Below are 288,358 nucleotides of genomic sequence, written 5' to 3'. Positions count from 1 at the left end.
AATATAAAGTATCTAATTCTTTAAAAAATGTTTTGTTCTGAAAGCTGACAATGTTAATAGAACTTGTTTCTGTAAGAGGCAATTTCCAGACAAGTTGAAATCTTTGTAAAATCATAAATTTACTAGGTAATTTCATTTATTAGATTAGAAAATAATACTTTTCATTGTATTTTATAATATATATATATATACGCCAGGCACATTTTTATATTTGTACTCAGCAAATTCCTAACAATGAATACATTTAAGGAATCTAAAGTATCAACTCCTGCTGATAAAAGACAACAGGTAGTAAATGATAGAGAAAGTATAGATTATTCCATGTAGGTTTCATTCCCTTTCAAATATTAAATGTAAATATTTGTTAAAGGCGGTCATTCTTTTAGATTATCAGGTTTGTTTTTTGCATTTTTGAGGTACAATATGAATAATCTTCAAAAAGTGCTCTATTTACTTACACAAAGAATTCATCCCTGCAAAACTTGGCTCTGTTTCTATAAATGGAAATGATGGATTTGGGGTTGACAGTTTTCACTCTCTCCTACTGATAGGGTTAATTTCAGGCTAAGACAATGAAAGAGGATACTATCAATTTTTTAAATGAAGTTTGTAAAGGAAGAAAGAAATAGAAGCAAATATCTTTAAAACACAGATTAAAAAAGTATATTCAGGCAAAACAGATGCAAGAGGCTTCAGAGGTGTGAAGAAAGTGCCCCCAAGCTAGTAGAACTTAGAGTAACATGCTGGGATAAGATGTGAATAATATCACAAAAAAATACCTTGTACTAAAAATTTCTTCCGCTGGCTGCTATTATTCTGCCTCCTCTCTCTATGATTCATTTTAAGCCTAAACGTGGAAAGAAATTCTTTGTTTACATGTAGCATTATATACAAAAGACTTTTGGTAATATGTACAAATTATCTGGGAAAGGTAGTCATACAGCGCCCCTTCATTTATCAACATTCATTAACTAGCAGGAATTCTGTATCTCTTTGATACCTTGGAAGTCAAAAACAAGAAACAATAAAAATGCATGTTCAAAATATGAGGTACCAATTTTCTACTGTCTCTTTCAAAGGATAGAAGCAAAAGGAATACTTCCTAACTCATTCCATGAGGCCAGTATTAAACTAATCCCAAATTAGAAAAGGACCTTATAAGAAAAGAAAACTGTAGACCAATATCTCTCATGAACAGATATTTTAAAAATTCCCAACAAGATATTAGCAAACCAAATTCAATGGTACATCAAATAGACCATACACAATGATCAATTGGGATTCATCCCAGGTATGCAAGTCTGGTTCATAAATCATTTATCAATTATTTATAATCCATCACACCAACAGGCTAAATAAGAATTCATAAGATCATATCAGTAACTGCAGGAAAAACATTTGATAAGATCCCCATTCAGGACAAAAATTCTCAGAAAATTAAAAATAGATGGGAACTTTCTCAGACTTGATTTTAAAAATATTTACCAAAAAAACATACAGCAAACATTATTCTTAATGGTGAGAAACTTTTCCACTAAGCTTCTTCACTGAGATCAGGTACAAGACAAGGATGTCCCCTCTCACCAATTCTTAGTCTTTGCTAATGTAAAAAATAAAACAAAGAAATAAAAGGTGTATATATAGGGAAGGAAGTAATAAAACTGTTTTTGTTCACAGGTAACATGGCCATCTGTGTAGAACATCTAAAGGAACCAAACAAAAAAAAAAACTGGAACTAATAACAATCATAGAAAGTTTGCAAGATTACTATATAAAAGTAAATCACTTTTTATATACTAGCAATAAACAAGTATAAATTTGAAATTATAAACACAATGCCATTTACATTATTACCAAAAAAATTAAATACTTAGCTGTAACTTTAACAAAATATGTGCAAGATCTACATTAGGAAAACTACAAAACTAATGAATATCAAAGAACTACTAAATAAATGGAGAAATATTTCGTGTTCATGGGCAGGAAAATTCAGTGTTGCTAAGATGCCTGTTCCTACCAACTCGATCTTCAGATAAAATGAAATCCTAGTCAAAATCCCCAGAAATTATTTGCGAATATCAGCAAATTGATTTTAAGGCTTATATGTCAGGGAAATGGCCCAAAATAACCAACACAATATTGAAGAAGAACAAAGGTGGCAGACTGGCACCACTTGACTTCAAGAGCTACTATAACACTACAGGATTCAAGATAGCATGATATTGGTGAAAAACTAGAAACTGAACAGAGTAGAGGGCTCAGAGATAGAGCCACACAAATACAGTTGACTAACCTTTAATAAAGGAGCAAAGGCCATGCAATGGAGCAAAGACAGTCTTCTCAACAAATGGTGCCACAGCAACTGGACATGGGAAAAAACGTCATCTAGACACAGACCTCACACCCATCACAAAATTTAACCCAAAATGGATCACAGACTTAAATGTAACATGAAAAACTATAAAATTCTTAGAAAATAACAAGAAAAACTTTAGATGACCTTGTGTGTGGCAATGACTTTTTAGTTACAATACTAAAGGTACGATTCATGAAAGAAATAATTAATAAACTGGGTTTCATTAAAATCAAAAACTTCTGCTCTATGATGGAAAATGTCAGGAAAATGAGAAGACACACTACAGACTGAGAGAAAATAGTTGCAAAAGACATACCTGATAAAGGACTATGATCTAAATCTTTTTTTAAAAAACTGATTAAGGGCTTAACAGACATTTCACCACAGAAAATAAGCAGATGGCAAATAGTATTAGACTATGGACGTTGAGTGATTATAATGTGTCAATGTGGGTTCGTCAGTTAAAAAAGGAAGAAAAGAAAAGAAAATATAAGGTATCAAGTCAGGAAAATAAGCTCATCATGGGCGTGAGTCCACAGAAGCTGAGCGGGGCTGTGGGGACAGGACACTGTGGACGTCACTCCTTCCCAGGGGCACTCAGAGCTGGAGCCAACTCATGGGCACATGCACATGCCCCTCTACCTGGTGTTCGGGAGAAGGGGGGGCAGAGGGATGGGTTTGCTATTAGATTTGGATAAACGAGTTACGAGAAAGTCTACAAGGTGAAGAACAACTATCCTTGTAGTTGAAAATTTCAACCACTTCCTAATTTATTATGCTCCGTGTCACAGAACAGAAGATCCCCATGTCTTTCAACCATGCCTTCTTTGGGGTTTCAGAACACGCATAAGGTGAAATATATTAATTCATGTAATTTTTTGGTCCTGGTTATTCATTTTACCTCATGTTCCTTTCTCTCACTCAAGCAAAATTCCTATTACTTCAAGATAAGAATTTCATTATAGAAAATATTAAAAAGGAATAATAAAAATAATCATAGCATTGGGGTCTTGAAATAACTTTCTGAAACTCAGGGCAGAAAAAAATGGTTTGGCAAGAAAGGCTTTTTGAGTTTCAAAAGTTAAACCTTTTGGATCTCAAAATCCAAAACCGTGATGAATTCGGGGAATAACATTCATAATACAACAGCAAATTTGGAAAACCATAGAAATCATTATTATACCCTATCACAATCTACATAAAGAATCTTCAGACAGAGGGAATAAAGAAATCAGAAATTGCCTAAAAAGTAACCTGTAACTTTCTATCACTCACAAGACAGTTTCTCTTGAAATAGACCCTGTGTCCTCCTCCCACTTGGGATGGCTTGAGATAATAAAGAATCTCAACAAAGGGCGAAAAGTTACATAGAATTAGAAATTAAATGGAATTTCTGGAAGTGGAAAGTACTATAACTGAACAAAAGCAACTCAAAATATAATTTTAAAAATTAACAGAACAATTAATATGATACTCTGTGGCTATTGATAGCATTGTTACTCATAAGAATCAAAATTTGTAAATAATTCAAATTCCCATTAATTGATGAATGGATAAACAAAATGTGATATAGCCACACTATTATTCCACAATAAAAATGAATGAAATGCTAATACCGGCTACAACACAGATGAACCTCAAAACACGGTAAGTGATAGAAGACACACACAAAAAGACTACATCTTATATGATTTCATTTATGTGAAATATTCCAAGAAGGTAAATTTAAAGCAAAATTTAAAGAAGTAAAGAGTTTAAAGACACACAAAACAAATCAATGGTTGCCTGTGAGTACTGAAGGTGTTAGAATTAGGCGCAATAGAAAATAAGTCCTGACTGCGGTGGCTCAATTATTTGGAGCATTGGCCTGTCCACCAAAGGTTGAAAGGTTGATTCCAGACCAGGGCACGTACCTAGGTTGCAGGTTCAATCCCTGCTAGGGGTGAGTACGGGTGACAACTGATTGATGTTTTCCACATCGATGTTTCTCTCTCCCTTTCTCTCTCTCTAGAATCAATAAACATTTTTAATAGAAAAAAGTAAAATGAAATTGAGGAAAATTTGGGGAGTAATGGAAATGCTCTAAAAAATAGATTGTGGTGTATCTATGCAACTTAATAAATTTACAAAAAAGTCATCAAAATGACAGTTTTTCTTGCACTAAACCGACATCTTTAGGGAGCCTTTGCACCAAGCACTGCCTATCTATTCTACTGCTTGTCTAGGGACTCGCTTCCCACCCTAGGCAAAAGGCAAGTCCAAATTATTTTGAAAGGCCTGTTTGCAAGTCAAAATAAATTTTTTTCAGACACACATTTTACTTTGATATGCAGTAAAAAGAAATTCTGAAATGAGCCTCCTGATTCTACTGTGAGTCTGGGGTGCCTTGATTCCTGCTAAACTCCGATAGTTTCATCTACCCTTGCTTTTGTAATATCGGTGCAAACGTCAACACAATAAAAAAGGCAAAATATTTACTACTATGAAAATAATTTTGTCTTCACAGACCCCCTGAAAGGGCCTCAGGGTTCTACAGAACACATTTTGAGAGCCACTTTACTAGAAGAATGATAATAAAGGACATATTGATAATATTTGCCTTCAACCAAATAGTAAACTGGATTTTGTGAAAGAAAAATAAGGAAGCATGATGGTGGCATGATTTGGTAAGAAAATGGTAACTACATTTTCAGAACCAAGATTAAAGACAATTTGACCAAAGATTTCTTTTGTGTGACTTTTTAGAGCAAGGAGCAGCCTGAATACCAAAATGTTAGAATTTCCAAGACACTAAGCAAATTTATAACAAATGAAACACAACATTTAAAATCTATAGAGTTTTTTAAAAGACAATTCTATTCCATAAACACAAAGAACATCTCTTTTTTAAAAAAGATGAAAACAATTCCTTGTTCTTAATAGTCCTTAGCAAACTATGTCCAATATTTTCTTCCTTTAGCAAAAACTAAAAGCAATAGAGAAACACAAAGTAAAATAGTGAAGAAAATAGAAATAAGAAATGCAAACAGTGCAGAAAATGAAGCAATACTACCAACTTTCTCTGAGAAATTTTATATTCTGTATGACATTTGCTACTAGACACTAAGATTGCCATCCATCGCGGTATTTACCCAGTAAATTTGGAAATCAAATTTTCCGCCTGGCATAAATGTAGTCAACAGATATTAATTGAGTAGCGACTATGCTAGAACTCGACACAGCAATAAAATATAGAGTCTAGCTGTGAGGAACAAATTTTCATATATGACACAATATTGTTATAAAATGTTACGGAGAGTTTCATTGCTCTGTACAATTTAGGAATCAAATGGCATGAAATGTATGTCCAAGCCTGGATCTCCTTGCACAGAAGTTATAAACCTGCAAGCTGCAGACTGAAAATAGCCCACAGACGTGTCTTGTTCGGCCCATGTCATTTTTTATTTTTGTTTTACTACAGTGGAACATAACACCCAGATTTCTGACGACTCTTGAACAACTGCAATATGTCACAAACGTAGGCCCACATTTTCACGTGACAATTGGCATGCAGTCCCCCCCAGCCCCCACACTCCTATTCCTCCTCCAATGGCAGCCCCTATCCCAGCACTTTTAGACCCTTGGCTAATCCCAGTCCCAATGTCACTTAACCACATCCAGCCAGACAGGGGGAGGATTTCTCTCTATTTTCTTATTTCCCAATGGTTATTGACACCAAAGCAAAACTAACAAAGAGAGTCCTTACAAAACCTCAAAAGTACTCATTTTAAGGAAAAGAAGTTGGGAGAAAAGCTGTGACATTCTACAGTTTTCCCCATGGTGAGTCTGAAAGGTAAGAACTCTCATTTGAAGCAAGTAATAGTGAAGATAAAAAGGCATACAAATCAGCTAACATGTCCAGATGGTCAGTCATGTGCAAAACTTGGTGGCAAATAGTTTAGGGGGCCAAAGAGAAGCTCATAGCTACATAAGTCTGCAGCACAGCGTCAGGATTCCCAAATCAGGAGCGGCAGGCACCTGTGGCACACACATCAAGCACTGTCAGTCAACTAAGTCATTAGTCAAGTAATAATTAATCAACTAATTAATAGCAAGTCCAAAAGTCATCTATACATTTTGCACAAAACTTTCTTAAAATATAAAATGTTGCTGTTGTGAAAACAAAAATGCAAATTTTTACATGCAGTGGTGTTCTTACATCTTATCGAGCAACAAAACCGTAACTCCAGTTATGAGATATATGGGACTATAAAATTCTTTACATTTTAAAGGGATACCTCAAAAACGCTGGGTATAAAGTATTTTAGAGAACAATTTGGAAATACCTATTAAATTTTCAAAGCAATTAACTTTAAAATGTTTCGCTTCTAAGAACTTCATTCTTCAGATATACAAGGTCTGTCCAGAAAGTATTCAACCATGTAATCAGAAAATAGAGACATTTATTGAAGAAAATATAAGATACAAGAAACATTGTACATACAACAATGACACCTCAGTCACCTTCAAAGTAGGCACTTTGGGACCTCACACAGTTCCCCCAACTTCAGCATAATGTTCCTTCTGCTCTGGTAGCTGAAGCTGCAGAACGAATTTTGCCACAATACATTTCATGACAAGATCCTGCATCAGAATCTCAGACACAATAGTTTTTGGAATCCCCAGATCAGCTTCTTGTTCTCACACTGTCAGTCACTGATCTCTATTGATTGCAGCCTGTACATGTCCAACATTCTCGGGTGTTTTGCTTGTTGCAGGCTTTCCAGAACGTGGATCACCTTCAACAGATTCTCGACCATCTTTAAAGCGTTTGTACCACAATATTATTTATACTGCACTCATTGCATCATCCCCAAAAGCCTTCTGAATCATCTAAATAGTTTCTGTGGAGGAATGTTAAGTTTAATGCAGATTAAAATGCATTAAAAAATTTGCAAATGCAAATTTTTTGCAAATTTTAAAATGCAAAATTTGATGCAGATTCATTGTTGTACTCGCTCTGTCATTTTGAATGTGACAGCCACACAGTACACATGCTTGCTGAACAGCGTCTACTGCCCCCACTGACTACTACAGTAAGTCCTCATTGTTCACACATGCACATTCCAGCCCACTCTCCTTGGCTGCCAGGTTACATCGATGTCATAAAAACTGTTCTCGTTATAATAACAATGGTTGGACTTTTTCCAGATAAACTATACATACATATATATTTGAACTAGTACATACACATTCATTGAATATTCTTTGCAATAATATAATTCAAGAAAAAAGTTTAAAATCCACCACAGGGTAAGGGAGGACAGTGGATTAGAGAATTTCCACCAGATATTTGAATCAAGTTCTGCCAGGGGGCCTAATCAAGGGCCTTAATCCTCAGCCAAGGCAGTAAGTCAGTCCTTGATATTCCTACCTGACATCATTTGATCACTATTATAGACAATGACCACTATGTGTTTGTTTCCCATCCTCTCCTTTTACGAGTGGCTTTATTATGGTTATCTTGTTTTTCCTTGCCAATATAATTTGAGCGTGCTGGGGCAGATGACTTGCTTTTTGTTTTATATGATGTTGAACATCCTGTAAATGTTGAAGCCACAGTTAGATCCAATAGAGAGGACTGGAGACTTTGAGCAGGATGCAGTGGCTGAATGACACGTGGTGTTGTCTCTTAAAAACAAATTACTGTTGCATATAGGGCAGAAGGAACATGTATAAATGAATACTAAGTAGCCAAAGTAGTTTAGACTACGTGATGTCAACTCTCAACTTTTGCGTTATTAACAAACCCAGATTTTTAATTACATTATGCAGCCACCCTTGCAGGTAGTGACCATGTGACAGCATAGTTTTGGATGAAATGTAAGCAGAAGGTGTAGGGTGGAGCTTTGGGAATGATTCTTTAAGAAAAGATCAAGAGGGCGCCTGCAATGTTGCAGCGCTCTGGGTTGATCAACCATCTTGCAATCTTAAGGCAACCACAGAAATGCAAGAAAATCAGAGACTTTGTTCCCGTTATTCTCGAACACCAAAACTACTTTCAAAAACTACCTACACTGGGACTCTTTGTTGTATAATGAAAAATGAAGCCGTTATCTTGCTTGGGCCCCTGTTAATTGAACTTTTTCTTATCAACAGCTGAATACAATTTGTAACTAATACAACTGCTCTTTGATCACCACCTTTTTCTTTTCTTTTCTTTTCAAGATCTTATTTATTTATTATTAGAGGTATGGGAAGGGAGGGAAAAAGAAAAGGAGAGAAACATTGATGTGTGAGAGATCACAGATCAGTTGCCTCTCACACACCCCCAACAGGGGACCTGGCCCACAACCCAGGCATGTGCTCTGACTGGGAATCAAACTGGCGACCTTTTGTTTCTCAGGCCATTGCTCAATCCACTGAGCCACACCAGCCAGGGTCACCATCTTTTTCTTTCAGAAGTCTCCCAAATCAAGCTCTCTTTTCTATCCAGTTTCAGCTTTTCCCATTATCTGTGTCTTTTCCGATGTCTTTATATATCTGCTTTTGCTGACATAGAATCAGTTAGGTCTCTAACATTGTTTCTTACTCCTAGAACCTCATTCACTTAACTCCCACTTAGGAAAAAATTAGGTTCTTAGTATCTACCTTGCTTAGATATCTATATAGCTACTTATATGTAAACATAAAAATAATTGCTAATGTTTAGTCAATGCCTACTGTATTCTAAGGATTTTTCTAGTGTTCCAAGCATTATTCTAAGAGTTTTATTGTATTTTCACAATAATCTTCACAACAATCCTGAGTTTATCCCCACAAAGTACAAAGGTTACTTTGGCCAAGATTACATACTAGTGGTGATGAAGCCAGTATTTGAAACTAGAAAGTCCAGATCTGTGTGTGTGTGTGCAGGACACTGAGATCCTCAGTGTAGGCAAGTTATTTCTTCTGTCATTGTAGCCAAGTTGTGATGCCTTGTGCCCCCAGGTCACAAATATAACATAGAGAGGATCCTTTCCAGAGAAGATAAATAGATGGAAACCCCACCTCTCCCAGACCAGGAGATTCAGGATTGAAAAAAATAGTCAGTTACTAGGGTCCCCATTTACACTGACCCTCAGGCCACACCTTGCAATAGGAAACATGAACGTGTAGGTGTGGGTTACCTTAAAAACAGCTAGAATGCATAAGCCTCCTCTAGGCTAAGCCTCACCAATTCCACAGATCTTGAAGGCAGTGTTCCTCAACTCTGGTTGAACTTTAGAAAAGCCTAAAGAAATTTTAAAAATACTGATACCCCAGTATACTCTTAGCACCTTCCCAGTGTCATTTGATCATTGACTCTAAATTATGTGATTCTTCTGGAAACCCACAATCACCTTGGCAGGAAAAATCCTGCAGCCCAGGCGCTCACTCTGATTCTATGACACAGGATAGCCTAAGTCTAAGCTCCAGATCCATAGTGGTCTGCACTTAGCACATATGGAGAACCAGAAGTCCTCATGGAATACTGTTGGGATGCAGAGGAACTGAAAACACAGCAAAAGTAGGGGTACGGAGAGCCACTGGAGATTGACACAAAAAGACCACAAAGTGTAGACCATGGGACCACAGGACCGCAGATAGAGGCTGTGCTTGGGGTATTCCCTTACTTTTTTTCTTTAAAAGCCCTATCTCCAATTATAAAGTAGAAATTCCAAGAAACTGAGGGTTAGGACTTCAATATATAAATGTGCAAGTCAGGGGGGTATAGTTCAACCCATAACGATACCCAAAGAAGGGCCCCTTTCTAGCCTGGTTTTGAGGGTGGTACTAAAGTTCACTGTATGACCAGGAGAAATTCAGACAGTGCTTGACCAACATCCAACACATCTGCCCGGTGTGTGACTGACTGCCTGAGACACTGTATATGAGGACTAGCCCCATGTAATAATCTTAAACTTCTACAAAATAATGAAAGTGGAGAGTAAAAAGTTTGGATGAGGAGAAAGAAATTTCTCAAGTCACGTAAACCCACCATGAGTACTCAAGCATCTGTGGGATTTATATAAGGGGCTGACACACTAAATATTAAAAGGGAGACAGAGAGAGAAAGAAGGAAAAAGCTGAATCACCTTCAACCTTGGAAAATTGCATTCAGTTCAATATTTCTTAAGCACCAATGACTGAATTTCACAATATACAAATATGAGGTCTGTCTGGAAAAAGTCCAACCATTGTTAATATAATGAGAACAGTTTGCACGACATCAGAGTAACCTGGTGCCAAGGAGAGTGGACTGGAATGTGTATGCATGAACAATGACGACTTCACTGTTGGGGCGGTAGACACCATTGAGTGAGCATGTGTACTGTGTGACCATCACATTCAAACTGAGCAAGTAGAGCAATGAATCTGCATCAAATTTTGCATTAAGCTTGAACATTCCTCTGCGGGGACTATTCAGATACTTTAGAAGGACGTGGCTATGGGCAACTGGTGATTGTCAGCTTCATCACAACAACGCACCCACTCAAGCATCTCCTCTCATGCAGAGTTTTTTGGTGAAACATCAAATCACCCAGGTGACTCAGCCCCGCTACAGCCCTGATTTGGTAACCTGTGACTTCTGGCTTTTCCCAAAACTAAAATCACCTTTGAAAGAGAAGAGATTTCAGACCATGGATGAGATTCAGGAAAGTATGACAGGGCAGCTGATGGTGATTGGGAGAACTGTGTGAGGTCCCAAGGTGCCTACTTTGAAAGGGACTGAGGCATCATTGTCTTATGTACAGTGTTTCTTGTATCTTGTGTCTTCTTCAATAAATGTCTCTATTTTTCATAGTACGTGGATGGATAATTTCTGGACAGGCCTCACATATCCAACCCAAAAAACCCTTCCACATAACAATGTTCAATAATATGTGATGCTTTGGCTTAATAAAAGAAATTATAATTTTTAATAAAGTAGACTTGCAACTGAAAGCGTTACTTAATCATAATATTTCAATATTAACTAAGTCTTACAATGCTATTTGTTGTCCATTCTCTCTCCAACATCTCCCTGGAATTCCCAGAGACAGTATAAACTTTGTCCAATCTATTCCACTGTTAAAGGCTCTCTGAAAATTATAGGTCTCTCAAAAATACCATCTCTCTCAATAACCCCATTTCTACTTCTGTCTCCCCACATGATGTCCCCAAAAGCAGGCAGAATTGCCTTCTAAAATGTAATAACCCTCACTATTGAGAATTTTTCCTCAAAATATATTTCATCCCTTCATGCGCAGTTTAATACCAATTCTTTTTGTCTTTCTTCAGTGGAAATGGTTGATAAGCAAACACCAGCAGCTGCCTAAGAGATTTTCTTATAGTTGAGAACATTATTAAATTGCTCCTCACCCTTCAGTTTAACAAGACAAAAGGTGTAGTTTTCCATAATTACATATATGACAAGATATATGAATCACTGAGAGGACCAAGAACCCCTATTCAGCGGCTGCATTTAAGTGATAGCACAATTCTACTTGGCCTCCCAAATCAAGCTCACTGCTTACAGAAATCAACTAATTGGAGTAAAGAACCAAGCTTGGAACACACACACAACACAAATCAAACGAAGGAGCATAATATAACCTTTCTGTGCACACATTTTTTCTTTCTGCTAAATCCTTTAGCTGTTATAGTTAAAAGACTTAAAATAAGACTTGGATTTTATTGTGTTGAACTAAAACAACAGACTGAAATGTTATGAGGTAAAATTACAAAAACAAGTAGCTAATTTTATGACCAGTAATCGGTGCTATGACGAGATGATCAAATCAAGCTGATGCTGGCTAAATAGACCTGAGAGAACACCTCTCTGCTAATGCTTGCTATTATCTCTACAGGTCAGGCTCTTGAAGCAATCACAATTTTATTCTTAACCCACAGAAGAAGAATATTATTAGTACACTTAAAAGTCATCTAAATGCATTTTAAAGCAGCATAGATATAAAAAGAGCAGAATAAACACTACAAAAATAGCCTAACCCCATGGTCCGCCAGAAGTCAAGTTGCAAGCAGCCCTGCCTCCCAGGCCTGCACCACCCAGGACCACACCTTCCAGTGGAAGGAGACTATTTATTTTTAACCTGGTTTTATTCTTTTGATTTTGATGTAGTTTATAGTGGGAATTTGGGGTCTGTTATTGCTGCTGTTGTTTGGGGGGTTAGGGAGATAATAAACAATAAATTCAGAACAAAACAAAGAAGCAAGGAGCTCACTACTTGGGACCATCTACCATACCACAACGCCTTGCTAACAAACACAGAGAGTCAGGCCTCCCCTTTTGCTTCTATCTTTGCTTTAAGGAGAATAATCTTCGAACAAAAAAGGATAGAATAAACATTTTTTAAAATAGAATTGAAACCCAAATTTGGTGAGATGAGACTTGAAGAGCTTCTATCAGGTTAGTTTTTTGCTTGGTTAAAGCTCTAGCAGGGGTGTCAAACTCATTTTCACCGGGGGCCACATCAGCCTCGCGGTTGCTTTCAAAGGGCCGAATGTAATTTCAACTCCTTAACAGTTAAGGAGTAGTTACGTTTATACAGTCCTAAAATTATTTTGGCCCTTTGAAAGCAATCACGAGGCTGATGTGGCCCCCAGTGAAAGTGAGTTTGACACCCTTGCTCTAGTGGATCTAACCAGAATGAATTTTATGTGTAAATAGGAAAAGGATTTGCAAGTGCAATGCAGGAGAGCTGTCAGCATTGGAGACGCAGTAGTGAACAAAAGAAACAATAGAAGTCTGCAAGTTAGCAAGCGAGTGTTCCATTTTCCAAATATATTTTCTGGACATGACAGACTTCTAAAGTGTATTTAAACCACTGACAAAAAAATAACTTGAACAAATTTAATAGGGTATGCAGACATTTATGTTAATAACAAGGAGTCAGCCTGGTCTTATGAAGAATAAGTCATGCATTTAACCTAATATGTTTTTCTAATAACCAGGCTGGCATCAAATGTTGTTGGATTGGGGTTGCAGAAAGTTGTTTGAAATTTTTATTGATAAACTTATTCAGAGAAATTTTGTAGGGATAATATTACAAGTGAGTGAATTAATAGCTAGATGAATAATAAGAACTAAAGAGTGTTGGCTAATAGATCAAATTCGATCTATAATATATTATCTATTTTGACGCTCTCAGCAACATTTGTATAAAAAATTTCACTATCTGCTTATAACATTTACAAATAAGTAGAAATTGGAGAAATAATTTATATGTTTGAGAGCATAATCAAAACCCAAAAGTTGCAACCTATACTAAAAAGCATTTAGGTAGATTTTTTTAAATATTTAAAAGAAACATCTAAAATACTGCCTAGAAATTCCAAAATTCAAGTACACAAGTGCAAAATTAGGGAAATATGTCATAACTAAGTACTTTTTTTTCCCAACTCTTCTAAGATTCTTTCCTACAACCTCAGGGCAACGCTAACTCCCTAATAACCCAGGGAGGGGGAAAGAGAGTGTTCTAGCTAGACCTTTAATAAGATGCGTGGAAAGGACCAAAAGCAAAATAGGCTCTTCATGGTGAGGAGCCAGCAAGTAGCTTTGCTGAGCTAGAGCCAGGAGCCTGAGGTAAAGAGTGGTGAGGACAGAGGAGTCAGACTGGGGGTAGGAACTGAGAACAGGCTGGGAGTAACCATAAGGGCAGGAAACAGGTAAACAGCAAGAGACTTGAGAACAAGGGAAGCAATCCTGCCCATACATCCTCAGCTTTGTGATTCTCCCCGCTGCCCTGTGTAGACACTGCAAGGAAGAATGGTGGGATGAGTCACGCTGAACATGTTGTCATTACCATCCAGGCAGAGACTGGACCTTCTTGGTGACAGTGAAAGCATGAGGCAGGTGCATGTTATATTCGAGGAGGTATGGGCAATTCTTCCCCTGCTGCCCTGTGGGGTTGGCCACTTCAAAAAACCACACACAAAAAACGTTTACTGAAAAAGCTGAGTAGAAGTCATTGTGCAAGGCATTTTTAAGATCTTCTAATTACCTTCTGCCTACAGACACCACCAGTGTCTGAACCATAGGTTTATGGATGAAAGACATATTTGGAGACATCTCTTCTGCAATAAGGACCTTAAATTTCAGGGTTTAAAATATCCAACTCATACCTCCATACTTCTCCCTTTCACAGCATGAGGCGAATGCCAGAGTGGTCGCACAAGACAGCCTGACCCTGGCTGGCAGGTGCAATCAATGCTGCAGGCTTTAGATTTTTGGGCACAGCTTTCTGCACACAGTGGGTGCTCAAGAAACACTGCTGATACAGGCTCCAGTGACCCAGAGAGCTCACAAGGAAACAAAAAGTTTAAAGAAAAGAGTTGCGCTTGAGTTGCAGGCTAACAGGAACTGCGCAAGCAGATGCTCACTAGGGAAAACTTGTTCTAGCAGAAATTGAATGCAGTTTTCACTTTTCGATTTTTAATTTTCCAACTACTGCTCTGTTATGGGCTGAACTGTGCCCCCCCCCCCCGCCAGCGAATTCATATGTTGAGATTTTAACTCCCAGTACCTCAGAGGTATTGGGGATGAGTCTTTAAAGAGGTAATTAAATTAATATGGTGCCCTTAGAGTGGATCCTAATCCAATCTGACTGGTGTCCTTATAAGAAAGGGAGATGGGGATGCAGTCACACACAAAGGAGAAGATACTGTAAAGAAACGGGGAGAAGATGGCCATCTGCAAGGAAAGGGATGAAGCCAACCCTGCTGGCACTTTGGTCTCAGACTTTTGGCCTCCAAAACTGTGACAAAATAAATTTTTGTTTTTTAAGTCACCCGGTCTGTGGTATTTGTTACAGCAGCTCTAGCAAATTCATACATACTCCCACAAACTTCTAGTAACAACATTCTTATCATTTGGGGAAGGGGAATTTAAACTCTCTAAAAGCCACAAAATAGGCTCTGGAATCTTTTTCTCTAAAATACGTTCATGGATGCAAAACCAAACCTTTGCATATAATTTCAGGGGATTCATGAACCCCTTTGATCCCAGACCCACAGTGAAGATTTCCTGTGTTTAGCACCAAACACCCACATGGGACACACTTAAAGAATCTGCAGGACTAGCACGGAGCTACTCACTCACATCTCCAGGGACTGGTATGAGAGGCATTGCCATTACCTTTGCAATCTAACAATAAACAATGCATTAACTGAATGATTAATTATGTAACATTACAAAATTTCACAAAGAGAGACCATGACAACCTTGAATATAAACTGAGTGAATTAATAGCTAGATGAATAATAAAAAAAATAAATGAAAGAATAACTGTCTTAATGAAAGTTCCTAATGAACGGGCTGAACAAGCAACTTGAATATGCTTAAATGTTTAGCCAGCATAACACTCAAGAAAACATTAATAATTCTGATCAGGATTTAAAACAAAAAGTGAAAAACATCTCTGTAGACAGAATTGAACTAGAATAAAATGTATTATTTTCTTTTTTAACTAAAATATTATACGATTTGTGTCAATAAGTTTGTTTCAGCTGAATCAAAGGGAAGAAACCTGCTACCCAAAACTGCGGAGAGGTAAGACCTCCATGGCTGGACGTGTTGGCACAGGGCGGGATAATCAGTTGTTGGGGTGGGAGAAGGGATTCTGGCGGTGGGTGGGAAGTTGAGCCATATGTTCACTAACACTTACACTTTACTAGTTCGGGAAATGATATATGCAAAATAAAATGCCACTGCATCAGGAGGGAAGGACAAACTGATAGAGGAATTCAAAGGAAAGTGCTGCCTTTTGAAGTAAATTTCTGAGCTGCCTGAGCTCCTTTCCTTTGCTACCTGGCTGACCACATAGGTGAGAAGGCAACATAATCAGTTTAAGGTTATATCTCAGGGAGCATGCTAAGGTGGGTTGCCAACAGAAAACAAACCTTCTGCTTTCAAGCACAAGCCAGCCAGGAAAGCAACGAAAAACCTGCATCAACTCTAGAGGGAGAAGAAAACCTACCTGAGCTGTGTGGCCCGGCATCGGCATGGGCTTGCATTTCCACATGCCTGCTTGTGACTGGGAGCCTCTAACACCAAGGGACGTGTTGCTCCTGGCTTTTCCCATTTCATGTGAAATATTTATTGCTGAGGTTTAGTTTTAAGCTTCACCTTGAAAGATAGCTTATTCCAGAATATTTTTAACATGTGTACCATAAACCATTAAGAAATAGCAGCTATCCTCTTTAAAGAAAATGAAATTTTTCCCCATAAAAATCTAAGTTCTTATAGTGGTTTGAATATTTTTAGACCAAAATAACTCCTTACCACTAGATAAGCTCCCATATTAAAAGAGAAATTATTTTTATTTTAAAATGGCAAGTTTAGAGATAACTATTACATATCAGTGCCTACTAAATGCCACAGAGCTGGTTTTTCTCTTTACTTTTTTTTAGAAATAGAAAGATATTTATTAGTGGGCCAATGTAATTCCTGTATTAATGTAAGCTAACATTTAGTGAGCAAAATAATGCACTAAGCACTTTATAAACTACCACATTTATTCTGCCCAACAACCCAATGAGGTAGACACTGTTACAAGGTCCATTTTATTGACCAGAGAGCTGGAGCCCAAAGCCATTAAGGATTACACACCAAATTAAATAGTAAACCTAGAATTCTCCCTCAGCACATCTTATTCCAAAACATGCCTGCAATGATAATCTGTTTAATTCTTCCTATTCTCAGGTTCGTTTGGGTTTTGTTCTGTTTTTTAATTTTGTTTTTGTTTTTGCTTTAAGGAAGCGAGCATCCACAACCCACAGAGTTTTTATAACCCTGGAGAGGAGCTCTGATGTGGAGAAATAGTTATAAATAAACAATATGCAGTCACAAGATATGCGGCTGACTCTTCAACAACACAGGTTTGAATTGTTCGGGTCCACGTTGTTTTAATAAATACAGTAAAGGTATTTTCTTTTTCTTATGATATTATTAACATTTTTTCTCCAATTTACTTGATTGTAATAATATAGTACATAATGTATATAACATACAAAATGTGTGTTAATTTATGTTATTGGTAAGAACTCTTATTCATTGTTAATTAAGTTTTGGGGGAGTCAAAAGTTGTGTGCAGATCTTCAACTGGAAGGTTGAAGGTGGGAGGTTGGTGCCCTTAACCCCTTCACTCTTCAAAGGGCAACAGTATATAGAATAGAACAAAGGGAATGATTTTATAGTATGAGATTCCCATTACTTTGGATCATAGATCCCACTTTTCAGCCTTCCTCAGCTGCCATCCACGGAGCTGCCCTGAGATCCTCAAAACATGCCTCAGGCAACCGCATCCATCCGGTACACTCCAGAAACTGCTGTGCTCCCTCTTCCTTAGTGGGATCTGGTGGCCATTACAAAGTTAGAGAAAGGCACTTCTACCTACCGCATGCTAACAAGGGAGTTCTCAGTGTGGTCCTCATCGCCCACCCACAAATCTACATGACACCATTCAGTGACAGGGGGCTTCTTCCACTGTTGCTGGCCCACACCAGCTCATTGTAATCACAATTATGATTCTTGACAATGTCTGCTCAAAGTATACATTTTTATTTTATTTCATTTTTTAATGGAAACTTTTACATGTGCTTCTGTCTTGGAGTTCTGCTATTCCCAATGGTCTTGAGGACCAATCTAAAAATCCATCCCAACACTGCATTTATTTATGGACCTTCACGGTCCTGTTGTATAACTGCCCGTTTCACTTGGTTCCTTTGATTGTTCTGGGTTCCTTTCTCCTCTTGTTCGCCAGGACCCATATTCTTATTGTTTCTCTTACTGTATCCTAAGCAAAGTCCCATACTGCATTCCAGTTCTTATGAGACCAATTAACAAGTGTATTTTACACAGATTTTTCTAGTGAAATTAACCCATATAAACAAGTATGCAAAAAACTGGTAAACTCTTGTACAAATTAAAAGTAAAATGGCTACAACACTTAAATGTGTCCTAGAGAAACCCGAAAACATCATTCAGAGAAAACAGCTGAAGTCCTTCCACACAAAAAAGGAACACTGTCATTCACCCTACGCAATCACATTTTTTTGGACATGTTGGAAGATGACATAGGCTAATTTTTCTAAAGGAAGCCTTTAGCCATTTCTGTTAGTTTTAAAGCTATAGTTTACGGAAATAAAACTTTGATAACTTAGGTTAGCCATGGAGGTAGAGTAGGCAGGAATGTGACAGAGACAAAAGGGGAACAGAAAGAGTAATGGGCCCAGCTAAGCAGTCGTGCAAAGTTTTTCACACAACAATGTAAAACTCAATTACAACGTGACAGGCATTCTAAATCATTCTGCCGGAGAGCGTTGCGTTGCACTCCTAACATTTAGGTTCATGTCCTGTCACTGGTATGCCTTACACAAGCGGTGGCCAACACTCACCCTCCATAAGTGATTGGGTACCCCAGGCGCACATGTGTGGACAAGAAGGAAAAAGTAAACATATTTACTGAACTGACAAATTTGAGCCCAAGAGCAGCAACAGCCGTATTTCGAGGCCCACTGAACATATTCCTCAACACCTGCCAAATTTCTAATCACATATTTTGTCAAATACAATATTTTGATCTTATACTTTCTCAGGCCAAAAATATTGGATTTATATATTTAATTTATCTCTTTTTCTCACACCCCACATCCAATTCCCCAGAGAATCTGCCATCTCTAGATTTAAATTATATGCTGAGTCTGATTCTCTTCATTGGCACCGCTACCCGTCTCCCACCCCATTCCAAGCCACTTCCATCTCTCGTGTGGATTATCACAATAACCTCCCTTCTAAATATGTTCTCTGCTTGCACTCTTACACTCGAAAATCGGTTCTCAACTGAGCATCCAGAACAATCCTTTCAAACACAATAATGTCATTTTCTGCTCATAACTTTCAATGGCTTCCCATCTCACTCATGTAAAAGCCACAGACTTCCCATGACCTACAGTGGCCTACGTAATTTGTCCACCCTCTGCTCCGCTGCCGCTTCTCCAGTCTCTCAATTCTCTGCTATAGCCACATTGGCCTCCTTGCTGTTTCTCCAACGTATCTAGCTCCTGCCCACCTGTACTGGTCAGGGTTCTCCAGAGAAAAGAAACAAGAGAATATGTTTAGATATCCATAAGAGAAGAATTATTACAGAAATTGGCTCATGTGATTATGGAGGCCATGTAGTCTCCCAAATCTGCTGTCTGCAGACTAGAGAACTGGGAAAACCAGGGGTGTATGTAACTCAGTCAGAGCCCCACGGCCTGAGAATGGGAAGTCAATGGTGTGAGTCCCAGTCAGAGTCTGAAGGTCCGAGAGCCCACAACACTGAAGTCTGAGAACAGGAGAAGATAGTCATTCCACCTTCAGCAAAAGAGAAAATTCCTCCTTCTTCTGCCTTTTTGTTCTATCAAGCCCTCAGCGAATTGGAAGAGGCCCACCCACATTGGTGAGGGCAGCCTCTTTACTCAGTCTACTCACTCAAATGCTAATGTCTTCCCGGAACATCCTCACAGACACACCTAGAAATAATGTTTTACCAGCTGTCCGGGCAACTCTTAGCCCCGTCAAACTGACACATTAACCATCACACTACCCAACAGCATTTGCAGCAGCTGTTGTCTTTACCTACAACTTAGTTTCTCCAGATATCTTCATGGCCCACTCACTCTCACTCACAGTAAGTCTAAGTTCAAATATCAGCTAATCACAGAGGCCATCCTTGATCATCCTATGTAAAATAGCAAGTCACTCCACCCCCCCAGTATTTCCTCCCCCTTTTATCCTGATTGATGCCCCTGCACCTACCAATAACTACATGTCTTCCTATACATCTATATATTTTCTTCCTCTCTCCATGAAAGTAGAGATGTGCTTATATACTTGAACTTCTAATCCTAAACCTAAAATCATGCCTAGAATGTAGCAGGATCTCAATAAATATCTTTTGAATTATGAAAAAATGATTCATTTCTAAGAAATATAATTGTAATCATTTATAGCATCTTTTCTATGTGAATACAGCTGGCATTGTTTCTCTTTGAAAACAAATATTCGCATTTTAAATTTCTTTTTTGAAGGACACATTTTAGCTTTCCTATATAACCTTGAATTGGAAGGGACTTGAATGTTTCTGTAGTTTAACTTCCTTTTAAAATGGTATATCCTAGCTTTGAAAATCCTTATTAGAAAATTTTTATTTATGTTGAACTAAAATCTCTTATAACATTCATTCTCTGAATCTTATTCAGTTGTGTCTTTGTATGTTCAGAAAGAAGATTTTGAAGAAAAAACAAACTTCAAGAAGGGGATCTAAGATATGATTTAAGAACTTAAGGAAAAGTTGCTTCAGTAAAGGGATTATTCCATGGTAATTTGTCATCTACAGCTCATTTAGTATTGAGAGATGTTTGCCCTGTTCTCTGAGTAGATGCCGCCGTGTTGGAACTGCTTCTTCACACAAGGAGACTTACACTCAAACGCCTTCCTTTTCACCAGTGGAGCCACATGAGAAGTAAGCAAGCACGATACGTACTCTGAGAAACACTGGACAACTGTGAAAGAACAAAGTTCTATAGAAAACCAGGATGAAAAGTGACAGGAAAAAAATTTACATTTACAAATAGGAGGTCGTATTTCTACAAATCCTAATGTGTCATGTATGTGTCACTTTACTGTATTTTTTGTTTTTTTAAGTTCCTTTATTTAAAAAGATTTTTTAGGAGAAAAACATTGCTTTATGAATCATGTGAAACCTTGCTTATCCATTCCAAAAAAAAGCTAAAAGTTTTTTTGTTTGTTTATTTTTACTTACTTATCTACTTGTTTTCCATCTCCCACCAGAACAGAAACTGCATGAGTGCATGGCTTCCTCTGACAATTAAATTTTTAACATCTTATTTCAGGATAATTGTAGATTCACATGAATTCACTAAGTGCGGAGAGATCTGTACCCTTCACTCAGCTTCCCCCAATGTTTATTTCTCTTTTTTTGAGGATTTCTCTTTTTTTTGAGGATTGAAAACAGCCGTGTCGTTTCAGTGTCGGCGTCCATGTGCACGTTGCTGCCACGCAGAAACACAGTCAGGCTTCCCTGGGTGACCTGCTGTCCTGCAGACTCGCTGAACTCTCTTACTAGTTCTAGGAGTAGTTTGGGGTTTTTTTTCAAAGAGTTCTTGGAATTTTCTATAGACCATCTGCAAATACGTACATTTTTATTTCTTCCTTTCTTATCCGCATGCCTTTTGTTTCCTGTCCTTGCTCTTCACATTGGCTAAACTTCCATACTGTGTTGTAAGAGCAGTGGTGAGAGTGGACTCCTTGCCCTGCCCCAGTCTTATAGGGAAACATGGACAAAGACCAAACAACAAAACACCACTAATCTATCAGCAGCTACTATGATTTATAATCCAGTATTCTAGACAGATATCACCTTGATTTATATTCCTGAAAAGAGACACTAAGAAATTTAATATATAAAATTTCTAGCTTATTGCCTTTTCTCTTTTAATTTAGTCAACAGAAAAGGGACTCCTTTTAGAGAATTGGAGTTAGAGAGGTTTTTTGGGGTTTTTTTTTCTGAAACTGTAAGTTCTTACCCTGACATAATTCTGGGAATAGAAATAGATATCAAGACAGACCTCCCTCTACCCTGGTGTGGGCTTTGAGTCAGCCTGATGCGCTGAGAAGAGCGTGGCTTGCAGACTAAGACACACCTGTGAATCTCTGCTCTCATCACATGGACAAGCCGGGCAGCCTCTCCAATCTTTGATTTCCTCATTTATCAAACCAAGATGTGAAATGTGCATGGGTTAAAGGAGATGTATGTGAACTCCCTGGCCCACGGCAGGTACTCAGGATGGGTCTCTCCTATTACTGTGGAGATTAACTTCATAATAGCAAGCTCTAAGCAGTGGTCTCTTGCTATAGAGAAGTATTGCATTAAATACTAGTGGTTTTAGTTTTCATTCTCTATAACATGATACTAAATGAGCTATGCTTGTAAGCTTTTTCCAGACCATTTTCTAAGAAATAGAAGAAAATTCCATCTCAAAGGCTTAATGGCAAAAGCCTGTAGTAAGTTGTGATGTGACAGTGTGCGTTACTGCAGCCCGTCACAGTAGGTAAGAGAACGAGTTCCGGAAGGCAGCCTGGCTGGTGGACACTGACTGCACTTGAATGACTGGGCAACTCACTTAACTGCGCTTTGCGTCGATTTCTTCTTCGTGAAATGGAGCTAGCACATAAGATTGGGGGAGAATAAATGAAGTAATATGTGCTTATAACAGTGTCTGGAAGAGAATAATCATTCAATAAATGCTATTCATGAACACACTGAAAAAATAAACTTGGAAACCACTTTCGCAATTTGAAATCTCAGATGAATTTTTTATTTCCTGAATTATTATGTCATATGTAGCTTTCTTTCTAACTCAGAAAACAGAAATAATCCCTTGCAATCTTTATTTTATTCTGGGGCAAGGAGAACAAAAATTGTACCTAAATTATTTTTAAAAATAGAAATTTCATATTTTAACTGTTTTTGTATTTAATTTCTATATTCTTTGTGGGAAGTTTTAAAAAATCTACTCCCTGTTATTTTTATTTGAAATACCATGCTTCAGAAAGTATGAAAGCTTAACATCAATTTTCAACAAAATTTAAAATTAAATTATCTACCACATGATTAATAAATGCTTTCAGAAATAAAAGGTGATCACAAAGAGGTAACAAGTATTTGTCAAGAACAAATAATGCCAAATTAGTCTAATTTCTTCCATTAGTAAGTTTATTTCTGAAGATGGGAAAAGAATCTTACTAATTTTGTGGATCTTTTATTTTTAACACAACATTTGACAAAATGTTTGGTATTATTTTATGACTAAAGCAAATGTCACCTAAGTGAAACTACTACGTAGGTGAATTTGCAAAAATAGAAAACTAGCATCCGAAGCTGGAATGCTGTACGCAGCGGCGCACTGCAGTCCGTGAATACGTAGCCAGACTCGCAGGCCGCACAACCTGGGCAACTAAGCACGGAGACACCGAATCGTTCGTTTCTCCAACTACAAACTTACAGGGATTTGACGATGATCAAAGGTTGGCATCAACCTACAGGGAGTCTCTAACGAAATATGGTAGCTTACAACCCTTGGCTCTTTCCTACTTAATTTTATAAATTCAGTTACTTGGATGAAAACATACAAAAATTCTTAACGAGTTTTCAGAAAGACAGCATAGCTATAATACAATAGCTAATAATAGCTAATAATAGCTGGAATAATAGCTAATAAATCAAAAAGAGAAAATCAAGATCCAAAAAGTCTGAATAGGCTGAAAACTTGATTTGCAGCAATCAAGATGAAATTTAACAGAAAGTGTGATATTTTGTATCCTATTTAAAAAAAAAAAACAGTTGTGCTAGTGTCTTGAGGAGAAAACCCAGCATGGTAGCAGTTATGAAAAACACCTGAGTGTTTTTAGTTGACTTCAAGTTCGATAGGAGACATAAGCATAAAGGGCTTTGCAAGAGAGCTATGCAATCTCAGATGGTATTAACAGCAGTAAGTTGTGCAGCCTGAGTACCACTGCTTTCTGCGCTGGGCAGACTCCTCAGGAAGCCCTGTGTGCGCTTCTGGGTATCAGATGACAGGATACACTCATTGTAAAGGAAAGCGCTTAAACAGTACCTTCAGTTGTTCTTTGAACAATCTATACAGTCATTTCCTTAATTTTTATCTTTAAATCAGCTAACCACCAACTTAAGTGTATCTTAAATGAAAACTTTATATCACTGTCATTCATGGAACTCCAGCACCACTTCCCAAAACTCAAAAGGAACCATGAAAAAGGAATGAAAATTAAAACTATTATAACTAGTTATTGTTGTCTGCCAAACCTCAGGATTTGAGATCTTCTCTCTGTAAAAAGTTACTTCATGAAGTATTAGTTTTGAAATATGTATTGCCATCAAACTGAGATTCCTTTTTTACTAATCAGGGAAATTGTATAAGTTAAAATATCTGTGGTTCAATGTTATTTAGGGCCATGTCCCTCAGATGGACTATCCGAAATTATTTACTTTACAAGCGGTATATGCCTTCATTTTGGGAAAATGAATTAAAACTACCTGGTCTGCTGGACTATTGCAGTCTGGAGATTGTACTCTGGAGACAACTAGGAATACTCAAGAGCTCTTCACTCAGAAAGATTTCCTCTGAATAATTAAAAAAATATTGGGGGAGGTGGTGTGTGGTAATGGCACTGTCCTGTAGAGTGATTTCTTTGCTTCTGGCAACACCTGTCACTGAGGCACGTCTCACAGAACAAAGGAACATATGTCCATCAGAGACAGTGGGGTGGGAGGAAGGAGAGAGAACCAAGAAAACTGAGAAAGATGATTTATGATTTCTGCTCTTGGGTGGTCCTTCTCTCTTACTCCCCCTCAACTCCTCTCTTTATTGTCTGATACATCCGTGAATTCACTGTCCTCAAATGTCTGAAAACAATCCATTTTCCAATCTACAATAATATGCTGGTGCTGTTATAATCCCAATAACTGGAATATAAAATTTCTACAGAGAGCTTAAGCAATTTGCTCAAGTTCACAGAGTTAGTAGGCAGCAGGGCGGAAATCAGCCTGGGGGTTGCCAGGGGCCAGATGCGTGCGTGGAACGGAAAGGCGCTAATCAGATGGTACAATCTTCTAGTAATAAGATGGTAAGTTCTGGGGGTCTCCTGAACAGCACAGTGCCCAGAGATAACAGTACTGTAAATACACTTGAAAGTTGCTAAGAGAATAGATTTAAAATGTTCTCACCACGAGAAAAAATGTAGCTATGTAAAGTAGTTATGAAATGCTAAATAACTTTATTGCAGTAATCATCTCAGAATATGTACATGCATCGGATCATCACACTGTATACCTTAAACTTAATGGTACACATGAGTTGTATCTCAAGAAGACTGGGAAATAATACACCTTAAAAAAGGCTGAGAGGCAGCAAAAATCATTTTGACTCAGCCATAGCATGATTTATCCTGATGATGATGGTGATGATAATAATAATGATAATAATCCTCATATCATAACTTTCTCACCAGGCATCTTTAAATCAGATTCTAAGCTATACTTCAAAACTTGGCAGACCACATGTTTTTAAAGACCTAGCACTTCAAAAGATAGCAAAATAGAATCCAACTGTTGTTTGTATGAAAGATTAGGGACACAATCCATAATATAATTGTTGACGGTGTCCATTAAAAATCTCTTAAGTAAGTTGTAATGGATATGCAAAAAAATATGAAAATATGTTGTGTTAGTATTCCAATGACTTAACTTTCTGTGTTTTCAGAGCAATATGAAACAAGAAAATATATAATTAATAAGTGTGATAGGCTTTCTTATGGTAACAAGTTTCTTAACTAATGCACATCACAGACTATATAATATTGAGGCTGCCAAATACTTCAAAGCAGCCAGAATCTCCATTTGACTAAACTCAATGATAGACGAAAAATTAAGGAGAAGTCAGGGTGGATAAAATACAAATGTTCTGTAAGATAAAATATCTTTTATTTTTCAGACATTCTCTTCCAGTAATGGGGTTCTAACAGGAAAAAGTAACATTTTTATTGTAGACAACATTTACTTCTATAAGCTATGAAGAAAGAAATACAAGTTGTCTCTCTGGAATGATGTTATAACATAACAAATTATAGGGGAGGAAATGATACACTTTTAAAAATAATTGCCAGGCTTATGTTTTCGTGATTTTATTATTTCTGGTATTTTGTTTATAAAATATTTTAATGAGTCACCAAGGGTAATAAAGAATTTTCTTGTCCATCCTTCCTGCAGCCATAGAGAAATTGGAGGAGAGATTGTGTACCATCTCTAAATCTGTCAGATCAGCCGTATTGAAAGCCAATTACAATATTAATTGCGTGCTGCTGAGCAGGCTAACAAAAGAAGAGAGGAGTAAGGCAAACCTGAAACCATTTCATTTATGAATCAACCGATATTAGATACAAATTGAGTGAATCTCAATGGATAAGTATTGTTGAGGGCATACAAACCTCATGTGACGCAGAATCTCTGTACTCAATAATTTAAAATTTAGAGCAATATTTAAAAACATACCGAGCAAATGACTGAGCAATACGAGCACGTAATTATACCAAATGTAAACGTTGTGCCAGCGGCTCTCGGCAAAAGTTGGCAAACAAAACAGAGTGCGAGCTTCCACTCTTCTTGAAAAGTAGAGAATTATTTTATGATGCCCCCAAAATAAAAAAATTTTGAAAGACAGGCAAATAGGAACCTGCAAGAAATTACTTTAACAGAAGATAGAAATAAAGTCAGAGGACTGTTTACTACCCGCAGGTGGTAGCTGAGAAGAGGTACAAAAGCATTTACCTCAAGCTGGCTGACACTCCAGCCTCCCGTAGACGTCCAGGAAGAGCTTCCAGCTTTGAGCAAAGTATGTCAAATGTGCGACTACACACGTGCAGATTGAAGTCTATGGATGAAATTGTGGTTGGAATAAGCAAACAATAAGAATTTGTGAGGAGAGTACCAAATGTTATCTCGTTAAAAGCACTGCAAGAAATATTTCCCATACTATTTAATTTTGCTATTTACCATGGTGTTTTATATTTTTAAACAAAAAGAAAAATAAATCTGTATTCTGTATAAAACACCGGATGAATGAGACTAAAATACCAACCATCAGCTCAAGACAATGTGCTTCATCGAAGAAAAACCTTGGGATTTTTAAATGACAGTCTGCAAGGCAAAAACTGAAATGTAACCACATTTACTACAGAGATGTATGTATCTGAGTATAGACATCAAACTCATACAGTGGCTGGCCTGTTCGATATTTCATTTTTGCTGACATTTACCACCACAGTTTAATCGCATGGAGATTTATTGAGCACCCATTTATGGGCCTGGCACTGTGCCAGATGCAGACATAGAGAGATGAATTAGCGAATTAAAACGGTGTGTCTGAATCCTCTCATGTCAGTTTTCTTCCGATAATTTTCAACCCCCATATTTTTCATATCATCCCTCCTAAACTGCATTTTAAATTCAGTAATAATTTAACCTAATAAAAAGTATTTGGAGATGCTCTTATTATTTTGAATTTGATGTGAATAGTTTCCAATTTCAGTGAAACAAGCAAAGTAACTTAACTACAATATTCAAATTAGACTACTGCATAGTTTTACTTCTATTTTGCATTTTATGGAAATAGTCACCCTTTTCAAGTTTCCTACTTTTCAACCTCTCCGTCTCTCCTCCCTCTCTCTCTATCCCTCCACCACCGCCACCACCACAAACACACAGACAACCTTAATTCACATTTAATCTCTTAGATGACAGTCATTCTGAGGTAATTAGCTAGTTGAATGACCATAACTTCAACATTTTCTTTGGTTATGTAAATTATTTCAGACCTAAAGTCACAGCACATCAAACAGTCTCTTAGGGATCAATAGGAAAAATCCATTGATTTTACAGGTAAAAGAATCCAAGTAAATGGTGTACATTCCTAAAGCCAGCCTTTGGTAGAGTAAACGCTCGTACCAAACTCATTGCTCCTATTCCAGTTCTCTTTCCACCTAGAATGCCTCTCTCAAACTCTCGTCATGATCTCTTCTCAGAATCATTGTTGAAAATAGTGGCACATTTTTTTAAGTCACATTACCTTATCAATTATTTTATAGTGACACTTCCTATATTATAACAAATGATCTAAAGTACCTATGGAGACATCAGCAATACCACCAGACTTTAACCATATCATCTTGAGTGGCTTGTATTTCTCAGTGATAAAGCCTATTTATTTTGCAAACAACCTTTAATACCAAAGTTCAAAATTCCCAGAGTAGTCAAAGCTCCAATTTAGCTCTCTTTTCACTGAAGCTACTATCTTCAGTCCTTCCTTTCTTAAAATTTTAACCTATAAAAAATTGTAGCTGAAATACATGGATAAAAATAATAGGGACAGATTCACCACTCAACATAAAAGGCAAACCTGATGAAATGCTGGAAAAACCAAGTGTACCTCTAAGTATATGATCTATTCAAATATTCTCCAATATACAAAAGACTGAAATTCCACTTAATAAGTACTTGTTGAATACCTTTCTGTGTTATGTCAAGAATATCATAGTCAACTCCATGCATCTATAGTCACCGAGCATATGCACTTTATCAGTTTGAAATGGATGGACTAGGAAGAAGAAAAACAGTGGAACCAATATATAAATAAAAAGATGGTACTTGGACAAATTTTTTTTAAATACTAAATAACTGAACCAACTTTTAAAGACCATAACTAAAATAATAAATGACAAGAACCAAATAACCACATAAAGAGATAAATTTTTAAAATCTTAAAAGACTATTTTCCACAATTTTAAATAAATAAATTTAAAACTTGAATTAAACGTACAAACTTTTAGTAAATTACAATTTAGCAAAAGAAAGAAAAGAAAGTTGCAAAAGAAAGAAATATAACCCTCTAAATAGGTCAATTTCCATCAAAGAAATAGGAAAAACTGCAAAAGAGCTACCCCGGGAAAAAGCAACAGACCCAAATATCTCTAGGGATATCCCACTAAACATTTTAAGATCATACAATTCCAGTGCTTTTAAACTGTTTCAGGGTGTACAAATGAGAGGAAAACGAAATACAATTTAAAGATGCAAGGATAGTATTGATGTCTAAATTTACAAAGTTTACATAGAAAAAAACACTACAAACCAATCTCCCTCATGATTACCAATGTAAAGAAAATTAAATAATGTATTAGGAAGTGGAATCTAGCAGTACACTAAAAGGAAAACACGGGATGACCAAGTGACTTTTATTCCAGGAATTACAAAAATTGTTCAATATTAGGAAATCCATTAGCAGCTCAAAGGAGAGAAAAATCATACAATTATCTCCATAGGTGCTGAAAAGGCATTTGGCAAAATTTAAAAAGAAAGAAAATAGTTAATGAAACAGGACTCACAAGATGTTTCCTTCATCTAATCTTATTGTTAATGCGAGAAGAGTAGATGAATTTTTGCACAAGTCTGCTGAGGCCATTTGCTTACTGCCATTAGTGCTATTTAACATTTCAAGGGAGTTAAGCTAAGCAGACAAGATTCCAAAAACCACCTCCCAACATCAGTGAGGAAAATGAATAGGAGGCTGGACAAAGAATTCTACAGGCCAAAAGAAGAGTTAGAAAGCTGTTGCAACAATCCAGGAGTAAAAGGATAAGTGCCTAAACTGAGGTACTGATAAGAGGAGAGTCAAAACCTTCAAATTTTTAAGGGAATCAGCTCCATATGATTTAATCATAGATGAAATATTAAGAAATGAGCCCCAAATTTCTGGCTTGAGCTAATGGTGCATCACAGGGTTATTCATGAAGAGAGAAAACACAGGATGATATTCCTATAAGACAATGACTTCAATTTTAAAGAACTTGAGTTAGAAGAGATAATAAACAAAGATGACTATCTACTTTATAGGTTCCGAAAAGACTGCAACACAAAAAGTCTAGATTGCTTTATCATTTTTCTATTTAACCCTTGGATAAGCTTACAAGAGCGGTATTATCGTTCTAACCCTACAAATAGGGGACCAATCAGTAAATCACAAAACAAGATGAAAACCCAGGGGTTGTGAAACTGTCTCAGCACCTTCTTTTCAGATAGAAGTCTGACCAACAAAAAATGGGCCTGATGAGTGGTGCCTAATCATGCACGGGTAGAAATAACAAGAGGAAACCACCACCACAACAAAAGTAACGTGGCATCAAGTACTGATACATCAAAAGTAATAAGACTAAGTTATAGTTTCGTATGTACACAAAATATGTACAAAGCACTTCTGCATGTATTTTTTCATTTGATACTAACAGAAATCCCAGATAGCATCATTTCTACTTTACAGCCTTAGAGAAGGTAGTTCAGTCACACTGTAAATTCTAGAGCCAGAATACCAGCACATATTTTTGACATGCATTTTGCTGTTCTTTCTTTTTATTTTACTTTACATTTTACTTCATTATGTCTGCGGTTTCTATTAAAACATGCAGCCTCTCCATAACAGTATATGGAGTAGGGGCCTATAATTTTTTTTCATACAAGGAATCAAATGACCCCTGCTACTAAGATCATTGAGACAGTACAGAATATAACTCATGATAGAGATACAATAATTATTTTTTATAGTCTAATAGAAAAGAAATACCCCTGAAGTGAGTCAGGCAATACATAAAACCCATATTGGATGTGGACTCATTTCTACTGATTCGCTATGGGGAACAACATAGTAGAAAGTAGTGGAATTTAACTTCGGCAACCTTGAAGCCTACTTAGAAAGCAGAGGGTTTGGGGGCACAGGTGGTGCTGCTTCTGCTTCTATTGAAAACCATGATCTTGAAAATGAAAAATAAACAGCAGCTACACCGATGTCACACAAAGACAGGGTCGGTTAATTCATCAGCCCTTCTGTGCCAGTTCGGTGGAGAGCACTCACCGGAGGGAGGAAAGAATGAGGACGTGATTACAGATCCCCACCTAGAAGGAAGGAGTGACGCTTCCCTCAGGCAGGTTACTAATCCACCAAAGGCAAGAGATAGCAGTGATGGGGAGTTCCAGTCATCTGTATATCTGCCAAAAGTCAATCCTCTTAAAAAATACTCTCTTAAAAAAATTTCGAATGTCTCCAGTTGTTTCATTAATGTTTTATTTAAAGTTGATTTGTCTCAATCAAGAACTGAGCCAGGTCCACATGTTGCATTTGGTTGATGTGTTCTTTAAATTTCTTTAATTCACAGATTTCCTCTTCCTCATTTTTCCTTGCAACTTTTTAATTGAAGAAACAAGACTATTATTCCTATACAGTTTTCTACATTCTAGATTCATCTAATCATTCATCTAACATTATCCCATGAAGTCAGGTAGCACATTATTCTGTTTCCTGCATGTCCTGTAAATGGGTAGTTAGATACAGAGGTCTGATCAGATTCAGGCTCGTATTTTGTCAAGAATACACCATAGATGGTGTGGTGTCCTCCTATTAGGAAGTACATAACATTTAATTGTCCCTCTTTTTTGTGAGTTTAAGTGGTACTCACCTGGTTCTATTAAAATCCTTTAGGAGCTAATCTATTTTCACTAAAGATTAGAAAATGATAATACTCTAATTATTTGATTTATTCTTTATTTATTAGGTGAAATGTTTCAGTAAAGAAACATACCCTCTTATCAGGTATATGGCTACCTGGAAGTTCTTCATACCAGAAAGGCAGAAACATATTTGCCTTTTATTTACCAGAATTCAGAATAATGAGTTGGTTCTGTAACATTCTCCAAAGGTACTCAATGAAATTGGACCATTGTCTGATACCATGGACAAAAACTAACTCAAAATGGATTAAAGGCATGAACGTTAGACCTGAAACCATGAAACTCCTAGAAGAAAACATAGGTGGTAAGTTCTTTGACACAGGTCTCAGTGGTGATGTTTTGAATCTGACACCTAAAGCAAAAGCAACAAAAGCAAAAATAAGTGAGACTACCTCAGACTGAACAGCTTCTGCACAGCAAAGGAAAGCAACAAAATGAAGAGGCAACCTACTGAATGGAAGACAACTGACTTAATGAGGCTTTTTAAGTATCATTATGAAGTCATAAAATTTAAAGTGTTTAATGTGCTTTACTACAGTGCAGTTATTGTTCTTTGTCTGGGGAAGCCTCTTGAATTTGGGTCCTATGTCATTTTGTCATAATTCATAGTAGTATTTGGTAGCTTCCTCATTTTCTACTATGACAAGATCTTCCAGAAGCCTCTTGTACATTTTCGGCTGTGGACCTGGAACACTCATTTCTGCAAGGGACTCTGGTTTCTTTGTATGGGGAAAGAATAACTGAAGACCCCATCTTGGGTACTACAGCGTATTGTCTCGGGAGCTTTTCAGCAGACGGGGGTAGGAAAGACTTGTTTCAAGAAAAAAATATATCATGATTCCATGCTAATATTTTCATTCCAATTTTAGGATAAAATATTTTACTTAATTTTTTTGTAGTTTTTATATTTCTCTTCTCTTAAGCTAAAAGTATTAGTTCCTAAAAACATTAACTTAACTACTTATAATTAGTTGTGAGCAATAATACCAATATTATTACTAAAACTGATTACTGAAAAAAAGATTTAATATTTTTTTCCTGTTCTTTTTTTCTTTAGTGTATATTCACTAGAGCTGCACAAATTATTGTAACTTATAGTCACTTGAAATATCTATTCTCTGTGTGGTTAACCTACAAGCTCAGTTCCAATTTTTAGGAACTGCTTTTTATTTTGAATTAATTTATTAGATAGTTACATAAAACTTATACACGGTTCCAAAGTCAAATCTAAAAACAAAAGATATATTTTGAGAAGTTCGGATTTCATTTCTACCCCTCCACTCCGTCCCTACAACTATCAATGTGATTCTCAAATGGGAAAATAGTGCCCCCTAGGGGACATCTGCTTGTCACAACTAGGCAGGTGCTGCTGGCATCTGCAGGTAAAGGCCAGGTATGCTGTTAACCACCCTACAATGCATAAGACAGTACTATAACAAAAACAAAATTCAGTTTAAATTTCAATAGCATTTCTGTTGACAAAACCGGATCTATAAGTAGCACTGTGTCCTTTTAGTTTGGGGTTACTCTGTTGTTTTTCGAATGCAAGCCAAAAAATTACTTAGAATAACAGTAAGCATAATATACAGTTTTCTCATTGATTTTTTTTATTTAATGATCTACTGCAGAGTTCGCTTCAAAGCAGTATATAGATATAGTCTTTACTCTTTTTTACAGGGGAGTAGTGCTTCATTATGAAGATACATAATGTTTTATTCAACTATTTCTTAGACATGGATATTTGACTTAGAGTCTTTTTCTCTTGAAGTAATTCCAGGGAGAGAAAATAGCAGCCAGGTAGGTGGAAGCTGAGTCTACTTGCTCTTGCCCCCAACTTGGATACTTGGCTGATCTTTCAAAAAATAAACAGAACACTCAACAAAATCTCAGCTGATACGAAGTTTGGGAGCCAAGGAGAACAGAAAACACTTCACTACTCATGGGCGGTAAGGAGATTTCATAGGTTGAAGGGAAAATGCCCCGTGCATGGTCCCTGCAGCCACAGGGAGCCTGGTCAGAAATCGTAGCTTTGCAGCTGCCTCCGCTCACAGGGCGGAGAACACCCAGACCCAGGCCCGGGAGTGACTTGGATACACAAAGTTGAGGAGACCCAGAATACACACACATACACACAGCAAGGAACACACTCATAGCTGCAGTGGTAAACACCAACCCAGAGAATGCAGAGCGAGCGAGAGAGAGAGAGAGAGAGAGAGAGAGAGAGAGAGAGAGAGAAAGAGAGAGAGAGAGAGAGAGAGAGAGAGAGAGGGATTCTATCTGCACTTGGGTTGGGCGAAGGCAGGCTGCAGCCAGCTGTGGCTATGAGAGACTTTAGGCTTTTGGGAGACCTGGTATGTGTGGAAAGCCAGTCAGTGCTGCAGTGGGAATGCCTGGAGAGAATTTTTTTTTAATTTTTTTAATTTTTTTATTGTTGTTAAAGTACAGCTTTCTGCCTTTTCCCCCCACCCTGGCCCAACACTCCAGCCCTCCCCACCTCCCTGCCATTTCCACCCACCCCTGTTAATTGTCTATGTGTCCTTTATAATTGTTCCTGCAAGCTCTTCACCCTATTTCCCTGAAATTCCCTCCCCTCTCCCCTCTGGTCACTGTCAGTCCGTTCTCAATTTCAGTGTCTTTGGTTATATTTTGCTTGCTTGTTTGTTTTGTTGATTAGGTTCCTGTTAAAGGTGATATCATTTGGTATTTGTCTTGCACCGCCTGGCTTATTTCGCTTAGCTTAATGCTCTCCAGTTCCATCCATGCTGTCGAAAAGGGTAGGAGCTCCTTCTTTCTTTCTGCTGCATAGAATTCCATTGTGTAAATGTACCATAGTTTTTTGATCCATTCATTTACTGATGGGCACTTAGGTTGCTTCCAGCACTTGGCTATTGTAAATTGTGCTGCTATGGACATTGGGATGCGTAGGTTCTTTTGAATTAGTGTTTTAGGATTCTTAGGGTATGATCCCAGCACTGGAATTGCTGGGTCAAAAGGCAGTTCCATTTTTAGTTTTCTGAAAAAAGTCCATACTATTTTCCACAGTGGCCGCACCAGTCTGCATTCCCACCAACAGTGCACTAGGGTTCCCTTGTCTCCATAATCTCTCCAACACTTGTTGTTTGTTGCTGTGTTTATGATGGCCATTCTGACCGGTGTGAGGTGGTATCTCATTGCAGTTTTAATTTGCATCTCTCTGATGGCTAGTGATACTGAACATCTTTTCATATGTCTCTGGGCCCTCTGTATGTCTTCCTTGGAGCAGTGTCCTTTCAAGTCTTTTGCCCATTTTTTAATTGGGTTGCTTGTCTTCTTAGAGTGGAGTCATGTGAGTTCTTTATATATTTTGGAGATTAAACCCTTGTCTGAGGTATCATTGGCAAATATGTTTTCCCATACAGTTGGTTCTTTTTTTATTTTAATACTGTGAGACTTTTTAATAGGGGAGCTGAGGCATGCTTAGTAGGGACCCTGTGCACAGCTGCTCTGCCAGCAAGAGGAAAGGATTGAGGGCGTGTTTTGCTCCAAATGAGTGCATCTGGCAGAGAGATCAGAAAGGTGCACAGCAAGGGGATTTCTAAGCCCCAGCCCGGTTCTGCTGGCAGGCCAGAGGCTTCACAGAGTATAGAGTTCGGAACTGTGTCTGCTGTGAGGGCAGTGGACTGAGAACTAGGTGGGCAGGAGTTGAGCACCTGAGGTCATTTATAGCCAGACAGAGCCCCCTTCCCCTGCAGAGATCAAACCTCAGGGGGAAGGGAAGGACTCACTCAGCCCCCACCTCCTGCAGGATTGTATGTAAGCACCACCCTACCGCATCCAATGGGGAAGCTCTGCAAAACAGGCAGGTCAGGTTCAAGAACCCCCTGCAGGTGCATATCTGTAAGAGAAGGACAGAAAGAGAACTGGCTAAAGGGCCCATTTTGAACTTCTCCCAGGGAGACAAAATACACTGGTTTCTGAGGCCCTATTCCACCGAGGCCACCAAAACAGTGAGATCAAAAATCAGCACAGCAAAGGGAAATCAGGGCCCCACCCAACCTCAGCTCACTCACAGAGCTGCCATCAGCACCAAGCAGGAAAAAACTAACCAACCCTCTTACACAGATTGGCCCCCTCCCTTGGAGTGGACAGCTAGTTCACCAGAAACTATACATTATTGGAAATAAGCTGGGACAGACAGGTGGTGCAGGGACAGAGGGAACACACCCACAACTTTCCCAGAAGACTGAACAGTGCCTCCCAGGAGAGACCCAGGGGTCCCACCCTCCGGCCACAATAGAAGACCCCTCTAGAGGTAGGTGAAGGTGATGCTTGCAGTGCTGCTAGAAGTTGGACGATCCACCCTGGGACCTTAAGCTGATAAAAAGCCAGAGATAGATCCAGAAGGAGAAGACAGAAAGCAAACACCAAACTCTTCTGAAATGAATCCCACCTCATTCTTCAGAATTTGCATTATTACTTTCTTTTGCATAGCCATTTAATATTTCTTCTTTTGCTTCATTTGTATTCCAACTAATTTGCTATTTTTGCCTTTGATTTTTTATTTTTTTAGATTTTTATATTATTTTTATTTTATTTCAAATCTAACATTGTACCCCTTCCCTTGTCTTATTCCATTCAGCCTTCTTCCTGCCATTTCTTATTTTCACTGTAAATTTTACTTTCCCCCATGCTATGCCTTGTTCCAATTCCTTACTCTCACTATTTCCCCTTCCTCTATGCTATCAAAATCACTCTGCCTTCCTTTAGTAAACTCACATTCTTTTTCCCCTTCTTATAAGATTCTTATTTTCTTGGCACCTTTATAAATTGTGGCTTGTTTGGCATGGATATTATGGGTTTTGCTGTTCTTCTTCAACTGTATTCCTATTTGTTCACTTTTTTTTTATTTCAAATCTCATCAGTTACTCTCCCTTTGTCTTACTCCATTTTGCCTTCCTCCTGCCCTTTTTTATTTGAGCTTGGAATTTTATTTTTTCCCTTTCTTAGCCTGGATTCTATTCCTTACTCTTATTCCTCCCTCTATCCTCTCAGAATTATTTTTCTTTACCACCGACATCTTGTATTCCCTCTTTCATATAATATTCTTATTCTCTTCCCACCTTTATTAATCTTTGCTCAGCTGTCATTGTTATTGACCCTGTTGTGGTTTTCATTCAGTTTTGTTCCCTTTGATTCACTGCTTTTTAAATTTTATTTAAAACCTCATATTACACTCTTACCTTTTCTTACTCCATTTTGCCATCACCATTCCATGTTTTACTTATGTTTTAAATTTTATTTTCTCCCTTTCTTTGCTTTATTTCTATTCCATACTCTTATTATTTCTCCTTCCTCTTCTGGCTCAAAATCATTTTTCTATCCTTTAGTCATCTCATATTCCCTCTTTCCTATCTTATTCTTAATCTCTCTCTGCCCTTATTAATATTTGCTCAATTGCTGTCGACATTGCTGATGTGGAAAGGGTTTTTTGCTGGCATGGGTCTGGTTTCCTGGGGAGTAGTGCTTTATTACCCAGCACTTGTGCAGCAGCCTACAAGATGTGGTGGAGGTTGTGACTCCCTGTCAGCCAGCTGGAGGGGAGAACCCACCAATGAAGAAGCCATCAATAATCAAAGCCCAAGTACACAAAGAGAGCCCACAGAAACTGAATAAAGAGCAACCCAGAGCATCCAGATTAGGAATTCAAAAAGGCTGCACCACTAAGTCCCAGAGAAATCCTACCTCAGAAGTTCACCCCATGAAGACAGGCAGGCAAAGCAGAGGAACCTGAGATGTAGAAACAAACAAAAAGAATCACATAAAATGGGTAGACAAAGAAAGAAGTGCCAATCAAAAGGAAAGGAGCAATCCCCAGAAAAAGAACTAAATGAAATTGAGGCAAGCAATCTATCAAACATTGAAAACAAGATAATGGTTATAAGGTTGCTCAAGGAACTCAGTGAGAACCACAAGGAACTCTATGGGAGCTACAGTGAACTTAGTGGGAACTAAAGAAGCATGAAAATGGACATGGCAACTATGAATAAAAACCAGGAAGAAACTAATTATACAATATCTGAAATGAAAAATACTCTAGAAGGAATTTAAACCAGGCTAGATGAAGCAGAGGACCGAATAAGCAAGCTGGAAAAACAAGATAGAAAGAAATATTCATTTAGAGCAACAAAATGAAAAAAGACTCAGAAAGAATGATGGTAGTTCAAGGGAGTTTCAGGAAAACACAAAAAGTAATAATTCACATCACAGGAATATCAGATAGAGAATAAAAGGAGCAAAGGTTAGAAAATTTGTTTGAAAAAATGACAGAAACTTCCCTAACTTAGTGAGGGAAAAGTCAAACAAGTTCAAGAAGCACAGAGGATCCCAATCAGATGAACCCCAAGAGTCCTACTCCAAGACACATCATAATTAAAATGGCAAATTTTAAAGACAAAAAGAGAATCTTAAAGACAGGAAGGAGAAACAGCTAGTAATATATAAGGGAACTCTGATAAGGCTAGCAGCTGATTTCTCAACAGAAACACTACAAGCCAGAAAGGATTAATATGAAATATTTCAGGTAATGAAAAGTAAGAACCTACAACGAAGACTACTCCATACAGCCCTGGCTGATATGGCTCAGTGGGTTGAGTGCTGGCCTGCAAACCAAAGGGTCACCAGTTCGATTCCCAGTCAGGGCACATTCCTGGATTCTGGGCCAGATCCCCAGTAAGAGGCACATGAGAGGCAACCACACATTTATGTTTCTCTCCCTCTCTTTCTACCTCCTTTCCCCTCTCTAAAAATAAATAAATAAAAACTTTAAACAAATTTTAAAAGACTACTGTATCCAGCAAGACTCTAGACTCTCATTTAAAATGGAAGGCAAAAAAAGGAGCTTCCCAGACATAAAAAATGTCTAAAATAGTACCTCTCCACCAAGTCAGTGCTACAAGAGATGCTAAAGGAACTACTATAAAAAGGGGAAAAGAGAGAGAGGGAGAGAGACAGAGAGACAGGGAGACAGAGACAGAGACAGAGAGAGAGAGAGAAACACAAGTAAGGGAAAAAATGGCAATGAATAAGTACCAATCAATAATAATCATAAGCATAAATGGATTAAATGATTCAATCAAAAGACATAACATACCTGAATGAATAAGAAAACATGTGCCACATATATGCTGACTACAAGAGACCCACCTCAGAACAAAATATCTACACAGGCTAAAAATGAAAGGGTGGGAAAAAATTCCAAGCAAACAAACATGAAAGGAAAGCTGGTGTAACAATACTTCTATCAGCCAAAATAGACTTTAAAACAAACCCATAAAAAGGGACAAAGAAGGTGACTACATAATACTTAAGGGAGTAGTCCAACAGAAGGATATAGCCCTGGTAAAGATACATGCACCCAACATAGGAGCACCTAAAAATATAAGAAAATCTTGGATGACTTCACGAAAGATACTGACAACAACACAGTCATCACAGGGAGTTTAAACAACCCACTGTCAACAATGGATAGATCTTCCAAACAATCAACAATAATATTGTGGCACTGAACAACACTCTAGATCAAGTGGACTTCATCAATATATACAGAACATTTCACCCCAAAGAAGCAAAATATACATTCTTTTCAAATGCACATGGAATATTTTCAAAGATAGACCACATGGTAGGAAACAAAACAAGCCTCAACAAATTCAAGAGAATTAAAATATTATCAAGTATGTGCTCAGATCACAACTGAATGAAACTAGAATTCAACCTAAAGGAAAAAACTCAAAAACATTCAAATACATGGACTCTGAATAACATGTTATTAAATAATGAATGGGTGAACAATGAGATCAAGAAAGAAATCAAAAAGTATCTGGAAACAAATGAAAATGAACACACACAACCCAAAACCTATGAACACAGCAAAAGCAGTCCTGACAGGGAAGTTCAAAGCAATACAGGCCTATCTAAAGAAGAGAGAAAAATCTCAAATAAACAGCCTAACCCTACATCTACCAGAACTAGAGGAATAAAACAAACAAAGCCCAGAGTGAGTAGAAGGAACAAGATCAGAGTAGAATTAAATGACATGGAGACTAAAAGAACAATTCAAAGATCGATAAATCCAGGAGCTGGTTCTTTGAAAAGATAAATAAAATTGACATACCTTTAACCAGATTCATCAAGAAAAAAGAGAGAGAGGGCCCAAATAATAAAATGAGAGGTGAAAGAGAAGTTACAACCGATACCACAGAAATACAAAAGACTGTAAGTTATTATTATAAGCTATATGCCAAGAAATTGGACAACATGGGTGAAATGGACAAATTTCTAGAAAAATAGAGTCTTCCAAAACTGAATCAAGAAGAACCAGAAAGCCTGACTAAACTGATAACAACTAGTGAAATTGAAGCAGTAATCGAAAAATTCTTGGCATACAAAAGCCTTGGGCCAGATGGCTTCCCAGGTGAATTTTACCAAACAATTAAGGAAGGACTAACTCCTACTTTCTTAAACTATTCCAAAAAATCCAAGAAGAGGGAAGACTCCCAAATTATTTTTACAAGGCCAATATCATCCTAATTCCAAAACCAGGTAAAGACACAACAAAGAAAGAAAACAATATCACTGATGAACATAGATGCTAAAATCTTCAACAAAATATTGGCAAACCAGATTCAGCAATACATTAAAAAGGTCATACATCATGATCAAGTGGGATTCATTCCAGGGATGCAAGGATGGTACAATAGTTGCAAATCAATAAACATAATACATCACATAAAAAAAATGAAAGACAAAAATCACATGATTATATCAATAGATGCAGAAAAAGCATTTGATAACGTACAGCACCTGTTTATGACAAAAGCACTCAGCAAAGAGGGAATAGAGTATACCTCAACATAATAAAAGCCATATACAAGAAACCTACAGCCAACATCATACTCAACAGGCAAAAACTAAGAGCTTTCTCCTAAAGATCAGGAACAAGACAAGGGTGACTGCATTCACCACTCTTCTTCAACATAATACTGGAAATTCGAGCTACAGTGATCAGACAAGAAAAAAAAAGTATCCAAATTAGAGAGGAGGAAGTAAAAATGTCATTAGTTGCAAATGATATGATAGTGTGCACAGATAACCCTACAGACTCCAACAAAAAATTACTCAACCTAATAAGTGAATTCAACAGAGTAGCAGGATACAAAGTCAATATTCAGAAATTGATGGCATTTTTGTATATCAACAACAAACAGAAAGAGAAACTAAGAAAAAATCTCATCTACTATAGCAATAAAAAAAAAGTACCTAGTAATAAATTTAACCAAGTATGTAAAATACCTGTACTTGGAAAACTGTAGAACACAAAAGAAAGAAATTGAGGAAGGTACAAATAAATGGAAGAATATACAATGTTCATTAATTTAGAAGAATTAACATCATTAATATGTCCATATTATCCAAAGCAATCTATAGGTTTAATGCAATTTCTATTGAAATGCCAATGACATATTTCATAAATCCAGAACAAATACTACAAAAATTGATATGGAACCCAAAAAGACCCTTAATAGCCTCGGCAATCTTGAGAAAGAAGAACAAAGTAAGAGGGATTACAATACCTGTTGTTAAACTATACTACAAAGCCACTGTAATCAAAAGAGCCTGGTGCCGGCATAAGAATTGACACATAGATCACTGGAAGAGAATAGAGAGCCCAGAAATAAACCCATGTCTCTATGGTCAATTAATATTCAACAAAGGGGGCACAAGCATACAATGGAGTAAAAATAGTCTCTTCAGTAAACGGCGTTGGGAGAACTGAACAGGTACATGCAAAAAAATGAAACTAGACCACCAACTTACACCATATACCAGATAAATTCAAAATTGATAAAATATTTAAATATGCCGTGATAACACAAAAATTCTAGCCAAAAACATAGGCAATAAGATATTCAGTCTTTCTAGCCAAGAATATGGTGTATTTTTCCATTGGCTCAAATCTAATTTTATGCACTTTGGACTTGTCTCATAGTTTTTCTCACATAGGTTTGAATATTTCTTGTTAAGTGTATGCTTAGATGTTTTATTTCAATTCATTCCATTTTAGTATTATTAACAGGTTCCTCCTCCTTCTAAAGCCTCTCCTACTTTTAATAGTTAGTTTGCATAAATATGAATGTTACTGATTTTGTCTATTGATTATATAACCTACAACTTCACTACATGTGAGATGAATTTGAATTGTACAAGTATTCCCTTGTAATAGCTGTGAGAGATCCAGAGAAACACTGCTTTCCTAGGTCTAAGAATTGGCCCGGGGAAACATCCATTACCATGAATCAGAAGAGTAAAACAAGTATTATTAAGAAGGAATTGAAGCCCAGTAACAAAAGTAGATAGTGAAAGAATATCAAGGACAGGCAAATTGCTGTAGTGATGAATATGCTGTCTCCAGAGATTTATATTTATGCAAGTGGCACGCATTTATTAAGAGTCATGGATTTATGAACTTAAGATTTTTCACATCTCACTACATATAAATTTTACCTCAATAACCTGTAAAAAAAAGAGTTGCTTGGTTCTTTTTTTATTTCTTATTTTTTTTATTCTAAACAAATACCCACTGAAAAATATCAAACCAACAGATAATAGACAGTTTAGACAGTTAAAATTTTCCACCCTCTCACCAAGCCTTCTCTTCAGAGAAAGTCATGTTAACATTTTGAAGCTAATACTCTCAGATTTTCTTTTCTTCCCCCCAGAGATGCTTTCAGATTTTCTATAATATCTATCTTCTCTCCCTCCCCTCCTCTCCCCACTCCCTCTCCTCTTCCAACTTCCTCTCTCCCTCCCTCCCTCTCTCTCTCTCTCCCTCTCTCCAGGTACATAGAAGAGACTCTTAAAGGACCAAATTCATCAATTGAATGCTAATATCAAGTTATTTCATTTCTCAACTAAGGTGAATGAAACATATGCTTCAGAACAATATTTCTTAAAATTCCCCTTTTCTCTTCCAACCCTCTCTAATACAAATGAAGTGTCTTTGTCTAACTTCCTGAAATAATCCCCTGAAAAATCTCTTCTCCTATTCCTAGTTACACTCTTTTCTTATTTTATTTCATCCCTTCTCCCACTGTTACATCACTAACACAAGAAGTTACATCCCTGCCAGAGTGTTAGGGAGAAGGACAAAAATGTGAGAAAGCAGGAGCCACCAAAGAGTGGAAGAAAGCAGAGAACAATATTTCTTATAGTATGCATTATATATACACATACACAAATTATACCTGTTATACAAATATCCTGCAATATCATTTCCAATTTACTCAACTATAAATTTAAAATACTTAACTGTACCATGGACAGATAGATAGTATAATTATTTCAAGTCACTAGATAAGGCAAAATTCTAAATTAAAATGTCAAGCACAATCGTGGAACAACAGTTAATGCTAGAAGTAGGAGATTTACATATATCCTGATATTTAACTAAATGGGTTCTGAGGATTACTAACAATGTATAATGCAAATGAGTGTAAATCTGCAAAACATATTTGTAAACAGATAGTTTGGGAGCATTTAGAAAAGAAGGCAGTGATAACCTAAAGTTAAATAAACATAATTTATATCAATTGCTTACTAGACTACCAAACCAAGAGAGTGAGGGTACAGACTGATTTTGACACAGGATTTGCAAAGTTATAAGTCATTTGTATGTGAAGATTCAGAGGTGTGAGTTAGATAAAATTGCTAGATACGGTTACTGCTTTTTTAAAATTTTATTATATTTATTGAGGTAACATTGGTTAACAACATTATATAAACTTCAGGTGTACAGCATTATAGTTTATATCTGTATACTCTACGGCGTACTTGCCACCCAAAGTCTGTTTCCTTCAATTAGCATATATTTGACCTCATTTACCCAATTTTCCCTTTCCCCAAACCTTTCCCTTGTCGTAACCACCATTCTGTTGTCTGCATCTATGTTTGTTTTTGTTTGTTTTGTTAGTTCATTTGTTACTTTTTATTTTATATGCCACATACTAGTTTTGTCCTTTCCCATCAGACTTATTTCACTTAGCATAATACTCTCAAGATCCATCCCTGTTGTCACAAAGAGCAATATTTCATCCTTTCATGGCTGAATAGTATTCCATTATATATAAGTACCATATCTTCTTTGTTCAATGATCCATCACGAATAGACATTTTTCCAAGGAAGACAGATATCTAACAGACATCACCTCACACCTGCTAGAATGGCCATGATCAAAAAGATGCAAAATAACAAGTGTTCACAAAGATATAGCAAACAGGAACCCTTGTGCACTGTTGGTAAGAGTGTAAGTTGGTACAACCACCATAGAAAATAGTATGGAAGTTCCTAAAAAAATTAAAAATAAAATTAACATATTATCCAGCAATTTCTCACCTTGGCATTTACCAAAAAAAGGGAAAACACTAATCCATAAAGATATATGTGCCCCTATGTTCACGGTAACACTTTATAATAGCTCAGACATGGAAACAAGCTAAGTGTCCATCGGCAGGTTATTGCTCATTGAGAATAATAATTAGGTTGCTGATTAATAAGTATCTATGAGGAGAGTGTTCTCTTGTGAGTTGCTATAGAATTGTATCCTTGACTCTACCCTGTTGAACATTTTTATTGATAATTTGTTAAAGACATAACAAGACATAAAGATGTAATCATAAGTTTGATGCGTAGAAACAAAACCTCAATAGTACAAGATGAAAAAGGCTAACAGCAATTCCAATGAAGTTTTACATGACCAAAAGTACAACATCAATAATGACTCAAAATCTAAAATAGTCATACATTTATTCATTTGCCTTAACAGGGAGTTAACATCCAGATCAAAGGAGCTCAGATACTCGATACCCACTATAACTGACCATGACCGGCCGTGTTCATCGGTTTAACTCTGGGCACCACACCTTACGAAGGACATTGACAAAGAGCAGTGCAATGAGACAACAACAGAACAGTGAGGTGTGTGGAAGCTCCTTCACATGAGGTGTTACTTCATGTGAACTAAATAACTAAAAGCTATGCATTTACCTATAGAAACTACAATGAAATATCTGAAGGGTTGACGTGTGAAAGAAAGGACAAATACAAATATACATCACCCAAAAATGGAAAAAAAAAAATCAATGTGTCGTTGAAATTGGTGAAAAACTGTGCTTATTAGAAATAACCACACATTGAATGAGAGGGGGATGGGTAGGGCAGGGGAGAGTAATGGGGGAAAATGGGGACAACTGTAATTGAACAACAGTAAAAAAAAAAAAAAGACTAGCTATTAAAAAAAGAAATAGACATATATAACCTTCTACTGTACTAGCTTTGTATATAAAGACAAAAATAAAAAACAATGTACCTTAAGGATAGCATATCTTCTATTTAATGTCTTTTTGCCTTGTTCATCTGAAGGGTGGAAGAAACATTTCATATCTTTGTGTCATTGTCAAGAGGTCCGTTGTTGCAAACTCTGGTTGTGTACCAGCCATCTATCCAACAAGCAGCCTGGCGAAGGGTGAGTAAGGTCGGTGATATTGAAGAATTATATCATTTAAACTAGTGTTTCTGGTCCAGGTATGATGGTACCATACCACATTTGGAAGAATGTGAAGATGTTCTGGTTGTCACAATGCCTGGGGGATACTGCTGTTATTTAGTGGGTAGGACCACAGATGATGAACATCCTGAAAGCATGTGAGCCTGTGCTTACAACAAAAAACTATTCTGCCCAATGTCCCAGTAGTGGCCATGTTGAGAAACATGTACTTAGACCGTGATCGTGTTTGCAGCACACCTGGAACACTAGAATGTTTATTTGGCTGCACATTTAAAGGAATGCACTTGTATCCACATATTATTAGATGAGCCTTGGCTAACCTTCAGCACTATCTTGCTTTTTGAGTTGAAGTGTTTACTGCCTTGACTTTTCATCCTGTAAACTCACCGGGCCAAAATCTCACTCATTCCAGTACACGTGAGCTTTTCCTTGGTGCCCGTTTGGTGAGAGACGTCGCCTCTCATGTGCTCCTCGCAGCAAGTTGTGCTCCACTTCACACCACATCTTATTACTTCATGGCTGTGGGTTCAGTCTGCCAGACATCACTTAAATAGCTTCTACTCTGTTGCAGCCAAAACTCAATGAGCAAAGTCTGGGACCATGTTTGTGGGGCATTTATAACACACATGCCCCAGGAAACCAATTGAAAATCAATGATATACAGACCATCAATTTTTTTTGTGTGCATTCTCAAGTAACTTACCCAGCTCTTTCTTTTCACATGCCATGGCTTCCTTTTATATTTTTACCAAAATGAATATTAAAGTTCAAAAGAAGATAATTTATCAGGAGTCTTCAAATTACTTCTTCTTTTGTTATCTTTATTCTTTTCCAAATGAGGTGTGCTTTGTTGTCAATAAAAATACCCATCATTGGTTATTTATGCCTTCAATTTCCTCTTTCTCCAACATCCTGACCTAAAACAGCTTAATTGCTCTAGGGTGCTAATCAAACTCTTTTTTGTAAACAGATGCCTCAACAGCTGTTGCCATCAGATGATACCTGTTCTTACCCCAGAATGTTTTGTTTATTCTCATTAAATGCAAAGGGTAGAAATGAAAGTGAACAAAAGAGAGAAACGGTGGACAAAACTGGTCTTCAGAGAACTTTCTTGCTTAACCTAAGAGCCATGAAATTAGCAATGTACTAAATAAGCTGGCAATTTTAGCATTTAAAGAGCTTCATGATATAGGGTTGGCTGCTTCCTTGCCCATGTCTATAAAGGAATACAAAAATTATGGACATAAATTTCAATTCATGTCAACGCTGCAAATAGATCTTCTAAAACAGGGTGGCAAACTGAGGCCCACAGAACAAATCCAGCCTGGGAACCAAGAGTGGCTTTTACATGTTTGAATAACTGAAAAGAAAACAAAAGAAGAATACTATTTTGTGATATGTAAAAATTAAATGAAATTTAAGTTTCATCGTCTATAAATAAAGTTTTATTACAATACCATCGTGCCCATATTTATGAATTGTCCATAGCTGTTTCACACTGTGTTTCACGTTGTATAATATACAATGGCCACAAAACCTAAAATATTTATTACATGTCCATGGCCTTTCAGAAAAAAGAAGCAAAGTATGAAGAATGTCAGAAAAAGCTTAATCACGCAAGTGGATGCTAAGTAAACCCTTTTTTAAAAGCAAGAGTAGTGTTACAAAAACCTTGGACCCGCATTCTGCTTCTGATTCAACAGCAAATAAGTCAATCTTCTACATTTAGCTTGCTCAGTGATAGTAAGTAAATAGAAGTAAGAATATTTAACTCACCTTTTAAAAAATAAACCATGTAATTGAAGTATAATACATATAATATACAAACTACAAGGGTCACTCAATGAGCACTCACAAATTAAACGCGCTTTTGCAACCCTCTGAACATAGGACATGGAATAGTACCAGGACCCTAAAAGTGCCCGTCAGTCCCCTTCCAGTTGCAATGCTTCTCCTGATTTCCAACACTATTAGTGTGTTTTCCTATTTCTGAACTTCATTCAAATTACCTCAAAGAGTATGTATTCTTTTGTGTCCAGTTATTTCTGCTCAATATTGGATAAGTCGCTAAAGATGGAAGTACTCCATTCATTTTCACTGCTGCATTTTACTTCATTGTATGAAAATGCCATAATTTATTTTTTCACTCTGCTGTTGATTAAGTACTTGGTTGCTTCCATTTTGGGGAACCATTGCAAATAATGCTACTATGAACGTTTTTCTATGTCGCTTGATGCATAAATGTACAAATTTCTAAGTGGTATATACATAACTTAATTTTATTTACTTACTTATACCCAAAACTGTTCCAAAGAGTCTTAAAATTGCTATAATAATGTTGGGAGTATTATTAATAGCTAGTGCCTAAGGTCCAGTTAAGGCAGAATTGCCTCTTTTAGGAATGAAAAGCAAAATTCTGGAAGTATAAATTCTAGAGAGACAATGGGACCAAGAAATCATTCTGTATTGTTTTAAATGAATGGACAAGCAAGGTTATAGGAGAGAAGAGGAGTTTATAGAGAGAAAGAGATGAGACAACGTGGCAGAAAACTACAGCCAAAAGTTTAAGAAGAGGAATTTTGAATATTCAATATTAATTTGCATGTATGGTATCATGTAAACCATCTCCATGTATTCCCATCTGAAAAATTAATTTCCCACACAAATGCCTTTGTTAGTAAATTGGTCAAATTGTTTTCTCACAAACATCAAGGAAAGAGGAGGTTGTAACACACCTAGAGTAAGTAGAGAAAGGGAGTTGTTACACACCTAGAGTAATAGAGCACAGAGCAGGGGTAGCAAAACTAAGAAATTAGCAAACATGTTGAGTGTGTGAAATGATAAGTCTGCTTTGTTTGTGATGGGCTATGGAGGCAAACAAGATGAATAAAACACAGTCCTACATTAAGTCCTACATATTTAGCAATCACTAACGCTTAAATAGAGGTCAAGATGGGATCAGAGAAGGTGGAAGTTATGCTCAGCCCTTCCAAAAACAAAACTGGAATTATAACTAACATATAGAATAATCAACCTGAACAATCAATGAAAGACTAGCTGAAGAGAAGTCTTATAACCAAAGGTTTACAGGAGAAGCTATATTGAGACTGGTAGAAAGGGTGGAGATGTGAAAATGGCTGGCCCTGCTGCCACAGCGGCAGAGGTTCCAAAGGGATAGCTCAGCTACAGGGGATCCCCCTGAGCGGTGTGGAGTCTCAACCCCACAACGGGCTCCCTAGCCAAGTGCATAAGATCTGGGGAGAAGAGCCCACATAATATCTGGTTGTGAAAATCAGTGGGGATTCTGTCCACCAGGGAGAGATGTGCACTGGCTAGAAACCAGCTGCTCTCATAAAAGGCCAGCACAGGAAATCTCCTTGGCGGCCATTCACCATGGACTCCAGTGGAGAGAGGGAGGCCCAGAGCAGACTAGTCATGTGAGAAGAGGCTGGGTTGTGTGGCTCTGGGGAAAGAAATGAAGAGATAGCCACCAGGGTCCCTGTACTGAGTCCCTTCCCAAAACTGCAGACACCAACTTTCTTAACTTCAGCACTGGGGGAATGCACTAGCCCCACTATCTCAACTCTCTGTTGCCCCTCCTTGTGGACCTAACACCCTGAGGAAGAGTCTGCTTGCTGGGCCTGGGGTGTAGAGGTTCAGGCAAACCCAGGGGTATCAGAGACCATTCCCCCAGCCTTCCCATGAGCCAGACCAGCACAACCCCCTCACAGGAGATCCACTATCCCCACCCTCCTGACTCCCAGGGGCCTACCCTGCCAAGCTCAGACTCTCCAGGAGGTCCAGGCAGAATCTGGGACAGATTGAGTTATGTGGCTCTAGAATAGGGAGATTTTTAACTCACACACCATTTGACCAATGCAGAGACCTCTCTTCACCTGACCAAATCTTGGTCTGTTTGGGCCTAAAAATCTCTGCTGGCCTCACCCTGACAAGTAGCTCACACTGTGCCCCCCCACCACAAATGTCTACAGGCACCCAGCAGGTGGGAGCTGGCCTAGGATACCCTGGGACATTTGCTGAGTGCCCTCAGACCCATCACAGGTGCTAATATTGAAAGCTTAAAGTTGTCTCTGCAGGGGTGTAGGGATTTAAAATGAGGCAATGTTTTTGGGAGGGTTTTTGTTTGTTTGTTTCCACCTCTTAGTAGGCCAGAAAGGAAAGACAACAAAGAAAAAAAGACAAAACAGACTTTAAAACAATGGTAATATTAAGAGATAAAGAAGGACACTACCTAATGATAAAGTGATCAGTCCATTAAGATATCCCCCTTGTAAACATTCACGCACCCAACAGAGGAGCACCTAAATACATAAAGGAAATCTTGACGGACATAAAGGAAGAGACAGACAGTAACACAGTCATAGCAGGGGATGTTCACACCCCATTGACATAAAAGGATAGATCTTATAGACAGAAAATCAACAAGGAAACAGCAACCTTAAAAGACACACTAGGTAGGATGAATTAATTGATATCTTCAAAGCATTTCTCCCTAAAAGCAGAGTATGCATTCTTATCAAGTGCACATGGAACATTTCCTAGGATAGAACACATTTTAGCATGCAAAACAAGTCTTAGTAAATTTAAGAAGATTGAAATTATAGCAAGCATCTTCTCTGACCACAGTGGTATGAAGCTAGAAATAAATTACAAGAAAAAAACAGAAAAATACACAAACACGTGCAGGCTAAATAACACGTTACTAAACAATAATTGGGTTAACAGTGAGGTCAAGGAAGAAAACAAACAATAGAAAATGTTGGACAATCTGAAAGAAATGGATAATTTCATAGAAACATAAAATATCCAAAACTGAATCAATAAGAAATAGAAAATCTGAAAAGACCTATTACAACTAATGAAATTGAACCAGTAACCAAAAAACTTGTGCCCTGACTGGTGTGTCTCAGTTGGCTGGGCATCATTCTGCAAAGCAAAATGTCACCAGTTCAATTCGCGGTCAGGGCACATGCCTGGGTTGCAGGTTTGGTCCCTGGTGGAAGCGTGTACAAAAGGCAACCCATTAATGTTTTTCTTGCACATCAGTGTTTCTCTCCCCCTCTTTCTCCGCCCTTTCCTCTCTCTAAAAATAAAGAAATAAAATATTTTTAAAAAACCTTCCAGCAAAAAAAGTCCTGGACCAGATGGCTTCACAGATAAATATTACCAAACATTTAAAGAAAAACTAACACCTATCCTTCCCCAACTATTCCAAAATTTTCAAGAGGAGGAAAAACTTCCAAGCTCACTTTATGAGGCCCCATTACCCTAATTCCAAAACCAAATAAAGACACTACTATGAAGGAAGAAAATTATAGGCCGATGTTCCTAGTGAACGTATGAGGGAAGACAGCAAAAAAACTGGAATTTATTTTTTTAAAATTGTGGATTTATTCTAACATGTTTAAACTTCAGTCACCTTCAAAGTACTCTCCATTCAATGCAATACACCTATCAAGATGTTTTTCTACTTCTCGAAACAGTTTTTGAACCTGTTGATTTTGATGCCTTTTAGTGCTTCTGCCATTTTTTGTTTCACTTCTTCCACATCGGCAAAACGTTTCCCTTTGAGGACTTTTTTCATCCAGGAAAACAAAAAAAAAAATAGTCACCTGGGGTAAGATCAGGTGAATACAGAGGGTGAGGCATGGGGGTCATGCCATTTTTTGTCAAAAATGACTGAACACTCAGCACAGTGTGGGCAGGTGTGCTCGTAAATCGCCCATCATGAAATGGGCAAACACATTGAAAGAGTCTTCAAAAAAATTCACTGAAGCCCAAACCTCAGCTTCTCACAACAATGCCAGCTGGTATACTGATACAGATGGGTTTCTAGATCTCTCACCTAGCAGGGGTAGCCTGTACTACAAGGGGCCCACCCTCCAGAAGATAATTCCATTTTGGGGGTCCCCCTCATAGATGGAAAAATTCCCAACAAAGCATTAGTAAACTGAATCTAGCAGTACATTAAAAAAAAATCATACACCACGATCAAGTGGAATTCATTCCTGGGATTCAAGGTTGATACAATACTCACAGACAGACACAGACATCTTCATAAAAAAAAAAAAAGAAAAAAGAAACTTCTTAAAATTAAATATGGAAAAGTGTCAAATAGAATACGGATGTGTGAGAGGGCATAAAAAGCTGTCTAAGGTACAGAGAACAACTAAGGCAAGGGTTCAGAAAATATTTTGGAGAAAAAAACCCATAGGACTTGATTAGTTAGTTGTGGACTCTGAGAAAGAGAGGGAGTTAAAAGTAACTTCCAATTTTTTCTCCTGGGTAACTGGGTTACTGTTGCCCCAACTGAAAATCACAACAAAGGAGACAGACCTGATTCAATGGAAAGAATGAGGCTAGTTTGAGAAACAGATGTGTGTGTTCTCCAGTAAAGAGTGAGACATAAAAATTAGGGAAATTTTTAAATTAAAGATATAGATTTTGGAATTATCAGCCTACAAATGGTAACTAAAACAAAGATAGGGAACAGAGAATGAGGAGCAAAGAACTTTGAATGAAGCCATCAGGGACCATAACATCTAGGAATAAGGCAAAGATGAGAGCTCAACAAGGAGACCAGAGCGGTGAGCAGACAGCAAGAAAGGAACCAAGGACTGTCTGCATATTAGACTCTAAAGAGCAGAGCTACACTGCCTGATACAGTATCTGCTAGTCCCCTGTGGCTACTGAGAATTTAAAATGTAGCTAATGCACTTGAGGAACTAACTTTTGTATCCTCACCCAAAGACATGTTTATTGAATTTTAGAAAGAGAGGAAGGGAGAGAGAGAGAAACATTCATCACTTGCCTCTCCTACGCACCCCAACCAGGAAGCAAACTGGCAACCTAGACATGTGCCCTGACTGGGGATTGAACCGGCAACCTTTTGGTACACAGGACAATGCTCCGAACAAATGAGCCACTGGCTGCGGCTAGGAAAAACTAAATTTTTAATGTTAATTTAAAAACATAATTTAGTTATTGGAAAATTTTTAAGTATGTTTGAGACAATTTGGGCACATGAATCTACTTTTTCAATGTTAAATGTCATAAAATCTTAAGAAGACAGAGTATTTCTGGTCAAAATTTAACATCATAATTGAGACATGCTGTGAATATAAAATACACTCTGAATTTTGAAGATTTTTGTGTAAAGAAAATAATGTAAAATATATTATTACTTCTTTTGTGCATTGATTGCATGTTGAAATGATAATGTTTGGATATACTTGGTTAACTAAAATGTTATAAAAGTCAATGTCACTTATTTCTTTTTTACTTTTTAAAAGAGGCTCATAGGTATCATGGCTTTCATTCTGTTTCGATCAGACACGGAGTATTTCAGGAAAGAAGTAATCATGACTGTTGGAGACAATCCTCATGGGTCTCGTGTTTCTGTAGGTCTTGTAAGTGAAGCGCTTGTATGCCCTTTGTGCCAAAATATCTTTTCAAGGATTGTTATATAAGGAACAACCTTGGAAAATGAAGATAATATCTCAATGCAGAGCAAAGGGAAGGCATACTTACTGCCCATTACGAAAGATTTCGGTTTCCTAAGCTCAGGGTTCCTCTCACATTCTAACCACTGTGTGCACAGGTGTTGCTGGGCCCCCTTGGCATCGCCACATGAGAACTGGGGTTCAGAAAACCAGCACCAAAATGCTGATACTCTGGTTACTGCGATGGCAGTGGTGAATAATAAACTTTTCCTTTTTAAGAATAACACGCTTTTTTTCATCCCTGACCCAGAGGTCTTGGGTCTTGTACTATCAGGATCTATGAAACGTGGCAGGCTAATTTGTTAGCTTATAAGAAGAGGAAAATCTCAGACCTTCCACAGTCTTGACAGTGATTATGCTGCCTATATATCGCTATATGAAACACTGCCCTAAAATTTAGTTGCTGTAAACAATAAGATTTAAAGTTTGATGCATGCATCAGTGGAATGAAATAGAGAATGCAGAAATAGAACCATACAAAGAAGATCTAACGACTTTTTTAGAAAAGTACAAAGGCAACTCATTGTGTAGAAATAATCTTTCAATGCACAGTGCTGGAACAAATGACTATGTGTATGCCAAAAAGCAAGTGTAGGCCCATGTCTTTAACACCTTATATAAAAATTAACTCAAAGTAGACCAGACACTATTTAAAATGTAAACCTATGAAACTTTTTGATCCACTCATTTACTGATGGACACTTAGGTTGCTTCCAGCACTTGACTATTGTAAATACTGCTGCTATGAACATTGGGGTGCACATAGGAGAAAAGCATTGTGACCCTGAGTTAGGCCAACTGTTCTCAGATGTGACATAAAAGCACAATCCATGAAGAAAAAAATAATGAATGAGCTTCATAAAAATTAAATGTAAAAACCATTTGTTGTATGAAAAACATTTTTTTTTTACTGTTGTTCAAGTACAGTTGTCTGCCTTTTCCCCTCACCACTCCCCTCTGGAAGACATTGTTAAGACAAATCATAAACTGGGAGCATATGTATGTAAACAGCATATCTGATAAAGGACTTCTATCCAGAATATATGTACGAAGAACTCTGAAGACTCAAAGGTACGAAAACAAATAAGCAGTTTTTTTATAGAGTGAGGAAAATATTTAAGGGATAAACAAGCCATATTTTAAAAATGGGCAAAGTAGCAAAGGACTATTTAATCCAAATGAACAATTCAACCACTAGGATGAAAATATTGCTAAGAAACAATGAAAGGATACACAGTCTTTTTTCGCAGTCATGGAATTGCAAATTAAAATAATAATATCAAGTGAAGGTGAAGGAATGAGGAAGTGAATACTCACTCTTGGTTATACAATAGTATAACTGGTACCTATTACTGAGGAAGTAATTTGGTAATACTCATTGTAATTCAAAATATTTCAACTTTAGCAATCCAGTCTATGAAAATAAAAGCATAAGAGTATAAAGATGTATTTGTTTGGCCAAAAAGTCCTCTTAGTTTTTTCTATAAAATAAAAGAAACATTTTTCATTTTCACCAATAACTTTATTGATTTGGATATTTTGAGTATGTTGGCTACCTCCCGCTATTGGCTTCTAGCTGGTAGAGGCCAGGGGTGCTGCATGCTCCAATGTATAAGACAGCCCCAGAGCAAATAATTATTTAGCAAAAATGTCAACAGTACTGAGAAACTTTATAAACCGCTTTTGACACATTCGATTAGTCACAGCACCTTCTCCATACACAGCATTTTTGTGTTTCAGTTGCATTTTTACTGTTCTTTAAATAACAAAGCATAGTACACCAAAAATGTTGTGTATATTCTTCCATCTTCAATATTAAAATTGATATGGAAATTTTAATTGATATTTTAAATAAATTCATATTGATGATAATTGATTGATAATATTTATTGAAATTGATATTGAAAATAAAATTCACCAATTTTGAAATTATTTTCAATGCATGCTGATAAGACAGCTGTCACAATACAATCCAACAAAATTGTTTTGAATAGAGTTAAAGACAACTAAGAATTATTGGAGCCATCATAAAGAAAAAACTAAATGAACTTTTTGGTCAACCCAATAAATATATAGATGGATTTTTATATTATAAGCTGTATTGAAAAATTGGCAATAATCTAAATATCCACACAGGAATGGCTGAATAAACTATAATATAACTGCATAGTTGAATTTGGCAGCCAATATATAAAAAGGGGCAGATTTACATGTTGATTTGTTAGTGTAAAAAGCAAATTGCACATCAAGCACAGAGTACTCCATTCTTGAACATATAAATGTGGCTACTCTTTACATGGTTTCTTGCATGCATCCAAGAAATGATCAGAAAGCAAATTAACAAAAGTCACTTTAGGGAAGATAAAATTTGATGGGTAAGTGATACAGAACATTCACCTGACAACTTTAGTTGTTTTTTTAAGAGTAGTGGAGCTATAGATGATTCTTTGTTGTTTTGTAGCATTGTTCTGAAGCACAGAATAATTGCTGGAGCAAGGTCCTGGAGAGGAAGGAATCGAGGGCATAATTGGAAGGACCTACCTCGGACCAGACAGAAACCTCATTCTCAGGAACTGCATGAAAGGAAGCAAGACTTGGTGGAGACAGTGATCAGTTGGAGTGCAGCCTGTTGGGTTGGAAGAACTGGGAGGGGGGACATCTTATTTGAAGGCCCTGGCTTCTCAGTAAGGTTGCATGGACCCAGCCTTGAGGACAGTGGGCAAGGTTTGCAATAGTCACTGAAGGAAAGGGAAAGGCTGATCCCCAAGGACCAGGGGGGAAAAGTGCTCCCGTGAGGTTTTTATTGTCCAGGCCTTGAAGTAGCAACCTACACGCAAGGCAGGCTAGGGGTGTAGTCTTGCTTTCTGGCCAGAAAAAGGTGATGGATTAGGATGGACTGTCATCAGTCCTTGTGGCACTGTGACTGCCTTAGATTTTCTCTGTAACCTAGATGGCCTTTCCCACCCCCTTACACATCCATATTCTACTTAACATTCATTCATTCATACTCAATTTTTAGAAGTTTATATTTTTTAGGAAGAGGTCATAGACATTGAAGTTGAAAAGAACCTTAGAAATACTCTCATCTAATCTCCTCATTTTGTAAATGAGAAAATACTGAATCTCAGAGATAAATGATTTCCTAGTGTAGAGCTTATAAATGGTGGAGTTGGACTGACCTAGGTCAGTGCAGCTTCCATGAAGCCACACAACTCCTGTGTAATCATGATTAAAAAGAAAGGGATGCTTTGTGAGCATTACAGACATAGCTACAAAATTAGAGACAAGATTTGTGCTTTGAAAATTAAATGTTCTATCTATTAAACAAAAATTACCCTGTTGTGGGTGATGACATAATATGAACATATATGGCAATTAATTTTACATAAAATGCCTTTTTAAGAAGTGAGTACAGGTAAGTAATTTGAATTGATATATATTTGTAATACAAGGACTTTCTCAGAATCCTAAAATTGTCACCACATTCAAGAACCGCAAAACACTATCAAGGCTTTGCCGTGCTTTTGGAAGGATTACAGTGCCCTCTGTAGGTTCAACGAAATAAACACGGTTTGGATGGGAAAACAGTAAACATCAACCTGTGCAATTCACACGCATGCCTCAGATAGTCACCTGACCCTCTTGAACTGAATAAAAATAGTTACGTGAAGATCACATTTTAAGTACACCACAGTATGTATAGCAGGAATCTATTTATGTAAAAAGATACACAATATATAAAAAGATAAGTGAATATGTGTATATCTGCAGATTAATTTGAAGATAACACTCTAGGAAATTGCAGTTGCCTTTAGAAAGACAGACTTTTTTACCCTGGGATCAAATGTAGAAAGGAGGTTTATTTTTCACTGATTCTTCTTATATTACTGAAATTTTTCCATCACATGCATCTATTAATCCTTGAGGTAAGAAAAAAATTAATAAAAAATGTAATCACCTTTCAGAGAAGTGGCACGCATGCAGATTTTAAAACTCTCTCCAAATGTTCCATAACTTTAGACAAATTCTTTACTCTGTTAAAAACAAGACAACAGTCCCAAATGGAGATGCTCATGCTAAGCCCATGTCATCAAATTAAGACAATTACATTCTTGGCTCTCCCAGACATGGAAACTAGTCAGTCAGAGATCCCAAGTGAGCACTAGTTACGTAATCTGTCTGATAGGACTCTGTCATGAGGAAAGTAACTTTTTAATAACCAACCCACTTTTTGGCCTAGTTATTTCCTTATTCCACTCCCATCTCATTTTGTCCAGAGGTCTTTGGAACTCTTGTATCTGCTAGATGACATGCTGACTGATTTGAATCAATTTTTGCTAAAATTAACTTCAATTTTTTAAATGTGCTTCAGTTCATCTTTAACAAATCTCTTTGCCTTTCCTGACCACTCGATTTAAGTTAAAGCATAGCTTTCTTACTCGTATTAGGTACAGCCCAGCATCTTCTAGCTGGGTTAATAATCAAACTAACAGATTCTTAAGGTTAAGAATTAAGCCAAGGCTCCCTTCCTAAAGCAGGTTTCTCTGAATATATTGGGCAGGAAAGGCGGAAGGGTCAAAAGTTCTTTCTGAGTGTTTTGTTTCTTAATAAACAGATTAAAATCAGTATCCCTAAAGGCAGCTTCAGGGTGACAAAATTTTGATTCATTCAGAACGCAACAGGAAATGGAAACAGGAGATTAAAGAGATTTTAAAAAAGAGGGGGCGGGGGAAGGAACCTAACCCTGAGCTTCTAAGGAGCACAAGATTCTTACGTTTCCAGGATGGGAAGTGACTTTGAGGGGTTTTTTGCTAGTCCTCCCTCCTCATCCCCCGACATTTAACAATGTGATTCTTTAAAAGTTGTAATTCCCTTTTGTTGGTAAAAAATACTCTCTGCCTTGTTTTTTCTACAGACTGCAAACTTTTAGGGTGGAGAGGACGGCGGTGTTTGCAAATAGCTGCCTGCACTGCAGTGGCTTCTGGCAGATAGCGATTTCTGTTATTACGAGGATAGGCGGTGCCCGCGCGCTTCGCCACCCCCGGCTGCCACCCGGGACCCCATCCTCCTCCAGACCGTTTTAACCACCTCCCCCCACATCACACCGGTGGACGCGCCGCGGCCTCGCGGCCCCCGCGCCACGACGCAAGTGGAACGGCCCGTGACGTCACGGGGCCGCGCTCAATCAGCGGCGGAGTTTGGGAAAATTTAAACTTCAAGGCGGGGTGGCTCTGGGCTCCGTGGAGCCGGGCTGCAGAGGGTCTTCCCCAGCTTCCCGGCGGGATGGCGGAGGAGGGCGCGGTCGCGGTCTGCGTGCGGGTCCGGCCGCTCAACAGCCGGTAGGTGTGCGGGGCCGGGGCCGCGCCGAGTCCCGCGGCGCCTCCCAGACTGCCGCTTCCCGGCGTCGCCGCTTCGTAACTCGACCGCCAACCCTCTCTGTGCCCGGGTTCCCTTTTCCGGCCAGCGACAGGGGGGGACCGGAGGATCTGAGAGATACCTTCCAGCTGCGGATTCTCTCCAGTCGAGCACGACTCAGCGTCGCCGACTTTAAAGATTTAACCCTGGGAGGCTTTTTCTCGATCTGCGCCAACCCCACCCCACCCCTCGCCACCCCCAAGGAAGGCGAGCCGAAAAGATCCTTCCTGGCACTCAGCTTTCGTTTTACGCTTACCTGCCTCTCTTTGCTGTACACTCCTCTAGAGCAAGCACCTGTCTGTCTTTGTTGCTTTGTATTCAGTACGCACTCAAGACTTCAGACAGTGACTGAATACAACATGCAAAAGTTGAATGACTGATATTTATCAATATGGATTTGTTAGTTCAGTGTAGTTAGTTCATCTTAGGATACTGCCATCGTTGCCCTGTGGCTCTTAATTGGGGCGGAGTGGGGCGGGGGGAGACAGAAAATAAAGTAAAAAATATAGAATGTTAAATGTTGGTATGAGAGTAAGAAATGCTATGCAGAAAAAGCAGGGAGGGGAAGTAATAAAGTGTGTTTGTTCCTGTAGTCTACGGCCTTCTCCCGCAAGGAAACTGTTAGGATACACCCTGACAAGTGTTAGGATAGGCAGGTGGAGAGTGTGCTGGAGGAGTCCTAGTCCTCCTGTGAGATGACAGTTTGCCGGAGAGGCAGGGCTGCTGTCAGGAAACTCCTGACCCTTTCCACGGGTGAAAAAATAAAGTTACTTAATGGAAAGGTTAGTAAGGGTATTCCAGGCACAGAGGGGTTGAATCTGTTCTCTTCAAGTGGGAACCTTCAAGTAGTTGATTTGTAGGGAGTTAGAATATACATAGGAATTTAGAAGATAGGGATGAAGAGAGAAATAAACATGATCCAGGTCTCACGTGCCATATTAAGGACTTCAGATGATTTTTAAAAGTTTTAAGGGTGAGGGACACAAGCAGAGTTTCATTTTGATTGTATCTTTTCAGCTGCCACTATTGGGTAAGAGAGTGAGAGCGAAGAGCTGCTCAATGAGAGGGTTGGAGGTTACTGAAGCCCTGGCCAGGGTGGCCCAGCTGGTCAGAGCCTTGACCCATAGGCCAGCGGGTTGGTTGCAGATTTGATCGCAGTCACAACCAATCCTGGCTGGGGCATGAAACCTACTGGTCAATGTTTCTCTCTCTTTCCCTTCCTCTCTCTCTGAAAGCAATGATAAAATGTCCTCGAGTGAGGATAAAAAAATAAATAAAAATAAAAGTGTTGACCCCTCAAAGATGGATTTTTTGTAGTTCTCTGATATAGGTATAAGTCATTATCATCTTTTAAAATATTCTTCAGAAGATGAAATATTTTAAGTTTTCTTTCATATAACATGGCTTCCATGACCCGTTTTCATAAAATGTAGTGTTTCATTGTTTTAGAGAAGAAGCTCTTGGAGAAGCTACCCAAGTTTATTGGAAAACTGGCAATAATACTGTTTATCAAGTGGATGGGAGTAAATCCTTCAATTTTGGTAAGCTTATAATAGTATCGAAAGTTAACCTGTTATTCTGTTCTTATTAAGAGTACATATGATAGGTGGAAAATAGACAGGGGGAGGGTAAGAATAGTGTAGGAAATGTAGAAGCCAAAGAACTTATAAGTATGACCCATGGACATGAACTATAGGGGGGGAATGTGGGAGGGAGGGAGTGGGCAGGATGGAGTGGAGTGTGGGGGGGGAATGGGACAACTGTAATAGCATAATCAATAAATATATTAAAAAATAAAAAGGTAAATGGGGCCAAATATATGGTGACAGAAGATATGACTTTGGGTGGTGACCACATGATACAATATACACATCATGTATCAGACAGATCATGATTCATATACAGTGTACATATATCATGTACTCTTGAAACCTATATGATCCTATTAACCAATGTCACCCCAATAAATTTTGTAAAAAATTAAAAAAAAAAAAAAGAGTACATAGGCTGCTCTGGCTAGTGTGGCTCAGTGGATTGAGCGCCACCCTGCAAACCAAAGGGTCACTGGTTCGATTCCCAGTCAGGGCACATGCCTGGGTTGCAGGCCAGGTCTCCAGTTGGGGGCGTGTGAGAGGCAACCAATCAACGTATCTCTTACACATTGATGTTTCTCTCTCTCTCTTTCTCCCTTCCTCCCCTTCTCTCTAAAAAAGAAAAATAAAATAAAATAAATCTTTTTTAAGAAAAAGAAGACAAAGGCTTATGAATAATACTGGGTTTGTCTTTAAAAATGAGACTAAGCCTTCTGTTAACTGCTTCAGTTGGAAGCCTTAAAAAATTGCTCATCCAAATATGATAAGATAATAAAGAGGGCCTTATAACTAAAACTATCATTTTTCCTAAGCCCAAAATATGTTACTTAATGACAAGTCATCTTTAAGATCTTTCAATTTAGTATTTTTTCCACAGTTATTTTCAAGAAATCTCTTTAAACAGTAAACAGTGAAGATATTCCTTCTTTGCTAGCATACGGCAAGGACTCACCCCTGTTTTTGTGGAGCTTATCATATAGTCAGAAGAAGGGCTTTAAACAAGTAACTACACTTCCGATGGCATAGCTCTGTGGAAGTTTGTAGCGGGGAAGCTAACTACGTAGTCTCGGTGTCTGCAGGATGAAGGAGAGCTCGCTAGGACAAAGGGACTCGGAGGTCCTAAAGGGTGACTAGGCTGATTTGTTGTATTGGTTTAATGTGTAGATAGTGATGCCAGTGTGCCAGACACTGATCTAAGCATTTCGTAATATTAACTCATTTAATCCTCTGACAAGCCTCCGCAGTAGGTGCTATGGGATAGATACCTTGCCATTTTAAAGTGGAACTAAAACAGAGAGGCCCAGAGTCACACAGCCAGCAAGTGGAAGTTAGGCTCCAGATCTGCACTAAAGCCACACTGCCCTGCCGTCACTTAGGCACCAAAGAGCAACAGTGGAGTCCTCTCAACAGTCTTAGGAGTAAGAGTGATTAGGTTGTCAAATTAGTGTTAGAGTACAAGGCCACGATAAAAGGTTCTGGAGCAAAGATGTATATAGTAGAGAAAATGATTCCTGGTAAAGGACTGTTCGAGTGTTACCATAATTTTTTAAAAGATAAAACAGTATGCGCCGGAGATTATAAAAACAAAAGTAAGGGATACACAAACATTTCGACTCAGATACTGCAGGTTCTCAGTAGCCATATATGCCTGTAGAGGATTTGACTCACTCACCTGTCTGAAGCAGACGGCATTAAGATTTGAATTACTCTGACATCTCTCCTTGCTCATAAATCACGATGCCTAAGCAGCGTTCAGATAGCACTTAGGTTTTGCATGTAGTTCTGCCAACAGGACAGATGTGTGGGCGTGGAGCAAGCAGTGTACTCACCGCATTTCTCATCACAAGTCGATACATTCCCTCCTGAATCACCAATCCATTTCTTGGGAGGCTACCACTGCTCGAATGGCCCATTGTTAATGTGCTGGCAGAAGCAGGAGACCACAGTGATTCCTAGACTAGTGAATTCATCAGGGTAAATGCTATCCAAAACCCAGCCTTTAGCAACCAGCAAACTGGTCATTCCCTCTAAGTTCAGCTCTTTTTAGTACTTTTCTTCCAAATGTTTTCGTTTGTTGGTTTCATTAGAGCTAAGCCTTCTGGCTAGATATGTTATAAACATTGAAATTTCTCAAAGAATAGTAGTATCAATAGTTCTTATTTCCTAAGTATTAACCAAATGTTTATAATAATTCTCTGAGGAAGATAATATAGTGTATTGATTTTACAAATCAAAAGTGAGGTAAAAAGCCATCAACCCCCTTTCCCAAAGTCACATAGCTTGCAAGTCTCAGAACCAGGATTTGCAGACAGTCTGATTCTAGAGCCCGTGTTCAGCCCCTATGCCCTACCCCCTCTTGAAAGCACATAACAGATGACGTGTACTTTTTCTGGGTGAGGACTGATGCACTTTACCTTAGAAGTATATTTTTTTAGAGGACCAAAAAGTTGAAGAAAATAATGTGTCTTAAGTATTTTATACCATATCCTGACAATTTTATTTATTTGGCTGACTACTAATTCTGAATGGAAACACAGTTTATTTGTTTGGTTTAACTTATCTGTATTTGGTGTGGTTTGGTTTTGTTTTTCAGACCGTGTCTTTCATAGTAATGAAACCACTAAAAATGTCTATGAAGAAATAGCAGTGCCAATCATAGATTCTGCTATACAAGGCTACAATGGTTTGTACTCACTGTAGAAACGTTTTGTCCTGGGCGCCTGCTCAACCAATATCGATAGTTTCACACACCGTAGACTGATTTTGATCTTTGTGCGTGTGTGTGTTTTGTTTTGCAGGCACTATATTTGCCTATGGGCAGACTGCTTCAGGGAAAACATATACTATGATGGGTTCAGAAGATTATTTGGGAGTAATACCCAGGGCAATTCATGACATTTTCCAAAAAATTGAGAAGGTAAATAACTTAGCTAAATTTCCAGTTTGTGCAAGGAAAAGTAGCAATAATGGGACCGCAACGGCAGTGTTCTCTTGTAATGATGAAAAGAAGTAGATTTACAGGTGTCTCAATTATCCGCAGGGGGAGAAGAAAGACAGGACAAAGAATCACTTGTTTCCTCACAAACTTACTTCAGAGCTTTAAAGTTCTTCGTTCTTTGACTTAAATTCTGAAACAGTAACACTCCCACCACAAAATGGGCAGTAAGGAGCAGGAAGGTCTTGTCAGAATTATTAGCTCCTTTGCCTTTGTTTAACTACCAGTGATTATCGAGGAGAAGGAAAAATATACAAGTAGAAAAAGGCAAGGGAAGCAGAGGGCCAGATGTAGCAACCTCAGTAGTTGAGTTGATTTATTTAAATTAGTTTTTCATTAGTATTTTAATGATTTTTAATGTTCTTACTTGAACATCTGTGGGTAGGGTTTTATGTTAAGCTTATACAGTTAGACTGGGCACTCTTCTTTCTATGATACTGTACTTTTCTGAAACAGGGCTTTTGCTTTTATATTTTTCTGTTTATCATTGTTAATACAGAACCGTAAGGGTATCTTGACGGGGGGGGGGGGGGGCAGCTTTTCTGTTTTACAAAGATAATTTCTCAAACAATATTTTAATATTAGCACATAAGCATGTAGTGTTAGGTTTTCATAATGGGTGATCTCTAATGTTTTCATATATTTTTTCTTCTAGTTTCCTGATAGGGAATTTCTCTTACGTGTGTCTTACATGGAGATATACAATGAAACCATTACAGACTTACTTTGTGACACTCGAAAAATGAAGCCTTTAATAATTCGGGAAGACTTCAATGTGAGTAGCAGAGTTCACAAAGTGGCTCAAAAAAGAGGCTTATTTTGAGGATAATTGTTCTTGTACATTTACCTTTAATTTCTATATATTTTTAAGTGTCTCCTGTATCTATGGTTTGTTTCTTATTTCGTTAAGCATTTGTAGAGATCATCTTTTAGGCAATACAGAGATGGGGAAAAGCAGGTTTACTATTGTAATACAAATAATACAGTAAACAATAATACAAGAATAAACTTGTTTTGCATACTCACAACTGTAAACCTACTTGCCAACCCCTGTGTGTGTAGTTTTTAAATATTGAGAGCTGTAATATATTGGTGTAGCCCTGACTGGTGTGGCTCAGTGGGTTGGGCATTGTCCTGCAAACTGAAAAGTTGCCAGTTCAATTCCCATTCAGGGCACGTATCTAGGTTGTGGGCCGGGTCCCCAGTTGTGGGTGTGTGAGAGACAGCCAGTCCATCTTTCTCTCTCCCATCAATGTTTCTCTTCCTCTCTTTCTCCCTCCCTTCCCCTCTCTCTAAAAGTAAATAAATAAAATCTTTTTAAAAATGCATTGGTGTTATGAGTGCCTAAAAAAGCAAGATGGAAGATTCAGGTTAGAATCTGGTGTCCTTTGACATAGGAAATAAATTGGAAATACTATAGGTTTACCTGTTATTTTTATAGTATAGTTTCCATTTTGCATTTTTTAACTTCTGCAAATGAATTCTATCATAGTTGCACCTTCTTTTTGACATGCAAACTTTTAAGTGACTTCTATTTCTTTATTTTTCCCATAATTAAACTTGTTTCAGAGGAATGTATATGTGTCTGACCTCACAGAAGAAGTTGTTTATACATCAGAAATGGCTTTGAAATGGATCACAAAGGGAGAAAGTAAGACTTTCTGCTTCATTTCTTCAAAACATTGTAAAAACTATTTAATTGAATGTATTTAGGCTTCAAATCTCACTTTTCCTTTAAAGCTAAAATAAAAGTTAGTGTTTTTCTCTGGATTTGAATATACACAGCTGAAATAGGACTCATTTTTTTTACAGAGAACAGGCATTATGGAATTACAAAAATGAATCAAAGAAGCAGTCGTTCTCATACCATATTTAGGATGGTAGGTGATTCTCTCTCTACTTGCTCTTTCCAATTAAGAATGCACTAATTTTTCTACAAGTTGCCTTTTCCCTCTAGATTTTGGAAAGTAGAGAGAAAGGTGAACCTTCTAACTGTGAAGGATCTGTGAAGGTGTCCCATTTGGTGAGTATTGATGACCCGTGATGTACCATTTAGGCCTAAGCAAAATTTAATTCAGCTGCTGGATGTTTGGTTTCATAGGAACTGTTAACTGAACCAAACAGTTAAAACCATCTATAAACATGAAATTATGACTTCCACCTCCTAAAATCTAGATGTTAGGACTGTAGGATTTGAGGCTTTTTCTGACCAGTAATGAAGCAGTGTTTGAGAGTTTGTTTCCACCCCCCCCCCCCCCGCCCATACATATTTAAGAGTTAAAGTAATCTTGGGGGGAAAAAAAATTAATCTTGGAATTGGGGTGTAGGGAGGGTCTTTGTTTTTTGTCTTTTTAGTCTCAGCCAAAGAATTCAGGCTTGTGAGATAAGCAAAACCTAAGTGTGATGGTTTAAAAATAAATCACATTATTCAAGTTCATTCTTATGTACAGTAAGAAAATATATTTTATATTATAAACACAGTGTTTAGACTGTAAATCCCGTGAAGGGAAAAGTGATATATCATTCATCTTGTAGCCCCAACACATTGTACATAGCTTGTGTTCAATACCTGTTGAATAAGGGGCTACAAGGATTGTGCACACATTCGTTTTCTCCACGTAAGTAAACCTCACATTGCTGCACTGTATCATTTCTGTCTCTTGTCGTGTTTCCTCCCCATTCCTTATCATCTTGGGCTTATTCTCTGTCTTCAGGGCCTGGATTTTTAGCTTGATGTGGAATATGATTTCAAGATTACTCTATTTGATTTGAAAACTTCAGAGGAAGATGTAATCTATAATATATTTGTTCATTTTTAGATTTTGAAAAATTACTCTTAATTAAATATCTGATTCTAGTTTACCTCACAACCTCACTTACTTTACTGTACAAGAACAAAATTTATTTTAGTAGACTAATCTTGCTTTAATTTAACAACAGCAAAAAAACCCACAAAACCTAACTTTCTGATTTGTTTTCCAAACCTGTCTTGTGATATTTCAATACAATTCCAACTTTTCTGTTAATAATTTTGTCGGGAGGCTTTAACGCAACCCCCCCCCACCCCGGGTCCACCACGGATGAAGAAAAAGACTACCAAGACATGATCTGCTTGGGGAGGAAAGGTGGCCGCTTCTCTCAAAGGGGAAGGGCCCAGAGCCTCTCTCTCCAGGGGCTTTTATTAGGTTCATTCGCATAGGAATACAGATAAAGCTCATCAATCATTGTCAGTCAGTAAGGGTTAAACAATACATGATTTACAGAGAACTCTGAGGGCTTATTCTGAGTTACAGCCAATTAGTTAGAGGGCCATAAAACTTTAGGCGCCAGACTCATCTCAGGTCTGGACCCTTATCTTTTAAACTGAGGGTACAAATTAAGTAGGTTTCACAGGAATGTATGTATTTTTGTTAGGCCTGATTCCCCAGGGAATCCGCCCCTCCCAGCACAGGACTGCACTGCCCTCTGTTATTGCTTCAGGCTTAAGTCAGGCAAGGGAAGTAAGGCAGCCAAGAGATTAGGAGACTTCTTGCAGACAGAATGAGGACTCAGGCTATTTCAAAGCCGAGGGGCGAGGGTCCATCACCCCCTTTTTCCACAGCCCCCCGAGTCCTTCCCTGCGGGCCTCTTCCGTGACCAGAGCCTGTCTTAGGTTGATCCTCCCTTGAGGATTCTTACCCGTCATTGGCTAACTGGCCAAGCTCAGAGCCAAGCAGGGTGAAGTGGGCAGAAGTGGCACTTCTGCCAGGGAGATAAGCTTTGTCTCCTTAGTGGCTTATGGTCCCAACTCTGACTCAGCCTTAACCATGGGGGGGTTACAGCCTCTGAAACCAGGCAGGGCGGTTCCCAACATAATTTAGCTTTAATACTCTTGGTGTATTTAGTGATCTATTTGGTGACTTTTCTCATGTTGTTTGATGCTCTATCATCTAGGGACCATCGATGCCATCTGGTCCACAACCTTCCAGCCCTCTTACTCACTCTGAAGTATCTTCTGCGGAAAAAGTCTTCCCCAAAGAGTCATTTTCAGGCTCTTTGTAAGTGGCCTTTGACTGTCTCCTGGCCTTTCTGTGATAGTTTCCAGGTTCTCTTGGCTGCGCTTCTTCTCTGTTCCCTTTTGTGGCCTCTTCTAACAAAAACACAAGCTGCTCTGTGGCCTTTCTTACTTCCTGTGCTTGCCCTCAGGCTTTGTTATCATTTCTGTGTTATGTGCCTTATATAGAGTCTCTGAGTTCTAATACATGTCATCTTAAAGATAATTATAATTGTATGTCCCCCTGTTGTCTCAAACTTCAGTGTGTCTAAAATCAAATTAATTTTTTCCTGTTATAGCAAATATTCCTTTTTTCCAGTAGTACCTGCATCATCCTGATCACCTAGGCTGGAAACCCAAGTCATTTTGACTTTTTCTGCATTCCCTTTTGTCCAGTTATTGCCGTTTCTTTTTGATTCCATCTTTCAATATTCTTGTGGGTGTCGTGCTCACTTAGGTTCTCATCTCTCTTGAATTTCTCTATCCTTCTCCTGGACCTGACCTCCGTGACTCCAGTCTTCCTCTCTTCAGTCTGTTGTGCAGATTTCGAATGTTACTAAGCACTGCCTCCGTTGTGTCACTTCCTTAGACAAGATCTGGCCACTCTTAACCCATCTATCTTTACTTCCTTCTACTCCACATGAGCTCCTCTCTTTTAGATTGCTTGGGTTTCTTAGTGTCTTTGGAGAGTAATGCTTATTCCCATCTTTATACCTTAATTCATGCTGCCTTCATCACCACTTTGTCCTGTTATTACCTATCTAGGTCACCTGTGGTAGATACTCTAGAAGGAAGATTAGACTTCTCTGATTATTTTAGGGGAGAAAGAAGAGTCTGAGATAGAACTTATAAGGTAAGGGTACAGAACTACCTGCCATCCCTACAAGGCTCCATGGGAAGAAATATTTTAAATCTCTGACTTTAAATGCATTAAGAATATTGACTGAGCCTTTCCCATGTTGTGAGAACAGTACTGGGTTCTTGAGATTGAAAGAATAAAGAAGACATCCCTCCACTACTTACTATCTCCACTGCTACCAGCCTAGCACAAGCCACCTTCGTCTTACACTCAGATTCCTGCACCAGCCTCCTAACGGGGCTCCCTGCTGCTACTCTTGCCCCTCCCCAATCCTTTCTCCACCTAGGGTTCACAGTTGATCCTTCAGAAAGTTAAATCGAGTCACGTCACTCTTGCTTAAAGCCCTCAGGGTTTCCCATTGCAGTTCTTACCTTTGCTTACCCTGTCTTGTCCCATCTCTACTTCACTTTGCCATGCTGCCCTTCTGTGTTTTGAATGCACTAATCTCATTATTGCTTTGTGACTGAGGGCACTACTTTTTATTCTGGAGTGTGGTTCCCTTGGTCTTCGCGTGGCTGGCTCCCTCTTCTCTGTCATTTCTCATCTTAGTTTAATGGGAGACCTTCCCCAAACACCCAGTCCAAGGAACCTCCTCTGTCTCTTCCTCTTTTCTCTTCCTGCATTCTCTTTAAATTATCTGCATTACACTTACTGTGATATGTTTATCTGTCTTTTTCTCCCTTGTCACCAGCTTCCTCCTCTCCTCATCCCACCCCATGTGGAATATAAGCTCTGTGAGAGCAGGGACCTGATTTGTCCAGTTCACTGCTGCATCTCTAGCACCTCACATACTGCCCGCAGCATGACAGGCAGTCACATTTTTTCAACAACATTTGAGAAATGAAAGAGAGGCCAGTGCTTTCAAAGATGCTACAGAGTATTCAGACACAAATGACTAGCTCAACACTGTGAAAATAAGCCATTCTATAAGCCCCTCTCGGTACACAGTTAAAAGAGCAATTCATCCCAGGTGTGGGGGACGAGGGATAAAATCGGCAAGGCTACATTGAGGAGGTAACATTTGGTGCTGAATAAAGAGTATGGGCACACTGGAGCACTGAAACTAAACGGGAGTGGCAAAAGATAGCACTTGCAAGTGCAGAAGCACCTGAGGGCACATAGTGTGTAGTGAAGAGTAAATAACGGGTAGGTATGAGGCTGGAGCAACCCAAGTGCCGGATTGTAAAGAATCATATGCACCAGGTAAGGCTCGGAATTCTGTGTAGGAAATAGAGAACCTCTTCTGGCGGCGTTATGGAAGATACGTTATAGATAAGGAACGAGGTACGGAGATCAGTTTGACTCGAAAAGGGGGAGGCCTAAACAGCGGAGCGAGAGACAGGAGCACAGAGTGGTGTTTAGATGAACCATGCATTAAGATGGTCTTTCAACCGTTTGGATTTTATCATTTCAAGTTGCCATTTCTAAAGGTTTATCTTCATCTGCCTTTCAGAATTTGGTTGATCTCGCCGGCAGTGAAAGAGCTGCTCAAACAGGTGCTGAAGGTAATGAAAACTCATGCAGTATGTTGGTCTGAATGTTTTCCTGTTCTTTTTTAGAATAAAGGTCTTTAATGTAAAAGTCAGCTTCTGCGTCTAGCTATTACTTCAGGCTACTCTAGCATCAATTTAAAAACTGAAACTGTGCAGTTGATAGGATTGTCTAGCTGGAAGGCTCATGAGAGTACCATGAAAACTAAATTTTCATAATCAGTAAGGGAATTCAGAAAGGTAGTGGGGTACAAAATTAATATGCTGACATTAATAACTCTTACAGTACAACGAGTTAGACTATTAAGTGTACAAAAAGACCTCATTTATAACACTGACTTAAATGTTGTAATACCTAGGAAGAAACTCAAAAATTTCACAAGATCAAAATAAAGGAACCTTCAGCCCTTGCCGGGTGGCTCAGTTGATTGGAGCATCATTCCATTCACCAAAAAAGTTGCGTGTTCAATTCCCAGTGAGGGCACATACCTAAGTTGTGGGTTCAATCCCTGGTCAGGGCATGTACAGGACGCAACCAGTGGAGGTTACTCTCTCTCATCAGTGGGTCTCCCTCTCTCACTCTCCCTCTCTCTCTAAAATCAATAAACAAATCCTCAGGTGAGGATTAAAAAAGAAAACAAAGCTTTAAAACAGACCTGAAGGACATAACCAAATACTTAAACAAATGGAAGAGCATATTTAGATGGGAAGGTTCAAAATCATAAAGATGTCAGGCCTCCCTGTGTTAATTTCCTGCAGCCTGACATAGAGACACTCAGCGGAGGGTGGCCTCCATCCACCAAACCAGTGAGTCCTCAGACCTGGGGACAAGAAATAAATGTTTGTTGTTTTAGGCAGCAATATTACAGCCATGGCTGAATAATGCACCTGTAATACGTGGTAGATTGGAAACTTACATGTTCCTCAACAGGGTGCTGGGTAAATCAGTTCTGATACGTTCATACAATGGAATTCTATGCGATAAAAAAGAATGAAAAAGATCAATGATTACTAATATGATATGTTGCCAAGTTAAAAAAGCAAAGTGCAAAAATCATATATTTAGTATGCTATTATTTTTATAGAAAGGAAAGGGGATAAATCAATATATACTGAGTTGTATTTCTAAAAATCTCTGGAAGAATAAACTAATAAAAGTGGTTTCCTGGTATAGGAACAGGAATATGTGGAATGAAGCATACAAGTGAGAGAGAACTTTTCACTGTGTACTTTTTTAAAATATTTGAGCATTTGAGCTTATTAACAATTTTAAAATGAAAACTTGTTTTAGTTGTGAGCCTGTAGGAACTGATTTGATTGTGAGTCTATAATTGCTTGTATTTGGAGGTTTGGAAAAAATAAATTTGAATTGAGTTAGAGATGCTCTTTTAGGAAAAGGGCTTTTCCTCCCTCTGATTCTTAGTCATCTTTTTCCTTTTGCTATTTCTCTCAGGTGACAGCTTTGCTGACTCACCTAATAGGGGAGGAATAGAGAGAGAGCTCCTTCTACCATTCTATGCCAAAACATAGACTTTAGCATCTGACCCTTTAATTTCTAATTTCTCTTATAACTTACTGGTAAATAAGTTCATCACCTATACAGAGGTCAATGTTAGTTTTCATATTTGTTTAATAAATTCAGGTATGCGACTTAAGGAAGGCTGTAATATAAATCGAAGTTTATTTATTTTGGGACAAGTGATCAAGAAACTGAGTGATGGACAAGTTGGGTAAGCTTATCCCATTGTACATTTACCTATTAATGCTCATGTTCTTCATTGGGCTGAAAATTGTAACAGTTCAGTAGCAAATAAAAGTACTGATTTCTTCCATGTACTCAAAATCTTCTGTGATTCTGTGAGCATGCGTGACTTCTTATACATATGACTGTGACCAACTAAATTTACTTTCTTATTTTAAATAGTTTTTGTTAGTAATTTTATCTGCCTTCTTTAACCTGTAAAGAATTTATTTTTAGAACTGTAGCTAATTTAAGGTTCTGCATTAATAAACCAACCAGTTTTGTTATATAAAAATTCTTATCCTTTTTCTTCCCAAACTCATTTCTCACTAAGTGGTTTCATAAATTATCGAGATAGCAAATTAACACGAATTCTCCAGAATTCCTTGGGAGGAAATGCCAAAACGCGTATTATCTGCACGATTACTCCAGTGTCTTTTGATGAAACTCTTAGTACTCTCCAGGTAAGTTTGATTTTTTTTTTTTTAATTTCAACTTAATATGGGAGGGAAATCATCTTGAAAAAGAAAAATGTACCTACTAAGATTAATTGTAGTTTTTTTAATTGACATAAATTAATGTCTTGTCTACTAAATAGCATTTTAAAATTTTTCCCAAACTTCAATCATTCATACCTTACCTCCACAATTTTTGCCACATCCAGCACTTTTATTGAAACTGACATGATATTTTTCTTTAAATAACTCACTTTTTTATATAATTTATTATAGAAGGAAACTTTATATCAATCCAATAGATGAAAATTAGTATCACTTGCCACAAGTGGAAGGTGACTCAAAAAAGCGTGTGTTTTTATAACAATAATTCTTAAATTCCTGCTAGCTAATTGTTTCTTACCTTGACTTTGAACTTAAGTCCTGCATTTTCTGTTTTCTTGTTATTGTTTTTTTAAAGGAAAAATGAAAAATGTCAATAAAACAGCTTTCTCAGTGAAGGATTTGGTGTTACGTAATGGTCACCTTCACTTCTGATACTCATACTCTAAGAAACATTGCTTTAAATAGCTGCTGAGTACTGGAACGAGGTGCTGTCAGAAAAACATAGAAAATAGAGTCCCTGGCTTCCCAGAGCTTAGAGTCTTATAGGGAAGATAAGACTGTCTTTCAGATGAGTGCCACAGATTAATAGTCACGTGGCTAATAAGTAGGATAGAGTTCAAAGGAGGGACAGATGCTTTTGACTGGAAGCAAAGCTTCAGGTAGAGGGAGTATTTGCACTGGACTTTGAGGAGCAGATGGGATTCTGTTTGTAGGTTTTCTGTCAGCACCTGTCTTTAAGATATTTCTTTGACTCTCCTGAAGACCAACAGCCAGGGTAAGTTATAGGCATTTGTGTTCAAAAGTATTAAGCCACCTGGAAAGAGCATTGGTTTTTCTCTATAAAACTTAATTACAAACAACCTAAATATTATTGACTAAAATAATTTTTTTAGTGTCAAGCACTTAACACTCTTGTGTTTTTTTCCAGTTTGCCAGTACTGCTAAATATATGAAGAATACTCCTTATGTTAATGAGGTATCGAGTGATGAAGCTCTCCTGAAAAGATATAGAAAAGAAATAATGGATCTTAAAAAACAGTTAGAGGAGGTACGTGTGAACCATGTATTTCAGTAAAGAGTGGGAGGAAAACAGAATTGAGATCTGCCTAAATGCTCAGAAACTCCTATATCATCATATCTGAGTTATGCAACCTAACTTTAAAACAGTTTGCAACTAAGAAGAAGTCAACTCAAAAGCTTTAGTTTAATTTATTATAAACTGAAAGATTTAGTTTCTTCAAATTATTCTAGATTTCACTTTTCATTTCCAAAGGGCAAAATTTGAGGTTTTGAAATGGGCCAAGTAGAGATACTTTTTCAAAAGTGTCACAATATAGGGAAATAGGGTAAAAAGAGAGATCGTGTATGGTTACTTAAAACTACTTTCTAGTTCCATGTCATCTTGCATTCCTCTTCTAACCTTGCAAGAGCAATCTAATAAAATAGCATAATCACTTGTCATTTTAATTTATTTGTTTTAATCATTATGGTCCCCCAGTGATCTTTTAAAAAATGAATTAAAATATCATATGGTAGACTTATAAGAACATCTCTTCCTTTGCTATAGGTATTCAGGTCCCTGCTTTTCTGATTTCTCTGCCTGTTATTTATATATTTTAAGGCAATTAATAGAATTGCTCTGATAGCATTGTTATAATCTTATATATGGCATATGGAGTATGCACATGAGAAGAACTGTATATTTTACTTTATTATAAAATTCAGAAATTAATATAATAACTACATATTGGTGTTCTGTAGATAAGGTATTTTATTTCAATAACATTAAAATTTTCATGGTTCCCCCAAAATTTATATTATATCTTTAAGCTACTTTCAAAGTTTTAAAACCTAGCTATATTTATTATTAACATAACCAAATAGTACATTCTATAGGTTTCTTTAGAGACTCGGGCCCAGGCAATGGAAAAAGACCAATTAGCCCAACTTTTAGAAGAAAAAGATTTGCTCCAAAAAGTGCAGATTGAGAAAATTCAAAACTTAACACGGATGCTGGTGACCTCTTCTTCCCTCACATCACGGCAGGAATTAAAGGTAAAACACTTTAAAATACTTTTAAAGTAGACAGTTTAAACTTGGTATATAGAGAATAGAATTGGCATTCCTTTATGTTTCTTCTATAGTTATGTATTTCTTATCCTTAATACAGTATATTCAAGAAACCCAGAACTTTTTGTGTATTTGCCTGTATATCAGCAACACCTAAGAGATTCATTGAAAATACCAACTCCTGATTCCCACGTGTAGAGAAGTAGGGAATACAAATTCAAGAAGTAGGGAATACAGTCAAGGAATCTATTTGAAATTTGCTTAAGAAATTCTAATGAAATTGATTAGGTGATTGGGAACCACAGGTATCTAGAGTATGTGGGCATATTTTCTATTTAGACAGGTACTAATCTCATGAAAATTGATCTAGAATGTAAGTCAACATATTTGATCAGAATTCTGTTGTGTATCTGTTATCTAGTAGATATTTTGGGTATGATAGTGTCATGGCTAAGAATGGCCGCTGGAGCTGGACTGCCTGTACATGAATCCCTGTTCTGTCAGTTCCTAACTCCTGACCTTGAGCAATTTCTTAAATGTACTTTGCTGCAGTTTCCTAATCTGTGAGGCACCTTGATCCCCACCTCCTAGGACTGAAGTAGGAAGTAATATAGAATGTGCTTAGTATTCCACAGAGCAAATCCTCAATACATGTGTGCTATTAAGATTATTATTCATAGACATTATGTTCAAATCACCATGCTAGGTATAACAGAAGACACTCAAGAACTACGTGTTGACTGAGTGATGAGTAGTTGATAGGGATGAGTGGTTCAGGAAGACATGTACATGTACAGAATTTGAGAAAAAAATATAGTTCTCGGACTTAAAAGGTTCTAGTGGCAGGGGCATTTTAACCACATTGAAGGTTTTGAATGTTGTGGTATGCTATGGACAGGAAAGAGCCTTGTAGGTAACATGATGGGAGCTGCATTTTACTTTATGTTATTTTTTTTTTTTGACTTCCAATTCTTTTTTTTTTTTTTTAATTTTTATTGTTATTCAATTACAGTTGTATGCCTTTTCTCCCCATCCCTCCACCCCACCCCAGGTGAACCCACCTCCCTCCCCCACCTCCACCCTCCCCCTTGGTTTTGTCCATGTGTCCTTTATAGTAGTTCCTGTAATCCCCTCTTCCCACTGTCTCCGCCCCCCCCCCCACCCTGCCCTGGCTATTGTTAGATTGTTCTTAACTTCAATGTCTCTGGTTATATTTTGTTTGCTTTTTTCTTCTATTGGTTATGTTCCAGTTAAAGGTGAGATCATATGGTATTTGTCCCTCACCACCTGGCTTATTTCACTTAGCATAATGCTCTCCAGTTTCATCCATGCTGTTGCAAAGGGTATAAGCTCCTTCTTTCTCTCTGCTGCGTAGAATTCCATTGTGTAAATATACCATAGTTTTTGGATCCACTCGTTTGCTGATGGGCACTTCGGTTGCTTCTAGTACTTGGCTATTGTAAATTGTGCTGCTATGAACATTGGGGTACACAGGTTCTTTTGGATTGGTGTTTCAGGGTTCTTAGGGTATAATCCCAGCAGCGGAATTGCTGGGTCAAAGGGCAGTTCCATTTTTAGTTTTCTGAGGAAATTCCATATTGTTTTCCACAGTGGCCTCACCAGTCTGCATTCCCACCAACAGTGCACTAGGGTTCCCTTTTCTCCGCATCCTCTCCAACATTTGTTTGTGGATTTGTTTATGTTGGCCACTCTGACTGGTGTGAGATGATACCTCATTGTGGTTTTAATTTGCATCTCTCTGATGGCTAGTGATGCTGAGCATCTTTTCATATGTCTCTGGGCCCTCTGTATGTCTTCCTTGGAGAAGTGTCTGTTCAAGTCCTTTGCCCATTTTTTAATTGGGTTGTTTGTCTTCCTGGAGTGCAGTTGTGTTAGTTCTTTATATATTTTGGAGATCAGGCCCTTGTCTGAGGTAGCATTAGCAAATATGTTTTCCCATACTGTTGGTTCTCTTTGTAATTTGGTGCTGTTTTCTTTAGCCATGCAGAAGCTTTTTATTTTGATGAGGTCCCATTTGTTTATTCTTTCCTTTATGTCCCTTGCTTTAGGGGATGTGTCTGTGAGGATGTTGCTGCGTGGAATGTCTGAGATTTTCCTGCCAATGTTTTCCTCAAGGACTTTTATGGTGTTACGACTTATATTTAAGTCTTTTATCCATCTTGAGTTTATTTTCATGTATGGCGTAAGTTGGTGATTGAGTTTCATTTTTTTGCACGTAGCTGTCCAGATCTCCCAACACCATCTGTTGAAGAGGCTGTTTTTGCTCCATTTTATGGGAGCTGCATTTTAGAAAGGTGTAGCTGCTGTGCACATCACGCTGATTGGACCTCTACAAGGATGGGGCCCTGGAAATGGAAAATATTGGATAAATTGAAGAGTTATGGGAGGTAGATTCAACAGAACTTTGTGATCGTGTAGACATGGGAGGCAGGGAAAGGGATAAGGCAGTTTCCAGAGTGACTCGCAGGCATTGCTGGGCTTACTGGACTAGTAGCAGTGTTCGTCGAGTTAAGGAACACTGAACGAAGAGCAGTGGAACTGCTCAGTGGTTGACTCGGGACATCTCCCATTTAAGGTGTCAGATAGTTGAAAATAAAAATGTGCTAAAGTAAGGAAATATCTGAGGTGGAGATACCCATTGGGGCATTAGCTATTACAGATCCAAATTAAATTGTTGGGAATGGATGAGCTTGCTTTGGGAGCATATTGAGGATGCAAAGAACAGGTGGCCAAAGACAAAACTTCAAGAAACAACAACTTTGTAGGTAAAGGCAGAAAAGAAGAATCCATAAAGCAGCCCAGGTTAGCTCTAGAATTAAGGAAACCGGATGCATGTGGTAACGAGAGGAAGAGACTATTTCAGAGAAGCAGCATGTCACATTCTGCTGAGAAGTTAAATAAGATATATAGAGACAACATTTTTTTTTGGTTTTAGAAACAAGAAACTCATTTGAAAAAGCAATTTGTGTTATGTGTTGGGAGTGAAAGCCACTTTGCAGTGTGTTGAGATGCCCCAAAGGGATGGGATCTTAAATACAACAGAAGGGTCTGGCCTTAGATACAGGGAGGAACACCTGTTCATTACAGCAAGCACAGAAAAGGAGAGGCATCAGTACAAGTAATGCTTTCATGAATTTAGGCTTATATTTTCTTTGTGAAATAGGAGGTTTACTTTTTCTGCTATGGTGGCAGAAGATGGTAGAGACACAAGTTTGCAGACATGGTAAGTATTTGAGATAGTTTAGCCTTTGTAAGGAATGGAAAAGAAAGCCCACATACAGAGTCTGGCCGGCAGCATAAAGACCCAGGTGATGTGGCAGCCAGTCTTTCAGCTCTGTAGCTCTGACAGTGTTCAGGTGACTGATAAAGGCTCAGGAGGTAGTGTCATTCATTTGCGGGTACACTGCTTTGAGATAGGTGTATGGAACAGGATGGTCATGTAATTTGAGGCTGGTGACCCAAAAACATGATTGACGTGATCATCTATGGAATCGAAGATGATGGGATGAGAACCAAGAGGAAGCTAGCAAGAAGAGAGTAGTGAATCAAGGGAATAGAGGTCCCTCTTCATGTAAATAGCTGGAATTAGGTAGACTAAAACAGTGGGGTGGAAGAATAGGAACTGGAGATAGAGCAGAAAGTCTAGCTCTATGACTTCCAGGTGATGACAAGGTCCAGGAGTGAGTACAGGAGTGACTGGAGTTGAGTCGAAGGTCATTGGAGTCAAGGATTTATATGACTGGGCTTTTGCAGAGCAGGCTGTGGAAAGGGCTGGCCATTTCGAGCAAAAAGGTATTACGTGGTAGGAGCATGAACGCATGCAGTTATACAGATACGTATCTGCATCATACAGATATCTGTAGCATACAGAAAATCTTGAGAGGCAATGCAGTGGAATGGTTAGTGGGTAGGCTCTGAAGTTACAGTCATGGACTCAGCCACCAATGGGATGTAAGACTGTCCATGAAGTCTCCACACTTTTTAGACCCCCTAGCTTCTCCATAAGATGGATGTGGTAAGAGAGGACTGAGAGGATGAGATACGATGAGACAATGCTTATACTGGTAAAGGGACAAGAGGAAAAGGGTAGCCATGAAATATGAAAAAACATAGGAGACGGGCAGAGGAAGAGAACCCAGCAAATCAGAGTGAGTGATGAGGACAGCTGGCTGAGTGGGGTCAAAACCAGGAGATAGAGGTGTCTCTGAGGGATGAGGAAGAAGGCAGTGTAGAAACTGAAAAAAAATGGTAGCTAAAGAGGAGTTGGGAGGGTTTTTTTTTTGTTTTTTTTTTTACTCAAAAACAAACAGGCTTGAGCATTTGTAAAGCTGGGAGAAAGGAGCCTAGTGAAAATGACGGGTGGACGGATTATTGAGGGAGCAAGGGCCCGAGGGAGAAAGGAACACATGCCATCAGGAGCCCTGGTGGCAGCATCGGCTTAACCGAACTGGAAGAGAATTGGCATTGGGAAGGGCCCTGTGAGAGATTTCACAGCGGGAGAAGATTCAGATGAGCTACCTGTCCGTTCCTTCCCAGTTCCATCTGGGTTCCCAGACGTGCTTTGGGGGCTCTGGTGGAGGCCGCCACGCTGCCCATCCTGCACAGTGCCAGACCACTTTAAGGGCTGAAGGTGAGCCAATTCTTCAGTTAAGTTCCAGAGAAGCTTGTAAGATTCAAATTAAAAAATAAAATTTAAATCATTTCATCAAATTTACTATGGGCTTAAACACTGATTTGAAAATAATAATAATTCTACCAAGTCAATTGTGTTTAAAAATGGAAACTAGTTCCCTTGTTATTATCTGGGTGAGGTAATTCAGATTTTTTTCCCTCTTTAGGCTAAAATAAAACGAAGAGTCACTTGGTGCCCTGGCAAAATTAACAAAATGAAGGACTCGAACTACATAAATGAATTTAATATGCCAACAGATACACCAAAAAGCCTTAAGACTTCTATAACTTTAGTAGGAGAAATTGATGAATGTGAGTGCTTTTATTTTATTTCCTTTTTATTGATTTTATTGGGGTGATACTGGTGAACAAAATTACACAGGTTTCAGGGGCACCGTTCTATAACACTTCATCTCTACACTGTATTGTGTGTTCACCAAGTCAAGTCTCCTTCCATCACCATTTATCCCCCACCTTAGACCCTCAAACTCCCCTGCCCCCGGCAATCACCACACCATTGTCCATGTTCATGAGTTTCTTCTCTTTTTTAATTATAAAAGTGCCCTACAATGGGAGACTTTACTTATAACTCAGTAAATGTGTAAACACATTTAAATCATGTGTATGTATTTTATGCCATATGATCTCATTTATATGTGGCATCTAATAAACAAAATACACTGACAGACGAAATAGAAACAAAGGCATGGACACATGGAACAGACTGACAGCTGTCAGGGGGAAGGGCGGAAGGGGGAACTGATAAAAGAAGGTGAAAGGATTAGCCAAAGAACACACAGGCATAGCCCATAGACACAGACAACAGTGTGGTGATGGCTGGGGGCAGAGTGGGGGGAAATGGGGACACCTGTGATAGTGTCAACAATAAAAATAAAGTTTGAAAAATATCAAAAATAAATAAATAAATAAAATGTATGTAATTTAGGTGTGATTACAATGGAGGTGGTGATAAAAATAAATAAGAAAGTGAACATTTAAGCTTCCTTTTTCCAGATATCTTAAGAATGATTCACTGTCATTAAAGCACATAAAACATATATTTTTATTGTTTTTTTCTATTCTAGTCATTATTAAACTAGTGTTCACATAACACTTGCCTTAAACTTTGCTAATAACTTTGAAAAGGTGGAATTGACACAAGAAACTTTCAAAATTTTGTCTAACATTTTAAGAATTTTTAGCGGCATTTTAAAAACTACTAATACAGTGATCAAATCTCCAACACAGAATTTCTTTTTATCTATACTATATTGATTAATTATCACTAATTAAGTGATCTTAATTCACAAAATAACACAGATCTCATCTATTAATATATTTTAGCAATCATACTGTGAACACATATTAGATAATTCGAGTTTATTACATTTGATCAGAATTTTTTAAAATGTTTATTTATTGACTTCAGAGGGAAGGAGAGAGAAATATGAATTTGTTGTTCTACTTATTTGTGCGTTCATTGGTTGATTTTTATACATGCCCTGCCTGGGGATCTAACCCACAACCTTAGCGTATTAGGATGACACTCCACCCAACTGAGTTACCCAGCCAGAACCTGATCAGAATTTTAAATATATACAGTGCTGTGACTGAGCCACAATAAGATTAGTTAACACCTTCACCACTTCACATAATTACAGTTTTTGTGTGTGCTGAGATCATAGAAGACGCATTTTCTTAGCAACTTTCATGGGTATAATACGGTATTGTCAACTGTCATCAGCATGCTGCATGTTGGATCTTCAGAACTTATTTATTTGCTGACAGGAAATTTGCACCCTTTGACCAGCTTTTCCCCATTTTCCCCAGACTCCAGCCCCTGTCAACCAGCATTCTACTCCCTATGTCTGTGAGTCCAGATTTCAGATTCCACATATAAATGAGATCATTTAGGGGGAAAAAAAATTTAAATATAATCTTTAGTTTGAGTTTTTGGAAACTTACTGGCATATTTATGGATAAATTTCTTTCCCCCCTAATTATAGCTGTCTGCTCAGAGGCTGATGTTTTCAGTAACACCCTGGATATAGTAACTGACGTAGAGTGGAATCCAGCAACAAAGCTGCTAAGTCAGGTAACTTAAATGTATTTTACTGATCATCCTTTTACTCTTTTTAAAATTCATTTGTTATTGGTGTTTACTGTTTTTGTAGCTCCGACTTAATTTCAGTGTCTATTTTGTTCTAATGAAGGCTTCCTCACTTGTTAGACCTCCAGTTGATAACAGCCACCCCGAGGGAAGCTAAAAACTCTATCAAACATGTGTATGGCAGTAGGTAAACTTTGCTTTTGTTGATCACCAGCAGATCTTTGTGACTGATTTATTCTTTCTGTTTTGCCTTGGAAAATCCCCTGAGGGTGGAAAAGAACCGATATTAAAAGTGTCGAAATTCTCAGGCATAGGATACATCAGGGAGAGGTAATATTGCCAAATAATAATGCAAAATAAAAGTAAATGTAATATATGGCCTCATCACAACTTTAGAAATAAAGACTCCTGTGGTGACTACCTTAGTAAATTTAAATTCCATGTTAGCCTTCAAGGCTGCTAATGTTCAAAGAAATATTTATAGTGCTGTGTATTTGTTAAAAAAAAGTTTCATTTTAATTTTAGAATAAAATTGCAGCCGTTCTTGGAATTATTATTAGCTAACTACTGTAATTTAGTCATAATTAGTTATTATAATTAGCTAAGTATTATTGGTAAAGTGCTTTAGTGTCCTTAAAATATACTTTAAAAATTTGTTGTTTTTGAAAACCCTTGGTGGTGTTAGTTTTTGTTTTCTCTGTTGAGTATGGTAAAACCTAGCAACCACTAGAGTTTTAGAGATCAATAAACAATACCTCCATTTCACTTCCTAAATTCATAGCCATCTGAAAAATAAAACAGGAATCAGACATGTGGAGAAGTAAATCATGAGTTTTATTCCTAAGGATATTAAGAATTTGTGGTATAATGGACTTCCCGTTTTGCACCCTACCTCCTACTCCTGACCAAACTTTTCCAGTCAGGCACAGGCAAAGCATTTGTTTACATGATTTTTTTTTTAATTTTGCCCCTTTCAAAATAGTCTTCTAATTTTAAGTTAGCTAGTTTGCAAAAATGCAAGCCCTTTATTTTACTGTGTATCAAGCTAAACTATCAGGATGATATTGGAAAGGTGAATAGCCTAAACTACCAAATGATTCAAGGTTAAATTATTGACTAATCCAATTTTAGTTAAGGAAACAAACATATGATCTGAATTCTTTGTAACCTGAAAATCTGGTTTTGTTTATAATAGGAAAACTTAGAAAGTGAGTTGAATTCACTGCGTGCTGATTATGATAATCTAGTATTAGACTATGAAAGACTAAGAAAAGAAAATGAAGAAATGGAATTGAAATTAAAAGAAAAGAATGATTTGGATGAATTTGAGGCTCTTGAAAGAAAAACAGAAAAAGATCAAGAGGTAATAATAATAATAATTAATAAATAATAATACTATTCTCTTTAGTTTTACTTGAACACAAACTGAAATTCTCAGCTCTGTAAGGTAACCTAAAAGATTAAGTAATAAAAACTTACTCTAGTCCAAGTCCATTTTACAATATCCATTCCATGTTAAGCCAAAACCATAATGATTTTATGTGTATAAAGTAAAATATGTTCCAAAATGTGCACGTGGGAGAAAAGTTTAACAAAAAAAGGAGTGACAGTCAAATTATGGCCTTAGGGTATGTGCCCTGGTTTGCCTGAGGGTTTCATGAAAAATCACCAAAGTTGTAGATAATTTTCAAGTGGGAATAATGTAATACAGGATATTTAAACAGCAAATATCCTATATTTTAGTGGGAAAAATAAACCAGGACGAGTATCATCATGCTCAGAGAACAAGAGAAATTTCAACCCTCTACCTATTTTAACTTGATTGATTTAATCTTATAATTTTCACAACTTGGAGATTTTTGTCTTAGGAAGTTAAATTGCATTTCACTTGCAGCAAATCATAGTTGAAATCTGTACTATTTCTATGTAGCAATGGATTAACTTTTGATCACATTGTACATTTTCTCTTCATGCTCAGCATCTTAAACAATATATCATTTACTGGTTACATTCAGATCATTACAAAAATCGCTTAATCTTTTCCTGTTTCCAATACTTAAAATGAAGTGCTGTTTCACATGAAAGTGGGAGAATTTTTCTTTCTGAATGCTTTCAAAAATTAAGATTGATTATTTAGTTTCTTATCAGTAAATGTGATTTTCTTGCATAAAAGTTAGAAACAGAAGACAAAGTAAAGGAGCGAATTTAAGTTATAACCAACACAAATGTCTAAAATTTTTCTGAACGAGAGGGTAGCCACTAATTACATATGGCACTTGAGCACTTGAAATGGGGCCAGTCTGAATTGACTTAAGTATGAAAAAAAGAATTTAAAATATTTTCTTAATTTTTATTGATTACATGAAACAATGATCATATTTCTTTAAATAAGGTGCTATTTTTGTAAGTCCCTTACATTCTATTGGAATTTGCATTTATACTTTAGACAGTTGAAAAATATAAAGCAAAAGCACTAACTTTACAGTATTTCCTCTAGAATAAACCAACAAGGCAATAGTTGATAATCCCATTTATATCTCTATAGCTTTGGTGAACAGTAATATTGTAAAGATACCATGAAGCTACTCTAACCCAAACCTAAATTCTAAATCACAACTCATCAAAAACTATGCCAGTGTAAAGCCAAATATAATTTATGGGAAGAAAAAATATCTTTTAGGATAAATACATTTTTTGTATTTACCCAAAACAAAAGTCTGTTAGAAGTATATTTTTTTAAAGTTTAATTACTACTTTATCTCCTCCAAGTGGTACATACTAGTTTGCTTTTGAAGTTATTGTAGCTTTATTAACAGATGCAAATCTATCATTTGGGTCATGCTAAAGTTTCTTGTTTGCTGGCTTCCTGGGATTTTCATATTTTTTTGTTTTGGTTGATTGGGCTTGGTGTTTGATTTGGGTTTTGGGTTTTTTGTTTTGCTTTACACTTTTAAATAATGAGGTGTTCTGCTAATATTAGCTTAAATAACTGATCTCTCAGTTCCTTCTTACTGTGTTGGGTGATTCTGAAGTTGTAATTCAATACTTTTTTTTTTTTTTTTTTTGCTTTATTAACTATTGGTTTGCTCTGTTGCCTGTTCACATGCTCTTACAGATGCAACTAATTCATGAAATTTCGAACTTAAAGAATTTAGTTAAGCATGCAGAAGTTTATAATCAAGATCTTGAGGTGAGCATTTATGTTGGTATTTCTACTGATAAGGAACTAGAACTATAAAACAAATCATATGTAATTGAACATGATTTCAGAAAATAAAAGGAGTTATATTTTTTAAATATCAACTTTTTGAATTTTACTGTGTAGCAGTTTAAACTGTTAGATATGTTATTTTTAATCTCTTAAAATTCAAATACAATTAAATTGTTTTACTCTCTTCAATTTTTTTAGAATGAACTAAGTTCGAAAGTAGATCTGCTTAAAGAAAAGGAAGACCAGATTAGGAAGCTACAAGAATACGTAGACTCTCAGAAGTCAGAAAGTATGAAAATGGACTTGTCATACTCATTGGTAAAAATCAGGATTATTTTGTTGTGTGATCATATTAATATTTATAGTATACCATCATTATTATCATCATAGCAAATGCTTATATTGAGCCAACTGTGTGCTGGGCATTGTCTTAATTGTTTTAGGTATAGTATTTTATTTAATCTTGTCAATAACCCTGTGAGAGAGCGAGACTAAATTAGGAATATTACCACTTTTACTGATAAAGACCCATTCATAGGGAGTTGAGGATGTCATCCTTTGAATGAATGTAAATAAGTTCGTGAAGAGCTTCCGTTCAAAATTAGTAATTAAAAAAATGCTTTAGATTTTTCAATTTCTTTTATATAAATGCAGGCAGAAATGCATAGTCAATATCCTCAAGTGAGCATTTATGTTGTTAAGTATCTAGAACTATAAAACATACGTAATTGAATATTTTTTCATAAATATCATTAATTTCATTCCACTGATAGAAACACATTCTCATTATTATTTAAGTAACTATTTTTAACAGTTTGAGTATTTTTCAGAAAATGTTCTAGATGACTTTAGTTAGTATAAGATTGTGTCATTAAGTAACATTGAATTTCATGGTGAAATTGTTGATTTTTTTTTTTTTCTATTTGCTATCAATCCACTTGATTACTTCAAGAAAGTATCATTTTAATTCTAGTTTTTAACATCCCTTTTTAAAAGGTAAGTTTTTAGCTTGAATTTTTTAAATATTAGTTTCTGTTGTTCTTTTGTTTTTGAGTTTTTCAGAGTACTCTTATGTTACCTTCCGTTAGTACTTTTTTGCTCCTTCTACTAATGACAAATGACTCTTTTTAAAAGTATTCTCAGTGTTCTGAGGCCATGGGTAAGAAAGGTGCTTTTATATAATCGTGGAGAGTAGGATTAATAGTAGCAAGCAGAATTCTTCTCTCTTGAAAAATTGTTTATCTATTTTTATTCATTTCATTCATTCATTCATTCATGCATTAGTATTTTGCAAGGACATATGGTTGAATTTAGGTAAGCTAAAGTCATGTTAACTGCCCCTTCTCTCTACAAATGGGACTTCTGATTTTTTTCATGTATTTATAGGTCATTTGCATTTCCTCTTCACTAGGTTACCTGTTTATATTTTTTTCTTTATTTCCCTATTGAATCGAATTGTTTTTCTTTTATATTTATAAATTAATATCCTTAATTTTAATTATTAACCACTCACCTGTCGTGTTTTGGAGAGTATAACTTAAAATAAAAACGCATAGGGAACTTTAACATGCTAGCTGAACAAAAGTGTATGTATGTTTTCTAACTCGAGAAAGTTAGAGTTCACTAACTCCTTTTTGTCGTGTGTTTAGGAAGACACTGAAGACCTAAAACAAAAGAAACAGACTCTGCTCGATGCTGAAACTGTAGCCCTAGATGCGAAGAGAGAATCAGCCTTTCTTAGGAGTGAAAATCTGGAGTTGAAAGAGAAAATGGTAAGTAATTTTTGCAATATTTATAATAAAGCATTTATAATGATCAGTATATTTTTGTGAATTTGTAATATTTTTCTCAATAGAAAGAACTTGAAAGTATATGCAAACAAATGGAAAATGATAATCAATCATATCAAAGCCAGTTGGAGGCAAAAAAGAAAATACAAACTGATCTGGAGAAAGAATTACAATCTTCCTTTAATGAAATAAGAAGACTCACCTCCCTTGCAGATGGCAGAGTCCCGAAAGGTATTTTGTGATTTCAGACTTCCTTTTGGCAAATCTGGCTTTCTGTAAAAATGCACCCAAATTTTGCAATTATATTCCAATGATTAAAAATCCATTGTTCTCTGATTTTTAAATAACTTAATATTAACTTTCATGTATTATTTGTATCAGTATGTATAAATGTTTCCATGGACTTCAGATCATAAGGGTTAAAAATTACTTCCCAGATAAATTGGACCTGATCTTGAAAACGGTGATTCAGGAACTGTTAACATCTATGGTGGTGGGTAGACTCTAGGGGGCTGATCACTATGTAGTGCTTACAAGTGTCAAATTATGATGTGTACCTATAGCTTACATTTTTTAAAAACTATATATTAATAATCAGATTAGCTGTTTATCAACATTGGTTCTTTTTAAAATAAATGTATATAATCTGATTAAAAATTTAACTATATGTAGTTTAAGTTGACTCAGTAACTACAGACTCTTTATTTAATTTACCAATAATTTCCTAGATTTGCTCTGCAGCTTGGAATTGGAAAGAAAGATTACAGATCTCCAGAAAGAACTGAAGAAAGAAGTTGAAGTCAGTGAAGCCTTGCATAAAAAGGTTAATTTGCTCTCAGAATTGACATCTTTACCCTCCGAAATAGACATGCTAAGGAAAGAGGTAAAAACATTTTTAAGCAAATAACTCTTATTTTGATGGTAAAATTAAACCAGACAATATACTATTAAAGAGATGTAACAATTAAAATTTTGCCATTTCTCAGTCAAATGTTCACTTAATTTCAATGTCTCTCTTTGCAGAAAAAGTTCTTTTCTGAAAACTGCTTCATTAGGTCATACATTGTTAACATACCTAAGTATTCCTTCTTTTTCCCCACAGATAAATGATAAATCTGAAGAGCTATATCTCATGACATCAGAAAAAGATAAATTGTTTTCTGAATTAACTCATAAGGAGAGTAGAATTCAAGATTTACTTGAAGAAATAAACAAAACTAAAGATGACCTAGCATCTACCCAGTTGAATTATAAAAGGATGGATGAAGAATTCCAAGAATTTAAAAATTGTCATATTGAATTTGAACAAAAGCATAACATGGTCCTTGAAGAGAATGCAAGAATAAATCAGGAAATAGAAAATCTCTCTAACCACAGAACCCAAGAACTTCAGCAGAGTCAGGAAAGGCTAAATGAAGTAGAGGAGCTGAAGGAACAATTAGCACGTAGAGACTCTAGTCTGCAAACTGTAGAAAGGGAGAAAACGCTGATTACTGAGAAGCTTCAACAAACCCTAGAAGAAGTAAGAACCCTAACCCTAGAAAGAGATGCCTCCAGACAATTCCAAGAGAGCCTGCAAATTGAGAGAGACCAACTCAGAAGTGACATTGAGGATACTGTGCACATGGTAAGGTTTTGACTGATTAACTGTTGAAAGCTCAGAGCGCCTTTAAAAACGTTTATAGGAGCCATTGTTTATTATTTATGATCAAGTAGAAACTACAAAACTGTTTTAATTGTTTCACCTTATTCTAATGGATATGGTTGCTTATTTCTCTGACAAAGAACATAGACACCCAAGAACAGCTACGAAATGCTCTTGAGTCTTTGAAGCAACACCAAGAAACGATTAACACACTAAAAATGAAAATTTCTGAGGAAAGCTCCAAGAATTTGCATATAGAGGAAAACATAGAAGAAACTAAGGATGAATGTCAGGAGGAGGTAAAGAGTTTCTGTTCAAAGTTTTCATATATTTATATATGAGCTTTGTTCTTAACCTCAAACACTTAAGTTCATGATGGTAATTTCAGTCTTACTTATTACTCGCAGTGGGAATAACTAACAATAATTCATTAACTTCATGCTGCTGTCTTTGAGAGAACTTGAAATATAACTGCTTACAATCACTTTGAAAATGAAAAGCAAATACTATTAATTATAGCTAAAATGTTTATGTCAGATTTTATGTACTAAACTTGTCTAGAGTTTACTGTAAAATCCATGTGTGTATCATATTTCTATCATCTTGTTCTAGGTTTTCAGCCATAATTTTACTACTGAGTGCTTAAATCTCATCTTAATTTATTCTAGGTAGTATGGTTCATTTCTTTTCTTAGACCTTAGGAGAGTAAGTGCTTTACTAGTTATTTAATTAATACACAAGAAAGGGTAGGATGCTAATGATGATTTTTTTTAAGGGAGGTATGCCCTGGCCAGTGTGGCTCAGTTGGTTAGGCATCATCCCACAAACCTAAAGGTCATTGGTTCAGTCCCCAGTCTGAGCACGTGCCTGGGTGTGAGTTCCATCCCTGGTTGGGATGCATGCAGGAGGCAGCTGATCAATGTCTCTCTCTCACATCGATGTTTCTCTCTCTCTCCCTCTCTTCCCCTTCCTCTCTCTAAAAATCAGTGAGCATGTCCTTGGGTGAGGATAAAAGCATAAAGGGGGGTAGTATATTATAGTGTGCTAGGGCTGCCATAACAAAATGTAGACTGGGTGGCTAAAACAACAGAAATTTATTTTCTCCTAGTTATGGAATCTAAAAGTCCAAAGTTAAGGTACCTGAAAATTCTGTTTTTCTAGGGGACTCTTGTTATGGATTGCAGATGGTGCCTTTTTTCCTGCATCTTCTCATGATCTTTCTTCTGTGCACCTGAGCTGAGAAAGTGTCTGATATCTCTGCCTCTTAAAATATACCAGTCCTGTTGGATAACAGTCCCACCCTTATGACCTCATTTAACCTTAGTTTCCCTCTTTAAGTGCCATATCCAATAGTTACATTAGGGGTTAGGGCTTCAACAAATTTTAGGAGCACAAAATTTAGTCCATAGTTTAATTGGAAACAACTAAAAATTGCTCATAAATACTTACAAACTATTGAAACTGAGTTTCAGAGAAGATTGCTTTTTTCTTAAATATTCAGAATTATTTAGAAAAAGCAATGCCATATTATAGGAAAGGATGAAGCCAAAATACTATTTCTTTTCCTCCTTTAAATCTATTCCTTCAGCATCTCATAAGGCAGTAGTATCTTCCTCACTGGTTCAGTCAGAAATCTGGGGGTCATCCCCTACCATCTCTCCCTCCTCACCCAGCCTACAATCCACACACCAAACCTTGTGGATTTTGAGGTGAGTGTGTGTGAAATTCTCCCACTTGCTCTGTACTTTGCTAGCACCATAACCCAAGCCGCCATTCTTTCTTTCTCCGGCTATCTGCAACAGCCTCCTAGCCGATCTCCCCACATTCACTCCTATACGTCTCTGATTTATTCTTCACTCTAAGCCCAGGCAATCTTTTCTTCTTAAAACACTTTAATAGTGAATTGTTACTCTTGACATAAAGACCGGAATCCTTTGCAAGGCCTAGGAGGCCCTGGATCCCAGCCCCTGCTGGTATCTAGCATTATTTCAGTCCTCTCTTCCTCCTGTTCATTGTGCTCCAGCGACTCTCTGTTGCTCTTCCTCATTTCATGACTTTCAGGAGTTCTGGGCTCCCTACCTGCAGTATTACCAGTTTACCATACCACGCCCCCAAAACCCTCACTATGGTTTAGCTTTTCCACTCATACCTTAGGAGAAATCAGTTTGGTAAGATTTGGCATAATGTCTACTTGCCCCCTAAAGTGTCTCAAAACAGCAGCGATCCTGTAAGTCTCGTTTCCTGTTCTATCTCCAGCCTATAATAGCACACTGACATCACAGTGAGCCCTCTATAAATAAGTGCTGAATACCTGAAAAATGGAAGAGTGGGGAAGGGGGACGTTTGCTCTGTAAATGAACCGTTAAATCCTGGCTTAGTTGTTTTAGAAAGTATCCTCATATCTTTTCCCCTAAAACAAAATAAAGTATTTTTGGATACCAACTGTATTATTTTATGATTGTCTTAAGATCCAAGAAGCTCAAGACATACAAGAACAGTCCTTTAATAAGAAGGAAAAAGACAATGAAAGTAAGAAAATGATCAGTGACGTGGAGCAATTGAAGGAGGAACTGAAAACTAAAGAGTCGGCACTGCTAAGATTAGAAATGGAAAAGCTCGAGCTGTCTGAGAGAATTCAAGAGAGTCATGATGAAATGGAATCTGTAGCCAAGGAGAGAGATGACCTGCAGAGGCTGCAGGCACTTCTTCAGTCCAAAAACGACCAACTCACAGAAAACATGGAGGAAATGAGAGCTAAAGTAGGTTGCATTCTTTTCCCTACATATGTGTGGTTTTCTTTTAAGTATTTTGTAAGTAAAAATTTTTGTAGAAACTAAGCCTTTGGAAAAAGGAATTAGAATGTAATGGGTATCATGTTTCTATAAAGTCATTATAATTTCTTGTATTAATAAAGCACCTAGAAACCGAAGAGGAGCTTAAAGTTGCTCATTGTCACCTGGCAGAACAGGAGGAAACTATTGATAAACTGAGAGTGAATCTTTCAGAGAGGGAAACTGAACTGTCAAACTTCCAAAAGGAATTAGAAACAGCCAATGACGGATTACAGAAAAAGGTAAATTGGGGGTAAAGGAACAGTGGGGGGAAAACCTGATGGAGGTAGCTAACTAAATTACTAAGACTCCTTACTGTTTACCTACTAAATATTTTTGGAGAGCATAGCATACTGGGTATTTATATATATATATATTAATATATATAATATAATATGTGTGTATATATATTTATATATATATATATAATCTCCAAAAAAGAACCAGAATTATCTTCTGGAGGGTGGGCCCCTTGTAGTACAGGCTACCCCTGCTAGGTGGGTGTTCTGGAAACCCATCTGTGTCAGTGTACCAGCTGGCATTGTTGTGAGAGGCTGCATTCAGCTTCAGTGAATATTTTTTGAAGACTCTTGCATTGCATTTGCCCATTTCATGATGGGTGATTACGAGCACACTTGCCCACACTGTGCTGAGTGTTTAGCAGTTTTTGACCAAAACCAGCATGGCCCCCATGCCCACCCTCACTCTTCACCCGATCTCACCCCAGGCAATTTTTTTTTGGTGTCCTGGATCAAAAAAGTCCTCAAAGTGAAACATTTTGCCTCCATAGAAGAGGTGAAACAAAAAACAGCAGAAGCACTAAAAGGCATCAAAATCAATAAATTCAAAAACTTTTGAGCAGGGGAAAAAATGTCTTGATAGCTGTATTGCATCAAATGGGAAATGCTTTTTTAAGGTAACTGAAAATTAAACTTGTAAGAATAAATACACAATTTTTTATAGATAAGTTCTGGGGGTTTCTTTTGGTCTCCCCTCATTTATATGCACATGTATACACACAAAACACACATATATACATACATGTATACACACATGTAAGCACATTTTATTAATATGTGTATATAATTTTTTACTCTTATCATTACTTTAAGATGCAAGAGCTTCATGAGAAACAAGAACAATTTATTTGCCTCAAAGAAATCAGTGAGACTCAGGAAAAAACAAGTGAACTGGCACAATTAAAGGAGCAACTCAAAGCCAAAGATTTTTCACTAGAAAGCATAGAAAGCGAGAGGCTCAAGTTAACCGAGAGACTTCAGGAAAGTCAAGAAGAAATAAAAATTATAATTAAAGAAAGAGATGAATTGAAAAGGATGCAAGAGACCCTTCAAATGGAAAGAGACCAACTCAAAGAAAATAATAAAGAAATTGTAGCTGAAGTAAGCTTCCCTCTTCTGATTTTTTTGGGGGGTATAAAGGTAGTGTAATAACGATGATGCTCACTATTGTTTTATTCATTTTGCTTCAATCATAAAGGGACAGAAAATCAAAGAGGAACTAAAAAGTACTTACACTGTTCTGAAGGAGTACCAAGAAACTATTAATGCAAGAGATATACCAGAGAAGACGGATCAAGGAGCAACCAGTCAGAGAGATTTAGAAAATTCAGATACCAAATTATGGGGAAAGGTAAGTCTTATTAAGTTGGAAAATGACATCCAATTCTTACGTTCCTCATATCCCTGTGGAAGAAAACAATACATACATTAAACTAAATGTATAGATGATTGATTTAATTTAGAAACAGATCTCCTTTTTCCTAAAAACTCTGCTTATGTCCTAACTTGTTTTGTGATTCTCTCAGATTCAAGAATTTCAGGAAGAAGAACACCAGCTTCTTGAGATGAAAGCTGTAAATGAGACTCAGGAAAAAATCTGTGAAATGGAATACTTGAAAAAGCAACTTGAGACCCAAAAGTCAACTCTGGAAAACCTAGAAATGGAGAACATAAGGTTAACTCAGACACTCCAGGACAACCTTGAAGAAATACGATCTGTTACAAAAGAAAGAGATGACCTTAGGGGTGTGGAAGAGACTCTCAAAGTAGAGAGAGACCAGCTCAAGGAAAACCTAAGAGAAACTGTAATTAGAGTGAGTGACCTTCTTTCCCCCTTGTAGTAAATGTGACACTGTATCCCAAAAGAACCATGGGCAATAGGGTTGGTGGGGATGTTAAATAAGTCCAATGTTGGGGAAGGTTGAAGGAGGAAAGGGGGGTGTATTTGGTAATATCTTCCAAATATTTTAATAGGTTTATTCACTGACCCAAAAAGTTCTCTTGTGACTGTTTATCCTGCATATGTTAGCACAATCGTGCAAGGAAGTTTGTAGAAGAGTAGTCATTGCAACAAGTTGCAATAACAAAACAAACAAAAAAAATCGGGAAAGTTCTAACTGTCGGTTAGTAGGGGACTGGTTAAATAAGTGCAGCATGTTCAGACCATGGAATTCTAGGCCACAGATAAAGAATGGAGTAGAGCTGTGGAGCTGATTTGGGTGTACCCTAATAGGGAAATTGTGGAGTAGTATATCTGGCAGGTATTAACATCTGAAAGTCACTTAGAGGATGAGCACTAGGAGGCATAAGGAGGGAGGGGGATTTTTACTGCTTACTTGTATTTGTCTACATATAGTTACATACTATATGTAATACTTGCATGTATTATATTTCTTTCTCTAATAACAAAGGACCTGGAAAAACAAGAGGAATTAAGGATTGCTAACATAAATCTGAAGGAGCACCAGGAAATTATTGATGAACTCAGAAGGATTATTTCTGAGAAGACAGATGAAATATCAAATATACAAACAGATTTAGAAAATAAAAATAGTACCTTAAAAGCACAGGTATTTATTTCTTTTAAGTTGTTGCCTAAGTAACAGTTTGAATCAAGACTTTTGTGTAATGAAACAGGATATGAATTATCCCAATATTGAGGATAGGTAGAGATTTGTGTATATAATTTAGAAATTATTGTTTACCTTTTTATCAATACCTGCTTATATTTTATTTTATTGTGTGATTATTTCAAGAGCCAAGAACTTCAGGAGAAAGAACATCAACTTCTGAAGGTAAAAAATGATCTCAGGGAAAATATATATCAAACAGAGCAACTGAAGAAGCAATTGGAGGCCCAGAATTCAATCTTGGAAAGTACAGAAACAGAGAAGTTAAGGTTGACTAAGCAGCTTCAGGAAAACCTTGAAGAAGTAAGATGTGTTACTGAGGAAAGAGATAGCCTAAGAAGAATGGAAGGAACCCTCAAAACGGAGGGAGACCAGCTCAGAGAAAGCCTCGGAGAAAGAGAAGCTAGGGTAAGTTACACTCCTACCTCTTCTGTGTTTTCTGACAGCAGCAAACCCTTTGATATAAACATACACAAACACCCACATAAACCACAGCTGTTCAATGTAACAATTTGTAATAAAAATTGGGAAACGACCTAAGTGTCCATCAGAAGGAAATTGGGTAAAGGTAAGCAATATGTCAGAATACTATGGTTAAAAAAAAAAAGAAAGAAAGAAATTAAATAGATTCAGGTGTCCTAATTTGGAATCTCAAGATAACTCTTAGTGGGAAAAGCAAGCTGTAAAATCATATGTGTAAGTTTTGGCCTCTGGAAAGTAGGAGAAGGAGAAGGTTGTGGGGAGAAGACAGGAGAGGGAAAAGCTTGTAACTTTCTCACAATAAAAATGTAGACTAAGAAGTAATAGTTTTATTATTTTTTACTAAGAAAATGTGTCACTCTCATTAAAAAAAATACTAGTTAACATTAAGGTAAGTCATTGTTCTTAAAATGTCTCTAATGATAAAGAATCTGGGAAGAAGAGGAACTAGGAATTGCTCACAGGCATCTGGAGGAGCACCAGGAAACTATGATGAACTCAGAAGGGTTATTTCTGAGAAGACAGATGAAATATCAAACATGCACATAACTTTGGAAAATGTAAACACTATTATAAGAAAAGATGGGGTTGGGCAGGGAGGGCTTTGATTAGATATCTGATTTGCTTGTGCCTAAAATCCATTAGGGATATAAAATGGTTTAGCTGGAAAACAGCTTGGCAGTTTTACTGACTAAACATTCACCTGCCTGTGGCTCAGTACAACTACTCCTTGGGTACGTACCTAAGAGAAAACAGCATATATTTCAACATAAAGATATGTAAAAGAATGTTCATAACATCGCTAATCATAATAGAGAAAAACTGAAAACAACTCAAATGCCTACCAACAGGAGAATGGATAAAATGCATTGTCATTTATAAGATCAAAAGCAGGAAAAACTCATCTAGGATGAGAAAAATCAGATAATGGTTGTAGCATAGGAAATGTAGGCACTTTATAGGGTGTTAGAAAGGTTCTATATTTTAATTTGGGTTGTAAGTACATAGATGCATACATATGTGAAGAATAATTGAGCTCTACACTTCAGAGCACTTGTGTATATTATAACTCAAAAGAAAATAGTTTCTATGTGGAACTTTGTAGAGTGTTCATAAGAATGACATGGGAAAACTGTTGTCTTAATCAATTTAGAAACTATTCTTTATCCTTCCCTTAAAAACCATCTGTATCCTAATGTTATTTTATGATTGCCTTAAGATCCAAGAACTTAAGGCAAATGAACACCAATTCTTGAAGTTAAAAGAAGAGCTCAGTGAGACACAGAAAAAAATGTCGGAAATGGAGCAATTAAAGAAACAAGTCAAAGCGCAAAGTTTAACTCTGGACAAAATAGAAATGGAGAACTTAAATTTGGTTCAGAAACTTCATGAAAACCTCGAAGAAATGAAATCTGTAATGAGAGAAAGAGATGATTTAAGAAGAGTAGAAGAGGTTCTCAAACTGGAAAGACACCAACTGAAGGCAGACCTGCAAGAAGCCATAACTAGAGTGAGTTGTTCTCCTTTCTATCCAGTAAACATGTTTTTAATACAAGAGGCTTCCTTCTTTGAAAATAAATGATACTGTTGTTGAAATGTTACATAATCTTTTTGTAAATGTTACATAATCTTTTAAGAAGATGGTTTGGCACACCTTATTAATAATTTATCAGCATGTACATTTACTATAGCAGTTTCACTTCTACAAATTTATCCTACCAATATGTTCACACATTTGGGTAGAAATACAGCAGTGTTTACTGCAGCATTGCAATCCAAATGTCCACCAAGAAAACGCTGGCTCCTCTGAGTACTGGAATACAACACATGAGAATGAGGCATGTGATAGTGATTCAGAAAGATGTCTACATGGTATGAAAGGTGGAAAGTAAACGGCGGAGTTCAAAGGGAGCAGGACTGCGGTATGTTTGGCTCGGCACGGGGACTTTTACTTTACAGCCTTCCGCACTGTTCTAACTTAGTGGTGGACTGGTGGTGGTTTTTAACTATAAGCGTGCGTTTTTTAAGATTTTGTTTAACTAGCTCATGACTAAGAAAGGCATTGTTTCTTTATATTACCATTTCTCAATTTCTAATAATAAAGGATCTGGAAACACAACAGGAACTAAAAATTGCTCGTATGCAGTTGAAAGAGCACCAAGAAACTATTGATAAATTCAGAGAAACAGTTTCAGAGAAAACAACTCGTATTTCAAATATGAAAAAGGATTTAAATAAATCAAAAGATGATTTACAGAAAAAGGTATGTGTTGCTTTGTTCTTTTGGGAGTGTCCAAAATAATTTGTGAAATAAGAGAGGACATAGATAGAGATATGTAGACATAGGATATATACGTACATATATAACAATAGACACTAGTTAACGTCCTTGAAGGAGCTCTGTTTGCATTCTAATTTGTTTTATAATTATCTCAAGATCCAAGAACTTCAGAAAAAAGAGCTTCAACTTCTCAAAATGAAAGAAGTTATCAATAAAACTCATAAAAAAATGAATGAAATGGAACAATCGAAGAAGCAATTTGAGGCTCAAATTTTGTCTATACAAAGTGTGGAAATGGATAACTCATACGTGACTAAGAAACTTCATGAAAGCCTTGAAGAAATAAGAATTGTAGCTAAGGAAAGAGATGAGCTAAGGAGGATAAAAGAGTCTCTCAAAATGGAAAGAGACCAATTCAGAGAAACCTTAAGAAAAATGATAGCTAGAGTGAGTTCAGAACTTTCCCCTATCTAGTAACTATTTGTAAGAATCAAGCATTGTTTTTTTTTCTTTTTTTTTTTTTTAGTTTTTATTTCCATCACCATTTATCCCCCCATACCCTCTTCTACCTCCACCCCCTCACCCCTGCAATCACCACACTGTTGTCCATGTCCATGGGTTCATTCTCTTTTTTTGTTGTTCATTTTTTTTAAATGGTAACAGTGGTTTGTTTGGTTGTTTTTCTGCAAATGTCTACTGACAGTAAAGGGTAATGGGGAAACTTACATAATATTTTATGCAAATAGGAAATACAGTTTTCTTTAAAAAAACCAAAATGTTTCTTAAAGGGATTTAAAACCAAGAAATAGTATTATTCTCAATGGAGAAATATTTGAAGGATTTGATTTGTAAAATATTAAATATCCCATTTCACTGCCTCTATATGACAGAGTTTTAGACATGGGCTCTTGTTAATGGAGTTAGAAGGAAAAAGGCAAGATAAATACAAAAATAGGATGTTCTAGTATACTGTTCGATTTGAATGTCTAAAAAACAAAATTCAGTCAAGAAATTGTATGAAATCTACAAAATATCTTTTTTGTTCTCATATTTCAATAATAAGGAATAAAGTAGAAAAAAACATCATTTGTAATCTCAATAGAAATATCAGACACTTGGGAATCATTTTTATGTTGACCCTACCTAACTAAATTTACAGAGAGATTTAAATCACTCAAAAAATATTTTATTGAACAATTAGTCATTCTTTTAGGTACTGTCATGAACAAGAGAAAAGGGAGAAAATATTTTGTATTTGACAGAAATAAAAATGTAAACAGGACATGAGTTTTCTGTCTAGAAGTGCTGGGAAGAATATGTTAGTAGGGCTTGGAACGCCACAGACAGTACAGATGGTTTTGCTAGTATGTTTAGTTGGCGGCGATGATTCTTACTTAAGAGATTTGGAAAAGTAGGCAGCAGAGATAAATCTACAATCTAATTTGACACTATGAATCTTATAGGAACAATTTCTATCTCCAAAAAGTATGCAGTTCTCTAATTTTTGTTTCCTAGTGAGTTGAGGTCACTCCCTATAAGACTTACTATAAGACTTATTATTCTGTTTCTGACCATTTTTAACATTGCTTTTGAATAACAAGTATAATATTTAACTCCACTGTTGAAACTTTATATATAGTATATAATGAAAAAGTGTAAGTAGACATTACCTGTGAATGTAGTTATAGCCGAATCCTTGTTTTTCCTTTGTGTCAAAGCAGGATCAACAGAACGACAAAGAGGTAGTAAAATATGAAAAAAAGTTACTCTGTGATAGAAAACAGCACCTTACAGAAAGCCTGAGAGAAAAGTGCTCTCGGATAAAAGTAAGTGCTCCCTGTGAAAATTACAAGTCAGTATGGTGCCTGTGAAAGGTCTATGGGCAGCGATTTTCACCCGGCGTGCCACAAGAATTTTCAAAACATGCAATACCTGACTGTTTAGTCGGGGGCACCGACCTCTTTTCCCTTGGATTGTCAAATAAAGAAATGACAGCAGCCAACACAACAATAGCCATCTGGTGTGAATGAATCAAAATTATACCTATTTGTTTTGTCAGATCAGCAGAAAATGTAAAATACTTTTTGGTTTGCTGCAGAATTTTAGTAATTAGTTTAGGAGTGCCATGAGATGACAAAGGTTAAAAATAATTGGTCTGTGGCATCAGAGGAACCTCCGTGGAATGGAATGATAATACTCAGTATATTTCTAAACATCCTAGTGCAGAGATGCATTTGTCTGTGTGTGTGTGTGTGTGTGTGTGTAAACAAAAAAGTGGGGGCTCATGATTTTAAGGCCTCATTGGAAAGATGATATTTGAGCAAATACCTGAAAGAGGTGAAGGTTTGAGCCATACAGGTGTCTGCGGGACAGGTAGCATTGGCAGGGAGAACATACAAAGCTCCTGTGGGGAGCTTGTCGTATGAGTTCCAGGAATATCATGAAGGGAGAAAGCTAGTAAGAAATGAGGTCAGAAAGCTAATGGGGAGGAGGCAGCTGTGGGGCCTTAAAAAGACTTTGGATTTTACCCTGAAAGAGATGGAGATGCATTGCAGTTTTGACCATTTGCATGATCAGAGACATGATCTGACTTACATTTTAAAGGGATAATTGTAACTGTTGTGTTGGAAATAGAGTGGAAAGCAGGAAGACCGTTTGTAATCCAGGCAAAAGGACAGTGGCTCAGCCCAGAGAGGTAGCAGAGAAAGTGGTGGAGATGTTTGGAGTCTGTATGTTGAGGGTAAAACCAGCAAGATTTACTGTCACCCCTGTTGGAATGCGAGATCCCTAAAGACTTTTGTGTTTAGCACATTCCTGAAGGAGGTCTACTTTCTATACATATCTATTAAAACTACAAGTGAATGACTTCTCCCTACCATAATGTGATTTCTCTGAAGGTTAAAGGCAGGAATCCCCTCTCCAACATCCCAAATAAATGAACATCTAACTAGCTTTTCTTTAAATTATGAAAACATGTTATTTATATATGATTGTATCAACTTGAATCTAACGTGTTCCTCCACTTAACTCAGACCGCTGTGTCACTTGCGTTGCTTCTAGGCATTTGAGCTGATGGGCCCAGGCTTATTGAGTGTCTGCCACATGTCAGGCACTATATCTGGTGCTTCATTTTATGGGATGGGTTTATTTTTCCATTTATAAATAAACCGATGTTGAGAGAGGAAGTTTAGTAGTCTTCCGAGGTCACACAGCTAGTAAGTTGGTAGAATCCAGATTTGAAACCAAATCAAAGTTTAAAACTTAGATATAGAAGTATTTTTATGAATATAATTTTACTTCCTTTAACATATAATGTGTGTATATTTTATAGGTTACATAGATATAGATACAGATAGTATGAAACATTTTACTTGATTCACCTTGGAGACTTTGTGGCAGTTATTGTGGTCTTCTTTATTTTGTGGTTGAGGAAATGTCTCGATGATTTCCCCAGTCAGGAAGTAGCAGAACTAGACCTTGAACTCTAAAAAGTTAGAAAACTCAGATTCTAGACAAATAGAAAGGTGTGAAGAGGCTATACCTAGCAAATAGCATTTTGGTTCTTACTTAGTTGTTTCATCTGCTAACTCACACTGCCTATTGTAAATGTAAGGCAGCATTCAGCCTTGAGCTACAGTACATACTAGGGTGAGTTCACCCAAACTTCTCTTCAGACTTTGTAAATGCTCATTCAAATCATGGATGTTCAAAAGACTGAAAGAAAATATCAAAACGATAAAAACGATTATTTCTGGTTTTCTTATATTTGTTTAATTTTTTAAATTTTCAAAATGATTATATATCATTTCTATAATCCAAAATCAATAATATCCATTTCCTTTTTTTTTTGACACAATGGTCTTAATTTATTATTCTCCTACAGAAAATGTTAAAGCATAAGTTTTGTTACAATTCTAAGAATAGAACTATTTGTTCTTAAATTAGAATCATTTTTTAAATTGTATGACTTCTAATGTTCTTTAGGAGCTTCTGAAGAGATACTCAGACATGGATAGTCAATATGAATTCCTAAATAGATTGTCTCTTGACTTGGAGAAGGAGATTGAAACCCAAAAAGAACTTTCAATTAAAATAAAAGCAAACCTGTCACTTCCATATCCACAAACCAAACAGATTCATAAACTTCTCACTGTAAACCAAAGGTGTTCCATGGAATTCTCCCGAGTCATGAAGAATCTGAAGGTAATACCTTTTTACTAATACCTTTGTAAGAACAGCAATAAACCTTGCTTACAAACTTCAGGGCAACAGGCTGCTTTGCGAGGTGGCGTATTTGCTGCGTAATGTGCGCACTGCTGACTGAACTAAAGATTCTGCGGGTCTGAGATCTGCATGTGCGACACTTTCAGTTATTGGGACCCGATAACCCAGCAAAGCCTGAGCTCTGCCTGTGGGCCTAGACACTGTGTTAAGGTGCTCGGGAGACAGGGATGGAGAACATCTCAAATATTTCACAGTCCAGCGGGCGAGCTGGACATATAGACAGATAATAGTAAGTGCAGTGATAGAAGTATGTGCAGGTTATATGACATACTAGAAAAAAAGGTAAAGAAGGTAAGACTGTAGTTGAAAACAGACTCGGGCAACAAAGCTGGGATGGAGTTCATTTTGCAAATGATGGGGAGCCACGGGATAGTTGTTTTAAGTGGTGGCCGTAATGTGATCAGACTGCCGTTTTTGATACTTCACCTCAGATAAAGAACAAATGAGTTTTCACAGGATAAGCCTAGCGGCAGAGAGAGAAGAGGCAGTTACAATTGTCCAGATGAAATCATGTGGGTGACTATACTGCCAGGGAAGGATTAGTAGGGACAGAAAGGATGAAAGATTTTAAAGAAGTATTTAGAAGCTTAAAATAATCGGTCCATGTGATTGATAGTGGAGGTAAGGGAGAGAAGTTTAGATTGCTTCCCAGGATTTGGGCCTTGCCAAGTTTCTGGTCGTGGAAATGGAAATTTGTGGAAAAAAGGAAGAGGGATGAAGCAGGAGGAGAAATCAAGTGTTAACTGTGAGATGTTTTGAGGCAGAAATACCTACAGTGGAACCTACAAGAAGAGAAACTCAGTAGGCTTTGTCCACTGATGGTCACTGGTGCCAATTCAACTCCAACAGGAATCTCCAATTTGGAGTGTGATGAAGGAAACTTTATTCAGTGTAGAAAAGCTCGATTGTGATATAACCCAGTGATGAAAACAGCTCAATTGTGATATAGCACAACTGTGAAGACACAATGGTTGTAGAAAAGCTTTGGGGCCAGGTGGCCCTGGAGCCAGGCCCTTCTCCAGCTAGACGGCTCTACTCTGAAGCAGTCTGCTGTGTTCTGCTTTGCTGAGACATCTTCAGTGTTTCAGCTCAGCCAGGGAGACACCAACTTCAGTCTTAAGTGGAAAGGGAAAGCGTTCTCTTAGACGGGAGCTAGCTTGTATGAACAGAAGTCCCTGTCTCTGGCCCGTGATTAGTCCATCATGCAAATGAGGGCTCCAAATACTCAGCTTGATTAGTCCAAAAAGCCCTGTCCTGATTGCTCAGATTCGAGCTGCTCTGATTGGCCAGAGTTGCACAGTTCTGATTGGATGGGAAAAGCCTCGGTCCTATTGGTTGAAATAGGATTCCAGGAACTACTTTATAAGGGCTGGCTCAGCCAGCAGAAACAGTGAAGGCAGGCAGTTCAGTGCAGGCTTCTTTGTGGGAAGTGCAGTTTGCGTGAGAGGCCCCTGTGCAGAAATGGCTGCTAGGCTCTGCTTATTAAAATATCAAATAATTTAGACTGCCAGGATTTGGACTGAAGAGATTTTCTCAATTTGTTAATAATAGAGCTCATTGGTGACCTTTGTCAGAGCCATTTTACTTGAGCGGTTAAGGAAGAGGCCAAATAATAAGAGGTTAAGGAATAGTGGAAGTTGGGAAAGTAAGAAGCAGGTTTTCTGCCCTACCTAGTTAAATTGCCCCTCAGGTTCTGACAGTCTTTCACAAATCCTGACAATCAGATATCCAGAATTTATTAATGAAGTCCATGGAACATATGGCATTCAAATTATTGTCACCTTGAAGTCAAACACCTAAATATGCTTGACAAGTAGTCTTGAGGCATGGCACCCATATTGGTTACTGAACCAAGGCAGGCAGAAGAGGGTGTTGAAAATGAGTATCAGGTATGTAGCTGAGAAACCTGGATGATTGAGGACAATAAAGAAAGTTGGGTTTTTTTAGGGGGGAAGATCATGTCACATTTTAAACATTGAATCTGAAGTATTTTTAGTACATCCATGAGGACTTTCATCCTGTAGGATGCCAGAAATCAGTAACCAGAAACTACTCTTCCATGCTGAGAGGAGAAAGTTGGGAATAGAGAGAGGCTCTTTCCCTTTTCCTCACTTAACAGAGGATTTAGATAAATGACATGCCATCCCACCATTAGTCCTAGTATTAAATGTTTAAAACATCCTCTAAATGTGACATGTTTAATTTCCCAATTTGTTTGTTTCTCTGCAAGTATGTGTTAAGCAATGTTATAATGATAAAGAAAGAACAACATGAATCCATAAATAAATTTGAAATGGTTTTTATTGGTGAAGTGGAAAAGCAAAATGAACTGCTGACTGAACTTCAGCCCCTTCCGCAAGGTTATGATGTACCATCCAGAGAATTAAGGGACCTCAGATTGAGCCAGAAGGTGGATCTACATATTGAGGTATAACTTACTTTAAATGAACTTAATTAGATTTTAAGCCCTTTTTATCAAGTAGAAAGGTACCTTTTCTTGTGACTAGAGGCATTTTCATTTACCAAACGTTAAAAATAAGCTTCATACAGATGATGTATTATAGACTTGTACACCTGAAACCTATTTAATTTTATTAACCAGTGTCACCCCAATAAACATACATACATACATACATAAGTAAACAAATAAATAATAAGCTGCAGAGTAACAGCTGGCCAGATGTAAAGAATACCAAGTAACAGAGTAGCCTTGTTTCAGAATCCACGGATACAGAAAAATGTACTTAATATCAGCAAGTAGGAATTCATGGAACCCCAGAATAAGTTTGTAAATGCCTTCAACAACTTCTTAGACTTGTGACTAAGAGTCAGAAACATTTTTATTGCGACAGTTCCACATGTAATGTCCTGCTCTCAACCAGAAGTGTGAGGTTAGCATCTCATTCCTAACACTCACGAAAGGCCTGCGATATGCACAGAAAAGTTACATCCAGAAGCATGTCATGTATTGTAATTATTAGTCAGGTTTATAGTTTTTTAGATTTGAATTCTAAAAGGCAGAATTTGTAGGCCGCTACATAGCCTATACTTCCAAAACTTTATTATTCAAATAACTAGAATAAATCTTTAAATTATAATTTTATCTCTAATATAATTAGAATAACTAGATCTATATTTACTTGAAAAATGAGGATAAGAATGAGAGTTCAGTAAGGTATTTCCCCCTTTTTATGATATTTGAATAAAAACTTCTCTATGATCATATAATTCAATGCTTATTTTTTAACACAGGAAATTCTCAAAGATTTTTCAGAAAGTGACTTCCACAGCATAAAGACTGAATTTCAACAAGTACTAAGTAATAGGAAAGAAATGACCCAGTTTTTGGAAGAGTGGTTAAAGACACATTTTGATATAGAAGAGTTTAAAAATGGTATCCAGAAAGAAAATGATAGGGTTTTTCAAGTGAATAAGTTCTATAATAACAGAATAATTGTAAGTAGTAATTTTTATTATGCTACTTCATTCTTTTTGTTGTTTGTTTTAATTTTTCTACTTCATTCTTAAAAGGACTTAGAGCAACTGGATTTTAACTGTTTCATTTATTCATATATGCTTTGTGAAAAAAATTAACAACTTCCTCTAAAATATTATGCTTCCTTAAGATACTTAAATGTATCCATTTATACTGGTAAAGAAGATAACAAAAACATGGCTGTGTAGTAATCAATTTCCACTTGTAAAATCTTGAATCTTCTTACCTTTTCTTTTTCACTTTTCCTTTTTCACTTTTCACTGCTTTTGCCAGAATTGAGCCTTTTCCCTAAGAGCAGCCTTAGACAAGGTGACACAGGAGTCAGGCACAGCCACACACAGGCCTGGCGAGCTACTTTAGGAAGGCCTCGTGTGCTTTTCATCTCAGTGGGTCACTATCATATGCACTATCCTTCAACCTGAGGTTCAGAAATGTGGTTTGTATCATTGTTCCCAAGGCGATTGGCCCTAGTAGACAGATTCATAAGAAGCATCATTGCTTAAGATCAGTTACTTAATGTGTTGTACTTTTCACTGATCCAAATATTAATTCTGCTTTCTGAAGTAATCCCTACTTTATATAGCTGATAAAATATGTAGTAATCAGGAAGTTGCTTCTTATATATACAATTGGAACAAAGGGAGCTGGAGTATACAGTTTGTAAGATTAGCTTATTTCATGTGTTTGGGTAGTTCTTTCCTAACACTTTGATTTCATCTGGAAACTATACTTAAATCACATTGAAATATAGATCATGTTTAATGGATAGTTAATCTAATTTATTGAATACCCGGAGCAAGCAAAATAGTAAATGAACTTTAAAGAAAAAAGTCTGCAATCTATAGAGAAAAGAATAAAACCCCTGTTTAGATAAGATAAAGTCCATATAATTCAGATAAACTCCATATAATTTTCTTGTAGTAGTGAGAGTCTAGTTGTATCTAGAAAGCTGGGATTTCTCCCATGTGGGTCAGCATTGCTTAGCTTCTTTCAGCATCTGACAGTAGGAATTGGTACCTGTGGTGTGAGGTCAATATGTAACCGAATGCTTTGAAAGCCAATACTCGAGAGGCAGGTGCTGATGTAAAGGAAAGTGGTTTTATTCAGGTGCCAGCCACCTGAAAGTTGGGGGATTCTCATCTCAAAGCCCATCTTAGCTTCCCAGGTGTCCTGGCTAGTTCATATAGGGAACCATGGGAAGAGGGGACTAAGGAATTTCTGGTGACGTGAAGGTTCTCAGCTCTGCCCTGGGGTGGTTTCAGTGTTACTTCCTGCGAGCATCATCAGATAGTTTCATCGCTCCATCTGCAGTTCTACTGCTGATATCTGGGAAGAGGACGGGCAGGCGGCGTTTCTGCTGATTCTGATAGGAGCCACTGATACCCAATTCTTGTGGTCAGGGTCATCCCTTGGTTAAGGGAACTGCAACTACGATGTCTACAAAATATTGACAAGGAAACTTTCAATACATGAATCTTCTATGAGTTGGTTAATACAGCCTATATTCTATAATTACCACCTAATTAGTGTATTATGTTTATTTCAATTGCTGTTAAAATTAGTCCAGAGCCAAGGAGAGTCCAAGGTGCCAGCAAGAATACAACTAATTTGGGGTCCATGTCTGATAGAATGACCATAAAGCCAGGAAGCAAGTTGAAGATAAGACCGATAAGCCACTTTGATGAGAACAAAAAGAATATCCTACAGGAATTCGGAAGTAAAAAGGATGACATGAGGAATTTCTGAGTTAGTTATCCTTTGATGTAAAAGATAGTATTGATTGTGATTCCCTGCACAGATTTATAAAATTTTCAGATTAGTTATTAAAAGTCAGTGAATTCTTTTCCCTGTAAACACTGAGGTTTGGAAAGAAACAGGATAATTGATTGTCTTTAAATATACTTGGTGTGCTCTGCTATTAGATGTCAGTTAGTGTTTTGTTATGAGTCATAACGTAAAGACTTCAACCTCCACAGATCTTTAAATTCCTTTTCATATGTTTGTACTGATTTAACAACAAGATTATCATCTTCCAAATCAGTGTGAATCCTTTCCAGTCCTTATTCTTCTTTTACTCTCCTCATCAACATCCAACATCATCTGAAATTTCAGAACCAATGCACCATAAAGAATGTTCACATTCTTTTATGTTGTTCACATACTGTTCTAGAATGTTCTGAAACTGAATTTCAACATATACCTTGTCCTAGAGTTGTAGTATTTTTCATAGTGCTTTTTTTAAGTATGTGGTTGTGGTTTTACTATTCAATAGGCTATCGTGAATGAATCAACAGAGTTTGAGCAAAGAAATGCCAGCTTAGCCAAAGAATGGGAACATGACCTGAAGTCAGTGAAAGAGGAAAATGAAAAGCTATTTAAAAACTACCAAACTTTGAAGATCTCTCAGACACCTGGTGCCCTTGCTAATGCTACTACACAAGACGATAAGAATCTTCATGTTACATCAAGAGCCAAACAACAAGTCACAGATGTATGTGGTTTTTTTAATATTTTTTCAATTTTCACCTTCATAACAGAGTTAAAGATGTATCTTATATAACATTCAGAGCAGAATTATAGTATTCAATGTATTAATTAAGGAACATGGACCATCTGTGTGTGTGTGTGTGTGTGTGTGTGATGGGCTTATTTTTTAAATATAGTTCTATTGTTTCTATCACTCAATTAGATTAAGCTGGACATTATATGAGCTCTTCCCTTCAGATTATAAAACAGAAGTAATTCATAGCTTAATTTTTAATGTATTTTATTGATTATATTATTATATTTGTCCCAATTTTTCCCCCTCTGCCCGTCTCCTCCCGGTACCCCCATTCCCTCTGGCAGTACCCCCTTAGTTCATGTCCATGGGTCATGCATATAAGTTCTTTGGCTTCTTTATTTTCTGTACTGTTCTTAACATACCCCTGTCTATTTTGTACCTACCAATTATTCTTTTTAATCCCTGTACCTTTTCCCCCATTCCTTCCCTTCCCCCTCCCAGCTGATAACCTTCCAAATGATCTCCATGCCTATAATTCTGTTCTTGTTCTTGTTGTTTGTTTAGTTAGTTAGTTTGTTTAGATTAAGTTGTTGTTAGTTGTAAATTTGTTGTTCTTTTTATTTGTTCATAGTTTTGATCTTCTTTTTCTTAGATAAGTTCCTTTAACATTTCATTTAATAAGGGCTTAGTGATGATGAACTCCTTTAACTTGACCTTATCTGGGAAGCACTTTATCTGCCCTTCCATTCTAACTGATAGCTTTGCTGGATAGAGTAATCTTGGATGTAGGTCCTTGCCTTTCATGACTTTGAATACTTCTTGCCAATCCCTTGTTGCCTGCAAAGTTTCCTTTGAGAAATCAATTCCTTTGTAGGTAACTCTCTTTTATCTTGCTGCTTTTAAGATTATCTCTTTATCTTTAATCTTTGTCAACTCCAGTCATGAGGATGAGTCGTGGTGTGGTCCTCTTTGGGTCCAACTTGTTTGGGACTCTCTGTGCTTCCTGGATTTATATGTCTATTTCCTTCTCCAAATTAGGCAAGTTTTCTTTCATTATATTTTCAAATAAGTTTTCAATTTCTTGCTTTTCCTCTTCTCCTTCTGGTATCCCTATGATTCGGATGTTGGCACCTTTGGAGATGCCCTGGAGTCATCTTATAATATCCTCATTTTTTTAAAATTCATGTTTCCTTTTGCTGTTTAGGTTGAATGTTTATTTCTTCCTTATGTTCCAAATCATTGATTTGCATCCCACCTTCCTTCCCTTCTCTGTTGCTTCCCTGTAGATTTTTCTCTATTTCACTTTGTGTAACCTTCATGTCTTGCTTTATGTTGTTGCCACACTCAGTGAGTTCTCTGAGCATCCTGATCGCCAGTGTTTTGAACTCTGTATCTGATAGGTTGACTATCTCTGTTTTGTTTAGTTCTTTTTCTGGCGTTCTGTTCTATTCTTTCATTTGGCCCATATTTCTTTGTCTCCTCAATTTGGCAGCCTCCCCATGTTTGTTTCTGTGTATTAGATAGAATTGCTTTGACTCCATCTTACCAGGGTGTCCTGTTGTAGAAAACACACCATAAATTGTGTGGGGCAGAGTCTTAGGTAATCGCCAGGGCAGGGCAACCAGCTTCATTGCTTTGTGGCTCTGTGTGGGGAGGGGACTCGCAGAGAGCACTGTGCCACTGCCTGCCTTCTGGACATTTCCCCAACACTCGCCCCATTTCCAGTCACTTTACCCCTCCCTGTATGTGACTGGCATCCTTCCAGCTGTTGCCCTGGTATTGAATCCCAGAGTGAGTGGGTTTGTGTACACTTTAAGATCTCGGGAGCCCTTTGAGCGAGGTTTTCTGAAAATCCAGCAGTTTCTTCCACCTTCCCAACTCCCACAGGTTTTTTCATCCAAAAGTTATGGGGATTTATCTCCCCGGTGCTAGAACCCCGGGCCGTGCAATCTGGCTTAGGGCAGGGATCACTCACTCGCAAGGTCCCTCTTCCGATTTTTATCCATCACACGTGAATGCAGTACTGCCCTGTGCGTTCTGCCTCTCTGCACCCTACTGCATTTGCACACCTCTCCACCTCACCTCCACCCCTTTTACCCATGGGGATGATGTGGCTTCTTCAAGTCCTTAGGTATCAGACTTCCACACAGCTCGATTTTCTGACAGATATGGCTGTTATTTGGTGTGAGATTTAGTTGTAATTCCTGTGTGTGGTTGCAGGAGGCAAAACATGTCTACCTATGCCTGCATCTTGTCTGGAAGTCCTCATAGCTTAATTTAAATAATGACTATATGTGCCATGTAAGGTGTTATTACCCTACATTATAAATTTCCTCAAGTGTGTGACTTTTTATTAAACTATAATCTGTGTCTGTATATAGAACTAGCTTAGAGGGAAAGAACAATTTTACTTTTTCCAATTAGTATCTAAGCTTTTAATATTGGTTAATATTATAATCAAAAATATAAAAGGCTAAAAATATAATAGATTTGTTATGCAGATTAACCGGTGTCCAAAAATTTGTAGTTATTTAAATAATCCAGTTACTTTATTCATATTAAAGATTTTATTTATCTACTTTTAGAGAGAGGGGAAGAGGGGAAGAGAGGAAGAGAGAGAGGGAGAGAAACATCACTGTGGGAGAGACTGTCTCTCACACGTGCCCTGACCAGGGTCCGAACCCACAACCTAGTCATGCTCTCCCTGACCAGGAATCGGACCAGCGAGAGCTCTGCGGGCCAGTGCCCAATCCGGGCAGGGCTATTCAGTCGCTTTATTAACCTCCCTCACTTGGGAACCTGTAAAGCAAACATGCTATTTTATGTTGTTAGCCTACTAAATGAGTTAGTGGGAACCAAAAGTAAATTATATTTGTCATTTTTACCATGGTAAATACTTACAATAAGTCATAACCACTAGTTTAATAATTACCACTGGAAACTAGAAGAACCTGAGTATACAGTTTATTAACTTTCTTATCACAACAGACTTCAGTCAACTGGTATATAAAAATAGTGGAAATATGAAGCTCATCTACCAAAACATAAGATAAAGAGGCAGAAGGAAATTCCATCTTCAGTTACCCCAGGAAAAATACCCTACCAGTAATAAAATATATGCCTTTATTTTGGTACGTAAGCCAAATTAGAGCAGTGTAGAGTATTTTGGTAATGGTGCAGGAATAGGCAAATAGAGCAGTGGAATGGCACAGAGAGTTCAGCAGTATATTTAATATATGGTAATGGCAACCTTGGACTCAGTGGGGAAGGGGTGATCCACTCATTATTTGATTCAGAACAACCAGATAGCCATCTGGCAGAAAATAGGTCTGGATTCCTACCTTACCCATTAAACAAGAATAAATTCTGGGTGGGCCAAAAAACAAACATTCTCCAGAAAAACCTGCATGCGTGTAGATGAGAATAATCTTATAAGTGTGAACAAATTCAGGTACTTTTGTACTTGCAAAAATCCAGAAAGTAACCTCAATGTTCACCAGTAGGTGATGGGTTAACTAATTTATGATATTTTCATGAAACAGGATATGTGTATCTGTGAAAACAAAAATGTAAGAGATCTGTGTGTGTTGATAATGGAAAGTTTAGGAAAATATATATCAAGTTATAAAACATATGTAGTAGTATATGTTTGGTATGTTCCTATTACATGTGTGGCTGACTATTTTTATAAATTGTGTCTTTATGCATGCGTAGATACACATAGAAAGTTTCTGGGAGGACATGCGTGAAAGTGTTTAATAGTCATTGCTTGGGGTCTGTGATGGGGAAACACCCTACATTTTATGCAGTTGAATTTTTCCACATGCTTGTGTTTTTCATTTGGAAATCTAGGTAATGACAATACAGGGAAAGATACATCTATTACTTTAAAGGGGCAATTAACAAATGTACTTTACTGTTAATTTAAAATGTGAGTGAAAATTTAATATGCTTAGGACTTTACTGTGCCAACCAATAAATAAAATAAACAGTAAACATAATGTAAAATCTGGGCATTTTTAGTCCAAAAATCATCAGCTTCTAAACAAAGAAATAACGCATGCATAAATTGTGTGACATTTGGCTTCTCTTCTACCCTTTGCTAATGCAATTTGTAAAAAATTAATATCGCTATATGATCATCTTTGTCTTAAACCTACATAATATGATTCTGTCTTCATGGCAGACCTTACATATCTGTCCTTTTTTTGACAGAAAATTCAAGAGCTGGAAACTTCGTTACGTGAAGCTAAAGAAAGTGCTGTGCATAAGGAAGGCAAGATTATAAAGATGCAGAAAGAACTTGAGATGACTAATGACGTAATAGCAAAACTTCAAGCTCAAGTTAATGAATCAAATAAGTGTCTTGAAAAATCAAAAGAAATGATCCAAGTACTTCAGGTAACTTCACAAATTTATTTTATAAACAAAAGGGGTGGTTTTTTCCTTTTACTGTTGAATTTAGCAGATCATTTGGAAATCTAATCTTTTATCCAACTTTCTATTAGCTATGTATGTGTCCTGTTCAGTATTCCAGCTTTGAAAAAGCAAGGGACAACTTAGAAGTGAAATGCAGTATATTATCATGCAAAATAATGAATTTTTTATCTTCCTAGCAAAATAATTTTTAAAAGACATAGAGATATTATTCTTTATAGTTTAAGATGTATGTTTATCTTTTTAAATACTTATCTAAATATTTAACATTCATTATTAGATAAGTATATTTTAAAATTCTTCTTTCTTTTTTCTCTATTTGAAGCCCTTGTTATCGAGTCCCACCTAGTGGGTGGTAGCCTATGGGCTGACTCTGGCCTGTTTCCTTATGGACATAACAGGCATTTCAGTGTTTTTCAACTTGAATGTTACTGCACGCCACACTCTCATGCATCCCATCCTTACCACTCCCTTTGGATTGGCCCCAGCCACTTCTCACATTTCTACTACTTGAATCTGACCCTAATAGACACTTTAGGTTTGCTGTTCCAGCTCTGGCGTCTTGTCCTTCCTGTTAAAATTAGAAAGACATCAAGAATGTCTTCTCTTTTCATTATTTAACATTTATTCAATGAGACATTATTCATTAAAAAAAGAATTATGTATGTATGTATTTATATGGGAATAATTTTTTTGTGAGTAGAAAGTAGATATATTTATGTCACCGGATTGAACCATCTTTGAATATAAAATATCCCCAATATGCTATATGATACTTTATGTCTTAAATTCAGTTCTAGTTTTATGTTGTTGTTCTCATATCTTTTTGTTTCATTTTTCTGATTACCTTTATCTACCCTTTCATTATCTTCAACCTTTGTGTTTCATTTTATCATTTTTTAATTGGGAAGAGAATTTGTTTTAAGAACTAAAATTCATATGTTCTCTAATTACATGTTAGTTTCTAATAGCTTCAAATATACTTCACACCAAGTATCTATTTGTTATTTATTTTAGCCTTAAAATTTATGCCTTTCCTACTTTTTATATATTTAGAGTTTACTGTTTTAAAATGCTTCTACCAAATAAAAGCAGTCACAATTCTTTGAAACTGCTCTAAAAATTTTTTTTTTTCTGTAAAAAATTTAGGACAAAGTTGCTTTAGGAACTAAACCTTATAAAGAAGAAATTGAAGATCTCAAAATGAAGCTGGTGAAAACAGACCTAGAAAAAACGAAAACTGCCAAGGAGTTTGAAAAGGAGTATGTATTTGCCTTAACTGATATGACTTTAATGCTTAAATTTTCTTACTAATAATATACTGCTTTTCATTGGTTAAGTTTTGAAAATATCTGAAAATATTGTTTGCTTTCTTAAAGTAAGTACAAATAGCCACAGATTTTAAATTTATTAAGCTCTCATTACAAATGCAAAGATTTTTTAAAATAAGCACAATTCCAATCAATTAATAACACACTATGTCTTTGGATGCTTCTTGCTTAATCATATATAAAAGTTTACATTGGCCTTTTTGTGCTTGAAATTGAATGTTAAGAAACTGTGTATGTGTATGTTTGTGCATTTAGCAGTTTGACTAAAGTTTTGTTGGTTCTCTTAATTTCGTTTCTTCTTCCTATTGTGTTTTTGCGTAAAGATTGTATTGGGGCAAAAGTAGGATTACAGTTTATATGGAAAATAATACAATAATTAATAAAAATACAAGAGTAAGCTATTTCACATACAACTGTAAACCTACTTTTGCCACACCCTGTAATTCCTTTGAAATTATAGTACCTCATGCACAAGAGCATATTTTTCATTGATTTATCTATATATAGCACTCTACATAATAGCATGCCTAAAGTTCTTTGTGGTATACCATAATGAAAAGAACATTAAACAGAGTCGGGGAAACTGATTTAGAAATACAGTGTTGCTACCTACTAGTATATCACATGGGCAGGTGGTTTAATCTGTCTGCTCCTCACAGTCATAATCAATAAAAGGGTAGGTTTGTGTTAGAGGATTTCTTAAGATTCCTTCTGGTTCCAACACTTTATTCATCCTATATACCCTTAATAAACATTTAATGGTGATACCCAATTTTGCTCAGAAAGTAAGCCCTGTGAATCTCTATGCATTCTAACCAGCCTTCCATTGATAAGACCATTGGTTTTAATGAAACGTAATACATACTGAGTTCTTCATTATAAAAGCAATTTTACTTACAAAATAGAATCAGCAGATACTTTCCATCCCTAAGAAAGTCAGAAAGTCTTAGAGTTTATCATTACTGATTAGTGCTCTAGTTCACAGTTCATAGTGTGTCTTTCTACGGGAGAACGATGAGCAGAATTTGACTTTTTACTGCATCACCTTAAACCAGGGCTGCACGCAGGGCTGGCTCTCCTGACGGTGGAGAAAGGAAGCTGCCTTTTACTTTCAGGTTCTGGTAGTTGTTGTACCTACAAGATCTTTCTAAAACCTCATGGTAACAGCCCAGTTATTTTATGGTGCCTTCAAATATGATTTTGCTCAATGTCCAATTAATAGCTATGGAGCTTCTAGAAATTTCAGAACAATTGGTTTCTCAATGTTAATATTGATACCGCAACCAAACATACTTCAGATGTGATGTTGTTGTAGCTATGAAGTGCGTGATACAAGGGAGGGTGCCATGCAGGCTACTACTTACCTGCTGCTACTTATGGATACTAGTCAGTGCGATGTATCTTCCTAGAAGATTCTTGACAACAGTCCTGTGTATTCTTCCTCTAAAAGTTAGTTGCTGGGCTTTTACATATTCCTGTTGTTGTTTTAATTAGAATTGCATCTACAAAAACCACTGTAGAATATCAAAAAGAAGTTATAAGGGTATTGAGAGAAAATCTTAGAAGAAATCAACAAGCCCAAGACACCTCAAGTAAGTAGCAAACGTTGGTATTTCCAGATCCCGTCCATTTTGCTCCTCACTGCACTTCTGTATTCCGAGGACTACTTGATACGTGTGACAGTCGATAGTGAACTTAGGTGAATCACTAACTTATAAGAACTACTTTTAAAATGAATTCATTGCAATTGTATTTATTCTGTGACAGCTCCTTAGTTTTACTATAATGTCAGGCATTTAACCATTATAGATTCTTGAAAAATATGAATTTTACCTTTGAATTATCAGATCTTTACATAGTGAAGACACCCGCAGTACTATAAAAGAAGGACGTACCTATCAAAGTAGAAGTACCCTTCTCAATAAACACCCAAACACATCTTAGTAGAATGGTAACAATATGCACAGTAAAAACATACTATATTCAGCCATATATATGCGCACCCATGTTTTTGTGAGCATTATGCGTGGGATTATTATACCCATTATGACAGCCATGGTTTGTCATCACTACACCCATGTATAAGGCTTATTTCTTCCTCAAAAACTTGGGCAAAAAAAAGGTGTGGGTTACACATAGCAAAATATGGTAATCAGTGCACAATATAAATCAGTAAACATCCTACTTGTTCTTAACACTGAAAATACAGAGTTGATGCTTACTTGTAAACTCTTTAAAATTTGTCTTAGGTATAGTTTTCAAATCTAATGATCAAATTTCTGCAAATACATCCCTCAAACTGTACCTTTTTCCATATCTCCATTTCCTGTGTTTCATCTTCCAAGAGAGAGTATGGAGCAGTAGGTGGGGCAGTTCTGTGTCACAGAGCGAGCACTGATCCAGAAGTCAGGGGCAGGTCTCTCAACCGATTGCCGTCCCTGGATGACTGAGCCCTCATGGGGACCGCACTTGACCTCCTAGTGCTTGTTATAAGATTCATACTAAAAGCGGTGTGTGAAAGCACACTTCAAATTCTAAATGTCAAGCAAACATACGATGATAGTTGTGTGTATTGGTGTCTACTTATTCAAAACAGAAATCAGAGATAGTGTTAAAGATATTGTCAAGTACATATTTAGTCTGAACATCCCTAGTGCCTGTTGCAGCTCCTACCTGGAAAACTTCAAGGAATAAAAATAGAACCGAGGACTCTGTGTTACATTAGGGCCAGGATAATGGGTCTTGATTTGTAAGTAATTCTCAGGTACACAGTGTACCTGAATTCAAAAGAAAATGGGCATTGAGTGTTTTCACCCCACCTTACTGTTTTGTAAATCGTCAGTCATTTGGTGGACTGCTCAACTTTAGAAACTCCTCACATTTCTATGCAATTTTACCTCAAATTTACAAAACAGTTCCTTATAATACTTTTCATGCACACAGTGTAGAATATGTGATAATATATGCTTTCATGCTTTCATGTGATGCTAGGGCTGGTTTGGTTGACAAGTACGCGTTGAGCAGAGTGCACTAACTGACTGGGGTGAAGCCCCCACACACGCTCTGACTTGGAAAAAGCCCTTCGGGGGATTCCACTGACGTAGAAGGTTGGTCAGTGGAAGAAAACTCTAACTAGAGGGGGTTGCTGCTGCTGCATTCATGGTGAACGATCTTAGCAGGATTGTGGTAGTGGAAATGGTGGGTGGAGAATAGCGGAAAGGGTTCTAGAAATATTTAGAATTGATGATGGAACAGAATTGGATGCAGTAGAAGGAGGAATTCAAGGATGATTTCCAGGGAGATGGTAGTTGAGGTACGTTGGAATTTATGGTGACTTCTGGCACTTAGTACTGTTTCCTTTGTTTTGAACTTTAGAAATAATTAAAATTGTCACCTGTCTGTGTATTTGCCCCCCACAGTGGTATCAGAGGATAATTATTCTCAACCTTCCAGTAAGCCCCTAACCTGTGGAGGTGGCAGTGGCATTGTACAAAGCACAAAAGCTCTTATCTTGAAAAGTGAATATGCACGACTAAAAAAGGAAATTTCTAAGTTGAAGCAGCAAAATGAACAGCTAATAAAGCAAAAGAGTGAACTGTCCAGGTAAGAGCTGCTTACGTGATACAGAAAGTATGCTTATGGCTGGTACATGTGGGGGAGGATGATAATGTGCACATACATATGGGGGGTGTTTTGCAATTAGCAACCCTTTACATATATGGGGAAAGTAAATTTTAGAGCTCATGTAGTGTGTAAGTCCATATACCAAAGTCAGTGCGTCTTTGCTCAAAAGAGAACTTCATAGGTCTGTTATTGTAGCCTATTTCCTTTTACTTTATGAACAATTCTAACAAACTTATTTGGCTTCTGCCAAAGATGAGAATCTAGTGCTGATCTCTACTAATGATACTGCAGAAGAAAAATACGTGTTAAACAAATAATTATACAACTAACCAAGTCTTGGTAATGAGTGCTATTAAACAACAAAAACAACAAGTGAAACATTATGAAAGGGTATACCGGAGAGACCAGACCTTATCTAAGCGTTGGGAAGGGTGGTGGTCAAGAGACTAATCTATGAGTACATCTGAAAAACGAGTGCAGGGTAGGCTGGATGAAAGGGGAGACGGGTCAGCCTCTGGGCCAGGAACGGCGTGCGCACAGGCCGGGAGTCAGGGAGAAGAACCAGTAGGTGGCCTGAAAGACATCCATTGTGGCCAGAGCATGGAGAATGAGACAGCTGTAAGATGAGGAGCCACAGGTAACTGGTCCACGTTCCACAGGCCCTTCTAGAACAACCTGAGGAAGTTTGGGTGGCACCCTAACGTGGCGGGAGGGCCACCTCCCCTGGTGGGGTCAGATAACATGGATGGCTACCAGAGCAGCACAGGGGAACCCAGCTTAGGAATCTTGTTTGTTATAGTCCAGGCCAATAAATAAAATGAAGAATGGTGATGAGGGGGAATAAAAATACAGAGATGAATTTGGGAGATAAGTAGGGGGTTGCATCAACAGACTTGGCTGACTGACAAAATGAAGGAGAGCAGGGCCTCTGGGATGGCTTCCCCGGCGTCTCTGGAGGAGCCAGAGAAAGGCTGGTGGGGTTCTGTAAGAGTCAGGACTATGATCCAGAAACACTCAGTGTCCTAGTTTGAAATAAGGAAGGCGCGTTAAAGACTCGGCCCAGCAGACTAACTCTTCAGTAGATAAGTCAGTCCAGATATCTGGTCAATTTGGAAACCTAGTGTCGCGCCCTGAGCTTTCTTTTCAGGACTCTGCGCTCACAGGTTTAACTCTATTTATAGGGACCTCATTTCATTCTCTGAGCTGTAGAGATACACCAGACGAAGCAGTGGGTTGACATTAAAATATAAATATGATAAAATAGTGATTATATGTTATGTTTATTTTACCATAATTTTTTAAGTGTTTTGCATGCATCCATTTCAGGAAATGAGCAGTCTTACAGTCTCCTTTCTTCCCCTCACCTCCCCCCCGCAGTTTAAGCAATAATCATCTTTCCAATGAGGTTCTCAAAGAAGTAACCTGTGAGAATTCTCCAAAGTCTCCGGAAGTGACTGGAACAGCTTCTGAAAAGAGACAGCGCACGCCCTCTCAGTGCAGGGAACGCAATGTACAAGATCCCGTGCCAAAGGAGTCACCAAAATCTCGGTTTTTTGACAGCCGATCGAAGTCTTTCCCATCCCCACATCCAGTTCGCTATTTTGATAACTCGGGTTTAGGCCTTTGTCCAGGTGGGTGAATATGTCATGGTTACTTGGAAATCAGAGGTAAACAACTGGAACTTAATATGTGGCCCCAAAGGGCAGGTTTAGACGAGAGAAGAAGTAGGTGAGCAAGTGGCAGGGCACAGACTTCATTTGCTGTCTGTCTCTGAGAGTTTCTCCAAAGCACGGCACTGAGGTCCAGGCACTTTCTACCCCAAGTGAACGCTTTATTCTGCCCCTTAAACCCTTGAGCTTTTCCCAAGGAGAGACAAACACCTCTCCCCAGGACATAAAGACACTGCGCTCTAAACAAAACTTTTACTGAAAAAGACTTTGTCATCATTGCAACGGGCCAGTATTCCCAATAGCATTATGGACTTGCATCATTTACTTATTAATTCATTCAAAAACCAATTTTTTGACCAACTGTGTGTCACATATTAGACCCAGATGGTACATTGATGAGCAAAACCAGACATGGTCCCTGCCCTACCAGAGCTTACAGTCTAATCAGAAGTGTAGCTGATAATCAAGTAGTCCAAAAAAAGGTAAAATTCTAGAATGCAAAAGCCTTTCAGGTTTACTAATGGGTTTTTATTCCAGGAATATTAAGGGAACTGAGGTCTAAGAGGCGGATGTGAATTAGCTTAGCAAAGAAGGGAGGGAGAAGCACTCAGGCAGGTAAAACGTGACAGCCCCAGAGGAGGGAACAGTTGAACTGAATACGGTGTGGCCAGGGCACAGTGAGCCCAGGCCTTTGTGGGCAAAGTCAGGGAAGCCAGGGAGGTAAGAGCCGAGCCTGTGGGGCTTTGTAGACCATGCAAAGGAATTCTTACTGAGTCTTACTTCTTCCTGACAGCATGTAGAGAGAGCCTTTGAAAGATTTTAAACAACAGCAGGGGAACATAACATTTTGAAAACATTACCTCCTGTGTGAGGTAACCAACAAAATAGTAAGAGCAAGAGTTTATAACAGTTGCCGAAATGAGAGTGACAGTAGGGTGGACTTGGGCAGGTGCAGCAGAGATGGAGAGATTTGGGAGTGAAATCAGCAGTGCTGGGTGCCAGCAGTCTGAAAAGTGCTCTTGGAAGTGTTGCAAGGCCCAAAACCAGTTCGGAAGCTGGTCAAGGGGGTTAGCCATCCCCTTCGTGGAGTACTGTTTAACAAATATTTAAGGACCTTCAATTAGTTAGTATTGCTATATATACACACACACCATTTTAGAAGAGTTTTAAAAAACTGACAAACTTTTATAATCACCATTTTTATTTTAGTTGATAGTGCCTGAAGCACAGGCATAATATGAATTAATCCAACCACAAGTAAAACCATTTAAGTCTGTTTATCAATATGTGGATCTCTCTGGTACTACTTTTCAGTGAGATGAACAAAAGAGTAGGCTGGGGGAAGACGTAAAGCAATAAACTGACCAATTCACAATTCAAGGACATACTCCCAACTTCAATTAGTAAAATATCAGTCTAGAAAAAACTGCCAGTCTTTAATTTTAGTTATAAAAGGAAATCTAAATTATCTCAAGAACATAAGATAATCGGCAAGACCAGTCATGCTAGATTGGCGGTTGGCCCGTGAGCAGTGGGGCGGGGGCCGGAGTGCCGGCCGCCCGCGCGTGTGAAAATGCACAGGTACCTTTAGACCCCGCCAGAGACTTAGCTGCTAGTAGCCTGGTGTGGACTGGGAGCCTTAGTAACGTGAAGAGTCAATTAACACCTATTTTATATGTGTTACATACTGTATTCCTATAAGAAAGTAAGCTAGACAAGAGCAAATATTAAGAAAATCACAGGAAGAGAAAATAATTTATCATATTTACTGAAGGAAATTCACATGTAAGAGTTCCTATGCAGTTCAAACCTGTTGTTCCAGGGTCACCTGTACTTTTATAAATATAATAATTTGAATGTTTATTGTTAATAAACAAATAGATGCAGTTGAAGTCCTTTTAAAGGCTAAAAGTTTTTCACAGATGTCTAAATATTCTCTAAAATGCATACTATTTTAGCACACTATTTTTTTTTCCCTAAAAATGAGACAAAAGCCAAACTCAATCCATGTTTGGTTTACTTTGTATCTCAAATTTGTGACTTCGAATAAGACTTATCGTTTCTTGGTTTTATGTACAACATAGCTCTTCGTGCAGTTCATTTTACGAGAACGTGGGGTATGAACTTCTCCATCTCTGATGCAGGGAAGTCCACCTTTCTAATGACCAGACGTGAGGAAATTAGTGGTCACGTTGCCACATTTCATTTTTCATGTCTCTGCTGTCTTCACACTCTTTGCACTTCAGTTGTATTTGCTTTGTGTATGTTTTATTTTAATAAGATTGCTTTTGTTTGTCTGTTTTTTCTCTCCTCAGAAGAGCCACCTGCCGGAGCAGAGAACGTGGATCCTCGGTCAGGTTCTCGTCAGACCTTTTCAGAGAAAGACCTGCCCGAGTGCAAGATTCAGTAGGGCCCTGCTCTGTCACTTTCCCGGCATTCCTTGGTCGTTACTTTATGTGTCTAACCCTGGCAATTATGTCACAGTCCAACTTAATTTCGATTCGGTTTTAATTTTGCCACTAGAATTAGAAGGTGAAAGGACAGGAGATTAATGCATTCTCGTCATTTAGAATGGTAACAGCAACGTCATCATGAATGTGGTAATACTTCAGAAGTTGACCTGTCATATTTATTTATATTTTTTTTAAGAATAAAGTTATTGAGGAAATTTCTAATCTAAATTGTATCCATTTTTATTACTGTAAAGTTATCAACATGTGATTTAAGGGAATTATAACTCCTTGTTTAGTGCCTTAAACATTCAATAAATAGTTTGTGAGTCCTGTACTGTGGTTAATAGTCCTTCAGTGGGCACCGGGGTGTAGTTGCTTCTCCTCTCTTGTTTGTTGACACGCAGAATTTTGCCCTGAAAATATCCACATGCTTTCTGGAGTTAAGTTGTTAGGGGGTAACAAGGGCTATGACCTTTCATTTTCTGGTCTTAATCTTCCTTTTGCTGTAGTAACTACGACAGTTCTTTTCTGTTTCCCACCCACCCCACTTACTATACAAGCACTCTAAATTGGTTGGTTTGTTATTGAAATTTGTGCTCTTTGGCACTTCGTGCCCCTACCCTTTCATTTTAGACATGAGGAAACAGCACCAGAGCTTCTATCAAAACGAAGTGTTCTAAAGCTGGGACGCCACATAAGTAAGGCATCTGCGAATGGGCTTCATGCAGTCTATTACCCCTGAAAAACCCTGTTAGCCTGGGTGTGGGCTCGTCTCTCCAGGATACTCAGCTTCATACTTTCTTTTGTCATACTCTCAAAGGGCTCTATGACTCTATAAGAGCTCAGAACTGTTTTTAGAGAGTATCCGATATTTTATACCACATGCCTGAAAAATCACATATAACAGGAAGTTACATAAAGTTCAGAACAGAGTTAGTCATTTCAAGGCATTCTTGTCTTTTTGATAAGATGCATTTAAGACGAAATTATGAATGGCAGCATAGCTTTCATTTTTAGTCTGTGTGGTGGCTATTTTCCCTTAGCAGACTGTCATAGGGATTCCCTCGGGCTAAGGAGAAATTGTCTCCTCCTAAAATCCTCTCCCCCAGGTCTGTACCTTAGGAGAGTTGCTTCTGCTTTCCACCCTTACCCAAACAAGACAATATGAAGTGACCACCTACTATGGGCAGATCATTGGTCTAAGCACCAAAAGGCACTGCCTTTGTGGAAATCATACTGTGTTAGAAAACAAACAAATCATGTACTTTTGATTTGAGCTGACAGTATGTAATGGTGAGAAAGATAAGGACCTTAGCCTTGTAGAAATTTAGTCCGCTGACAGTATAGATGGGTAAGCAAATACCTGCAATACCACGTGACTTAGGCTGGTGTAGAGTGAACCTTATTGTTGAAGATTTGTGCACGAAGGGAGGCTGGAGAAAACTGTGTCAAAAAAAGTATTAGACTTGGCCCGGATTAGAAAATTCTCATACCCATTAAAAGCCTTCCATTTACACATTGGAATACTACTCAGCCATAAAAAATGAATTTTTTTTTATGTAAATGGTAAAAAAAAGATTTTACCATTTGCTGTAGTATGGATAGATCTGGAGAACATTATGCTAAGTGAAATAAGCTAGTCAGAGAAAGACAAATACCATATGATTTCACTCATGTGGAATCTAATGAACAAACGAATCTAGAATCTAACAAGGAAAATGGGGACAGACTTGCAGATGGAGAGCAGGCTGACAGTAGTGGGGGTGGGGGTGAGAGGGTGGAAGGATTGAGTAAAATGGAATAAGGACTCATGGACATGAACAGTGTGGTGATTGCTGGGGAGAGCGGGGTATAAGGGGACTAAATGGTAATGGAAAAAATATAAAGATTAAATCTTAAAAATTTCTCAAAAATCAAAAAGGAAAAGCACTGTTAAAGCAAGGGACACAGCCGAATATCCCTACAGTTCACTAGACTCAACACTAGAAGCTACAGTGTGGTAACAAGATTCAGTTTTAGCAAAAGACCTCGCGTGGGCACATGCACGAACTAAGGTCAGGGTTTTAAAGCTTTTTAAAGGACGATTTTTGCTATCCATTATAACTGAATTTCTGATCATTATTCACATTTACCAACACATTGTGCTGATGGTTCCGCATGCTCAGTCCTTCCTCCTTGAGACTTCCCCGAGGTAGACACTGTGGTTACCTTCATGTCACAGATGAGAAAACAGGTTTGGGAAACTAAGTGACTTAACTAGTGAGGGAAAGATACAGGACCTACCTTCATCCTTCTGACTCCACGGTGTTTGTTCTTAACCACTGTGACGGTTGTGAATACGCTTAGCACTAAGAACAAAAACACCTAAAGCAAAGAAAGTACTCTGAAGTTTGTTTTTCTCACATAAGAAGTCCAGGGGAGTTAGTCTAGGGCTCATGCGGCTGTCTTCAAGGAACCAGGTCCCTTTTCTTACTCCACTGTCGTTAGCGTGTGCCTCTGACCTCATACCAAGTCTCATGGCTCTGTCGCAAGGCATCGTATCTACACTCCAGGAGAAAAGCGGGGAAAGAGCAGAAGTCAAAAGCATTTCAGAGAGGCCTCACCTTTGTAAGAGAGAAGCCCTCAGAAATTCCAGATGACGTTTCACTGGCAGCCAGCTCTAGCAGCTAAGGAGACTAGGAATTCAGAGTTTTGCTTTCTGGCTTTTCTAAAGTAGGGGAAAGTGTTGGCTGGGTGCTGAGTGAGACACTTAAGTGCTACATACGCAAGTACCCTGCACATTCACCCTGCCCAATTGCATGCCCAATAAAACGGAAGTTAGTGAGCCTAGCATAGAGGGTTCGTGTGGCCTAGTGCTTTCTTTTCGATCTGTTCTCTGTAGCCAGCCTTGATTTTTTTCTCAGCCAGTGTGTACTTACACCAAAGTTCCCCCACCCAGCCCCTCAGTGTAGTCAGGATGGCTGCCTTCTGCCACTAAACATGTATTAGTGTTAGAATAGACTGAGCGTGACAAAATAACCACAGCTATACCTTCAGCACGGGAGAATTTTTATTTCCCTCCCTCAAGACAATCTAGGTCAAAGACCAGGAAGGAAGGCTCCAGTATCTTCAATGACCTGGGTTCCTTCTATTTTGTTGCTCTCCTATCTTCCACAGGCGATTTCTGGCTCATTCAATCTTGAGTACCTCCAGCACAGCACATAGTAGGTGCAAACAAATGACAAAGACTAAGAGCGCTTAAAGTGAAGGAAATGATTTCCACGTTCTGAGTAAGCTATAAGGTGCTTTTCCACTTTCCACCTTCTGTTGTACTTGGACTTGACAATTCTACCTGACCTCCATTAGATGGCAGCACTTACACAAATATGCCACAGTATATGCATGTGAGACTTAAAAACTGAAGGAACCTGAACTACAATCCCAGCATGCACTGCGAAGCACCTGACTTTCTTTTGCACGAAGTCTTCAAGTTTGTTGCTGGCTGAGTGAGCAGGAGGACGCCATCCATTTGCTGCTCTAAAGTAAGAGTTCCTAAAGTATTTTAATGAAACTTTACCCTGGGAAAGAGGAGGTTGAATTTTTACATGTTGCTTTGTTCTGCACATTATCTATTTCAGGATTAAATTTAGCAGTTAGATCTCGATAAGGAAGGGTAGGTTTTTAAAGAGTTTGAAACTCTGGTGTATTAGTAAGTTTTTCCAAATAGCCAATGAAGAGGGAATTCTACTGTCTTACATGAACTTTTTTCTTTCTGGTTCATCAAGACAGAATTCCTGAAAATTCTGTTTGTGTCTCTGTGAGTCGGAAGTTAACATTTTGACTGCAGTATTTACAGTAAGAAAGGCATCGTGTGTGGCTTCCATGTTGGATGTGTTGAAAGTTGCCTCATTCCCCACCGCAGGCCATGTGTGCACTCATTTTCCCAGGTAAATCCGTTTCAGTTTGACAGTGCAGTTTTATCTAATAGGCTTTGACTCCCAAATCCGGCCACAGAAAGACAGGGAGGGCAGCTGGGAAAGCTTTAGACAGGGAGCAGAAGGGCTGCCTGTGCTTCAACAGGTGTTCCCGAAGTGCTTCTCAGGGTGTGAAGGGGAACACGTGGTCGCCTTCACAGCGCCGTGCGCCATGAGTCACTAAGGACAGTAGTGTAAACTAACAGCCCAGGTGTGTAGGAGGGTAAGGATTATTGGGATATCTTACTTTCTAAAGTATACATTGAATATATCTCTTAACTCTTTTTATCTTTAAAATGAAAATGTATCACTTGTGTCAGAAGGAAAAACAACAGTGCAAACTCATTGCATCAGAGGTCAGGTGCCATAAAGGCTCAGCTTCTCCATGGCATAACAAATGTGGGCTTAACCAGAGAACAGGCATGGGTTTTACTGGGGGAAATGGTGTGAGAGAATCTGAGGAGGGAGCTAGGTAAGGCTGGAAGAGCTGGCACCAATGGGGTGGAGGTAAGGTGCCAGGCTGCATGGGGAGCCTTTGCAGGAGGGTCACCGAGGCCCATGGGAGGAGCCTTGTGTCTACTAGAAATGTGTCTGCCTTTGTGTTCACGCTACTCTCTGGCACTGGCCCACGGGAAGGTGGCTTCAGCACTGAGTCAGCATGGGCTTGGGAGCGCAGGCAGCCTATTGGTCAGTCACCAGTACCCGGGTCCAGGAGGCTCAGGGCCCTGGCCCCACATGGGTTCCACTGTGTGTGCGAGGTCCTGAGAAGAACAACCTTGACCCAGGTTCCCTTGAACCTGCAGTCAGGCCTGGGTTTGAATTCATAGCTGGGAAACCTTGGGCAAAGCACATAATCTCTTTGAAGTTAGTGCATTGGTAACCAGGCTGGGTCTCATCATCCACCCCTTCTCATTGCCCAGGTCTGTTCTCCACAGTGATCTTCCTAAAGTACGTGTCTAATCCCATCACAATCTCCCACAAATCCTTCAGTGCCTACTGCCCACAGGAGGTACTAGGCCCTCTTAATGTACAGGCTTGAAACAGAAGCACCCATTGAGTACAGCAAAAAGTCAAGTAGGGCTGAAGAGAACAGAGATAAGTTCAAAAATAAAGGAATAGCCATGGCTGGTTTGACTCTGTGGATTGAGCGCTGGCCTGCAAACCAAAGGGTAGCCAGTTCAATTCCCAGTCAGGGTACATGCCTGGGTTGCTGGCCAGGTCCCCAGTAGGGGGCGCACAAGAGGCGATCACACATTGATGTTTCTCTCCCTCTCTTTCTCCTTCCCTTCCCCTCTCTCTAAAAACAAATAAAATCTTTTTTTAAAAAAAGAAAGGAATAGATCATGTGAGCCCTGTACACAAACTAGCTAGCCACCTGTACTTTATCAAGCAGGTAATTGAGCAGAGGGATTGTTTAGGTTAGTTGTGCATACACTATTTAGGTTGGTTCACTCAACACCCACCTAACTCACCCCCTCCTCCTTTTTTGCCTGGATGCCTATACGATGCATTGGGAAAAAGCGCAGCTGTTCTGGGACTTGGTGTGAGGTTAGAGGCACACATTAAAGACGGCAGGATAAGAGAAGCCACCTGGTTCCCTGAAGACAGCGTCATTTAATCATTTGACTCTTTACCACCCCCAACCTCATCACTAACCATTCCTCACCATAAAATTGACAAGCCAAGCACTGGCCAAATACCTCATGCACATTCTCTTTCCCCTATATCAGAATTTCTCTGTCTTCCCCTTTAAAAATGACTGATTGTGTCCATTAAAGTGTCACTGCTGCAGGCTTAAACTTTAAAAGAGGATTGGCAGCCTTGTGGGTGGAAAGTTCACATAGCAAAAGAGCCAGGAGGCCCGAGTTTAGCTCCGGCTCTGCTGTTGACCTGCTCCATGACTTTGCATGGGCCAGGCCAGTTTCCTCCGCTGTAGAATCGGGGTATTGGACATGATTTGGTTTTCCAGCTCTTCTACTCAATGAGTCCCTGAGGCCAATCACAACATCTTTGTAAGGGACAAGGAAAAACCGTAGATGATTGATAGTGCAAACCCTGACCAGAGCTCACAGGAGAGAAAGCAAGAAGCTCCTGCGTAGCAAGGGCGCGTGCGCGCACACACACACACACACACACACACACACACACACGCAGAGCCCCAGAGGCATCCGGGGCGGTGGGGTGGGTGGTGGCGGTAGTGAGGGGAAGGGCTCCACTCCTGCTGGATCAGCATCAGAGGCCCTCTTCTTCAGGTCCTGAAGAAATGAAAGGTAGGTTCAAGTCCAATGTCAGCCTCAGTTACCACTTCGGTGGATTCTACTAAATGTTTTTCATGTACAAATCAAGGTATTTAGAGTAAGCATCAGATGATGGGACTGTTTGTACAGAGGTGCTGCCTTCAAGTTCTTAAAGGTGTACATTGAACCTCCGGTCTGGATGTAACTGCTGGCACAGGACCGTGTGCTACTGTGTAAGCCATTAAATAAACCTGACTTTAGATTAAACCACAGGTTCCGTTATGGGGCGACTCGATGGGAAAGTCATCATCCTCACAGCCGCTGCTCAGGGGATCGGCCGGGCAGCTGCCTTAGTAAGTCACCATCTCTCGTTTACTCGCTACCTGTTGAAGTGTTGAAGTGTGTGGACAGATTCCATGGTTGGCTAATTCTGCGCTACTGTTTTGTTTTTGTTTTTGTTTTATTGACTCTTGCGCTTCTGTTGTCTAAAGTTACAAAAAGAAAATGTCGCTACTTCTGACCCCAGGCAGAGGAAAGAATAGACACCTCACGTGTTTGTTAAGCGACGTTACCGATAACCTTTGGTTCTGAGAAACTGACTTCTCCTCTCAGCTGGCACCACGTGAACTCACCGCAGGGGCCTGTCAGGAGTGCATAACTGTCTGAAATTATGCCAGTTCAGACAAAGGACTTCAGAGTGAGACCTGGAGTCACCTGCCCCTCCTCACATGGACTTCTCACACGTTATACCCCACACCTGAGCTAACATCCTGCACTTTGAGCGTAATGGCAGGGTATGGTTTGCCATTTATGAAATAGTAGTACACTTTCAAGAGGAAAAGTGTTAAAATGACCCGTTTTTTTCTTATTATTTGGAACATAATAAGAAATGGAATATAATAAGAACCTGCTCAAAAATGGAATACAGGCTATCAAGTCACAGAACAGTATTTTGAGAGGTGTTAATAACAGAACTGTAGTTTTATTAAAACATTTATTTTACATTACTTAAGGGGACAAAGTCAGATGTTAAGCACAATATATTTCATGCTATTCTACTTAATAATAAAAAACAACAATGGGAAGGTGAGGTGAGACTACTGAGTTTGAAATGCCGCATATTTTATGGGCGGAGGGGGGAGCAATGAAAATAGGATAAAAGGGGAAAGGCTGAATGACTCTCCATTCATGAGAGCAGTTTAACCACGTAAACAAAGCATTTATTTGTGTATTGTGGTCTACCAGGCTTTTGCAAGAGAAGGCGCCAAAGTCATAGCCACAGACATCAGTGAGTCCAAACTGCAGGAACTGGAAAAGTACCCGGGTAAGCAACTCAGCCACCTGAACCTGGGGCTCAGAGTCCACAGGGCATTACAAAGCAACACTACTCAGGTTCTCAAAGAGAATTCCTTAGCAGCTCAGCTCCACTGGCCTCCTTTTCAGACCTGACTCTCTGGGAATCAAATTTATATTCCGTGAACCTACAGACAAAATCTGCATACTTAAAGGTGTAAACAAAAGTTTAGATAATGTTTAAATTATCTAACATGTTGAAGGACTCAGTACCTAATAAGAAAATTTTAGGCGGAAGTTTAGCAGTTGTTAACTTTTTAGGACAGGGATTCACTTCTCCGCCCTCCCTTTATAGCAACGGTGCTGCCCGACAGCGACACCGTGTGGGCCGCACGTGTTATCTTAGGTTTTCCCGTGGCTACATTTAAAAAGGAGAACGAGACAGGCAAAAATTCATTTAAACAAATATAGTTTATTTCACTCCATATACTCAATCAAGAATTATTAATGGAATAATTTACTTTTTTTCATACTAAATCTTCACTGGCCACGTGTATTTTACTCTGGCAGCACATTTCAGTTCCGACCACCTGCCTTGCTCAGCAGCCACTCTGCTAGCGGTTACCACATGGGAGACAGCTCTGCCCGAAATCACACGTCATGATTCAAAACCCAGCGAGATCACCCAAAGTATTTTTGTGTTTGTCAGCCCTTACTGCACCTCACTGAGCCCAAATCCAACATCAAGTAGCTTCAACCGGAGTTCCTCTGAAAGAAATCCAACAGAGAACTCATCCCTCAGTTAGCTCTTCCTCAGAACAAAAAAGGTTACCTGAGCCAACACAAATAAGGCCGTTAAATTGGTTACTAAATTAGACTGTGTTGTTATCGTTCCACCAGCTCAAAGGAGAGCTGTTATACTGGGACAGTACAACGGGGAAAGGAGTCTTCCTGACCCTCAGTTCCAGTCTTCCCTTTCTTTGTTTATGTGTGCTTTTTCCTTACATCCAAAAGAGAATAATAAACCATGTATGTTTAAAAAGACATACAAATAATGGGTGCGGCTCTCATTAGAGATCGTCTGGATTTTTCTAGTCACTAGCGCAGCGCACCTCTCCCAGTCCCCCCGGCTGGATCCTTCAAGGCCCCAGGAGTTTCATCCCTCCTGCAGGCCTCATTTCCTCTTGCATTTTAGGCCAGAAATATGTGATGAGACCCTTGACCAACAAAGTCATGTCGATAAATAATGGGATTGTCATGAAAATAAAACACACATAGAAATCATCTCTTCACCCACCACACTGCCCTAGCGCACACAGACAGAATTCAGAATTTCTGTACAAGCGACTCAACCACTGGGGAAAGACTGAGCTGAAAGAGCCCACGTTCAGTTGTTACTGCTTGCTTACTGAGAAGCATCTAGTGTAGATCATTTATGTCTCCCTGCAAAGTCTTTACTCAGACAAGACGTTCATTTATCAAGTCAGAGGAAGGAAGAGAGAGAGTTGTGTTACTGGGAAGCCCAGTGGGGAGGACTTTAAGATTTTGACTAATGAGATTCTTAAGACCCTTCTAAAGACCAGCAGCCCTATGTAGCCTAACTGGGCAGGTCGGCAGTCTCCACACTCCCGAAGAGCTAAGTCTCCAAGGCTAGACGTTTTTTTCTGGGTATAGAGAAATAGTGCCTTTTGTTTGGTTTTTCAGGTATTCAAACTCGGGCTCTTGATGTCACAAAGAAGAAACAAATTGATCAGTTTGCCAAAGAAGTCGAGAGGCTTGATGTTCTCTTTAATGTTGCTGGGTAATTCAGAAGTTTTTGATTTCACTCTCCTTACAGAAAGTTTTCTGTGACTTTTATTAAAAGAATTTTGATAATATGGCCAAATTATTCATCACGAATGTTAATATAGTCCTTGGGAAACATGGCTTCATTTTGGAACAGAATTTTTATTTCAAGTAGACAGCCGGAGAATTAATGTGGGTCTGGGGCCTGGAGGCAGCTGAGGCCTGCTCAAGACAGCTGGTTCTGATGGGAAGGTGTTGATCTTCTTAAGGCTGGTGACAAGCTCACGCCAATGGGCTTGTAACTGATGTTCCACTAGGACTTATAAAATAAGGTGAAAAACTGTTTTCCAGCAGAGTATCTTAAAAACTAAGTATATTTATTATAAGCCAAGAACTCAGTTTATTGAAGTGCAGCTGTGCCCAATTTTTGGCATAACATTCTGCCAAGCCCTTTACGCTGTCCCAAGCCCAGTGTTTCTTATTGGGACAAGGAATCCCAGCAAGCAGTTCCATATTGTTCCTCCGTATGCAGCACAGAAGGAATGGTTCCATTGAACTTCCTAGGGTGGTACCAAACGTGATGATGAGACTGGAATTGGAGCAGCTACGCGTAGATGCAGTGACTGCTGACACTGTCTTCTCCCAGGCGTGACAGCAGCGAAGAGCACAGTGGGGGCGGGCACGGAAGCTAAGCCGATACATTAGGAAATCCCACTTTTCTTCTGTAGTGTTACATTCGTCCTGCTGGGTTGAGAGGAAAATCCTAGAGCCTTCTAATATATATTTGTGTTTCTCCCTAACCATGTTTCAGAGCCAGGGGGGGCCGGGGGAGACCTCAATCTAGCCAAAGTTTATCATGTATTACCATGTAGTTTATCATGTGTTACCAGGTATAGGAATTAAACAATTTGATAAACAACCTGCTCATCCCTCATATAAAAATATATGCAGAACCATGACAAAATTAGCTAGAAAAATTAGTTTTTGAGCATTTATTAAATTTTCAGCTAAGTAAAGAGTATAGAAACAGAGCCTGTGGTTCTTTCTGTCATTCGATTGAATTGGAAGTATGGTCACAGCCAACAATATTGTATCATTAATTACATAATTTTGGCCCCGGGGACAATAAAATCACTAACGACTTCTGTTTTTAGAAAGCTTCCTGGAGGAATTGTGAAGTTTATTTTAAGGTTTTTGTGTTGTTTTGCTCTGTTTACTCCATATGTTAGAAGGGTACAGTAGCGATGTTACTTTTGCTACCCGAGATGCTGTTTTCCTCGCAATCTTCTTTTCCCTGGAGAATGTTAAATCTGTACCACCTGGGGGCGCTGTTGCTCCTGAAATAGGAGTCAGGACTGGTGTGCCGTTCTGATTTAAGTTTGTTTTCAATGTTCCCTGTACAGTTGGTATACAGCTGGTATGTACAGTTGGTATGTTTGGTGACCCCAAACTCTCGCCTTCTTTTAAAAGAAAGATATTGTTTTTAAATAAATTTATTTAGCTTAGGTTATTGGGCCACTTACTAATGCACTAAGCGATACTTACATTTGAATTTAGAAATCTTGGTAAGGGATGAGACAATGGTCTCAGTTAAAACGTGGTAATAAAATGATGAGGAAATTGACTAGAAGTCTCTTTAAGTGATCATTTCCCCATTGTCTGCCCCCCGCTCCAGGTTTGTCCACCACGGAACCATCCTGGACTGCGAAGAGAAGGACTGGGACTTCTCGATGAACCTCAATGTCCGCAGCATGTACCTGATGATCAAGGCATTTCTTCCCAAAGTAAGACCATCCCCACTGGGCTGAGCCCCACTGGGTACTTAGGGCTCCTCACTGGACATCTAGAAAGAATCCCCATGTGTGCCCAAGAGTGATGATAGCCGACATAAGGACTAACCTGTATTGAACATTTACATCAAGGCGTTTAATATAAATTAACTCATTGATCCTTCCAGTTCATCCATTCAAGGGATATTAAGCACGTTCTACATGCCAGGCTCCATTCTAGGCGCAGAAGAGAATAGGACAAAGCCCCTCTATAAGGGAGGCCCTTTGTTTGAGGGGTGAGACAGAATAATATGTAATCAAACAAATATATATCATGGGTGGTTATAAGCACTATGAAGAAAGAGAGGCTAGAATAGCAGTTGGCCCACTGGGGTATCCGGGGAGAGGGGGCTCCTGGAAGAGGGGCAGTCAGCAGGCCGCTGGCCGGCGCACTGATGCAGCAGGCACTCCCCTACCACATCCATGGCGCGGAGAGTGAAGAGGAGGCTGTGTAACTTGCCAAGTTCGTATAACTAGCAAGTGGTTGGAGCCAGGGTTTGAACCCTGGAATTTGTGCCCCTTCTTGAATTTCAGTGTCTAGGCACATCCCCTCAAGGTGGATGTACCCCATTCCTGCTCTGTACCCTGAGATTTCTGTCAACACTCCCGTTTCTAGCTAAGCTATGGAGGTGCCAGAGAGGGAAGACACAGTGTGTGCTAAAGAGACAGTATTCCTCCTGAGTCAGCTACCCTTGAATTCTCCAGCCTTCAGAACTCAGCAATATTTTTAGTTTTATTCTACCATCATTAAGTACCTTTTGACAGAAAGCACCACACTAGGTGCTCTGGGAGAGGGAGGCATTAATTTTGAATGAGCTTCTAAGCCCACAGTAACAGGCAGCAGAGGCTCAGATGGTGGAAGGAACTGACTGAGTGCAGAGCCCGATCTGTTCAGGACTGTGAGATGAACCGTAGCAAAAGGCAGGGGAGCCACTCTCTTCCTCCCAACTGGATGAGATCACTGGCGTACTGAACGCTGCCCAACCCAGGGCTGCAGAGAGCTTTCCAGTGACAAGGCGAGGCCGATACTTTGCTCTGACCATTCAACCTGATGTCAAGAAGGATCCAGATGGCCCTGGCTGGTGTGGCTCAGTGGATTGAGCACCAGCCTGAAAAGCAAAGGGTCGCTGGTTTGATGCCTAGTCAGGGCAAATACCTGGGTTGTGGGCCAGGTCCCCAATAGAAAACACGTGAGAGGCAACTGCACATTGATGCTTCTCTCCCTCTCTTTCTCCCTCCATCCCCTCTCTCTAAAAATAAATAAAATCTTTAAAAAAACAAAGAAGGATCCAGATGAATGTGAAAAAGAAAATTAGAAAAATTGGCTTAGTAACAAAGGAATTTTTTTAATCTACTTGTTTAGTGCCTAAACAGGAGCTTTAGTTGAATCCACAGAATGTTGAACTAGCAAAAAAAATTTTTAAATATATAAATTGCCTGTTTTGCTCATTTGGAGTTCATGAGAATCCGTGTTATTTGGAAGTTGAATGTGGTTTTGGAAGCCTTAGTGTCGGATACAGGAGAGAAGCAGAGGCTATCTATGGTCAAGGGGGAAGCTCGGCAGCCGTGGGCATGACTGTTGCACATGTGTGGGGCTCGTTGTACACCCAGCCCAGTGTCTGGAAGGCTTGACAAATGTCAGTGAAGGGAGCAGGAGCAGGTGCAGTGATGCTGAAATGTAAACAAGGACGTGAATGTTAACTTAAAATACCAAGTACTAACTTGTAAATTAATGAGTTTGTCTATGATTTAAAGCATCTTTATAATCCATATGAGCCAATAACACTCGTTTGTTTAATAAAAATCCCACGAGACATTAATGACAGGGGTGGGGAATCAGGAGTCAGTGCCGCTGGTTAAATCTGGCCCTGGCCTCAGAAGACCTTAGGTATGGCCTGACCTTTGCCTCTAACTCCCCCTGTAAACAGGGAGACAGCACTTTCGGCATCTTTTTTTTTTTTTTTTTTTTTTTAATGAGGGTGGTAAACTATGCAGTCCCTTCCAGACCTCGTGGTCTAGGATCCTCTGTGTTCGGTAACCACGGGGCACATGTACGAGGTTGGAACTTTCCAGGGGAAGCCAGGATTGGAGCCCAGGCAGATCTGAAACATCAGATGGAGAAAACATAGGAACTCGCGTAGGAAATGTTTGTTTGTGGACGGACAGACAGAAAACCGTTCGAAAACTGGAAGATCAGTCAAAAGTCAGGGAACGAGTTGAAAATACTGTGAGAAGAGGTCATGCACAATCCAAGGTCCACTATGGAATGGACGAGAAAATTTGTTATGGCGATAATTTGGGTATGTGGAATCTTTAACCCTTTGCTGTACCGTAGAAGGGCTCCCAGCACATAGAGGTGCTTAGAAGACATTTGTTGAATGAATATACAAATCTAGCTTGTCAGTCTAGTTGGAGGTCAGGCGTGGAATCTCTGAAGACCCAGAAGCCAACAACTGCCTAGTTTAGGAGCTGAGCTCTGGTCAATGGGAAGAGAAGAGTGGGGTGGAGCTAGAGGGAATCTTTAGAGATCTCTCTAGCCCCCGCCTGAGTTTCTGGGACATCTGTCCTATGTATTGTGGCATCAGTATGTACCAGGCATTTCACTTTAGAGCTGGCCTCGCCAGAGAGGACTGCTGCACGCATGGGGAGCCGGGAGGGGCGTTCACACAATGACGGCAGGTACTGAGCTGGCTGAGAAGGCAGAATGGAAGGACATAGGGACCAAGGGCTTCAGATTCAGCAGAGAGACCTGGGTTGAATGGATAGTACAGGTGACTAGGGGCCACACCACCATCTCCTAAAGTTTTACCCGAGTTATTGCATTTCAGAGGATTGGAGAGTTCACTTACTTTTAGCCCATCTTTATACACTAAATTGGGCTGTATGTATTCTAGATGTATTAAAATGGGTTATATAATACAACGATAGCTCAATAGAACTGGGTGATAAAATGAGTAAAAATAGGTTATGCTGTTTCCTAATTTGATAAGAATAATTTTAAGGCTTGGTTGTAAACATCATTGTACTGTACTAACTGTCCCGGTTTGTTGTTTGGGTTTTTTGGTGTGGGCCCCACTGCATTATTATATTCTTTATTGTATAGACAGAGCAGTTGGGGGGAATATTTTCTCCCGGCCGTCTTTCTTGACTTTGTCGGATCACTGTAGGCTCTCCATGTGTCCTGTCCGTCCGCCCAGCACCATGCCTTGGGGCTGCTTTAGAATCTGCTTTTACGTGCAATTAGTAGCTGGTATCCACGTGGGAAGAACACCATGAGGAAACGTAACCTTGCAGCCTTGCCCAGGACCCAGCCAGTCGACCGCCTTCCCCAGGCCTGCCCCTCTGTGTCTGAAAGCTGCTGCAGAGACTCACTCACCCCAACAGAAGTTGTCTGTGTCCTGTGGAGACTCCTCTTAGAAGCTTTTCTCCTGGGTTTCATGACACAGAACATACAGCTTTTTCTTCTATTCTTTCATTGGTTCTTTCATTTCCCCCAATTTGAACTCTTCACTACATTCCTGTCCATGGTCTCCCCTGGTTCTTTATGGTCATTTCTTCAGCCTCTGATTTCAGTGAGAAGTTAATGCCCATGAGGCAGGAATTCTCCCCACATCTTGCTTCTCCCCCAAAATATTCATGGGTACCCCTGTCCTTGCCCATATATGTATTATCTTGAAAACATACATACGTGTTATACTTAATAACATATAAAGTTCATTTGAAAACTTTTTAACTCATAGCAGCTATTTCATTACGTATTCTGTAGGGTTAGGGCAGGGCCCAGCAATCTGCACTTTATTTTGGTTCATCGTGGTATTGACCACGTACTGTGTGCCCGGTCTAGAAGAACAAAACAGCCACAGACACTCCTTTCAGGGAGTTCACGCGTTAGCGGAAGAATTCCGAGGGAGGTGTTCTCAGGCAGCACTTCTGTAGTTGGGGGAGCTGCACGGAACCGTTTACCGAGTCCTTCCCTTGCTACCTCAGCTACCTCCTCTTCTGTTACCCAGATATTTCTACATTTCTGCTTTTATTACCCCTTTCCTAAATCACCGTCTCAGCTCCCAGGGGTCTCCTCTACGGGATACCAGAGCCATCTTTGTAACCCCAAATCTGAACATACCGCCCCTCCTCTGCCTTAAACCCTTGGTCCTCACCACTGCATTGCCTTCGGGGCGAAGCCCAAATGCCTGCAGTTAGCCCTGGTGGCCCCTGCAGCTTCGCTCCTCCCACACCCTGTGCTGCAGCCAGACCCAACCCTGCTCCCAGTTCCTCCACAGAGCCCTTTAGGGTTCCCTCTCCTTCGAACACCCTTCTCTGTTATTTTTCTCACGAACACTCTGGTTTCCAAAAATCAACCCACATATTTCCTCCTGAGGAGCCAGTTCTGGGTGTCCCACAGCCGGGATTGGTGGTCCCTTCCCACGACCACCCGCTCCTCTGCGAAGGTCTCTGCTGTCGCTGGAGGCTGGTTAAGTCAGCCACTCCAGTCAGACTGGCAGCTGCCTACAGGCAGGGACCGCGTCATTTACCTTTGCACCTCCGGACCTAGCACAGTGTCCGCCCGGTAGGAATTCAGCAAATACTGTGTTGAATGGACGTGAGAGTATTCCAACTTCAGGAACACGCAGTAAGGATTACCGTTCATTTACCTTCCACTTAGCTCACAGTTCATTCTCGGTCTTGCTGATGCTCTTATGCCCCAGGAAGGTGGTAACCCCTGGGAACTGTTCCTGCCAGGGACCGCGGCGCCAGCCATCAGCTCCCTCAATGATGGGGTGAGACCGTTAAGACTGCTTACAGCACCCAGTGTTACTGGCTAGCAAGACGGTTCTGCAAGCCCTAAGTAAATGCAGCTCTTTAAACAAGGTAGCATTTTTAGCCTTCAGAGTGGCATTCCTTAAAAATTTGTTTTCTTCTGGCAGATGCTTGCTCAGAAATCTGGCAACATTATCAACATGTCCTCTGTGGCTTCCAGCATCAAAGGTAGGCCTGTCTCTGGGGGTGACGATGCCCCTACATCGTCCCAAGCTAAGGGAGCAAGCACAGCCCAAATCATAAACCCAACACCTAACTCCAAAACCGCTTCTTAAAAATCAGTATTATGTTCCTTAGTTACTAGTCCTTTTGCCTGAGATGTGAGCCAGTCATAAAATGAAATAAAAGGGGTTTTGCTTTGCCCTCCTTTTATTTGTTCTAATGAATATGGAGATGAAAATCAAGCACGGGAAGAAGGAATCCAGAGGGGGAAGGAGACATTTACCCACTCAGTTAATCAGAGAAGGTTGTATTCAACACCCACTAAGTGCCTCTGCTCCCAAAGAATCCCCAGTCCTAACCGGAGGGAGTGTCAGGCAAACACACACCTTCCACAGTGGGACTGTCTGATGACAGAGCTTTGTGCAAAGTGCTGTCTCAGTGCTGGGAGGTAACTGCCTGTGGCCATGGGGACTGCGTCCCAGAGACACTGGATCCGGGCCCTACTCCGGGAAGAAAACCCGACAATGGTTACTGGGACACTTATCTGTTCTCCCTTTCTAAAGGAGACTTTCTTTATTCCCTCGATTGTCGAACCCTTCCTTCCGCCTCAGGCGTGGTGAACAGATGTGTGTACAGCACAACCAAGGCGGCCGTGATTGGCCTCACCAAGGCTGTGGCTGCAGACTTCATCCAGCAGGGTATCAGGTGCAACTGTGTGTGCCCAGGTGAGTTCCGCTCTGTGGGGCTATGACCTCGTCCTTGCTGACATCTGGTTGCCACTGTGAAAGATATCTACATAAGCTTGTTTACTCTGTTTCATTGTGCCCTGTCATCGGGAAAAGTTCAAAAGAAAAGGGCATAGGCTTGTTAAGATAATTGGGATAGAGAGGCTAAGTCATTAGGAATAAGCCACAGATGCAAAGGGTTTAATGTTACTTATGTGCATGAGGCAATTCCAAACCACGTGGTTAAGAGACAACACAGGCCAGGTCTTGGTGTCTTGGAAGCAGACAGGGATGACCTTTTCAGGGGAAAGAGGGAAAGTAGACAGACTCTTGGGACAGCGGGAAGAAAGTAACAGGAGCCTCCCAGACGACAGGGAGCTGCTGAGTCATGTAAATCACCTGGGTGGCCCATAAATTAAAGGGAGGGATTAACACCTTCCTTTGTGCTATAAAAAAGGGGCTCAGCAAACAAGGGCCTGCAGGCCAAATCTGGCCACCACCCGCTTTGTGAATACAGTTCTGTGGGAGCACCCACACCCAGTCTCCCGTGCACTGGCCGGGACCTCCTCGCGTGCAGGCAGAGTTGAGTAGTTGTAACACACCAAAAGTTTCTCAAAGCTAAAAAGGTTTCCCATCCGGCTTTTTACAAAAAGTATGCTGACCTCTCATACAAAGGAAAGGAGAAAAGCAAAACTCATTATTTGTAGTAAGAACATTCAATTTATCTGAACAAAAGCATTCAATAACTTATTTCTTGGGAATAACTTCTTCTCTTAGTGACTATGGGCATGTCTATTAAGTACACACGCCCTTTCACCTGGCTCCACCCATCCCAAATGAATACAAGGTGCCTAAGAAAAATTATTTACTTCCTCTCTGAAAAGAAATTAAATACTGCACATCCAGGATCAAAGTGTCTCTCAGTAGTTTGCAACTGGTACTGAGGAGCTGGGGAGGGATATAGTTTCACGATTACCTGCGGTACCTTTCAAAACCTGAAGGGCATGCCAGAATTTGGGGAGGCAGTTGATGGAGAAAACTGTGTACGGTGCAGACGACCTCGGAGGGACTGCGGGCACGTTCCAGACCACGGCATTAAAGCAACTCATGATCTTTTTCTTGGAGGAGGGTCTTGCAGTCAATTTGTAAAAGACTTAACAGGCGTGAAACACAAGGAAGCGAAGCACAATAAAATGAGGTATGCCTGTGATTTGGCCGCCCGCAGGAGACTGACGTGATGCGTCAGGTCTCCCCTCAGGGTGAACACCACCGATTCCTGGTGAAGGAGGGAAAACTACCAAATACCCTGCAAGCTATAGAATTTCCATGATTGAGGTGTTCTGCTTAGTTTTTCTTGGACTAGAAAGGTAAACATAGGTGACACTACGAAAAAAAGGGACACGCAGGAGACAGTTTCACTGGGTTCTACATACTGCTGGTATGTGGAGTCCAGCTGTTTTGGGTGCTATTTACCAAATGGAATAAATGGCAAAATGATTTGGAAAATATGGTTGTTTTAGCAGCTGGGCTTTCCAGGAGCTTGGAAAATATGTTTCAAACTCTCTGGAACAAGGAACCAGCGTGACTCACTGAGCCAGTCACAGAAGAAAACCTGACTGGGAACGGCTGTGTCTGGGATGGCGCCGGAGGTGGTACAGTCTCAACTCTCCAACGCTGGACTCTGCAGACTGTGGCACGGCGTGTCGGTCTGTGCCATGGACGCAGCAAATAAAATTAAATAGGTTTCAGGCATGCAATTCTATGATACCTCATCTGTATATTGTACTGTGTGTTCACCACCCCAAGTCAAGCCTCCTTCCATCACCATTTACCCCCATACCCTCCTTCACCTCCCCCATCCCTTCCTCTCTGGTAACCACTATGCCGTTGTCTGAGTCTATGAGTTTCTGTTTGTTTGTTTGTTTGTTTTTGCTTAATCCTTTAAGTGAAAGATGCAGGTGCCTTGAGCACAAGTTGGAAGAATGTACTTTAAAGAGGCTGTTGATAAGGGAAGTGAGGAGATACTATTGAAAACTGATACAAGGGGATCTTTGTTATGCGGTTTCAGAAAGTTTATTAACTATTCCCTGCAGTAACGTGGAAGGTAGAAAACACTCCAGTGAACTGGGTTATCCAGCTAAGGCAATTTCCACCCGGCGTATTCAAAAGTGCTGCCCACTTATAGTAAAATGTGAGGAGAAAGAGAAACTAAAAAAGGGGCTGTTAACCAAAACCAGACAGGATTTGCTGATTTTGAAGATTCCCAGCCTCTCCAGAGACAGGGCAAATGATGATAAGATTAAGAAGTGGTTTCCAAGCAAACATCAAATCCGTGGCATTCTCGGGAGCATGGTCTAAAGATGAAGCTGAGGGTATGACTGGGAAATGGTTTATTACGATCTTAGAAAGATCATGTGACCCCTGGAGTACTGTCAGTCGGGGAACAACAGCCCTCCAAAGAGAATTTACAGACACATAAGTAAACAAAAAAGTCTGGGAAACTTGCTCTGTAGGAACTTGAACTAAGTGGAATTTAAAACTTTTTAGTGTCATTCATTTTTTTTAAGTGAAACAATTTCAAATTATATTTTTGATGAGAAACATGAGACAGTGATAAAAATAGGAATTTGAAACCAATGAAAATAGGCAGAATGATGGGGGAAACTTAGAACGCCTGAATCCCGGAGGACTGTGACGGCCATGGAGCGGTCCCTTGGGGTCTCCGAAGTAAGCCTGACAGCAAGAAGGGCTCTGAGAGCACCAAGGCAGCCTGGATCCTTGTACCAGTGGGGGACTTCTACGATTGCATCTACCTCTCAGGATGACTCTGAGAATTAATTGAGACAATACATGCAAAAGTGGTTAAAATCCATAAAGTATCGTGTTAACGTAATGTGACTGAAATACAGGGTCCAGCGCAAATAGCACCCCTTTTTTATTACAAAATCATAAGCATGTAATTCTGTAACAAAACAATATCACACTCAAGCACAACACATGACATTTTAGGTGAAATGTTCAAATTACAGCTATAAATTGTTACACCCATTTTATTACCCTACCGACCACACTCAAGCAGGCATTACTTCTGCTGGATCCTGTATATACTCGTATATATTGGGAATGCTGGGCTATTCACCCAGAGTCTTTGCCTAACATCACAAAGAACTATAGTCTGTGTTTTAAAAGTCATAGAAATGTTATTAAAGAGGTTATAAGCCTATTAAATAAAAAGGTAGGCAGGTAGAGGAAGTCATGGAGAAGGATTTCACTGATTGTCATATCACATGGGAAGGAAGTTTAATTGTCAAATTCTTTTTTCAGTTAAAGCAAGTAACGAAACTGAATGTCTCCCTTTGATTTAGGAACAGTTGATACCCCATCTCTACAAGAAAGAATACAAGCCAGGCCAAATCCTGAAGAGGTAGGTGCATCTATTCTTTTAAATGTGTTTAAATCTTCTGGTGAGATAACGCCCTCTCCCTTGCCTGAAGCAGACAAGTTCAGAGTCAGAAAGTAGGTTGGTGGGTGCCTGGGGCTGAGCGGGGAGTTGATGTTCGATGGGTTTGGCAAGCTGAAGAGAGGTCCGGAGATTGGTTCACAACAGGGTGACTGTACTCACTACTGAACTGTACACTTAAAAATGGTTAAGATGAACACTGGCCAGGTGGCTCAGGTGTTTAGAGCATCATTCTGTGCACCAAATGGTTGCATGTCTGATCCCTGCTCAGTGCACATACCTAGGTTGCAGGTTCGATCCCCAGTCGGGGAGCACAGGGGAGGCAACTGATCGATGTCTCTCTCTCCCTCCCTGTTTCTCCCTTCTCCCTTTAAAATCAATGAACATATCCTCAGGTGAGGTTTTTTTTTTAATGTTTAAAAATGGTTGAGATGCAACATGCCCAAGGTCACAAAGGTAATGTATAACAGAACCAGGATGTCCTTGGACCATTCAAATCCAGAGTTATGCTATTTCTTCTATACTATGGCAGTTTTGCCAATAATCACAAGCATGAACTGAATAACTCCTGTATGCAGTACTGCTAAGAATAATAGTTCAGGATATGAAGCTTGGAAGCCAAATGTTGTTGAGGTTGCTTAGAAACGGACAGTAAGGAGATTTTGCAGGCCAACAGGAACATCCCCAGGCCCTGAGCCAGAGATCACGGCTATGGCAGGAGCTTCAGAGGAAAGCCAGGTCAGGGATTGTAACTTAGCAGCTCCCACCCTTCCCGGAATGGGGAAGTCACAGACCTGAGCCAGGAGAGACCTGGATGCTTAAAGTCGATGGGGGTGTAAAGACACAGTAAGAGACACACAGCCAGCAGCATACCCCAGCTGGGACAGTGGTCAATGGCCAGGACAGTGCCAGAGAAATTGGGGAGCCGGGTGACACCTGGAGATGGGAGAAGAGATGGACTTCGACTGGCTGTGACCCAGATAGACTGTGGATTGGTCAGAGAGTTGGTCTGGCGGAAAGCCAGGTGCTTGTTAGGAATGGCCATCCGCAACCGAGGGGAATTCGCTCAAAAGAGGCTCTCAGCCACCGCGCAAGGAGCTCTCATACTCAGTGGCCACCACCGGGCCAATGAAGAGGGAGTAGTGGGACGTGATTTGCTCCCACTCAGGATACCACACAGATTGATCAAAGGGGAGCAGCAGGGGCTTGGAGAGGCAGCAGAGCCCAGAGACTTATTCAACAGGGGGACTGAACTGAGCCGAAGGGACTTAGCGTGTACAGCACCCAGGCCAACAAAGAGGGAGGAAGAGGAGTGCAATTTGCTCCCACTCAGTGCACCTCACAAACTAATCAAAGGGTTGCACAACGAGGTGGATTAGAGGCACTGGCCTGGTGCGTATGTGCAGAGTGGACAGTGCAGGCCGCACAGCGCTCTGAGGGTGTGGGCTGGAAACTGGGCACCTGAGATTATTGTAGCCCAGACTGAGCCCCCATCCTGGAGGAATCACAGGAAAGGAAAAAAACGGAGCCCAACCCCCTCTGCCTGCAGCATCCAGGAAGACCAGCAAAACCCGCTTAGCAAGTTGGAAGTCAGCAGGAGGATTTTTTGTTTTTCCAAGTGAAAGGCAGTAAGACCGGAGCTGAGAGAAGACCAAAGACAGATCCAGAAAGCAGTCAGATGGCGAACACCAACAGCTGAGACGAATTTCACTTTACTACCCTTCAGAACTTGAATTTTATTTTCTTTTTATTTTTTATTTTTTATTTATCTTCTATTTAATTAGGGGGGGTTTTGTTGTTGTTTTGTTTGTTTGAAATCATTGTTTGATTGGTTTTCTTTATTCTCCCTCTCATATTGCATTTTAATTTTTCTTCTTTCACTTCACTTGTACTCCAGTAACACACTACTCTTGGTCTTTTACTTTTTATTCTTCTTATTCAGATTATATATTTCTTATCATATTATTGTTATTCCAGATCCCACACAGCACCCTTCCCTGGTCTTTATCCATTTCACCATCTTCCTGAGCTTTATCACTGTTGTGGTCAACTTTATTCTCTCACACACCGCACTGAGTCTCTCTCCCTTACTCTCACTGTATTTCACCCTCCAGCCTCACATTTAGCGCTCTGCTTTCTAAAGTCAGTTCACATTCTTTTTCCCTTCTAATAAGAGTCTTATGTATTTCTCACCTTTTATAAAAAGTGGCTAGTTGGGTGAAATATCACAGTTATTTCTGTACTTCTCCAAAGGATCTCCTATCAGTTCTCTCCTTGTTAGTGCTTTAAATCCCATAGAATACTCTCCCACTCTCTTACTCCATTTAGCCTTTGCCCTGTCCCTAATCACTTGAGTAAGAAATTTTATCTCATTATTTTCTCTCTCCCCCTTTTCTCTCTCTCTTTCTTTTTTCCCCTCTCTCAACCTGGGCTTTACTCCTCACTTATACTAGTTTGCTTCCCCCATCCTCTCAAAATCATTTTTCTTTATTGTAGACCTCTCATACTCACTTTTCGCTTTTCTCCAATATTCGTATCTCCATTCCACCTCTATTAATTTCATTCAACTGACATTGCTATGGACCCTGCTGTGGGTTTTCTGCAATTTTGCTCCCGTTGGTCCAGTACCTTTTCAATTTTACTTCAAAACTCATGGTGTACTCTTCCCTCTTCTTACCCCATTGCTCCCATCACCCTTTCATGTTTTACTTATGTTGTAAATTTTGCTCTCTCCCTTTCTTCGCCTCAGTTCTATCCCAACTCTTATCAATTCTCCTCTCTCTTACCACACAACATTTTCCCCTCTTCTAGTCATCCCATATTCCTTTCATCATATCATATAATATTTCAATCCCTCTTCACATTTGTTAATGTTAGTTCTATTGCGGTAGAGACTGCTGACATGATAGAGGGTTTTTTGTTTTTGGGTGGGGTTTTTTTGCTGGCATTGGTTTGGCGGTGTGGTAATATTGCTTTGTTAACAACCAACACCTGTACAACAGCATATAAGACAAGGTGGAAGTTGTAAACACCAGGAAACCTACTGGAAGGGAGAGCCCACCAACAAAAGAGCCGCCAACAGGTAAAGCCCAAGTACAACAAGAGAGCCCACAAAAACAGAAGGAAGGGCAACCCTAGAGCATCCAAACAAGGAAATCAAAGACACCACACCACTGAGACCCACAGAAACCCTACCACAAAAGTTCACCCTACAAAGCCAGCTGACAAAGCAGAGCATGTGGAATCTCAGAAACAAGCAAAAAGAGTCACCTAAAATGGGGAAGCAAGGAAAGAACCAGCAGTCAAAAGGAATGGAAGAATCCTCAGTAAAAGGGCTAAATGAAATTGAGGAAGAAAACTATCAGAAATAGAATTCAAAAGAATGGCTATAAGGATGCTCAAGGAACGCAAAGACAACTACAAGGAATTGAGTGGGAACTACAACAGTATGAAAAAGGAAATAGAAAGTATAAACAAGAGTCAGGAAGAAATGGAGAATAAAATATCTGAAATAAAAAATACACTAGAAGGAATTACAATCAGGCTGGATGAAGAAGAGGAACGAATTAGTGAGCTAGAAGACGAGGTAGAAAGAAATACCCAGGTACAGCAGCTGCACAAAAAAAGACTCAAAAAATATGAAGCTAGCTTAAGGGAACTGCAAGACAACATGAAACTCAACAACATTCAAATCATAGGAATACCAGAAGGAGAAGAAAAGGAGAAAGGGATAGGAAACTTGTATGAAAAAAATAATGACAGCAAACCTCCCGAACCTGAAGAAGAGAAAAGCCACACAAATTCAGGAAGCACTGAGGGTCCCAGTCAAGATGAACCCAAAAAAGCCCACTCCAAGGCACATCATAATTAAAATGCCAAGTTTTAAAGACAAAGAGAGAATCTTAAAGGCAGCAAGTGAGAAACAGGAGGTAAAATACAAGGGAGCCCCAATAAGGCTAGCAGCTGACTTCTCAATGGAAATGCCCCAAGCCAGAAGGGAATGGCATGAAATATTCCAAGTAATGAAAACCAAAGGCCTGCAACCGAGACTACTCTACCCAGCAAGGCTCTCAATTAAAATAAAAGGCCAAATAAGGCGCTTCCCAGACAAAAGAAGTCGGGAAGAACACACCTCCATGAAACTGGCACTGTAAGATATGTTAAAGGGACTGCTTTAAGAAGAGGAAGAAAAAGAGTGCAAGAGAGAGAGGAGCACAGGTATGAAGGGAGAAAAGTGAATAAGTACCTCTCAATAATAACCTTAAATGTTAATGGATTAAATGCTCCAATCCAAAGACATAGGGAAGCTGAATGGATAAGAAAACATGACCCACACATATGCTGCCTACAAGAGACCCACCTTGGAAAAAAAGACTCACACAGCCTGAAAATGAAGAGTTAGAAAAAATTATTCCAAGCAAATGGACAGCAAAAAAAGAAAAAAGCTGGTGTAGCAATACTTATATCAAACAAAATAGATTCAAAACAAAGGCCATGAAAAGAGCCACAGAAGAATACTTCATAATACTCAAGAGAAGAATTTATCAAGAAAACACAAATATTATAAGCATATACGTACCCAACATAGGAGCACCCAAATGTATAAGGAAAATCTTGGAAGACTTCAAGAAAGATATTGACAGCCACACACTTCTACTAGGGGAGTTTAACACCCCACTGTCAATAATGGATACATCTTCCAAACAAAATATCAACAAGGATATTGTGGCGTTAAACAATGCCCTAGATCAAATGGACTTAACTGGTATATAGAGAGCCTTTCATCCCAAAGAAGCTAAATACACATTCTTTTCAAATGCACATGGAACATTTTCAAAGATAGACCACCTAATAGGACACAAAACAAGCCTCAACAAATTCAAGAAAATAGAAATCGTGTCAACCATTTGCTCAGACCACAAAGGCCTGAACCTAGAAACCAACCTCAAGGAAAAAACTCAAAAACACTCAAATTCAAGGAGATTGAATAGCATGCTATTAAACAATGAATGGGTTAATAATGAGATCAATGAAGAAATCAAAAAGTTTCTGGAAACAAAAGAAAATGAACACACAGAACTCCAAAACTTATGGGACACAGTGAAGGCAGTCCTGAGAGGGAAGTTCATAGTGGCACAGGCCTACCTTAAAAAGATAGAAACATTTCAAATAAACAATCTAACCCTACACCTACAAGAACTGGAGGAACAACACCAAAGACAGCCCAGAGTGAGTAGAAGGAAGGAAATAACCAAGAACAGAGCAAAATTAAATGACATAGAGACTAAAAGAACAATTCAAAGGATCAATAAATCCGGGAGCTGTTCTTTGAAAAGATAAACAAAATCGACAAGCCTTTAAGCAGACTCATCAAGAAAAAAGAGAGAGGACCCAAATAAATAAAGTCAAAAATGAAAGGGGAGAGATTACAACTGATCCACAGAAATACAAAGGATTGTAAGAAATTACTACAAACGACTATATGCCAAGAAATTTGAAAACCTGGGTGAAATGGATAAATTTCTAAAAACACATAATCTTCCAAAACTGAATCAAAAAGAAGCAGAAAGCCTGAACAGACCAATAACAGCTAGTGAAATCAAAGCAGTTATCACAAATCCCCAGCACAGAAAAACCCTGGACCACATGGTGATGCGGACTCTGGCCAGCAGAGTCCACGGCATTGTGGATGAGGTGAGACAAATTCACATGGACCACCGAAGTCCTGTGGAGGAAAAGGGACAGCACAGCCACTCTCTCAAGAGGACAGCGCCTCGACCCTTGCCTTGACAGGCTTTTATTGGCTTTCTAATAGCATACATCAAAGAAGGTTCTCATTCATTATGCTTAGATTTGCTTTAGGAAATTACTTTTTACAGATAGCAACAGAAAGGATGTTACTGGTTACTTCCTACAGATTAACAAGGAAAAATGTTGCAAATGCAAGGGAACGATAAGAGTAATTGGTCTGGTTACCTTGGGAGAGTTACCACAGACTTCAGGAAGTTACTTCAGAGATATGAAGTAAGCATTTGCTACTTCAGCTCAGGGTGAGGGAGTTTTAGCAAGAGCAAGTCTCAAAGCAGCCTACGTATAATGCAGGCCTGATTTCCCATAGGACAGCCGATCTGTGAGCGTGGGTCCTGTGTGCCAGACGTCGCTCTCCACTGACCTTTCCAAGTGGGGGCTGGGCTACATTCCCCATGCCACATGGAATGGTTCCCTATAGCATGGTTTCACAGGAGAATTTTACAAAACATTTAAGGAAGAGCTAACCCCTACCCTTCTCAAACTATTCCAAAAAATCCAAGAAGGAAGACTCCCAAACTGTTTATGAGGCCAGCATCATCCTAATCCTAAAACCAGATAAAGACACAACAAAGAAAGAAAACCACAGGCCAATATCGCTGATGAGTAGAGATGCTAAAATCCTCAACAAAGTATTGGCAAACCTCATCCAGCAATACATTAAAAAGATCATACACCATGATCAAGTGGGATTCATCCCATGGATGTGAGGATGGTACAATATTAGCAAATCAAAAAATGTAATATATCACATAAACAAAAGGAAAGACAAAAATCACATGATCATATCAATAGATGCAGAAAATGCATTTGATAAGGTACAGCATCCATTTATCATAAAAATACTCAGCAAACCAGGAGGAGAGGAAGCATACCTCAACATAATAAAGGCCATATATGAGAAACCTACAGCCAATATCATACCCAATGGGCAAAAAGCTTTCCCACTAAGATCAGAACAAGACAAGTATATCTGCCTTTACCATTTCTATTCAATAGAGTATTGAAAGTCTTAACTACAGTGATCAGACAAGAAAAAGAAATACAAGGCATCCAAATTGGAAAGGAGGGAGTAAACTATCACTGTTTGAAGACGACATGATAGTGTACATAGAAAACCCTATAGACTCCACCAAAAAACTACTCAACCTAATAAGTGAATTCGGCAAAACAGTGGGACACAAAGTCAATACTCAGAAATCAAAGGCATTCTTGTACACCAACAATGAAACATCAGAAACAGAAATCAGGAAAAAAAATCCCATTTGATATAGCAACAAGAAAAATAAAGTACTTAGGAATAAACCTAACCAAGGAGGTAAAAGACCTGTACTCTGAAAACTGCACAACACTGAAGAAAGAAATTAAGGAAGACACAAATAAATGGGAGCATATACAGTGTTCATGGATTGGAAGAATTAGCATCATCAAAATGTTCATTCTACCCAAAGCAATTTATAGATTAAAAGCAATCCCTATCAAAATACCAAAGACATATTTCACAGATATAGAACAAACATTTCAAAAATGTATATGGAACTATAAATGACCCTGAATAGCTGCAGCAATTTTGAGAAAGAAGAACAAAGTAGGGGGGATTGCAATAACTGATTTCAAACTATATTTCAAAGCCACTGTAGTCAAAACTGCCTGGCACGGGCTTAAGAACAGATACATAGATCAATGGAACAGAATAGAGAGCCCAGAAATAAACTCAAGTCTCTATGGTCAATTAATATTTGACAAAGGAGCCAGAAGCATTAAATGGAGTAATAATAGCCTCTTCTACAAATAGTGTTGGGAGATCTGAACGGCTACATGCACAAATATGAAACTCAACCACCAATTTACACCATACACAAAAATAAACTCAAGATGGATAAAAGACTTAAACATAAGTCACAACACTGTGAAAGTCCTAGAGGAGAACATAGGGAGGAAAATCTCAGATATTCCATGCAGCAATATTTTCACTGATATGTCCCCTAGAGTGAGGGACATAAAGGAAAGAATAAATAAATGAGACTTCATCAAAATAAAAAGCTTCTGCACTGCTAAAGAAAACATCAGCACAATGAAAAGGGAACCAACCGTATAGGAAAATATATTTGCCAATGACACCTTGGAAAAGGGTTTGATCTCCAAAATATATAAAAAACTCACACGACTCCACTCCAGGAGGACAAAAAATCCAATTAAAAAATGAGCAAAGAACCTGAACAGACACTTCTCCAAGGAGAACATACAGAGGGATCAGAGACATATGAAAGCATACTTAGCATCACTAGCCATCAGAGAGATGCAAATTAAAACCACAGTGAAATACCACTTCATGCCAGTAAGAATGGCCATCATAACCAAATCAACAAACAACAAGTGCTGATGAGGTTGTGGAGAAAAGGGAACCCTAGTACATTGTTGGTGGGAATGCAGACTGGTGCAGCCACTGGGGAAAACAGTATGGAATTTTCTGAGAAAACTAAAAATAGAACTGCCTTTTGAACTAGCAATTCCACTTCTAGAATTATACCCTAAGATTACTGAAACATCAATTCAAAAGAGCCTATGCATCCCAATGTTCATAGCAGCACAATTTACAATAACCAAGTGCTGGAAGCAACCTAAGTGCCCATCAGTAAATGAGTAGATCCAAAAACTATGGTACATCTACACAATGGAATACTATACAGCAAAAAGAAAAGGGAACTCCTACCCTTCACAACAGCATGGATGGAACTGGAAAGCATTATGCTAAGTGAAATAAGCCAGGTGGTGAAAGACAAATACCATATGATCTCACCTATAAGTGGAACCTAATCAACAAAACAAACAAGCGAGCAAAATATAACCAGAGACACTGAAGTAAAGAACAAACTAACAGTAACCAGAAGTGAGGTGAGAGAGGGATAATGGGGGAAAATAGGGGAAGGGTCATCAAGGAATATGTATAAAGGACCCATGGACAAAGCCAAAGGCAGGTAGGATTGAGGGTAGGAGGTGGGGGTGGGTGGAATGTTGGGAAGGGGTAGGAGGAAAGGGAGACAACTGTACCTGAACAAAAATGAAAGAAAGAAAGGAAGGAAGGAAGGAAGGGAGAGAGAGAAAAAAAAATAAAGAAAGAAAAGAAAAGAAAAGAAAGAAAGAAAGATAGATAGATAGATTATTGAGTTGGTAAATTTCACATTAGGTGTATTTTACTACAACTTTAAAAGGCCCTCCTCTTTAATATCAACTTTCTGATCTTCCACAGTGTCTGTAGGTCACAGTATAACAAAATAGTTTGAGTGGTAGGCAGTCACCGTAGCTCTGCGTGGTCTGCTTAGTCCACAGTTAATGATGGTAATGACATTCTCGCATAGTTTGTATCGTGCATGATTATGGCTCCAAGGCAGTGGTACCTCTGTAGACCCACCTTGCCTTTTCCCCCAGAAGGAACTGCAGGTGAGTGCACTCTTCAGCTCAGGTCACTGACGTCCGGTATGGTTTCTGGTCACAGGCGCTGAGTGATTTTCTGAAGAGACAGAGGACTGGAAGGTTTGCAACTGCAGAAGAAATAGCCCTGCTTTGTGTGTATTTGGCTTCTGACGAAGTAAGCGCTTCTCCTCCCAGGGAGTTCATTATTTCAATCATATTCAGCCCCTATTTGCCCATCAAAAAATGTTGCCTTAGAGAGGCATGGCATATATATGCTAAGATGCTGCCGTTACTAGATAGAGATCTGTTCTGGTTTAATTTGCTCAAAGAAGGCCACTTGGATCTGAGCTGCCAACTTTTCCTCATTCAACTTTACATGTCACTAAATCTTAGAGCAAATGAAATAGAGGAGTGAAAAAAGAGTTTCAATTTTATAAAAGACAGTTGCTCTCAAAAAATTGCAGTTTGGGTAACCTTGGTTCAGGGTAAGTCAAACAAATGAGCCTCCAAAATCATAAGAGTTTCAGGTGACATAGAGAGATAGTTAACCAGATTTAATTGTATTTAGGTCTAGGAAACACAAAATTGGCATTTGGTGTTTTTAATTTTACTGGTTCCTTGTTTATAAGACTCCCACTGGCTCTTTTTTTTTTCTATGAACTCCTACTTGCATGTCTGGAAATTCTGAATTCTCTCTCTTCCCACTTTGCATCTACTTAGGAACCAATTTCTTCTTTAACAGCAATTGTGTATTTTAAAATGGTAAACTAGTGCAAAAGCAGAAACTATGTTTGTAAGGCATAGAGCACAAGAACATCCCTCTTTGTTTTGTCTTTGAATGTTACATGATGGGGGGACTACAATGTATTCGCAGAGACAAGGAAAGGGAAGTAAGTAGGTGGGAGTGAGGTGTGTTACTAATCAGTTAGTTCCTCTTTACAGGAACTTGGTGCACACCAGGTGGTTGGTGAATGTGACAAATACAGGGTTTAAAATGTTTTAGTGACAAAACAGTTACTACTTCAGAGAACTATTAACAACAGTTGTTAATAGCTGGGGAACTTGTTAGACAAATTAGTAATTAAGCAAGTGTGTTGGCCTTGGTGATTTCTCTGAATGCATATCTTCAGAAGAGCTCATTTGATTTTAGGATACAGCTGATTAGTTGAATTGCCCTTGTTTATCCAGAGCTTAGGTTACCAAATATTTGGAAATATTTGGCTTGAAACATGAAACAAAAGGACCTTTGGGCTTTTAAAGGGGCCCAGAGGAGTCCTTAAGTATAACCGACAGCTTGCCTGGTGAAAACGCTTGGGAGAGTTGGGCTCATTTTTTGGTAAAGTGATTAGTAAAGCCCTAGTTCATCTACATTATATGATTGGTTTTCACAGAATAAACTTTTAAAATTTCTGTGCTTATATTATGATGTCTTTCCTTGCTCTCTCTTCCATCGTCTCAGGCTTTAGATAAATTTAAAACTAGAAACACAAATTTGACTCTTCACTATCCATGCTTAAGTGAAAAGAGATTTTTAAAACTGTACTACGAGGAACCATTTTAGCTTTAATTCCTTAGAAAATGAAAAAATTCTATGGAAAAAATAGTTATTTGTTTTAACTCCTTTAGCACAGATTTATATCTAAAACAAGTATAAAGTTTTTCATAGTTTAATAGATTATAATAATTATTTTCATACAAATTTAAAGTAAATGTTTTATCCTCACCCCAGGACATTTCTCCCTTGCTTTTAGAGAGAGGGGAAGCAAGAAGGAGAGAAAGGTTGATTGGTTGCCTTCTCGTGCACGCCCCCAACAGGGTATGGAACCACAGCCTGGGCGTGTGCCCTGACCAGGAATCAAACCTGTGACGTTTTGGTCTACAGGACGATGTTCCAACCAACTGAGCCACACTGTCCAGGGCCATACAAATTTTTAAAATACGTTTAGTGTGCGTCAGTTCCTGCAATTGGCTGTGTATATTGGTCAACTGTATATGCAGTATCTTTGAAAAAAAATTTTGGTTGGTAATTGACATGACCACTTTATGACTGACACACTCGATTATATTCAAAAAGTTTATTAGTGGCATAAAATTCAGCTATTTTAGAATAGTTCTGAGTTTCAAAATGAAAATGTACTATTCTAGCCTATACTTTACTCTAATTTAAGTAATAACCATATGTCACCTAACTTCTTAATTTCCTTATTCTGAGACCAAACAGCTAACAGACCTTGCTTAGAACGTGGCAGGTGCTAAAATACCAGCCAGAGGCCAGACCACAAGAACACTCGGCAGTTTTAAACCATCCAGAATTTAACTCAGAGTTACGTAAATTCTCTCTGTTAAGTGTCATAGAAGAACTGAAGAAAGACAACCTGTGTTGACCCTGGTTAACTGTTTGTCTCCTTGTGTTTATCGCTACAGTCCGCCTACATGACAGGCAATCCTGTCATCATCGATGGAGGCTGGAGCTTGTGACTTCAGGGTCTCCTTGCTGGGAAGGCAGGCCCTTCCTGTCCACAGTGAACCTGGTCACGGAGAGAACTCACCATCACGCCTTCTTATTAATGGTGTAGGAATGAGAACAAGCCCTTTCTAATGATGTCATTGTTCACAAGCCCAGTTCTTTAAATATATTAATCTCTTTCTAATCTCCTCTACAAGCATTGTAGGTGACATAAAAGGTAATGAACTCACTGCAAATGGATAGTTTTAAAAATAAACTTCAATTTGTAAGCATATAAAGTAAAATGTCAGTATGAAGGAAAAAGGAAGGTTTTTTTTAAAAAAAGGTATTAATTTCTATTTTACCTCTATTTCCCAATATTCAACTATTTTATACAGTTCTGCAGTGGTTAGTACATGGGTACTAAGTTTAAAATCTTACACCTTTGTAAATGAATACCAAGGGTAAGAAGTAGTTTGGCTTCAATAACTTACATTAAAAGGAGTTTGGTCAGAACTATTACTGATCTGCTACATAAAACAAAAATAATGAGCAGGTATTTGTACTTACTGGACATCATCATTTACAGTTAAGTACTATTTTCTCAAAACTTAACTTCTTGCTCTAACTAAAAAGTCCTTATTAAAATAAGCAATGATATTTGACATGGGCCTAAATAAATATAGTTAACTAACTTGGCAGTATTGTCAGTTTGGGAGATACTTCTTTAATTAATTATAGATTTCCTTCACCAAGTTCCCGGATAACAGACAAGAGGACATGGAATTTGGAAATAGTCTCTAGACAAATAAATATAAATGAACCATGTAACAGGAATAAATAGAGAAGAAAATAAAAATTTTGAGAAAACTTTAAGTAAATCTATGGATGATAATTCTATCAGAGATTATTAGAAAGAAGCTTTTTCTTGTTCTTTCGGTTATAGAGTTTTATTTTTATTTTACTTGTTACTATTTCAAAAGACCAAATGGTATGATGCACATATATAGTAGCTACTCAATAAATAAGTGGTTATACTTAGCCTTTTCTCTTTAACAATAACAAAGGAACTATTGAAATGGACAATGAACAGATAAAATTTTATGAATGAGGAAGAATATTTTGCAGTTAATAAACGTGAGTTAAAACTGACAGCAAAGGATTTTTTGAGTGGTATTCCCAAAGAGTCCATTGATGATAAGATTCAATTTGGGGTCTGGAGCAGGTATTACTCTACCAGTTCACCTAGACCAAGTCACTGAATTTATGTTGGATTTTAGTTTTCCAGTTTGTGAAATTAGGGAATTGGGCCAAATGACCTGCATTTCTTTTGAGTGTATCATAACCACAATGCCGTAACTTCTTATCAAGTGAGGTATGGAACACTGAAGTTTATGTTATGAGTGCTTTACACTGTGAGCAAGGACACATGTATATGTGTAGCTGTGAATAAATGAAGTCCAAATAAAAACGTGATGATTCTACAAAATGCATTCAAACTTGAACAAATGTTGCCTCATCGTTCTCTCAGAGCTAACTATAAGCTATAAAACATTATAAGCAATAAAAGCAAAGTAAAAGCTAGCCCAGTAGTTCAAAGTTCTCCACAGTCATGTAATCAAATCAGGTGATGTACCAATAAAGATCATATGAGTGAAAGAAATGGAAAAGTATGTTTCATTCCTGTGGTAAGAGGAAGCTGGATGTCACTAGAAACCTGAGCAAGCTTTAGAAGAGGAAGGGTTCAGTGTAAGAAAATAATCCTTTTAGATGCTCTGAAAAAGCTTATTGGACAGAACGTAGGTTCATCCATTCTTTCCACAGAGGAGGACCTGAGAGACAAGAGTGAGTGCTTTCTGTCCGGTGGAGGCGTTTACCTGGTGGAGAACACTCTTAGTTGACATTGTTCTTCTTGCCTGAAAAAAGGTGATTAAAACTGGCACTTGCTTAAAGGAGTGAAAAACAGGTGAGAAATTTCTTATTTCAGATGGAAACGAAAATTACCCCAAAAGGGACATGGGGGCACATGCACACACTTAGTCAGAGGGGCAAAATACAGAGGAGAGGAAGACAGGGGAAAAGAATCAAACAGCTGATGGAAAGGTTAAAACCTAAAACAATAAAGAGGCGGTAGCCGGGGAGGAACAAGTCTTCTACCCTGCTTAATTGGTCAGTGGAAGAATCTTGGTCTTCCCATCGCGCACGGAAGACTCTATTACAAAACACAACTAAACGGCGGCATCAACGTCGAGAACACAGAGGTTGGTGTAAGGAGCCATAAACCAGCCACGGCCGTCCGGCTTCCCTCCCGGCCCCCGCGAGCCGGCGCGGCGCGTCTCCCCCCGGGTCTCGGCGTCTGCGAGCACCACTCACTCCGCGCCTGGCTCTGCGCTCCGAGGGCGGCCTTTCCGGCAGCTCCGCGGAGGGACGCGTCCACCCGGGCACCGGGGGTGGCGAGGCGGCCCTGCGGGAACAAACGACTGAAACACGCCCGGGGCCGCTCCGCGGTCCCGGGAAGTGGCCTCCCGGTGGTCTGCGCGCGAGGCCCGCTCCCGCGCCGCCTGACCCCCAAGTCAGCAAGGACGCGTTGGGGACCCCAGCCCAGGTTTGCCCGGCTAACTCGACGGCTGCCCGGTGGCAAGGCCGCCCCGCGCTTTTGCGGAAAGGCTGGGCCGCGGACCCCGCGGTTCTCGCCCAGCGCAACCCGTTGCGGGCAACACCGCCCCCGGCTCCGCCTGCGGCGCTGAGCAACCCCGCGGCCCGGCGCGCCTGCGGCCGGACGAGGCTCCCTCGCGGAGCTTTTTAGCCGGTTTCGTAGTCGCCGGCAGAGCTGGCTGCCTGCCCCGCAGACCGCGAGGTGAGTGTCCCTGGAGACCACGGAGGATGCAAAGCACACGCGCCAGCCGCGGGAACCTTGGCGGCGTTGCCAGGCCAGAACTGGGAGCGAGCCTCCAGCTGTTTCTGTTGTGGTGGTAGTTAGGCTGGGTTTCTGGCGGTTTTGTTTTAGTTCTGAAATCAACCAGAGGGTGCCGCTACTGTGGGCTAGGTTAGCACCCGGAGGTGCCAAGTACCGTCCGATCCTACTGACCGGAAAATGGAACCACCTGTCAAAGCGCACGTAGAGTGCGTCTGTGGCTTCTTTAACTTTCATACCAGGCATCAGCCTGTTATCTCTCTGGACTATTGTACGATTTGTGGCCCTAGTGATTAATAGCAGAAAGGCACCATTTCCTGATAGCGCCAGATAGAGACCTTTCTTACCCAGGTCAACCTCTGTTTGCACTGAAAGACTACAACTGCCCCTGTAATGGGGCCTCCACTTGACATTATTGCTGCTACACAGTACTCATGAAATTCTGGCGACTGTTTCTCTCCAAATCAAGAGTGAAACATTTCGATTCAGCAAATACCTGTGTGTCTTCTCTGGGCCAGACAGGCATGGGGACAGGAGACACAAATATGAATCAAAGACAGTTTGTGCCTTTTAGTGGTTCAGAATCCAAAGGATCTGACCATGTCTAAAAAAGTCATTAGATAGTGTAATTCATGCTGTACTAATGATATGAGCAAAGTGACTTCCTCACACAATACATTTTCTAGCCTATTAAGACCTTTAGAATTATAACTTCATTGGCTAAGTTTGGGGCCCTTTCTTGTTTTTATTTATTTTTATTTTTTAGGGTTTCCATACAAGTCATTATAGAGTAAGTGGGGAAAAGTCAGTAAGGTAGGGCTGAGGGCGGGGCCTACACCTGCTGTGCTGGGTGTGGCAGCTTGGCATTCAGATCCTTTCCTGCCTGTGTCCGGTGTGCGCTCTTGTGCTGGAGACACTGGGCAGCTAAACACATTTCCCGAGCTACCTTCCTCCTAGCGTTCTGGGTGTAAAATTAGGGCCAGGCAAGTAGATGAATTGCCTGGGATTTCGAAGGCAGGGGTGAGGCAGAGGTCATCTCCCTGCTACTTTTGGCTGTTCTCTGGGGGCAAGGAAGGTCCAGGAGAGGCCAGTGTCCAGTCTCCAGAGTTGTGGGTGTTGGCAAAGACTTGCAGCACCAGTGACAGAGTCGGCACAGTTGTGTGAATCACCAGCTCTGCAGCTATCAAAAGGCAGTTAAGGGAGGTGTGAACATATTCAGTGCTCCCTGTCCAGGCAGCTCCCAGATCCCAGCTTCTCGGGGTCACAGTTTCAGGTGGTGTTCTTGAACTGCGCAGTCCCTGAGGGACCTCCTCAGGGTGTACAAAAATAGTACATCCTTTGGTTATTCAGTTACTAATATTCTAGAAATCATTCCAAGCCTATACCCTGTACTTCTAGCCCTTTCATCAGTTCCATTAATTCCCTGTAAAATCTCTGTCTGCTTAAAACACCAGGAGTGGTTTTGGGTTTTCTGCTTTCCTTGACTCGATTAATATGATTGGTATGTAGCCTCTAAGAGGCACCTACAGCTAAATCTCTTCAGTTTCTTTAAATGAGAAATGAAACCATAAGGGTAGATCCAGAGGCTGGCAGTGATTTGAACGCCTTCAGTGGGGCTGTGCCTTCTCCAATTGCCACAGACCCCAGGTTTGAGTTTGGCCCTGAAGGCATTTGAGTCTGTTACCTATAGACTAGACTACCTCTGAAGTCTCTTGCTCTGCAAGTATAATGTAAAATGTTTCTTTGTTTAAACATTTACGGAATGTCCTATCACAAGAGATTGTTAAATATCTGGTTCATGACCAATTATTTACTAGTCCTATTGATAATTGATAGGCCACTGACTGTTTGGTCTGTACCCAGACCCCAATGATAAAAGAGATTTTTCCTCTGGGGAAAAGGGTTTGCATCTGTTTGACACAAAGTCTAGGAGCATGGCATAGGGGGAGGTGGACTTGTGTAATGAGTGGGTGTTCATATAAGTTCTAAAGAGTGTTTAACAGCCTTATAAAGTTATTAAGTACATCTCGTCAATATAATAAAAGCTCTTTGTCTTTTTAGAAATCTATGCTTTTACTTACTTTTCTGTGGTTTATATGAAGGACTAGAAGTTTCGAATTTACCTGTGCTTATCTGTGCTCTTTAGTACAGTAGATGCATGCTTCTTTCTCGGGGAAAATCTTATAAAAGGAGGATAAGGCATTAGGAGGACTCCATGGGGATGCTAATATGTACCCTGTACTGCTTTTAAGATTTTCTACGACATAGGCATTGTCACTGCTTTGCAGAGGAGGAGCTTGTCCAGACTGGCTAACTTGCCCCAAATCGCCCCAGTGGGAGGCGGTGTCACAGGATTTCCACTCGGGGTCTGCGTCTCCATTTCGCCTGACCACGCCTCTTCTTGAACACAACACTCTAGTTAATATAGCCATGCACAGAATTCCCTGCATGTACTTTTCACCTCACATCCTGTAATCGTGGGGTTCCTCTGCCTGCAATGGTCTTGATTTTCTTTACAAAACTAAGTCACCTTTCAAGGCTTTATTCAAGTATCACTCGACCTTAGCCAAGCAAGACAATACCTCCTTTCCCTTGTTTAACTCTATACCTACCCTTCCCACATCGAAATTACATTACCTAAAGGTAACACTAACAGCTATCACAGGTGAACTCCAAAATCTCAGTAACAATGCAAAGGAAGCTTATTTCTTTCTCAGGTAAAGGCTATTTCTCACTTATGTTATGGTGTTTAGCTCGTGGCCTTCTATTCAGTGATGCAGGAACCCCAACTCTTTGTACTTCAGGGCTTCGCCATCCCTAAGACCTTGGACTCCTTAGGTTCCAGGCAATGGTCAGGAGAAGAGAGGGTGTGTGGCAGGTTGTATGAGAGGTTTTTTATAGGTGAAGAATGGAAGTGCCACATATTATTTATGCCCATGTCCCATTGGCCAGGCCTCAGTCACATGCCACACTAACCTGCAGGGGAGGCTGGGAAATGTCAACTCTCTATGTGCCCAGACAGCAGAGGAAACTAGTTTGGTGAGGACATATTAATCTCTATCATTCTTGAAGAAGAGACACTGCATCTCAGTCATCTTTGTATCTCTTGTGCCTGACACACCACAGAACCCAGTAAAAGTGTGATGAACTTCACTGATTGTGAAGGGGTGAGGTTGCTATCTCATGTGCCGGAAATTGAAGGTTACCACACTTCATTATGGTTGCTTAAGGAATGATCTATTATTCTTCGATTACATTGCAAGCTGTTCACTTTTGAACTCCAGCACAAGGGCTAGAACTTGGCAAGAACTTAATAGATGTGTGTTGAATGAATGAGTGAATGAATGAATGAGTCCTCAGAAAAAAAAAGAGGGACAGAGTTAGTTCACATAGAGTTAGGAAATAGTTGGAAGTACTAATTGAGATAATGTCATTTGAATTAGATCTTGAATGACCACTAGAATTTTACCAAGTGGGAAAAAGAAATGAAACTACAGGCAACAATAGTAATGGTGTTTTGTTGTTACTGTTGTTTTGTTTGTTACTTGAGTAGAAATTTGGAAAACAATCAAATGCCTATAAGCTCACCTTTCTTTTCATTCAGTATTCAAATACCACAGCTGAACTTCAAGGGTAGGGGAGAGAAAATATATAACCTTACAATCTATATCATCTCTGCTGACTAAAAGAATGACACTAAAATGCTTGGCACTAAAATGTCATTTTCTGAACATTTTTGAGAATTATCAATACAAAGGCAGTGTTCTGATCATTCACTTTCTATGGAGATGTTCACCATGTCGAAAAGCTAGGGATACTGGGTAAGCCAAAGGTTCCTCATCATAACTGCAGAGTTGGCTTCACATCAAAATCACTTCTTGTATTGGTTGGGCTGCTTTTGGAAGCAAGTAACAGGACATTTGGCCAAAATTGCCTTTAGAAATACAAGCTTGCTTTTCTCATACAACAATATGTCTGAAAGTAAGTGGATCCAGGGTTGTATCAGTAGCCCAATGATATCAGAGTCTACGTTGCTTTCTATGAGCTAATTTTGACTTTTTCTTCATGGGTAGATGGTGGCTGCTAGAGTCCCAAGGAACACAGTCCTCATCCATAACTCTACCTTCCCCCACCTCCCCCCACACACAAACATGAGGGCTTTTAAGGACCAAAAGAGGAGAAAAATTTCCCTTTGCCTCTTTTTATTATTAAGTAAAGTCTTACCCAGTGGCCTCAAGAGCCTTGCCCACAAATTTCATTGGCAAGAAATGAATCACACTCAGCCCTAAACCAACTGCTAACAAAGAGGAATGGTGCCACAAAGACTGATGTTGGTATTGGTAATGGGGAAGGGACCCACTGGCATAAATGGGCAGTGGCATCTAGGCAGTAAATCTTGTCTGCCACACTTGGGGAGATTCAGTCTCTAGAGATTCTGATTTTAGTAGGCCAAGAAATAATATTTTAAACTGAAAGTTAAATAATTGCCCTTCATAAGGAGAGAGATTAGAAGAGAGAGAAGCCAGTATTGAGTCTTTCTTACCTAGGTATAACATTCTTTTTTTTTTAAGATTTTATTTATTTATTTTTAGAGAGAGGGGAAGGGAGGGAAAAAGAGATGGAGAGAAACATCAATGTGTGGTTGCCTCTCACACGCCCCCTACTGGGCACTTGGCCCACAACCCAAGCATGGGCCCTAACTGGGAATCGAACTGATGACCCTTTGGTTTGCAGGCCAGGACTCAATGCACTGAGCCACACAGCCAGGGCAGCATTCTTTTATTCACATCTCATTACACAGTGTTTTACTACATGATGATTCAACCAAATTACTATATCAATTAAACCAATAGAATAGTAGTTTGCTCTTGATAACGTGGTCTCATGTGGTTGGCATACCTAACACTTACAAATAAGGAAATTCTCATTTAGGAAAACATTCCTAATCATTTCAGTAATTTCATTGTCAGGGAACTTTTAAGCCCTACTCTTTGCTTGATCTGAATTCCTCACTGCTGGGGAAGTACGATATTCAACTAACTGAGCCACGCCACTCAGGGTTCCATTTGGGAAATGAACATTAGATTGGAGTTTATTAGTAGAGTCCAGAACCTGGAAGGTTTCTATATGTTCTGCATAGAAATACTGTAGGAGACTTAAGAACCTACACTCTCAGTGCATGATTGGACGGACACCAAAGGTAGGAGATTCTGTTATCAGAGTCATTATAGAGCACTTAGTAAACAGTTGTGGAGATGCCCCTTCCAGTGGGTGAATCCAGCACACAGAGCACTCCATCGGTCCATGTGAATTGTCAGTGAGAGCCCCGTGAAATATCAGCCTTCCCTGTGACAGACAGAAAATAACAGAAATAGCTAGTCGTTATCCATGTGATGACCTTTTAGCAGGAATTTCGTTGATAGCAGTAAGCATATTTTACTTGACCAAAATCCTATGGACATTTGCAAATTGATAGTTCTTTTATTTCCTCTGAAATATCATAGAAAGCACTTGTAAACATTTAGATCACTAAGATATCCTGAAAACAAGAAAGCTTATTTCACAAACATCCCTCTGTGTATGAACGCCTATTTACAGCAGCGGTTTCCCAAGTGTGCTTCACTGCTGGGGGAAACAGGGGCGAGTGGTCAGGGCTCCTGAGCTCCACCTTTCTCTGTCCCACTTGTTGGATTTCAGGACAAGCTTTTATTTGATAAAAGATTTTTGGCTTAAAGATATTTGAAAATCACTACTATAGAAGATTCTAGGCCATTCCCCATCTTCTTTAAAACCCACGGAAACAAAAAATGACCTTAAATTGTGGCTAGTGGGATTAAATTACCTAAAATCCAATCACCAGATTCTGTCTATGAAAAATACCGTTGCTGTCTCCGGCCATACGACCCTGAACGCACTCGATCTCGTCTGAAAAATGTCGTTGCCAAAGAAAGCTGTATCATTTCGTATTCTCTAAAACTTTAAGAATTGCATAATTCTTTTTAATGTATTTTAAATTATTTAATACATAAGAAAATCTTATCATAAAAATCCTAATACAGAAATATAGAAAATAAAAGTGAGAGTATAGAGAATAAAAACCATGCCTATTCCATTCCCCTCCCCAAAGGCAACTACTGTTAACAGACTTTTTTCTGTGCATATATGTATATATATACATATACATATACATATACACATACACATACATATACATATACACTGCTCATGTTCTTGATCTGTAGTTTTTTCTTAAGTTTGGAGGAAAGGCTAAGGAGATTGTTCCTTGGAGATCCACAGTTCTATGACTTTGGTGGCATATATCCCTAATACTGGCAAATAAAGCTCAAATTAAGCCAAGTGTGTGGAATCCTTTAGGAGACTCTGGACTGTCGGCCAGGTTGGGTGGTTTCTTTCTCTGCTCTGGGGGGCCAGCTCTCCCTGAAGTGCTGGGGGTGAGGTAAGCAGCCACATAGGTCTAGAACAGGAATTTGGATTATTTCTTTCAATGTGTTTCAGAATTTTCTATTTTCTCTCTCCCTGTCCTTCCCATTCTTCAACAAGTTGGCACAGCTAATTAATTGGCTAACTTAGGGAAACAAATTTGAAAATTAAGAATCAGAGGTGATGGCCCTGGCCAGGTGGTTCAGTTGGTTGGAGCATCGTCCCATTTACCAAAAGGTTTCGGGTTCGATTACCGGTCACAGCACATAGCTAGGTTGCAGACCCAATCCCCCATTGGGGGCATACAGGAAGCAACCAATCAATGTTTCTCTCTCCCTTCTTCTCTCTTTGAAATCAATAAATCAAATATCCTCAGGTGAGGATTAGTGAAAACCATTTTCTTAAAGGAATCAGAGGTGATAAAAACCATTTCCCCAGAAATGGCAAGTTAGTAGACTCAAGCAGAGAAGGGTAGTTACATAGGTCTGCACCTGTTATTAGAACCGTCCTGTGCTTCAATCCTTAAGTGACCTCTTTAGGACTTTAGACTCTGTGTATTGTGAGAACAACCTTAATAGGTTTGCTCTCTGTTTTTGCCTGTCTCTTATGCCTTTACATATAATTGTTGCTATTTTTCATAAAGAAGAATTTTGTTGGAGAAAATGACTTTCTCAACCCTTCGCTTTTTTCATGGCCTAAAAGTCTTGGCAAATTCTGGACCTGAGATTTTGTTTGTTTGTTTCAGGACCTTACTCACCAGAAATTTTGAACAAAGTAACCCAGCCCATTAAAGAACCTCTTGAGTAAATACCAAAAACTCTGGTAGAGTCAGTTCCTCATGTGTGACGTGGGCATTATGAACATCGAGTGGAAGCTTAAGCAAATGACTTGAGAAGGAATCAAGATGAAACCAGACTCCTTCCACTTATGGTGAGGCGGGGCTAGAAACAGACCAGGAGTCGTTGCAGAGTTTTGAGAGTTTGCTGTGAACTATCATTTACTTATTCATTCATATATTCAATAAAAATATTTACTGACAACCTATAATGTGTTAGTGTAGCAGAAAAAGTGATGCTATGAAATATTGTGTGTGGTCTCCTATGTTTCCCAGTCCCTCTACAGTTTGATGGGGTTGGAGACTCTCGTGGTCAAGGGTCTGTGAGTAGATGTCACTCTGGGGCCAAAATATTGAATACCAAATTTTTTTATTTTAATATTCTCTTTAAAGATAATCTCTAAACGGTACTTTATATTTTAGCGCCCTTTAAAACAAAATATTTCCATATCATTTTTTCTTCTCATTTTCTTGAAGATGTAAAATCACCCTTGTAAACATCTGTTGTGATGCAGGGCATCCTTCAGGGCCCATTCAGATATGAAGGTTATTACTAAGGATTCGTTTGGTGGCAAGCGGCAGAAACCGAACTGAAACTGGTAAGGAAGTTATTGGCTCACCTAACTGAAAGGGAGATGCTCCCAGGGGTACCAACAATGTGGTTACTAATTTGGAGTTTTGTCTTTCTCCCTTTCTGTATTAAGAATCTGCTTTACTATGTGGTCATTTTGTTCTTTGGAGGGCTTTCCTTGTATGTCACAAGGATTGTTAACAACAAGTCTGGAGTTCAGCAACCCCAATAGAAAGAAAGCTCCTCCAGTGGTTCTAGTAAATACCTTCGAGCTGACTCTCTGGTGAGGTATGGGCCAGGTGCTCATGACTGAAACAATCATGTGACTGGGCAGGAGCTCCCTCATTGGCCAGGTTTGTCCTCATCTCTGGGGCATTGGTGGAGCCTGAGGTTTGGGGAGGTCGAGGATGACAGTCTCACATGAACCACATCAATAGGGAATCAGGGAGATGTGGAGTCCAGAAAACAAAATTAGTGCACCGTTACCCAAAAAACGGCACGGTAGTGCTTGTCAGGCCCAAACTACAAATATTCCCTATGGAAAAAGATATTTATCCCCACATTTTGCAGCCTGAGCTTGCTGTCTTTTCTGTGTCGTTCACTATCACTCATATTGCTGTCACTTTGCCTCTGTCACAATCTCTTTCTACATTTTAATTTATAACATCTTACTTTCCAAAGGTTTGGAAACCAGATGGGCTCAGTCATTAGAATTGTTTTCTACTTTTTTTAACTGATGTTCAGTTTCAGCTGTCCCAATTTTCCCCCCCGTTGCTCTCCCCTGCCCCACCCATCCTGCACTCCCACAGTCAGCCCCCGCCCTGTGTCCTTGTCCATGGGTCCTTTACACATGTTCTTTGGCTAGACCCTTCCCGTTATTTCCCCTGTTATCCCTCCCCCCTCCCCTCCGGTCACTGTCAGTTTGTTCCTTATTTCCATGCCTCTGGTTCTGTTTTGCGTGCTTGTTTGTTTTGTTCATTAGGTTCCACTTATAGGTGAGATCACATGGTATTGGTCTTTCACTGCCTGTCTTATTTCACTTAGCATAATGCTCTCCAGTTCCATCCACGCTGTTACTATAAGAGTTAATGGGCTCTGAGGTGAGACCTCAAGTGTTTCCCTATGAGTAAGGAGAATAAACTTTCCACTTTTTAATGGATTTCGTGATATTTCTTATGACCCTTCAAAGGTCATTTTTACATATTTTCCCTCTCTCTCTCTCTCTCTCTCTCTCCCTCTTTTTTTTTTTTTTTTTTGCCAAAAGTGCCTCTTAATACAGGATATACTATTGTAATTTCAAGACCCAGTGACTACGAATTGTAAATACTATGAACATGGTGGCTATAAGTAAAGGTTACATTTTGTGATTTTCCTAAATTTAAGCAGCTTTCTCAAGTGAGAATGGTGGTGTGTGTTCTTTTGGAATGAAAACATAACAGAAAATAAACAGAGTTAACCTGTTAATTGTAAGCTGTTTTCCTGGGCTTATTAAAATACTGGTATTTTATTTTAGCTTTCTCCCTGCAATACCTCTCTGATCTCTAATAAGTACTTTGGCTTCCATAGTGGAGACTATAGGGAAATAAGAAAAAATATTTTGGAATACAAAGCTGTGTAAATACCCACAGGTAACATAATCTGTGCAACATTACAAGTTTTAATTGTTTATGTTAAAAAGAACCACAATGTAAATCAATCTAAAAGGGTTTGCGCAGCAAACAAAATAACCAACAAAACGGAAAGAGAATCCACTGAATGGGAGAACATATTTTCCAGTGATATATCTGATAAGATGTTAATTTCCAAAATATATAAACAACTCATACAACTCAACACCAGGAAGACAAACAATGCAATTTAAAAATGGGCAAAGGACCTGAATAGACACTTCTCCAAAGAGGACATACAGATGGCCAATAAATGTAGGAAAACTCATAGGCACAGATAATGGGGTGGGGATTGACTGTGGGAGGGAGGCTGGGGCAGGGGAGACCAACAGGGTAAAATGTGGGACAACTGTACCTCAACAACAATAATTTTTTAAAGGAAATAAATAACTAAAAAAATATTCTTCGTAAGCAACAGAGTTGCGTGATATTGGGAATTTCATAAAGGTGGTGACTGCAGTGACACTGCCAGAGAGTTTCTATGTAATTGTTCTAATGAGGAAGATGAAGAAATGATGGTGATGAGTGTTATTAAATCATTTTAACCAAGAAGTTAGCCTTGAAAGAAGGAGGTAAAAATCATAATAAATAAAATCAGTGTGATTACGTTGTAAATTCTTCAAGACTCTTGAGGCCTTGTCCTGCTTAATAAGAAAAGCAAAAAGATTCTTACATAATTATGATAATTGGAAAGAAGGCATATGAGTGGCTAATAACCAATACTATTACCGTATGCATGATTGGAACTACTCTAGCCTCCACTGTATAGATAAGGAATTCCTATAGTTACAAAGAGGCTAAGCAATTTGGTGTGTGATGGAGCTGAACTTTGGGCCCAGGTTTGTCCACCTCCAGAGCCAGCAGACCCCTAATAGTGGTGCAAGCAATTACTTCAAAGTTTGGCAGCCCAAAACCAATGTAGCAACTCAAGGATGCCATCAAGGAACCAGCTGCTCCTGTTTTACTTATCTACTATCTTTGGCGTAGAACCTTTTAGTCTCATGGTTGAAAATGGCTGCTGGCCCTCTATGTAATGTATCTACATTTTTAGGAAGAAGAAAGGGAAACATTAGAGGGCAAAGAGTAAGCAGCATGATCCTTGAAAGCCTTGCCTTATTGTTTGAGAATGAAAGACCCCCACCAGGACCCCTACTTATATCTTGTTACAAAGAACTGGGACACGTGACCACCTCTGGCTGCAAAATGGCTAAGAATTGGAGCACTTGGCGCCCAGCCTATATGTATAGCATAGGAAGCCTAGGGTGAAGGGATTGACGTTGGTGTTTATGGAAGTCTGCGTTACAGGTTTTTCAGTTATTTTGTATAAATTTACTTTTTCTGACATAATGTAAACCTATGGAGAACAAAGAATGTGTTTTGGTATCCTTGAATTGCCCACACTAATGAGCAAGTGACTATCATAGTACTTACTGCAATGTCCAAGACATTTTGGCTACTCAGATCAATGTTGTTGTATTTTTTTTAACTTCAATCTAGAAATTACAACCAGGAAAGAATTAGTGACTCTAGTTTCTCTGAAAATGATAGAATCCATAGATTTCTCTCTAGTGTCTCATTTCCTCATATCAACATTGGAAAACTACCTGGAGTTTTCTGCTTCACCAAGTTGGCCCATTAGATAAGAAAATTTAATGGTAGTATTACTTGGAATAGTTTAAGTATAAATCACAAAAGCAGGGTGGGAAAGAAATCATATAAATGTACATTGGTCAGCCCGGACTGGTGTGGTTCAGTTGATGGGGCTTCGTCCTGCAATGCAAAAGGTCATGGGTTCGATTCTCTGTCAGCACACATGCCTGGTTGAGGGTTCATCCCCTAGTCAAGGCAAGTATGAGAGGCAACCGACCAATGTTTCTCTCTCACATAGATGTTTGCCTCTCTTTCTCCCTCCCTCCCTCTCTCTCTAAAAATAAGTAAGTAAAATCTTTAAAGTGCTACACCCTAAAAAATGTATATTGGTCAACAAGGGCTTTTTAAAGAGAAGTAAAAGGTAAATAAGAATTAGGAAAAGTTATTGCAATAAAAGAAAAGATTAGCAGTTGAAAACTAAGAATAGTCCAATTTCAAATATTTTAACCATTCAGAGTTCTAAGGGGAAAAAACTAAGTAGAATTCATTCATATTTAAATTGTTCAAATTGCTGTTTGTTTGCTTAAATCTCAGATTGCTGAAAAACAGATCTTGTTTGTTGTCCTTCTATCATCTTATTCTTAACTATAAATCATGGAGTATGAAAATAAAACAATTGAACATGAAGATTTGGAACCAACAGTGGTGAATCACACAGCTTCTATGTATCAAGAAACACAGGTAAACCTGTGATCGGATGAAATACGTCCCAAGTGTTTCCTTAAGGAAGGGACTATATGTTTCTAAACCTATGATACAAGTGTTTTCGCTTTATTCCCTATCACTCAGTTAACAATTCTCCCCATTCTTGATCCCCAAACTCATACAGTCCAGGGTGGGTGTGACTACCAGTTTTCCCAGATAATCATTAGCGGCTGGCCCAATGTGAGGCTAGAAAAATAAGAAGCCTGGGAAATTCACTGTGTTCCCAACCTAGCCTTTAGTATGGTTCTTTTATTGCTTAAAATCAAGTAGATGAATGAATGTGAATTGGTTCTTACCACAAATGGTTATCTTTTTCTGAACCACTTTTATACATTTACCAACTATTGCCTTGAATTATATCTTAAATAACTTAACTTTATGCCCAGTATAGTAAAACATAATGAAATTTTACATGACTCAAGCATTTATAATGAAACAAATAGTGGCTCAATGGTAAATATGCCCAACATAGTTCTTGTTCCAAGTATTCGCTGATTAGCTAATAATGAAGCTGTGCATTTCCCCTGTAAGTGTTAGCCTTGATTCCAGTAATGGAAATTTGATTTGGGATGTGATGACTCAGTAACTAAAAAAATGTATAGCAAATATACAGCTTTAAGGATTTTCTTTAATTGCCTTAAACACAGGAGGACACAGTTATGAAACTCGGAGGTATGAATGGAAATGAACCAACAGAAGGAAGTAGTGTTGTGAACACCAGTGAAAGAAGCCTACAAGAAACACCAACTGAATCAAATCATTTGCAAAGACTGAAGCAAACATTCACTTGCCCTCCACATGGCTTACTGGATAGAGTAATAACAAATGGTATGTAAATCGTAAGGATGAGTTCAGAAACAGAGTATAAAGGACAAAGTTGTTATATAATGGGAAGTCTTAAAATAATACAGTTTAAAGAACACAATGAAGTTTAATTCTCTCCCACCACTACTAGGTGAGCTCTGGCTGGTGTGGCTCAGTGGGTTGGGCATTGTCCTGCAAACTGAAAGGTCGCCTGTTTGATTCTTGTCAGGGCCCATGACTGGGTTGTGGGCCAGGTTCCTGGTTGGGCATGTGAAAGAGGCAACTGATTGATGTTTGTCTCGCACATCAATGTTTCTCTTCCTCTCTGTGTCCCTCCCTTCCGGTGTCTCTAAAAATAAATAAATAAAACCTTTGTAAAAGTAAAATAAAAACTACTAGGTGAACAATTTGCAATGGTAAGTTGCTCTGCTCCACACAGTCATTTAAGGGGCCAGGCTGAAGGGCGCCACCATCTTCAACAGCAGGCTTCCAAGAGCCCTGTGGTCACCGTTCCAGGTGCCAGGAAGGGGAAAAGAGCAGGAATCAAGGACCTTTTCCTTTTCAGTATCTGAGTTATTTCACAGATTATGTTAGGACTCCAGTGAGAAAAGTGACTGAGAAATCACTTGTAAAACAGAAAAGCACTACGTAAAGTGTTGGTTGTCATTACCATCAGTTAATACAACTAATGTTTGAGTGAACTCAGCTCAGTTTGTACTTCCAAATGAATCACATCATTTTATAAGTAAGGTCCTTGGTTTGCAATTCAACTTATTCCAATAAAGCTGTTATGACTTAAAATATTTGGGATATATTTGTTTGCAAACTTACCTCAGCATGATTTTAAATATTGTTAGATTTGAAATATACTTGTCTTTTAAGAATGGATTTGGTTTTTGGAAGCAGCCAAACATTATTTTGATATCAACTTGATGAATATATAGATGTTCAAATTGACTAACGCTGGTGTTTTTTGTTCAGAAAGGAAGTGCACATGTGTGAACGTGTGCGGGCATGTTATGCATATTGGAGGACGTGCAGTATAGCAGGAAGAAGGACAAGGGGCCTGCGAATTGTCTGTTTACAGACTTTTGAAAGACAGTTTCAAAAATTGTCCTGAGGAATGACAGCATCATTGAAATAAATATATTGCCTCCCAGAGTAAACATATAACATGTTTGTTCTAGAATGTAACATATTTAATCTAGAAGTTGCATTTATTAAAAAATCAGACTCATTTCTTTATAGTTGTTTTTTATTTGGGAGCTGTAAAAGACATTTTTTACCATTCTCAACTGGGACAATGGACACCAAGTATAATATATTATACTTCAGGCTCTAGACATGTTTTCAATGAAATTAGGTATGTTTCTAAATTAGCATAAGAAAAAAATCTCAAACTTTATTTAAAACACATAGAGAAAAATCATGTTCTAAAATACACACGATATGGCTACAGATAATTTAATATCTTTTCTGTCTTTTTTATTATTTTTCTGAATTTGTACCATTCAAAGTAAGGCACATTTCTATTTAAAATGTGTACAGTAAAAGAGATACAGATTGACATAAGGAAAGGGTATGATGAATGTTGTGATTTTGAGACTTAGTATTTTTATTTTTTAAATTTTTTAATGATTTTATTTATTCACTTGTAGAGAGAGGAGAAGGGAGGGAGAAAGAAAGGGAGAGAAACATCAATGTGTGAGAGACACATCAATAGTTTGCCTCTTGTATGCCCCCAACTCAGGGGACCTGGCCCACAACCCTGGCATGTGTCCTGACTGGGGACTGAACCGGCAACCTTTCAATTTGCAAGCTGGTGCTCAATCCACTGAGCCACACCAGTCAGGGCAAGACTCATTATGTTTAAATTCTATAATCACTGTCCATAAAGTGACAGAGAAATTTAACTCAGTGTATAAATATCTCTTCAGTTGTTTTCATTTACTTCTATTCCTGAGGCTTACAAAATCGTGTTTTTCCTATACTATTTCCTGAGACCATTCAGTATATGTAAGTATCCTTATTAATAAGTAAATATCAATATTACATGGGAATATTCAATTTTCCAAAATCAAAAAGGAGAAGCAAATTAATAACTGAATTAAATGTGATTTAGGGAAACCTTATAAATGTACATTTGCTATATATTTATAACTGCATTTTGAATATGGGAAAATTAGAGGTTTGAAAAGGTGCTCTTAAAGTGGAAAAAATTTTTGATTATTGACACAGTCTCTATTTATTTCCATCAATATATAATTTATGTTACCAATGTTTTTTTGGCCAAGTATATTGCCAGTATATACTTATTAATACAGTAATTATTCGTTTCCATCAATAAGTGGGTAACCAGATCTGATATGTGAGACATTAAAGTTCCATTGAGTGGAAACTCCTAATTCTACCTTGCTAAATTTAGTATTAAATTGGGTTTATGCCATGATAAAGTAAAATTTAGTAGCTGGCAATTCATTCTTTCCCATTATACCCCCAGTACTGCATAGAAATTTCAGCCCATACAGCCATTGGAAAATACCAAAAACCCCTTAGTTATTTCACTACAATAGCATCACAAGCCTAGAAAATCTGGAACAATTCTGTTATGATTTAAAAAATGGAATATTCGATTCAATCTCTAGCAATATGGTAGACAAGACTCAACAATCTTTTTACTAATACCAATGAAAACATCTGAAAAAAATATTTTGTCTTTTTAAATGTACCATTTATCCATCAAGAAAACAAGAAATCATCAGAAACCAAAACAAAGTATAAGTAAAAGAAATAAATAAGTACTCAATCCGACTTTCACCCCAGAGGCTTCTGCAAAACACCAATGAATTTGAAATTTATTTTGGGAACCATGAGTATGGAAGGCTACACTAGAGCCTGCCCAGGTTGGAAGTATAGTAGGAGAAATCACTCTCCCTTACGCATACAAAGCTGGGAGCCTGGGTGACGGTTAATTCGAGGTAAACCTGCCCTGCAGATGGGGAATGCAACTAAACCCATCAGTCTCCATTGTGGTGCTGTCTAGGGAGAGGAGTCTCCACTAAAAATGCAAAACTCCATGCTCATTTGTGCTCCAAAGTCACTGAAGAAAATCAAGCTAAAAATATGTCAAAAACTGATCCTAGATTATGAGCTTCTGAGTATATGATAGAAGTGAATTCAGATCCTATCTGGAAAAATTCACATTCTACCTAAAGCTTCAACAATTCTAAAAGATAAAGTTTTTAGGAATAGGTTACTATTGCAAAAACAAACAAAAAAATCACAATATGCATGAGGAAACACTTCAAAAAATTGCATTATCTAAAATTATAGAATATAAAATATTTTTGATATCTGTAAAGTTGAGATGCAAATGTAAGTACAAAATAAGTAACTACTTTTAAAATGAACAAAGATATTTTAATAAAGAACCAAATTGAATTTCTAGAAATGAAAGATATAGAACAGTAATTGAAATTGAAAACTTAGTGGCTAGATAAGGCAGCAGGGTAATAAAAAGAGAATTGGTAAACTAGCAAATACGTCTGAAGAGATTATCTAGAATGTAGTACACACAGACAAAAAAATGGCTAATATGGGAATTAGGGTTAGCAACATGGAGAAAAGAGTGTGAATATCTAATCATAGTTCCAGAAAAAGAGAACAGGAAGAATGGTGAAGAGGAAATATTTGAAGAAATAAATACTTGGAATTTTCAAGAATTAATAAAAGACAAAAACTAAGGAAACCAAAGGAAGCCATATCTAAACATAACATATTTAAAAACAGCCAAAAAAATTCCTTAAAGAGCTAAAATTAAACTTAAAATTAAAGTTAGCACCAGTGAAAGCCTGAAAACGCAAGGAATAACATTTCCAAGGAACTGAGAGAAAGAAACTCTGAACTTAGGGTTGTATACCCCCAGAAAAACTATCTTTTAAAAGTGAAAATAAAAATAATTATGGACATGCGAAGCAGAACTGACTGCTAGCAGACCCTAGTGAGAAATAGACCATACTTGGCTGCGGGGTGTTTCCGGGTCATGAATTACCTCATTTGCAATGGCAAATAGGAAATTGTGTCAGAGTAATATGCAATTTGCATTTTCACACATAATTTTTCCTGGCACACTAATATTTTGCATCATCAAGCAGTAAAAGTGGGTGCAAATTGAATTGAGACCCTGGCCAAGTAGCTCAGCTGGTTAGCACATCGTCCTGATATGCCAAGGTTACGGGTTTGATCCCCAGTCAGAGTACCTACAAGAATAAAGCAATGAATGCATAAATAAGTGGAACAAAAAATTGATGTTTCTCTCTCAATGTCTCTCTCTCTCTCAAAATCAACCACTCTCCTTTTTCCCATGAACCTTTCTATTTTCAGTGTACAGTTTTGTAGAACACAAGGCTTTCACATACAGAAACATTTCACATTTTAACAAATGCCTCTGCTAAGGGAATACTTCCAGCCACAAGATAGTTGTCTCAGGTGAGAGGTGTGAGATGCCATAATGAATGATGATAAAGAAATAGGTAAACATGTGGGTAATTCTGAACAAACACTGGCTGTAGGAAAGAAACAATAATAATGTTTAATTCAAGGCAGAACTAAAATACTGGAATGTGACTGTTCAAGTGTTTTCATGTTCCTGTGAAGAAGGTAAAGGTAGTGATTGTTTTCCTTTTTAATATTAACTAATGAGATATTTATTGTAAAACTTTAAAGAAAAATAAGGAAATGTTTTAAAAAATCAGGATAGTTCCTGTCGACAGTGTGAAAGGAAATGGGGATGGGACCAGGAGGGGGTCACATAGGTGGATTCAAAGCCACTGGTGACATTCTACTCCCTGAGATGTTGGCAATTACCTGGTGGTTCATATTACTGATAGTCTTCAAACTTACACATGGTTATAAGGATTTGCATATATTGTTTATTTAAAAAAATTTTTAGATTGTATTAAAACCTGCACATAACAACTTATTAATAGAAACTAGTTTTCCTGATTTGTTTCAGTTACCATGGCTGTTCTTCTGTGGGCTGTAGTTTGGTCAATTACTGGCAGTGAATGTCTTCCTGGAGGAAACCTGTTTGGAATTATAATCCTTTTCATATGTGCCATCATTGGAGGTAAAATTTTGGGGCTCATTAAGTTGCCTACATTGCCTCCACTGCCTCCTCTTCTTGGTAAGTGCTAAACATGTCCTGTCTTCTTCAGAGTAAATCATGTTTTAAGAATAGTAGTTTGGAAACCTTGGGAAATAAAGGAATAAACTGTTTCTGGACTTTCTGTGCTGGAGCTAAAAACTGATAGTTTAACTTTGAGGACTTTTGTGAGCCAGTTGTGAAAATGGTGATTTCAAAAAATAAAGTTATATATGAGGTCTGTCCAGAAAAAGTCCAGCCATTGTTAATATAAGAACATTTTTATCAACATTGATGTAACCTGGCAGCCAAGAAGAGTGGACTGGAATGCTCATGCATGAACAGTGATGACTTCACTGTACTAGTGAGTGGGGCTGGTAGACACCATTGAGTGAGCATGTGTATTGTGTGGCCATCGCATTCAAAATGACTGAGAGTAGAGCAACGAACCTGTATCAAATTTTGCATTAAGCTTGAACATTCCCATGTGGAAACTATTTGGGTGATTCAGCAGGATGCAGCTATGGGCAACTGATGATTGACAGCTTCATCAAGACAACACACCCACTCATGCATCATGTCTCATGAAGAGTTTTTTGGTGAAACATCAAACCACCCAGGTCACTCAGCCCCCCTGCAGCCCAGATTTGGTACCCTGTGACTTCTGGCTTTTCCCAAAACTAAAATCACCTTTGAAAGGGAAGAGATTTCAGACAATCAATGAGATTCAAGAAAATACAATGAGGCAGCTGATGGCAATTGGGAGAACTGTGTGAGTGAGGTCCCAAGGTGCCTACTTTGAAGGGGACTGAGGTATCAATGTCCTACGTACAGTGTTTCTTGTATCTTGCATCTTCTTCAATAAATGTCTCTCTTTTTCATATTGCATGGCTGGATACCTTCTGGACAGACCTTGTATACTGTACTTAGAGTTGAGTAACTTGCATTAAAAACATGAACAATAAATAGTTAAAACTGATCCTAAGTGTTTTATGACATTTCCCCTTATCTCTGCTCTTGAGATTGTGGACATACCATATTATGGTGTGGCACTGCCCGTCTCTTGCCAGCTCCACATTCAGTGACATCAAGTTCATAGTTTAACATGGGCCAGGGTAGAAGTATTTATAATACAGAAGTCAGCAAATGTTACTAATCAAGACTTGATATACTGTAAGTCTCTCACATCTTTGATAAACAAGTAACGTTCCAATACTTATTTTCATTGTTTCGTCTTATTCGTTAGCATTAACATAAACAAAATAAACACCAACATTTATGGTGACTCTAATACTCACTTGTGAGTGATGTGAGTGACTTCTTTGCTAAACTTTTTCATTAAGGACTTGCTTCAAAAATAATGGTAGTATTTGAAATAAATTAGACTTTTGTTGATAATTTTTAAATATTTTTTAAAATTTCATAATAATCTTTAAAAAAAGAATACACCTTTTCAAAGAAGGTGTTCTTCCCTCCACAACCAAGGAGGGGCTCCTGTGGGCTTGGAGGGGAGAAGGGGATGCCTGCCGAGGCCCAATCAGTTGGCTGCACCAACCCAGTCCACTGGCGAAGGAAACTCAGCCCCAGGGAAATTGTTTTCACATTCATCTGGAGAATAAAAAGTGCTCCCTTATCCCCTCCAAAACTCCCAAAGAAACTCTTGACATATTTTTGAGTTCTTGTAAGATTATTATTCCTTTGGATAAGGAATGTGCTGTAATCAATCTAGGACTGGTTTAGATCCACATTTTAAGTTTCAATAAGAAACTATTGACATATTAATGAAACGTAAGTTTAGTGCAGCATTTTTGGCTGGTAATTCATCAATATCTATAAAAATGATATACATACCTGGACCCTAGAGCCTAACATTTCCACTGCTATGAATTATCCTGTGGCTATACTTGCACAAACGTGCAAATATATAAGCTCCATGCGAACAGGGCCCATGTAGGTCCAGCTTACCTCTGTGTTACCAGGGAACCATAAGAGCACCATAAGGCTGGCATGTAGTAGGCACTTAATAATTACCTGATGTATGAACTGGTCCGTGAATTGGCCCCCAAATTAGGATATTTTCAAACAATGAGGTACTATTATGATTATTACAGAGAATAAGGCAAATATAGATGTGCGTCATTGGGAATATGTTCAGAATATGTGGTTAGGTGGAAAAAAGCTAAATTGTATGATGGTATAAAAATGTGCTCCCATTTGAGTCCAACACAGAGTGCACATGCGTGCAACACACGGTGTGCTTAAGTAGGTGAAGAAACGTTCTGGAAGGGCACAGAAACCACCTCACAGTGGAAACTTCTGGGGAATGAAGGTGAAGAGTTACAGGTGGGGTTGGACATATACTTGTTACTTTACTCCTGTCTGTAATGTGTTAATTTTACCATGAGTATATGTTATTCTTATCACTAATCTTTTAAAAAGAGCTATTACAGGCTAGTTCATACTTTCAAAAATTCTAGAAGGACCATGACTGCAGAATTCAGGACTTGGAGACCTTCTTCTAGATTAAATGGCGGTGATAAGAGGTGCCTGGAGGTGAATTCAGCTTTCTTGCCTGGAGGAATCTGGAGCAATTCACAAAAAGCTGTGCTTGTAATTCGTCTCTGCTCTCATAGCTTACATACAGTGCACCTCAACTTTAGTAAATGCGTTTAGTCCTTTAATGTGTGGTGCTTACAAGCACGTAGTGAGAGGAGGGCACTGCGGGAGAAGGGACAGCAGGAGCCTCATGGTGCGTGGTGGAGCAGTCTTCCCGGTGGTATGAATGCGTGATATCAGCAAGGGAAGAATTCTCTCACGACCACTCAGCTTCCTCGGTCCCACTCAACTACTTGCAAATTCCAGGTTATGTCACACTTTCTCTTTGTGCCTTGGAAGAAACTTCTGTGTCTTCCATAAACTTCTCAACTCCCTCAACCCCATCTCTGTCCCCCTTCCCTTCCTTTGGACTCCTGTGACTCACCCTCCTGTCTCAGCTTCTGCTTATGGTTCTGTAACATTGAGGCTGTCCGCTTGTCCTGCTCCCATGCAGTCTGAAAGCTTGTCGAGGTGCAATGCCGAGTCTTCGTCCATTATTATCTCAAATACCTACCCCAGTGTCTCAGATACTGAAGGCATTGGTATGTGTCGAATTGTTGGATGAAAGGAGGCACTTCTAACTAAGCCTTTGTAAAGCAGGTTGTGTTTTTTTGTTAAATTATCTGGTTTGAAGGTAAAATAGAGCCCCGTATAGGTATTTATTGATATTTCAGGTAATCTGACATAGCACGTAATTTCAGGAGCTGTTCGCTGCCTGCACACAAGAGATGACTGAATTGGACATTTTATTATAACATTTCATATTTAGATTGATCACACTTTCCAGTACTGCATCCTATCTCTCTCTGTCTGTTTCAGTTACTCTAATGATTATTTTAGTCTATCATTTTTATCTGCATATTGAAGTCTTTTGTTAACTCCTTTATCATATTAATATTTAAATTAAAGTTTAATGTGATTTTATCTAAGGACTAAGCATAAAGGAAGTAGTTTCTGGGATTATAGAGCAGTCTCTTTCACATCTCAAGTGCCAAAAAGTATTTTCTGTATTTGAAAACTAAAGAGTTGTTTGACTCCTCCATTCCAGGCATGCTGCTTGCTGGGTTTCTCATAAGAAATATCCCTGTCGTCAGCGAGAACGTACAGATCCAGCACAGGTGGTCTTCCGCTTTGCGAAGCCTAGCCCTGTCTGTTATACTGGTTCGTGCCGGCCTTGGGCTGGATTCAAAGGTATTGAAGTTGTAAAATTCTGACTATTGATCATGAATTTTGTTCCTCCAATGCTGCAAGTATTAGAATCACAGCTGTAGAAAATGGGTATGGACACTTCGCATGGCATTCCCAACAAGGCAGTGGAATTTATTTCATGCAGGACTATCCCCGGGAGATGTTCCCGTATTCTTTTATGGAGGAAAGTACAGTTACTGTCTGTTTGGGGACAGCAGCAAGAATAAAGCTCCCCCCACTTTCTCTGTCGGAGATATAGGCCATAATTATAAGTAATGCTATGAGAGGGCCATCCTCTATTTGAAGCACGAAGCCCAGTACAGGGGTTCAGGGTTAACTATACCGGCCTAGAAAACTGCCTAGAACATAGAATGAATCTCAAGTGTGCTTTTCTAAAATGACTTTAGTCGTATATGTTTTTGAATATGGGAGTGAATATTTGGGGGGATGAAGGTCATTAACCTGGACTCATTCTGGGGCCACAAATTATACATAAAGCTAACACCGAGAAGATTAAACCTGCCTGGGTTCCAACCTAGCTCCACCACTCACCAGTTCTGTGATCTTGGGCAAATGACTCTAACTTGTACCTTTTCAGATGAGGACATCTAAAAATGGCGATAATAATATTACCTACATTACAGGGTTGTTATGAGGACTACATAAGTTGTCTCTAAAACACTTAGAACACTGAAATGTTTGTGAAATGAGACTCATTACCTGCAAACTTCATGATGATCCAGACATGGCCTGAATCCTGAAGAAAACGCACTTAATGTCATTTTCTCTGAGGGCCTTCAGAGGCTTATTTTAATATGTCTATTTTTGTATTTCAGGCCCTGAAGAAGTTGAAGGGTGTCTGTGTACGACTATCCATGGGTCCTTGTCTTGTGGAGGCATGCACATCCGCCCTTCTTGCCCACTTCCTCATGGGTTTACCATGGCAATGGGCATTTATGCTGGGGTAATGATTTTGCCTTGCCGTATGAAAATATGCACGGCCATTTAGGACTATCTCTGATTCTGTACAAGAGAATGCATAATAGCATTTTCTTAAGGACATCAGAAAATACAGTATGGATAGTCCAGCAAGTATTATGACTATTAATATTCCAACATGTGATTAAGTAATCATGCTGTCTCTTCCTTCTACTGTCAGTTCTTATTTCAAATGGCTAAGGACCAAGAGAGGAAAATAAATATAAATTGCTTAGTAGAAATTTAGTGCTACTAAGTAAGCAAGAAGTTAGTTGTCAGTTCTCATGGTTAAGACTCTGGAGCTATATGCCTGGACTCAAGTCCCGGCTCTGGAACTCTCCAGGGTGTGGTCTCTGGCAAGTTACCCAATCTCTCTGTGCCTCAGTGTCCTCATTTGCAAAATGAACAGGATGATCGTAGCTGCCTCATGGAGTTGTTATGAGGATTACATTATTTAATACATGAAGGGCTCAAAGTCCTGTTTGGCACGTGGTAGGCACTATGAAAGGCTTCTGCTGTTACTACTGCTTCTCTTCTTTGTATCACTGTTACTGTCAGTGTGGCCTTCCCCTTCTAATCTGTTGTCTCATTTCACGTGCCAAGTCCTGACAGAAGAATCACTGGATCCCAATCCAAAAATCCATGGCCGTGTTTTTTAAAGCTTATGCCATGAAATTTTTTTTTTTTTTGAAGGCCGATGCCTGGGGCCTAACCCCATAGGTCTTCTAGACCAGCAGTCCCCAACCTTTTTGGCACAAGAGACCAGTTTCATGAAAGACAATTTTTCCACAGATGGGGGAAGCTCACTTGCCTGCCATTCATCTCCTGCCGTGCAGCCTAGTTCCTAACAGGCCAAGGACCAGTACCAGTCCTTGTCCCAGGGGCTGGGCACCCCTGTTCTAGACCACCCATAAATAAATATATATATATAAGCAACCAAAGTGCCTGCAATGCAGATTGTTCATGGCCACAGTTTGTAAAAAAAAAAAAAAAGTGTTCCATAGAACTTGTATATGTGTATGTGTTTCTGGTTTGATGCATCACTGACATTTGAAAGACCATCTAAAGTGTATCCTCTAAAAAAGTAGAAGTTGTTGTAATTTTAGTAATGATGATGATGATGATGATGATGGGTAAGATAGTATCATAAATGTTTAAAGTGCTGCCTGCTTAGCTTTGTTTTAGGTGCTGTTTCTCCAGCTGTCGTGGTGCCTTCAATGCTCCTTTTGCAGGAACGAGGCTATGGTGTTGAAAAAGGTGTCCCAACCTTACTCATGGCTGCTGGCAGCTTTGATGACATTCTGGCCATCACTGGCTTCAACACGTGCTTGGGCATGGCCTTTTCCACAGGTAAACTGATCAGTTCACAGTGCGCTGTCCTCTTGAGCTCAAGAGAGAGATTATGATGAGATAAATAAGCGTGGCATATTTGCTTGATGATTGATTAAGACAAATTAAAATAGAGAAAGCAACCCAAGAGTTAGTTCCTTGCCTAAGGGGGAACGAGTAGCTTCCTACCTTTCCTCCCTTCGCCATCTAGACATACTGCTGGAGCAGTATGGGGAGTGAATGAAGGGGGATGCAAAGTAGCAATGTTTAAAGAAGGAGAACAGCTTCTGCATGGAGCCATCTAGCAAAGTTTAATCTGGACACTTCACACAAAGGTTGAGTAGATTTTTCAATGACAGAGAAGAGTCAGAGTGGAAGGAACAATTTCTGGTCTCTCACTTTTACATTTTATGGTTACAAATAATGATTTTAACGAGTGTCTTATTTATACTTGATAATTGTCTGATTTGGGTATATTTTGTTTTAGGTAGTAATAAAGAAGAAACAACTTAGAAGGTTATGTCTTCTCTCTACAGCTCCCTGTAGTTATCTTAACCATTTTATGGTTGTGTATGACTTATACTGATTACCTAGAACCTCACCTCTTCTTATTGCCCGGTTGCCTTAACATCCAGCCCCTGCCGTATCTCACTAGTAAATTAGTCCTTATCAAAGCATGGCTTTCATAGTGTCACTTTCTCGTTCAAGAACCAATGAGGACTCCCTGTTACCTATTAAATCAAATCTGCTCTGTTGCCTTTATCTTAACTCTTCTGCACCTACCCAAACTTATGTTCTCGCTGCTTTCCTGGCCTACACCTTTAAAACAATGATTCTCAGCCTCAGATGCACACTAGTGTCGAGGTAAGAAACATCCAAACCTGCAGAGAATTTTTATGTATTTATATGAGCCTAACTGATGTCTGGGAAGCAAAATTGAACAACTTGGGAAAATGCTCTGGAGAATAGCAGTTTTACAGCTATTTTATACATTAGAATCAAAGGAAGAACTGTAAGGCAGGGAGGTTACATGAAATTCATTGGTGATAGATTACGGATGCAAGAGAAAGCAAAAAGGCAAAATATCTGAGATAGGATAAAGAGTAAAACGGAGAGACACATACTTCTTTTCCATTGGTGGATCCAGGATAGTGAACAATGAACATTTACAGCACACAGGGACGGTGTGCAGAGAACAAGATCACAACGAGGGGTTCTGCCAAGGGAGCTGCAGGCCAAGGATGTGAGTAGCCACAGTGACCCGCTTTTAGTTAGGAATTTTTATTATTCAGACCATCCTATGTGGCCACTTTCAGCCTCTGAGTTTGTAAAGCCCGCCATACTGGCCTCCTCTGAGTTTGTCACGTTTAGTATGTGAGACTTTTCTGTCCACACTAGAATTACCTGGGGTGGGGGGTTAAAAAATACATATATATTGTCCCACCTTAGACTAATTAAAGCCAAACCTTTAGGAACTGAAAACACGGCTATCGAGTGTTAAAAAAAAATAACCAAGGAAACCTGAAGATCTAATTGGCTTTATTACATGATTCATGAATTGGGCAGCATCCCATTTAGCGACTAGAAGGGCTCTCTAAGGCAGGGGTGTCAAACTCATTTTCACCTGGGGGCCACATCAGCCTCACGGTTGCCTTCAAAGGGCTGAATGTAATTTCAACTCCTTAGCAGTTAAGGAGTATACAGTCCTAAATTTATATAGTCCTAAAATTATTTCAGCCCTTTGAAGGCAATTATGAGGCTGATGTGGCCCCTGGTGAAAATGAGTTTGACACCCCTGCTCTAAGGCTAGGAAAAAATGGAAGATTGTTATGGGAAGAAAGGTAAGGCAAGGGAGCCATTGACAAAAGGAAAGAAAGGATTATTTTTAGACCAGACTGTCTGTTTTCTTTTGAGGCAGGGAGGGAAGACAGGGATTTATATCATGCAGATTGCCTCTTCTTTCTAGGGGGGGTGGCAGATAGAGAGGGTCCACATGACAGGGTATTTCCTTGATGTTGACCAGGAAATTCAAGGCTGGTTGAATAAGATTATATTTCTGAGACATGTTGAAACTGCAGTTAAATCAGGTATTAAATCCAGGTTTGGTATCATGGTTTTTAGCACAAGTGACACCATTGTGGTCCTATGGTTTTATTTTTAACAAGGGCAACCGAGTTTGCATTAAAATCATGGGGGAGGGGGAAGAGCAGGGGCAGGGAAGGCAGTGGGGAGGCTTTGCGCTGGTTTTCATAATCAGGGGTGGGGTGAGGAGGGAGAAGGCTATGGATAGGTTAAAAACCCTTCCTTGTTGACAACGCTACATTTCCTCTGCCTGTTCCCCTACGTGTGGTCCTTAGTCCTTTTGGATGGGCACTATCTGGGGCCTCCTTCAAATGTGGATCCCAAGCCCTGTCAGACTTACTGAATCAGAATTTCAGAGATGGAGTCCAAGAAGTCTTAAAAAAAAAAAAAGAAACAAACAAACAAAAAATACCTTACTATACAAAAGACTGAAAGTAACTAGTACTTTCTATATAATTATAGTAAATTATTCACTGTAATAGGTCAATAATAATATATTGTTATAACATAGTTTTGACAGTCATAGTCTAACAGAGAGTTGCCGGAACTAAATAAGATTACTACAAAGGTATTATACTTTTAAATTAGAGAGATGATAGAAACTATAGGGCAAGAAAAACTGGTTTGCCCCTACCCATTTTAGGTTCCTTGGCTGGGGCTCTGTAAATTAGATCGCCCCTCGACAGATGAACAGAAGAAACACAGCTTATTAGCACGTGTGTTGTGCCACAGTCAAACAGGAGTGCTCAGGGGGGACTCTCTGAAAGGAGTGGTTAGAATTTGGGCTTATGTGGCATCTTAGCAAAGAACAGTAATTTTGTACAGAATTGCCAGACAAAGGATAAGGACTTTGAGCATTTAGGTCAGCAAATTATGGCAAGGCAAATATGTGAGAAAACTAATGGTAGATAAGGGCTGGTCTTAGCAAAAACCTCTATGTTGATTCTTCTAGTGCCATCTCTGAGCCTGTGCGGGTCCCTGGTGGTCTTGGTGGTTAACTTCTGGCCTTCCTGGTCCAGAGAAAAGAGGGACACCTTTACAAATTTGTAGCCAGCTTTTAAACAAATAGAGGGAGTGCAGGGAACTTTTTGTGTATCTGTCTCTTCTCAAGTGCCTTCAGCTCAAATTAATCCTCATGCCAAAGTAGCATACTTTGGGGTGGCATAGTCTGTATCCTTCATCACAATAACAAGAAACCACAATAATTTGTTAGTACATTTATTCTTAGAATAGTGTGTGAAAAGGCTTTATGTGTTCAGCAATTTCAATATAGTTTTCTGCACAATGTGCTAACAAAGATTTTATTCATTGAAGTGTTCTAAATCTTTTATACTGGAGTGGAATATATGTTTTTCTTACATGTTATATTATATTATAATACAATAAGTAAGTATAGTATAATAAGTAAGTCTCTATATTATAATATTTCAAAGAAGCTAGACTTCTAAGAGCAATTTCAAAAATAATTTGTTTTAATTTTTTTTCATTACCATTGACATTCAATGTTATTTTATTAGTTTCACTAGTTACTTTATTAGAAACTACATTAGTTTCAGGTGTATAGCCTAGTGGTTAGTCAATGATATAATATACAAAGTGATCCTCCCATTATTTCAAGTACCCACCTGGCACCATATGTAGTTATTACAATATTAACTGTATTCCCTATGCTGTACTTTACATCCCTGTGACTATTCAAAAATAATGTCTTTTCAGATTTACTTTTAGAATAAACATTAGAGGGACTTACCCCTGCACTCACTGTACTAAGAAGAGAATCTTGATTTTAATTGCCAAATTCTTAAATTACCATATTCTATACATATCATAGCTACTCAAAATCAGTGCGCATTTATTACTTAAAAATGGCAATTTAAAGGCTAGATCTGTCTACGTACTCAGCCTCTGTGTATAATATAACCGAAAAAGTTATCTCTGAATCATGAATTTTACCCTTCATGTTTCCTTGGGTTCTTTAAGTAAATATTTATGGAAGTAGACATACAAAAAAGTACACAAGTCATAGCTTATGTCTGTTTTGAAATATATATCATATATATATACACCTTTCTTATAAGACAGGTCTGTTAGACATTTTAAATCATAGGTTTAAGAATGTAGAGATCAGGCAATATCTATAAACTCTTCCTTCAATGTAATTTGATGCTTTATGCTGATGTTTAAAGTCAAGTCTGTTTATGGATTTAGAGTTCTGTCTAAAGTTTTTCTTTTTTATGTATTTGTAAGGCTCCACAGTCTTTAATGTCTTCAGAGGAGTTTTGGAGGTGGTAATTGGTGTGGCAACTGGATGTCTCCTTGGATTTTTCATTCAGTACTTTCCAAGCAGTGACCAGGTAAAATAAATAATCTGTGGGAAAGTTATGTTCTGAATTGTTACGGAAAAACATACTGGAGCACTTCCTTCAAAGCCAGTGTGAGGGACATAACTTAGAAAATGGCACCCCATGTTCAAACTGTGTATCTAACAATGCTGTCTATGAGATGGATGAAGAGAAGTTAAGTGTATGAGATTTTAATGCAGTCCTAAAAGTTTTCTCTCTAATTTGTATTCTGTACATTTCAAATTTCTCTGTAAAACAATTAACAATTCCAAAATGATACAATATGCAAGTTTTTTATTTTTTTAATTAATTTATTTTTATTTTATTATTTCTACTTGTTTTTATTAATCATTCGTAATACAGAACTAGAACAAATATTTCAAAAATTTATATGGAGTCACAAAAGGTCCCGCATAGCAACAGCAATCCTGAGAAAGAAGAACAAAGTTGGAGGAATCACCATACCTAATATCAGACTATACTGCAAGGCATTAGTAATCAAAACAGCATGGTACTGTTATGAAAACAAGCACATAGATCAGTGGAACAGGATAGAAAGCCCAGAAATAAACCCACACCTTTATAGTCAATTAATATTCAACAGAGGAAGCAAGCACAAACAATAGGCTAAAGATAGTTTATTCAATAAATGGTGTTGGGAAAATTGTACAGATAGGTGCAGAAAAATGAAACTATACCACCTTCTTACATCATACACAAGAATAAATTCAAAATGGATTGAAGACTTAAATGGTACTTGAAATCATAAAAATCCTACAAGAAAACATAGGCAGCAAAATCTCAGATATTGCTCATAGAAATTTTTTATCAGATATATCTCCCCAAGCAAGGGAAACAAAAGAGAAAATAAACACATGAGACTACATCAAACTAAAAAGTTTTTGCACAGCAAAGGAAAACATCAACAAACTAAAAAGACAACCCACAGAATGGGAGAACATATTCACCAATACATCTGATAAGGATTTAATATCCAAACTTTATAAAGTACTTACAAAACTCAACACCAAATATCCAAGCAACCCAGTTAAAAATGGGCAAAGGACCTAAATAGACACTTCTCCAAAGAGGGCATACAGATGGCCAATAGATGTATGAAGACATGCTCAACATCACTAATAATCAGAGACATAATACTCAACTGAATCAAGATATAATGGCTGTGTGCGCCTTTTATTTAGTATCAAAATACCTTAGATTCTAATACTATCTAATACTATAGGTAGACCTTAATATTTTATTATAATATTTTTCAATATTTCTAACCACAGAGATAAAAGTTCTTTATGGTTCACAATGCTTTCTTAACATAAAAATGTTTTTCTCTATAAGAATTGGCATTTTGAAGATTTCAGAGCATTTTGAACAGATTAGAAACTTAAGTACAGAGACTTCTGGCCAAAATGGAGACGTAGATAGACATACTGTGCCTCCTGGCACAACCAAAAGAAGAACAACAGCAAATTTTAAAACAAAAAACAACCAGAATTGCCAGAAAATCAAACTGTATAGAAGTCCAACAACCAAGGAGTGAAAGAAGAAAATTTCATCCAGACTGGTAGGAGGAAAGGGGACAGGATGCATGGCAAGGCAGTGGCTGGCAGACTGGGTGGGCGAAGTGACAGCTGGCAGTTCCACATTTGCATGCAGATAAACCAGGACGAACAACTGGGGAGTGAGACAAATAGCACAACCCATGGTTCCAGAATGAGAAAAGAAAGCATTCAAAACCTCTGGTGGTAAAAATCGGGGGGGGGGGGGGGGTTCAGTGACAAGAGAAACTCCCAGGCTCACAGGAGAGTTTGTGGGAGAGAACAACAGTGTCCTAGAACATACACAAACCCACCCACCAAGGAATCAGTACCTGAAGGGCCCAGTTTGCTTGCGGGAAGCAGGGGAAATGACTGAAAGCCTAGAGCCCAGTAAGTGGCTGTTCCCTTTCTGACCCCTCCCCCACATACAGCACCACAATGCAGCACACAGATTGCCCCACCCTGTCAAATACCTAAGGCTCCAGCCCTTACAACATAACAGGTGTTACAAGACAAAGAAATATGGCCCAAATGAAGGAACAGGTCAAAGCTCCAGTAGAAGAACTAAGTGAAGAAAGATAAAGCTACTCTATCAGATGCAGAGTTCAAAACACTGGTAATCAGGATTCTCACAAAAGTGGTTGAGTATGGTCACTAAATAGAGGAAAAAGTGAAGGCTATGCAAAGTGAAATAAAGAAAAATATACAGGGAACCAACAGTGAAGGGAAGGAAACTGGGAATCCAATCAATGATTTGGAACAGAAGGAAGGAATAAACATTCAACCAGAACAGAATGAAGAAACAAGAATTCAAAAAAATGAGGAAAGGCTTATTAGGAACCTCTGGGACAACTTTAAATGTTCCAACATCCAAATCATAGGGGTGCCAGAAGGAGAAGAGCAACAGCAAGAAATTGAAAACTGAATAATGAAGGAGAACTTCCCCAATCTGGCAAAGGAAATAGACTTCCAGGAAGTCCAGGAAGCTCAGAGAGTCCCAAAGAAGTTGGACCCAAGAAAGCAGACACCGAGGTATGTCATAATTACATTGCTCAAGATTAAAGATAAGGAGAGAATCTTAAAAGCAGAAAGAGAAAAGGAGAGAGTTACCTACAAAGCTGTTCCCATAAGACTATCAGCTGATTTCTCAAAAGAAACCTTGCTCTCCAGTTTCATCCATGCTGTTGCAAAGGGTATAATACCGTATGATCTCACCTTTAACTGGAACATAATCAACAAAAGAAAAAAGCAAACAAAATACAACCAGAGACATTGAAGTTAAGAACAATCTAACAATAGCCAGGGCAGGGGAGGGGGGGGCGGGGACAGTGGGAAGAGGGGATTACAGGAACTACTATAAAGGACACATGGACAAAACCAAGGGGGAGGGAGGAGTTGGGGGAGGGAGGTGGGTTCAGCTGGGGTGGGGTGGAGGGATGGGGAGAAAAGGCACACAACTGTAATTGAATAACAATAAAAATTTTTTAAAAAATCAAAAAAAAAAAAAAAAAGAAACCTTGCAGGCAAGAAGGGGCTGAAGAGAGGTATTCCAAGATTACTCTATCCAGCAAAGCTATCATTTAGAATGGAAGGGCAGATAAAGTGCCTCCCAGATAAGGTCAAGTTAAAGGAGTTCATCATCAGCAAACCCTTATTACATGAAATGTTAAAGGGACTTATTGAAGAAACAGAAAAAGATCAAAACTATGAACAGTTAAATAACAACAAACTCACAACTATCAACAAACTGAACCTAAAAAAAATGAAAACAAACTAAGCAAACAACTAGAACAGGAACAGAATCACAGAAATAGACATCACATGGAGGGTTATCAGTGGGGAGGAGGAGGAGGAAGAATGGGGGAAAAGGAACATGGAATAAGAAGCATAAATGGTAGGTACAAAATAGACAAGGGGAGGTAAAGAATAGTGTGGGAAATGGAGAAGCCAAAGAACTGATATGTAAGACCCATGGACATGAACTAAGGTGGGGGAATGCTGGCGGGGGTGGTGCACAAGGCTGAGGGGAAAAGAGGGGAGAAAAAAATGAGACAACTGTAATAGCATAATCAATAAAATATACTTTAAGAAAAGAAACTTAAGTACAACTTTAATAAAATTAATATATCCATTTCCAGTATGTTGATTTGAATTTTCATTGTGCTCCCTAAAACCCAAGGTAAAATTGTCTTGTAAAAGAAAATTGTGAAAAGTATTGTAAATTTTTTGAATGCATAAAAGAAAGTGACAAGATCTTTCTCACTACACAACAAAATGAAGAGAAAAATGTATGTAAAGTGATATGGTTAGTTCAAAAAAGTGCCACTCTGTTTAATAGGGCAGCCACTCGCTACATGTGGCTCTAGCAGTATAGAGCATGTCCACAGACAGTGCAGATGTAGAAATTTCCATCATCACTGGCCGTTCTGTGGGGAAGCACTGATCCAGTAGAACCCACACAATAGCTCATGATAAGAGTACTATTCATACAACCATTTTACTGATAAGGAAATCAAAACTTAGGGAGAAGTGACGTGAACAAAGTCACATAGCTAGAATGCAGTGGAGCTGGAAATGAACTCAGCTATTTCCCCTTCAGATCCTGCCTGCCTTTAAGTCAAGCATTCTTAAAGACATGCCTGCCTTCTAAAGTTATCGAGAATTTTTAGGTCACATGGACAAAAACGAGGGGGATGGTAGAAGCAAGGGAAGGAAGTGGGTTTGGCTGGGGTGGGGGGGAGGGAAAATGCAGACAACTGTAATAGAACAACAATAAAGTAATTTTTTTATATTCTCTTGGAATGTGATAATTAGGAATTTTTGTTTATTGAAATAATACAATGAATGCCACACATTAAAATTTAATTATGGTCAGTTGTATACATATACCTATACAAACTGGTTTCGCTACTTTATCTATACATGAACATATATACATACATATATTTGTATAAGCTATTTGCATAAGTAGCATTTTAATTTGAATTTTTCTTAGTTAAGGATCCTTAGTTCTTTATATTCTCAATACAATATTTTTCTGTTATATGTATATATATACACATATATACACACAACCACATTTTTCTATTATATATACATGTATACATATATATACACACACACATTTAAATGATAATTTTTTTTAATTTTTTATTGTTATTCAATTACAGTTGTGTGCCTTTTCTCCCCATCCCTCCACCCCACCCCATCCAAACCCCCTTCCCTCCCCCACCTCCACCCTCCCCCTTGATTTTGTCCATGTGTCCTCTATAGTAGTTCCTGTAATAAAGTAATTTTTTTAAAAAAGAATTTTTAAAGGCTGAACAGCAAAAAGCAAAGGGAAAGAGATATACATTTCTTAAGACATTAAAAATCAACAACATAAATAAAAATAAAACTCAACAACAAAAAACTACTCAGTCAATAGCCTCTTAAAGCTTCTTGGTATTTAAGGATTTAGAAAGAAAAACCCGAAGTGCATAACATTAAAGAGTAAACAGAGAGCCTAAAAATAACGGATGTCATATCTTTATCCTTTACAAAAAGCCGGAGATTGTAACAGCTTTCAGGGAGGAGGAAGTAAAGCTTGGCGAGGCTTAGGAACGTACACCAAAGTTGTGAAAGAGCTACAGTTTTAAGCCTGGCTGTCTGGCTCCAAAGCCCAGGGTGCTTTTTTCTGCTGTCCCATTCAACCCTGTCAAATTCTGCCTTGATAACCGCAGAGGAAGCCAAGTCTTATTCCTGAAAGCGGAAACTGTATTTGCACATGTGTTATCTCTACGTTTGCTAAGTAAAGGAAAGTCAATGTTGTGTCATGCGTTTCTGTGTATGGATACAGACATTTTTACTTTCCACTAAGACTTGAAGATGGAAACATCAGTAATTAAAAGTCAGTCCATTATGTGAAATAATTGAGGTAATGAGACGTCTTCTCTCCTCAAGGACAAACTTGTGTGGAAGCGAGCCTTCCTGGTTTGGGGGCTCTCGGTGCTAGCGGTGTTCAGCAGCGTGTACTTTGGCTTCCCTGGCTCAGGAGGACTGTGCACACTGGTCATGGCTTTTCTTGCAGGCCTGGGATGGGCCAGCCAAAAAGTGAGTTTCATTCTGAGTCCTTCTCACAACTACTTTTCTGATTAATTTTTCTTTCAGATGCTTTCTTAACATCAGATTAATAAAATTATTTTGTCATAAAAGCTGCTTTCTACACACATACAAATGGATGCCCAAAGTCACACACACCCTTTCTTTTCTCCACCTATATACCAATCTGTAACTTGATGTCTTTACTAAAAATATATCATAATCGTAGTTCCCTGATGCCTTCCTTATTCTTGGGAAGGGCTGCAGAGTGTTGCACTTTATGGCTCTACTGTACTTTATTGAACCAGTCTCCTACTCTCTCACATTTAGATTGTTTCCCGTTTCCTGCTGAACAAAAGCTGCTTCAATAAAATATCCTTATATATACCATACACCCTAAGCACTATCAAGTCTAAGAAGAAAGAAAAAGAATGTTGCCAATTATGACATGACTTCGTAATTTCAGAGATATTTACATGCGAGAAAATGTATATCTTAAAATCAACAAAATATAGCATATCTTTGAGCTTATCTATAGGATAAATTTCTAGAAATAGGATTGCTCTATGAAAGAGGATTCACATTGATTATTTTTAATTTTATTTTTCAATTACAGTTTACATTCAATATTAGTTTGTATTAGTTTCAGGTGTACAGCATAGTGGTTATATAATCCTATAAATATTTTACAAAGTACTCCCCTCATTACTTCCAGTACGCACCTGGCAACATGCATAGTTACTACAGTAGTATTGACTGTTATTCTGAGAGTATCAGTTTTCCCTTTTAAAAGGCTGTACCGTACTGGTAGGTAAAGAGCGGTATCTTCATTTTGGTTTCTTTGATTAGCAGCAAAATTTAATACTTTTCCACATATTAGCTATTTGTATTATTTCATTTTCTTGGATCTGTCTTTTGTCCATTTTCTTCTGAAGTTTAATGCATTGAATATTGATCTGTAAGATACAGACAGACACAGACACATATATATGATATTAGCCCTTCGTGCCTTTTTATATTGTTCATTTTACACACCAATATCTTATATTTTCACGTGGTGAGGCCTAGCAGACTCTTATGACCTTTCCTCAATACATTTTTTTTCTGAAAAATATCTTTAACATCTTACATATGTTATCTCATTTATTTTTTGCAATAACCTTGATAAATATATATTTGACCCACTATACAGATAAGGACATGAAGGCTTAGAGATATCAGACAGATTGCCCAAGGTCGCAAAGCTAGTAAGTGGCAAAGCCAGGATGGGAACATATTTTTTGATTACAGAGGGACCCTATTTCACAGTGGTTTGATGTAAAACATTTTCAACTTGATGATGCTGCTGAAAAAATACACATTCAGTAGAAACTCTACTTGGAATTTGGAATTTTGATCTTTTCCTGGGCTAAGGATACCAGATACTTCTCACGATGCTGGGCAGCGGCAGCAAGCCGCAGCTTCCAATCAGCTCACAAGCAGGAGAGTAAAACGATCGATAGTACTATGTTGCCAGCATTTCGTGGACATTGTGTGTTATGTTTCTGTCTCCCAGCACGTATGTGAAACACCCATCTGTGGCTTCTGCTTCTGGTGAGAACAAGAAGAAGGCAATTACTCTTGAAAAGAAACTAAAGCTGATTGCTTAACTGTAGGCTAACATACGTGTCCTGAGCACATTTAACACAGGCAAGGCTAAGCTACAGTGTTCGGTAGTCAGGTGTGTTAAATGAATTTTCCACTTTGATGGGCTGTCGGGACATAATCCTGTCATAAATGGAGGAGCACCTGTTTATCAAAATGGTTCCCTAAAGAAAGGAAAGAAAACAAATCTTTATTGAATCAGTTATATGGCAGGCACTGTGCGTATCTTTTGTATTTTAGTGCTCAGGAAAATTCTTATTTCTAGAGGCACCAGGTCAATGAGTCCAGATTTTGGACTTTTCTCCCTCAGTCTGTAGTGTAGCATAGGGACAAGAGCTCTGACTGCTTGGGCTAACCTCAGCTGTACAGTTTTGTAGCTGTACTATCACATATAAGTTATCTAACTTCTCAGCCTTCAACTTCCATATCTCTAAAGGGGAGGGAGTACGGGGGGAGATAATAGCAACAACTTCTAGAGTGGAGGATTAAGTGAAATAAATAATCTACATAAAGCAAAGTGCTTAGTCATAGAATGTACTCAGTAAATAATCGTCCATATTATTTTTATACCTATTTCCAGAGTAGCACAACATAGGAAAAAGAACATGAAATTTAAAATATAGAGATTCCAATCCCAGTTCTACTACTGTCTAGATGTAAATCCCAAAAAAGTCACTAACTTCTTTAATACTCAGTTTCCCTAACTATAAAATGAAGAAAATATCTAAAGAATTGTTGTGACTACTATGTGAGAAAATGGAAATGAAACACTTATAAATTTAATAGTGTTATAGCAATATTATTGTGTTAGATTTTTTAACAGCTAAAATATTTTTTTTAAGATTTTATTTCTTTACTTTTAGAGAGAGGGGATGGGAGGGAGAAAGAGAAGGAGAGAAACATCAATGTGTGGTTGCCTCTCATGCACCCCCTACTGGACCTGGCCTACAACCCAGGCATGTGCCCCGACTGGGAATCAAACTGGTGACCCTTTGGTTCACAGCCTGAGGTCAATCCACTGAGCTACACCAGCCAGGACCAGCTAAAATATTTTATAAAATTTTGTTTATGTCTATAGTTTTATGATACTATTTCATACTTTTATGTTTGGTTTTCCATATAATCATTAATCTTGCCATTTGTTGTATTCAAATGCAGTCACCTTTTTAAAGGCTCTTTCGTGTACTTTTTTCCGTCTATTTTCAAATCCAGTGCTTTTTCTGATGACCTTTGTAGTCGTGGGATTTTCTTTTCCTGATATAATTTGGATGTTCTGAATATTGAAATGTTCTAAGAAGAAAAGGATCAGCTTAAGTAGATGCTTAACTCATGAAGAGCTATTTAACTCCATTTCTCTTTGTTCCTTTTGTCCATCCTTGAAAAAGATTGATATGTCTGAAGCTTCTTACCAATGGTGTATACCAATGTGTAAAGTGGCCTTAACTCTCAGTGGACAGCACAGTCTTCATTCCTCTAGGCTCATCTTCTTTTATACTTAGCCTATTCAATTGGTCTATTTTCTTTATAAACAAATTCACCTTAGTTTTGAAATTATAAAAAAGCCACAAGAAAATACATTGGCAGAACTAGTCATTGTTGTTAAATGATGAAGGATATTGTATGTTACCTCATATAAACCTCTCATTTTGGAGATGAGGAAAACGAGGTGCTGAGTGGCAAGTGGCTTATGGTTAATGGGTAGCAGGATTTTAACCTAAGTCATTACCCGATTCCTTATGACGTGAAAACACAACTCTTTGCATGACATAGGAATATTACTATATAAATAAACCAACCAACACCCTCACATATGTTATGTCTTTCAACATTTATAAGCCAAGGGGAAATAGAATATTTACCATAATAAAACATCAGGTAATAAATAAAATAGAGAAACTATGTAATCCTCCTTTGTCAAACTGCTTAATACTATATATATGGAAGTGCAGGTCCTTAAAGGTGTGTAATTGTAAGTATAAAAATGTCATCCAAAAATATAGGTTATTAGTTGATTGCAAAAATCTGTTAAATGTAAATTCTTTAATGCTGTAATAGGTACTAATAAATTGCCTACCAAGAAAAGCATTATCAATTTGCTCTCCTACCAATTAGTAAATATCCTTAAAAATATTACAAGTACTTGACATTATTAAAACTTCTTAGTATATTTTCCAATATGATTGCCCCTCCATAAAAATATGGTATATCATTTTAATTTCTGCTTTTCTGATTACTCAGTTTTAACTCTTTTTTTTTTTGGCCACTTGTGTTTCTTCTTGTTTCTTCTGTGAAATATTTGTGCATATGTGCTGCCCATTTTTCTATCAAACCTATGTCTTTTTCTTGTAGACTGGACATTGCTCCTTATTCTGCTATATTTAGTACAGATATTTCTCCTGGTTTATCACCTCTTTTTTTTTGGCTGCAGATATATTAGTTATACTATAGTCAATTGTGTCAGTATTTTCCTAGGGTTTTTGCATTATATGTTACCAGCACTTTACTATTCCTGAATTTTATTTTTGTGCATAATTTGAATTGATCTTAAACAGTATTTTTATAAAGATAAAGTGAAACTAGAAACAACTTAAAGGTCCATCAATAAAGAAATGATTGAATACATATGGTACTTCCATACCATAGATTCCTATGCAGCAATAATGAGGTGCATATCTGGATATATGTACTAATATAATAATATATCTAAATCATACTGTTAAATTAAAATTGACATAACATTTTAAACTATGAAATAAAATTAAGTATTACAATATGTACACTTCCACACAAATATGTATTCAGAAGTAGTTCTCCTAAGATTATAAGATTATTTATAATTAAGATCCATTTGCAAACCACATTAAAGTGCCTCATATAATAACTTCGTTTAAAATATCTTTATGCAATATTTTTGCTCTAGCCAGCTAACCTCTTAATTTATAGATGTCTACTACTAATTTACAGATAGAAATAGAGTCTAGTCTATCTCAGCTCAAATTGACTCCCATTTCAAATCAGTAAAATTCAGAACTGGTAACTTTACATAATAAAAATCTGTGTATGTGTGTATATATGCATGTGTGTTTCTTTTAGGCAGAGGTTGAAAAAATTATTTCCGTTGCCTGGGACATCTTTCAGCCTCTTCTCTTTGGACTGATTGGGGCAGAGGTATCGATTGCATCTCTCAGACCAGAAACTGTAGGTAAGAACATCAAAGTAGTGTTGTGGCTAAAATCAATTCTTTTTGGATTCAGTTGAACTATCTTTAGCAGGTGTATGGTCAGTGGTTCCCGCTGTCACATTATATAAAAATTTAATAACGATCTGTCTTTTCACATAGTTGGTTAGAAAATGTTTGTCAGTCTAAGGCAGTAAATTTTATATCTCTAAAATTGTTCCTCATAAAGAAAACTAATACTATTTACTACTATCAAAAAATATAGGACTTAAAATATTTTTTTCCAAGAATAGAGTTTTCATCTAGCCTTGTTCTGACCAAAGGCCAGAATTTTAAAAATAACTAATCAATTCCATAATATGTATCCATGGAACAGAAATGTTTGTTCATTCATTATTTTATTTGTTATGCATTTAAAAGCCATCATATTAAAAACTCTCTTGACTCATAGCAGTGTACTTAAAGTTAATTTGCATATGTGTTCTCCATATTCCCTCCTTTTTTTCACATCATAATCATCTCCATCCGTCCAAGGATCCCATCCCCTGTCACCTCCTTCTGCATCGCACACATAGATGCTTCTCATACATCTTTAAATACACTTGTGGTGTGCATACTCATTGCTTTTCTCCTCTTCAGAATTTAAACAGAGTCTAATCTCTTTTATTTTAAAATAATATTCTTCCATTCTAATGCATGCTTCAACATGGATGAGCCTTGAGGACACTATACCAAGTGGGATACGTCAGTCACAAAAAGACAAACACTGTTACGAGTTCGCTCATCTGATACATCCAGAGTAGTCAAATTCATAGAGACAGGAAGTACATGTGGTTGCCAGGGCTTTAGGGGAGAGGGAAATGAAGAGTTCTTGTTTAATGGATACAGAGTTTGTTTTGTAAGATGAAAAGATTCTAGTGATTAGTTGCACAAAAAAGGTGAATGTTTACCTTAATACTACTTAGCTCTACACTTAAAAATGTGTTAAGATGGTAAATTTTATGTGTATTTTAACACAATTAAAAATTACTCTTTCTCCATTTCACTTCTCTCCTCACCTACTAATCTACCTCTCTCCTCTTTTCAAACTTTTCCAAAGAGGTAAGTAACAATATCCCCTTTTTCCATTTTAACTTATTCTTATTCTTTTATTCAACACATTTCAGCCCAGCTCCTTCCCTGTGACACCACAAACCCTGCTCTGACCAAGGTTATATTGCTGAGTTCACTGAATACCTATTGGTCTTTATTTTATGTGAGCTTTCAGCAGCATTTGGGAGACTTTTAAAACCATCTCTACATTGAATTCTGAATCTTTCCACTTTCCAGAGCCTACTGAGTCCTTCTTTACACTCACATATATTGGCTTAAATGGTGCTCTTCATCTAAGTTTTTTCTAAAGCTTGTATGCTACTTCCTCTATATGACATCTCTGAGCTCATCTACACTCAGTGTCTTTGATTATGAACTACATGCTTCCAAAATTTTTATCTCTAAATCAGTATACAGGGTGGGACAAAAGTAGGTCTACAGTTGTTTGTATGGAAAATAATACTACAATTAATAAACAATAATACAAGAATAAACTCTGTGTTGCACATACTCACAACTGTAAACCTGCCTTTGCTCCACTCTGCATACCATTGCTAACTGGACATGACCATTTGTGTAAGTTCTACAGAATTTCAGACTCAGTGTGTGTAAAACTGTCTCATCATCCTCTCCTGAAACCTTTAATGTTCCCTCCTAGGAATGATATCATCTCTTGTATCATGTATTTTAGGCAATGAGTACTTCCAAAAATTTACCAACCAGGGAGAAATGCCCTTCAACAAAGAGCCACGTAGCTTTTCTATAAAGAAAACATATTGCAGATTCACCATAGATCCCAAAGCAATGTCTGTCTGGGGTTTTACAGCCTTTTGAACTTGAGAAAGTTATTTATCCTTTCTGAATTTCAGTTTTTTCAACTGTAAAGTGAGCAAAATTACCCCACCGGTTGTCAAGATTAAGTAAAGCAATTCACTTAAAGCCTAACACAGAATGTGGCACAGCGTAAACATCTAACAAATGTTACTTTTTAAAAAAGTCATCCTATTATTTACCAGTCACCTTAGCTGTGCCTTTCTCAGGTCCAGCAGCCTGCAGCACCCCTTGTTACCACTCATTGTTTTGTAAATCAGGTGAACTTACCTTTAACAGCAAAGGATTCCAAAGGACTGAGTGAAGTACTGTGAATGTGAACTAGGGCTCACGGACAGGCAGTGTAAACACCAGTGTGGTAAAACAGCGGTTCACTGACAGCGTCTATTTTGATTGGTTGGTGCCCAGCCAGCTCTGTTCTGATTGGCTGCTTGCCTCCATACTGGCAGGTAAATATGTTGTATATCACCTGTGGTGTTAGACTCTATAAGGTTTCTCACCTATTTTGATGAAAATACTGACTTTTACCTCTTCTTGCTCTCTTACCAACATGTATATACTTCACTTGCCTTTCAGTCTAATTAATTATCTATTAATTACTTGTTTATGTTTCTGTCTTCCTCTGACTTTGAAGTTTATAGAAGCAAAGTCTGTATGTATTCTGTGCACCCAGTGCCTAGTCCAAATACTCTTATGCATTGTTATCGCTTAAATTCTTGTTGAATAAACACATGGGAAAAAAGTGTGCTTTTCGCTTTAAAGCATAAGAGAAATAACATTTAAATCTCCTTTGTAGAAATTCAAACATATTTAATTAATTTTTCATTTTATTCTCAGGAAAATACTTTCTTTTAAATAAATAGTCCAATTGATCCTAATACAGAGGTGGACAAAATAGGTTTACCATTGTAACACAAATAAATAATACAATAATTGATAAATATTAATGAACTGTGCACCTGAAACCTGTATAATTTTGTTAACCAGTGTCACCCCAATTAATTCCATTTTAAAAAGACATGGTAAATGATATGCCACCTTATGTAACAGAGTCCCATGCTGCAACGCAAAGTGACCTAAAGTCCAACCGTGTTTAGAGGAGACATGGTTAATGACATTGTAAGCAGCTTTTGTGAGCTGCGTTGTTAAGAGATACACGAGAGCGCTTACCAACCAACACATGCGTTAGTCATCTGCTCTAAGTGCTACATGCGACAGTAAAGTGTGTGTGCCCCTCCCCCTAACAAACCAATAATTAACACATAATAAAACAATCAACTGTGGTTCTCATACTCACAACTGTAAACCTTCTTTTGCCAGCTGCTGTATTGATGTTTTGACAAATTATGCCTAACCATTTTTAGCTTTTAAATTTTTCAATAAATTTAGATTACTGCTGTTGATAGTATTTCTGGTAGTATTTTGAATCAATAACTGTGAGACTCAATTTCTCCCCCAGTATTTCATTATGTCTAAAAATGAGTATTTCTTAACAGGCCTTTGTATTGCCACCCTGGGCATTGCAGTTTTGCTGCGAATTTTGACTACATTTCTTATGGTGTGTTTTGCTGGCTTTAACATAAAGGAAAAGATCTTCATCTCTTTCGCATGGCTTCCGAAGGCCACAGTCCAGGTAATGGTGGACACGACGGCTCAGCCTTTAAGTCCTATTTCTATCTGATACCTTGAAATTTTGAATAAGAGGGCTTATTCAAATTTGGTGAAAATAAGTAATTGAAGTTTGATCTGTGAAAAGAGTTTGTACTAATCTACTCTTTAAAAGTTTTGGTTTTGGTATATTGATTCCTTAAATACGACAGCTCATTTAAATGTATTTAGATTACCAAGGTACATCAAAAATTCCGATAAGTCTCTGCACTACTGGGAAGCAGTAGGAGGATGAAAGAGTTTGAATTTTTATCAGTCAGAGCTCTCTAAATCCCCCAGAGAGGGAGTTGTTCATTCTTTTCACCTCATTATCTTCCAAGAAGAGAGAGAAACAAATAGCATGGCTCATCTTACTATTTAGAAATACTTCAGTGTCAATATGATTCATGATTGGTTATGCTTGATTACAGTCTTTATCTTAAAAAGTAGAAACATTTATTGACAATTCAGAAAATGCTTTACTGATTTCCTAGATTATTAGTTGATATTAAAATTTTCAAACAAGCTGAATTGTCATTCACAGGTCTCACCCCATAACCCAAAATTTGTGCACTCTAATGAACAAGGCACTAACTGATAGGTGCTTGAAATTACTGACCATAAATTTGGTAGAATGCCTATAATTGCTCATTAAATTAGCACTGTTTAGAGTGTGATTTCTTGCCAATGTAATATATTCCTGATTGTATTGCATATTTTCGAGAGTAATTATAGCAAATGAGATTTAACTCTTCCATCCATGATTGTATTGCAGTTATTTAAGTATGCAAATTTCATGAAATGAAAATAAAATGTTCTTAATTTAGGAAGCTTTGGAGGATGTATATGCTCTGTAATTTTATGCCAGCTTTTGTGTGGCTGTGGCCTTGAACATTATTCCAGAGAAGGTTTTTTTTTCATCAGACTTTCAAAGATGCCTGAGACATAATGACTAAGAATACTGTGAGGTTAATACAGTACAACAGGTGGAAGAGTTTCTCCCTCAAAGTATCTTCAGCTTCCATACTACTTCTGGTAACTTTAGTAGGTGAATATATTTTTTTAAGATTTTATTTATTTTTATTTTTAGAGAGAGGGGAAGAGAGAGAAAAAGGGAGGGAGAGAAATATCAATGTGTGGTTGCTCTTCGTGTGCCCCCTACTGGGGCCCTGGCCTGCAACCCAGGCCTGTGCCCTGACTGGGAATCAAACTAGCGACCTTTTGGTTCCCACCCTGCACTCAATCCACTGAGCTACACCAGCCAGGGCAGTAGGTGAATATTAAAAGAATCACTCTAGTAACTTTGAAATATTAAAAGCATCACTCTAGTAGCTTTTATGTGAAAGATTTATTTCTAAATATTAAAATTTGAAAGATGGCACCTTCCTGTTTCAAAGCAGATTTTAAAATACAGACAAATTATCGAGGATGTATTGAAGAATGTATGTCCTATGAAACAAGTATTGTATAGAATTTTCTTTTTTCTCCTTTTGTCACAGTATAAGAAACAAGACTTCTTATATATTTTTTCTATATTAGTTGTTTTTCAAACATTTTTGTTTCTGTGATACTATAAAAATACTTTTAAAATCAGAACTCAGCATACATACAAACCCCCAAATATACAAACACACACACAACAGAGAACTAAAAGAGAAATATACACCTGACCCGTGAACAATGCAAGGGTTAGAGATGCTGACCTCTACACAGTTGAGAATCTGTGTACAACTTTTGACTGCCCCCAAACTCAAATCCCTCTGTATCAGTGGGGGATTGGCTCCAGGACCCACCTGTGGATACCCAAATCTAAGGATGCTGAAGGCCCTTCCATAAAGAGGTGTAGAACAATGATACATTCAGCCCTCTGCACACACAGATTCCCAGTCACAGATGGAAGATGCTGTTTTCACTCTATCAGTTGAATCCACAGCTGCAAACTTAGAGATAGGGAGGGTCCACTGTATATTTATTGAAAAAAATCATATATAAATGGACCTTCACAGTTCAAACCCATGTTGTGTAAGGGTCAAATATATATCATAATATGTACAATTTCTGCCAAGAATATATGAAATGTTCAATTAGTTATGGTACCAGGTAATCTACAATAACAAAGAAGCCTACGTGCAGGGACTAAATTGGATAGCTCTCTCCTGTCTCACGAGCAGTCCACCAGGGGCGTTCCAGTGCTGGCAGGGTGACCCCTATGCTCAGCACATGCACACTGATATTTTCTCTTCTGTTTCACTGTCCCAGAGGCTGTGTGTTCTGTGGAATAAGAGAATAACCGGAGTGACTAATATGTTATCTTCCCATGCACGCTAATACTGTATTTTGCCTCACAGAGAAAATGAGAATTTTCATAAGATTTCCCAGGAGGTAAACTTTGTATGAAACATTTCACCAACTTCTGAGGCAAAGAGTAAACCAAATACTTAGTGAGATTAACTTCAGGTTTTGAAGGTTCTTACCACTTTCAAGTTTCATGATGTTTAAAATTTTGCTTTGACTCTAAAGCAATCCATATCCTTTTTTTTCATTTAAAAGTGCATCCTCTTCCAGTATCACTGCATTTTTCATCTTTTTTTTCTCTTTTTTAAACGTTTTATTTATTTACTTTTAGAGAGAGGGGAAGAGAAGGAGAAAGAAAGAGAGAGAGAGAAACAGTGATCGTTGCCTGTCAGATGCTCCCCACCAAGGACCAAACCCGCAACCCAGGCACGTGCACTGACAGGAATCAAAGCGGCAAACTTTCAGTGCACAGGATGATGCTCCAACCAACTGAGTCACACCAGCCAGGGCTCATCTTGTTCTTTCTTAAGTCCGAATTCTTAAACATGAAAGAATGAGATGACCGGTAACTTGCATCTTTATTTAGGAGAAATTTAGTATATAGACTCATGTTGTAGTTAATTAATATCATGAGTCTGTGTTTTGAAATATATTTGCCTGACATTTTTGTAACCTTATCTTATGCAAATAGGTACACATGAATCATCATTTTTCCCCATGCAAGGGCAGGGACAGTTTCCAAACAATCAGAGAACCAACTTCAATATACTTTGAAAGAAGACTAATAGAACTTTCTTAGTTGAGAAAAGAATAAGCAATTTGCTTAAAAATAATTCACCTTATAGCTCTGTGCTTATCATATTATGTTTCCAAATTTACCTTTAAACTCTTACAGGCTGCAATAGGATCTGTAGCTTTGGACACAGCAAGATCACATGGAGATGAACAGTTAGAAGAATATGGAATGGATGTGTTGACAGTGGCGTTTTTGGCCATCCTCATCACGGCCCCAATTGGAAGTCTGCTGATTGGTTTGCTTGGCTTCAGGCTTCTCCAGAAAGATGAATATCAAAATAAAGATGAAGAAGTTCAAGGGGAGATTTCTGTGCGACTTTAGAGTTGAAAAGAAAGAAGGCTGAATATAATGATTACAAAGCTGCTAACAGAGGCTACTTTTGGCAACTGGCAGAGACTACTTTTATCGAAATAGATAGTGAAATATGTAATGTTTAAGCTTAAAATGTAATAAAACCAAAAGTGTGGCTATTTCTTTAAACAGTATTTTTAGCCATTATCCATCATATGTGGGTTGTGATGTTCTGCATCTTCAACCTGACCACTCTATCTTCTTTTTTTTTTAAACACCCCTTCATCATACGTCTTAATTTGTATAGGGATGTATACACTTTAATGTACTACCACAATTTAAAAAGCACGTGGGAAAGACTAGGTTCAGAATCCTGTTTTGCTAGCCAACAAATCTCTCAGACTTAACTGTTACTGCAACAGCTTCACAGTTCATGGTCGCCTAGCCTCTCGTGTTGAGTTGGCTCCTCTCTTTTGACTCCTCTGTTTTTTTGTTTGTTTTCAAATACCATAACCCAGGGCCCCATCAGTTTCTCCCCTCACTTTCCCTGCTAATATGCCTCACCTCCATCTCTACTCCTCTTATGATATCTGATTGGTCCCACCAAAATGTTGAAGTACTCAAAGCATCTTCATTGGTTCTTCCTCTTGCAACTATCTAGAATCTAGATGTTAACCTGATTCAGAGCATTGATCAGGCCAACCAAACTTACTCTGCCCCAACCACGGATGGAAATGATTACTCTCACATTCAGGTCCCTGAAAGGGGAGTGTGTGTACCCTACACATACTTCTGTTAGAGCACTCATCGCCCCTTTTTATTGCTTGTTTTTACATGTTTGTCTCCTCTAAGTTAGCCACTTATGGGTGGGAGCCCTGTCTTGGTCATTTGTAAGTCCTTCAGCATTTTGCATAGGGCATGGAAGATCGTAGGCATTTAATAAATGTTTATTGACGCAATCAGTGAGGGGATTCTCTGCCACTGTAGAAAACTACCTGCTACATAACAGTTCAGATCTTAGTCTGCTTAGTCTGACTTAGTCACCTCAGTTTGTCTAACAAAATACCATAGACTGGGTAGCTTAAACAACACATGAGTATTTTCTCACAGTTCTGGAGACTGAAAGACTAACACGAGGGTGCTGGTGAGAGCTGTCCTCCTGGCTTGCCCATGGCCTCCTCTTCACTGTGTTCTCACAGGGTGCGGAAAGAGATGGGGATGGAGGAGAGTGTGCAAGTTCTCTTGTCTCTTCTTATAAGAGTCCTCATCCCATCATCAGGGCCCTACCCTTATGACCTCATCTAAGCCTAATTATCTCCCAAAGGCCCCAACTCCAAATACTATCACATTGGAGGTTAGGGCTTCAAAATATGAATTAGCACGGGGCTGGGGGAATGAGGAGGACACAGTTCAGTCCAGAGCAGGATGTCACACTTCCAAGGATGGTGCTAAACAAACACTGAAAATTCTTGTTCTTCAATGCCCTTTTAATTCCTATGACCAGTGCCATTCATATCCCCTGTGAGAAGTTTTTTGTTTTTTCCCTTAGATAGACTGATTGGGTTTCAGATCTCTAAGTAATTTTCACATTTCAGTATTTTCTCTTTGGCATTAATGCCAAGTAATCTTGGTTCAACTTGGGTGCCCCCAAAATTTCCTGAGCCAATGATTTGCATTTGCAAACAATCTCATCCATTACAATCTTTAAAAACAGTATTGATTATTTTTTTCTGATTATAAAATAACATTTTAATTACAGAAAATTTAGAATACAGGAAAGTACACGGAAGAAAACTGAAACTACTCGTAATGTAAACACCCATTTTATTATGATTCTTTTAAATTTTACTCTTGCTTTTCTGAGGGATAGCTTATTTTCAGAAAGATATATCCTCTACTGAATTAGTTGGGTGTAAGTTAACATAAATACATATATTTGAGTTCTGTGAAGATATATAGATTCAAGAATTTTTGTTTTATATAATGAATGTTAGGCCTTCCCAAAATTATTTATTCACATGGTAATGTTCAAATATTCATTTTGCAATGAGTAAAACAAAAATTCTTGCCATAATGGAGCTTATGTTTTAAAATCCATTCATTCACTCCTTCAGATACACTTATAACATGTCTGCTCTGTGCCAGGCCTTATGCTAGATACTGGGGAATACAGTGATGAACAAGATATTCAAGGGCTCTGTTTTTAATGCTACTTGAGTTCTAGTGGATGGCTGACACTGCAGAATACAAATGTGAATAAGACAGGATACATGCCTTTAAAAATCTTACAAGGAAAAAAGATATGTACAAATATCTGTGATCCAAATTAATGATTCAAAAGTGTTCTTAAGGATCCAATATGGTGGTAGAGTGGGTGGATGTTACACTCACCTCCTCCCAGGACAAAACTGGAATTATAACTAAAATATAGAGCAATCAACCATAATAACCATCTGAAGACAAGCTGAAGAGAAGTCTTAAAACCAAGGATCTAGAGAAGAAGCCACATCAAGACTGGTAGGAAGGGCAGAGACGCAAGAAACGCTGGCCCCGCTCCCACAGGCAGCAGCTGAGATTCCAGAGGAATATCTAAGCTGTGGAGGTTCCCCCTGAGAAGGCCCCAAGCTGAGCACCACAGCTCAAAGCACTGGGGCCAGGAAGAGGTGCCCACATAACATCTGGCTGGGAAAATCAGCAGTCTGTCCACCAGGGAGAGATGAGAGTCTGCTAGAGACACTGGTACATTTTTAAAGGGCCAACACACAAAACCTCATTTGCAGCTACTCATCCTGAGCTCTGAAGGAGGGAAAGCAGAACAGACCAGAATCATGCTAGAAGAAACTGGGGTTTGTGGCTCTGGGGAAAGAGTTAAGGGGACAGCAGCCAGGACTCCTGTGCTGAGTCACCCACCCACATTGCAGGTGCCATCTTTCTTGGGTGGAGCACTCCCCTACATATGGCATCAGCCCCACCCTCTGGACTCCCTGTTGCCCAACCCTGTGGAGCTTCCACCCTGCTGAAGAATCAGCTGCCTGGGCCAGGGTGTGCATGTGGGAGTCCTAGCAGACCCCAGGGGTGTCAGCGACTGAATTGTGTAGCTTTGGGGTGGAGCCATTCCTCCCACTTTTCCATGAAACTGACTGGTGCCCCCTCCTCACAGGAGATCCCCTAGCCCCACTCTTCAGGCTCTCAGCAGCCCCACCCTCCTGACTCTGGCTGAATCCACCCTGCTGAGGCCTGGGTAGAATCTAAGACAGAGTTGTGTGGCTCTGTGGCAGGGACCAATCCCCCCAACTTCCCCCAACCTTGACGAGCTCTTCCCCCTCTCCCAACTTCTGGTAATCCCACAGTGCTGAGATTGGGCTCTTGGAAGAATCGGACACTTATTTGTCTGGCTCTAGGACAAGGAAAATATTTTCCTTGCACACCCTACTTGTGCAGAGCCCTGTCTTCAGATGGCCAAATCTGAGTCTGTTCGGGCCTGATAAACTCTGCTGGCTTTACCCTGATGACTCCCTGAGACCCCATCCACCACAAAGGTGTGTAAACACACTGCTGCTGGCAGCTAGACTTGGTATGCCCTGGAACTTCTGCTGTGTGGTCTCAGACCCAGTGCTGGCTGAACCTGTATCAGTCTGATGAACACCACTCACCCCTACCTGGTGACTCATTGAGAACCTACTTCATGCAACAGAAGTGCCTCCAGAGGCTCTTTCAGTGACTGAGCCTAACAGACAACTGGCAAGTGGAGGCAGATTGAGGCAGATCTAGGGGTTCTTTGAGATTTTTGTTGATCTGTCCTCAGGCCCATTAATAATAAAACCCAGCCTTGGTGCACAGCTTCATCCTACCCCACACAGCCAGGCCCAGAAGAGGAAACCACAAACTGTAGATTGTTTTGTAGCTCCAATCATGTTGCTCAGGGCCAGTCACAGGCAGTGTCTGATATTGGTCTACACCAGTGTCCCCACCAAGAGGCTCCAGAACAGCACACCTAGTGACCAGCCCAGACAACATGAGAGAAGGATCCATTTAGTTTCATAAGTGATGTATCCAAAGAGAGATCCCACAAGGCACCAGACCCTGCTGAGGCAAATTCTGCTCCATTTGGTCAGCACTGTAACAGAAGTTGCACACTGTGGTGGTTGATCCTCATAGTCAGTTAGCCTGAGGGTTGATACCATACCCAAATGGGCCAATAGCAATCAAGACTCAATTACAACAGGAGGGCCCACATTACCCACACAAGGGACATTCTTGGAGCACCCAGCTCAGGTGATCAAGGAGATTGCACCATTGGGTCCCACAGGACACTTACTACATAAGGGCACCCTACCAAAATAGGGAGTCATAGTAGATCTACCTAATAAATAGAAAACAACAACAAAAAAGAGGCAGCCAAAATGGGGATACAAAAATGAAGAAAAAAAAAAACCAGGAGAGATCTCCATAAAAAGAGCTAAGTGAAATGGAGGCAAGCAATTTACCAGACATAGAGTTCACAGGATGGTTATAAGGATTCTCAAGGTACTTAATGAGAACTTCAACAAAAATAAGGCAAGCATTAAAAAAACAGAACATACAAACCATCAAAAAGAACCAGTCAGAAATAAAGAATGCAATACCTGAAATGAAGAATACACTAGAAGGAATAAATAGTAGTTTGGATAAAGCAGAGGATAGAATAAGCAATTTGGAAGACAATGTAGCAGAAAACAGAGCAACAAAAAGAAATGTTTAATGAGGATAGTTAATAGATTTTTGGGACAACATGAAGTGTAATGACATCCACATGATAGGAATATGAGAAGGAGAAGAGAAAGTAAGGAATTGAGAACCTACTTGAAGAAATCATAAAAACTTCTTTAGCCTGATGAAGGAAAAAGACACACAAGACCAGGAACCTCAGAGAGTCCCAAACAAGAAGGACCCACAGAGGCCCACATACCAAGACCCATCATAATTAAGATGGCAGTTTAAAGAGAGAGAATCTTAAAAGCAGCAAGAAAAAGACTGTTACCTATAATGGAGCTCCCATAAGACTGCCAGCTGATTTCTCAACAAAAAACAAAGCCAGAAAGTATTGCCATGAAATACTCAAAGTGATGAAAAGCAAGGACCTACAACCAAGACTACTTTACCCAGCTAAAGGAATCTGTTACCACCAAACCAGTAATACAAGACACAGTAAAGGGCCTTCTAGAAGAAGAAGAAGGAAGTGAAGAAGGGGGAAGAAGAGGAGAAAGGAATATAGTTAAAAGAATAAAATGGCAATAAATATGTACCTATCAATAATCATTTTAAATGTAAATGGCTTAAATGCTCCAATCAGAAGACATAGTGACCCTGGCCAGGTTACTCAATTGGTTGAAGCATCACCCCATACACCATAAAAGGCTGTATCTGGGGCACAGAGCAGTGCCCTGGAGGCATCAGGCTCCCCTCAAGATCCTCCTTCACAGCTCTACCCTTTGTCTCTCCTCTCATGATGCTTGGGAACTCTCCCGCCTTTCCTTTTGCTACTATGAGAACAAAGCATTTCCTTATAATAACATAAAGAAATCACATAAGCCTTATAATCACAACAGACCTTGTCTACTCCAAAAACAGGGCAGAAAATAACTTTTAATCCTTGCTCAGATATGTACACCAGCATATTGATTTGTAAAGGTCCAAGCACATAGCTGAGATATGCTGAAGGTGAAAAGGGATTATAATAAAATGAAAATTTCTTATTTGGTCACCCACAAAAGAGTTGTAATTTTAATCAGACTTTAAATGATAAATAAGGAGAAGAACCCTGACTGGTCTGGCTCAGCTGGTTGAATGTAGTCCCACAAAGAGAAAGGTCACGGGTTCGATTCCCAGTCTGGGCACCCACCTAGGTTGTGGGCCCTGCCCCAAGTTGTGGTGCATATGAAAAGCAACCCATCACTGTTTTTCTCTCTCACATCGATGTTTCTCTCTCTTTCTCCCTCCTTTCTCCTCTCTCTAAAAATAAATAAATAAAGCGTTAATTTAAAAAAAAAATAAACAGAACACTCCCAATAGATGGGGTAACTAGGGAAAGACATGGACACCGAGATGAATACAGTGTGTGCAGAAGTAAAAGTTGTTTGGAGTAAAAATAGAGAAGGGCAGTTTGTCTTTCTAAGAACTTTGGCCTTTCTCCAATAAGTTGTTTTCATCTATATCTTAGGAAGCTTGGGGATTCCATTAGAGAAACCTTATAGACCACCTTTGGGACTGAGAATCCAAAGCTTCTGGGCCCACCTTCAACCAGAGCAACTATGTTTTCTTTTGTTTTATATGAAGCTTTCCATATGAGATTTCATGCGGGGGAAAAAACCAAAGAGTCTATATTGATAATAGTGTATTGAGTGTTTACTTTGTACCAATTCCTGTTCCAAACACGTCATTTAATTCACACCACCATTTTTTACAGATGAAAAAAACTGAAGCTCAGGGAGATTACGTTTGCCTGCAGTCCCATAGTTATAAAGTAGCAGTGCTGAACGTCGGGCCCAGACAGTCGTGACCCCAGAGACTATGTTCTTTTACGGTATTTAAGCTGATTTAACGGGAAACAATATCTGACTTGCCACAAGTTAGTTCTGGCACGTGCAGCCGCTGGCGCTACGTTTTGGCTAAAGGGCCCTGTCATCAACTACGAGCCTGGACCTTTACAACTCAATAGGTCAATATCCAAAAGAGAAAGGTTGAACAGACCAAAACACACACCAGAAGGTCCAGAGAACCCCACAAGTCTAGTGTCCCTAAGGCGGCGGCAGCCTCAATGCAACTTAAACGCGCTGCGGCCACCAGCCCCGCCCCCGCCCGACAGGCCCCGCCCTGCGCAGGCCCCGCCCCCGCGCACGCCCCGCCCCTCCACCTTAGGATGAGCCCACGGCGTTTTGCCTAGAGCAGCACGCGGGAAGTCCGCGGCGGTTGCTGGGCGTTAGGGCGGCACCAGGGCCGGTGGGGTATGCTGAAAGAATTGCAGGTACGGTCCATTTTTCTCCACTCTCTCCCTTTCCAGGAGGGCACTAGGCCGTCCTCCCTCGCGGTCATTCCTTTCCGGTAGCCCCCGGGAACGCCTTCCCTCACGCTTCAGTTAAAGGGAGCAAACCTCTGCTCCGTGGTCAGACTCCGGGGGAACAGCCACAGGCCTTTTTCTCCGTCCCCCCGCCCCCGAAACGTTTCTTTCCTCCCTCCTCCCACCTCTCGCTTCATTATTCTCTCCATTCCTCTTGTGTCTCATTTTACTTGCAAGTAAGACAGGTCAATCAAGACTGACTTCAAAATTAAGTTTATTAAGTGCCGAGTATTGTACAGACGGTGAATATCTGCAGATCCTTCACATGCTGCTCATAAGTAGAGATGCATTCCAGTAATGGTTGCTGATCCTGGAAAGTCTCTCCTCCCCCGCCCCAACGCCCCTCAGCCCCGCCCATTTCTGTTGGCTTTACCGCAGCGGACGGGCACTTTAGGTCAGCGCTCTTGAAGGATTAAGGACGGTCGTCGCACACACCGGTGCGTCCGGCGCACCACTGAGGAGTTCTTACAAGGGCCCTGCAGGCCCTTGACAGGCCCCTGACCTTCCTCTAGGTGTGCCTTTGTTTGCAGCCCAGGAAGGGGCGATGAGGCGCCGGAGAGTGGCAACGGGCATGAGGGTCACCAAGGAGGCCACAGCCCGCTTCCTGATTTTCCACACAGTTACACAGAACTGTTATTTGTGCAACAGAAGCGGAGAAAATTAACACTTATTACTGTCACACCTAAAGAATTCGTGCTCTCAAACATTTTGTTACTATGTGCCTCTGAAAAGGGCATTTCTATTTATTGCTTTCTGTATCAAAATTTATACTGCTGTTTTTGTCAGTTGGCTCTGCGGTGTCGTGACCTCCTGCCCATTACCAGACAAAAGGAAAGAGACAGGTGTAGTAATAGTAATATATAAAATAGCATTTTTATAGCACTTCACATTTTGTACATTATTTTCATACTCATCCTGTTTATACACTTCTGTGAAATAGAGATGCTTAACAAAACTCCATTTTACAGAACAGGAAACTGACCACTGAGATGGAACGGTACTGAGATGTTCCAGGTCTGGGACACAGTATAATATACGTTCAGCAAATATTTGTTGAGGGAATGAATGGTTGAGATTCATAGGGAGCCATGCCTTATTTGCCTGTGTGTTCTCTGGGCCTGGAGCTAAGTCCAGCAGTAGTCAGCCCACATGTGAGCTGGATCAAGTGACTTCCTCAGGGATAGGCACTCATAAAATATTTTTAGGGAACCTACTACTTCATCAGGCATTATGAATACAATGGTAAGAAAGACTAAAAGTTCCTATTGCCATGGAGCTTAAACAGAAGATAGAAAATAAACAGGTAAACAATATATGAACAAAGAAATTATGGATAACGGTAAATGTAGTGAAGAAGTAAATAGTGTAAAGTGAGAGAGATTGGGGGAGGGGTTACTTTAGACTGAGTGGTTAGGGAAAGCCTCTGAAGAACTGACATTTTGCTGAGACTTCAGTAATATAAAAAATAAAAAGTGAACCATGGAAGTATTTGGGAACAGAACACTGCAGGTAAGGGGAACTCCCATCGCAAAAGTCCTAAGGTAGGAAAGTGCTTGGCTTTTTCAAGGACCCTGCTATAGCTGGAATGTAGAGAAAGTGGTACAAGATGAGCTTGAAGAGATGGGGTAGGGCCAAATCTTGTATGGCCTTCGTTTGTCCATGAGGACCTAGTCATGGAGTGAGTTTGGAATTTATTTGAAGTGGGTAACAAATCAGTAGAGAGTTTTTTGGAAGGGAGTGATATAATCTCATTTATATTGTAAAAAGGTTTATTCCGCCTGTTACATAGTGAATGGATCATAGGAGTTGAGGAGCAACATTAGTACAGAAGACAACTGCAGAAACCAGGAAGGCGAGGCAGTAGTTTGGGATAAAGTGGTGTAGATGTGGAGGGAGATAAGCTATACTTTGAGAAGAGCCCACAGGCTTGATTATGTTTTGAATAGAGAGGTGAGAAAAAAAGGAGAAGAGGTAGAGGGGTGTCTATACCATATACTAAACGAAAGAGACTAAGGAAGAAAATGTGTGTGGGAGGTAGGAGGGTATTTTTATTTTATTCACCTTAAGTTTGATATGCTTATTAGAAATCTAATGTAAGTTCTGAGTCTTGACTTCTTTGTAAGGGACCAAAGGTATGAAGTTGAGAGCCATCATCATATGGAAAAAACTAGCGAGGGAAAGTGTCTTCTCAGAGAGCAGGCCAATGGTTAGAGGTAAAGCAGAGGAAAAGAAGCAAGCAAAGGACCTGGAGAAGGCATAGCCAGTGAAGTGGGAAGAAACCCCAAGAGTGTGGTGACTTAAAAGCTAAAGACACGAAGTATAGCCAATGATACTAAAACATGCTGAGCGTAAATAAAGAGATCTGACCGTCGGAGCAACACATAGTAGCTATGTGCCTGACAAGCACAATGAAAAGCAAATGTGATGTGAAGAAATGGAAGTAGCACTTGTAGACATCTCAAGATATTTTTCTGTGAAGAAGATCTGAAAATGGAGGTAATAAAGGCATACATGGGGTCGAAATAAGATTCCTAAAGACAAGGATATGTAAGTTTATTTTGAGGCCAATGGGAATAATCCAGTCAAGAGGAAAAAATTACAGTGTAAGAGAGAATGTATATTTTAGGAGAACAGTTTTTGAGAAAATGAGGGGAGATGGGATCCAGGGAACATGTAGAGATGTTGGCTTGGGAACATGAACATGAAATTTATAGTAAAGGGAACAAAGGCAGCAGTAGTAGGTAGAGATGCAGGCACGTGGATAGATTTAGTGGTCAGAAACGGAGAGAGTCTCTGCTTGACATTTATTCTCTTTTCCTCAAGTATAAAGTATGGGGCAAGATCAGTAAGGGGAGAGGAGGAATGTTTGGATAGGAGTTTTAAGGAGAAAAGAGAAAATAGTCATTTCAGAGATAACCATTAGTAATACTTGTCTTTGTTCAGGCTGCTATAACAAAAATAGCATAGACTCGTTGCTTATAAACAGCAGGAGTTTCTTTCTCACAGTTCTAGAGGCTGGGAAGCCCAAGATCAAGATGCTGGCAAATTCAGCGTCTGGTGAGGGCCGATTCTTGGTGCACAGATAGCTGATAGGGGGAAGGGAGCTCTCAGGGTCCCCTTTATAAGAGCACCAAATAAGCCCTCATGTCCTAATCACCTACCAAAGTCCCCACATCCCAATACCATTCCATTGGCGATTAGGATTTCAATATACGGACTTGAGGGGAACATTCAATCTATAGCAATATTGAAGAAGCACGGTGGGCAGGACTGAGTAGCCATTTGAGATTTGTGGTCTTGTGAGTGGCTGGCTGAGATAGGACAGAAGAAAAGATAATACGAGCCAAGGAGATCAAGGAACTGAAAGACCAGAGTGTTGGATGGAGAGATTACTGGTTAAGTTAGTAGCTAGACTAGTCCTTGAACTTAGATATTCTGACTTTCTTTCATGGAGCCCAATGAGTTATCATTTTACTGAGAAATAGTTCAGAGTATTACTCTTGTGCCACCAGCTTTCCAGGTAACTTTTTTTTTAAGTGACCTGTTTTTGTTTTTGTTTTTGTTTGGTTCATATATCCAAATTCTAGACTTTCATAAGCACCTGCTTCTGTCTCTCTTGTCCCTATAGTATTTATTTGTTAAAATTTTTTGGCTTGTCTCTTTGTGGTTTTTTAACCAGTTTTATGAATATACATTTATTGAAGTACAAAGTCTACCCTTTAAATGGTAAAAAGAAGATGAAGGACAAAATTTGGAAATCTTGTTGCCTGTAGAGCTGGGGTGACGAGTAACAGGGAGATCTGATCCATGTTCACTCCAATAACAATAATAATAGACAATATTTGGATAGCCCTTTACATTTGGTGCTATGCTTTTATCTTCTCTTATCTCATTTGATTTTGTAACTCCCTTTTTTAGATGAGAAAACCAAGGATAAGAGAGTGTAAGAGGCTTGAGCAAGGCTGAATACCTAGTAAGTGGTAGAATTATTTTTTAAAGATTGTATTTATTTATTTTTTTAGAGAGGGGACAGGAGGGAGAAAGAGAGAGAAACATCAATGTGTGTTTGCCTCTAATGCACCCTCTACTGGGGAATCTGACCTGCAACCCAAGCATGTGCCCTGACTGGGAATCGAACTGGCAACCTTTTGGTTAACAGGCAGGCACTCAGTCCACTGAGCCACACCAGCCAAGGCAAGTGGTAGAATTATTAATCACACTGTCCTGATAGTGTCCCATATTTTTCACTATAGTAGTCTACTTCTTCACTTTTTTAAAGTCCATTATTTCCAAAGTGATATCAAAGAAAAACTCTGCTAAATTCTAAGAGCTGGCTGGAGGCCTCTTACAGTGTGAAACTTTTTGTATGTGTTTAAAATCCAGCAGTTAATGAGATTAACTATACAGCTACCATCTATTGTGTTAGGTAATTAAAAAAAAAAAACAAATGACTACAAAATCAGCACTGGTTTAAGCTAGTAGGCATATAGATGGAAACTCCTAAGAAGCATTAATTGGACCCTCTCACACATACCACATATGCTTCCATAATACCTTGTATCAACTAATTCTACATACAGAGGAGAAGTACCACTTCCAATAAATATCTGTCAAATAGAATAATGATGATAGTTAAACAAGCAATTATAATAGTGGGGTGCATGTTGTGACAACGGGTGGACACTCTCGTAAGGGTGCATGCATATTGAAGGGAGCTTCTGCAAGAATAACTTCTAAACTGATGCAGAGTTATCAGGGCAAAAAGCAAGGGTGAGGGGTTGGATACAGAATGTGTAAAGTTTTGGGGATATGAGGCAGGCCAGGGCTGAAGAACTAAATTTTATGATGGCTGCAGTTTAGAATACCAAATGAAGAATGAGGAGATAGGGACAAGGTTATCCCTTAATGCAAAGAGCTCTGTAAGCTGAGTTTAAGGAGTCTTTCTTCTATGGGAAGCCATTAAGGAGTATTAAGCAGGAAATGGGGATAATCACCCCACATTTTAGGTTACTCTACACTGTAGAAATTACAATAGAGAGGACCAAGGCTGGATGTGGGGACAACGGTGGAAGGCCATCACAGTGTTTGGGGACGGGGAGAGCTAATGACCTGGGTTAGAGGAGTGGCAATTTATATGGAGAGAAGTGGACAAATATTTTAAATATTTAGGAGCTTATATAACATGACTTAGTAACTCACTGGATGTCAGCAGGGAAGGAGAAGGCGAGAGAAAGAATGACTCCTCTGTTTCTAATTTGAGCAACTAAATAGATAGTGGCTTCATTTCCGCGAGACAAGAATTCTCTGAAGGAGGCATAGACTCCATGGGGAAAGGTCTTGAGTTCAGTTGTGCATATACTGATCTTGAGACGCTTATAGAGAAAGTCAGGTAGCAATATCCAATAAGTAATTGAATGTGCTAGTTAGAATTTCAGGAGAGCTCTGTTAGGTCAGGCTCATCAGCATATTGGCCATAATTGAAGCCCTGGAGTAAAATTAATTTTCTAAGAAAAGTATATAGAGTAAGAAGAGAAGATAAGAGAGCATAGGCAGACTCCTGAGAAACTCCAGTATTTCAGGGATAGATAGGAGAAAAGAAGCCTGTAAAAAAGACCAAGAAAGGAAAACCAGAGAGGTAGAAGGAAGATAGAGCAAATGACAAAATGCTGTGACAATTCAGAAGGGAAAGATGACTTCCAGTTCTGTGATGTGCCTTCCAGGAAGCTTTACTGTGAATGACACTTAAGCAGCAGGAAGGAATTTCAAGCAAATAAATAATGCATAGCAGAACAATTAGCAGTTTACCTAATTTGACTGAAATGCAGGGTCAACAGAATTAGAGAGAAAGCAGACAAAATGGTTTCAGGCCATGCTATGGAGAGGCTTGGATTCTGGGTGAGTTGGTAACTTTATTGCATAAGTAAGAAAAACCATGTGTTTGGTGTGAAGGTAAAGACAAGAATATATAACATGCTATGAACCCTGAAATATCTTTTTTATATACTTTTTAAAAATATTTTTAGTGTTTTTTTATTTTAATTTTGTATTGTTATTCAATTACAGTTGTGTGCCTTTTCTCCCCATCCCTCCACCCCACCCCAGCTGAACCCCCCTCCCTCCCCCACCTCCACCCTCCCCCTTGATTTTGTCCATGTGTCCTTTATAGTAGTTCCTGTAATCCCCTCTCCTCACTGTCCCCTCCCCACTCCCCCCTGCCCATTGTTAGATTGTTCTTAACTTCAATGTGTCTGGTTATATTTTGTTTTGTTTCCTTTTTTCTTCTATTTATTATGTTCCAGTTAAAGGTGAGATCATATGGTATTTGTCCCTCACCGCCATTTCCATCCATGCTGTTGCAAAGGGTATAAGCTCTTTCTTTCTCTCTGCTGTGTAGAATTCCATGGTGTAAATATACCATAGTTTTTGGATCCACTCATTTGCTGATGGGCACTTAGGTTGCTTCCAGTACTTGGCTATTGTAAATTGTGCTGCTATGAACATTGGGGTACACAGGTTCTTTTGGATTGGTGTTTCAGGGTTCTTAGGGTATAATCCCAGCAGCGGAATTGCTGGGTCAAAGGGCAGTTCCATTTTTAGTTTTCTGAGGAAATTCCATACTGTTTTCCACAGTGGCCTCACCAATCTGCATTCCCACCAACAGTGCACTAGGGTTCCCTTTTCTCTGCATCCTCTCCAACATTTGTTTGTGGATTTGTTTATGTTGGCCACTCTGACTGGTGTGAGATGGTACCTCACTGTAGTTTTAATTTGCATCTCTCTGATGGCTAGTGATGCTGAGCATCTTTTCATATGTCTCTGGGCCCTCTGTATGTCTTCCTTGGAGAAGTGTCTGTTCAAGTCCTTTGCCCATTTTTTAATTGGGTTGTTTGTCTTCCTGGAGTGCAGTCGTGTGAGTTCTTTATATATTTTGGAGATCAGGCCCTTGTCTGAGGTAGCATTAGCAAATATGTTTTCCCATACTGTTGGTTCTCTTTGTAATTTGGTGCTGTTTTCTTTAGCCATGCAGAAGCTTTTTATTTTGATGAGGTCCCATTTGTTTATTCTTTCCTTTATGTCCTTGCTTTAGGGGACATGTCTGTGAGGATGTTGCTGCGTGGAATGTCTGAGATTTTCCTGCCAATGTTTTCCTCTAGGACATTTATGGTGTTACGACTTATATTTAAGTCTTTTATCCATCTTGAGTTTATTTTTGTGTATGGCGTAAGTTGGTGATCGAGTTTCATTTTTTTTGCACGTAGCTGTCCAGCTCTCCCAACACCATCTCTTGAAGAGGCTGTTTTTGCTCCATTTTATGCTCCTGCCTCCTTTGTCAAATATTAATTGACCGTAAAGACTTGAGTTTATTTCTGGGCTCTCTGTTCTGTTCCATTGGTCTATGTGCCTGTTTTTATGCCAGTACCAGGCTGTTTTGATTACAGTGGCCTTGTAATACAGTTTGATATCAGGTATTGTGATCCCTCCTGCTTTGTTCTTCTTTCTCAAAATTGCTGCAGCTATTCGGGGTCATTTATGGTTCCATATAAATTTCTGAAATGTTTTGAACCCTGAAATATCTTAATGCTATATTGTGGAAACAAGATATATGAACCCGAAAATAGTAAAAATTCAAGATAGTATCTCATTAATGAGAACAAACACTAAATACTATATGGGAATTTTGACAGTGGCAAAGTCAATTTGAGTTGTAGTAGTAGTTTAGCCAAGATTTGTATTTTTCAGATTAAATAATAATGCCAGCTATTCATTATCTTTTTAAAAAAGTGATTTAGTTTTAATGCTCTTTATAAAGAATAGTCTCTTTGTGGATATAGCTCTCAAATTTATTTGTTTAGAAAGATATAGTGGAGCATTATGTTAAGTGAAATAAGCCAGACGGTGAGGGACAAATACCATATGATCTCACCTTTAACTGGAACATAATAAATAGAAGAAAAAAGGAAACAAAATATAACCAGAGACTTAAGAACAATCTAACAATGGGCAGGGGGGAGTGGGGAGGGGACAGTGAGGAGAGGGGATTACAGGAACTACTATAAAGGACACATGGACAAAATCAAGGGGGAGGGTGGAGGTGGGGGAGGGAGGGGGGTTCAGCTGGGGTGGGGTGGAGGGATGGGGAGAAAAGGCACACAACTGTAATTGAATAACAATACAAAATTAAAATAAAATTTAAAAAAATAGAAAGATATAGTGTAGTTGTTTTTACTTCATGGTTTTTGGTATAAACTCAAGAAAAAGTTCTTTAGCCTTGACCTGGTAAGTCAGTTGGTTAGACCATCATCCCATACACCAAGGTTGCGGGTTTGGTCTCCGGTTGGGGCACATACAAGAGTCAACAACCAGTGAATCCGTAAATGAGTGGAAGAGCAAACCTCTTTCCTCCCTCCTCTCTGTCTTTCTAAAATCAATAAATTAAATTTTTTTAATTCTTTATCTGACAGGCAGCAATAATTCCAGAGGTTCTAAAGCAATACATACAAACACAAATAATGATGAATTTGCTTTACCTAGCATTCATTTAATAAATAGAAGGTAAATGTCCATTACAGTGCCTAAAAGGCATGTAACACATATTGAAACACCCCTGAATTCAAATTCCAGCCCTGCCGCTTTCAATGGAAGGAAAAAAGTTTCAGTCTCATGTAAGAATAGTTGAACTTAATTCTGTATGAGTTTTGAAGGCTATATCAGTTATTGTGTGTCCAATTGTTAATGCTGCTGTTTAATTGGTATTTCTAAAATCTATAGTTGGGGAGGGGATATGAAAAATGATTTTAAAGTATTTAGCTAAGTCACAAAGTGTGTCACCCATATTTAGAGGACAGTATTGTCCACAAATTTTTGCTGAATGATATGTGGTGGAGTCACTAGATGTCGCTATTGCACAACATTGCCTCAGAAGGAATAACCCCCAAACCCAGGCCTTTGATCACCTGACATCCTCCCTCCAGACACCATTTTACAGGTTTGGAATTGAGGTACAGAGAGGTGAAGTGACAAGAAATTCACTCAATATTATATAGCATATTAAAAGCACAGGGCATAGTTTGCCCTATGCTTTTTACACTGCCACACTTTTTATAACACCGTACTGTCCATTATTAATATGTGCGATCAAAGAGACATTCTTTTTTTAAAGATTTTATTTATTCACTTTTAGAGAGAGGGGAAGGGAGGCAGAAAGAGAGGGAGAGAAACATCAATGTGTGGCTGCCTCCTGCACGCCCCTACGAGGGACCTGGCCTGCAACCCAGGCATGTGCCTGGACTGGGAATGGAACCAGCGACCCTTTGGCTCGTAGGCTGGAACACAGTCCACTGAGCTACACCAGCTGGGCCAAAGAGACATTCTAATAAAAACCAGTGAAAATCCTCTAAATCCATCACTTTAAAAGTAAAGCTTATGTATGACTATAATGCTGCATACTTATAATAAAAATTATCAGTTGATTATCCTAATTTTGCTATGAATTATACAAACATCTCACTTTATTCCCATAATTGCAAGATATATATGTATGTGTGTATGAATGTATATATGTATGTATGCTTTGCCTCATTCCAAAAAGGATTTTAAGAAGGTTACTAAAACAAATATAGCACAAAATTTTTCAAAACTGAGGTGATCACAAATAGAAGATATTGCAACATAAACCACTATGAAATATTTTTTGTTATTATACAAAAACCATGCCACAAGTTCCAGTAAACTTAGATTTGGTTAGCTATTCTCAAATTTGATTCTGCTTTCTCTAGCTGTGAGCATGAAGTAAGAAAAGTAGATGGTGTTTTGCCCATTAAAAGATGATGAGATATTATAATTTACCCAAGATCATACAACTAGTTTGCTTCTGATTTTAAAGTCCCCACTCTTTCTATTATGCTAGCTATCCAGACATCTCATAAGAGGACTCCTCACAAGATACAGTCACTGTAACTCTTAAATACCTGGATTACCACTATTACTTCTGCATTATACAGGTAGGCTTTTGTTTATATCAAATTTATTTCAAATAATTTTACAGAGCTTTTGACAAGATGTTTTTCTATCAAGAAATTGAACTCTTAAAATGAGTTATTAGGAGAAAAATAAAATTTGAGTTTAACCCTAACCTGTAGTACCTTAGAATGTGACCTTATGTGGAGACAGGGTCTTTTTCTGAGGTAATCCAGTTAAAATCTGACCAATATGATGGTCTCTAATCCAACATGACTTACATTATAGTTCATGTCCATGGGTCATACATATAAGTTCTTTGGCTTCTCCATTTCCTAAACTATTCTTAACCTCCCACTGTCTATTTTTTACCTACCATTTATGCTTCTTATTCCCTGTACCTTTTCCCCCATTCTCCCTCCTTCCCCTCCCCACTGATAACCCTCCATAAGATCTCCATTTCTATGATTCTGTCCCTGTTCTAGCTGTTTGCTTAGTTTGTTTTTGTTTTTTTGTGTTCAGTTGTTGATAGTTGTGAGTTTGTTGTCATTTTACTGTTCATAGTTTTTATCTTCTTTTTCTTATATAATTCCCTTTAACATTTCATATAATGGCAATGATGAACTCCTTTATCTTTACCTTGTCTGGGGAGCACTTTATCTGCCCATCTATTCTAAATGAAAGCTTTGCTGGATAGAGTAATCTTGGATGCAGGTCCTTGCTTTTCATGACTTGGAATACTTCTTTCCAGCCCCTTCTTGCCTGCAATGATTCTTTTGAGAAATCAGCTGAAAGTCTTATGGGAACTCCTTTGCAGGTAACTCTCTTCTTGCCTCTTGCTACTTTTAAGCTTCTCTCCTTATCTTTAACCTTTGCCATTTTAATTATGGTGTGTCTTGGTGTGGTCCTCTTTGTGTTCATCTTGTTTGGGACTCTCTGTGCTTCCTGGACTTGTATGTCTATTTCCTTCACTAGATTGGGGAAGTTTTCCTTCATTATTTGTTCAGATAAGTTTTCAATTTCTTGCTCTTCCACTTCTCCTTCTGGCACCCCCATGATTCAGATGTTGGTATGTTTAAAATTGTCCCAGAGGTTCCTAAGCCTCTCCTCATTTTTTCGAATTCTTGTTTCTCCATTCTGTTCCAGTTGAATGTCTATTTCTTCCTTTTGTTCCAAATCATTGTTTTGAGTCCTGGCCTCCTTCCCTTAACAGTTGGTTCCCTGTGTATTTTTCTTTATTTCACTTTGTATAGCCTTCATTTCTTCCTTTATTTTGTAACTCATACTCAGTCATTTCTCTGAGCATCCTGATTACCAGTGTTTTGAACTCTGTATCTGATAGGTTGTCTATCTCCTCGTTGGTTAGTTCTTTTCTGGAGTTTTGATCTGTTCTTTCATTTGGGCCATATTTCTTTGTCTCAGCACACCTGTTATGTTGTAAGGTATGGAGCTTTAGGTATTTTACATGGTGGGGCAACCCATGTTGCTGCATTGTGGTGCTGTATGTAGGGGAGGGGTCAGAGAGGGAACAATGTCACTTGCTCAGCTCTCACCTGAGTTTCAGTCACTTCCCCAACTTCCCATAAACAACTGGCACCATTCTAGTGTCTGTCCTTGTGCTGATTCCCTCAGTGGGTAGGCTTGTGTATGTTCTAGGACCCCATGGGCCCCTCAAACAGATTCTCCTGAGAGACTGGCAGTTTCTTCCACCACTGCAATTACCACAGGTTTTTACAGCCAGAGGCTATGAGGCTTTATTTTCCCCAACGCTGGAACCCTGGGTTGTGCAGTCTATCCTGGTCTGGGATTGCTCACTCCCTAGTTGTTCCCCCTGGTTTTTATCTGCAAGGGAATGTGGCACCGCCTGGTCTGCCAGCCACCTCCTCGCTGCACATCCACTCTGCCCCCCTGCTGCCTGTCTCTGCCCCTCCTACCAGTCTGGATGAAAGTTTCTTGTTTAGCTCCTTGGTTGTCAGACTTCCATATGGTTTGACTTTCTGACAGTTCTGGTTGTTTTTGTTTTTAATTGGTTGTTATCTTCCTTTTAGTTGTAGGAGGAGGCTAAGCATGTCTACTTATGCCTCCATCTTGTCTGGAAGTTACTTCCGTTTTTTTTTTTAATGGGCAAGAGATTTGAATAGATGCTTTACTAAAGAAGATATTCAAATGGCCAATAAATATATGAAAATATATTAGTCATCAAGAAAACGCAACCTCAATTCACAATGCAGTATCACCAGAATAACTAAAAGGAAAAATATGATACCAAGGTTGTCAAGGATATGAATAATATTTAAGAGTACTTGGTTCAAATTCTAGCTATGCCACTTGCTAAATGTGTGACTTCAGCAAAATTAATTTAATCTTCTTCAGTCTCAGTTTCAACATCTGTAAAACAATGATAATAGTAAATAACTCAGAATTGTAATCCTAGTGAGGTGATTCATGTTAAGTGCTTACCGTAGTTCAACTGTGTCAGCTGTTGTTTAATCCTCACTATAACCAATAAATTAAGTACTAACGTATCATTATTTCATAGATAAGAAAATTGAGGCCTATGGAGATAAATCATTTCACACAGTTATTAAAAGATAAAGGGGAGAGTGAAATATGTTTTTATCTCAGCTCCAAAGTCCTTGTTTTTAGTTACTGTGCACCCACCTACCAGTTCCACTCTTGGCAAATAGGTGGAAGAGGGTATTGAATAATTGTCAGGCACAAATATTGTCAGACACAGTATCGAGCTCTTTTTTTTTTATATAGCTGCTAACCTACACATTTATTTTTCAGACTCCTTATCTAGGTTTTGAAGCTCTAATGCATGGTGTGCTTACCTGGATTCCAAGTCCTATTAGTCCTGCTATCCTAATCATGACATAATTGCAAATCTTAAACTATTCTGCCTGGTTTCTTGATGTCTCCGCTTGTATGATTCTTGGTGTTGTATTTGTCCAATCCCAGCCCATCTGCCTCATTATGACTCACAGTTTCGCTTCATTAGGATTGCAGTTCGTTGTCACCTTGATTACTTTAACATTGTCCTGTTTTCTTTTCTTCAGTATTTAATCACAATCTGAAAATATTGTCTTTCTCTTACCCCAACAAGAACACAAGTTCCATTAAAGCAGAAATATATTTCTTTTGTTTTGCTGTTCTGTCTTCAGAACCCAGAAGAGTAGACATTCAAAAATTGAGTGGATGAACTTTGTGCCCTGACCTCAGATTTTTTAATGGTAGTAACCTTCAGCCCATCCTTTGAGCACTTGACACAGCGTGGGTGACTCACCCACCCTCCATGTTCACAGAGCTAACTAACACTTAACTCTGGTCCAACAGCCAATGACAGGTAGTCATTCTAATGAAAAGGTAATAATCATGATATTTTCTTCAACTAAAATGGAATTTTACCCTAAAGGACTTAGACATCTAATATTTTCATCAAATTTAAATAACATTTGAATAAAAGTTTTTTCTGTTGATTGTAACAAATTAAGTTCATCACTTTAGGATTTTATATACTCATATTTTACTTCATTAAAGTGAGGCAATGTGTAAAGTACCTAGCTTGGTTGATACTCAAATGTTTATGTTCCTGTTCATTAAAATTTTTCATTTTTAAAATTGCTTGCCTTTAAAAAAATGTATGGATACTTAAAACCCTAGGGGAGTTGGTCTTATCAAATACCTAAAGGTTAAAACTTAAAATCTTTAATTTTTCTCCTCAACACTAAGTCAAGAATTGAAAGATATTTTTAAGGTGAATATACTCTCCCTACACTCAAAGGCAGCAAAGATCCCAGAGAAGGTAGAAACAATAGATATTTTAAAATAAAAATTTCCAGGCCTTATTCTTCTCTTGATATGGGTCTAGTTCATTCTTTTCTTGTAATTCATTCTTATTCAAAGAAAAACATTTATTCTATTTAAATGTTGGCCTTACAGACCTTTCAAATGGATCATGTGAAAAGACAGCATGTATCAGTAACTTATAGGTATTAATGTAGTTGATCACGTTTCATTTTCAATTTTCTTGGAGTCTCTTATGCAGGAGTGTGACTGAAGATAGTGTAAATCAATGATGGAAGTTATGTCCAGCATGAAATAAAGAGCTGAGTTCTTTGATATATGCTTTTAAGATGCCCAGCAAGACTGCAGTCAAGATGGAGGTGTAGTTAAACACTCCTCATCTTCTCACGCATATAGAAAAATATACAAACTACAAAACAAACATCACCCAGAACTGTCAGAAAATTGAGCTGTATGGAAGTCCAACAACCAAGGATTTAAAGAAGCCACATTTATCCAGCAGGTAGGAGGGGCAAAGAGGCGGAGAGGCGGAGAGAGGCACAGAGAGGTGGAGAGGTGCAAAGATGCAGAACAAGCGGTCCCACATCTATGTCTGGTGGATAAAAATTGGGAGGGATACCTCAGGAGTGAGGGATACCAGCTCCCAAAAAGACCACCTAGCCCAATGTTCCAGCACTAGGAAGACAAGGGCTGGGTTGGCAGAAGAAATTCTTAAAAGACTCCTCTTAAAAGACCCACAGTAGACTTATGACTCAAACAGACCCACCCCACCCCACCCCACCCCCCAGGTTTCAGTAACAGGGCAACAGCTGGAAGGGCACCAATGGCAAACAGGGAGTAAGTGAAGTAACTGGCAATGGGGCAAGTACCAAGAGAGAGCTTCCTCCTGGGCAACACTCCATAGGTCAGGCAGCAGCATTGTCTCCTCTCCAAGCCCTCCCCCACACAGAGAACAACAGAACGGTGACACAGTTTGCCTGGCCCAGGTGATTACCTAAGACTCTGACCCATACAAAATACAGGTGTACTTTAATACAATAGGCCATGCTACTAATACAGGAAGTTAAAGAAATTCTATCTAATACAGAAACAAACACAGGGAGGCTGCCAAAATGAGGAAACAAAGAAATGTGGCCCAAATCAAAAAACAGAACAAAACTCCAATAAAAGAATTAAACCAAATGGAGATAAGCAACCTATCAGATGCACAGTTCAAAACACTGGTTATCAGGATGCTCCAGGAACTCCGTGGGTACTTCAATGGCATAAAAAAGATCAAGGCGGAAATGAAGGTTGCATTAAGTGAAATAAAGAAAAATATAGGAGTTCCAGCCAAGATGGAGGTGTAGGTAGAAATTCTTCGCTTCCTTGCACAACCAAAAGAAGGATAACCACCAATTTAAAAACAATAAACAACCAGAACTGCCAGAAAATCAAACTGCATGGAACTCTGACAACCAAGGAGTTAAAGCAACATTCATCCAGACTGGTAGGAGGGGCGGAGACAGGCAGCCAGGACAGAGAGGACACAGGGTAAGGCGACGGACCATGAGGGTGAGTCCAGGTCTGGCTGACCTGGAAACTAAAGACTAAAGATCCCTAGTGGTAAAATCCTGTAGAGGTTGCAAAGGCGAGAGAAACTCCCAACCTCACAGGAGAGTTCGTTGGAGAGACTCACAGGGTCCTAGAATGTACGCAAACCCACCTGCCTGGGAATGAGCACCTTAAAGGGCCTAGTTTCCTTGTGGGTATCCAGGGAAGTGACTGAAAGCTGGCCAAGAGCCAAGCAAGTGGCATTTACCCTCCCTGACCCCTCCCGCACATACAGCACCACAACACAGCAACATGGGTTGCCCCGCCCTGACGAATATCTAAAGCTCCACCCCTTAATACATAACAGGTGCACGGAGACAAAGAAATATGGCCCAAATGAAAGAACATATCAAAACTCCAGGAAAAAAAATCTAAGCGATGAGGAGATAAGACAACCTATCTGGTGCTGAGTTCAAAACACTGGTAATCAGGATGCTCCCAGAATTGATTGATTTCAGTTGCAAAATGAAGGAAGAAATGAAGGCTATACAAAGTGAAGTAAAGGAAAATGTACAGGGAACCAACAGTGAAGGGAAGGAAACTGGGACTCAAATCAATGATTTGGAGCAAAAGGAAGAAATAAACATCCCACCACAACATAATGAATAAACAAGAATTCAAAAAAAATGAGGAGAGGCTTAGGATCCTCTGGGACAATTTTAAGTGCTCCAATATCGAATCATAAGGGTGCCAGAAGGAGAAGAACAACAGCAAGAAATTGAAAACTTATGTGAACAAATAATGAAGGAAAACTTCCCAAATCTGATGAAGGAAATAGACTACCAGGAAGTCCAGGAAGCCCAGAGAGTCCCAAAGAACTTGGACCCTAGAAGGAACACACCAAGGCACATTATAATTAAGTTATCCAAGATGAAAGATAAGGAGAAAATCTTAAAAGCCGAAAGAGGAAAGGAGAGAGTTACCTACAAAGGAGTTCCCATAAGACTGTCAGCTGATTTCTCCAAAGAGACCTTACAGGCAAGAAGGGGCTGGAAAGACACATTTGAAGTCATGAAAGGCAAGGACCTACATCCAAGATGACTCTATCCAGCAAAGGTATTGTTTAGAATAGAAGGGCCGATAATGTGCTTCCCAGATAAGGTCAAGTTAAAAGAATTCATCATTACCAAGCCCTTATTATATGGAATGCTAATGGGACTTATCTGAGAAATAGATGAAGATCAAAAACCACTAACAGTGAAATGACAACAAACTCACAACTATCAACATCTGAACCTAAAAAACAAAAACAAAAAGCAAGCAAACAGGAACAGGAACAAAATCACTGAAATAGCAATCACATGGAGGATTATCAGTGGGGAAGGGGAAGGGGAAATAGGTACAGGGAATAAGAAGCATAACTGGTAGGCATAAAATAGACAAAAGGAGGTTAAGAATAGTACAGGAAATAGAGAAACCAAAGAACTTATATGTACAACCCAGGACATGCAGTAAATGGGGAGGGAATGCAGAAAGGCAGGGGTGTGCAGGGCAGAAGGGGGATAACAGAGAGAAAAAAAAATGTGACAATTATAATACCACAATCAATAAAATATACTTTAAAAAAGAAAAGAAAAATCTACAGGGAACCAACAGTGGCAGGGATGAAGCCAAGAATCAAATCAATGATCTGGAACACAAGGAAGAAAAAAGCAATCAACAGTAGGAATAAAAAAGAATTTTAAAAAACAGGGATAGGCTAAGGAACCTCTGGGGCATCTTTAAACGTACCAATACCCGAATCATAGGGATGCCAGAAGGAGAAGAGGAAGAGCAAGAAATTTAAAACTCATTTGACAAAATAATGAAAGAAAACTTCCCTAATGTGGTGAAGGAAATAGGCATGCAAGTCCAGGAAGAGTCCACAGAGTCCCAAAGAAGATGAACACAAAGAGGACCACACCAAGACACATCATAATTAAAATGGTAAAGGTTAAAGATAAAGAGAGAATCTTAAAAGCAGCAAGGGAAAAGCGTATAATTAGCTACAAAGGAGTTCCCATAAGACTGTCAGCTGATTTCTCAAAAGAAACTTTGCAGGCTAGAAAGGACAAGAAAGAAGTATTCAAAGTGTTGAAAAGCAAGACCTACAACCTAAATTACTATATCTGGCAAAGCTATCATTTAGAATGGAAGGTCAGATAAAGTGCTTCCCAGACAAGGTAAAGCTAAAGGAGTTCATCATCACCAAGCCATTATTATATGAAATGCTAAAGGGAATTACATAAGAAAGAGAAGATCAAAACAATGAACATTAAAATGGCAATAAATTTGTAATTACCAATAATTGAATCCAAATAGCAAACTAAACAAACTACTAGAAAAGGAATAGAATTATAGGTATGGAGATCATTTTGAGGGTTATCAGCTGGGAGGGGAAAGGGGGAGAATGAAGGAAAAGGTAGGGGAATTAAGAAGCACAAATTGGTAGGTACAAAATAGACAGGGGATGTTAAGAACAGTATGGGGGTGGGGGAAGAACAGTATAGGAAATGGAGTAACCAAAGAACTTGTAGGCATGACCCATGGACATGAAGTATGATGGGGGGATTGCTGGAGGGAATGGGGGTACCACATGGGGTGGAGCAGAGGGGGTAAAACTGGGACACTTGTAATAGCATAATCAATAATATATATTTTTAAAAAACAAAAAGTAAAGCAAAAAAAATGTTGCCCAGCATTATGAACTATTAAGAAGTATTACATTTCTATGTGATAATGGTTTTCAAAAACTTATGCACATGACCTTGGTTAGTAACTTTAGAATGAATATTGGAACTGCTTTGACTATAAAGATATGTGACTTTACTATGATACAAATTCATGATTTAAAAAATCATTAAGAAATTAATCCCACTTAACCATGTTTGTTCTCAGATGGATTTATAGTCCTATTTTTTCTTTCAAATAATTTTTCCTTTAAATATTAGCATGTATACCACAGAACCAGAAAATGAACGTTTGGAGGATAAAAACATTCAATCACCTATAACACCTGAGGTAAGAACTTAAAACTATACTGTAATATAAGATATGAAAATCAACCTGATATTAAAATGTATTTCTAAAGCTTATTTATTAGGTTTCTTTTATATGTCTGGTTAAAAAATGAGAAGTGGTCATTTTAAAATAGCTAGTTTTATTAGGTCCTCAGAAATGAGCAAAAGGAATAAAAAGATGGAGAGGGATGACTACAGATTATTTTGGAGTTTAAGAGGGTATATTTTAGGAATAATGGAAATGTAGCTCATTATTTCTTGCCATGTCCAGATAAAACTAGACAACAGAAAGGTAAAGATAAATCTAAACTAATTAAAATGCACTATAATCAGCGAGCAAAATAGAACCAGAGACGTGGAAATAAAGAACAAACTGACAGTAACCAGAGGGCAAGGAGAGGGGGATAATGGGGGAAAGAAGGGTAAGGGTCAAGTCAAAGAACATATATAAAAGACCCAAGGGCAAGAACAACAGGGGGTAGGAGGAGGATTAAATGTGGGAGGTGGGGGGAGGGGAGGGCAGGGCAGGGGAAAGTAATGGGAGAAAAATGGGGACAACTGTAATGAACAACAATAAAATGTACTATAAACAGGTGGGGTAAAAATAGGTTTATAGTTGTGGGTACAGGCAACAGAGTTTATTCTTGTATTATTTATTAATTGTTGTGTTTTCCATATGAACTGTAAAACTATGTTTGCTTCACCCTATATTTGAAGCGACCCAAGTTTTATTTTTGCAAGTATATAGAGTATATAAAAGTAGAGCTTTTGCTGATGTAGTTTTACTAAATAATAATTGCTTATATTAGAATTTTAAGTTTTCTATTTTTTTAAATAGAGATTTCTATTGTTCTTAAGGGACAAAAAGTTCTTCTAAATATTTAAAGTATTCACCACTGATTCCAGTTACTGTTTTTATCTCTAAAGACTTCATCTTATTCTATGTCAATTTATCATAAATTCTGCAATAATAAAACAAAGTAATATGGTTTTGCTGTACATGACCTTTCACGCACCCTACTTAAAGTTCACCTTTGCGTCTTTACCTTGGCCCTTTTGTAGAGTGACGGTCTTTCTAAAAAGGTCTTTACATGAGGACTGCAACAAATTAGTCATGATTAGGTTTGATCTTAAAGAGCTACATAATTGGTTTATATTAGCTGCTGCGGTGCCTCTGTTCCCCCAGTCATTAAATGTTTCCTCTTTCTTTCCTTATTCTGTCCCTGCTCTAGCCTTTGTTACCATTTCTGTGACAGTGTGACTGTTCCGTCTCCCCTGCACTCCAAGTATTGTGTTATCATTACACTCAAAGTGCTGGCCTGTGTGGGCACTCGCACATTCACACACACACACACACACACACACACACACACACCATGATGACTTAGAGCAAATTTGAAGATTTTTGTTCCAGGCTTAACTCTACTGTGTTTTGTTTTTTGATTTTTTAAATTTTGTTTTTTGCCTTGACAAAAGCTTCTCAATATTTTCACAAACTGTTTTTCCCCAAATCAGCAGCTTCATAATTAGACTAACTACCATTAAAAGTATGGAAGATTGAGGTACAACCCTGAAGTATCTAAAATGTTGTCTATAAGTAATATGGGAAACATGAACCTTGACCTTCTGAAGGCTTCATCTGTTTTTATCATTTTTCTTTCAGTTATATAACCTTTCAAATTAAATGAGTCCATGTTAAATTATATTTTCCCTTCTTTCCAATTTAGTTGTGTTTCCGTTCCACGAAAGTTTTCTTGAATAATCTTTGGGAGTTATATTGAGGATGGACACTTAACTACTCTACCCACACTATAGTCTCACTTACTCAGTATGCATAAATCACAAATGAAAATGGCAGAAACCGAAGTCAAGGTGTCCTGCAAAATGCACAGCTATGGGGTCTCCATGTCAACAACGCATACTGATATAGAGCATGAATAGACTTGTGTGTGTGTAATTTTCCATGTTCACAGTAATTACATGAGTTTAATTATGAGATTTGGTGCTTTCATACATTCATAAAATTATATGGAATTTATATTTCTTAAAAGATTTCTCTGTTTAACTTCAGATTCTCAACAATAGTAATACTGGTAAACAGGAAGAAACTAAGAAAATTGTGTTCTCAAACACAGAGAAAACAAAACCACAGAGGGAAAAAAGTGCTTGTCCTCCACAAGGAACACTGAATAAATATATTACAAATGGTATGTGACACCTAAAACAAAAACAAGAGTAAACTAGGCAAACAACTAGAACAGGTACAGAACCATAGAGATGGAGATCACATGGAGGGTTGTCAATACGGGAGTGGGAGGGGGAGAGGGGGGGAAAGGTACAGAGAATAAGTAGCATAGATGATAGGTGGAAAATAGACAGGGGGAGGGTAAGAATAGTGTAGGAAATGTAGAAGCCAAAGAACTTATAAGTATGACCCATGGATATGAAATATAGGGGGGGAATGTGGGAGGGAGGGGGTGGGCAGGATGGAGTGGAATGAGGGGGGAAATGGGACAACTGTAATAGCATAATCAATAAATATATTTTTTTAAAAAAGAAATGTAAGTGGAGATAAAATAAGAAATATATTTGATAAATATTAAACCACAAACCAACAAAACCACTGCTTCATCTAGGTACTCCAGGTCAGATGATCGGCTCTATGACAGGCAATATGTAGACAAAGAGGAAATGTTCCCATGCATCTGTCAAAAAAAAAATAACTGCTTAACAGATCTATATGTTAATGTTTTTATAACTTTTAATGTTAAATTTTGGAGATTAAAAATAGCTTTGATTAAAATTTTTTATTTAAGACTTACATTTTACATTTATTTTTAAGTTAAATAAAAGGAACATTATACTTCTGACAATATTAATGTTCTTATTAAATTAGGCCCCACATTTTAAAACATCTGCTGCCTTGTAGAGTTATATAAAACTTGCTATCCCACCAAAATTTTAAAGTATCTCATTGTCACCAACTATGTATGAGATTTTCTTGGTTTCTTCCTGGATATTCCATATGGTTAAACTTAAGAGAGATTCTGTCCTCCAGTAGTATAGAGCTTATAGAGAATGAACATTATTTTAAAATATGATGAAGGATAAGCAATTGAAATTTTTAATTTCTTATTTGCTGCTTTGTAACTTTTTTAAAGCAAACTTTTATTAATTGATTTTTTATTTAGTGAAGGTTGCGTTTTAATTAACATCAGTATTTTTAATGCCCTGAATCTAAACTAAACTAGAGAATATCTGCCAGTGGAAGTGGTTGGTCTCCTTTGTAAATATAATTTCTGCACTTCAGCCTTTTTTTTTTTAATTCTCACCCAAGGATTTGTTTGTTTGTTTGGTTGTTTGTTTTTCTTGATAGAGAGACAGAAACATCAATGGGTTGCCTCAGTACATGCCCCAGCTGGGGATCCCACCTGCAACCTTTTGGTTTATGGAACAACACTCTAACCAGCTGAGCCTCCAGGCCAGAGCAAATTCCTGCACTTAGGTCTTACCTGCGTGTTTCCATGACCCTGTTTAGTGGGCACTTTCTACAGAGCAGTTCTTAGTAGTAGAGCTGGGGCCTGTGGAAGAGAGAAAAATGTATTGGTCACCAATCGTTTTCCATTAAGGTTGAGGACTTCCTCCTTTGTTTTCTTTCAGTTTTGATTTTGCAATTTTAGAGAAATTTATAGGAAAATGAGCTTTCATATTTTCATTTGGGGATGTTGTACTCTTTCAATTCCTCTCTCTCTCTCACACACACACACAGACACACTATGTTCACTTTAAAGAAACTCTTAAATCAGCATATACTATTGATAATGGAAAGAATAGAGCTATGATTTCTCTACAAGTCATACTTAATTCACTAATCCCACTGTGCACACAAGTTAATTTAAAATAAGAAATCTAAACTCTGAACCACAGGCGGAAATCGTAATCACTCTTCATCACTCATCACTCTTAATACCCTGACTATATCCCTTATTTGGGAAGTATCTCGCCTAGGCCCAAAGAAATGAATATTCTACATCAATAGCTTTAAGTTGTAGGCTACTACTCTTTTTTGTTTGTTTCTTTTTAGTTTACTAAACTAACTTTTTAATGAAGCTATTTTTCCCTTAAATAAATGAAAAGAAAGCTTTATTATACTGTGATTTTCAAGTAATTTTGGAGTCAGAATTTCTCCATTAAAATCTTATCCTCAGTTTTATGAAGTAAGAAGTCTCGGAAGTTTAAAGCTTAAAAGTAATATCCCAGACTTTTGCAGATTCTAGTCCAGCTTCATCACTCCAAACTAACAACAAATAAAATGCTGAACAAACTGAAAAATTAACAACTTTTATCCCCATGAAAGAAGTTAGGTCACAGGGCAAATTACTGCCCAATTCACAAAGATTGGAAACAGGCAGGTAGATACAGAGAATCATAACTTAACAGAGCAGAGACCTCAGTGGGAAACAGTACCAGGGCAGGAAAACCAAAACTGTAATTGAAAATTGTCTAGAAACTCAGTGTGAGTTAAAAACTCCGGAGAAGGCATGTGGTGACAGAGGTGGCTCTGGGCCTCCTTGGATGTCCCTGGAGCTTTGGAAGGTCACTGGTTGCTGTGGCCTCAGCCTGACTGCTCAGTTATACACAGGGATCAGAAGGGCAGTGGATGCTCTGTTGCACATCCAGGTCCAGGAAGAACGTGAATGAATTGCTTTAGAGCGGGAATGAAGATTTCTTTTTAATGGTAGTATTATGGAAAATTCCAAGTAAAGAACTAAGGGTCAGATTGTCCTTGCCTCATGGCATTCAATAAGATTTAGCAGATATCTGTTATTTACTAAGGAAAACCCAAATTTAACTCCTGAAAAGACAATGTTTTTATAAGAAACTTTTAAACAAGCATGGAATTAAAACCACTTCTCAGATTATCCCCCTACAAACTTTAAAAATGAAATATAAAGCCTATGAGGCCAACCTCCTCCTCCTGGGTAGTTTCAACCTCTTCCTTACTGATGCAAGAATCAAGCAGCTCTTACCCTCACACCTCAGGAGACATCTCTATAAGAGAGAGTTCCATTACCTGTAAATCTTCAAGCAAAGAATTTTTCCGAAGAGATCAACGCATCAATAGGCAGGACTGTTTTAAACATCTCTGAAAGTGGTTCTTGCAGCACGATACTCACTGGTCACACTGGAATGTAGGCTCAGCATATCACCAAAAACATCATTGCTGTCACAAAAAAGCTTGCACAGAATGCTGGAGAAGTGGGAGAGCGTGAAGCTCTTATATGTGAAACCTGAGAGATAGGCTGCCCTTCCCATCTTTTCTTCATGTGTTAGCACTCAGGATGAAGCCAAAGGAGTGTGTACTCCTATTCAGAAGAGGAAAGACGAAAAAGAAGTACAAAAAAAAAAATATATATATATATATACATATATAGATATATAGATATAATGAAAGACAAAAAAAGAAGAAAAGAGACAGAAGCCTTATGAAACAGGCTGGAAGGGCTATGTTGGCCCTCGCTATAGAGGAGGCAGCTCCTAAAGCTAGTGATCCTCCAGTGATGGACTCAGGTCCCCAGAAACAAGAGACCTCCAAACCTGAGAAGAAAGAGATCTGGATAGTAAAAACCCAAAATAAAGTGCAAGACAAGTTGGAAGAAGAACTTCCATTACTCATTCCAATAGGAGAAACTCTCGCCAAAGAAAATGTAGAAATAAGCCCTGGCTGGTGTGACTCAGTGGATTGAGCACTGACCTGCGAACCGAAAGGTTGCTGATTGACTCCCAGTCAGGGCACATGTCTGGGTTGCAGGCCAGGTCCCCAGTTGGGGGTGTGCGAGAGGCAACCAATTAATGTTTCTCTCACACATGGATAATTCTCTCCCTCTCTTTCTCCTTCCCTTCCCCTCTTTCTAAAAGTAAATAAATAAAGTTTTTTTAAGTAGAAATACAAAAATATGCCACAGGAAAGAAGTCTCCAAAAAAGAATCCTGGTCCCAACACACCTGGTGGGAAGAAAAGAAAGGCCTTTCTGGTTTTGGAGACCCCAAAGGCAGCAGAGCCCAAGAGCCCAGGAAAGAAGCCAAGAATCAAAGGATAGGCAGAGAAAGAAAGAAGCTCTCTGTTTGGGTAAAGAACCCAAGACAGACACCCAAAATCCCAGAGGCCAAGTTCTTCACTACAGCTAATAAATCTGCACAGGAAGCTCCTCACTCAAACATTGGCCCCCAACCCCCCAAGTGCCCCCGTCAACCTAAAAATCAGTGACTCAACCAGGAGGAAACATCAGAGCTGCCTGGGAAGCTTCTGAGAAATACCCAGGTCCTGACCCCCCATCATAACCTTCTCCAAGAGTGAGGCCTCAACTTAAATATGTTTAAAACCTCCACAATATTCATAGGTATAAGAACCAGTAGTTTGAATCCATATTTTTGATTGTTCTTCTGTGTATTTGCCAATAAAATAGAAAATGCAGTGCTTTTGTTAAAGTGTAACATTTGCTTCTGAGTAAACTAAAACAAACCAAAACCTCCACAGGGAATCCAGTCATGATGGCAGGAACTCACATTTGAATGGGAGCTGCCATCTGGCAAGGGCAGAGGGAAAGTGACCACCATGAAATACACCAGAGCGTTCTATCCTTCACGAGACCTGTCCTCAAGAGAAACTTTTATCAGGGCCCAACCTATCTGGGAGAAGAGAAATACCCAACTCCAGTCCCCTCTAGCCGTGCTGTATAACCTAAGAGGATAAGAAAAGAAAAGACCCGAGAGGCACTAGTGAAGTCCACAGCCCAAAGGCACAGACTCACTAACCGACTGAGAACTAATCATAAGACTAGAACTCCTCCCCTCCCAACACACCTTACCACCATATACCAAAGGTTCTTTTACCCAGGACATCATGTTCACCTTTCAACAAAAGTATATACAATGTATTCAAAGGCAAAAAACAAAACAGAAAAAATGAGTTTGAAGAGAGAGAGAACGTGACAGACCCAGATATGGCAGGGATATTGGAATTATGACACCATGAATTCAAAACATCTATAACTAATATACTAAGAGCTCTAAAGGAAATGGAGACAACATGTAAAAATAGATTGGTAATGTAAGCAGAGATAGAAATTCTAAGAAAATTTTCAAAATAAATGCTAAAAATTAAAAGTACTAAACAAATAAAGAATGCATTTGAACCCTGACTGGTGTGGCTCAGTGCCAGCCTGCAAACCAAAGGATCGCTGGTTCAATTCCCAGTCAGGGTACTTGCCTGGGTTGCAGGCCAGGTCCCCAGTAGGGGGCGCATGAGAGGCAACCACACATTGATGTTTCTCTCCCTCTCTTTCTCTCTCCTTTCTCCTCTTTCTAAAAATAAATAAATAAAATCTTTTAATATATATATATATAAGTAAAAAGATGGGTTCATTAGTAGACTGTATACAACTGAGAAAAGAATAACTGAGCTTGGGGATATGTCAATAGAAACTTACAAAACTGAAAAGCAAAGAGAAAAATGATGGAGAAAAAAGAAAATAGAATATCCAAGAATTGTGGGGCAATTACAAAAGGTATAACATACACATACTGGGAATACAAGAAGAAAGACAAAAAGCACCTGAGGATGTTTGAGGCAATAGTTTTTCCCAAATGTCAGATAGAAAATCACACAGATCCAGGAATTTCAGAGAACATGAAGCAGGGTAAATACAAAAAAAACACAAAACAAAAAAACCTACATCTAGGTATATTATATTTAACTTGTAGGAAATCAAAGATAAAAAAGAAATATTGAAAGAAGCCAAAAGAAAAAAAAAAAAACACTCTTGTAGGGAAGCAAAAATAAGAATCACATCTGACTTATTCTCAGAAGCCAGGCAAGCAAATACACAGTGGAGTGAAATATTAAAGTGTTAGGACAACAAAACCACACCAAGCCAGAATTCTGTATCACATGAAATTATCTTTCAGAAGTGCAGGAGAAATAATGACTTTATCAGATCAACAAAAATTGAGAGAATATATTGCCTTACAAAAATATTTTAAGAAGTTCTTGCCCTGGCCAAGTCGCTCAGTTGGTGGGAACATCATCCCATACACCAAAATGTTGTGGGTTCAATTTCCAGTCAGGGCACATACCTAGGTTGCAATAGGATCCCCAGTCAGGGTGCATATAGGGGGCAACTGATCAATGTTTCTCTTTCTCTCTCTCTCTCTCTCTCTCTCTCTCTCTATCTCCCTCCCTCCCTTCCTCTCTATCTAAAAATCAATAAAAACATATCCTTGGGTAAGGATTTAAAATGAAAAAGAAAAAAAGTTCTTCAGCAAGAAGAAAATGATATGGGTCAGAAACTCAAATCCACATAAAAAGGAAGACCATCAGAGAAGGAATAAGTGAAGGTAAAAAATTGTATTTTTATATTCTTAACTGATCAAGCAGATAACAGTTTGTTCCAAAGAATAGCAAAATATATTAATTAATTATAACTAATGCATAAGTGAAATGAATGTTAGCAATGATACAAGAAAAAGGAGAAGGAATTAGGAATATTTTGTTATTTATAAGGTACTTACATTATCCATGAAGTGGTATAGTGTTATGTGAAACTGGACTTGGATTAGTTGTAAATGTATATTGCAAACTCTAAAGAAACCTCTAAAAAAAGAAGTATAATTGATATGCTAAGAAAGGAGAGAAAATGGAAGTATGTAAAATAATCAGTGTAAAAGGCAAAAAAGAATGAAAGACAAAAAGAGAAACAAAGAACAAGGTCAGTGAATAGCAAACAGCAACAAACATGGTAGACAATTATCAACTATATCAATAAGTTTAAATGTCAATTGTCTAACTACACCAAATAAAAGACAGAGATTGTCAGAGTGTATCAAAAAAACAAGACCCAACTGATGTTGTCTACAGGAAACCACTTTTAAATGTGTAGACACAGTCTTGACTGGTGTGGCTTAGTTGGTTGGGCATTGTCCCACAAAGCAAAAAGTTACTGGTTCGATTCCCGGTCAGAACACATTCCTGGACTGTAGTCCCAGTCGCCTGTCAGGGTGTGTGCCAGAGACAGCCAGTCAATGTTTCCCTCATACATTAATGTTTCTCTCTGTCTTTCTCCCTCTCTTCCCCTCTCTCTAAAAATAAAATCTTTAAAAAAATAAGTGCATAGACATAAAATTAAAGGAGTGGGGAAAGATATACCATGTGAAAGTTCATTATAAGAAAGATGAAGTAGCTAAATTAGTTTCATACAGAGCAGACTTTGGAGCAGTGTATATTATCAGAGATAAAAGGACATTACATAATAATAAACAGGTCAATTCTCTAAGAAGACATCATAATCCTTAATATGTCTCACAACAGAGTGTCAAAATACATGAGGCCAACACGGATAGAACTGCAGAGAAAATATGTAAATCCATGATTGTAGTTAGAGACTTCAACAGCATTGTATCAGAAATGGACAGATCAAGCAGAAAGAAAATCGGTAAGGACATAGATGAACTCAACATCATCATCAATCAACCAGATATAACGGACAGCTGTAGACTACTTCATCCAGCAACAGTAGAATACACACTTTTCTAAAGTTCCACATGGAGCATTCACCAAGATAGACCACATTCTGGGACATACAGTCTACCTTAATAAAGAATAAAATTTAAAAGAATAAAAATCATACAGTGTATGCTCTCAGACCACAGTGGATTTAAATTAGAATTCAATAAGGATTGAAAGGCAGCTGGGAAATCTCAAAAATACTTGGAGATTAAACAATATACTTCTGTGATGAAAAGCAAGGACCTAAAAACAAGACTACTCTATCCAGCAAGGCTATCATTCTATCATTTAAAATTGACATAAAGTAAAGAGCTTCCTAGACCAAGAAAATAAAATAAAATAAAGGAGTTAATTACCACCAAACTGGTATTACAAAAAAATTTAAACACCCTGCTTTAAGAAGAAAGGGGAAGTCCTGGCTGGTGTGGCTCAGTGGATTGAGCACCAGCCTGCAAACCAAAAGGTCACTGGTTCGATACCCAGTCAGGGCACATGCCTGGGTTGCAGGCCAAGTCCCCAGTAGGGACATTGGAACAGCAATACACATTGATGTTTCTCTCCCTCTCTGTCTCCCTCCAATGGCAATAAATAAGTACCACCAATAATAACATTAAATGGTTTAAATGCTCCAATCAAAAGACATAGTTCAGCTGAATGAATAGCCTGGATTAGGCTGGTGTTGTTCAGTGGATTGACTGAACCTCCAAACCAAAGGGTCGTCGGTTTGAGTTCCAGTCAAGGCACATGCCTGGGTTGTGGGCCAGGTCCCCAGTGGGGGGCACATGAGAGGCAAACACCCATTGATGTTTCTCTCTCTTTCTTCCTCCCTCCCTTCCCCTCTGTCCAAAAATAAACAAATAAAAACTTAAAAAAAAATAAGAAAGAGAAAGCATGACCCATATACTCATACATGTTCTTTAAGGAGACCCACCTAAAGAGACCCACCTCAGAACAAAAGATATACTGAGACTGAAAATGAAGGGATGGAAAAAATATTCCATGCAAATAGAAACAAAACAAAACAAAAAAGGCTGGGGTAGCAGTACTTGTCTCAGACAAAATAGATTTCAAAACAGAAGCCACAAGAGACAAAGAAGGCTACTACATAATACTAAGGAGATTGACCCAACAAGAGGCTATAACCTACTTGTAAACATACATCCATTCAACATAGGAGCACCTAAAAAGAAAAATTCTTGAGTATTAAGAGAGAGATCAACAGCCATTGTCAGAGTAAGGGATTTTAACACTCCACTGACATCAATGGATAGATCTTCCAGACAGAAATATCAACAAGTCAACGGTGACCTTAAATGACACACTGGATCAATGGATTTAATTGATATTTATAAAACATTTTATCCAAAAGCAGCAGAATATACATTCTTATCAAGGGCATGTGGAACATTCTCAAAGATAGACAATATGTTAGGATGCAAAATAAGCCTTAATAAATTCAAGAAGATTGAAATCATAGCAAGCATCTTCTCTGATCACAATGGTATGAAACTAGAAATCAATTACAATGAAAAAAACTGAAAAACATTTGAATACATGGAGGCTAAATAAATGTTATTAAACAATGAATGGGTTAACCATGAGATATATGAAGAAATCAAAAGTTACCATGAGACAAATGAAAATTAACATACAATGCCCAAAATCTATGGGACATAATAAAAGCAGTCCTGAGAGGTATGCTCCTAGCATTACAGGCCTACTTTAAGAAATAGAAAAAATCTCAAACAATCTAACCCTACACATAACAACACTAAAAGAATAATAAACAGAGCCCAGAGTAAGTAGAAGGAAGGAAATAATAAAGATTAGAGCAGAAATATATAACATACAGACTAAAAAAAATACAACAGAACAATGAAACCAAGAGTGGATTTTTAAAAGATAAACAAAATTGACAAAACTTTAACTAGATTCATCAAGAAAAAGAGAGGAACCAAATTAATAAAATCAGAAATGAAAGAGGAAAAGTTACAACTGGAACCACAGAAATACAAAGGCATATAAAAAAATACTATTATGACCTATATATGCCCCAAAATTGAACAACCTGGGAGAAGTGAATAAATTCTTAGAAACATGAACTTCTGAAACTTTATCAGGAAAAATGAGAAAACCTGAATAGATGGGTAACAACTATTGAAATTGAAGCAGTAATCAAAAAACACCAGCAAACAAAAGTCCTGGACCAGATGGATTCATAGGCAAATTTTATCAAACATTCAAAGAACTAACACCTCTCCTTCTCAAACTATTCCAAAACGTTCAAGAGGAGGGAAGACTTCCAACTCATTTTACAAGGCCATCATTATCCTAATTCCAAAACCAGAAAAGACACTACAATAAAAGAAAATTATAGGCCAATATCCCTGATGAGCACAAATACAAAAACCCTCAACAAAACATTAGCAAACTGAATCCATTAATACATTTTAAAAATCATACACAATGATAAACTGGGATTTATTCTGGGGGTGCAACGTCAGTACAATATTTGCAAATCAATAAACATAATACATTACATTAAAAAATGAAGGGTAAAAATCACATGATCATATTAATAGAAGTAGAAAAGCATTTGATTAAATCCAACACCCATTTATGATTAAAAAAACATAGCAAAGTGGGAGTAGAGGGATCAGACCTCAACATAATAAAGGCCACATGTGACAGACCCACAGCCAGCATCATAGTCAATGGGCAAAAATTAAAAGCATTTTCCTTAAGATCAGGAACAAGACAGGATGTCCACTTTCACCTCTCTTATTTAATATAGTACTGCAAGTACTAGCCACAGAAATCAGATAAGAAGAAGAAATAAAAGGCATCCAAACTGGAAAGGAAAAAGTAAAGTTGTCGTTATTCACAGATGACATGATATTGTATATAGAAAACCCTAAAGACTCTGCCAAAAAACAACCACCTCTAATAAATAAATTTGGCAAAGTAGCAGGACACAAAATAAATATTAAGAAATTGGTGGTATTTTTATACACTAATAATGAATTATCAGAGAAATTAAGAAACCAATTTCAATTACTATTCACTTACTATTGCAACAAAATAACTAGGTACCTAGGAATAAATTTAACCATGGAGGTAAAATACTGTACTCAAAAAATTATAAGATACTGGAGAGATTGAGAAAGATACAAATAAGTGGAAGCATATTCCATGTGTATGGATAGGACATCATTAAGATGTCCATACCACCCAAAGAAATCTACAGATTCAAAGCAATTTCTATAAAATTACCAATGGCATAATCTCACAGATCTAAAACAAATATTCCAAAAATGTATATGGAACCACAAAAGACCCCAAATAGCCTCAGCTGTTTTGTATCTTCTTGAGAAAGAAAAACCAAGTTGGAGGTATCACAAAACCTGATATCAAACTATGCTACAAGCCACAGTAATCAAAACAGCATAGTACTGGCACAGAACAAGCATATATATACATCAGTAGAACAGAACAGAAAGCCCACAAATAAGTCCACACCTATATGGTCAATTAATATTTGACAAGAGAGGCAAGAAGAGAGGCAATGGGGTAAAGACAGCTTATTCAATAAACAGTGTTGAAAAATTGGACAGATACATGCAAAAAAATGAAACTAGACCATCAACTCACATCATGCACAATCATAAACTTCAAATGGATTAAAAACTTAAATGTCAGACTCAAAACTGTGGGAGGAACTCCATCCAGCAGAATTCTCCTATCTGCCTCAGATGAGAAATAAGTCATCCCAGAAACAATCTTGCTGTTCTCCTTCTAGTGGAAAACACCCCAAGCTCTTCTCCCAAATGGCTTTTATTGGGAATGGTATGCATAGGTGTATATAGCATACATGCATAGCTCATCAATCAAATGTCAAAAGGCTACAGTCATACAAAAACAGGTATTATCTACAGATAACAATAGAAGGAGCACAGAGATCTGTCATAGCTCAGGGTCTGTTAGTCATGCTGATGCCAAAGAGTCTTTAAGATGTATTTCATGAGATAAGGAGTTTCCTCCTTATGCCTTGAACCTAAACATCCGGTTTATATCACCAGGGCTATACAAAACAAAGCAGAACAAACTTCAAAGGATACAATGTATTTATCAGGCCTGATTCCCATGGGAACCTTCAATGTTAGAGTCAGGTCATGTCTGCCACCTGCGTTACCTGGTTTTCCAGAGAAACTTACTAGTCCCTTTCAGAGCCTGGGCTGCAATCTCCAAAACCACAGTCAGAGTGGTCCCCAACACAAAACCATAAAAATCCTAGAAGAAGACATAGGCAGTAAAGTCTCAGACATTGCTTGTAGCAATATTTTATCAGATATATTTCCCAGACAAGGGAAATAAAAGAAAAAATAAACAAACGGTACTACACCAAACTAAAAAGTTTTGCACAGCAAAGGAAAATATCGACAAAATAAGAAGACAACTTACAAAATGGGAGAACATATTTGCCAATACATCTGATAAGGGTTAATATCCAAAATTTATAAGGAACTTATACAACTAAACACCAAAAAAAAAAAACACACCCCAATTAAAAAATGAGCGAAGAACCAGAATAGACACTTCTCCCAAGAGGACATACAGATGGCCAACAGACATATGAAAAGGTGCTCAGTTTCACTAATCATCAGAGAAATGCAAATTAAAACTACAATGAGATATCATGTCACAGCTGTCAGAATGGCTATCATCAATATATCAACAAACAAGTGCTGGTGAGGATGTGGAGAAAGGGAACACTCTTTTACTGTTGGTGGGAATGCAGACTGGTGCAGCCACTGTGGAAAGCAGTATGGAGTTAACTCAAAAAATTAAAAATGGATCTTTCTTTTGATGCAGCAATCCCACTTCTGGGAATATGTCTGAAGGAACCCAAACACTAATTCAGAAGAACATAAACAACCCTATGTTCATTGCAGTGTTATTTATAATCTCCAAGACATGGAAGCAGCCCAAGTGTCCACCAGTAGATGAGTGGATAAAACAACTATGTGACATTTACACAATGGAATACTACTGGGCCACAGAAAAGAGGAAAGTTTTACCCTTTGCAATAGTATGGATGGACCTGGAGAACATTATGCTAAGTGAAATAAGCCAGTCAGAGAAAGACAAATACCATATGCTTTTGCTCATTTGTGGAATCTAATGAACAAACTGAACTAACAAGCAAAATAGAGACAGATTCATAGATAGAGCAGGATGACAGCTAAGGTAGGGGTAGGGTAGGGATGGAGGGACTGAGAAAAAAGGAAAAAGGAATCGTGGACATGGACAATGGTGTGGTGATGCAGCGGGGAGAGGGTCATAAGGGAACTAAATGGTAATAAAAAAATAAAATAAATTTTTTAATTTTCAGAATTTAAAAAATATAAATAATGTAATATCTGAACACCAAAAAATGGGCATAGGTTGGATGGATTGAACAAAAAAAGGAAAAAGGACTAATGGACATGTACAACAATGTTATTGTAGGGGGGGATGGGAGGCAAGAGGTATAAGGGGGACAAATGGTAATGGAAAAAATGCAGTAAAAATAGTCATTTAAAAAATGGGCTAAGGATCTGAATAGTCACTTCTCCAAAGAGAACATACTGATGGCCAATAGACATATGAAAAAAATGCTCAATGTCACCAATTGTCAGAGAGATGCAAATAAAAACCACAATGAAATATCACCTCATGCCTGTCAGAATGGCTATCATCAATAAATTAACAGTAAGTATTGGTGAGTATGTGGAGAAAGGGGAACCCTTGTGCACTTTGGTGGTAATACAAACTGGTGCTGCCACTGTGGAAAAGAGTATGAAGCTTCCTCAAAAAATTAAAAATGGAACTGCCTTTTGACCCAGCTATCTTACTTCTGGTAATATATATGAGGAAACTTTAAACACTATTCCGAAGAAATATATGCAACCCTATTTTCATTATAGCACTATTTACAATAACCAAGATGTGAAAGCAGCCCAAGTGCCCATCAGTAGATGGGAGAATTGAAAAGCTGTGGGACATTTACACAATGCACTACCACTTGGCTGTAAAAAAGAAGGAAATCTTACCTTTTGCAACAGCATGGATGGACCTGGAGGTTATTATGCTAAGTGAAATAAACCAGCCACAGAAAGACAAATACCATATGATCTGATATATGGAACCTAATGAATAAAGATAATGGATGAACAAGATAGAAATAGTGGCATGGATACATGGAACAGACTGAAAGTTGTCAGAAAGGGGAGTTGAGGGCCTGGATGAAAGGTGAAAAGATTAAGCAACACACACACACATAACAAATAGACACAAACTGTGGTGATAGCCAGAGGGAAAGGTGGATGGATGTAGCTGGAGGGTGGCAAAGGGGAGATAAAGAGGAAAGGAAAGAGGTTTTGCTTTGGGTGATGGGAGCACGATGCAGTGTGCAGATGATGTTTTGTTTAGTTGTGTACAGGAAACCTGTATGGTTTTCTGAGCCAGTGTCATCCCAATAAATTTAAAAATACACTTCTAAATAACACATGAGCCAAAGAAGAAACTTCAAGGGATATTTTAAAGTATTTTGAACTACATGTAAATGAAATTACAACTTACCAAAATTTGGGGATGCAGTGAAAGCAGTGCTTAGATAGAAAATCATATCATTGACGCATATATTAGAAAAGAGGAGAGATCTAAAAATGAATCTAAGTATATACCCTAGGAAACTAGAAAAAGAAGCAAAATAAAGGCAGCAGAAGAAAAGAAATAAAAATGGAGCAGATATCAATGAAATTGAAAACAAGAAATCAAAAGAGAAAATAAATAAAACCAACAGCAGTTTTTTAAAAGATCAGTAGCATCAATAAGTCTTTAGCTAGACTAAGAAAAAAGAGAGCAAAAACAAATCACTAATATCAGAAGTGAAAGAAGGGGCATCACTGGAGATCCCATAGATAGTAAAAGGATAATAAAAGCATATTGTGAGCAACTCTGTGCCCACAAATTTGATAACCTGGATGAAATGGACCAATTTCTTCAGAGATACAATCTGCCAAAATGCATACAAGAAGAAAAAGATGATCTGAATAGGCCTATACCTATTAAAGAAATTGAATCAACAATTAGTAACCACCCAAAACAGAAAGCACCAGACCCAGATGGCTTCACTGGTGAATTTTAGCAAGTATTTCCACCAAGGTGTCATGCCATTTCCCATGGGCCTTGTGTGGCTCAGGATGGCTGTGAATATGGCCCAACACAAAATCATAAATTTACTTAAAACATTATGAGATCTTTTTTGTGATTATGTGTCACAATGTATTTAATGTGTGGCCCAAGACAACTCTTCCTCTTCCAGTGTGACCCAGAGACACCAAAAGGTTGGACACCCCTGACATTATACCAATTCTCTACAATCTATTCCAGAAGATAGAAGCAGAGGGATACTTCCCAATTCATTCTTTGAGGACAGTATTACCCTCATACCAAAACCATAGACTTTACAAGAAAAGAAAACTAGAGACCAATACCTCCCAAGGACATAGGGGTCCTCAGCAAAATAGTAGAAAATCAAACACAACAGTGTATAAAAAATTATGTCACAACCATGCAGGAACTACCCTATGGTTCACATTTGAAAATTATTTAATGTAATTCATCACATCAACAAGCTAAAGAAGAAAAATCACATGATAATATCCATAGGTTAAGGAAAGGCATTTGACAAAATACAACACCTATTCATGATTTAAAAGGAAAAACAAACCAAATCAAATAGGAATAGAATGGAACTTCCTCACTTTGATAAAGAACATCAAATAAAAATCAGCAGCTACCATCGCTTAATGGTAAGAAAATAGCTTTCCCACTAAGATCAGGAATGAAACAATCATGCCGTCTCTCACCACTCCTTGGAAATATTTTACTGGAAGTCTTACCTAATACAATAAGAAAAGAAAAAATAAAAGGTATACAGATTGGAAAGAAAGAAAGAAGGAAAGTGCCTTTGTTTGCAGATGACATGATTGCCTATGTACAAAATCCTAAAAATCAAGGAGAAAATATTTCTGGATCAACTATGAAGCCAATACAATCATAACTCTGAGATACAGAAGGTTCAGCTCCAGACCACTGCAGTAAAGCAAAGAATAAAGCGAGTCCCATGAAGTTTTGGGTTTCTCAGTGCTCGTGAAAGTTATGTTTACACTACAGTGTGTGGCCCGTTGAGTGTGCAATAGCATTATGTCTTTTAAAAATCAATGTAAATACCTTAATTTAAAAATAGTTTATTGCTGAAAAAGGCTTATCATCATCTGAGCCTTTAGCAAGTTATAATCTTTTTGCTGGTGGAGGATCTTGCCTTGACTTTGGTGGCTTCTGACTGATCATTACTGAAGGTTGGGGTGGCCTTGGCAATTTCCTAAAATAAGATAACAGTGAAGGTTACCACATAAATTGACCTTTTTTTTTTCCTTTTTATTGAATTTATTGGCACTGGTTAACAAAATTAAACAGATTTCACGTGCACAATTCTACAATACTTCACCTATACATTGTATTCTGTGTTCACCACCCCAGACTCTTCCATTCACAAACAATTTCTGTTGCATGTGATGTTGTTTGATAGGATTTCACCCACAGTAGAACTTCTTTCACAATCGGAGTCAATCCTATCAAACCCTGCCCCTGCTTTGTCAACTAAGTGCGTATAGTATTCTAAATCCTTTGCTGTCTTTTTAACAATTTTCACTGCATCTTCACCAGAAGTAGATTCCATCTCAAAAAAACCACCTTCCTTGCTCATTCATAAGAAGCAACTTTTCGTCTATTAAAGTTTTATCATGAGATTGTAGCAATTCAGTCACATTTTCAGGCTCCACTTCTAATTCTAGTTCTCTTGCTACTTCTACCACATCTGCTGTTACTTCCTTCATTAAAGTCTTTGACCTATTAAGGTTATCCATGAGGATTGGAATTAACTTCTTCCAAATTTCTATTCATATTAATAATTTGACCTTTTCCCATGAATCATAAATATGCTTAATAACATCTAGAAGGGTAAATCCTTTCTGGGTTTTCAATTTACTTTGCCCAGATCCATTAGAGATATTAATATCTATGGCAACTATAGCATTATGAAATGTATTTCTTAATAAGACTTGAAAGTAGAAATTACTTCTTGATCCATGGGCTACAGAATGGTTGTTCTGTTAGCAGGCATGAAAACAACATTAATCTCATTGTACATCTCCATGATGCTTTTGGGTAACCAGCTGCATTGTCAATGGGCACTAATATTTTCAAAGGAAATTTTTCTCAGCAGTAGGTCTCAATGGTGGGCTTAAATATTCAATTAAGATGTTACAAAGAGATGTGCTATCATTCTAGCTTTGTTCCATTTATGGAGCACAGGCAGAATTAGATTTAGCATAATTCCTACAGGCCCTAGGATTTTTTGGAATGAAAAATGAGCATTGGCTTCAACTTAAAGTCATCAGCTGTGTTAGCACTGAACAAGAGAGTCAGCCCGCCCTCTGAAGCTTGAAGCCAGCCATTGACTTCTTCTCGCTACCTATGAAAGTCCTAGAAGGAATCTTCTTTGGTTATAAGGCTGTTCCATCTACACTGAAAATCTGTTGTTTGGTTCAGCCACCTTCGTTAATTATCTTAGCTAGATCTTCTGGATAACTTGCTACGGTGTCTACATCAGCACTTGCTGCCTCACCTTGCACTTCTGTGTCATGAGGAAGGCTTTTTTCCTAAAACCAGATGACCAACATTAGTTAGCTTCAGACTTTTCTTCTGCAGCTTGTTCACCTTTCTTGGCTTTTATAGAACTGAAGAGAATTAGAGGCTTGCTCTGCATTAGGCTTTGGCTTAAGTGAATGCTGCAGCTGGTTTGATCTTTTACCCAGACCACTACAACTTTCTCCATCTCAACAATAAGGCTGTTTCACTTTCTTACCATTTGCATGTTCACTGGAGCAGCACTTTCTATTTCCATTAAAAACTTTTCCTTTGGCCCTGGCTGGTGTAGCTCAGCGGATTGAGCACCTTCCCGTGAGCCAAAAGATTTCCAGTACAAGTCCCCAGTAGGGGGTGCGCAAGAGGCAACCACACACTCATGTTTCCCTCCCTCTCTTTCTCCCTTCCCCTCTCCCTAAAAATAAATAAATAAAATCTTAAAAAAAAACAAAACAAAACACTTTTTCCTTGAATTCACAACCTGGCTAATTGTTAGGTGCAAAAGGCCTAGCTTCAGCCTATCTCAGCTTCCTACATGCCTTCTTCACTAACCTTAATCATTTCTAGCTTTTGATTTAAAATGAGTGATGACTTATTTATTTTTTATAACTGGCAGTATGTACCTTTTGACTCCCCTCACCCATTTCACACCACCCACCCCATGCCTCTGGCAATCAGCAACCTGTTCTCTGTACTATGAGCTCAGTTTTGTTTTTTATACACCACTCATGAGATCATATGGTATTTGTCCTTCTCTGACTTTCACTTAGCATAATGCCCTCAACACCCATCCCTTTTGTCACAAATGGCAAACTTTTCTTCTCTTTATGACTGAATAATCCACTTTATATATGCACACCTCATTTTCTGTACCCTTTTATGCATTGATAGGCATGCAGGTCATTTCCATGTCTTGGCTATTGTAAGTAATGCTGCGATGAAGATGACAGTTCATACACGTTTTTCAGTTAGTGTTTTCTTTCTTTCTTATTTTAAATAAATACCCAAAAGTGGAATTGCTGGATCAAAAAGGGGTCACAGAGAAAGAATGCACTGAAGCTGTTTAAAGAACCTGAGAAAGCATTAGAAATTATTATTTATAGTAAATGAATGTAGCCATTCTATTTACAGATGGCAATTTGCAATGTAACCATCCATCTTTAAATATCTGTGTTACTAATCATCAGAGAGAAGCAAAGTAAAACCACAAAGAGATATCACCTCACACCTGTCAGAATGGCTATCATCAATAAATCCACAACAGCAAGTGCTGGCAAGGATGTGAAGAAAAGGGAACCCTTGTGCATTGTTGGTAGGAATACAAATTGGTGCGGCCACTGTGGAAAACAGTATGGAGTTATCTCTAAAAATTATAAATAGAAATGCCTTGTCACCCAGTGATTCTATGTTTGGAGAATATATGAAGAAACCTGAAACACTAATTCAAAAGAATATGCATGTATGTAGCCTTGTGTTCATTGCAGCATTATTACAATAGCCAAGATTTGAAAGCAGCCCAAGTGCCCATCAGTAGATGAGTGGATCAAAAAGCCATGATACATTTACACAATTGAATACTATGCAGCTGTTTAAAAAGAAGTAAACCTTACCTTTTGTGACAGCACGGATGAACCTGGTTCGTACTATGCTAAGTGAAATAAGCCAATCAGATAAAGATAACTAACGTATGATTTCACTTATGTGTGGAATCTAATCAACAAAAACTAACAAACAAAACAGAAACAAACTCATAAATACAGATAACAGACAGTTGTCAGAGGAGAGGGCAGTTTGGGGACTGGGTGAAAGAGATGAAAAGATTAAGCAAAAAAAAAAAACAAACGCTCATAGACACAGTATGGTGATTATTAGAGGGAAAGGCAGGCGGAGGAGGTAAAAAAGGGTAATGCGGGGATGTGTGGTGATGGAAGAAGACTTGATTTGGGGTAGTAAACACACAATATACTATACAGACAATGTATTATAGAATTGTATACCTGAAACCTATAAAATTTGATTAAGCAATGTTACCCCCATAGATTCAATTTAAAAAACAAAGTACTTATGTTAGATTTTTAAAAAGAAAAAACTGTGGATTCCCGTTAGTAGGGCCCTTCCTTTGTATCTAGTTGCCAGAAATAAGATGTCTACTACTTTATCCTTACTCACCCCGTCCACCTCTGCTTCCTACACATAACTAAGATACTTTATGTTATCCCAAAACTTGGGTTTCACTTTTTCCAGTCCTTACCTCCTTCAATCATTTATGCCAAATATCAATTTCAATACAAAGATTTATTCTGCTCCTATTAGGAAATTTTGCACCCTGCGACTGAGGTCTTCAATAAATTTGAGAAGTTACAACAGCCAGTTGTCATCTTATTCTTGATGGAAAAGCTAGTTTAAAATATAAAATGGAGTAAATCTCAAATTGCCGTGACATTTTTAAAATGTCATATATTATGAGAAATATTTTGAACTTTAAAGGATGCATATACAGTTTTAAAATATTTTTAAATGAAAAATTTTCTTTATAATGTCCCATAAATGGACAGGGATTTTGGAATATATGTTAAACAGATATTTCCTCAACCCAATTAATAAGTAACATTAGTCTACACCAGCGATTTTTAACTTTTTCACCTCATGGCACACATAAACATTACTGAAACCCTGTGGCACACCAAAAAATATATTTTTTGCCATTCTGACAAAAAATAATTTTGATTGATTTACAAAAAAATAAAAATAACAGTAATTACCTACCCTTTTCACTTCAAAGTGACTTTTTAAAAAATCAGGTGCCTATACTTTTTTGTAGGAATGTCTGGTAGCAAGAATTAACCAATATTATGCAACCTTATTATGTAACATGACCAGTTAGATGCAGATCTTTTATGTGACCTATATATTTATGGTTCAAGACAAGGCATTCACACTGGATGGCTATTGTTGGGTTGGCTGCTGTCATTTTTTTGTATTTGACAATCTAAGGCACAGGTGGCAAACACAAGGCCTGTGGGCGGAATCCGGCCCTCCACCTTGTTTTATCTGGCCCGGCACCTTGTTTCTACCCGGCAGCAGCGCTGAGCTCTCACTTAACTGTTAAGGAGCAGTTACATTTATACAGTCCTAAAATTACATTCGGCCCTTTGAAGGCAACCTCAAGGCTGATGTGGCCCATGGTAAAAATGAGTTCGACACCCCTGATCTAAGGGAAAAGAGGTCGGTGCCCCTGACTAAGTAGTCCAGTATCGCAGGTTTTAAAAATTCTTGTGGCATACCAGTTGCAAATTGGTGTCTACACTATGTATCACTAGATAAGACAGGCTATTTATAGGATATTTGATAAAATAGAATTCATCATTTAGATGTATGTATCTATGCCTATGTATATATAGAGATTTTTTTATATTTCAGGAGTTTTACATGTTATGATATGGTGTGCAATCTGGTCAATCTCAGGCCCTCACGTTTTCTTTGATGAAAATTTATTTGGACTATTAATTACCTTTTATAGTTCCATATTGGGGGGCAAACTTTTGGAGCTCATTAGAATACCATCAGTGCCTCAACTTCCACCTCTTCTTGGTAAGGGTATAATTAGCTCTAATTTCTTTTTTATTCACTTATATGTAAATTATGCATGTATTCTAGTCAAAGTAAATATAATTTAGAAATATCTTAATGTAATACTATTTATATAGCTTCTTTATATGTGTATGTACTATATATGTGTATATATAGCTCATTTATCAAAATATTTATTCTCTCTATTACATATGTATCCAGAGATTTTTTCTAAAATATTTTTAAATAATTTAAATATACTCAGTATATAATTCTTGTTGCTTTATTATTTAATAGAACTTTTTTACTTAATTTTAAATGTATTATAGAAAAGGAAAATTTTGGGAAAGACTGAATTTTTCTGTAGATAACCTAACTTATGTACAATTACAAGATTCAAATATTATAGTATGTGAGACACCAAAAAGTCTTATGGATTTTGAGTAAGCTGTTTGGGCATCTTCACTATGTGTATTCGTAGATACATCATCTGCCTAACCAGTGGCATACCCTATTTCTTCATCCCTTTATTGCATAACTCTCCAGGTGGACAGAGGAAAATAAATGGAAGAAGTTCTATCAGAGGTGTCTCATATCTTCTACATATTCAATATATCCAAATGTTCTGTAGAATATCGATAGAAATAATCTCTCCATTTTATCTAACACCCTTTCTATGTCCATAACACTCTTTCAGCACTTTTTAAGTATTCGTTGAATCTCTTTCCCTCCTCTTCAAAACTTTTACTCTTGCCCTAGCTTAAGCTATTTGTTCCCAGCTATACCATGGACTATGGCAGAGGCTTTGAATTGGCCTTGTCTCCAATTTTATGTCTATCTAATTCACCAGGGTCATCACATAGAAAATGCAAGGTTCATTATCTCACTTCCTCCTTAAAACTTTCCCAACATGCCTTACTCTGCTAAAGCAGGTGACAGTGGAGTCGGGTTAGCTATTCACAATCTGATGCCTCCTCCCCATTCTCCTACTCGCATCCTTGCCCTTTATGTTTCAGCATCACTGGATTACTAGTTGTATCCCATTGAGATATATCATTTTTTGTCTCCATTTCTTTATGCTGTCTCCTCCGCTTGTGTGTGTAACTTGCCCTTCACCAAAGTAATGAAAAATATATTGTGTCTGAAGAGGGGAAATTAAATATTTCTGTTTTCTCTTGGAATAAAATGCATTGAATCAGACTGTATTTATTGGTTTGTTTATTTATTTATTTTTAAAGGGATGTTACTGGCTGGTTTTACCATCAGGAATGTTCCATCGCTCAGTAAGTTCGTCCAGATTAGTAACACGTGGTCTTCAACTTTAAGAAATTCTGCCCTTACCCTTATCCTAATAAAAGCTGGACTTGGACTCGATCCACAGGTAAATTTCTAATTATACCTTGAGTAAAGTTACTTTAAATATTAGAGGCTGGTAAAATGAAAAAGAGGAAGAATTTTTGTTGTAGCTGTTTCAAGTGGTGTCTGTAAATAAAACTAAAATAAAAGCCAAAAATTTGCAGAAGTATTGACACCTTAATTTCTACTTCTTGTCTTCATTATTACTGATATGAGGAGAAATCACTGGGATATAAGATCACCATTAAAAATAGCTTTTAATTGTTTGCATAGAGATCAATGACCCTTACACAGCATTTGTAAGTATTATTTGAGAGTTGTGGCTCTTCTATGGAGAACTACTTGCTTTTAAAGATAACAAAGGATAAGGTCACCCCTTAAAAGGATTTGCTTCTGTTTTGTTTTATTTATTTCAGAGAGATTAAGAATTTCAATAATATTTTTTATTTATGCCTTTGTTCCTGATTATCTTTGCATTATTGTAAAAGCTAATGGATTATAAATCTATTTGGATTTTTTAAAGAGTTCCTAACATCTTCTCAAATAGATGTGGAAAATGTATGTTTAGTGGTATAATATATCAGTAGCATAAATAATTATAGACAGTGATAATTTATTATATTATCCAGTAGAAAACTTGAACCAATGAGAAAATTTAAAAGTTAATTATGCACTTTTTAAGTGATTTTCTCTTTTTTCATGTTGATATTTTCTATTTATAATTATTAAGTTAATCAAACAGTTCATCTCTGAAAGTTAACTGCTGGATATACACCTATACTTCCATTATGCTATTTATTTGGAAGATCAAGGAGGGTAGAACTAGTTATTGAATCACAAAGAAGCAAATCTTTATTAACAATTAAAATATGACAATGTTTTATAAAACATGCAATAGTTTATAATCCAATTTATGATGACACATAAAATGATCTGTATTAGCATGTCAAGCCCAATGGAATAATCAGGAAGATTTAGTTTAGTAAACAACTATATATTTTCATATTTCCTTAAATATGATAATATTCTCTAAATATGACTATGTTTATATTTCAGGCTCTGAAGCGTTTGAGGAAAGTTTGTTTAAGATTGTCTATGGGTCCATGCCTCATGGAAGCATGTTCAGCTGCTGTTATTTCCCACTTCCTTATGAATTTTCCCTGGCAATGGGGATTTCTATTAGGGTAACTTTTCCTCATTTTCCCTATGAAAATATTTAGTTAAGGATGCTTGGTCAAAATTATTGATATATTCAGAATACTGAATAGACAAGCTTTTCATTAAAATTATTTTCACAGTGGTAGAAATCCTTGGAAATCGGTTGGTCAAAAACAGAATTATGTTCTAAATCTACAGTATCTTTGACAAACATGCATAGTCCCTAAATGTTTAATGCCAAGATAATTCACTTCATCACTTTATTCAGTCTCTTATATATTATAATGTATCTCTATTTTTAACCTATCTAAAATGGCCTCTCCCTTATACACCACTTGTATGTATTATGTATACATATATGTGAGAGATTTTGTATAGATGTAGATGTTATAACCAAAAAATAAGCAAACAAATACCTTTCCCTACCTCCAATGTCCCATCTGTTACTTTCCACCACCCAGTTTCCTTCATGTCCAAATCCTTCAGAATAATAGTCTATAATCCCTATCTCTGTATCCTGAACTCCTCTACATTTTTCCAACCGCTTAAGTTTTGCTTCCATATATTTGTTTGGGTGAAATTTATAGCAAAGTGCACCCATTATATACTTACTGCCAAATTCAATGAATTTTTTAAATTAAATTTTATTGTAAAATACCCAAAGGTATTTTCCTTTTGAAAAATTAGAACTTCACAAATGAAAGCAAAAAGTCTTTTGACCATGCCTGTAAGTCCTACTGCCCATACCCCTACCCAAAGTGACAACTCATGAGTTTTATAGCATTCTAGACCTTTAGAAATAATATTCCAAGCTTCTCCATCTCCATAGAGAAGGGTCTATTATTTTGTGTATTTTTGTGTAAGTCATATCTCCTATCTGTGACTAACCTGTTCATATCCTTTGTCTGCTTTTCTGTTGAGTTATTTTTCTTTCTTATTCATTATATTGAATCTTTGTCTGTTATAGGTGTTGCAAATATCTTGTCCAGTGCACCACTAGATATTTAACTTTACATATGGTGACTTTTTTAATCTAAAAAAGTATTTCCAACATATAGTGTTCAATACATAAAGCTATTTACTTGACCTTGAAAATCAAAATAGGTGGGGTAGAAGGAGTCAGAACACAACTGCTTTTGATACACAGAGTTTTTAATGTAATCAAATTCAACAATATCTCTCTTTATGATAATTTTTTATATGTCATTCAAAAGATCTTTTTTACCCCATAGTTACAAATATTTGTCTATATTTTATTCTTATTAGTTTTAAGTTCAATTTTTAAAATTCTTTAGAACAGCCAGCATGTTGTGTGCGAGGTGATCCAGCTGCACTCTTTTTCCACATGAATAGGCAATAGTCTCAATACTGTTTACAGAAAAGTCCTTTCTTCCCAAGCTGATTTCAAATGTCACTTCTACCATGTAGCAAATCCCACAAATTTGTTTCTACTCTTTGTATTGTTTTCTTCCAATTTATTTTATCTATTTTTGTGTCACTATTACACAGTGTTAATCATTTTACCTTCACAAAAACAATGTCTTTTTTCATTGACTTGGTTTTTCATTCTAAACTTTCCCAAATGAAGAATCCTGAGAGGGCTTTAATTGGCGTAGAACTAAATTAATAAGTTAATTGGAGGGATAAATGACATCTTTATAATGTTGAAGCCTTTATATGCAAATGTGAAACAGTTTTCCAATTATTCAGGTGTTATCTTAAGTACTATAGTGTTTTAATTTTTATAAAAGTCTAGACTATTTCATAGTTTTGTTGTTAGATATTTTGTGTTTTTTATTGATGTTGGAGATGAAATTTTTTCATAACATTTTCTAATTAGTTTTTTCAGATGTATATAAAAGCTACTAATTTTTAAAAATTGATTTCATTGAGGTATAGTTTACATAAAATGAACACCCATTTTCATTTCAGTGAGTTTTGACAAATTTATATGCCCGTGTAACCACCGGCATAGTTGTGCAGCTCATTTTCATTATTCTGCAAAATTCTTGTGCCCCGCTCCAGTCAGTTACATCCTGGTCCCAGGCAAAACAATCTGTTCTCTGTCACAATAGATTAGATTATTGTTTAGAATTTTAGGTTAATATAATTATATAGTATTTACTTTTTTGTTTCTGCCCCTTTTGGACAGCACGTTGTGTTTGAGATGCATCCATATTATGGCTAGTGGCTCATTCCATTGTATTGCAGAGTAGTATCGTTGTCTGAACACACCACCAACTTTATTCATTCACTTGTGGTGTATATTTGGGTTATTCGCAGTTTGGGGCTATTACAAATAAAGCTATGAACTTTTGCATTCAAGTCTTTGTGTGGACATTTGTTTTCATTTCTTAGGGAAATACCTAGGAGTAGAATTGCTAGGTCATTTGGTAAGATAATGTTTAATTTTATTAAAAAACTGCCAGATAGTTTTCCAAAGTATTGTTGTATTTTATATTTCGATCAACAATGTATGAAATTTCAGGCCATCCATATCTTCCCCAGTGTTTGATAGTATCTAACTACTTAATTTTAACATTTCGTACTGGATATGTAGTGGTCTCAGGTTGTGGTTTTATAGTTTTTCATCAAATTTGGAAATTTTTCAGCCATTATTTCTTTTTTTTAATATATTTATTGATTATGCTATTACAGTTGTCCCATTTCCCTCCTCATTCCACTCCATCCTGCCCACCCTCTCCCTCCCACATTCCCACCCTATAGTTCATGTCTATGGGTCATACTTATAAGTTCTTTGGCTTCTACATTTCCTACACTATTCTTACCCTCCCCCTGTCTATTTTCCACCTATCATCTATGCTACTTATTCTCTGTACCTTTCCCCCCTCTCCCCCGCTCCCCTGTTGATAACCCTCCATGTGATCTCCATTTCTGTGGTTCTGTTCCTGTTCTAGTTGTTTGCTTGGTTTGCTTTTGTTTTTGTTTTAGGTGTGGTTGTTAATAACTGTGAGTTTGCTGTCATTTTTACTGTTCATATTTTTTTTATCTTCTTTTTCTTAGGTAAGTCCCTTTAACATTTCATATAATAAGGGCTTGGTGATGATGAACTCCTTTAACTTGACCTTATCTGAGAAGCACTTTATCTTCCCTTCCATTCTAAATGATAGCTTTGCTGGATAAAGCAATCTTGGATGTAGGTCCTTGCCTTTCATGACTTGGAATACTTCTTTCCAGCCCCTTCTTGCCTGTAAGGTCTCTTTGGAGAAATCAGCTGACAGTCTTATGGGAAGTCCTTTGTAGGTAACTGTCTCCTTTTCTCTTGCTGCTTCTAAGATTCTCTCCTTCTGTTTCATCTTGGGTAATGTAAATATGATGTGCCTTGGTGTGTTCCTCCTTGGGTCCAGCTTCTTTGGGACTCTCTGAGCTTCCTGGACTTCCTGGAAGTCTATTTCCTTTGCCAGATTGGGGAAGTTCTCCTTCATTATTTGTTCAAATAAGTTTTCAATTTTTTGTTTTTCCTCTTCTCCTTCTGGCACCCCTATAATTTGGATGTTGGAACGTTTCAAGATGTCCTGGAGGTTCCTAAGCCTCTCCTCATTTTTCCAAATTCTTGTTTCTTCATTCTTTTCTGGTTGGATGTTTCTTTCTTCCTTCTGGTCCACACCGTTGATTTGAGTCCCAGTTTCCTTCGCATCACAATTGGTTCCCTGTACATTTTCCTTTGTCTCTCTTAGCATAGGCTTCATTTTTTCATCAAGTTTTCGACCAAATTCAACCAATTCTGTGAGCTTCTTGATTACCAGTGTTTTGAACTGTGCATCTGATAGGTTGGCTATCTGTTCGCTGCTTAGTTGAATTATTTCTGGAGCTTTGAAGTGTTCTGTCATTTGGGCCATTTTTTTTTTTGTCTTGGTGCTTCTGTTACTTAAAGGGGCAGAGCTTTAGTTGTTCCCGGGGGCGGGTAATGCTGGTCACTGCACTGTGACACGGAGCTCTGACGCTGTACGTGGGGGGGGGGGGGGCTGAGAGGGAATAATGGCGCCCGATCCACTCTCCACCGGGTTTCAGTCACTCCCTCTGCTACCCACAATCAAATTGGGCCCCTCTGGTGTTGGTTCCCGAGTGGGTGGGCCTGTGCACACTCTAGGCCCCTGTGGGTCTCTCCAACGACCTCTCCTGTGAGGCTGAGTTTCTCCTGCTGCCGCCCCAACCCCCACGGTTGTTTCACTCAGAGGTCTGAGGCTTTATTTCCCTGCGCTGGAGCCCTGGGTTGCGTGGTCTGCTTCGCTCCCCGCCATTCGTACCAGTTTATCTGTGCGCGAATGTGGGGCCGCAGGGTCTGCTGTGGTCAGACTGCCTGCCCCTTTCTTCCCCCCCCTCCCGCCCCCCCGCCAGTCTCGATCCCGCCATGGCCACGAGAGTCCTCTCCACCCCCGCTGCCCGTCCCCGCCCCTCCTACCGGTCTGGATGAAGGTTTATTTTTTTATCTCCTTGGTGTCGGACTCCCTTGTCATTCGATTTTCTGTCAGTTCTGGTTGTGCGAGGAGACGCAGTGTGTCTACCTATGCCGCCATCTTGGTTCTCGACCTTCAGCCATTATTTCTTAAATATTTTCCCCCTTCTCCTTCTTCCAGAGCTACAATTGCACATGTTTTAACTGCTTGATATTATTCTGTATAAATTCCTGATATTCCTATTAATTTATTTTCATTCATGTTACTTTCTGTGCTTCACTTTGTATATAGTCTATTAATATGCCTCCAAATTCACTGATCTTTTCTTCTGCAGAGTTCAACCTTCTATTAATCCTATCCAGTGAAATTTTTGATTCAGATATTGTATTTTTTGTCATTAGCTATTACACATTTTTACATTTATTTTTTCCAGCTTTATTGAGTTGTAATTGATATATAACCTTATGTAAGTTTAAGATGGGCATTGTGTTGATTTGGTACACTTCTATATTGCAGAATGATTACCAATATAGCTTAGCTAATGCTTCCCTCTTGTCATATAATTGCCATTTCTTTTTTATGAGAACAGTTATGATCTACTCTCTTAACAACTTTCAAGTATATAATACATTAATATTAACTATAATCACTATGTGTATATTAGGTTACCCTAACCTTAATAATATTGTAAATGAAAGTTCGTAGTCTTTTGACCAGCGCCTCCCATCTCCCCCACACTCAACCTCTAGTAACCATCATTGTGCTCTTCGTATCCATGAGCTTAGTTTTTTAAGATTCTGAGTATAGGTGAGATCATAAAATGTTTTCTTTCTCTGTCTTCTTATTTCACTCAGCATAATGCTCTTAAGGTTGTGACAATATTGATTTTTCGTTTTTCTCATGATTGAATAGCATTCCATTGCATACATTTATACCGCATCTTCTTTATTCATTCATCCTTGACAGACACTTAGGTTGTCTCCATCAGCTATTGCATCTTTTATTTACAAAAGTTCCATTTGCTTCTTTATTCTATCTTCCAATTTTTGCCTTTTATAGTTATATTTTTCTTTAAGTCCTTAACTATATGGAAGATACTTGTAACAACTGCACTAACGTACTTATCTGGGTCACAATATGGCAGCAGAGTAGGAGGATATGTCGTGCATCTCCTCCCAGAACCAAACTGGAAGTACAACTAAAGAAGGGAACAGTTACCCGAAATGAACCGAAGACTACCTGAAAAAGAGACCTTTAACCAAGGACGGGCAAAAACCACTCCAAGACTGGTAGGAAGGACGGGGACATAAAAGGGACCAGCTCTATTCACAAAGGCGGCAGGTGAGGGTGCAGCATGATTGTGGGACCTTCTCCTTGAGAGGAGAGAAGTGAGACCACGCCTGGGTCCAAATGTCGAACGCCAGTGCCAGGACCAGCCAGCCATGTAGCATCCAGTGGTGAAAGGCAGCACTGTCTGCTGGGGAGAGACAGAGCCCACTGGAGACAAAGGCACTATTTTGGTTTTGTTAGAGGCCAAAGGACAGGTTTTGTGTTTGCAGCCATTCACCTTGAGCTCCAGCAAAGGGCAGGTGGTGCTGGCTGGAGTTGCATGAGGAGAGTCTGGAGTGGGAGTCACTGGGGAGAGATGGGCTGGGGGGAGGGGGTGGTTTGCTGTGGGGATTCCTGAGCTGGGATACCTGGACACTGCAGCAGTCATCTGTCTTTGGAAGAGCAAGCCCTTCCCAGGGGAAAAGCAATTATCTCATCCTGTGAAATACTGCTGGCCCCATCTTCTTGAATCCCGCTTGCCCCACCCTCTGGAATCATGCTCACCCTCCCCCTATCTTTGTTTTCTTTCGGTTTGGTTTTTTTATTTGTTTTGTTTTGGGTTTTTTCTTCTTCTTCTTTTTCTCCCATCCTGCATCTTAACCACTACTGAGGAGATACCAACATATGCAGATTCAGGGGATGTCAGACACTGGCTTTAGGGCACAGCCATTCCATACACTTTCTGGGAACCAGACCGGCGCATCCCCTCTGTGGGTGAGTCATAGAAACACCTGCCTGGTTTCCTGAAGACCCAAAATCTGGGCTCTGGAGGCCCCACCCACAGGCCCACTATCGGCTCCACCATGCCAAGTTCAGGGAAATAATCCCAGACAGATTCAAACTAGTGGCTCAGGGGTAGGGAAATATACCCACCATCTTCCCTGAAGTCTGAAAGACACTTCCCATGGGAGATCCAGAAGTCCTGTGCCCCTATTTCTACCAGATGCCTTCTCAGAAATAGTGGGGTCTACAAATAGTCAGTTTGCCAGCAGGCAAGCAGACAGATGCAGGCAGAAGCAGACCCTGTGGTGCCTTGGGATGTTTGCTGACCCACCCCTGGACCCAGTGCTGATAAACACCAGGTTTGCAGAGTAGCTTGGCCCATGCTGTACACAGCCAAGCCCGGAGGAAACCACCACAAACTGTGGATTGCTTGTAGCTTTAAAGAGGCTGCCTAGGGCTAGATGTGGAGAGCCCTTGACATTGGCTTACACCAGCCTCAGTCAGCATCAGAGCTGCATCGAAAGGGAGAACCCAGCAGGGAAGCACTAAATTCTGCTGAGCTGAATTCCACTTTGTTCTTTTTCACTATTATCATTATTTTTTTCTTTTTCATAGACTTTTTATTTTTAATTTTTCTTCTATTTTTGTTGCTTTGTTTTTATCTAGCTCTTATTTTACTCTCATTTTTGTTTACTCCATTGTTCCCTTCTTGTTTCCTTTTCTTATTTTTCTTATTGTTTATCTTTCTTTGTCCCTGTTTGCTGTTTTTCTCTTTCTATTCATTACTCATATTAGTTCTCTTTCTTTTCTCCTCTCATAATCACTTTGATTTCCTTTGGTCTTCTCTTATTCCTTTTCTTTTTTTCACCTTTCTCTACTATTCCATTTCTCTTTCCACTTTTGTTATTTTTTGCTCTTTTGTCATGGATTTTGCTGTTGTTGGACGGTGGTCTTTTGCATTGTTTTGCTTTGTTCTCTCAGTACCTGTACAACAGTGTATAACACATAGTGGGGTTGAGCCTCTCAGTCAACAGCCTGGAGGGGAGGTCCCACCAACAAATGGGCAACAACAGTCAGGACCCAGATACAACAGGAGGGCCTACATAACCCACACAAAGGACATTTCTAGAGCATCCAGCTCTGGCAATCATGGACACTACACCACTGGGTCCCAAAGGACTCCAACCATATAAGGTCACCCCACAAAGACAAGGAGTCAATACAGATCTATTTAACAAATAGAAACAAGCAAAAAGAGACAGCTGAAATGGGGAGACAAAGAAACAACTTTCAAATGAAAGAAAAGGAAGAATCTCCAGAAAAAGAGCTACATGAAATTGAGGTAATCAAATTATCAGATATAGAGTTCAAAATAATGGTTATAAGGATGCTCAAGGAACTAAATGAGAACTACATAAGCATGAGAAAGGACATAGAAACTATGAATAAGAACCAGTTGGAAATGAAGAATGCAATATCTGAGATGAATAATACTCTAGAAAGAACAAAAAGCAGGCTAGATGAAGCAGAGGATCTAATCAGCAATTTGGAAGACAAGGTGGGAAAAAATACCCAGTAAGAGGAACAAAAAGAAAAAAGACTTCAAAAGAACAAGGAAAGTTTAAGAGAGCTTTGGGACAACATTAAACATAACAACATTTGCATGTTGTATAGGGATACCAGATGCAGAAGAAAGGGATCAAGGGATACAAAACATGTTTGAAGAAATACGGTGTAAAACTTCCCTAACCTGGTGCAGATAAATTCATACAAGCTCAGGAAGCACAGAGAGTCCAATCAAGATGAACCCAAAGAGGCCCACTCCAAGACACATCACAATTAAAATGGCTAACTTTAAAGACAAAGAAAGAATGTTAGAGGCAGCAAAGGAGAAACAGTTACCTAAAAGGGAGCTTCAATAAGGCTGTCAGCTGATTTTTTTGTTTTTAGAGAGAGGAAAAAAAGTACTTTTATTGAATTCATACACAGGATAATACTATATTCATGCTATGCTCTCTTTTAAAATAATTGTTGTATTTTGCTATTACCATTTAGTCCCCTTACACCCCCCTCCCCCCGAATCACCACACTGTTGTCCATGTCCATGAGTCCTTTTACCTTTTTGCTCAATCCCTCCATCCTCTACCTCCCCCTGTTAGCTGTCATCCTGCTCTCCATCTGTGAGTCTGTCTCTATTTTGCTTGTTAGTTCAGTTTTTTCATTAGATTCCCCATATGACTGAAATCATATAGTATTTGTCTTTCTCTCTCTGGCTTATTTCACTTAGAATAATGTTCTCTCGGTACATTCATACTATTGCAAAGGGTAAAACTTTCTTTTTTTACAGCCAAATAGTATTCCATTGTATAAATGTCCCATAGTTGTTTTATCCACTCATCTACTGATGGACACTTGGGCTGCTTCCATATCTTGGTGATTGTGAATAACACTGCAATAAACATAGGGGTGCTTATGTTCTTTCAAATTAGTGTTTTGGGTTCCTTCAGATATATTCCTAGAAGTGGAATCACTGGGTCGAAAGGCAGATCCATTTTTAATTGTTTGAGGTATCTCCATACTGCTTTCCACAGTAAGTGCACCAATTTGAATTCCCACCAACAGTGCAAAACAGTTCCCATTTCCCCACATCCTCACCAGTACTTGTTTGTTGATTTATTGATGGTAGCCATTCTGATAGGTGTGACACTATATCTTATTGTGGTTTTTATTTGCATTTCTCTGATGATTAGTGATATTAAGCATCTTTTCATATGTCTACTTGTCATTTGTACATCCTATTTGGAGAAGTGTCTATTCGGTCCTTTTGCTCAGTTTTTAATTGGATTGTTTGTTTTTTGGTGTTGAGTTTTGTAAGTTCTTTATAAGTTTTGAGTATTAAATCCTTATAGGATGTATCAGCAAATACGTTCTCCCATTCTGTGTGCTGTCTTTTTATTTTGTTGATGATTTCCTTTGCTGTGCAAAAACTTCTTAGTTTGATGTAGTCTCATTTGTTTATTTTTTTTCTTTTGTTTCCCTTGCTTGGGGAGATATATCTGATAAAATATTGCTATGAGCAATGTCCAAGACCTTGCTGCCTATGTTTTCTCCTATGATTTTGATGGTTTCAGGTCTAACATTTAAGTCTTTGATAATTTAGGATAAGAAGGTGTTGAGTTTCATTTTTCTGCATGTATCTGTCCAATTGTCCCAACACTATTTATTGAATAAACTATCTTTAGCCCACTGTATGTTCTTCCTTCCTCTGTCAAATATTAGTTAACTATAAAAGTATGAATTTATTTCTGGGCTCTCTATCCTGTTCCATTTATCTTATCTGTCTGTTTTTATGCTAGTACCATGCTGTTTTTATTACTATGGCCTTATAGTATAGTTTGATATTAGGTAGTATGATTCCTCCGACTTTGTTCTTCTTTCTCAGAATCACTGTTGCTATGTGGGGCCTTTTATGGTTCTATACAAATTTTTGAAATATTTGTTCTAGTTGTGTGAAATGCTTCATTGAAATCTTGATAGAAATTGTATTGCTCTGTAGATTGCTTTGGACATTTTAGTATGTCCAAAGCAATTTATAGAGTATGTCCATATAGTATGGACATTTCAGTAATTTTAAGTCTTCCAATCCATGAACACAGTATGTACTTCTGCTTATTTGTATCTTCTTCTATTTGTTTCTTCAGTGTTATAATTTTCCAGGTACAGGATTTTTACACCATTGGTTAGGTTTATTCCTAGGTATTTTATTCTTTTTAAACAATTGTAAGTGGGATTTCTTTTAATTTCCCTTTCTGTTAGTTTGTTATTGGTATATAAAAATGCAACGGATTTTTGGATAATGATGGGTTGCCCCAGGCACTGGTTTCTGTCTCACCTTACTCAGATCACTGACAGAAAAGAGACTAGCAAACTTTAGATGCCCAAGGTCCACTGAAAACCCCTGGAGCTACACCTCTAGAGCTAATGCAGTACTTCTGATAGACCCCTGGGAATGCTCCAGAGTAGAAAAAAGCAAAATTCTTCAGCTGGAGAAAATATATCCAAACTCAGAGAATACATATTCTAGAAATGTTTGAGAAGCCCCCAGAATCTTCAGCGGGGCTGGTAGATGAAGGCTTCTCCCTAGTGAACACAATCCATAAAGACAGGGAGAGGTAGCTGGGTTTTTTTTAATATGCAAATTTCAACAAAATGTAACAAAGCATATGAATAAGCAGGAATTATGGCTCAATCAAAGGAACAACAAAAACTCCAGAAAACAACCCTAAACAAAAGAAATGTGTGTATTACCCAACAAACAATTCAAAGTAACATCATTAAAATGCTCAGTGAGCTGAAAGAGAACACAGACATCTAAAAGAAATCATGAAAATAATGCATGAACAAAATGAGATTGCCAAGAAAGATATAGAAAATATATTAAAAAACATAAATAAATTCTTGAGCTGTAGTATATAGTGACAAAATTAGGGGGGAAATTACTACAGAGGATTAGTAACAGACTACACTAATTAGAAGGAAGAATTAGTGAACTCAATGACAAGGTCAGTTGAAATCAGAGGAACAAAAGAAAAACAAAGGAAAATGAAGAGGTCCTAAGGGACTTGTGAGATACCATTGATAGTACAATCTACCCATTATGGGAGTTCTAGGAGAAGACAGAGACATATGGTCAAAAAGCCTATATGAAGAAATAATGGCCAAAGTTACCAAATTTAGAAATGAAATGGACATACAAATTTCAAAAGCTCTAAGAATTACCACCTGTGTAAAACCAAAAAGACCTACACTGAGACACACTATACTCAAACTGTTGAAAGTCACAGAAATAATCTTGAAGCAGCAGGAGAAAACAAAGAGTTCTCGTAAGGTAATAATTGGATTTCTCAGCATAAACCTTGTGGGCCAGAATGGACTGGAATGATTCAAAATGCTGGAAAAAAGCCTGCCAACCAAGAATACTGTACCCAACAAACCGTGTGTAAAAGCTTCATGACACTGAATTTGGCAGTGATTTCTTGACTGTGACACTGAAAGCACAGGCAACCAAAGCAAAAATATGAGGGAGGACCCCCCAAAAGTAGTTTATTTATAAAAAAACGTATATTTATTCTTACATTTTTAAACTTCAGTCACCTTCAAAATACTCTTCATTAGATGCAATACACCTATCGAGATGTTTTCTTCCATGGCTCAAAAGAGTTTTGAACTCATCAATTTTGATGCCTCTTAGAACTTCTGCCATTTTTTGTTTTACCTTTTCCACATCAACAAAATGTTTCCCTTTGAGGACTATTTCATTAGGGGAAACAAAAAAAGTCACTTGAGGCAAGATCGGGTGAATAAGGAGAGAAGGCAGGGGGGTCATGCCGTCTTTGGTCAAAAACTACTGAACACTTGTGGTGTGGGCAGGTGCGCTCATAAATCACCCATCATGAAATGGGCAAGCGTGTTAAAAGAGTTTTTTTTTAAAAAAAAACTGAAGCTCAGCACAGCCTCTCACAACATCACCAGCTAGAACACTGATACAGATGGACTCCTAGAACACTCACCTAGCAGGGGAACCCTGTACTCCAAGGGGCCTGCCCTCCAGAAGATAATTACAGATTTTTGGGGTCCCCCTTATAGGTAGATTGGGCTTCATAAAACTTGAAAATTTCTCCACAGCAAGTGAAATGCACAGACAAAAGGCAACACACAAAATGTGAGAAAATGCTTACAAAACACGTATCTGAAAAGGAATCAGTATTCAGAATATTTGAAGAACTCCTACAACTCAACAACAAAAAAACTTGACCAAATAATGGCAAGTGACTTGAATACACATTTTTCCAAGTGGCCAAGATATACAAGTGGCCAACAAGTTTATAAAAGGGCTCAACATTTGTAGTCATTAGAGAAATGCAAACCAAAACCATAACAAGATATCACTACGGTGGTCACTATTAAAAAAACAGAAAATAATTGTTGACACAGATATGGAGAAATTGGAACCCTTGCATGCTGCTATTAGGAATAAAATTTGGAAAACAGTTTAGAAGTTTGCAGAGAACCAAAAACAAAATTTCCATAAAATCAGTAATCCTACTTCTGGGTGTAAGTCCAAAAGAATTGAAAGCAGGACCTCAGAGAGATATTGCAGCATTATTTGAGATGGCCAAAAGGCAAAAATAGGCCAAATACCCATTGACAGATGAATGGATAAAGAAAGTGTGGTATATACATAAATGGAATATTACTCAATTGTAAAAAAAGAAATGTTTTCACACCCTACAACATGGATGAACCTTGATGACATTATGCTGAGTGAAATGAGCCAGGAGAAATACTATATTATTTTAGTGATATGTTTAGAGTAGTTAAAACCATGGTAACAGAAAATAGCATAATAGTTGCTGGAGCCAGGTGAAGGGACACTTTTACCACTATTAAATGACATTCACTCAAAAGCAGAATTTTTACACTTGAAGTTTTTGTAAAGATGAATATATTTGTTGTAAATTTGAATAAAAGATTTAACTATTTGGTTAAATGGATGTTTTAAAATTCATTTTCAAAGTCTTTCTCTCAGTTTTGTACTAGGTGCTGTCTCCCCTGCTGTAGTCGTCCCTTCCATGCTACTCTTGCAAGAAAACGGGTATGGCGTTGAGAAAGGCATTCCCACCTTGCTAATAGCTGCCAGCAGTCTGGATGACATCTTGGCTATCACTGGATTCGGTACATGTATGAGCATAGTCTTCTCCACAGGTAAGGAAGAAAATACAGCCACTACCACATAACTTACAGCTTTTTTGTTGTTATTGTTCTTAGTTCTTTACGTAAGGTTTATAGCTTTCCTTCATTTATTAACCAAGACTTTTCTGCATTTAACATCTTTTTATTCTTCATAAAAAGCTCATTCTAGACTAGGAAGGAAATTTCCATGGGTTAAGAAACCACTACTTAACAGAAATGATTTCATTTTAACAACCATATACTTCAATTAATTTCAGAGCCATTTTATTACCATTTATCTGCTCATGTTGCTTTCAAATTTTATCAGAGTTTTCAATAGTAAATTTTAAACAGCCATATTATCAGTACTACTAATATATTCCATAGCTATTTTTGAAATGTATCTTTTGGTCATCATTGTAAATAAATGGTTGCTTTATTATTAAGACAACTTAAACATACAGAGTGTAGGCAACTGTGTGCCTTTTAGTAGTGGTGGTGGAACAGGACCCTGGACCAATTCGGAATCCCAAGGTAATATTTTTTTGAGAATTTTTATGAGTTTATTTGAGCCAACATTATGACAATTGCAGAGAAACAAAATTTCAATGGATTGAGAAAATGCTCTCAAAAATGAGAGTTTTGCAGTTTACTTTGTACATTATAGTCAAAAGAGGAGACATAGGGGGTTACATGAAATCCCCCTCGCTGGTAGATTAGAGAGGTGTGAGAAAGCGAGGTAAGATGCAACTGGGTAAAAAGTAAAATGGAGAGACACATGCGGGACTTCTTTTACATCGGTAGGGGTAGGATAGCTAACTATTAACTTTTTGTTTTTGAGTTTTCATGACCTAAATTTATTAGGTAGCTCCACTAGTGGGTCCTAACTCCTATATAATATTTTTTTTCTTCTCTAATTTTATTGTTATTCAAGTAAAGTTCTCTGCCTTTTCCCCCCACCCCAGCCTAACCCCCCTTCCTTCCACACCTCCCTCCCATTTCTACCACCCCACCCCACCCCCGTTATTGTCCATGTATCCCCTATAATTGTCCCTACAAACCCTTCACCCTTTTCCCCTGAAATTCCCTCCCCTCTACTAACATTTACAGCACAGAGATGGTATTTAGACAACAAGATAATGAGGGGGCCTGGGGTCTCATGCTCTCATAAAAGATTGTGCCTTGAGTGGTTTCGAAAAAGGGGAATTACTCTGACATTTTAAAGTTATGTTATCATAGATGCAAAAAGAGAAGAGAAAGGCTCAGTGCAATTGACCTTTGTCAAGGAAGATACTGACCCAGGGTATGACTACCTGCTAAGACTTGCTTTTAGTTAGAAAGTTTTAAACCAGACTGGCCTATGTAGTTCCTTTAGGTCTCTGAGCTTCTGAGGTTGCTGTGCAGGACTCCCCTGAGCTTGTCAGGTTTGTTATGTGGCCCTTTTTGTGTCCTCAGATGTCATGTTGGTAGCTTAAAGTCTGCCATAGTGGGAGTATTTATATCAAAGAAACAGGCAAAATCTACAAAGTAGGGCATTCTGGCCTATCCCCAGAGAGACAGTTGTTAAACCTTTATCACACACCATTGCTCGTAGGCCTTTGCATTTATGGGCCCTTCTTCCCCAAGGTCATATTTGGTCTTGAATGGCACTCTACAGAAATTGTGAAAGTAAAAATGTCCACATTTAGTAATGCTTTAGTTATCTGCAATGTTTGAAATTCAGTCTTCTGTATTATTGAAGCACTGAAATATTTTAAGTTTCTCTTGAAACCCTAAGATATAAATTTTTAAAAAGGGAAAAGGTAAAAATAAAATTTGCAGTAGTCATATCCCAGAAATAACAATTCTGAATCTTTTCATGTAAGTCTTCCCAGACTCTCTCTCTCTCTATCTCTTTCTCTCTCCCTATATTCTTTAAAAATTATTGAATATTGACCATACTTCCCTATAACCTGAGTTGTTTTGCATTTAACTATATATAGCAAACATATTTCTATTCAGTAAGTATATTTATATGATATTTTAATGGTTGCATAGAATTAAATTGGCTGCATCTTAATTACTTGTTGAAAACCGAAGTTGACTCCAATATTTTCTATTAAAATAGTACTTGGTGGAACAGCTTATAGCTATATAGTTGTACAAAATGTAATATTTTCTTAATCTTAAAAATGTAATTGTTGAGCTAAAAATATATATAAAGTTATAAGCTTTTGAAATATATTACCACAATACTATGTCCTACTACAGTGCATAAGCTTGCCACTTTCTCTTCATCCTTTTCAAAACGAGGTATTGTCTTTTTTTTTACCTTTGCTAATTTGGTAGGTAAAGTGAGGTCTCTTTAAATGAAGTAGTTTCCTTGTGTCCTTTATAGTAGCTCCTATAGACAGATCCCTCTCCCCACTATCCCCTCCCCACTCCCCTCTGGCTATTGTTACAATGTTCTTAATTTCAATGTCTCTGGTTATATTTTGTTTGCTTTTTTCTTTTGTTGATTATGTTCCAGTTAAAGGTGAGATCATATGGTATTTGTCCCTCACTGCCTGGCTTATTTCACTTAGCATAATGCTCTCCAGTTCCATCCATGCCATTGCATTTGTAACTGAATAAAAATAAATTAATTAATTAAAATAAAAAATAAATAATAAATGAAGTAGTTTCACTACTAGTGATATTAAACAAATGCTTGTGTTTATTGGTCATTGGCATTTTAGTATGTCTTATAAATTGCTTTTCTTGAAATATTTTGCCTTATATTATAGGGGTGTCCTTTTGTTCTTTTTCATTTGTCAAGGTTCTTCATAAAATTAAGAATGATAACCCTTGGTTTTATATTCTTTAGTTTTCCCCATTTTTTATCATCACCTGAGAATGTGTTTATTGGTTTTAGAGAGAGAGGAAGGGAGAGAGAGAGAAAGAGAGAAATGTTCATGTGAGAGAGAAACGTTGATCACATGACTCCTGTAATGGGGTATCCAACCTGCAACCTTTACAACTGAGCCACCCAACCACGGCAGTTTTTCCCACTTTTAACTTGACTTTTAACTTTATAAGAACTCTTTTCTGTCATTCAAAAGTTCTAAATTTTTAAAGGTTTTATGTATTTACTTTTAGACAGACGGGAAGGGAGGGGGAGAGAGAGAAACATCCACGTGTGAGAGGCACATCAATCAGTTGCTTCTCGCATGTGCCCCAACAGGGCACAGGGCCAGAAACCAGATACATGCCCTGACAGAGGTCAAACCAGTGACCTTGAGGTTTGCATGACAATGCCCAGCCCACTAAGCCACAGCAGACAGAGCCATTAGTTCTAAATTTTTTATCGACAAGTCTAATGATATTTTCTTCATTACTGGTATCAGTTATTCTTTCAAAAAAAATGTGTGCTCCTCTTTCATTGTGCCAGCTACAGTGCCAAACACCGAGAATAACTGTGAACAACAATATTATTGAGCAATTGCTTAGTACTTGTTCTAAGTTTCACAAATGTTTCCAATAATTTAATAGTCACAACAGTGCTATGCTCACTTTACAGATAAGGAAACTGAGGAACAGAGTCCAAAGTCACAAATAACTTGGTCCAAAGTCACAAGTCCAATAAGTAGGGGAGCCAAGATACAAATCTGGCCCAGACCCATACTTTTAAATACTATTCAATACTGCCCGTCAACACAGCAGACAGAAAAGACCATATGGCCCATGTACTCAAGGAGTTTATATTAAACAAATGTGATGGATATTATACAGTATAAGATGCTATGGGAACATGCTACAAGGAGACCACTGTACTTGAAGAACTACAAAAAATAATGTAACAAAGAACAAATGAGAAAAAAAAAAGAAACCAAACCTAATTTGAGGACTAAAAAGTGAAAAACCAAGCAGCTGTATGCTAAAAAAAAAATCCTTTATTACATGAGTATGTATACTGTCACTTAAAATTGAGGACCCTAAAGGTTTTATTGAGTTGGCCAAAAAGTTCATTTGGTTTTTTCCATAAGATGGCTTTAGTAGCACTAAGTTGCCTTTACCTTCATTCAAAACAATTTTGTTAGATTGTATTGTGACAGCTGTCATGTCAGAGTGCATTTTTTTAAAAAGGCATTAAAATTGGTGAATTTTTGTGTAACCATTTTAATATTGAAGATGGAAGAAAATATGCAACATTTTTGGCATATTATGCTTTATTATTTAAAAAAAGTAAAAATGCAACTGAAACACACACACAAAAAGATTTGTGTAGTGTATGGAGAGAGTTCTGTGACTGATTGAACATGTCAAAAGTGCTTTGTGAAGTTTTGTGCTGGAGATTTCACGCTGGACGATGAGCCATGGTTGGGTAGAGCCATTGAAGTTGAAAGCGATCAAATTGAGACATTAATTGAGAAAAATCAAGTTATACCACACAGGAGGTAGCCAACATACTCAAAATATCCAAATCATTAAAGTTATTGGTGAAAATAAAAAATGTGTCTTTTATTTTATATAAAAAAATATCATACAGAGTTTTTGGCCAACCCAGTATTTTATACATTAGATCTTCAATGTGCATGTGCAATGCACTAGGTATCAAGATCTAACTTTATCTGCCTGGTCAGTTGGCCCTTTTATCATTATAGAATGTCCCTCTGTATCTCTGTCTTTAAAGTATATTTTATTGATTGTGCTATTACACTTGTCCCACTTTTTCTCCCCTTTATCCCCTTCTGCCCTACACCCACCGTCCCTCCACCATTCCCCTCCCCTTAGTTCATGTCCATGGGTAGTACATATAAGTTCTTTGGCTTCTCCAAAGAAGAAGTATAGTATACTTCTATACTATAGAAGGAATATAGACAAGAAGGAATAGTATAGTATTCCTATACTATTCTTAACCTCCTCCTGTCTATTTTGCACCTACCATTTATGCTTCTTATTCCCTGTACCTTTTCCCCCATTCTCCCTGCTCCCCACCCCGACTGATAACTCTCCACATGGTCTCCATTTCTGTGATTCTATTCCTGTTCTAGTGTTTGCTTAGTTTGTTTTTGTTTTTGCTTTGTTTTCAGGTTCTGTTGTTGATAGTTGTGAATTTGTTCTCATTTTACTGTTAATACTTTTGATCTTTTTCTGTTTCTTCAATAAGTCCCTTTAACATTTCATGTAATAAAGTTTGGGTGATGATGAATTCCTTTAACTTGACCTTATCTGGGAAGCACTTTTATCTGCCCTTCCATTCTAAATGATAGCTTTGCTGGATAGAGTACTTAAGATTGTAGGTCCTTGCTTTTCATGACTTTGAATGCTTCTTTCCAGCCCCTTCTTGCCTGCAAGGTTTCTTTTGAGAAATCAGCTGATAGTCTTATGGGAACTCCTTTGTAGTTAACTCTCTCCTTTCCTCTTGCTGCTTCTAAGATTCTCTCCTTATCTTTAATCTTGGCTAATGTAATTATAATGTGCCTTGGTGAGTGCTTCCTTGGATCCAACTTCTTTAGGACTCTCTGAGCTCCTGGACTTGGATGTCTATTTCCTTTGCCAGATTAAGGAAGCTTTCTTTCATTATTTTTTCAAGTAAGTTTTCAATTTCTTAACTCTTACTCTTCTCCTTCTGGCACCCCTGTGATTCAGATATTAGAACATTTAAAGTTGTCCCAGAGGTTCCTAAGCCTGTTCTCATCTTTTTGGATTCTTGGGGTTTTTTTTTCATTCTGTCTCTGTTGAATGTTTATTTCTTCCTTTCTTCCAAATCATTGTTCTGAGTCCCTCTTTTCTTCCCTTCACTGTTGGTTCCCTGTATGTTTTTCTTTATTTCACTTTGTATAGCCTTCACTTCTTTCTTCATTTTGTGTCCATACTCAGTCATTTCTGTGAGCATCCTGATTACCAGTGTTTTGAACTCTGCATCTGATAGGTTGGCTATCTCCTCATCGCTTAGTTCTTTTTCTGGAGTTTTAATCTGTTCTTTCATTTGGGTCACATTTCTGGTGCACCTGTTATGTTATAAGGGGCATAGCCTTGGGTATTCACCAGGGTGGGGCAACCCACTTTGTTATATTGTGGTGCTGTATGTGGGGGAGGGGTCAGAGAGCGAACAATGCCACTTGCTTGGCTCTTGCCCAGCTTTCAGTCACTTCCCTTGCTTCCCACCAATGGATTCTTCCCTTTCAGGTGCTGATTCCCAGGTGAGTGGGCTTGTATACATTCTAGAATCCTGAGGGCCACTCCAACAGCCTCTCTTGTGAGGCTGGGAGTTTCTCCTGCTGCCAAAACCCTCACATATTTTTACAGCCAGAGGTTTTGAGGCTTTTGTTTCCCGTGCTGGAACCCTGGGTTGCGTGGTCTGTCTTGCTCCCCAGTTGTTCCTCCCAGCTTATCCACACGCTAATGTGGCATATCCCAGTATGCCAGCTGCCACCTCACCTGCCCACATCAGCCAGCTGGTGCCTTGTCACATGTCCTCCTGCCCCTGCTTTCTGTCTCCACCTCTCCTACCATTCTGAATGAATGTTTCTTCTTTAACTCCTTGGTTGTCAGACTTCCATACAGTTTGATTTTCTGGCAGTTCTGTTTTCTGTTTTTAAATTGGTTGTTATCATTCTTTTGATTGCCTGAGGAGGTGAAGCATATCTGCTTTTGCCTCCATCTTGTGGAAGCCCATCTGTATCTTTTTCTACAGTTTTTGACTTGAAATCTATTTTGTCTGATATGACTATGACCACCTTTGCTCTGTTTTGGTTTTAATTTGCATGGAATATCTTTTTCCATCCTTATAGTTACAACAGTCTACCTTAAAGTGATAACATCAATCACACACAGAAACTACTCCTTTACATCTCACCCTCCCCACTTTAAGTTATTAATATATCAAATTTCATATTTTTATATTATATATCCATCCATTAACCTAGTTCATAGTTATTGTTATTTTTATGCTTTTATATTAAATTCTATCACAGAATGAAAAGTGATGAACTCACCACCATTCCAGTATTCAGGATTTTAAATTTATCTATATATGTACCTTTGCCAGAGATTTATAGTTTTATACATGTATGCTTTTGTGTTGCTGTCTAATGTCCTTTTATTTCCACTTGAAGAAGTCCTTTTCTTCTTCTTCTCCTTCCCCTCCCCCTTCCTGTTGTTGTTATTATTATTATTATTATTATTATTATTATTATTTCCTCTTCTTCTCCTTTCTTCTCCCCCTCCTCCTCCTCCTTCTCTTCCCCCTCCTCCTCCCCCTCTTCCTTCTCCTCCTCCTTCCTCTTCTTCTTTTTTGGAAGGCATGTTTAGGGTTAATGAACTTCCTTAGCTTAGCTTTTGTTTTTCTGGGGAAGTCTTCATTTCTCCTTCAACTTTGATGACAATTTTGTGGAAGAGTATTCTTGGTTAGCAATTTCTTTTTCTTTCAACACTTTGAATATATATTCCTACCCCATTCTGGCCTATAAATTTTCTGCTGTGAAATTCTTTGATAATCTAATAGGAGCTCCCTTGACATTCATAATAAGTTGTTTCATTTGCTACAACTTCTTAACTGACTTGTAGAGTTTCATAAATGCTTTTGGACTATATATTGTTGTTAAATTGGTGTCTCTGTGAGGGATTGAAGTTCTGGGGCTTTCTATTCCACCATCTTGTTTCCACTCTCCAGTTTTTTACATATATTACATACTCTACTGAGCTAAACACACAAAGCATAACTGATCTATCTGTGATCCAGTATCATTTTTAAAAGCTTATTATAATTAAGTACAGATATGGTAGCATAAAATATATTGAAAAATCAATTGACCCTTGAATAGTCCCAAGATTAACCCTGGAATAAACCTTTTCTTTATGTTGTTATTGTTAAATTGTTTTTTAATATTTAAGTTATTATTTCTTTGTCATATAGTACATCAGAGAATAAACATTATTGCCCTTGTGCTAGGTACCAGAAGTGATTATTTGTCAATCTCTGGCCATCCTTCTACCTCACCTGATCTCTTAGGTAGGGTGTGTAAGTGGAGCACATTGTGCCTTATTAGGTCTTTGTTTTCTGGCCTATTTATTCAATATACATTTTTCAGTAGACTGTATATAATAAACTACTTAAGAGTACATATGTAATTTATCAAATAGATCTGCATAACCCTAACCAAGTGTTTCTCAGATAGTTGGGCGTAGTCCTTCAAAGCAAAAGGTCACTGGTTCAATTCCCAGTCAGGGCACATGCCTGGGTTGTCGGTTTGGTCCCTGGTCAGGCATGTGTGACAGGCAACCAATTGATATTTCTCTCCCTCTCTTTCTCCCTCCATTCCCCCTCTCTAAAAGCAAGTAAATAAAATCTTTAAAAAACAAATAGATCTGCATGTTTTTATATTTGTTAATATTAATGGTTCATTTTTGTGTATTTTTTTCTATAAAATGCATACGTTTTTTCATGAATCACCAAGGTTTTTATTTTCTGATGTGTTGGGTATGTAAACATACTTCTCTATAAAATGTTTTCCTTATGTGCCCTTACAGGTGATATACTTAATAATATCGCAACCTCTTTTCGGAATGTACTTATTGGTGTGCTGGTAGGAACAATTTTGGGATTTCTTGTTCGCTATTTTCCAAGTGAAGATCAGGTAAATAAAAATAAATCAACTTTAGAAGTATAGTATTAGCTATTTTTTTCAAAAATTTGAACTTTAGAAGATCCATGAAATATTAAATTTGATGTTTACTGTCTTTTCCCAAAAGTAGCCTCCAATGACTACTCTGTTTAAAACTGAGCACAGTTGTGATTGATACAAGTCAGTGCCCTGACTGAAGTATTTGCTTTCACACTGGAAAATAAGGAATATTAGGAAAAACTTTGATGAAGCACTGTGTAAATTGTATACTTATAAATGTAATGAAGATGTTGAGAGAAAAAATACATAACTTTTATAAAAGGTTATGTAATGACTAAATACACTTAAATGAAAATATGTTTTGTAACCTGTTCTGCTATGAACAGAGATAACGTATCTTCTTGCTATGTTGTTGGTGAAGTTAAGCTGCCTAATGCATAATAAATTTACAATGGATACTTTAAAAGAAAAATGTACTTAATTCAGAGTACCATATCCATTCCACCCCACCCTTCTTTCTTTTTTTTTTATTGTTGTTCAAGTACAGTTGTCTCCATTTTCATCCCACCACACGCCCCCTTCCCACTCATCCCCGCCTCCTACCCTCAAACCTACCTCCTTTGGCTTTGTCCATGTGTCCTTTATATATGTTCCTTGAAAGCCCTTCCCCTATTATCCCCCATTATCCCTCTCCCCTCTCCTCTCTGGTTACTGTCATTTTGTTCTTAATTTCAATGTCTCTGGTTGTATTTTGCTTGCTTGTTTGTTTTGTTGATTATGTTCCAGTTAAAGGTGAGATCATATAGTATTTGTCCCTCACCGCCTGGCTTATTTCACTTAGCATAATGCTCTCCAGTTCCATCCATGCTGTTGCAAAGGGTATAAGCTCCTTCTTTCTCTCTGCTGCATAGAATTCCATTGTGTAAATGTACCACAGTTTTTTGATCCACTCATTTACTGATGGGCACTTAGGCTGCTTCCAGTACTTGGCTATTGTAAATTGTGCTGCTATGAACATTGGGGTGCATAGGTTCTTTTGGATTGGTGTTTCAGGATTCTTAGGATATAATCCCTGCAATGGAATTGCTGGGTCAAAAGGCAGTTTCATTTTTAGTTTTCTGAGGAAATTCCGTACTGTTTTCCACAGTGACCGCACCAGTCTGCAATCCCACCAACAGTGCACTAGGGTTCCCTTTTCCACCCCACCTTTCTTCACTAAATTACTTTTTGACTTCTGACAATTTTTTCTAGTCTCTTTTACCTCACACTTTTCCTTAAACATTTTAGAGGAGATAAGACTCCCATTTATCTCTGTATATTTTCTGAGTTAAATTCACTCCCTTTGACTAAGGTAATACTACTAAACTCAGCCCTTCCCTGCCCTGAAGAATGTACCATTACTCTTGTATTTCTGTAATATCCACCTTGATTTGCCTATAACAACTGTTATAGCTAATGAGGTATTCAGAGATTTCTTTTTAAGAATTTGTAATATATGTTATATAGAACTACAAGTGATATTGGTCTCTTTTTGTTTTTTCTTCACTTACAAAGTATTTTTAATTTTTATTAAACATTCTTAGAGCCACTTAGATTTACAGAAAAATTGAGGTTATTAAAGTTATATTTGGGAGGGGGGTTGTTTTTTTCTTTTTCATTAAATGTATTGGAGCAACACTGGTTAATAGGGTCATATAGGTTTTAAGTGTACATTTCTGTGACACATGATCTATATATTGCATTGTGTGCCCACCGCCCAGAGTCAAATCATCTTCCATCACCTTATATTAGTCCACCTTTATGCGTTACTACCCCCCAACAACACTTCCCTCTTGTAACCACCAGACAAGAGGGAAGGGTTATATAATAGTCTGTGTGTATAAGTTTCAGTTTCATATCCCATATATGAGTAAATTCATACAGTTCTTAGCTTTTTCTGACTGAGTTTCATTTAGCATAATATTCTCAAGGATCACCCATGTTGTCACAAATGACAGTATTGCATCTTTTCTTGTGACTGAGTAGCATTCTGTAGCATATATGTACCCCATCTTCTTTATCCAATCTTCTATCACAGGACATTTAGGTTGTCTCCATGTCTTGGCCACCATGAATAATGCTGCAATGAGCATAGATAGGAATGTATATATCCTTTTGAATAAATGTTTTTGAGTTTTTCAGGTAGAAACACAGAAGAAGGATTGCTGGGTCATATTCTACTCTTAACTGTTTGAGGAAACACCATAATGTTGTCCACAGTGGCTGTCCTGGGTTCACATTCCCACCAGCAGTAGATGGGGGTTTGTTTTTCTCCACGAGGTCTCCAACACTAGTTATTGCCTGTCTTGTTGATAATAGTCATTCTAACAGGTGTGAGCTGGTATCTCATTGTAGTTTTCATTTGTATTTCCATAGTAGCTAGTAAAGTTAAGTATCTTTTCATATATCTGCTGGAGATTTGTATGTCTTCTTGGGAGAAGTGTCTGTTCTGGTCTTCATCCCATTTTTTAATTGGATTATTTATTTGTTTGTTATTGAATCATATGAGTTCTTTATATGTTTTGGATATTGACCCTTTATTTGCAAATATCATCTCCCATTTGGTAGGTTGTTTTTTGTTTTGTTGGTGGTTTCTTTTGCTCTGAAGAAGCTTTTTAATTTGATACAGTCCCATTGTTTATTTTTTTAATTCCATTTATTTATTTTTAGAAAGGAGAAGGGAGGGAGAAAGAAAGGGAGGAAAACATCTATGTGCGAGAGATAGATCAATCAATTGCCTCCTACACGCCCCCAATTGGGGGCCTGGCACACAACCCAGGCATGTTCCCTGGCTAGGAACTGAACTCACAACCTTCGGTTCTCAGGCCGGCACTCAATCCAAAGAGCCACACCAGTCAGGGCCCATTCATTTATTTTTACCTTTATTTCCTTTGCCTTCGGGTGCAAATTCATGAAACATTCTCCACAACCAAGGTCCATAAGTTTAGTGCCTATGTTCTCTTTTGTGTAATTTATTGTTTAAGATCTTACATTTAGGACTGTGATCCATTTTGAAACTGTAATCCCATTTCATTGTTTTGCATGTGGCTTTCCAATTTTCCCAGCACCATTTATTGAAGATACTTTCTTTTCTCCATTGTGTGTTATTGGCTCCTTTGTCTAAAATTATTCACCCATAGACATATGGTTTTATTTCTGGGCTCTCGATCCTGTTCCAATGGTGAGTTTATGCGTTTTTCTGCCAGTTTCATTCTGGTCTTCGTAGCTCTGTAGGATAATTTGAAATCAGGTAATGTGATGCCTCTGGCTTTATTCTTTTTTCTCAGGATTGGTTTGGCTATTTGGGGTCTTTTGTGGTTCCATAGAAATCTGATGATTTTTTTTTTGTTCTACTTCTTTAAAAAATGACATTGGGAATTTGATTGGGATTGCATTAAATCTGTGTATTACTTTGGGTAATATGGCCATTTTAACTATGTTGATTCTTCCAATCCATGAATGCAGAATATCTTTCTATTTCATGGTATCTTTTTCAATCTCTTTTAATAACAATTTGTAGTTCAGTGTATAGGTTTTTCACATCCTTTCTTAAGTGTATTCCTAGGTGTTTTTTCCTTTGGTTGCAATTGCAAAAGGAATTGTTTTTTAATTTCTTTTTCTGAAGTTTCATTATTAGTATACAGTAAAGCAGTGGTTTTTGTACATTGATTTTGTGTCCTGCAACTTTATTACATTTGTTTATTGTTTCTAATAGGTTTTTTGGTGGAGACTTTAGGGTTTTCTATGTACAAAATAGAATCATGTTAACTGCAAAAAGTGACACTTTTACTTTTTCCTTCCCAATTTGGATGGCCTTTATGACTTTCTGTTGCCAGATTTCTCTGGTCAGGACTTCCAGAACTGTGTTGAATAAGAGCGGTGAGAGTAGACATCCTTGTCTTCTTCCTGATTTTAGATTAAAAAAAACTCAGTTTTCACCATTGAGTATAATATTAACTGAAGGTTTGTCATATGTGGTCTTTATTATGTTGAGGTACTTTCCTTCTATACCTATTCTATTGAGTGTTTTAATCATAAATGGATTTTGTATCCTATCAAAACATTTTGTGCATCTATTAATAAGATCATATAAATGTTATCCTTTGTTTTGTTAATGTGGTGTATCACACTGATCAATTTGCATGTGTTGAACCATCCTTGGACCCATGAAATGAATCCCACTTGATTGTAATATATATTTTTTAAACATATTGTTGTATTTGATTTGCTAGTATTTTTGTCTAGGATTTTTGCATCTGTATTCATCAGAGATATTGGTCTGTAGTTTTCTTTTTTGTGTGTTATCCTTACCAGGTTTTGGTAAGGGTTACGGTGGCCTCATAAAATGTGTTAGGAGGTATTTCCTCTTCTTCAGGTTTTAGTAAGAGTTTGGAAGGATAGGTATCAAGTCGTCAGTGAATGTTTGGTGGAATTCACTAGTGAAGCCATCTGGTCCTGAACTTTTATTTTGGGGGAGGTTTTTAATGGTTGTGTCAATATCTTCACTGTTTATTGATCTATTTATATTTTCCAATTTTTCATGACTCAGTCTGAAAATATTTCTAGGGACTTGTTCATTTCTTCTAGGTTATTGCATTTGGTGGCATACAGTCTTTCACAGTATTCTAGTATAATCCTTTTTATAACTGTGATGTCTTTACTAATCCTTTTTCATTCATGACTTTTATATAAGTCTTTTTCTCTTTTTTCTTCAGTAAGTCTAGCCAGGGGTGTGTCAATTTTATCATCTTTTCAAATAATCAGCTTCCTGTTGTATTAATTTTTTGTATAGTCTTTTGTTCTCTTTTTCATTCAATTCTGCTTTAATTTTTATTATTTCCTTTCTCCTGCTGATTTTGGGTTGCTTTTGATCTTCCTTTTCTAGTTCCTTAAGATGTAATGTTAGGTTGTTTACTTGGGATTTCTCTTGTTTCTTGAGATAGGCCTGTAAAAATATAGTTTCCTCTTATTACTGCTTTCACCGCATCCCAGAAGTTTTGATATGTTGTATTGTCAATCTCATTTGTTTCTACATATTTTTGGCCTCACCTTTTATTTCTTCTTTGACCCAGTCTTTTTTTAGTAATATGTTGTTTGGCCTCTATATTTGTAGGTTTCTTTATACCCTTTATGCAGTTACTTTCTAATTTCAAACATTGTGGTCAGAGAATTTTTGATGCTAGTTTTGTGACCCAACATATGTTCTATCCTTGCAGTGTTCCATGTGCACTGGAGAAGAATGTATTATGTGATATTCTGGGATGAAAGGCTCTGTAGATGTCAATTATTTTCATTTGGCCTAATGCATCATTTAAGGCTGATATTTCTTTATTTATTTTCTTCTGTTTGGATGATCTATCTAGAGCTGTCAATGAACTACTAAGGTCACCAACTATGATTGTGTTTTTGTCTGTTTCTCTCTTTAGTTCTATCATAGTTACTTTATATATTTCAGTGTTCTGATTGAGTGTGTGTATATATATATATATACATACATCTATATATGTATACATGTACATGTATACATGTATATATACATTTAATCCTCACCTGAGGATATGTTTATTGATTTTAGAGAGATAGAGAAAGAGAAACATTGATGTGAGATAGGAACAAGGATTGATTGCCTCCTTTATGCACCCCAACTGGGTACCAAACCCACAACCTTTCTGGTGCACGGGACAATGCTCCAACCAACTGAGGCACCCAGCCAGGGCAGAGTGCATGTATATTAAGAAGTGTTATGTCTTCTTGCTGTAGTATCCCTTTTATCATTATAAAATGTCCATCTTTCTTTACTTGTTACCACTGTTATCTTGAAATCTATTTTGTCAGATTTAAATATGGCTACACCTGCTTTTCTGTGGATGCTATTTCCTTGGAGAATCATTTTTCACCCTTTCACTTTGAGTCTCTAACTTTTTCACTTTGTGTCTCCAGAAGGAAGCATATGGTTGACTTGTGTGTGTGTGTGTGTGTGTTTTATTCAATCTGCTACTCTGTGCCTCTTTATTGGTGAATTTAGTCCATTTACATTTAGTGTGATTACTTATGTATGAGGATTTCCTATAGCCATTTTATCTTTTGTTTCATGGTAGCTCTGCGCCTCTATTGTTTTTTTTCCCTTTGTGATTCATTCTGTTGTCTTTGGTGGTATTCCATACTTCTTTTCTCTGTTTGCTCTTTTTTTAAATATGTATCTCTGTTTTGGAGGAGGTCTTTCATGTGATTACCATTAGGTTTATAAAAAAAGAAATTTTCATATATACAGTAGTCCTTTTTCTTTAAGTGCATCTGATCTCCCCCGCCCTTATAAATTAAGACCTTTGCCCCTCCCCTTTTATGTTTTTGTTATCACACATTATCCCTGTTTATGCTGTATGTGTGTTGGTGATCTTATTCATAGTTTTGTGACCTTTGTTTTTTGTTTCAGGAAGAAAAACCTCCTTGAGTATTTCCTGCAATACATGTCTTCTAGAGCTAAATTCCTTCAGCTTCTGGTCTGCAAACGTCTTTATTTCTCCTTCATATTTAAAGAATAACTTTGCTGGATATATTTTTCTTGGGTAATTTCTTTCAGTAGTTTGAATATTTGGTTCCACTCTCTTCTGCCTCATAGAGTTTCTGCTGAGAAGTCCTATGATAACCTGATGGGCTTTCCTTTATAGACTACTTTCTTCTTTTCCCATGTTGCCTTGAGAATTGTTTCTTTGTCATTAATATTTGACAGTTTTAATACAATATGCCTTGGAGAAGACCTCTTTGTGTTGAGGTAACTAGATGTTCCATTTGCTTCTTGGATTCAAGGGCTGTTTCTTTCCATGGGTTTGGGAAGTTCTCATCAACTATTTGTGTGAATAGGCTCTCCATTCCCTTATTTCTCTCTTCTTCTTCTAATATGTCTATTATTTTCATATTGTTCTTTCTGATGGAGTCAGATAGTTCTCATGGAGTTATTTCATTTTTTTTTTATGTTCAAGTCTCTCCTTCACTCTGCATCATTTCTAGAGTTCTATCTTTGATATCACTAATCCATTTCTCTATCTGGTCTGCTGTATTTCCTATGCTTACTAGTTCATTCTTGATCTCTTTTAAGAGTTCTACATGTCCAAAATTTCTATTTTCTTCCTTTGTAAAGTTTCAATCTCTTTAGTAAATACTCCTTTTGTTCATTGGTTTTCTAAGCACACTAAATTGTCTGTCTGTACTTTCTCACATCTCATTGAGTATCTTCAGAACAGCAGTCTTGAATTTTCTGTCATTTATGCACATATTTTCATGTCTTTAAGTTTGTCTTCTGGAGATTTTTTTAATTTGCTTTCCTAGCTGCCTTCCTACCTTGGTTATTCATGGTATTTGATGGGTTCCTTCCCTGTCTAGGCATCTAGCACTCCTCAAGTAGATTGATAAGAAGTCTTCATATTATTTTCCAGTAGGCGGTGTTGAGTCATAAGGTTTTAGCTCTGTGAAATCCCGGTGCTGTCTTCCATAGCCAGATGCTGCCGCCAGTGTAGCTGTGATGTTTAGGGGCTGGGGTGGGGGAGGGGGGGCGCTGGGGAAAGCAGCCAACTTCTTTGTTTCGACCTCCTGGTAATGGCAATGTCAGATCTCATGGGGTCCCCTTGTGCACCAACCCAGGGACTGGTCACAGAATGCACCATTTGCTCAGGGAAAAAGGCAATTCTGTAGTACCAGTTGTCAGGTTTGCAGACAATGTGCTCTGAAATCCAACACCAAGGGTGAAGGGAGGCAACCTGTGGGAGGCTATGAGGCAGGAGGTCTCCATGGCTTTGTTTCCCTGTCTGGAATGTTGCCACACCCCTTTGCTGTGTTCTTGCCCGGGTCTTTGTGTGCAGCTGCAGCTGGTACTACCCATCCCTGCAGGCTTGCCCACTGAATCTCTTTGCTCATCTCAGCTGAAGGGAGAGCCAGCCACAACCAGATTCTTCCCCTCTCCAGGCTGGGTCCCACAGTGAGATACCCACCCCTTCACACCTGCTGCAGGACTATGTTCATAGATGTCTCAGCCCTTTTCCCTTCTCACATCCCCTATTTGTTCCCACCTGCCCATCTCAGATGTCTCAATGCACGGATCTCTCAGGCATGTTTGTGGGTCAGGCAGGGAATCTTTTGTTGAATTACAGCTGTTCAAACTTCAGGGAGAGAGACCAAAGGGGTCTCTCACAACACCATTCCTCTGACAAGTTAAATATTTTAACCACTTTACTGATGTTAGTATCAGAGATGTGGCAGATAATTTTTTTTAATTTTTATTGTTATTCAATTACAGTTGTCTGCATTTTCTCCCCATCCCTCCACCCCGCCCCAGCCAAACCCACCTCCCTCCCCCCACCTCCACCCTCCCCTTTGATTTTGTCCATGTGTCCTATATAGTAGCTCCTGTAAACCCTTCTCCCCACTATCCCCTCCCCACTACCCTCTGGCTATTGTTAGATTGTTCTTAACTTCAATGTCTCTGGTTATATTTTGTTTGCTTTTTTCTTTTGTTGATTATGTTCCAGTTAAAGGTGAGATCATATGGTGTTTGTCCCTCACCCATCACTTGTTACAAAGTCCACTAAAATATTTGATTAGGAAGAAAGTCACAGTTTTAAACGTTATTTAATATAACATATAGAGACATGGTGTCAAAAGGTTAATAATAAATGATAAATATTGTGAATATTGTATCATATTTAATACAAATTAATTTTGTAAAAATTTATCTAGACTAATCTTCCACTGAAGAGAGCAGTCCTCATTTTGAGCATGTGTATTACTGCTGTCTTAGGCAGCATTCACCTTGGCATACACGGAGCTGGAGGGCTGTGTACACTAATGCTGACCGTCATTGGAGGAATGAATTGGTCCAACGGAAAGGTAAATATTTTTAACCACCATTTTTAGTGATAAAATCACTGCATTTTTTATATTAAAATGGACGTTTAGGAAATCTCATTCTAGTTGGAAGATATTCTAGAAGTTCGTATCTTTGAGGAAGTGTACAAATCAATAGAGAATAAAGCATTTAGGAAAAGGACCCACACAAAAACACAATCAGGAGCTGAGTTCACATCAGGCCTAATTTTCCCCAAGTTTTATGAAATATGAGTATATGATTTTATTGATTTAATTATTTTCTTACTTGAAATTTTAGTTTTACAATAATACATGAAAACATGCTCTTAAAAGGTTAAACAATACAGAAGGTCCACATATAGACCCAATTGTAAAAGACTGCTTCCCCCCACCACTCCCAAATATCCAATGCCCCTTCCCAGAACTAATCGTGTCCTCTAATCAGTCCCCTATTTGTAGACATTTGGATCATTTTTATTTTTTGTTATTGCAAACAGTGCTGCCATGAACAGTCCTGTTCATGTGTCTTTTTGCAAATGTACAGCTCTTCTGTGGGAATATATTCCTAGACATGGAACTGCTGAATTTAGAAATGTTATGTTTCTGTTTTGATGGGTACTGCCAAATTATCCACTCAAAAGTTTTTATTTATTTACACTATTTACTACCAACAGTGTAGGAGAGTCCCTAATACTTCAGCCCCTCGGTGAGTAAAAACTATATGCCATTGTTCATGAAATATTATTCAGCCATAAAAAAAACCTCAAAATCTTGCCATTTATAATAACATGGATGTAAGTAGAGGGTACTTAGCTAAGTGAAATCAGTCATGCAGAGAAAGACAAATGCTGTATTCTTTTACTTGTATGTGTAACATAAAAACAAAACAGCCCTGAGCAGCGTGGCTCGGTTGGTTGGGCGTCATCCTGTAAAGTGAAAAGCTGCGGGCTCAATTCCCGGTCAGGGTGTGTGCCTGGGTTGCGGGTTCTGTCCCTGGTCAGGGTGCATACAAGAGGCAACCGGTGGGTGTTTCTCTCTCACATAGATGCTTCTCTCCCTCTCTTTTACCTTCCCTTCCTCTCTCTCTAAAAATAAATAGATAAAACCTTTTTAAAATAAAAATAAACAACAAAACAAACAAGATAAAACAAAAATAGATTCATAGATATAGAGAACAAACTGATGGTTGCCAGAGGGGAGTGGGGTGAGGGAATGGGTGAAAAGGTGAAAGACAGTAAGAGGTACAAACATCCAATTACAACATAAATAAGTCACAGTGATGTAAAGTATAGCACAGGGAATATAGACAATAGTATTGTAATAATTTTGTTTATGAGGTCTTTTGTCTAGAAGTAAAATTTCCTATAGTCAAACCAGTCAGTTTTTCCTTTTTTATTTTGGATGCAGTATCTTATTTAAGAAAGATTTTTTTACGCAAGATGATAAGATTCTAAAACTTTAGTAGTTTTTGTTTTGTTTTTGCATTTAGCTCTTTAATCCATCTGGAATTTATTTCTGTGAATGCTCTGAAATAAGGGTGTGTGTTTATATATATATTCACATACATATGAATATATACATATAATAGATATATATACACACATATAAATAGGTATAAATTAAATAGTCAATTTGGGCCAAATTATTTATTGACTTACTGTTAATTATTCAGTGACTTTTAAGTGCCTCTTTTAACATGACCTACACCCTCACATATCTAAGGTCATTTCTGGAATCTAATCTTCCTTATCTATTCCTATAGGTATTCTACTTTAAGTCTATCTTAAACCATAACTCATAGTTTTACATAGAAGATTTTCTCTCATTTATTTTAAAAATACTTCTTGGCTTTCCTACCCATATTCTTTCTTAGATAAATTTTAGAATCAGCTTGAGATGTTCCCTGCCCAAAATTATACTGGCTTTTTGTTTAGTATTCCAATAAAATCAGAATTATGAATGGAATTAAATAGTTATTAAATTATAATTAAATAAATAAAATCAAAACTACTAGAATTCTCTTTTTGTACGATAAAGGAAATCAGACAGTAAAAAACTGGACTTTAAGGATTAAAAATAACAAATAGGATAATGTGCTATAACAAGGAAAACAATATTGGTTTTTCTGTTTTTCCCTCTTTTAAACTTCACTTTTATAAACGGCAATCAGAAAACCCAGACATAAAAGGAATAGTTATAAAGGTAATTTATGCCCCAAACAAAGGATATCAAAGTTTTATGTATCTTCTGCTTAAATAGATAAACCCAGATTAAGCTAAAATCTCTTCATCCAAGTTCCTGGAGAAGAGCCAGAGTGCTGTTGGTCTGCAGGGGCTTTGCTGTGGTGACCACATCACTGGGAAATAGTACTTGGAGAGATTTGTTTTCAGAGGGGAAGCTGGGCAGGCAACCTCATAAGAATCTATATGTTTTGGTTTGGTTTTAAGGAAAAAATAACTTTGAAGTTTCCAAAATGGGTTCTTTCAAAACAGCCTAACAGATGAGCAATTTTTTTTCCTGTGGTTGAAGACTATCGGAGTTCACTTCCATAGGACTGGGTTCCAACATGATTGTTGGTGGGGTGTTTGCCTGATCTTATGTTCTCATCGGGCATGTTGTGGTTCTGTCTTTGTTCCGTTACCTTACAAAAGCTAGATTTCTTGCTTAACCATCAGAACATGTCTCCAAAGGCCTTAGTTATTTCATGAAAAAATTACCAAATATTTTTATTTTACAGCTTTGTGGATTTCTTTTAGTCAAATTCTATGTAAGTGTTTGAGTAAAAGAATTAACCAACTTTTAACTTTTACTGTTTTAACATTTCTCCTACAAATAAAACATCTTAATTTTATGCATTAAAATAGACTTTAAATCTCTGAAATGCAGTTATTTTTATATTTTTATGTGCCACAATAACTAAAAATGTATTACTCCTTTCAACAGATTAGAGTCCAAAAAATTATTACAACTGCATGGGATGTTTTTCAACCCCTTCTTTTTGGTTTGGTTGGATTGGAGGTATCTGTTGCATCTCTTAAATCAAATGCTATTGGTAAGAATTATTACAGGCATGAAAAACGTAAGAGTTGGAAATATTTAAGAAAATTATGAATCATTTTTGGTTTTATTTACGGTATGTCTTTGAATGCCACAAGGACCTTCTTCAGACACTCACGTTGAGACATTAACATACATTTGCTCTTCTTGCTCCTGTGTGCGCTCTTTGTTAGCAAAGACAGACCACTTTCTCCCTCCCTGAGTGACCTGAGGGAGTGAGGATTGGCATTCTTTTCTGAGGAGAAATATTAGCTCCTATGGGCACCCTTTGAATACTTTTATTTATAGTGAAAGTTCAAAGTCTGTGACCTCAGAATTAAATATAATTTATCATACTATTCATGGTACCTCCACCATAAGATAATCTCTTGCACTTTACATCAAGGTCTCCATTATTTTGCATTTTTATGATTGTTATTTTTACTTAAAAAATAAAGGCAGAAAGAGGCAATAGCCTTAAAGTGTTTTCAACATGTTTACAAATCATATCTCCAGATGTGAAGAACCACTTCCTCCCAAGTATTGTTACTTATGTTTGTTTTTATCTGTTGTAGGCATTTGTGTTGCTACCATGAGTTTGGCATTATTGGTTCGAATTTCGTGTACATTTCTATTGATGTCTTTTGCTGGGTTTAATGTTAAGGAGAAAATATTTATTGCTCTATCGTGGATGCCCAAAGCTACAGTCCAGGTAAGGACATATTAAGTAATTCTAATAATTTTACTGTTGATTTTTAAAAATTCTAAATGACAAATGTTTGCCTAATCACAAAATATGCGCTATTCACCTTACTTGTAAAATGCTTGATTGATCATAACTACTTATTAAAAATTATATGATCTTTTAAAATCTCAGTTTTAAAGTCAATTTTTCTGAACTTGAAAAGTATAATTTTTATGATAAATATTTCCTTAACTTATGAAAACATTTTTATTTTCCCAAAATATAAAATAAGAACATATCTGAAAATTGGACCCTTTGAGTTTTGCTGAATATTGTAGAGCTGAATATTATGATTTTAAAGTAGAGAAACATTGATTCATTTTAAAACATATCTTTTCTACCCCTAGCACCCCCTCCACCACACATTAATGCACATATGTTATTACTAATTACACACTTATTTTGTATGACTATTAGATTACTGACTGACTCTTCCCATTAAATCACGGGAAAAGGATAGGAACCATCTCTGGGGTTTTTTCCCCACTGTTTTTCCCTAGCATTTAGCACAGTCCCTGGGAAGCAAGAAGCACACAATGAATAACCATTGCATGCCTACAAGAATGAATATATGAAGGACGTAGTTTTGTCCCTCCTACTAAATAAGGTATTACTACTTATTGGCAGACTCTTTCACCTGGCAGCACAATGTCTTGATTCCCTGGGATTCTTTTCTCCATTGTTATTCCAAAACAAAAGCTTCTGAGCTTCCATACAACAAAATTCTCTGTCGTGGTTCGAAAGCAGGCCTCTGGGGCTGGACTACTTGTTTTGAATACCATGTTACTTGCCTATAACCTTAGGTAAGTTAGTTAACACTCTCAGTGTCCAGTTTGTAGATTCCAAACCCCACGTCAGTTTTACTGTATCACACTGCCTCCCAAGTAGGAAGAACAAGATCATTAAAACCCTAGTGAACGTAAGAAACCTGAGTGGTTTGCGTTGTCTTGTTACAGCCAAGAACCAAGCGGATGGTAACAGCAAGTAATCAACCCGCTGCTCCCATAAAAACTTGAGGTTCCGAGAGCCATGCAGGCACTCAAATATACATACACACTTAAACAGGGGAGAGCTGAGATGACAAAAATTCAAAGTCAGCCCCCAAATGTCTGCACGCCGACATGTCACTGTTTCACTCTTCCCCCAGATATATTTGCTGGGAAGAATATAGAATTAGTGAATAACTCATGAAAATCCTTTGGCACTGTAAGTCATGCCTCTTTTCTAACAGGCTAGTACAGCTATTTTCGACCTTTTTCATCTCATGGCCCACATAAACTAATTACTAAAATTCTGTGGCACACCAAATATATGCACATATTATATATTTTGTGGATCTGACAAAAAAAATAGGTGTAATTTTGATTCATTCACACCAGACTGCTATTGTGTTCGCTGTTGTCATTTTTTAGTTTGACAATCTAAGGGAAAAGCGGTCGGTGCCCGTGACTAAATATAAATAGTCAGGTACTGAGGTATTGCATATTTTAAACATTCTTGCAGCACACCTATTGAAAATCGCTCGTCTAGTACTAGGGTTTGTTTATTTTAACAGAGCCGTTTGCTTTTATTAAATGTTAACTTTGTTTAACATTTTTCATTATGTCTCATCTTCCCTCACCCACCCCCACCGGAATGCAGGCTGTATTAGGTCCTCTGGCGCTAGAAACTGCAAGAACCAGCGCACCCTACCTGGAGGCGTATTCGAAGGATGTGATGACCATAGCCTTTTTAGCCATCCTAATCACAGCTCCAAACGGAGCTCTGATTATTGACCTCCTGGGGCCCAAACTACTTAAACGCCATGTGGTCCAAACGAAATAAAACTGGAATTAACAAGATTAGAACTTCCTTACAAGTTCATTTGTCATCACCTGCCTGCTTTTTTAATGAATTATCTTACATGAGAGGAAAAAAGGTACAAACATGTGAAGAATACGTAGAACCAAGGATTTAATAAATACGTGATTTGACTACAGAACTTTTCTATGATTTTTTATTGCGAAGTTAAGTTAGTAAAACAATATAAAATAGATTGTCCTCTTCGTATTTGCACATTTCAATAACAAAATTCATCTGTAAATACCAGGGAAAGTTTAAAGTAATCCATCAGGCTGCACTGCTGTCCTGATGCAAACTAAGCACCTGTCTCACTTGCTTTTGGCTCAACTAACCCTCTGAACTTCAGGGCCCTCACTGACCACATCATCATCACTTCCTGCCCCCTCACCAGCAGTTCCCCAACAGTTCTGACCTGTATCAGCTCATCTCTCTCAAGTTTTCTTTTTCTTTCACTGACAACATATTACTTAAAAGTCTTTTGGCAACAATTAACGTAAAGTCCTATAAAGTAGTCTTCAGACATGTACTGTCCTTAAGAGGGAGTGTAACGTGGGCTACATAGTTCCTTTTGTCTGAGGGCAATTGCTACAGAGGAACTTGGCTGCAAACAAACCTTCAGCAGAGACGGTTGAAGCCGGCAGGGGAATGAGTGCCTCAGTCGTACGTGTACTACAGAGTACACTACTGTCCACTCCTCGTGCCATTTGGATCCATTGCTCCGTATAATTTCACTGCATCCAGGAAAAGCTCCTCCAGAATTCTGGTTGGTTTCTTTTGGTGGGGAAATTTGTGAGGTAACGTCAGTGGAATGAACGGCAGCCACTTAGCTTGGCAGCTGGTCTTGCACCCTCAGCTGATCCACGTGCTGTCTGTTCTACACTCCTGTCACCCTCAGCTCCATTCCTCATCCACTGAATGTCGGGTGCCACGCTCAACCGTGGCTACTACACTCGTCTACTTTAAATCACGACATCAACTCTAAATAAGAGGTTGCCTAGAGTTCCCCCAGGGGATCACTTGGGTGCCTAATACATTCCTCTCTGCTTCTGTTTTGTTTTGGAATTGAATCGCAACCACTTTTTTTAATTATCTTTATAATTTACCTTGTAAATGAAATTTTTACTGTCATTTAATTTGGATTTATTAACTGATCAGTATATCTTCTTAGTGAATTTTTACTTTTATTATTATGCATTACAAGGGGGTAAGTTGGAACATTTCGGGACTGATCTAGAAAAATATATGGCCATGAGGTGGCACTAGTGCACAAGCTTTATTTGGGTAACACTTTGACAAGTCTGCACGCTGGGGAAAGTCCTAACAGCGGGAGACCATCCAAAGGCATAAAGCCTTGGGGGCTACCGTCCAGAAGGGAAGGAGGGCAAGGGGACTCCTGCAGCAGAGAGGGGTTCT

At 38.2% G+C, this 288,358-nt stretch overlaps 4 protein-coding genes and 1 pseudogene across 16 annotated transcripts; all 5 read left to right on the top strand.

The window, feature by feature from the left end:
* Positions 1-57,885: 57,885 nt before the first annotated feature.
* On the top strand, positions 57,886-119,524 carry CENPE (centromere protein E). 6 transcript variants are annotated; one of them, XM_045183769.2, is made up of 44 exons: positions 57,886-58,017; positions 59,543-59,634; positions 62,279-62,368; positions 62,484-62,602; positions 63,336-63,455; positions 64,250-64,331; positions 64,493-64,560; positions 64,638-64,703; positions 69,026-69,077; positions 70,705-70,792; positions 71,138-71,267; positions 72,292-72,411; positions 73,260-73,418; positions 78,293-78,437; positions 80,132-80,220; positions 81,431-81,598; positions 83,351-83,425; positions 83,645-83,764; positions 85,096-85,218; positions 85,302-85,467; positions 85,965-86,119; positions 86,339-86,863; positions 87,022-87,180; positions 89,350-89,640; positions 89,796-89,954; positions 90,825-91,112; positions 91,210-91,362; positions 91,538-91,825; positions 92,423-92,581; positions 92,768-93,049; positions 94,341-94,631; positions 95,226-95,384; positions 95,559-95,849; positions 97,124-97,228; positions 99,387-99,605; positions 101,917-102,114; positions 102,939-103,142; positions 105,455-105,673; positions 109,901-110,086; positions 111,272-111,384; positions 112,948-113,045; positions 114,873-115,056; positions 116,455-116,708; positions 119,063-119,524. In XM_045183769.2, the coding sequence occupies exons 1-44, from the start codon at positions 57,962-57,964 to the stop codon at positions 119,155-119,157; spliced, it is 7,203 nt and encodes a 2,400-aa protein (XP_045039704.2). In that variant the 5' UTR covers positions 57,886-57,961; the 3' UTR covers positions 119,158-119,524. The 6 variants fall into 6 exon arrangements, with proteins under 6 accessions (XP_045039704.2, XP_045039705.2, XP_045039707.2 ...); XM_045183770.2 differs by lacking the exon at positions 83,351-83,425; XM_045183772.2 differs by lacking the exon at positions 95,559-95,849.
* Positions 119,525-122,634: 3,110 nt separating this feature from the next.
* BDH2 (3-hydroxybutyrate dehydrogenase 2) lies at positions 122,635-151,380 on the top strand. 6 transcript variants are annotated; one of them, XM_071221265.1, is made up of 11 exons: positions 122,692-122,721; positions 122,969-123,126; positions 125,664-125,743; positions 126,636-126,714; positions 128,388-128,484; positions 130,144-130,252; positions 135,223-135,283; positions 135,889-136,002; positions 139,368-139,426; positions 148,767-148,859; positions 151,109-151,380. In XM_071221265.1, the coding sequence occupies exons 2-11, from the start codon at positions 123,105-123,107 to the stop codon at positions 151,160-151,162; spliced, it is 768 nt and encodes a 255-aa protein (XP_071077366.1). In that variant the 5' UTR covers positions 122,692-122,721; positions 122,969-123,104; the 3' UTR covers positions 151,163-151,380. The 6 variants fall into 6 exon arrangements, with proteins under 6 accessions (XP_045039601.1, XP_024430700.1, XP_071077366.1 ...); XM_045183666.2 differs by lacking the exon at positions 122,969-123,126 and having other exon boundaries at positions 122,635-122,721; XM_024574932.3 differs by lacking the exon at positions 122,969-123,126 and having other exon boundaries at positions 122,667-122,721; positions 125,652-125,743.
* A 199-nt stretch (positions 151,381-151,579) lies between these two features.
* Positions 151,580-200,792, top strand: LOC112317858 (sodium/hydrogen exchanger 9B2). Of its 3 annotated transcripts, none has more exons than XM_024574954.4 (12): positions 151,580-153,096; positions 165,743-165,889; positions 166,561-166,741; positions 171,732-171,902; positions 175,504-175,646; positions 176,480-176,607; positions 177,796-177,971; positions 182,280-182,386; positions 187,870-188,019; positions 192,745-192,853; positions 196,249-196,385; positions 199,590-200,788. In XM_024574954.4, exons 2-12 carry the CDS (start codon positions 165,803-165,805, stop codon positions 199,809-199,811), a joined length of 1,611 nt encoding a protein of 536 aa, XP_024430722.2. In that variant the 5' UTR covers positions 151,580-153,096; positions 165,743-165,802; the 3' UTR covers positions 199,812-200,788. The 3 variants fall into 3 exon arrangements, with proteins under 3 accessions (XP_024430722.2, XP_045039598.2, XP_053778484.1); XM_053922509.2 differs by lacking the exon at positions 151,580-153,096 and adding an exon at positions 153,172-153,987 and having other exon boundaries at positions 199,590-200,789; XM_045183663.2 differs by lacking the exon at positions 187,870-188,019 and having other exon boundaries at positions 199,590-200,792.
* Positions 200,793-206,704: 5,912 nt separating this feature from the next.
* LOC112317692 (sodium/hydrogen exchanger 9B1) lies at positions 206,705-287,030 on the top strand. The gene is made up of 9 exons (XM_053922510.2): positions 206,705-206,784; positions 249,359-249,501; positions 250,533-250,660; positions 263,694-263,869; positions 272,330-272,436; positions 281,194-281,343; positions 284,266-284,374; positions 284,934-285,070; positions 286,745-287,030. The coding sequence occupies exons 2-9, from the start codon at positions 249,361-249,363 to the stop codon at positions 286,925-286,927; spliced, it is 1,131 nt and encodes a 376-aa protein (XP_053778485.1). The 5' UTR covers positions 206,705-206,784; positions 249,359-249,360; the 3' UTR covers positions 286,928-287,030.
* LOC139440878 (ribosomal L1 domain-containing protein 1-like) lies at positions 229,894-231,601 on the top strand (annotated as a pseudogene).
* Positions 287,031-288,358: the final 1,328 nt, after the last annotated feature.

This window comes from Desmodus rotundus, chromosome 4, assembly GCF_022682495.2.
Source record: "Desmodus rotundus isolate HL8 chromosome 4, HLdesRot8A.1, whole genome shotgun sequence".
NCBI lineage: Eukaryota > Metazoa > Chordata > Mammalia > Chiroptera > Phyllostomidae > Desmodus > Desmodus rotundus.
The sequence above is the reverse complement of the archived record's forward strand: the minus strand, read 5'-3'. Positions and strand labels throughout refer to the sequence as shown.

Coding starts and splice junctions, on each gene's coding strand:
- CENPE (XM_045183769.2), top strand. CDS start 57,962: ATGGCGGAGGAGGGCGCGGTCGCGGTCTGCGTGCGGGTCCGGCCGCTC. Junction 87,181..89,349: donor AGGATGAATGTCAGGAGGAG/GTAAAGAGTTTC, acceptor GATTGTCTTAAG/ATCCAAGAAGCTCAAGACAT. Junction 95,850..97,123: donor TAAGAAAAATGATAGCTAGA/GTGAGTTCAGAA, acceptor GTGTCAAAGCAG/GATCAACAGAACGACAAAGA.
- BDH2 (XM_071221265.1), top strand. CDS start 123,105: ATGTGTGCACTCATTTTCCCAG. Junction 125,744..126,635: donor TCGGCCGGGCAGCTGCCTTA/GTAAGTCACCAT, acceptor GTGGTCTACCAG/GCTTTTGCAAGAGAAGGCGC. Junction 130,253..135,222: donor TCAAGGCATTTCTTCCCAAA/GTAAGACCATCC, acceptor TTCTTCTGGCAG/ATGCTTGCTCAGAAATCTGG.
- LOC112317858 (XM_053922509.2), top strand. CDS start 165,803: ATGGAGTATGAAAATAAAACAATTGAACATGAAGATTTGGAACCAACA. Junction 175,647..176,479: donor GCCTTGGGCTGGATTCAAAG/GTATTGAAGTTG, acceptor TTTGTATTTCAG/GCCCTGAAGAAGTTGAAGGG. Junction 177,972..182,279: donor GGGCATGGCCTTTTCCACAG/GTAAACTGATCA, acceptor TGTATTTGTAAG/GCTCCACAGTCTTTAATGTC.
- LOC112317692 (XM_053922510.2), top strand. CDS start 249,361: ATGTTACTGGCTGGTTTTACCATCAGGAATGTTCCATCGCTCAGTAAG. Junction 250,661..263,693: donor CAATGGGGATTTCTATTAGG/GTAACTTTTCCT, acceptor TCTTTCTCTCAG/TTTTGTACTAGGTGCTGTCT. Junction 285,071..286,744: donor TGCCCAAAGCTACAGTCCAG/GTAAGGACATAT, acceptor ACCGGAATGCAG/GCTGTATTAGGTCCTCTGGC.